The 237,474-nt window shown below is 43.7% G+C and overlaps 1 protein-coding gene, 1 long non-coding RNA gene and 1 other non-coding gene across 14 annotated transcripts; 1 reads left to right on the plus strand and 2 right to left on the minus strand.

Moving 5' to 3' along the window:
- Nucleotides 1-16,192: 16,192 nt before the first annotated feature.
- On the minus strand, nt 16,193-16,298 carry LOC111759725 (U6 spliceosomal RNA). Its single transcript, XR_002793625.1, has one exon. It is a non-coding gene; the product is annotated as a U6 spliceosomal RNA (small nuclear RNA).
- A 3,420-nt stretch (nt 16,299-19,718) lies between these two features.
- Nucleotides 19,719-226,396, minus strand: HIPK2 (homeodomain interacting protein kinase 2). 12 transcript variants are annotated; one of them, XM_058297456.2, is made up of 17 exons: nt 225,977-226,396; nt 222,737-222,866; nt 156,972-158,055; nt 83,171-83,294; nt 82,739-82,858; nt 80,879-80,965; nt 79,485-79,669; nt 74,733-74,895; nt 68,819-69,026; nt 67,748-67,869; nt 61,084-61,223; nt 57,405-57,584; nt 53,250-53,531; nt 42,247-42,491; nt 32,996-33,156; nt 31,061-31,498; nt 19,719-28,111 (listed from the first exon to the last, which is right to left on the minus strand). In XM_058297456.2, exons 2-17 carry the CDS (start codon nt 222,792-222,794, stop codon nt 28,061-28,063), a joined length of 3,648 nt encoding a protein of 1,215 aa, XP_058153439.1. In that variant the 5' UTR covers nt 222,795-222,866; nt 225,977-226,396; the 3' UTR covers nt 19,719-28,060. The 12 variants fall into 12 exon arrangements, with proteins under 12 accessions (XP_058153439.1, XP_058153444.1, XP_058153443.1 ...); XM_058297461.2 differs by having other exon boundaries at nt 68,819-68,945; nt 225,977-226,395; XM_058297460.2 differs by having other exon boundaries at nt 61,084-61,226; nt 68,819-68,945; nt 225,977-226,391.
- LOC131278534 (uncharacterized) lies at nt 98,763-119,530 on the plus strand. Its single transcript, XR_009185896.1, has 3 exons — nt 98,763-99,058; nt 105,257-105,337; nt 114,524-119,530. It is a non-coding gene; the product is annotated as an uncharacterized lncRNA (long non-coding RNA).
- Nucleotides 226,397-237,474: the final 11,078 nt, after the last annotated feature.

Here is a 237,474-nt window from a genome sequence, read left to right on the forward strand (position 1 = left end):
TTTGAATTCCAGGGGTTAGAGATTATCTTATCCATTTTCACTATCTATGAGACCCAGAGAGGTTAAGCACCATGTCCAAGGTCACACAGTCTGGCAGAGCTAAGACTTGAACTTGGGTCTTTGTGGCTCTCCTAGTCCCTGTTTATACTCTTATTATTGGATATATAATGCTTTATGTGTTTATTTGTCTGTCATCCATGCAGAAGTGTAACTCCTAGAGAGCAGGGATCCTGGCTCACGCTCCTTTTCCTTAGCATACAGAAGGTGCTCAATAAATGCATGTTGAACTAAACTAACCCTGACTCCTAGTCCAAGTACTTAAGATATCCTTTACCGTCCTGTAGCCTTGAGTGCAGATCTTTTAGAGCATATATGTACACACCTAAAACAAAATTAGAATAACAATAACATTAATTAAGAGCTTTCTGTGGGTCAGACACTCTGCCAAGCATTTCACATGTGCTTAGCACAGTGCCTGGCCATTTGTAAGTTCTCAGTATAAAAAGTGCTATTATTATTATTATTATCTTGTTTAACTTTATGATGTAAGTAAGTAGGGTCGTAGTCAGATTATGCTAACTGCTGTAATAATCCCCAAATTTCCAAGGCTTGACAAAGTAAAGATCTGTTTCTTACATGCACCACAGATTAAAGCAGGTCAGTGGTGGGGGACAGCTCTGCTCCATCTAGGGCCTTTGAATATAGAGACTTACACAGGATGCTTTTCAGGGGATGTGATAGCATGACTGCCACTCACCAATATTTTTTATTGTCCTTTCCTTCTGGGCACACAGAAGGGTTGCATTTCTGGATTTCTTTGAAGTTAAGTGTTCATGTGACTTGCTTCAACCAAGGAAAAGTGATACATGTCATTTCCAGGTGGAAGTATTTAAGAATTAATACACCCTTGTCCATATTCTCTCTTCCCTATTATAGTGATTTGTTGATTTAGGGGTTCCATGAGATGAGGCATCCTGGAATGCTAAGGCAATGCCCAGAGGACACATTTCCTGGAGAGCTGCCTGGACCTGTGGCAGACTGTGCATGTGAGGAATAAAGCCTCTGGGATTTCGGGTTGTTATTATCATACACATCTTAAACTAGACTAGACAGGACCCAGAACAGAAGGGGGCGCACAGCACTTCTGCCCATATTTCATTGGGGAGGATATCGTGGTAAGGGAGACGGAAATAAAGTCGAGGTAGATGCTTGTGGTTCACTGAGATGCCTGATTCTGTGAATTGTCTCCCATCAGTTTTGGAAATTTTTTTGAAAGTTCTCTGCCTGTATCTCTTCAAATGTTTTCTGCCCGATCCTTCTTCTCTCCTTTCCTTCCAGGATTCTGGTTAGGCTGTGTGATATCACACAGGTCTCTAATGCTCTATTTGTGAATTTTTTTTTTCCCTTCTTTTTTCTCTGTACTCTGGTTTGGGTATTTTCTATTTACCTAGTTTTGAGTTCACTGATCATTTCTTCTGCTGCGTCCAGTCCGCTAAGTCTATTAATAAATGCTGTGTTTTAGATAACGTATTTTTCAATTCTGGAATTTCACTTTGGTTCTTCTATAGTTTAAAGAGTCATTTTCTCCTCATATAGATAGCTAGTTGTTCCAAATAAATAGCCATCTGTTGAAAAAAACTTTCCTTTTGCCTACTGAATTCTTTTGGTGCCTTGGTTAAAAATCAATTGACCTTGTAAGTGTGGATTTCTTTTCTTTTTTTTATATTTTATTTTATTCTTTTTATTTATTTCTCTCCCCTTTCCCCCCCCCCCCCTCCCAGTTGTCTGCTCTCTGTGTCCTTTTGCTGTGTGTTCTTCTGTGTCTGCTTGTATTCTTGTCAGTGGCACCAAGAATCTGTGTCTCTTTGTTGCATCATCTTGCTGCATCAGCTCTCCGTGTGTGTGGTGCCACTCTTGGGCAGGCTGCACTTTTTTGACATGGGGCAGCTCTCCTTACGGGACGCACTCCTTGCGCATGAGGCTCCCCTACATGGCAGACACCACTGTGTGGCAGGGTACTCCTTGCGCGCATCAGCACTGCGCGTGGGCCAGTTCCACACGGGTCAAGGAGGCCTGGGGTTTGAACTGCGGACCTCCCATGTGGTAGACGGATGCCCTATCCATTGGGCCAAGTCCGCTTCCCTCGGGATTTTCTGTACACACAATCACGTTATTTGTGAATAAAGCCAGTTTTACTTCTTCCTTTCCAATCTTTTTATTTTTATTATATCTGATCTTTTATTTCTTTGTATTGTCTTATTGACTAGGATTTCCAATACAATGTTGAAAAGAAGTGATAAGAATAGATGTACTTGCCTTATTTCTGATCTTAGGGGGAAGCTGTTCAATTTTTCATCATGAACTATGATCTTAGTTGCAGGTTTTGCATAGATGCTCTTTATCAGGTTGAGGAAGTTTCCTTCTCTTCCTAGTCTGCTAAGAATTTTAAATCATAAATTGATTTTTGAATGTTAAACCTAATTTGCATACCTGGGATAAACCCCATTTCTTCATGATATATTAGCTTTTTATATATTGTTGTATTTGATTTGCCAATATTTTGCTAAGAATTTTTGAATCTGTGTTCATGAGGGATTTTTAAAAAAGATTTATTTTATTTATTTATTCCTCTCCCCCTGCCACTTGGGCTGACTTTCTGCTCTCTGTGTCTGTTTGCCATGTGTTCTTCTGTTTTTGTGTGTCTTCTCTTTAGGAGGCACTGGGAACCAATCCTAGGATCTTCCAATGTGGGAGAGAGGCACTTAATCACCTGAGCCACCTCAGCTCCCTGGTTTGTTGTGTCTCTCATTGTCTTTTCCTTTGTGTCTCTTTTTTTGTTGTGTCATCTTGTCGCATCAGCTATCCACACAACCAGCTTGCCTTTACCAGGAGGTCCTGGGAATCGAACCTGGGACCTCCCATAAGGTAAACAGGAGCCCAATAGCTTGAGCCACATCTGCTTCCCATGAGGATTTTTTTTTTTTTTTTTAGGACAAAATAGTCTTTTTTTTAGTGTGGTACATTCATTGCATTTGATGAATACATTTTGAAGCACTGTTACACAGCATGGATTATAGTTTACATTGTAGTTTATTCTTTCTCCTAGTCCATTCAGTGGGTTATGGCAGGATATATAATGTCCTGCATCTGTCCCTGTAATATCATTGAGGACAACTCCAAGTCTCAAAAATGCCCCCATATCACACCTCTTTTTCCCTATCCCTGCCTTCAGCAACTCCCATGGCCACTGTTTCCATATCAGTGGTATAATGTCTTCTATTGCAAGTCACATACCAGTTACTCCACTCTAATCCATATTTTATTCCTCCATCCTGAGGACCCTGGGATGGCAAAGCTCACTCCACCTCTAAATTGAGAGGGGGCTTAGATCTCACATGGCTGATGGATGGGATTCTCCTGCTTGCAGTTGAAGACTCTCTCGGTTCCTTTGTGTGGTGGTTGACTAGAGTCACATACCATATAATCCATCTAAAGTGTACTTCCATTTTGTGTGATCTATGTATCTTAAAAAAATAATAATAATAAAAATAAAATCACGTGTACTTCCAGTGCCCTTTGGTATAATCACAGAGTTGTGAATTCATCACTGCAATCAATGCTAAAGCATTTTTTAAAATCTTTTTTTTAAAGATAAAAAGACTAAAGCATTTTCCTCATTCCAAAATGAAAACTCCCTGCCTCCCAGCAGTCATCTCTATCCTTCATGGGGGATATTGGTCTATAGTTTCCTTGTAGTGAATTCGTCTTTGTTTTACATTATCAGGATGGTGCTAGCGCTAGCCTCATAAAATGAATTGGGAAGTGTTTCCCTCCTTTATTTTCTGAAAAATATTGTATAAAATTGGCATTATTTCTGTTTTCAATGTTTAATAGAATTTGCCAGTCATGTCATCTTGGCACTGAGTTTTCTTTGTGGGAAAGTTTTGATTACAGATTAAATTTTTTAATAGATAAAGGATTATTTAGATTTTCTACTTTTTCTTCTATTAGAGTTGATAATTTGTGGGTTTTTTTTTTTCAAAGAATTCTTCTATTTCATCTGAGTGTTCAAATTTATTGGCATGAAGTTTTTCATAATATCCCCTTGTCATCCTTTTATGACCTTTGGGATCTCTAGTGGTATCCCCTCTTTCATTCCTGATATTGGTAATTTGTAATTCCTTCCTTTTTCACTTGATCTGTGTAGTTAAGTAGTTTATAAATTTTATTAATCTTTTTAAAGAACCAACTTTTTTTTAAAAAAGATTTATTTATTTCTCTCCCCCCCCCAACCCTGGTTGTCTGTTCTCTGTGTCTATTTGCTGCATCTTCTTTGTCTGCTTCTGTTGTCAGTGGCACGGGAATCTGTTTCTTTTTGTTGCGTCATCTTGTTGTGTCAGCTCTCTGTGAGTGCGGCATCATTCCTGGGCAGGCTGCACTTTCTTTTGCGCTGGGCGGCTCTCCTTACGGGGAGCACTCCTTGCGCATGGGGCTCCCCCATGCCGGGGACACCCCAGCGTGGCATAGCACTCCTTGCGCGCATCAGCGCTGCATATGGGCCAGCTCCACACGGTTCAAGGAGGCCCAGGGGTTTGAACCGCGGACCTCCCATGTGGTAGACAGATGCCCTAACAACTGTGCTTAGTCCGCCGCCTAAAGAACCAACTTTTAATTTCATTGTTTTTTTTCCCTAAAATTTGCTTGCATTCTACTTCTTTGAATTCCAACCTTATCTTTATTTTATTTCCTCTGCTTATCTTAGATTTATTTTAAATTTTTTTAATTTTTAAAAATTTATTGAAGTATATCTCTCATACATAAACATACATAAACAATAAGTGTACATTAATAGTTGTGAACTTACAAAACATATATATATATAACATGATAAAGGACTCTCATAACTCACCCTACCACCAATAACTTGCATTGTTGTTAAACCTTTTTAACTAAAGACTAAACAGCATCGTCAACATATTACTACTAAACAAAGTATTTTCCCCCAACCAATCCTATTATTATTAATTTGTATCATTTATATATGAACATACATAAACAAGTGTATAGTAAAAGTTGTGAACTTACAAAGCAAACATGTATAACATTATACAGGGGTCCCATACATCAACCCTTCACCAACACCTTGCATTGTCATGAGATGTTACAAATTATGAAAGAATATTGTCAAAATCTTATTACTAATCATAGTCCTTATCTTACATTTGATATATTTTTCTCCCAACCCACCCTATTATTATTTTTTAAATATATTTTTTATGACAGAAGTTGTAAACTTATAAAACAATCATGCACATGTGCAGAATTCCTAAACAACAGCCCTCTATCAACATACCACACTGTGGTGGAATATTTGTTACAGATAAGATGATATCATCTGATCGTTACCATGTCCATAGTGTACATTTGGCTCACATTTTCCATACTGCCTCAGTATCAACACAATACATCTTTCACATAGATTTAAGAATATTATATTATTACTGCTAACCACTGTCCATAGGTCACTCCAGCTGTATTTTTCCCATGCTTCTCCACATTTCCAACACTCTGCAGTAGTGATATACATTTGCTCTAGCTAACAAAGGACATTCTTGCATCTGTACCATCAACCACAATTCTTATCTACCTCTTGGTTTACTGTGCTATCCAGTTCCTAGATTTTTCTCTAGCATTCTGTCAATTGGCATTTACATAACTAGACTACCATTTTCAGTCACATCCCCATTTATAAACTAGCTGTTACTCACTGTCTATTACCATCCATTCTATACATTTCCACACTTTTACAGTAAAGCTAATTAAAACTTCTATATACATTAAACATCAGTAGTCTATCTCCTTGAAGAATCCACCACCTACAACCAGGTCTTGAATATATTTTCCAATAATTTCTTCTAGAAGTTTTATGGTTCTTGCTTTTATTTTATTTTATTTTTATTCATTTTGAGTTAATTTTTGGATAAGGTGTGAAATAGGGGTCATCTTTTCTTCTTTCAGCTATGGATATTCAATTCTTTCAGCACCATTTGTTGCATGGATTGTTCTGTCTGAGCTGTGTGAGTTTGACAGACTAGTCAAAAATCACTTGACCATACCAGCAAGGGTCTGTTTCTGAACCATAAATTTGGTTCCATTGGTCTATTGTGTCTGTCCTTAGACCAGTACCATGCTGTCTCCACCACTAGGAGTAGGTATTGTGATTTAAAGTCTGGAAATGAGGGTTCACTTTTCCTTTTTATGATGTTTCTGGCAATTCAGGACTCCTTACCCTTCCAAATAAATTTAATGATTATGTTTTCAGTTTTTCTTTAATGCTGGTGGAATTTTTATTGGGATTGCATTCAATCTGTATATCAATTTGAGTAGAATTGACATTTAAATGATATTTAGTCTTCCAATCTATGGGCATGGAATGTTCTTCCAGCTATTTAAGGCTTTTTTGATTTGTTTTAACACTGAGTTGCAGTTTTCTGAATACAACTGCTTTACATATTGGTTAAGTTTATTCCTATTTGAGTTTTATCTGTCATATTTTATTTTCACCACTCTTTTGATACTTCGTTACTTTTATTGATATAATCTTCATTTCTAGACTCTCTTCCAGGTCCCTCTCTCCTGTCTTCTTTTCAGGCTCTAGCACACCCTTTAGTATCTCCTGAAAATCCGGTCTCTTGCTTAGAAATTCTCTCAGTTTTTGTTTATCTGTGAATATTCTAATTTCACCCTCATTTTTGAAAGACAGTCTTGTTGTATATAAGATTCTTAGCTGGAAGTTTTTCTCTTGTAGTATCTTAAATATATCAGACCACTGTCTTCTTGCTTCCGTGGTTCCTGGCGAGAAATCAGCCCTTAATCTTATTGGATATCCCTTATATGTTATGCATTGCTTTTCTCTTGCTGCTCTCAGAATTCTCTCTTTGTCTTTGGCATATGACATTCTGATGAGTATCTGTCTTGGAGTTGGTCTATTCAGATTTTTTCAGATGGGAGTACATTGTGCTTCTTGGACATGAATATCTATACCCTTCAATAAGGTTGGGAAATTTTCTACTGTTATTTCTTCAAATATTCCTACTGCCACTTTTCTCTTCTCTTCTCCTTTTGGGACACCCATGACGTGTATGTTTGCACATCTTTTGCTGTAATTTAGTTCCCTGAGACCTTGTTCAATTTTTTCCATTCTTTTCTTCATCTGTTCTTTTGTATGTTCACTTTCAGAGGCCATTTCTACAAGCTCACCTATCTTTTCTTCTGTCTCCTCAAATCTGCTATTGTATGATTCCAATGTTTTTAAAATTTCATTTATTGCACCTTTCATTCCCATGAGATCTGCTATTTTTCTATGTATGCTTTCAAATTCTTCTTTGTGCTCATCCAATGTCATCTTAATATCCTTAATCTCTGTAGTCATCTCATTGAATTTATTAAGGAGATTTGTTTGAACACCTATGATTAGTTGTCTCAACTCCTTTACATCATCTGGAGGCTTATCTTGTTCCTTTAACTGGGCCATAGCTTCCTGTTTCTTGGTGTGTATTGGAATTTTTTGTTGGTGTCTTTGCATCTGGCTTACTAGAGTATTTTTTCTGGGTGCAGTTTTTCTCTTTAGTTTAGGGCTTCCTATTTTCCCTTGTTGTTTGTGCAGTAAGAGACAAGCATGTAGTTGGTGCTGTAAGCTGTGGAGGCTCTTGCTGCCCTCATTGCTCCAGGGACCAGTGAAGCTTCTCCCAACTTTCTCCTTTGCCAGGTGTAGGGACAGAATCACAGCTGTGTGGAATAATCCAAGTTGTGCAGGCCTAGACTGTAGTTGCCCAGAGAGACTGATGAAGCTTCACATCCCTTTCTCCCCTGCTTGGGGCAGGGATGGAGCTGCAGGTGTGGGCAGCAATCTATACAGTGTGGGTCAAGATGACCGCTGTTGCCCTGGTAGACTTCTGATTTTCAGTCTATGCCAGCCAAAGGTACCTGCAGTTACCTGTGCAGGCTGTGCTGGGCTCCTCAGCCTCCTCCCTGCCAGAGGTGGGGTGCATGATCTGCATGAAAGAAACTGGTTCCTGCCTGCACTGCGAGTTTCAGTCAGCCCGGCTTCCCCTCAGGCTGGGGGTGGAGTCAAAATGGCGGCTACTGGCCTCTTCCTGACTTGGGCTGGTTCTCACCCTGGCTGTTCCCAGGGTTGTCTCTTAGCCAGCCAAGTCTACCAATCAGTAACTGAAATCGGCAGCCAGTTGTCTCCTCCTCCCCTGTTTCTGGGAAATGGTGCTTTCAATTCCAGCCACAGAATAACTCCTGGGATGGCTCATGCCGCCAGAGTAGGATAATCACCGGCCTCCATGGCTTGGCTGGTAAATTCCCTGAGAGGTTGGTGCAGGTCCCCGCAGCTTCCGCCCTGCTGGAGGTGGCACTGGGGCCTAGGCAATATGATCTGGATGGAAAGAAGCCAGTCCCCACCAGCACTGGGATTTTCAGTCCACCCTGCTTCCCCTCATGCCAGGCATGGAGTTAAGATGGTACCTCCCGGCCTTTTTCTGACTTGGACAGGCTCAAGCTTTAGCTGTTCTCAGGATTATACTGTAGCCCACTGAATTTACTCATCAGTGATTGAAATTGGTGCCCAACCATCTCTTCTGCCCCCATTTTGGGAAAGTGGAGCTTTCAATTCCGGCCGCAGAACAGCTCTTGAGGCGGCTTGTGCCTCCAGTGGGCACTGACCTCCGGGGAGTGGAGTGCTCTACTTACGAGTCTTCTTGGCAGATGGCAGTCTCTTCCTTCCACTCCTTCAAGGATGTTGCAGGATGCTCTTCTGGTCTCCTGAAGCCCCCAAACAGGTGCTTCAGCTCGCTCCAGAGAGCCCTGGGTCTCTGCCAACTGCCCTGTAGCAGGAGCTGAATATAGGAGTTCCTTACTCCCTGCCATCTTGCTGGTTCTCCTTAGATTTATTTCAATCAGCTTTTCAAGCTTAGCAAGGATTTAGAAACTTATTTACTTTTATTTCTTTCTCTCCCATTTCCCCCTGTTGTCTGCTTTCTGTGTCCATCTGCTGTGTGTTCTTCTGCATCTGCTTGCATTATCCGGCATCACTGGGAAACTTCGTCTCTTTTTTGTTGCGTTATCTTGCTGTGTTAGCTCTCCATGTGTGCAGCACCACTCCTGGGCAGGCTGTGCTTTTTTCACACGGGGTGGCTCTCCTTGCGGGGCACATTCCTTGCACATGGGGCACCCCTACACAGGGGAGCCCCTGAGCGGCAGCACTGCGTGAGGGCCAGCTTACCACATGGGTCAGGAGGCTCTGGGGGTTGAACCCTGGACCCTCCACATGGTAGACAGATGCTCTATCAGTTGAGCCACATCTGCTTCCTGGTTTTGGGAATTTAGATCACTGATTTTCAGGCTTTTTTCTAAGTGTTTTGAGGTATAATTAGCTGCAATCCACAAATCTTATGATTTTATTTTCATTTGATTCAAAATATATGCTAATTTCCCTTTTAATTTCTTCCTTGACCAGTGGATTATTCAGAGAAGTGTTGCTTAATTTCCAAATATTTGGATCTTTTCTAGATATGTTTTTGTTATTGATTTCTAGTTGAATTCCACTGTGTCAGAAAAAAAATTATTCCATGATCTTAATCCTTTTAACTTTATTGAGACTTATTTTATTGCCCAACATAAAGTTTATATTGATAACTATTCCATGTGCATTTGGTAAAAAGTTGGGATTTTCTTGAGTGTCATTTGTTTCAATGCCTCTAATCATGTTGTTTAAGTCAATATTCTTATTAATTTTTTAAATCACATTGTCGTTGTCAATTACTGAGAGACAAGCATTGAAATGTCCCATAATAACTGTGGATTTCTCTATTTCTCCCTTCGTTTTTTGCTTTCTATATCTGGAAATTTTGTTGTTAGGTGTCATTAAATTTTGGCTGGCTCCTCTTTACCTTTGGAAAGTCTGTCAGCCTATTCTAGATTTAGTCCGTAGATTGTTATATCAGTCCTTTCATCATGCAATCCATCTAAAGTATACTTTCAGTGGCTTTTGGTATCATCAGAATAATCTTTGTCCTCATGTCTAATTTGTCTGATTATAAGATAGCCATTCCACCTTTCTTCTGATTAGTGTTTACTTGGTATTTATTTTCCCATCTTTTTACTATTCTTATGCAATGTGAATCTTCTGTTAATAGCATATAGTTGTAATTTGTTTTTATCTTTTAAATTTAGTCAGACACTCTGCCTTTAATTAGAGTGTTCAATCCATATACATTTAATATAATTATATTGTTGGGTTTAAGTTTATCTTCTTGCTCTTTGTCTTCTATTTGCCTCATTTTTTATGATTCCATTTATATCCACTATTGGCTTATTAGCTAAACTTCTGTTTCAGATTTTTAGTGGTTCTCTACAGTTTAAAATTTTCATCTTTAAATTATTACAGTCTACATTCAAGTATATATATATATATATTTTTTTCCTCTCCCCTTTGCCCCCCCTGCCGGTTGTCTGTTCTCTGTGTCTATTTGCTACATGTTCTTTGTTTTCTTCTGTTGTTGTCAGTGGCATGGGAATCTGTGTTTCTTTTTGTTGCATCATCTTGCTGTGTCAGCTCTCCGTGTGCAGTGCCATTCTTGGGCAGTCTGCACTTTCTTTTGCGCTGGGTGGCTCTCCTTATGGGGTGCACTCCTTGTGCGTGGGGCTCCCCTACACGGGGGACACCCCTGCATGGCACGGCACTCCTTGCGCGCATCAGCGCTGTGCATGGGCCAGCTCCACACGGGTCAAGGAGGCCCGGGGTTTGAACCGCGGACCTCCCCTGTCATAGACAGATGCCCTAACCACTGGGCTAAGTCTGCTTCCCTACATTCAAGTATATTAAACCACATACTTAAACCTTACAACAATATACATTCATTTTCCTCTTTCCATGTTTTCTTCTACAGTCATCATATATTTTGTTTCCATGTTTATTATAAGTCCCATAACACATTGGTATGAATCTTACTTTAAACAATCACTTATTTTAAAAAATAAATTTAAAATTAAGAACAAATTCTTTACTATCTGTTCACCTACTTACCATTTTTGGCACTCTTGATTCTTTCATACAGATCCAAGTTTCCAACTGGTAACACTTTAGATTGAAATGCTTTCTTTAACATTTCTTATAGTGCAGATATGCATTTGTCTGAAAATGTTTCTCTTTCTCCCTCAATATTGAGGGTTTTCACTGGATATGGATTTCTAGGTTGTCAGTTTGTTCTTTCAGCATCTTAAAAACTGCATTCCATTGTTTTCTGTTTTGCCCTATTTCTTATGAGAAAGCAGGGGCCAGTCTTACTGTTGTTTCTGTGTTATGTGATATCTCTTTTTCTCCCTTCCCTTATTTTGTTTTTCTCCTTATAGTTGGTTTTCAGGAATTTCATTAATTCATTAATTTTGTACTTTGGTGTAGATTCCTTCATGTTTATATTTGGTGTGGGGTGGGGGTATATATGTTTGTTTGACTTTTAGATCTGTGCTTAGGTAAAACGTTTGGTAAAATGAAAAATTTTGATTTTATTTTTTTTTAAAGATTTATTTTTTATTTTTTTCTCCCCTCCCCCCTGTTGTCTGCTCTTTGTGTCCATTCGCTGTGTGTTCTTCTGTGACGGCTTCTATCCTTATCAGCGGCACCAGGAGTCTGTGTTTCTTTTTGTTGGGTCATCTTGTTGTGTCAGCTCTCCATGTGTGCGGTGCCATTCTTGGGCAGGCTGCACTTTCTTTTGCTCTGGATGGCTATCCTTACAGGGTGCACTCGTGCGTGGGGCTCCCCTACGCGGGGACACCCTGCGTGGTAGGGCACTCCTTGCGCATATCAGCACTGCGCATGGGCCAGCTCCACATAGGTAAAGGAGGCTCTGGATCTGAACCTTGGAACTCCCATGTGGTAGGAGGATACCCTGTCCATTGGGCCAAATCCACTTCCCTTGATTTTCTTTAAGTCTTTTTTTTCCTGCTCCAGTCTCTCTTTTCTGGTACTCAAATTTTCCACTTTAGCCTGGTTGGTATTTTCCCACAAGTCCCTCAGACTCTCTACAATTTAAAAACAATTTTTTTCTGTTTGGGTAGTTTTTATTGTCCTATTTCAGGTTCATTGATTTTTACTTCTGCATGTTTAATCATCTTTTTACCAGTCTTCTAGTGAAATTTTTAATTGTAGAAGTTATGTTTTTCAAGTATAGAATTATCTTTCTTGGCCTTTGTTTAAATTTTTATAGTATCAATTTCTCTATTGACAGTCCCTATTTGTTGCCTCATTATGTTCACTTTTCCCTAAATCCTTGAACATATTTACAATAGCTATTTAAGTATCATGTGTATTAATTCTATTACCTCTGTAATTTCTTGGCATTTCTATTGGCTGATTTTTCTCCTGGTTGTAGTTATGTGTCTGCTTCTTTTTACATCTAGTAATTTAGAAAGGGTAGTCCAGTACCAGTTACTTCCTCTAGGCCAGAATTATTTTTATTTTTATTTATTTTTTTAAATCAGAATCTACAATTGTGCATATTCAGTGGAGACTGGAGAGAGATTTATCCACAGAAAAGGGCAGGCCTCTTCCTCTTTCCAGATGCCTGGAGCAATCTCCTTGATTTGGAACTGAGAAGGGTCTGGATTGGGTGTAGCTTCCATTAACTTAAATTCACTGCTTTCAAATGTTTTGAGGGTTGGATCTGGCCACCCCCCTCCCCCAGCAGGACTGAGAGGTAAGTGCTATGAGACTCTGGTGATCTTTCTCTGATTTTCAGCCAAGCTTCAGTTTTTTATACCATGGGAGATATTTCTCTGCCCTGTTGCTCTTCCTCTAGTTGTCCATTTGCCGCTGTACACTCTGTGAAAACTCAGTGGAGAAAAACTGCTGGATGGTGGGAATTAATTTCCAGGGCTCCTTCCTTTTGAATTCCCAGTCGTCATAGCTGTTTAAGGGGTCATTAAAGTTTGGCTGGCTTCTCTTTACCTTTGCAAGTCTGTCTGCCTATCGGAGATTTGGTCTGCTGTCCATCATTCCCCCAGAGACAAATGCGGCCACCAGTCTCTTCTAACCTAAGGTGGACTTGTTTCTCTCTGCAATCTCATTTCTCTGATGGATTTTTTATTATAAGAATGTTTATAGCAGCTTTATTTATAATAGTAAAATACTGGAAAACCAAATGTACACCAACAGTAGAACATACAAATAAATTCTGGTATCTTCACACAATGAAATACCATACAGCAATGACAATGAATGAACTAAAGCTACTAGATGGCAACACGGATAAATTTCACAAACAATATTGAACAAAATATTCCAAATGCCCAAGAATACATACTGTATGATTCTCCTTAGATAAAGTTTGAAAGAAGGCAAAACTATAAACTATAGTGCTAGAAGTCAGGATATTCTCTGATGGACTTTTTAAATGTGGAGTTTATAGTTGGCTTGCTATTACACTGGGAGCAAAGATCTCTTGCCACCTGCTGTTTCCCCCTCAGAAGTGGAACACTTCTAAACCCGCCTTTGAACTTTAGAACCAAATTATCTGTCCATTCTCCACACCCGCATCCAATATACAAAGGACCCAGAATAGGATCATTGCAATAGTAACTCCCATTTGGAAATCACAGGCTTATAGCAATTTTTAGATCTTACTTTGAAGTGTTATGAAGGCTTCTGATTTGAGGAGGGGGAAATTTTCTTATTCGCCTTTGATTTTCCTCTCTGGGAGGAACGCCTTTGCCCGCTATTCTCTGTGGCCCTGGCCCTGCTCTGGAAGTTGTTCCTTGTTCATTACCCTCCTTGTCTGCATCTGAAGCGGTTGTTGAGGATTTGTCCTCTTTGCTGGCGCTGGAGCTTTAGCAGTCTACCCCCTGCTTGAGATTTGTCTGATGGCTCCCAGAGTGGGAAGAAGCTTGCTTCCTTCTTTCTCCTCCCTTCCTCTCTCCCTTCCTTCTCCTTTTCTCCCTTCTTTCCCTCCCTCCCTCCTTTCCTTCTTTCTTTCCTTCCCTCCTTCCTTTTTTTGAGATTTATTCAGTAAACAGTTTCCAAAAAAAGCTAATAGGCTTCTGAGATTTCTGATCTATTTGCATCCAGTCAGGGCCATGTTCTAGTTACCACACTCAAAGTTGTTTTTGTTTATTTTTGAAGTACCTGGAGCCGGGGATTGAACTGGGGACCTCATATGTGGGAGGCTGATGCTCAACTGCTTGAACCACACTGACTCAGTTCCCTTCCACTCAAAGTTTTTAGACCAACTTTTTAAGTCTGCCTTACTTCTTAATGCTCCCATATCTTCCTCTCAACCTATTGGCAGCTGTTTTGAAGGATTCTTAAACGACATGGAGGAAAATCACACCCCAAATCTGATCTTTCCTTCAAGTCAAAATTCTTTGTTCAACAAAGTTTCATGGGTGCTTTGAGGCTTGATTCATTTGCCATTCTTATTTCTTTTTATTTTTGAAGAAATTCTTAATAGCTTTATTGAAATATATTAATTCACATACCATACATTTCACAATTTAATGTGTAATTCAATGGTTTTTAGTATATTCAGTTAACACAATCATTTTTTAAACATTTTTATCACCCCACGAAGAAACCCCATACCTATTAGCAGTCACTCCCCACTTTCCCTCAGACTTCTGACCCTAAGCAACTATCAGTCCACTTTCTGTCTCTGTAGGTTTGCCTATTCTGAACATTTCATATAAATGGAATCATACAATATGTGCTCTTTTGTGACTTTCATTTAGCATATTGTTTTCAAGGTTCATCCATACTGTAGGATGTATCAGTACTCCATTTTTAAAAAATTGCTGAATAATATACCATTATAGGGATTTATCACATTTTGTTTTTTCATTCATCAGGTTACAGACATTTGGGTTGTTTTCCTGCCTTTTGGCTATTATAAATAATGCTTTGAACAGTCATATTATAAGATTTTCTGTGGGCGTATGTTTTCATTTCTCTTGAGTATGTACTTAGCAGTGGAGTGGTTGGGTAATGTGGCAACTATCTATATGTTTAACATTTTAAGAAATTGCCAAACTGTTTCCAAAGTGGCTATACCATTTTCCATTCCATATACCAGCAGAGTATGAGGGTTGCAGTTCCTCCATATTCTCACCAGCATTTGTTTTTTTTTTTTTAAACGATTTATTTATTTACTTAATTCCCCCCCCTCCCCTGGTTGTCTGTTCTTGGTGTCTGTTTGCTGCGTCTTGTTTCTTTGTCCGCTTCTGTTGTCGTCAGCGGCACGGGAAGTGTGGGCGGCGCCATTCCTGGGCAGGCTGCTCTTTCTTTTCACGCTGGGCGGCTTTCCTCACGGGCGCACTCCTTGCGCGTGGGGCTCCCCCACGCGGGGGACACCCTTGCGTGGCACGGCACTCCTTGCGCGCATCAGCACTGCGCATGGCCAGCTCCACACGGGTCAAGGAGGCCCGGGGTTTGAACCGCGGACCTCCCATATGGTAGACGGACGCCCTAACCACTGGGCCAAAGTCCGTTTCCCAGCATTTGTTATTATATCTTTTTTGTTATAGCTCTCCTAGTGGACATGAAATGATATCTCACTGTGGTTTTGATTGGCATTTTCCTGATTGCTAATGTTTTTTATTTTAATATTTGTTTTTAGGCTGTTTAACAAAATGTGGATTCTGCAATATATTGCAATTTCGTAGTCTTGCTTTTGTGTATAAGCTTTTTTAGCTTTAGCAAGCATATTTTAGGAAAGAATTTTCCTCATTTCTGCTCCCCTCTTCACTTCCTCCAAAACCATAGTTTTTTGTTTTGTTTGTTGTTTTTTAGGTGCTGTGCTCATCCACTGAGCCACACTGGCTTCCCCGAGTTGGTTTTTTCATTTGTTTCGCTTGTTTTTTTAGGAGGCACCGGGAACTGAACCTGGGACCTCCCATGTGGGAGGTGGGTGCTCAACCACTTGAACCATATCCACTCCCCAAAAACTATAGTTATTGTGAAAACTTGCCTAAATTATATGCATGAAAAAGAAAATCTAGAGGAATATATATCAAACTATTATTATTGGTTACCAGGGAATGGGAGCATGTAGGTTGGGGGAATTATATTTTCTACCTTAAATGTTTTGCAGTGTTTCAGTTTTTACAGTGGGCATGTTCTTTTAAAAAATATATATATATATTTAAAGGAATCCTCCATGAATTAATATGTCATCCTTGCTCAGGGGCCATGTTAATCTTCTCTGTACCATTCCAGTTTTAATGTGTGTGCTGCCCAAGCAGCCATAACATTCTTATTTCTTAACTGATCAAACTCTCTCAGTGCTTCAGCTTTCCAAATTTTGGACTCTCTATTTTCTTTTATTTCTCTTTGCAAACTGGCCTGTTTCTACTTGGGTTCATCTCTTTGTTGTAAAACCTTGACAAAGGGAGCCAATGTTAGTCAACATGTGCTAGCATTCTAGTATTTTCCCACCACTTCCCTTAGAGCTACAGATGCAATGGACATATGGTCTGCTTTCCAGTTATGCATGCTTATCCAATGTTTTACTGCTGTTCCATGGGATATATCTGCCATGAATAAAAGACTCTGAAAGAGCCACTGCAATAAAACATAAGACAGTTAAAAAAACATAAAAGACATAAAAGTCGATGTCCAGTGGTCTCTTTTCAAGGGTACCTCTATTCTTATGTTGTCTTAGATGTGGTGTCAGATGCCAAGTTTCTCAGTAAAAGGGACTACCTTATATAGAACAGTATTTGTATATATGAGACATGTACCTATATATAATAGTTCCTAGCTATCTATCTATTTCTTTCTCATAGAGTGAGAATTAGAGTTTGTTGCTCAACAGTGAGTTTCCTTGACTCCAAGCAGTATAAGACAGTATAAGGGAAGCCACAGAGAACACAAACTTTCCTAAGAGGAAGTTTGATTAGTCAAAGTTGAATATAAAATGTCGAGAGCCTTTTGACTGGGGTAGGTGAGGGGAGTGTTTGAAGCTTTTTCTTTAAAGTAGAATATAGGCAAAAAAGGAGGGCCTGAAAATTCAGGTTAAGAGATCATGAAGACATCCAACTGTAATAGTTTCATTTACACTTTGATCTTAATGTATTCTCTGTTTCTGTACTGATTTTATATTTGCTTAAACTTAGATATTCTATTAAAGAGTTAAAAAATACATAAGACACTAAAGAGGCACACCTGGCTTTTTGGAATAGGCTTATGGCATAACCGCTACCATCCAAAAACATGTTTTAATTGCAAGGCTGGCTTTGCCAAAAGCCCAAATAGCATTATAGCAGTTTGATATGGTTATGAATTCCAAAAATAGATATTGGATTATGTTTATAATCTGGTCTGTACCTGGGCATGATTGAGTTATGACTGGGGCTTTGATTGGGCCATGTCATTAGGGCGTCACAGATAAAAGGCATGGCAAAGGACAGAGTTGAGGGTTTTCTGATGTTGGAGTTTTGATGTTGGAGTTTGATGCTGAAGCCTTAAGCTGGAGCCCTGGGAAGTAAGCTCACAGAGGAAAGAGAAGCCAGCCCCAGGAAGAGAGGAAACCTGAGCACAGGAAGAAGCAAGCCCTGGGAAGAAAGGAACCTTGAACCCAGAGAGCAGCAAGACCCTGGAAGCCTGAACCCTCACAGCTGTCGGCAGCCATCTTGCTCCAACACATGAAAACAGACTTTGGTGAGGGAAGTGACTTATGCTTTATGGCCTGGTATCTGTAAGCTCCTACCCCAAATAAATATCCTCTATAAAAACCAACCAATTTCTGGTATTTTGCATCAGCATCTCTTTGGCTGACTAATACAAGCATCATTGAATTGTTTGTTTGGTCTTCCTCTAGGGGCTTCCTTCGCTCAGTTGGGAAATAGTACTCATTTGCAGAGTGTAGAATTTTGTTCCTATTTGTCATTGGTTAAAGCCAGCAAATTAAAGTTTTATTACCCTAGTATTGAATATGCTTGAAGGAATTGACAGCAGTAGATTTCCTTTTCATTTTTAATTAAATAACTCTCTAGAGGCACTGTTGGTGAGAATCTTATACACCAACACACCGCATTCCTTGTTGACACTCTGTCATCCCACTGCGTCCACTTTCATTTCCACTGGCTGTGATCTTGGTCAAGCATTTCTAACAAATGTATCAGAGGACAGTTCCAAAGTTCTGCCCAAATCTCTTGCGTGGATTTTTATGTAATCTGAATTTTTGTCGAGTTGCGTTTGACTCCTCAGTTCAAGAACTGGCTGCTTTAAGGCTTTTAATGGTATTATTTAAGTTCTGGGAGACACTGCATTTGCAGAGTGGAACGATAGGTTGTTCAGGGAATGAAGGTGGGCTGAGTAATTTGGTCATTCATTCAAATATTTACCATCTACTCTCTGCCAGGCTTTGTAATAGATGCCTAGAAACAGAGATGAAAGACAAAGTCCTTCCCTGCAAGGAATTTATGGTTCAGTGGGGAAGAAAAATAGATGTTGACAAGATGAAACAATGAGAACTATGCACAAGGGGTTCAACAACCTAGACAAGGTTCCTACCTCCTACCTCAGTGTGGAGCTCTAAGGTGAACTTCCTAGAGAAGAATACTTGGGGGGTGAGCCAGGGGGAGAGTGTGGACATCCAGAGAGGGCTAGGTGAGGAGGGAGTGCAGGGCCCCTCTTCCACTGAGGCTTATGGTTAGGTAGGTGATGAGGCAGACAGGTGTGTGGCAGGAGGTGGGATTCTGGGAGCCCTGCCAGCGGCCTGGATTTCTTCTGTGAAGCAGGGGATCTGATGAGTGAGGGGTTAGGGGCTTGGAGGAGTGTTGATGCTGAGGATTAGCCACAGAGGGAGCTGATAAGCACAGGCGGCCTGGCTGAGGTGGGAGGCCATTGGACTGCAGGGTTTTGGGGTCTTTTTCAGCTGTTCTCAGGAGCTTGGGTGAAGGACCAACCCATGGCAACAGGGAGTTGAAGGTATGGGTGACTGTGAGAAGGTGGGTGAAGTGAGGGGCTGTGAGTGGAGGGGCTGATTGGGACGCGTGTGAAACCAGCAGGCACAGAAAATGGAGGGCCACGGGTCTGGAGGTTCCCAGGTCAGTGAATCCTGGCAGGGCGGCAGCCAGGATGAAAGCTTGGAAGCCATGCTCAGGAGGACGTGGGCTTGCTTGAGCTTTCTGAGGTGGTACAGCTGTGGAAATAAGGGCCAGGGTGGGGCTGTGGCGCCCACGGCTCAAGCGGGGAGCGGCGAGGGGCCTGGTGAGGAGTGAGGGCAATGAGCATGGAGGCTCCTGGACGCCGAAGTTGTCTGGTGAGATGGCGGAGCCTGGGTGCGGAGAAGACTGCACCCCCACCCAGATCTGACATGAAGGTTGGAGAGCTCTAGGACGTCAGGTCATAGCCGTGCCTTAGACCTCAGGAAAGAGAATCTGGAAGCAGATTGGGTTGAATGGCTCCGAAGAGGCAGTGGGGAGCTAGGAGATTCTGACTCCTGCCCAGATGCTCAGGAATTGCCAGAAAAATGCTCTCCAGGCTGGACACAATAATCTTTGCAAATTTAAAATGCAGTGGTGGGTTATGCACATTTTTAGAGGTATTAAATCATTCTTGGAGCGTTAAATCATTCCTAAAAGATGCCACTTGTAACAATAACCTCTTTAGTTTTATAACTGGTCTGCTCCTAGGATAAACAAATGTGACCGGCAGAGTGTACAGTGATTTCAAACAGTTTAATGTAATTCCAAGACAAAGTGTGATTACATTTCTACACATATACAATATGCATATGTGAGTTTACAAATTTTAATTAATAACTCGTTTCACCTCAGAGACCGAAAAAATGATCAAAAAGAAACTGTGAGTAACAAGCTATAACATAGTTCACCACAACGGGACCCCCCCTTTCTCACCCTACAGTTAGTAATATTACAATTAAAATAACTATATTCTTCTATAATTTTTTTCTGTTAAAATCATCTCATAAATTTACAATGCTATTATTAGTTTCCAAGACTAATATAAATTCACTCCATTTTTCTACAACGAAAATGATTATTAATTTAGAAGCACACGACGTCATGATGAAAACACAAGCATTTTAGTAGCAAGAACTTGATCAGTTAAGAATTAGTTTCCTTGTAAAACATTCTAAAGCCAAGTAAAATATCCATTCTTATAACATACCTATAATATGAGACTAAGGAATAGGTTACATATAGGTCTACAACACATTGGTTTGTCTTTAAAAAAAGTAGACATTTATAAATAAAAAAGAAAAGAGGGACAATTCACATAGGAAAAAGGTACACGAGAAAATACTGTTGCACGCGATAATTTTCACAAAGATTAACATGGATTAACACTTTTTATTACAGAAACCGTACAGTGGAGGAACACAACGGACCTGGGCTTTTGTAGGGTTATTGAGCTGAGATGACCCGGTAGAGAAAGATTTAGTGAGATGACCTTGGGGAGGGAGCCATGCTCCTTGGACTGGTGACTGAGTGGCATTAGGTCTCTCTTCCCTGTTCTCATTCTGGGGAGTGAGTCTTTCTGACTCCATGGGCAGTTGAAAGGTAAACATTTATACAGATCCATTCTCTTCCCATCTTAATGGATACCATTTTTGGAAACACGATATAAATATCAGAGGCTGCAGCTCGATACATGTGGTCAAAGAAAACAGGATGGAAAAACCCAGCCATTCTTGATGTTGTGCCTCCCTCACCCAACCATGCCCTTGAGCACGGGGGACCCAGAGAGAGGAGCACCCTTCAGGGCCACCTGCCTCCGCCGTGGCGAGTTGGAATGACAAGTGCCCGGCGCCACGCCCTAGCCCCATGTATGAAGATGCAGCCTGGAACGCGTCCTTAATACTCCGATGCTGATGCTGACTTTTAAAAAGCTCTTCTTTCTCCTCATCCATAAAGCTATTCTTTTCCTATAAGAAATTTGGTTTGATATATATTCACAAACATATATATCAACATCTCTATCTATACAGTGATTCTGCTAAACTAGAAATTCGGCTGCCCCAAAGGGTGACTTCCTTGTCTACTTCATTTGGTTAAAAAATGCACACAAAGAGGATGAGGAGATGCTCTGGGGGCCTGGAAAATCCACTGAAGAAATGATTGTGCCCTGGAAAATCCACTGAAGAAAGCTTTCAATGAGCAGTGACACAAAGGTGAGCAAAGCGAAAGGGTGGGGAGAAACCATTTAAGGGGGATGCAGCGCAAACAGTAACATTGGCCTTTGAAGGAGGGGGAGTGGGTGCTTTGTTGCCATTCAGAAGTCACAGAGCGCGACAAAGATTGGGCATGGTCAGTCCCTTTCCACTTCCCAAGTTCTTCCTTATAACCTGAGCCAAAAACAATCAAGCAGGCGATGATGTCTAACGAGGAGGCAAGTCCACCACTCTTAAGTCTAAGTGGGTCCTTTCTCCTGGCTTTTGAGAGCTTCCAGGGGGTCCTGGGTGCCTGGGCCTGGGGCTGCTGTGACAGCAGGGTAGGGCAGAGGTGGCTGTGAGGACAGTGACTCAATACAAGGAGGGTGGCCACATCAGCAGCGGGGACGCCGTGGAGGGGGAGGCAGCGCCAGGATCACTCGGAGACTGGTTGAAAGGAAACTAGAGCAACGGCAGAGCCCTTTTCCAGCTACAGCAAATTCATTCACTTTTTAAATTAAAACAAACAAAAACCAAACAAACCAATCTCTATATCTCTAGTCTTAAAAAATATGGTTAAGCTCCAAACGTAATGAAGTAAAATTCATCTGGTTAATTAATGCAAAGGAAACAACGTACAGAAGTAAGCGCGACTAGAATTATGAGGAATGAGGCAAACATTATTTGATAACATTTCTAACAAAAAACTGTAAAAAGAACATACTGTCAAATGCAGTTCACAGGGAAAAAGCAAATGCATTAAAAAAAAAAAAAGTCCCCTGGTCCCAGGTGTTTGCGGTTTTTAAAGATCTTATCTGCTAAAGGCATGCCCTTTAGCTCACAGCACGTCCTCTGAAGTGAGGTTGCCATGCAGCGGGAAACAATAACAAACCAAACTCTTAGGGAAACCGGCATTTCCCAATCTGTTCCTGCATGACAGTGGGGCCCATTCCAGTCTGAAGAGTCTCGTTGGTCATTACAAATGTGATCTTCATTTAGGTCCGGTCTCTAAAGGGAAGAAATGAGCTGCTCCCATTTTCCCAGCCCCTCCTCCGGCTCAGTAGCACTTAACAATCTCTGGAAAGGAATTTAAGCCCACCCCACCCCCCCCAACTAGGTTTCAAATCTAAGTTCGACAACACACACAAAGTAAACATATCCTTCTACATTTATTTTTGCTTTAAAGGAGAAAATGAATAAAAGACAGCAGATCGATGGAAAGCCCGGCCAATGAGTATGGGTGTATGATTTTCCTCTGCCAAACATTTATCGCAATATTGCCGGGGACCCAGAGATAGCAGCTACACTTTCAGGGTCACCTGAATCCCAGTGTACTTCTACTGCATGGTGACTGGAAGTCTGTGGATCTATTAGTAAGTTAAATATCAAACCAAGACAAAAACAACGAACCAGGGATCTGTTTTCTCTGCCCCTTCCAAAATGTCAGAGAGAAGGGCTTGAAGACAAATGTTAAATAAAACATGGCACAAGATGTTCACATGTGGACCAGGCTCTGGACTCACCCTTTCCCACTCAATCTGGACTTCCTTTCACATCCTCTGCAGTTCACATGGAAACCAATAATAGGGAGGGAAAATTCACATGTTGGGCTACACAACAGTATGATTAGCGACACACTTGCCTTGTTGAGACATGGCCTCCAGCTAAAGAGGCAATCACTGGGGTTTAAAGATGTCAGTTATAAACAGAAATTTTCTTTAAAAAGTACCAGTTTAAATGTAAACTATAAAATACTTTAACTATAAAACGTAGCCAGAAATATGCTTAAGTTATCCATAGTCAATTGTTTAGTTTACTCATTTAAAATGTGATTCTTCTGATATTTTAGAAGGCTAACAGCATTTTACAGTAGCTAAAAACATATATACTTAATATGTGCATTTGAACACAATATTTGATTACAACACACAAAGAATAATCTATACTTGGTTTAAGTTTTGTTGTAAAGATTAGCTATTTTCAGAATTCACTTCAGCAACAATGACCAGAGTGTGCAGTAATCATTATTTTCAGCCCACACAAAGTTCATAGTCTTTTGAATCCCAAGATCAAGCTGGCTACATGATTTCAAAAAAGGCTAAAACCAGGATGAATGCCCACATTTGAGGTAATTATTGCCATTAGGTCACAGTTTGTGTAAGATAATGTATCTAAAACCTTCTAAAAAAAATCTTTAGGTGTTCTGTCAGAATTCCAGAATACCTATCAAAACCAACCAGGATCTCAAATTCTGATTAGTTGGGTTTGCTTCCAATGGAGTTAAAGTTCTAGAAGATTCTAGAACTTGTGTAAACTACCTAAGATTTAGGCAAACAAGCCTGGAGCCAGTCAAAGAAGTTTTTAAAAGAAAAAAAGAAACAAACAAAACCCCACCCCAAACAACTGAGGAGATGTTTCATAACAAATAAATTTTTTCTTTTTATATTAAAAATCAATTCCCAAAGCATTGCTAAATTCTTGCCACCTTTCAACCCAAAATAAAAATACATTTGTATTATTATTAATTTCACACCAGGGCAAGGGAGATTCCTTCCTTATGTCCTGAAAGTTGGCTAGCTTTTCTCAGTTCATACAATTGTTGCTTTCCATTTCTTTGAGAAGGCTATTTGTCTCAAAAAGAAACTTAATTTTGTTTCTCTTTTTAAAAGTCATTTTTTTCTTTTTTTAAACAGAAAAAAAAAAAAAAAAGTGCCTAGACGCCAGACCCACACACAGTATTTACAAGTTTGGTGTGAATCCTGCATCTGGCTCTACCCAGAGCTGAAGAGTAGATCTATTATAGAGATCAGAGTTGTCATGATATTTATCAGTGCAGTAAAAAATAGCATTTTGAAAAAAATATATACCTTTAGTATTGCCTTTCTAGAATTAACTATAAGCAAGAAAAAATCATTTTTTTTAAAAAGAACAGAACATTTTTTTTTCCTTCACTCTTCTAAGAGTTTGTCATAGCAGCACTACTAAAGCTAGTTGGTACACTGGAAAGAAATCTAAACGAATTCTACTATGAATCAAAAGAAACTCTCCTAACCTCTAAAAGTCACATTAATTCTGCCCCTTCTGTCTGCATCAAATTCAGGACTCCCTCTTTGCCTTGACCTTCTACTTAGTTCCCCAGTACAGGGATGGCCTGGGCTGATATTTCTTAAAGGATGGTCTTTGCACGAGTCCACAGGAGGCAGTGGAGCTAGTGGTTGTGGCACTGTTCTGGAGCTGGAGGGACTTGGGTTGGAGCCTGGGCTCAACCACTTATTAGCTGTGTTTCCCTGGATGGGTTACCTTGAGCTTTCCAGTTAGTTGCCTCATCAGTGAAAGGACGAATATTGCCGATCTCATAGAAATATTGTTAAGATTAAATTAAGCAAGATATCAAGCAAGGAATTTTGAGCACAGTGTTTGTTTCTAGTTGTCAGCCAATGCTTGGCACATAGTAAATGGGACCATCATTAATAGATATTAGGCCAATCCTTGCTGCTAATTAAAAGAGCAAAGCAAAGCTGCATCTCAGGAAAGGCCTGACAAACATTTTACTAGAAACTTGGGGATTGTGGACCACTGTTTTATTATCTTTCCTTTCACACATGCCACATTCTTCGAGTGTCAGCTTCCTTATCTGTAAGTGGGGATTCTGTCACTCTGTGAGAAGTCTGTGAGGGTTACATGTGATATAGCACGTAAAGGGTTTGGCGTGGCATTTGATAAGTGCTGCCTTTCATTTACTTGAGAGATACTGCAAGTTCTAAAACATAAGAGATAGTCAATGTCATGTTCTAAAGTGAAGGTCCCTCAGAAACTGTGGAAGTCATGCTGGGGGAAATCAGGAAGCCCCCCATCGGGTCTCGCAGTCTGTGAAACCATGCCCTGAGGAGGTCACTCCTCTGTGAACTCGCAGTGAGTCTAAATGGAAGAACTGGCCTGGCGTTCTCTCTATAACTTCTGGAAGCTGCAACGAAATGTGAGAAACCTCTACTAGGTTAGATGACTACATTGAGCAACTTGTGCAAAAGCCTTTAAAAGGTTTCCAAATAGGACTTCACCGTCTTCACTTCTCCAGTAGCCTGAGATTTTACTGAGTCTACTCTGTAGAGATTAAACGTGTGAGTCCTAAGGCATCAACGTGGAAAAGTACTGATATCCCGGGCCCGGCTCCACCGTGCACTTAAGCCCTTGACACAGCTGCACTGCCTGGCGGAAGGTCGGCTTCAGTCCTGGCGAGATTAGTTACGCCCTCGTATCTGTGTGGTGCCTCCAGTTTCCCAATAGCAGCAGTATTTAGGGTTACTAATCTCCACTCCTCTTAAAAGATGAATGCAGTTTTGAAATAAATGCAATAAAAAACAAATACCAGTCAGACCAGAGAGGAAAGAGAAAAACAAATGGAATTCCATCATTAACAATGTCAATATTGCCCAGAAAGGCAAGAGAGGAATGCCATTTTATTCATACGTGGAGGTGTCTTTGAGAAGGTTTCTTTGGCTAAAGAAAGGAACAGTTTCACCTTCCTTTTGATTTGGTAAGGATATTTCTAGCCTGCTTAATTTTGAGGCTTCCCCACTTAAAATCTGTAAAACGCATCAAAAAGAAAAGACACACGTGGCGAAGGAAGCTCGCAAAGTTTCTGGGTTGGAATGTTTTGTGGCAAAATCACTCATGCTGGAGTTACGACATCCCAGGCTGGGTCTGTGGAGGGAATCCTTGCCTTCCTGTTGAATTCTCTCTGCTAGTTGAGGGCACCTAGTTACCTTCTTCTTTCTGTTATCTGTCCTAGCAGCTACTTGACAGGCCAGCAGGAGCAACTGTCACACATCCCACCCTGCCTTCAGCACCAAAGAGAGCCTGGAATGGAAGCCAGGGTTGGAGTCTAGGGATGAGTCGCAGTTTATCAACCATGAACCATCAGTAATACTTCCTTAAGCCTCTTCATCTCCTTCTGCCAGTTTCCAAGAAAGTTTGCTCCACTCACTCACACACACTCACACAACCCAAATCCTCCACTATAAGCTTGTTCAAAATGAGTGTTTGCAATTACAAAGATCTAGTCAAGGGAAACCATCCTGTTAGCAGTTCTGCTAATATCACCTTCCCTCTCTTAACACCCAACAATCTGGTGTTTAGTCAGGTTGAGTCTTCCAGGGTATAGAGGAAAAAGCCCAGCTGGCCTCCACAGCCTCCAAAAGAAAAACTCAGCCGCAGTAAGGCTAAAAATTCAAATACAGTCCGTAATACAAACGTCAGTTTGGTCCAACCCATTTTTCCCTCAGATTAGATCAACCACATGCTTCATGTCACAATATTAATTGGCGTCAAGCCTCAGACTCTCCCACCCATTGGCCTGCTCACCCCCTTGCCTTGGAAACAGCCAACACACCATGAAGGAGGCACTAAGCACAGAGACATGGGTGCAGACACCCGCAGGGGTCAGCAAAAACTCACCGATCAGAAGCCAGTTGACCTGTGGTTCTATAAGACTCCAACTAGACATTTTTCCCTGACCTATCCTTCTAAATCTTTCCATTACTACAATATTTCTTCAGCAGAGGATGGCGCTGATTAAAGAAGACACGGTTCTCTAGGTATATGCAGTCTAAAATAAGGACTAGGTTGGCGTCACTCCACCTGAGAAATTGGTCCTAGAGACAGGCAGCCTTTTATTCACCCTATTTGCCAAGGTGACTCAATGGGAGAGGGCTGGAGGAGAGAGTTGGGGAGGATGCTAGCCACGTAGGCCAGCCTCTGTGCCTGGGATCTCCCCGTGGGGCTTCTGATCCCACGGCTCTGCACTTGGGGGTGGCCGAGGGTCCGGGGGAAGCCTGGGAAAGCACACGCTGATAGTACCTGAGCACCTGTGGGGCTGGGCACCACACCTGGCGTCTCGCTGCGTGCGCTGCTCGCCGACGCCTGGGTGAATGGCCATTCCACCCCTTCTTTACCAGGGCCTGGTCATTTCTGGGTGTGGGGGGCAGAGTATGTGGCAACTTGAGCTGAGGGAAAAAACCACCACACGTGTACCATGCACTGGGGAGCAGGCTGAAAGCCCAATGGGGATGGCTGTGGAGGCTCTGATGTGCTCTGCTGTCAGCCGAGGATTTCAAAGAAGACGCAGCCCACCATGTGCAAAACACTGTTCAATGACTTTCCTGGCCTCCTACCTGTCCATCTACCTATTTTTTGGTTCACTGGCTTGTCCCTAGAATTGTGTGTTAAGAGGATGTAGCAGGTACCGTGGGGAGAGAGTGAAAGAGTGGGGACTGTGGTAACTCAGGGAAAGGAGGGCAGGGAAGCTGCAATCACCACCAGCTCATCACCCCCAGTGGCTCCAGGAGCAGTCAACTGCCCCTGCACTGAAGAATATAAGCCACATTCCTGGTGCGCTGGTGGGGAGATGGAGGACATTTGGGAGAGGGCGCTTTTTCTGCTTGATAGAACTACATCTACAGTTCAGTCAGCAGTTATTTAGCATTCTCCGAGCCCAGGAGATACCTCCTCAGATCTCTTCCCAGGCCACTGAGAATCTAGAAAAACAGAATATTGATGGTGACCATGTTGTAAAGGGCCTAATTTGGCCTGTAGAGAGAAAAAGGCCTCGATTCTTCTTTAAACCTTTGTTCTGTGGCAGATCTTTCTTGATTGCTCTTTGTGGAATAGAGATGACAGAAAATTTTCCTAATTCGTGGGTCTTTCCTTTTTTTTTTGTCTGACAAAAGTAGACATCCATATATCCCTCCAGTCTACTCATATACTCACAGGTATAATAAAATAAGTTTAAATACTAAAGAGAAAACACAAAGATACTTGGAATATTTAAAACCCCAACTAAAATATTAACATCATGAAGATAATAATTATAATGGCAATAACAAAAATAATTAGTATAATAATATTATCTTTATGAGCAGCATGGAACTTTCATTCCTGATCTGGAAGAAAAAAAGGAAAGAAAATGTCAGGTGAAGGAGTAAGAAACTTCTAAATTAAGCAAATAAAATAATTTGCAGGCGGGGGGGGGGGGGTGTCCAGGGTGCTACCCAATAAGGCCATCCACCCCCAGGATGACACCTTTTCTAACTTGGCATGAGAGCTGATGGGATACTGCTGCCATCTGGCTGCTAGAAAGTCAGTAACAGGCAGATTTCTGGGATGGTGGTGGCCGTGGCGGCTGGGAGCTCTGGCTCATGTCCTCAGAAAGCTCTGCTCTCCCACCCCGCTCTGGACTGACCATTCTCGGGTTGTCTCAGAATGATGGCGTTTCCCCACCTCCGGATAAACGTGGTATTGATCTTGTCCTGCCGCCAACCTCTCACAGGCTCCCCGTCTGGCAGGGACCTGGACAGGAAGCTCGGCAGGGCCGCCTGGGTATGCCTAGCCCCGAGCAGGCGGCTGGAACGTCGTTCCAGCCCAATACTGGACCATGCTGCCTCCAGTTTGGGGACCTGTTTCTTTATAAGACAAGTGAAAATCCATAGTTGGGGTGAGGGGATGTTTCCAGAGTTATTTCACAGCTAAGAGCTAAGGTAACGGCTTCGGTACTGAATTCCATTAGATATCGCTATAAAAACACCTTTCACAGTAGATCAAGAAGGAGACTGCAGTGATGGAGTAAAGGGAAGGAAGAGATGGGGCCACTGAAATTGGGAGCCATCTCTTTGCACCTTGGAAACTTGGCTTCAGGGTCAGTTAAGGATTTAGCCTCAAGAATCGGGTTAGAACCACCCCGTTAAGCCCCATCGTGGACAGAAAGATTCTCCCTACATTCATTTATCTAAGAATAGAGAAAAACACTCCCATCCCCCCAGCAGTATTCAAAGCCTGAGAAAACTTCCAGAATGTATCACAGGTGCAAAGAGGACAAAGGGCAGATTTCTTTGGAAACATAACTGTCCATGGGTGTGTTTTCCAAAGTGCAGTTTAAGACCCCCCTGGGTATCCTATTCCCGCCAGACCCTTAGAAACCAAAAATAAGGTAAGGTGAGGAAAGAATTCAGCAGCAAATGGGGCTGATATTTTCTAGAGAGGGAGGGAACTGGCAACACAGACAGAGCCAAATCTGCCTGTGGAGCCCGAGGAAGCCCGGGTCTGATAGGTGGGAGCTGAAGAGTGGAGTGGAGTGTGGGAACGAAGGTTTTTCCTGGGAGACACAGGGCGGTGGCAGGCGGGGAGCTTGCGAAGGGCCTGGAGGCTGCCTGCCCTCTGCTCTCCTTCCCCTTCCAAATGAGCAAGGAGGAAGCAGGCAGCCACCCGAGGAGGCCAACGCTCCTACAACAGAGACGTGACCTTTGGTTCCGCAAATGGCAGAGCTGGGGGCAGAGCGGGTGAAGGAGGGACATCTTTTATTCTCTGTCCCCAAAGTAAAATTCGGCTGAAACCATCGCCGTCATCAGATTCACTCATCCTCCGCCTCACCCGTTTCTCTCAAGGAAATGTACTCTCTTTCTAGCCCCTGCCAACTTCCCTGACACCCTTCTGTGAGCGAAGGTCAACGGGTGTTAACACTGGAGAAAAGAAAAAAAGGAGAAAAAAGGGAAAGACCAGAGTCATATGTTACAACAGCATAAAAGAAGAGCTGAGATTTTATCTGACTAGCCTCAGCCAGGTTCTTGGAGTACCAGTGGAAGTAAACCCTTAAACCGCGTCTGTCATCCGGTAAGGCACTAGGAGGGAATGATGTAAAACCAAGACTGAGAGCGGTGATGGCGGTGCCGAGGGCCACACCCGGGGAAGGCAGCAGCCGCACTCACGCCCACGCGCGCACGCTCACGCTCACGCTCACACACCTGGACCATCGCATCGGTTACATGCCTATGTTCAATCGATTGCTTTTTATGTGTGTGCAATCACATTGAGGAATAGTCTATTGGTATCATTGGAGTTGAACACAAAGCAGGGAACAAGGGTGTGCGGTTGCTACATTCTACTAGGGGTCGGCTACTACCGTGAGCCCTACGCTACGTGACTAGGGATCGATGCGGAGAGAAAAGAAATCTTCAGAAAGGGAAAAAAGCAAACAAACCCAAAAACTAACCAAAAACTTAAGTTTGCAACACACAACTATTAATGACATTTTAGGAATAATATTGCTTAGGGATTTCTCCAGAGTGCTCAGAAAGAAAACCTGCCCCTCTCCAGGAGCCCCCTGGCAGCTTGACCACCCTGCACCACCCGACAAACGAGCCCCGAGGCCTGGGCTTCGCCACCCTTGCGTGGCTTGACTTTGCCAACCCCAGAGCAACCCCCAATGCGCAGCCCTCTCAGGCCACAGCCCGACGTTCTGGAGAGTTGCTGACCCTTCGGAGTTCTGGAAAAATCCCTAATTCTAATGTTCAATTAATTAAAAAATCTATTGGATTTCCATATCAGGTGTCCCTGACAGCAAATTCTCCAACATCACTTGCTGCCATATGAAAATAATCTTTGCAAAGTTCATAGACAAAGTTCTTCAAAAACTGGGGCCCCCACTTCCGGAATCTTCCTGTTGCCGTCCTCTTCTCCTTTCCAGTTTGGTGCAGAATGGGTACGTGAGCTGCGTTTTTTTGTTACTGACGTTTTCTTTTTTTTTCTTTTTCTTTTTTAAAATAAAAAGCATAGATTTTCCCTGTCCTTAATCCCTTTCTTTTTAAAATGTTCTCTTCTCTGCTCTAAGTCCTCCCACTTCCTAGTTCAAGTTTCGTTTGCATCCCATCCCCAGGCCCCCCGCCCCCCTCCCCTGCCCCCCACTTGCATTGTTTGTGTGCGGCATCTTCAGTATAAAAAGCCCAGCTCCCCCCTGGGGCTCGAGCGCCTTCCCGCCTCCTCTCCCTCCTCCCGCCCCTCCCCCTCCCCTCCCCCTCCCCCTCCCCCTCCAGTGTTTATATGTAAGGGTACTGGTTGACCTTGGCGGGGCTCAGCGGGTATCCAGTGTAGACGGTGGAGGCTGGAGAGGCGCTGATGTAGGTCTGGTGGGCAAACTGGGCTGGATACTGACTTGGGTGGATGGTGGGTGAGGGTAGGACCCGGGGGCCCATGCTCACGGGGACCTGGTGGACGATGCTGGCCGGGTAGGCAGTGTGCTGCACAGTGTGGCGCGCCGAGCCTTGGGAGGCCACCAGGTGGGCCACTGTGCCAGTGGAGCCCAGGGCCGCGGGCGCCGTGTAGGTGTAGAGGTGGGGCTGGGTGGGGAGGTGGGCTGCGGCCGCCAGGTGGGGGTGGACAGTGCCGTGGCTGGGGCTGTTGTGCGGGAAGGAGTACGGAGCCTGAGCCATCGTGGGAGTGATGTAAGCCTGCTGTCGTCGGTGGCTCCCGGTGCGGTCCGCGGTGATGTGCTGCTGAGCCTGGAGAAGTAGCCAGAAAGGGCAGTGTCAGGGCTGGACACCATGGAGAGGGGAGAGGGAGAGGAGGAGGGGAAGGAGAGAGGTGGAAGAGGAGGAAGAGGTGGAGGGAGGAGAGGAAGAGGAGAAGGGGGAGAGGGAAAGGAGGAGGGGGAGAGGGAGAGAGGAGGGGGAAGGGGAGGTGGAGGAGAAGGGAGAGGAGGAGGGAGGAGAGAGGTGGAGGAGGGAGAAGAGGAGGAAGGAGAGGGAGAGGAGGAGGAGAGGGAGAGGAGGAAGGGGAGAGGGAGAGGTGGAAGAGGAGGGAGGAGAGGAAGAGGAGAAGGGGGAAGGAGAGAAGGGGGGAGGAGAGAGGTAGAGGAGGAGGGAGAGGTGGGGGAGGAGAGAGGTAGAGGAGGAGGGAGAGGTGGAGGGGGGAGAGGGAGAGAAGAGGGGTGAGAGAGGGAGGGGGGAGAGGGAGGACAGGGGAAGAAGAGGGATGGAGGAAAGGGGGAAGGGGGAGAAGAGAGCGGAGGAGGCCAAAAGCAGAATGGAAGATTCTTCCCTTAGTATATTGAGAAAATAAAAATAAGCTTGGCCTGAGAAAGGAACAGTCTGCCCTGCCCTTCATCGGGTTGGGCGGGGGGGGGGTAGTGACACACAGATAAAGCCAGCTGCAAAGTGCACAGGAGACAACAGTTCTCCGAAGGACACGCTGCAGCTGTAAGGTAAAAGGATCCCCTCTTTGAGTGACTGCTGCGTTCTTACAGTGAATTCAGACTGAGGGACTTGACTCTTTGAAGTGAAATCAGTATGGAGGAAACACCTCAATCTCACCTGGAGAATCTAAGTCACTATGACACAGACGCAGCCTCAGTTTACAATCCAGGTACAGAGCTTCGGAGGGGGCGTTTCTGGACACACATTCCACATTTATCTTTGAAATTTCTAAGGAAAGAGGACCCTAAGTCTGCTTTGCAACGCAGATGTTATATTTACCCCTTTACACCCAGTCCTGCTGTGTTCAGAGCCTATGGAAATACTGCTTCATTTAAATGTCACCTGAACTCCACCTGTCCTCCCTCCAAATCCTAGAAAAACTCTTTCCCTTTGTTTGGGGTCTCTGGTGTACGGGCTTCCTCACTGCACTGAGTCAGTAGACCTGGTTTGTGTCTTAGGCTGATGGGGCGAGGACAAGTGCTTTACCTCTGATGATGTGAAACAGCCGGGTGGGGGCCATGCTATCTGTAAGCCCTGCACATGCGGCTGAGTGCTTTGGAACATTAGACAAGTCACTCTGCTTTGGTCTGGCTCTCTGCGAACTTGTGCTACCAACTTCCCCAAGGATGACCCATGGTGGAAGAGAAACCACTGGGAGCCCCTCAGTCCAGGTGGCAGGGCTGCAGCTCTGTGAGTTGGGGGACAGTCCCGCACAGTCGCCCTCTCTGGAGCTGAGGAATGAAGGAGTGAGGTGATTTGCCAGTGAGCCCGAGCCAGGCTGGAGTGCCCTCAGGTGGTGCTCACCTGGCTGAGATTAAGAGGCTGCTGCTGCTGGAAGTGCGGGCCTGGCCGCTGCTGCCGGTAGGCGATGGCTCCAGACGAGCTCCCTGAAGAGTGACCGCTGGTGGACGTCACATTGCTGGAGGACTTGGACTTGTAGGAGGACGAGTGGTGACTGGTGTTGACTGTGTTGGGAGGAGGAAGAGGTCATGGTTAGTTGCAGGTCCTTAGCTGCCCAGAAGAGGCGACTCCTCTAGGATTCCTGAGCCAAGCTCATCCCAAATCAGCATCGTCTCCCCTGGGGCCCAGCTAAGATTTTGACGCTGGCACATAGGCACTTGACTTGTTCAGGTGGTTGGGGCCCCAAACCTCCCAGGAGTCATCTGGTCTACCCCCTGACTCTAGGCAGGACTGAGATTAATTTGTCTAGGGAACCAGTCCTATGAGAAGAATGTGGGTCAAACACAATGACTGTCTTTCTGTTACTGGCAGGGATGCTGAAGAGTGGAAAACGGGGAGGTTCTGGTTCAGCAGGCCTGGGGTGGGCCCGAGATTCTGCATTTCTAACAAGCTCTCAGGGGCTGAATGAGTGGAGAATGTGGCAGACCAGGTAGTGCCTTTTCAGACACCAGGTGCTCTAATTCATTCAACACATAGTTTTCAGAGCCTCCCGCGGGCCACACACGGTGACTTAGGTGGGGCCGGGATGAGGCCTGAGGGTTAATGTTGAAGCAGGACCTGGCAGGACAGAGCACCTTAGAGCTCAGAGGGCCAGTGCAGGATCCTGCTGCTAGGCAGCGCTGGGCTGCATCCTGCACCCTGGCTGGCACAGGCATGGGGCTTCGTGACAGAGCCCAGCTAGAGCCCTGCAGGGCAGTCATCCTGCGACAAAGCAGGCTAAAAGGTACTTCACCTGGGAAGCGGACGTGGTTCAACTGACAGAGCGTCCATCTACCATATGGGAGGTCCAGGGTTCAAACCCAGGGCCTCCTGGCCCGTGTGGTGAGCTGGCCCACACGTAAGGAGTGCTGTGCCACGGGGGGGGTGTCCCCTGCGTAGGGAAGCCCCATGCGCAAGGAGTGCACGCCGAACTGAGTCGCCCCACGTGAGGAAAGCACAGCCCGCCCAGGAGTGGTGCTGCACACACACAGAGCTGATGCAGCAAGATGACGCAACCAAAAAGAGATACAGATTCCTGGTGCCACTGAGAATACAAGTGGACACAGAAGAACACACAGCAAATGGACACAGAGCGCAGACAATGGGGAGGGGGAGGGAAGGGGAGAGAAAGAAATAAAATAAATCTTAAAAAAAAAAAAGATACTTCACCAGGCCTCCCAAGGCCTCTGCACCACAGCTCCTCTGTGGGTGGGGCTGGCTTAACACATCAACAGTATCAAGAAATTCTTGACTGAAATTTCCCAAGTTATGCACCCAGAAGCATTAGCCATAGCCCCTTCATTCAAACCAAACCAAACCAAACAAACAGGGACAAAAACAACAAACAGACCCAGACTAATGAGCAAACGGTGGGTTTCTTTAGGGGCCCACCTGCACATTAGCCTAGTAAAGTGGGAGGCAAAAGGTTCCAGACACCTGAAAAAGCAGGTGAGAGAAGGCCACCACAGAACGGCCTACAGACTGTGCCGTTTTTGCTGCATAGCTTACAAACTATAGTTATAATTGTATTGCTTTTATTTCCTAAAAGCTGAAGAACAGAAAATAATGAATGGGCATTGCCTCACTGAGAAGACAAAGTCTACATGGTGGAAAGACGAGCAGACGGTCACCTCTACCAGAAGGGTATGGGCAGAGCAGGAATGAGCCTGGAGGGGAGGGCTGGGTGGGGCTACCTGGCTTCCAGGCCAGGAAACAGTTCCTGCATGGGCCAAGATGTGGCCTTTGCTGGCCAGGCTGATTCTCTCAGTCTGAAAGTATGACTGAGCAAAGCTTTGCCCCAGGGAACAGAATGCAAATTATGGAAGTTACCTGTTTTCACTGTTTATTCAGCACTGTATGCATGGTACTTGTATTCAGTGATTTGATTTTCTTCATTAAGCTTTTGGAATGTGACTGAAATACTTTTACCTTGACTTCCCATGGAGGATAGGTACGTATCTATGTTTCTGTGATTTATATTTTCTGCAAACCTTGCTAAGCTTTAGAATTATTACCTGATGGCATGGAAAAATATAAGGAGAGCGTAAGAGAGGAGAGAAGGAAAGTTCTTTGCGGTTCTTTAGTGTCTCAGTCATGGCTGCTGGTAACAGATACAGCAGGATTTGGAAAATGAGTCTCAAAAGACAGGACCGCATGTCCTAGAGGGGGAAAGACTGGAATAAAATTAATAGGGTAAGAACCTTTATATTAAATAAATCGTTTTTTGTCAATTTCAGCGTTGATTGAACTGTGAATACTAACTCCCAGCAGAGTGGGCCTCATGTCTCCATGTGAGCAGAGAACAGTTAAAGCTCTGTCAGGCGAGGGTGGGACGTGGCAGAATTAAGAGTGCTATTACTTGCCTGCTTCTTGGGGTCTGCCTAGAAATCAGATTTCTCTCCAGAAGCTTTGTCTGGCACAGATGAATGAAAATCAAGAGGAAATAACCTACAGTCAACGTGAAAAAGGCCTCGGCAGAGGGAATCCGGTCAGCCGTCAAAATACTGCGTTGTCCTTGAGCAACTCTGAAACTGCCCATGTTGGGCAAGCTGCCCAGAGTCGGGGTGTTCAAGAGGAGTCCTATAAAGTATCCAACGAGAAGGGAGAACTGGCAAGAACGTATCACCAGATGTCAGAAGACAGGGCTACTATTTATGTCGTTCAGCAGCAAGAATTCAGAAGATTTATTAAAGAATTGGGGGCTTGAGTGTCTTAGGGAAAAACAGAAGCCTAACACAAGTCCCAAATAGGTCCCTGCGGCAGTTGGTGTAAAATGGATGAAGCTGGTCATTCTTGGGGTAGAGAGTGCTAAATATTAATGAGCCACACATAAAATGAGGCTCCTGATTTAACTGTGTTGGATCAATTCTATTACAAATTCCAGGGTGATGAAATCAAAGTCAAAGAACAGAAGCCAAGGCTGTGGCCAGGCAAGAGAGAATGCTGATCATTTGCTGGTGAAGAGAGAAATGTACCTTCAGAGGTCTCAATCTGACGTGGAGGGTGGAGGGAAACTGGAAACCAGAGAACAGGAGATATCATGGTGTCCCCCAGCAGTAGGAGGCAGGCTTCCCTACCCTCCAATTAACAATTCCCCTTGAGTCAGATAAAAGCTCCCTTCCTGGGGAGGAGATGGTGGGTCCCAAATCCAACTGTGCATTGGCACCTGGGGACCCCTCGCATCCCACTGAGTCAGAAAAATCTGCATCTTTAAGCTTCCCAGCAGATGCTAGCAGCCTGGCCCTGGTGGAGCTGACTTGTATTGGGAATCAGGGCCCTGAGACTCAACATTTTGCTTGAGCCAACATTCTCAAGAGAATGTGAAAGTCACTTTTATGAGTCTCAAAAGCCCTCCAAAAAAAAGCCTTTTTACTTGGGGTAAAAAAGAGTGGTTAAAAATGTTTGCTATCAGCAGAACTTCAGTTTCTCTCCTTCATTCAGCCACGGTGCTACTGTGTTGGAGACAAACTCCTTTCTGCTCTGCAACAGCAGCTGTGTTTGCTGTCCTGGCCACTGCTGGGAATGCCATCTCTCTGCTCCTATTTCAAATTTTTGGTCATTCTGTGGTCCTTATATTTGAGGAAGAGGCACTGAGCTTGAGGTGTCTATCGCTCGAGTTTGCAAAGGGAAGAGGTTAGCTGGAACGGGTGTGACTGAGCCCAGCATTCCACTGGCTACTCTCACTGCCTGGACAGAGGTGGGGGCTGGGCCAGAGGTTTTCAAGTTGATAGAGCAAGGGAACACCAAATAAAGGAGGGGGTCAGAAGGGCGGGGAAAACAGGCAGCAAGAAGCAATCTTCACAGTCTCCTCCTTCACTGTGGAGGAAGGGGACCAATACCTGAGAATAATTTCCTCTGGCAGAGATGACTATCAAGTGACAGTGGAGTAGAGCTGAAGGTTCTTGCTGAAGGTCAGTCTCCTGATGTGTATTTTGGTGCTGGGAGGGAATATGACAGAGCTCTCTGGTTAGGCCCTGCCCAGCTGCCCTCAAAGAGCTCCTGCCCTGGGAAGGCCTGTGATTCATGGCGTGGCCCCCAGCGAGTCCCTGTCTGCACTAGGTGAGTGGAAAAGTGCTAAAGGGTTGGATAAGCTCTGGAGCAGATCCTGGGAGGTAAAGCCACCTGGCCTCGGATAACTGGGTAACCTCTCTGTGCTTCTATTTCCTCACCTGCACGACTGGGAAACTAATGGTAACTACATTGCAGGGTTGCCATGAGGATTAAATGAGTTAACATATGTAGAGGGAAGCGGATTTGGCTCAACTGATAGAGCGTCCACCTACCACATAGGAGGTCCAGGGTTCAAACCCAGGGCCTCCTGACCATGTGATGAGCTGGCCCATGCTCAGTACTGATGTGTGCAAGGAGTGCTGTGCCACACAGGGGTGTCCCCCACATAGGACAGCCCCATGTAAAAGGAGTCCGCCTTGCAAGGAGAGCTGCCCTGCACACAAAAGAAGTACAGCCTGCCCAGGAGTGGGGCCGTACACATGGAGAGCTGACGCAGTAAGATGATGCAACAAAAAGAGATGGATTCCTGGTGCTGCTGACAAGAACGCAAGCAGACACAGAAGAACACACAGTGAATGGACACAGCAGACAACTGGGGGGGGGGCGGGGAGGGAAAAGGGGAGATAAAAAAATAAAAAATAAATATATATAAAAAAAAACATATGTAGAATGTTTACTCTCTGGCTCATATTAGCTCTTTGGAAGTGTTAGCGATGTTGGCTACTGTCATTATTACTGAATTCTGTGCCCTGGCTAAAGCTGATGCTCAAGGAACGTCAACTCCTTCTTCCTGGAAATGGCCAACTGGGAGCTGGAGCTTGGGAATTGCTGGCTTGGAGTCAGATTCAAGGCAGTGCTTGAGGGGGCAGGTATTTGGACTCTAGTGCTTCCAGTCCCAGGACTGGTCCTGGTTCCTGTCCTACTTGGGACTTAGCTGTTGAACTTTCCCTTGGTCCCACATCCTTCCCAAGCATTCCTGATTTGTCTTAAGCTAATTTGAAAAGTTCATTCTGTTGCTTTTCCAAAAGAACCTTAATTAACTCCAGAGATCTGACAAGGCTGTGTGAGAAATCCTCAAAGAAATTTCCTGATCTGGAAACCAAAGGAGGGGGGGAAATAATATGAGAAAATCCTGGAACTATTTGACACTCTGTGAGTTCGAACTAGGGTGGCAGCTGCTGGTTCAAACCTTGGCCTGTAGAGGCCATCTGGGCACCAGGAAGCTGAGGAAGGCTATTTTCCTGATTTGTCCAAGCCCAGGATGATTTTGCAGCTTAGGGCATACACTAGTACTGAGAAACACCACGGGATGGGGCAGGCCAGGCACCAGAGTAAAGGGCCTTTCTGCCTCTCACCCATCACTAGATAGAGTCTGCAACAAGTCTTCACAGGAGAAAATACATCTCTTTACAGTGCAAAAGTATACCATGGGATTTCCCAGAGACAGTGAGTAGTAACAGCTGCTTTAGAACAACAGCTTTACTGAGAATAATCTTTCATTATTTATATTTATTTCGGTCTAAAATATCCCTCAGAGTGGGGCAAGAGCTTGGCATCACTGCCTGTAAAGCACAGCGGAACGGGCTAATGATGGAAATGGTTAATGTAACTTGACGGGCATAAACTGTGGTTGCACAAAGCTGTCCCCTCTGATGGCTTGTCTTTGTGGTTTTAGTACCCGAAGGTGGGAAACTGGTGCCTTATACCAGGCAAGTCTGGCCTAGTTCCCTCACCTGTCTTGACTAGGGCTGGACCAGATGGTCTTAAAGTTTCCGTAACTCTTGCCACAGCTTTGTCACCTTCCACGGAGTGGCATTAATGATGGCTGACACAGCTCCAAGCCAGAAGGTTTCTAACTTCCAGAAAACCAGTCACTCTCTCATGCATCCTCCAACTTGTTTTAAAAGGCTGAGGTACTGGGCATTGGCCACTCTGTTTTTTTTCTTCACTAATTCCTAGGAAACCTGCATGAGGTCTGTTACAAGCCAGTTCTTAGGATATGACCATTACCCTATCTTTTCAAGAGATCGTTAGTGACAAGGAGGACCCTGAGATGTCTTGGCACATGGGCATCCTTGATGTATAAAACTCATTTTTTCATTTTGCAGGTCTACAATCTGATCTGAAATCCTTGAGGCCAGTCATGGTTTGAAATTGAGAATTTTCAGATTTTCAAAAGGTAATCTCGTGCAGTCAGTATATTAGAGAGGAACCTCAGGCACCACCCAGTCAAAGACGTGAGTATTTTTGCTACAAAACACAGGGATATTCCACTAAGTGGTATAAGTAAAGACTGAACACTATAAAGACCTGGTCAGGTTTTTACTACCAATCGAGTTTGCTATAAATTTAAGATTTGGTTTCTCAGAGCTTTTGTGATTTTGGACTGCAGATTAAGTGAAGTGTATTTCCTTCTCTTTCTGCTCAAGAAAAAGGTCAGTATTCCTTAAGGATTCCAATCACAGTCCTGAGAACTGTACTGTTACCTGAGCAGGGGAGCCCTCACACCAGGGCTGTACACAGGTACATGAGAGCATGAGGTGATCTGGCAAGTAAAGATTTACAGGATCAACTTCCAGATTCTCACTTCCAAACGTCTACTTTTTGAGAACTGATTTACCAGAATTGGGATTCACTGGTTTTCTTTTCCATCTTTTCTTTCATGATCACACAGTTCCCATTTTACAGAAGAAAGGCTTCCTTCCTTCTCACTCCCCTGAATCTTAACATGATGCATTGACTCCAGGTGTCAAAAACCTAAGGGGCACCCAAATAGGATAATTCTAGAATGGATGGCTCCTGAGGGACAGCCCCTTGAGATGAGAGGAGGGCAAAGCAAAGCAAAGCAATCTTCAGGGAGAAATACTGAAGACTGTAGATCTTATTTTCTTCAGGCTACAGACTCTTGGCATGCTCCATACTCTATCCATTCATTCATGAAATAAAAATTAGAGGTGAGATGGCTGTTCCAGGGAAGATTTTTTGCTGACAGAAAGTGAAATCGGCTTTGACTGACTGGTTTGACAATGAGGAGTGACTCTGCTCACTGGAGTATATGGCGGCATTTTCCATATATTGTATGAATTGAATCTGTACCTCCAAGCTTTTGACAAGAATATATTTAAAGTACTTAAATAATGATATAATGTACAATGTGACAGAAATTACGACCTCAGCAAATACTTAAACTTAAAAAATGAGTGGATATAGACTTTAGTTACTAATAATGTATGAATATTGGTTTATCAAGTGTAACAAACATACCACACTAATGCAAGATGTTAATAATTAGGGGAAACCGTGTGGGGGGTGAGGTGGGGAATATGGGAACTCTGTACATTTTGTGCCATTTTTCTGCAAACTTCAAACTGCTCTAAAAATAAAGTTTATTATTTTTAAAATGTGTTAATATAGTTTAAACCATTATTTTAGGGGATATATGAGCAGAAAAGTATGAGGATCACTACTCCATCTCCTGGAATGAGCTACTTTGTGTGCCCCATAGGTTCCTTTTGTCACTACTAGAGAATGTTGCTTTCTGCCTGGGTTTCCACTAAAATACTTGTCAGATAAAGAGGAGTTTTAGAGAGTAATGTCCTCAGGATCCTGGGGGAAGGGCCAGACTAATTTTCTTTTCCTCAGAGGGGGACCTAATTTGGGGGCTCCAGCCTAGTTCCCTGGCTCTGGGCCACCAGAAAACTGGCGGCAAATGCAGTCTGGCCCATGTAAATCAGAGAGCACGCCCTGGTGCCCGGTGCTGCTTTAGGTCGACTCTGACTGCAGGTAAGGCCTCCTTATTCTGGACCGTTTGGCCAGTAGAGAAACCCTGTGCAGTGTGGCGCCGATGCTCTTTTGCTGAGCAGCTTGGCAGCCCTCTGTCATTTCTCTACCAGGATGCTTTATCCCCTGGGACACGGGAGCACTGACTCTGAAAAGAGACCCTCTCTGAGGCCTGCACCCTCTTGACAGGACTGCTCGGTGCAGTACTGTCCTTGACTTGACAGTACACGATGAGGCAAAGCAGAATCCTTAGCAGAGTTGAAGGACGGCTGCTTTTAATGTGTGTTTCTTCCAAGGAAAGGTGCCTGGGATAACTGCAAAGTCAGGTAGAAGAATTTGTGATGTGAATGTCTGAGACTGTGTTCCCACTTGGCTGGGATCCTGGGCTACCAAGCACCTAGGCTAAGGAGGGGTGGGCGCCAAGGACAAGCCACAACTGTTTCCAGGCAGAGCATCTCAGGGCAAAAAGATCCCCCTGACAGAGCTTTACTGTGAGCATGCCAGGACACTGACCCTCGCCATTGGGCTAGAAAAGTCCCTACGATCCCCATACTGGCTTCGACTCTTTACTCTCCTGTCATCACAAGTGGCAGTATCTACATCACTCACATCCAGTGGGCCTTAAGGCTCACTCCAACAAGACTCCTACGTCTCCTGCTGCAACCTTGGGTAACACAGACAAGAGGCCCTTCCTGACAGTTAACAGCTTTCACCTCTAAGGACAATTTTTCTGCAGTTTGTATCCCTTTCCTTCCTAAAGAATGTTCTGACCAGCTTGGATGTTGCTGGAGACGATGTGCAGAGAAGTAGAAGAACATTCAGATTTCACCTGGTTTATCACCAGTATTTTACTAATGAGCATGTGCAAGGGAGACACTGAGCAGATGTTACTAAATCTGGGGTGAGCTGTTAGGTTCATTTAGAAGGTTAAGTTCTCAGCCTCTACTCTAGGGTCCAATTTTCAGGACATGACAGCCCCTTCACTTCCCCTCCTACCCCCAACTCCAGTGATGGTAGAAGCCCCTTAAATAAGGCAGTGATGCGAGGAGCGAAACAATGCTGGCTACGGTCTTCCTTCCCAGCAAGGTATTAATTGTAGAATTAAAAATGAAGACACTGATTATACAAAATGTTAAAGCAGAATCCTACCTTGGTTACTTCAGTAGAAAATGGGTAAGGGTCATTTACCCATTGCAATAGCCAACCGCTCACTGTCTTATTAGCTGAGTGACCCCGGGCTCTCTTATAAAATTTGTAGCAGCAGAAAACAAGAAAACCAGACCTAGAAAATCTGATTTTCTGGGTCTGCCTTGGTCCCCAATTACCTGGCACGAGGCTATCACATTCCACCAATACTTCGCTGGCCTGGGTTTTCAGGGGTGGCACGATGATGGTCCGGGGGTTCCCAGTGCAGTGGCTCTCCAGGCCCCCTTTTGTGTCAAAGCTGTTGGTGTTGTGCCCGGCACGATGCTGCACAGAGTAGGGGCTGTTGTTGCTGGAGGAGTCGGAGTAGGGAGAGTCGTGGACCGTGACACAGCTGATGACGTTTTTCCTTTGCTTAGAGACGGTGCTGAAAATGCAAAGGGGGAAGAGAGAAGAACTGTGAGGAGGCTGCAAAGGGAGATGCCAAACCAGCACTTCATGAGATCCCGGCATGTGAAACACCCCTTCTTATGCCTGGGATGGGGAGGCAAGCAGAGGGGGAGAGATTAGGAATAGGAATTATGCTGCCCATACCCCCTGGGGAGGCAGGGCACGCAAACACTGCCTGTCTCACAGTAGCAGGAGGACATGGGGAGGTGTGAGAAAGGGGCTGGGCCCATGGGTGCTTCTGCGAGATGGTCAGATGGCTCTCCCTCCGTGCAGCTCAGCTCAGCTCAGCTGAGCGCCGGAGGGCACCAGAGTTGTGTGGCTAACCCCCTCTGGGTCACCAGAAGGGGCATCCAACAAGCAGAGAGAGCCCAGCAAGAACCAGGCAACTGGGGCACATGGTCTGGGAGGATACTGTGGGGAAGGAAAGGTGGTGAGTGGAGACTTGGGGCCTGTGAGATCCAGCAAAGCTTAAGCAGGAGGGAATGGAACATCCAAGAGGAACCAGACGCAGCTGGAGGGATAGAAGGTGAATTTCTGAGGAGGCTGAGCCCACGCAACACTCTTGAGACATTCTGTGAAGAAGAAATCAGAGCTGGATTGGATACCCTCTGCCATCCCTTTGTGCTGAAGGTGTTTGTGGGGTGACCGTGTACATCAAGACCTCTGGGAGGCCCCTACAAAGATCTGGAAGGAGACGGCATTGCGCAGGAGGTGGAAGGGCTCCTGCTGGGCTGACGCCTTTGCAGAAGTCTGGAACCCTGGTCTTCAACCTCTATCTGAAACATAATATGATGGTAGAGAGGAACTGGCTTTGGATGGCTCTTGACCTGCACGCTATTTATTTATTTATATTTCTGAGATATTAATGTTAGTGTGGTTACTTTGGGAACAAATTTTATCTGTCTCGAATCTCTGCAAGAGGCCGGTGGGATGACAGATACCCATTTACTGCTTATTATGTAAGATTTCAAAAATGGGTTTTCATATATTTTTGTATACTGGTGATTTATTTTTAAAGAAGATTGATTACCTGAGCCAGATGGTCAGTTTCCAACTAGTCTGGTGAGAGAAGACATTGGTATTTATAGAGCACCCAAATGGAGTCACAACCACCTATGAGTTTCTTTCCCAAGGTCACACAGCCAGTCACAGGCCAGACTCTTTGCAAGATGACTCTGCCTCCCCCAAGGAAGGGATGAGGAGTGGACAAACTCAAGAGCCCCAGCTGACTGTGACGGGATGTGAGGTGAGGTGAAGCCCCAGGGGGGCCTCAGTGCCGCCCCCCGCACACCTGGTCTAGGAGGTCAGGGTCCCTCAAACTCAGCACTACTGACATTTGGGCTGGATGATTATTCTAGCAGCTGTACACCCCATTATCTCTGGCTCAGGGCAAAAGGCTCCCTAACTACGTCTATGGATAGTAATGCAGGCTCTGCCACCAGATGCCCAACTTCAGCATGTGCTGCTGGTGTGGCCTGGACCGAGGTATTCCACCTCCCGGTGACTGGTCTCATCACAGTAAAATGTGGATAACAACAGCACCTGTATCACAGAACTGCTTCGATTCAGTGAGAAGGTGTAAAGTGCTCAGAACAGTACGTGACACGGTTAAGTATTCTGTGAAACTCAGCTGCTATTATTATTATAATAAGTTGTGTTGCCTCATTTAGTATGTGACAACAAGTTTGCAAAACACTGATCTAGGTAAAGGGAATTCTATGAGGGGAAAGACTTGCTGGAAGTCTCTTTTCTAGTCTATGAATAAACCAGAAGAACGATGTGAAAGAAAATGAAAACTCATCAGTTAGATACCTTGGAGGGCTATGCTAGGTGCGACAGGGATTACCTGTACAAAGAAATATAATACGTATCTCTGCTCTCAAGGAGATTATAAAAACATGACAAGTTCAACAGTAAAAACTTTAAAACAACCTGTAAAAGAGAATAACGGATGTCACAGAGCCTTTCATGATAAACTTCCAAATGAGTTGTAGAGATAATTGTTAAGAACTCAGAAGAAAGTGAGGGATGAATTGGTCGTATAGATTTATACATTGACTTAGATAAAATGCACAACTTTTACTTAATAAAGACATACCTCCCATAGTTTAGATGCAAAAAAAAGTCCATAAGCTTATTCAAAACAGAGAAGAAATATGTCCAGGGTCTGGAGAGCTATAGCAGGGGTCAGAATATCCATCCAAGGTGGGGGTGGAGGGCATTGCAATCTGGGGCACAAGAGACAGAAAGTGGGGTGCCTGGTAAAGATCCCTAAGCCTAGAAAGCAGGGAGAAGGAATCTGAGAGCAAGAAGTAGTTGTGGAAAGCTGGAATGAGAAGGGAGCGTGGGAAGGAGAGCTCAGTGTGGGAAGGAGTGCAGCCTGAAAAAGACAAACGTCTAACAAAATCTGCAGCTCTGTCCATGGTGGGTGGTGGGGTGAGAGCACATCATTTAAGGAAGATGCCTTGTGCCATTGCAAGGCATTCCCAGGGCCAGGGGAAGGGCTGAGCCAGGACTCCACGCAGCTCCCTTCTCTGCCCTTCACACTCTGGCTTCAGCCATGACCACTTTGGACACACAGGACTTGAGCGTATGCCATTGCTGACACACACCCTATTGATGGCAGACCTCGCGCGAAGAACGGAGCCGGGCTCCCTAATGGGTCGTGGGAGCAGGAGCTGGAGTCCTGGCGCACCTGCAACGTGCATCCACCTTACACCCTGCTATGAAATCCATTAGGGGCATGGGAGAGATGGTTCCCGGCACAAAAGGGTTCCTTAAACATTCATTATTAAAGGCATTTAAATAGGATTTGGTTTACTTATAATTTGGAGAGGAAACAAATCTCCTTAGTAAGTACCTTATTGTAGACCCAGACCTGGTCTACTCCTGCTGACCGGGACTTCCTCAAGTTGAGTAGTTTAGTAAAATGAGCAAATTAAAACATATATACACGGCACTAATTTTGATCACTGTAATCTGTCCTCAAATAAAATTCAAATTGAGCATATTAGAAATTCACTCAAATTCGGAAATTGTGGAGAAGAAAAATTTCAATATGAGTAAGAATTTTCTAACAACTGGAATGATGTGAAGATGTAACAGGCTACTTCATGACTCAGTGAGTTTCCTGTCACAGAAGGACGGCTTTCTGACAAGAGTCATGTAACAGTTACTAGGGTGGCTTGGATGACCTCTGAGAATTTAGGGCCATCTCCTGGATGGAAACCCAACAGGTAGTGAGCCTTCCTGCCAAAGAGGTCTGTGGAACCCCTGTTCCAGGGTCGTGTTATCCAGCCAAGAAGTGTGGGATAAAACCTCGTCAACTCTTAAAGCCGCTCCCCAGTAGCCTTTGTTTATAGCTGAAAAGTCCCAATGCCTGATGAGCAAATAGGTACAACACAGTTTAATCTGTTTTCAGTAAACTCATCTACCTACCTTTTTGAATTTACATGTGACAGGTTTGGAAAAGGTGAATTAATTTGACAGCTCTGGTTTTAATCTCTTTTACTGTTAGAAATCTCTGTGCTCTCCGTGAATATGCCATACAGATTAGAGAACAAATGGGAGGCTGCTAAATGAGTCACTTTAAAAATGAGCACGCATTTGAAATTACTACTGAGGATTCTTTAGGCTCCGAAGTATTGATGCTAATGAGATTTGTTCAATTATTGTGCCTAGTTATTACTGATAACTTATCAATCCTAAGTTATGAAAGGGAGAGACACAGTGATCGGAGTACAATGAGAAATATTTGCTTAAATAGCCTTGACAGAACATTGCTTCTGAATAAAGGACACAGCTGCCAGAGTTCACAAATGCATTGTGTTGTCATGGCAATAGATGATTTTCATCATTTTAAAATGATGAAAAGAAGAAAGGGTCTAAGAAGTAAAAGAAACCAGCCCCAGTGAAGAAAACTGCTGCAGGAGGATCAGAAACCAATCTGTGACCCCTTCTCTGTAAGCCCGATCGAGAAGGTGCTGCTGATTCCTATATGCGAATGAGTCAATTCCATCCTTAAGACCAGGGTCAGAATTCATCTTCTCCAATAAATTTCCCATGGCTTATTTCTCTACCCCAATTCCACTGTCAATGGTATAAATGAAAAATACTACTCTCCTTTTATTACTAAGATGATCATTACTAATTACAGGTAACACATATTACATGTATACTATGTACCAACTACTGTTTAAAGTGCTTCATATGTGTTACCTCTAATCCTCTTGGCAAGACTATGTGGTAAAGAATATTACTACTCTCACTTTAAAGACACAAATTTGAGACATGCAGAGCTTAAGTAACCCACTTGAGTAAGGCCACGTAGCTATAAGGGGCAGTAGGATTTGAACCCAGAGCCGGCACTCTAACCACTGTGCTTCACTATCTCTTTAACTATTCTCCAGAGATGTAGTAACTAATGGAAACTCCTCATTTTGGCTTCTTTGGGGACATATTCAATGGCAGTAGTCTTCCCTGAGTACAGGGCTTGGGGTTGTTTGCGAGGAGAGCTATCCCGGCTAATGGTGGTGAGAGCTGTTGGCCCAGCCACCTTCACTGGGCAGCATACTGCTCACTCTGATATTTCTATACTCTCTACCCTAACTCTACCCCCTCCACTAGAAATATACCTACTATTAACCAGCTTTTCACATGAGAAGAGGGACCAGAAGTCAATGCCTCCAGGCCAATGTGTTCCTTCCCTTATATTATGTAGCTCCCAATTTAAAGTCATTAGTGAGGGAGGGGGAATTGGCATTTTAGATTTGCTGCATACATTCCATTTAAATTATATTACCATGTATGTATACCTATGTGTATGCCTGTGTGTATGTGTGTATATGCACGCATATATACATATCACCATTAGGTAATTTTTTACGTAATTATTTCCTAAGAAATCAGAAACAGGTCCCTGGAAGCAACCATGAGTAGTCTCGACTCATCAGGATACAATAGAAGACGGTTTCTACCTTCTCTTGCAACCCAGTCCTCTTCCTAAATTAGCCTGTGAGTTGAGTTTGCTTCATTTGTTCCAATCACCTTAATCCCATCCACAGAGCCCTATGGTGTCTAAACCTCTTCCCCGGGGGACACCATCAGAAGGCCACAAGGGAAGCAGGAAGTTACAACACACCAATACATCAGCAACGGCTTTGTAATGTGCTGCAGTGTTAGGACATGCTGCTGGGAGACAGGAGGGGGGGCCATCTCTTCTTCAAAAGGCAGCCATTTAGTAAAATGCAACCCCCTAACCAGTCTACTTAATGCACCAGACTGTGCTGAAGGCCTGGTAAAGAGGATGCCGCGAAGTGGGCTTGACGAAACATCCTTCCAACTCTTGATACAACTGATCATATGACTGAAATCTCATTCAGCCACGGGGAGGTGTTGTAACTTAAAATGAGAACCAACAATGCTCCTTCAAATGATACTGGGTATCTTGGTTCCTTCTTTTGGGCTTTAATCAACACCTCCATATGTACAGTACCATGCTGGCTGTGAACAGCTTATCAGCCAACAGGAGGAGTGAAGGAGCTACCTGGTTGTAGGTGGCAATGGAAACTAATTGCATTGCATCTTGATCTTGCCCAGGCAACAATAAATGAGGGTGTGTTTTTCTTCTACTGACTGGGTATTAATTTTTTCGGCCAATGTCTTTTTGAGCACCAGTTTATCAGTTTCCTTACTGTGCCTTATCTATAATGATTCCCCTAGATTTTCAATTTAGTATAAAGAAGGAAAACATTGGAGTCAAATATTTTTATCTAAATATTTTAAGGGTGACCCAAATAACTTTTTATATTTGAAATGTCAAATTATAATCATGAATCCAATCTCCTCAAAGTTTATATTTTGGTGATATTGGCTGCAATACTTTCTTTGGCAGCTTGCTACACATGCAGGATTGAAACTCAGAAGGTAGCAGTGCCCGGATGATGATCTAAGTAAAATAAACCTGGCTACTAGAAATACCCAGATAACTGAATGAACGAATAATTGAGACTGAGGAAAATAACTGCTAGCTCATTAGCTGAAATGAGCCACTTTGGTTACACACATAAATAAACTTTTCAAAGAATTAAAAACTTCTGCCCTTTCCGCTGTTAGAACTCCAGCACTCTGATATGAGTGCCTGGCACAAAGCAGGGCTCAGCTGACCAACACCTAGGGCTCCCTACAGGTCTGGAATGGTACCCTGCACGCAGAGGGTGCTACCAGGGCGTAGTGGTGCTTGCAGGACGGGGCAGGGCATCATTTATATTTGTTGAGTTAAGACCAAATAGAAATCAGTTCTTTTTGCCATAGATCGATTTGCTATTTTTTTTTTTCCAATGGATGGGACCTGAATTCCAATTCTGCTACTTAGAAGCTTTATTAATGCAAGTCACTTAAGTTTCCTGGGCCTCATTTCCTTACCTATCGAATGGGAATAGTAATTCCTGCCTGCTATACCCCATCAAATGATGACTGAGATACTGCAGATGGAAACACTGTATAAATATTTGTTATAATTCTCCTCTGCTTTATTTTTTATTTTTATTTTTTTAAAAGATTTATTTATTTATTTAATTTCCCCCCTCCCCTGGTTGTCTGTTCTTGGTGTCTATTTGCTGCGTCTTGTTTCTTTGTCCGCTTCTGTTGTCAGCGGCACGGGAAGTGTGGGCGGCGCCATTCCTGGGCAGGCTGCACTTTCTTTTCACGCTGGGCGGCTCTCCTCACGGGCTCACTCCTTGCGCGTGGGGCTCCCGCACGCGGGGGACACCCTTGCGTGGCATGGCACTCCTTGCGCGCATCAGCACTGAGCATGGCCAGCTCCACACGGGTCAAGGAGGCCCGGGGTTTGAACCGCGGACCTCCCATATGGTAGACAGACGCCCTAACCACTGGGCCAAAGTCCGTTTCCCTCCTCTGCTTTAAATTAATACAACCCTCCCAGTCTGCCTCCCACCTGCTCTGCCATACTAACATACCCCATATTTGGGAGGAATGATAATTTTGTCTTGGCATTCTTTTAAAGACACTTCGGGAGTGAAAGCACTGCATAACCAACCCCTGACTATCTCACTGCTGTGAGGTTAAGCCACAATGGGGGAATCTGTCAGCATTTCAGGCAGTTACAGAGTATAGAGCTAGTAAGTGAAAAGGGTGCTGATGCAAAATACCAGAAATTGGTTGGTTTTTATAAAGGGCATTTATTTGGGGTAGGAGCTTATAGATACCAGGCCATAAGCATAAGTTACTTCCCTCACCAAAGTCTTTTTTCATGTGTTGGAGCAAGATAGCTGCTGATGTCTGCCTGGGTTCCTCTTTTCCAGGGTCTTGCTTCTCTCTGGGTTCAGGGTTCCTCTCTTCCTGGGGCTTGCTACTGTTTCCTCTGTGAGCTTACTTCTGAGGGCTTCAGCTTAAGGCTTCAGCATCAAACTCCAACATCAGAAAACCCTCAACTCTGTCTTTGCCATGCCTTTTATCTGTGAGTCCGGGTGGGTGGGGACTCAACACCCTAATGACATGGCCCAATCAAAGCCCCAATCATAACTCAATCATGCCCAGGTACAGACCAGATTACAAACATAATCCAATATCTACTTTTGGAATGCATAACTATATCAAACTGCTACACATGGGGAACCAAAGCCACTAGGATTGGGGGGTAAATAGCAAAGAGGAAATGAGGTCAGGAACATAGAAAGTCAGAACTGAGATGCTCACAGCACAGTAAGAGAAATCAGGTTTGGAAACAAGAATGGTCAGGGTCAAGGGGGAAGTTTCTCCGCTGTTCAAATTGGAACAAGGATGGGCTAGAGAAGCTCTCTGGGCACAGGCTGCCTGAGTGGCTCCTCTCTTTGGCTGCACTTGGGAGCACATCCTTGTTTTCCCAGGACTGACGCAGTTGCCCAGCTTCACCCAAGCTCCTCAGTACCTTCTGACAAAGCTGACCACCCCATCTAAAGGGGAGAATGCCTTTCCATTCTGAAATCCCCTTTTGCCTGCCGCCTGCTTTCTCTTTGATAGACTTTCCTATTGTGCTCTTGACCCCGCTTGCCCACCTTTGAGGCTCTGCCCTGTTAATCACCTGGCTTTCATTTGCAGTCTCACTTTCTCTACTGTTTATCCACACCTGTCCTGACCCTTGGCCTTAAAAATCCCCCTCTAACCTGCTATGCCCTAAAGCTATTTTTCCCTTGAATTTTCATCGTACTTTACTAGTTTTTATGGGCCCATGATTGTGTTTCGTGCTATAATGATTTATATGTGTCTTATCTTGCTTATTACCCTGCACACCTCATGAGGGCAGAGACTGTCTGCCTTATTTATGTGACACCTGTGATTCCCAGAATACTATCTTATGCTGACAGGGTCAATAAATATTAGCTGCATCAAATTTTATGATATTTCTGATTTCTAAAAATGTGCAAACTTATTTTCCATTTTTTCCCCCTCATTCCAAAATGTAGCCACAATAATGTGATCACAGTTGCACAGTGGTTTTTCTATAAATGAAACAGCTACCTGTTTCTGATTCATCCTTCCCAGACTCAAATACACTTCCCTGTCTTCTTGGGTCCTAAAACATTTTTTAAAGGAAAGAGTCACTTGAGTGCTCCAGAAAGCTTTTTATGGTGTCTCCTCCTGTGAGCTCCCCGGACAGGGCACAGTGGAAGCCTGCCATGGTCACTGAGGTCTGAACCTGCAGTTTCCCCCTTTGGCCTACCGTCTCTGATACATTTTCATGCCCCTGGTCTGGCAGGCAGGCCCCTGCACTGCTCATGCTATGAAGCTGCGGGCCCCATCTGCAGGTGTTCGGGAGCTAACTGTCTCTCTTTGTGGTTGTTCCTCCCATTGCCCCTGCCCTCCACTGTTCAGTGACCTTCTCTTAGAGTCATGTCCATCGAAGGCCTCACCTGCCATAAGCACTTCAGCGATTCTGCTTCTTCCTGGGCAAGGAACTGTGGCAGAAGCAGGTGTGTGCTTGGGCCTTGCTTTCTGCTCTCAGCTGTCTGTGGAGATTGCTCTCTCATCCTCATTTCCCTCAGACACACTATCAAATTCTCTCCCAAGCACATGGGTTGAGAGTCTATGTCAATTCAAATCCCATCCTTCAAAAATGATATTCCAATCTAGTTGACTGTTGGGCTTTTAAATTGCTTTTGCTTCTTCCCAGTTGCAGCGAAGGGTTATGAGAAGTCATTGGCCCCATCCTCTGACCCGTGTTGGGAGCGAGTGGATAGGCTGCTTAGGGCCAGGGGTCCAGGCTGAGGCTGGGGAAGAGCCTTTCTCCTTGTGAAGAAACCAGCGTGTGAAGACTCGACCCACAATATTTATGAGTTGGGGGCGGTGTGGGGTAGGGGACACGAGGCACTTGGGGAAGTAGAGTTATTGACTAAACTTTGAGCTATTCTCAAAAGGGAAACTAAGGCCAAGTTCTGGAATAGGCAGAAGGGAGTAAAGCCAATACTGCCTGCACCGTGTGAAGCACCATACCCTGTCTTGCTCACCCGTGGGTCCTCTCTAGCACCTGGCACGATGCTCGGAGTGGAAGAGTTCCATTACATCCTGCACGTAAACAGCAGCTCAGGCTGAGCTGCTGAATGGGAAGAGAGGACACCTGAATGGGACAGTCAGAGCCTATCTTTGAGAAAACGTGGAGCTTACCCCATGGTCGAATGCCTGCAATGAGATTGTTAATCAGTCTATCTATATATTTTGTAATGTTTTCAAGTATGGGAATTTATTATCTAATCAGAAGGATTTGTGATTACTAATTAGTTACATTGCATCCGATCAGGAGTTAATAATCAGGGCATAATTGCAAATGTTCAGCTTCGTATCCAGTCCTAAGATGTCCGCTGACTGGCAGTTGCGCCGGGGAGCGGCTGCCTCCCTTCTTTAGGCTCTCAGCTCCACTGCAAGGATGGGGTCATGAGGCTTCGGCAGCAACGCGGCCCCCACGTTCCTGGGGCACAGAAGGTCTGGGGACAATGCCTTGGAGGAGCAAGTTCCAGGGGCTCAACAAGCTGTGCCACCTGAGCGGAGCAGCCTGAGGGAAAGCTGCATTTTGTTGCTGTCTGGCTGGAAAGCACAGAAAAAGAGGCTCTGGCGCCAGGGTTAATAGTCTTGCAAATATAATAAGTATTTCTTTCTTCCACCCAGGAAGCACACAAAGAGTAAAATGAATTATTACTACTTTGGAATAAACAGTAATGTTCTCTGGGTGAAGAGCCAACTGGCAGTTTGAAAGATCGGGTTAATCAGACACAGGGAAATTTCTGATTAATTGGACAATTACTTCAAATTCTGAGAGAGCCAAGGCAGTATTAGAGAAATATCCTGACCAACTGGGAATAAATTCAACAGCCTGAGGCAGAGATTTTTTAAGCTTAGAAGGGTTGAAACACACTGTCACTGTGTGCCTGATTTTTATGGTCTCAGGTTCCCCATAGGTCTGTTGGACCTATAATCATTTTTAAAAATCAAAGTGGTTCAAAATTATTTTGGTTTTGACCAGTTATAGAAAACTCTGCTTGACATTCCATTGAAGTAAAGCATTAGAACTCTAGGATGTGGCAAAAACCAGAATTTAGGGGTCAGGAGAGAGATGATTCCGTGTGAGGATGGAAAATTGCCCCGGTGTGCGGGTAAGGAAGCATCTCCCAGGGGGAGCCCGGGACACACACCGCACACAGCCTGCCCGTCCCAGCCGGAAGGTCTGGCCGCGGAGCTGCCTCACCTGGTGGGGGCGTGCTTCTGTTCCTCCTCCTCATCCGTGTCGCTGCTGATGGTGATGACGCTGACCGTGGGGCTGGGGGTGTCGGGGATGACAATTGTCTGCCGCTGCCGCTCCCTGGTGGTGCTGGAGGCCACGTCCCCCCAGCCGCACGTCACCGAAGTGCTGCACGCGGGGCTGCTGTGCACCATGGCGCAGCGGGGCGGCGTGTTCTCCTTGACGCGCTTGGATCGCTGAGGGGAGCTGATGGCCTGGGAGGACGACACCTCACACGTGGAGACGTTTCTGTAATGACAAAACCACCGACGCTCACACAGGAAGATTGGGTTCGGCGACTCCTTTCAAGGAGCCCACCCATCGAGAAACACCGACTTCATCAAATCTCCATAAAAAGGATAGAGGGCAAGGGCCATTAGCCATAATCTGTAGCTGGGAAATGGCCACCGCTAGGTAACCTTGCAGTTAGTTGTGACAGGGACGGGGACAGGAGCAGCCTGGCCTCCTCCGGGCTCTGTCCGAGGATTGGGCTGGTTTTGCGGGGGCAGATGTAACAACCCGGATTTTGGCAGCACCGGCCGCGGATGCAGCCCCGGCTTCCGGGTCGAGGTCCTGCTAGCCCAGCTCTGCCTTGTCATGGCTTAGAGCACAGATACTCGCAGGAATGTCTCCAAACGTACGTACCTTATTTTGCAGGGTGGTAAAAGATGTGGTCTCTGCCACAGAAAGCTTTGGCTTCCTTGCTAAGGTTGTTCTGCCGTTTATTAAACTAAAACACTCATTTCTTACAGTTTCTGGATATAAAGGATCTAACGTGGGTGACCATAAAATTCAGCTTTCCTTCCTTCCTTCTATGGGAAAGGGACATGATCGGTAAAGTGTTTGTGAGTGTATAACTAAAAAAAAGATTTTTGGATTTACAGACTTTAGTCTGAGTCTCATGGGAGGCCTATCAGTCTGAATTAAAAAAAAAAAAACCAGGAAAAAGTGTACAAGGAAAACGCATGCTGAAAAAAGGAGCCTTTTGATCTTGATTTTGATTAGGAATTCCTTATTAAATCAGCCAAAATAGATTTTGGTAGTTCTAGGGAGAAGTATTTTCTTCCCTCTCCCTCTTACTGACCCTGGTGGTATCTATACAGTGAGACACTAAAGCCACTGTACAATGAAACTCAGAGTCTGCCACGTCCTTTGAGAGTCTAGTATCTTCTAGCTACAAGGATGGCAGTAATATGAAAATAGTTCCATAACGGGGCTTTATTTAATTTTTTATCTAGCTGGTGGCAGATATACTGCTTGTTCCTTTTGGGGGGCTGGTAAAATAACTTTTACTGATAAAACTGTTCCATTGTTTGTACTGAAAAAAAGCCTATGTGTTTGCTATTGTAATATATGCACCCATTTTGAGATTACATGTCTACTACTCCAGCAGCTATAATATCTCTACTTGACATTGTTAAAGGCAAGTCTGCCTGGTTGTACCACCTGACAGGAAGAGCCTTCTGGTCTTTCAAACTCTTTTGCCTAAGCACTGATCTTAAAGCTAGGCAAATACAGAATTTTCACTATAATTATACTGACCTTGAGATACACTGGCAATGGGCCTTCATAAAATCAGCTGGGGGAAGCGGATGTGGCTCAACTGATAGAGCGTCCGCCTACCATATAGGAGGTCCAGCATCGATACCCTGGGCCTCCTGGCCTGTGTGGTGAGCTGGCCCACGTGCAGTGCTGCCGCACACAAGGAGTGCCATGCCACACAGGGGTGTCCCCCGTGTAGGGGTGCCCCCCGTGCAAGGAGAGCCACCCCATGTGATAAAAAAGCACAGTCTGCCCAGGAGTGGCACCGTACACACGGAGAGCTGACATAGTAAGATGACGCAACCAAAAAGAGACACAGATTCCTGGGGCCGCCTGACAAGAACACAAGTGGACAGAGAAGAACACACAGCGAATGGACACAGAGAGCAGACAATGGGGGGGCGGGGGACGGGGAGGGAGAAAATAAATTAAAAAAAAAAATTAAAAAAAAAAAAAGTAAAATAAAATAAAACCAGCTGGGCAGTAAGCAGACCATAGGGAGGGGCTAGTTCAATAGGCCAGGAGGCTCAGGGTTCTCACTGGCCTCTAGAGGGCCAAAGTGAGCTGCAAGGATGTGAAGTCCAGGCCTGGGTCAGATCTGTGTCCTGTGCTCTGGCGGTAGCCTTTGACACTGCCCAGGCTAACAATGATGTGGGTGTGTCCTCACAAGGTCGCAAACAAAAGCATTCTGGAGGGCTGCTACTAGTTTGCAGTGAATTTCCCTGAGTTGTCAGAAACACCCGAACAGGGAATCCTGGAGAAGGACTATAACTTGAGGGAAGTCAGCTCATGGATTCAATTTTGAATGGAAAAAAGCAGGCCTAATTTCTGGTGTCTTGCGATATGAATAAGCAGAAAAACAAAATTCACTAGTTATCTCACATAATACTTCTCTGTATTAACCTACAACAAACAAGCAATTAAGCTCCTCTAAGTCAGTGCCACTGGAGCAAAATGTAGGAGGAAATCTACAGTCACACAATCCAGATCTTGATTTTTTGATTTGGAAAAATTTTTTAAAAGTCATGTTTATTGAGGTCTAATTTACATATAGTAAGATGCACCCTTTTGACATGTTCAGTGAGCTTTGACAAATGTATAATCACATAACTCCCACCACAATCCAGATTTATAACATTTTCATCACCCCCAAAATTTCTCTCCTACTCTTTCCCAGTCAATTCCCTACCCTCTTCCTCTAGCCTCTGGCAAAAACTCTTCTGATTTCTGTCAGTTTTGATTTTTCTAGAAAGCCATATAAAAGGAATCACAGAGTATGTGTAGCCTTTAGTTGATGTTGATTTTTTAAAGAGTTCACTGAGATGAGTCTGAATTTAGAGGGAATAAGAAAGATTACTGGGTTCTGGGATTAACCAAAGGTCACATATTTAAGCAAGCAGTCAAGTGAACTAAGTTTTTAACCTTAGATTTCAAAGACAGTACATTTCTCTCTTTCATTGTTGTTGTAGTTTTCTAAGGAGGTACTGGGTAATGAACCTTGGACCTCAGATGTGGGCGGCAGACACTCAACCACTGAGCTACATCTGCTCCCTTGTCTACTCTTTCTTCTTTATATTTTATTTTTTAAAGTCACTCTTGATTTCTAAAGTGAAACGCAAAAATGGGTCTGAGTATTTTCTAGTCCAGTGGAAGGTGATGGATGCTCTCAAGGTCCAGGCACTGAAAACGCTGTGATTCCAGAACCCCACCCCTAAGGTGCCAGCAGGACTGGGGCTAGCCTGAGGCAAGAGGCAGGGTCTGCACAGTGACCTGACAGTGGGCGCTTCCGTGAGCTTGGTGCCCAGGCACCTTGCTTGCCTCACCCTAGTCCCAGCCCTGGGGTGTCGGTGGCTCCTTATTCACCTGATTCAGTCTGGCAGGGTTCCCTAGGGAAGCCAACCCATCTTTTTTTTTTTTTTTTAAAGATTTATTATTTTTTATTTATTTCTCTCCCCTCCATGTTCCCCTTGTTATCTGTTCTCTGTGTGTTCTTCTGTGTCTGTTTGTATTCTTATTTGGCAGCTCCAGCAACCGATCCTGGGACCTTCCAGAGTGGAAGAGAGACGATTAATCTCTTGTACCACCCCAACTCTCTGTTTTGCTATGTCTTTTTATTTTCTCTCCTCTGTGTCTCTTGTTGAATCACCTTGCTGTGCCAGCTCTTAGTGTTGGCTGGCACTCTTGTGAGGGGTGGCTTGCCAATCCTGAGTGGCATTCCCACACAGGGAGGCACTCCTGTGTGGGGCAGCATTCCAGCATGGACTGGCACTCTGCGGGGTCCAGCTTGCAGTCTGGGTCAGCTCACCTCACCCTGGGCATCGAACCCTGGACCTCCTATATGGTAGACGGGAGCCCAATTGGTTGAGCCACATCCATTTCCCATCTAACCCATCTTAAGAATTCAAGGACCCTAGGGCTATCCATTGTGCTACAGGATGTTCTGTAGCTATCACAGGAAGAGAAGCTGTTCCCTGACTTGTGCCAGAGTACAGGCTGATATTCCCTAAATCCTAAACAGTGTTTTTAAAATATTCCAATCTCCAGAAGTTTCTCTTTTCCCAGGCCACTCTCCCGACCTACCTCACAGATGACTGGTGCTGCTTACTCTTCCGGGAGGAGGTGGTGCTGGTGGGCTGCTGCCGCATCACGTGGGCCACACCCACATTTAAGGGCTGGGCTGCTGGAAGCGTCACATGACCGGTCAACAGAGCAGGCTGCTGCATGATGGGATTGTAATGGCTGCCATGAGCGTGTGTGTTCCTAAAAGGGAGATGGGAAAAAGGCTCTTTATTGGTTTTATTTTTTAAAATTAATTTATTTTTAATGTTACATTAAAAAAATATGAGGTCCCCATATACCCCCACCCCCCTCACCCCACTCCTCCCATAACAACCTCCTCCTCCATCATCATGGGACATTCATTGCACTTGGTGAATACATCTCTGAGCACCGCTGCACCTCATGGTCAATGGTCCACACCATAGCCCTCACTCTCCCCCAGTCCACCCAGTGGGCCATGGGAGGACATACAATGTCCAGTAACTATCCCTGCAGTACCACCCAGGATACCTCCAAGTCCTGAAAATGCCCCCACATCACATCTCTTCTTCCCATTCCCACCCTCAGCAGCTACCATGGCCACTTTCACCTCTTTATTGGTTTTATAAAAGCATAGCTCCTTTTATGAGGTAAAGTTTCCTCCTCACTTAAAAGCTGAGTGTAAAATACACCATTACAGCAGCTGGTTATCTCACTGCACTCTGGGATTGCTAAATAACTCAGGGATGAATCTCTTAGGTGAGGTAATCAGGTATATTTTGCAGGGGAAGTTAAGTTTTCAGGTTGTTATGAAGGAGGGGGCAGGACACAATTTGTTGCCAAGTGAGGGAGAGGGTATTTTAAGTGGGAAGAATGCCAAGTGGGAGGCTCTGAGTTCTTAAGTTCCACAGGGAGGAAATAAATATTCTCTCCAATATTTAAAGTCTCAAGCAGTCGATTATGCTGTTTAATAATATATGTATCTTATTTTGGAATATACGAAGTGCCTTCACTGGGATATTTCATTCTACTCTGTGAGAGGCAGGATATATCTTAGTGATATCTTTCTGTAGATGAAGAAATTACGGTTTATGTGAAAAACAAACTTTGTGGACTAGGAGCCACATGTTTCTGGTGTTAGGAAGTATTAACATTCTTTTGAATTCCCTTGCTAGCTAGCACAATGCTTAGGCAAGTGCAGCTGATCAATTAATTACATGCTTGCTGAATGAACAATTAGATTAACTGAAGGTTGACTAGACATGTATAGAGTTTCATATTAAATCAAAATTAATAACCATTAGACATATGTTGCTATAAATACTGGCAGCCCTCATCCTGAAAATAGGGTATGTTTCAAAAGATGTTATAATCTGGGTTATGTGGAGCTCTTTGACTTGTTTGTTCACAGAAATATTATTAACAGTAATGAGTGATTAACAGATTTGCCCATAAAGGCCCATTTAACACACAATAAAATTAAAAACTGAAGGAGGATTCATCTGAATTTTAAAAAATTGGAAAATGGAGAAAAAGAAATGGAAACTTGTGCAGAGATTTTGTCACAGTCTTTTAGGCATTTTCATGGACTTTAGAAACAGACTTAGGACATACATTTTGCTTTGATTCAGGTCCTAGCACTGGTACTTGCCTTTTGTTTATTAGCTATGACTACAAATGTTCTTGGGCTCACACATGAAATGGAGAATAGGGAAGATGGCGTGTTGGTTTTAGGTTTCCTGTGGTAGCTAGGTAAGAGATATAAAGAGAGAAAGGAAGAAGGGAGAGGGGATAAGAAAATAAGCACGAACAAGTGAGTATGTGAGTATTCTGAAATTACATGAGCTATAAATGCTGAAAGACAAAGGAAGAAGGAGTATGGCATGCTATGTGGTCTTAGTAGAAAAAGGGATGAGAATAAAAACAATTGGTCAGGCAGCTTTCCACTTGGTTGCTGATCGTAATGAGCTGGGGGAGGGAAAGCAGTCTCGCTGAGCATGAATCGATGTGAATGGGGGAAGGGAGGACAGTTATTTACTGCACTGGTATGGTACATGTTAAATACAGGCCAAATGCTCTGTATTTCATCTTAAAGTAAACCTCCCAACACTCCTATGAGGTAGACATTATAATTCCCACTTCACTGAAGAAGAAAGAGAGGCTAATAAAGGTAAAGAAACTTACCCCAGGTAACACAGAGTCAAAACTGAACTCAGGTCTACCTGGTTTGAAAGTGTTTCTAATGAACAGAGAGTGGGCGAGGGAGTGTTGTCAGTGAGAAGTAAGTGGGTCTGGGGGGAAAGAGTCTATGTGCTCTCTTCTTTTTACTAGGCGGAATAAAAGATAGGGAATGGTGGAAGCTGCAGTAGAGGCTTGACCGAGGGCTCATCTCTCGCTACCCTTTTATTGTGAGCTCTTTTATTCCCAACAGCCTTTTAGGCCAGACAAGAACTGAGAGTGGTATGGAGACTGTCAGAGAGTAGAGAGGAGTGACCTGCCCTGATGTCTGGGCTGAATGAGACAGCTCAGAAGGGCCATGGGGAGTTGGGGACAGATTGGGGGTTTGCCATTGACCCTGCGCTGGTGCACTGGGGTAGCATGATGACGGTGGGCGGTTTAAGGCAAAGGGAAAGGTGGCCATAAAAACAGAGCATGCTGAGTGAGGACGCTGGTGAGTGGGAGGGGGTGGAGTTTGGAAACAGATGCAGGTGGTATGGCATGCTGGTAGGCAGTCAGCTGGAAGTCTCTGGGGCCTGTGGGAAGTTAACTCTAATCCATATGATATGACTATTACCTGAAGTGGTGCAACCAACAAACATGCCAGAATTCACCACTCCAAATAAATCCTATTCTGTAAAGTCTTTCTTCCCCTGGAGATCATACACCACTCCAGTGTGCCCATGTCTTAAAACACCTTGAGAACATTCTAGAATGCTTAGGAACTTCAGGGACTCTCTTCTATAGTCTCACTTTTTAAATTAATTTTATTTGGATAAACAAGTTTATTCGTAAATTTAGTCAATATACATAATTGACCTATAACTTTCTATAGAAGGATAAATTTTACAACCACTGTCAAGGGCAATCTCTATACAAGTGATTTTCCCAGGATGGTACACCAGATGTAACCTAACCCAGCATCTTAATTGGCAGAGGTTCAATAAGCTGAAGCTGCACGTCCTTCTCCCACAGCGAGTTTACTCTAAGGGTTATTATAATACAAACTCCACAAGGAAAAGAACTTCAGTATTGTTTTTTCTTGGTAGAGGAGAAAAACTCAACCTAGTTATGAGACAAACCAGGACACAATGAAAGCTACACTAACTAGTTCAGATTATTAGTAACAGATGATGCTGGCATGAATAACTTGTACATTCTTTATAAATAAAACCCCTCATTAGTGAGAGCAGAATTTAATTCTGAGAAACAATCAAAAATCATCTGGAGCCATGTCTAGTGAATTACATAGGTGATCAAAGGATGTAATTGAATTTTAGGTCAAAAATGACATTTGACCATAAAGTAATGAGGCTAATTTTCTTGTGTTGTGGTGCATTTATTTAAAAATAACCTCTTACTACACTGTAGTCCCATTCCAGGTAATATTCTCTTTAACTTAAAAAACTCTTCACAAAGCAGATAGTTCAGGTAAGGCCAGACTGTCAGCTCTTTGGATCACTGGTGGACACACCTTCTATCCCAGATACACCCACTTGCTTACCTCCAGTCTGCCAGCTGCTGGGTACCTGCCATCGTCTCGGGAATCACAGTGGCATGCTGCACTGATGTGTGGGTGGCCACTCCAGTGAGCTGCTGCCAGGCGGGGGGAAGCAGGATCTGCTGGGTCCCACTGGGCCAGGCCTGCTGTAGAACAGAGGATGTTTGCAATCACCATGCTTGTTAATCAGACAATCAATTAGCACGGATCAAGTCCGGCATTGTTCTAGACCCTGTGGTGGATGGCAAAGTGCAGGCTTGGTCTCTGTTTTCAGAATCTGAGTTAAGGCAAAATAACATGAACATGTATGAACTATGTAGAAAATAATCAAGTGCAGGGCTAAAAATTGTGGCAGGGAGTCATTCATGTTGAAGAATGGTTTATGTATAGATTTCTCTAATGAGCCATTCTTGAAGTTTCCAAAAGTTTATTTATTCATTTATACTGTCAAGGGATTGTGGTAGTTCAGTTGGGCCGTAAAAGATGACTCCTTGTTCTCAAGAAGTTATCTAGGGAAATGGATGTGGCTCAACCAATTGAGCTCCTGTCTACCATATAAGAGGTCCAGGGTTTGATGCCCAGGGCCTCCTGGTGAGGGCAAGCTGGCCCACGCAGTGAACTGGCCCATGTGGGAACGCCACCCCGTGCAGGTGTGCTGCCCTGTGTAGGAATGCTGCCCTGAATGGGAAAGTCGCCCCGTGCATGAGTGCTGGCCGACGCAGAGAGGTGGTGCAGCAAGATGACGCAACAAGAGACGCAGAGGAGAGAAAATAAGAAGAGTAGCAGAGCAGGGAGTTGAGGTGGTGCAAGAGAGTCATCGCCTCTCTCCCACTCCAGGAGGTCCCAGGATCGGTTCCCAGAGCAGCCTAATGAGAATACAAGCAGACACAGAAGAACACACAGCAAACAGACACAGAGCAGACAACAGGGGGAACGGAATAGGGTGGGGGTAGAAATAAAATACATGTTTAAAAGAAAAGTTATCTTTTATTTGATATTTTAGCTTTTGTTTATCAATTATAATCTAGAGTCTCAATTTGTAAAATCTTCTGAATCTAACTTTACACAATTCTAAAGTCACCAAATATCTGGTACTTGTCTACACCTGAAAACAAGCAAATATGAAGTAAAATTCTTAGCTAGGACCTTAAGCATAATTGAGAAATAACTTGACCCCTCAAAGCAAAACTAAGAAAGAGTTAGCAAGTCACAGGTTGAATCTTCATAAGTATTAAGACTTCTAAAAATTCTAAAATTAACTTCCCTGATTCCTCCTGAACAGACTTATTGCTGCGTGTGTATGCGTGTGTGTGTGTGCATGTGTGCACGCGTTGTGTTTTAAGCTCTCTGTATCCTCAATCACTTCTCTACTTGCCTTTGGTCATTAAATGAATTAGACAAAATACAACTGCCCAAGTTGGACACTTAAAGGACAATGACTGAGGTAAACGCCTTTTAGGTAGTTAAGGATTTAAGGATTTAGGACCTTAGCCATCTCTCTTTTTCCATTGGCCTGGACATGATTGGCAATGGGTAATTTATATAATGCAGGGCTCCACCAACTGGGCATGTGTTTAATATATGTGTTTTGGCTCATCTGACAAGCAACACTTCTCTAAATCAATTGCAAATTTGTGTCATGGCTTAAAAAACAGCAAGGTTTATAAAAGTGATACAATCACACTTTGTATCTGAAAGGGACTTTATAGTTCACCTGGTCCATTCTCATGTTATAAATGAGGCCCAGTGAGATCTCTTACACTTAAAAAAAAAAAAAGATTTATTTATTTATTAAAAAGATTAATTATTTACTTATTTAGTGCCCCCCCTTGTGCCTTGTTTTTTGCTGTCCTCTGTGTCCATTCGCTGTGCTTTTTTTTTTTTTCTGCGTCTGCTTGTCTCCCTTTTTTGCATCATCTTGCCGCGTCAGCTCTCCACGGTGCACTGGCCAGCTTGCCTCCCATATGGTAGATGGGAGCCCAACTGATTGAGCCACAGCTGCTCCCCTCTTTTACTTTTTTTATATTGCTTGTATGCTTACTGGTAGAGGCTGACAGCTCTGTAAATATAGGGATCACAGATGCCCAACATACAGTAAGTGCCTAATAAATACCTGTTGAAAAAAAAATGAAAGAGTGACTCTACCAAGCCTATATAATTTTATTTCAGATTTGCTGATTTCAAATACAGTGAGCAAAAAATATATATAATTGATTAAAACAGTTGTGAGCTCAAAATATTAAATTATCAGCAATTTCACTGAAAGTAAGACTTGTAAATTTAGTCACCTAGAACTCATGAAAAGCATATGTTTTGACAAATTCATTAAAAAAATAAATCTTGACATCAAACTAAGGTCATCATTTTTTTTCCTATTTCCCTTAACTGGATATTACTATCTTAGCTCAAAGAGTTGGGGTAAAGGTTAATTTTGACCTCTTGCTTTGATTGGTATGTTCAACTCATTTGAGATGACACTTTATCATATATTTCTATCATTTCTGATTACTACCAAGAAGAGAGCTAACACTTACTGATGTAGAATTAAGGCCATAAATGATTTTCTGATTTCATCTTAACAGAAATCCTGTGAGGTAGGGATTATTTTTATCCCATTTCTCAGATGAATAAACTGAGACACAGAAAAATTAAATAACTTGCTCAGAAATAAGTAAATTAAACATATATACTTATAGTTTTCTATCCTAAAACCTAACTAAAATGACAGAAAAGGAATTAAAACAGAAAGCTATAGTTTTGTAAGGACAAAGAGAATAGGGGAAAGACAATAACAGTTAACAAAAAAATATAGAAGGTAGAAAATGACTAGATAACCGAGTTGACAGACTGAAGGAATCTAAGGTCAAGTCTGTATATTAAACCATTTGACCTTTCTACCTCTGAGCTCTCAGAACCCTCGTGAGCAGGGTTCTACCTTCCAAAGCAGGAGACTGGAGGATTGTCTCTGGGAGAACTGTTTAGCTCAAGAGAAAAGAACTACGGATATGACAGTAGAGGATAATTCCCCACTCCTACCATCCAACAGCTTTCCTTGATCCAGCTGCCTAGAAGAATACAAAGAACTTCCTCCTGGAAGGGTATTGTCTACAGGGGTCTGGCCAACAGAAATTTCCCTATTTTGGGGTCTCTCAATTTCTGGTCCAGCCTTGATAGCCAAGGTTGGACCCTGCCATTGGAAAAGTGGGATAACAAATTCAATACTATACTTCCCACCTCTCCATCTTTTTCTACTCATTCACAGTTTCTGCTGGTGGCCAAGATGCTTGCTCTGGCATGGAGCTCAGGAGGGAGCTACCAAAAAAGCTTTATGACTCATATTTGGAAGCAAATCCAGAAATATCACTCCCACGTCACTAAAAGAGTGTGATTCACCTCGCCCTTCCATGCACACATCTTCAGGTTGCCCCAGAGCGACTGCTTCCTTTTAAGGGACATGTGATGTTGGTGGGAGGTGGGGAGGATGAGGGTGAAGAAAATAAATTTAACACAAGGAATGGATTCAAAACACTCCATCTCTGGAGTGTTTGTTTGTTCACAAACAAAATTCTTAAAAGGGGTTTAAAATATTTAAATAAAAAGGATGATGCCAACTTTTTGATATCTTTAAAGTAAATGTCTCAGCCTGATTCATGCAAATTTACCCAGAAAAAAAAGGAGTTACCAGTTTAAATGTTAAATTATTGCTTTTTAAAAAATAACCACCCTACTATTTTATGTTAACTTATTTTTGTCCTGTGAAAAAACCTTTTAAAAATATCTGAGAGCCTCACTTTAACAAACTAAACATTGGCAAGGACTAAGTAACGAGCAGAGACAAAAGGAAAAAGCAACTAACAAATAAAAAGACAACATGACATTGGATAGGGCATCAGTATTTTACTATTTTAATACATCTTGGAAATCTTTGCATAGCAAGACACATAGGGCTATCCTGTACTTTTTAATGGCTGCACGATGTGCCATTTTACGCATGCATCGATTTATTTAACAATTCCCCTACTTATGAAAATTCTTATCTACGTACTTTTTGTTCACTTTTCCAATTACAGCTTTAGGTTAAATCCATGGGGGATTTAAAACTATAGGAATTCTTTTCCATGGAAGCAAAAGGTAAAGCTCTCCCCTGCTAGGACTAAATGACTGAGAGAAACAATTTCAGAAATGCTGAACTTTGTGGTTTCTACCAAACCAAAGGATGAAAAAATGGCTACTTTAGGTAGTAAGAAATGCTAATTATTACTTCTTTCAGAGATGGTTCCTGGCTTACTAAGGTTAAGTGTGCAAAACACAAAAAAGAATCCCTAACTCTCCTTTAAAATACATGCGCATTCTATGGATTTGGGTTCACAGAGGAAGAGCACTGGAAGGCTGGTCTGGATTTTTGCCACTCAGATAAAAAGTATGAATTAACAAGCTTCTCTGTCCCTGAATTGAGTTGTAGTTCTTTCTCTTGAGCTATCTGGGCCATTTCTGAACTTCTCACTATCAGACTGTGCCAAAAAAAAAAGGACCAGTGAGAGTGGAATGAAAGGAGCAAAGGCTTGCTTTCAATACAGAAGATGTTTATAAACTTTCAACAACACAAACTTTGTTTGCCACCAAGATGGTGTTAGTGGTCACTTACCCAGTATCAATGTGGACTTAAGAACAAAGAGAATAAGAATGGCTAGGGAAACGGACTTGGCCCAGTGGTTAGGGCGTCCGTCTACCATATGGGAGGTCCGCTGTTCAAACCCCGGGCCTCCTTGACCCGTGTGGAGCTGGCCCATGCACAGTGCTGATGCGCGCAAGGAGTGCCCTGCCACGCAGGGGTGTCCCCGCGTAGGGGAGCCCCACATGCAAGCAGTGCACCCCGTAAGGAGAGCTGCCCAGCGCGAAAGAAAGTGCAGCCTGCCCAGGAATGGCGCCGCCCACACTTCCCGTGCCGCTGACGACAACAGAAGCGGACAAAGAAACAAGACGCAGCAAATAGACACAGAGAACAGACAACCGGGGGAGGGGAATTAAATAAATAAATAAATAAATAAATAAAAATCTTAAAAAAAAAAAAAGAATGGCTAATATCAATCTTAAGTTGTTTCAGAAAAAAAGAGAGGTAATACTATCGAAAGTATTTATGAGACTGTTGTAACCTTGATACCCAAATAAGAAAGGGAATGCCATTTTTCATTCAGCATAGTGATATAAAAAAACAAGAAATAAAAGGTATAAGGATTGAAAAGGAAGAAACAAGCCAGTATTATTTGCAAATAAAAAGATTTTCTACGTAGAAAATCCAAGGGAATTCACAGAAACCATCAGAACTAATGGGAGTTTAGAAGGATTGCTAATAACAATTCAATATACCCAAATCAATTACATCCCTGTAAGCCAGCAACAAGTATTATAAAATGCAATTTAATGAAATTAGCAATAGCAACGAAAACTGTAGAATAGTTGGGAATTATTCTAACAAAAGAAAACTTGATCGAAAGCAACAAAATGTTAACATATAGTTAGAGCATATTCACGGATGAAATGACAATATAAAGCAAATATAAGTTCAGTGCAAGTTCAATGAAAGTACAAATCAGGTTGCTGTTTTTTTTTTTAAAGAACTAAAATTCTTATGAAAGAGTGATATTAAAATCCATAAAGATAGACAAGGGAAATCTGAAGAACAAATGGGAGCCATACTAGATACCAAGAAACATAATAAAATTATACTAATTAAGGTAATAGAATGATTCCGAGGCCAATGGAATAGAAAACCCAGAACAGACCTATACAATATGAATACATTAAAATTGTTAAAAAAAGAAGAAGAAACCTTCTATTCAACAAAAGATACTATAAACAAAGTGTCTTTGGGAACAATTTGGGAAGCTATTTATTTCCAAATAAAAGGTGCTTTTAAACAACATTTAGATCACGCTGTCCTTCTATCTTGATTCTATCACACAGTAGCTATGTGACTTTGAGCCTCTGATTCCTTATTTGTCAAATGGAGACGAATACCTCACTGTGTTGTGGGGATTAAATCAATTAACAGCTGTCAGGTGCCTGGCATAAAGATGATGTATTTTTTTAATTAGGGTTCAAGTGTCATTAAGGATTTAGTTCTGTTATCACTGCATCACTACCATTATCTTCCAGTTACATAACAGTTTACAAATTTTCAACCCACCTGCATTTCTGTGATCTCGTTCTATCATCAGAGCACCTATCTGGAGAGTTAAAGTTCCAGCTCACACCCTCTGTGTGCCTGGTTTTCAACTATAAAATGAGGAGCTAGTCCCTTTTGGCTGTGTAAAATCATTTCTGCTTTACAAAAAAGAAATTTGAGGCAAAGAAATGTTCACTGACTTGCCTTAGTCATAGAGTTGCCAGCAGAATTGCCTTAAAACCTAGGTTTCCCAGATTAATTTGTGTGATAAAGAAACAATAGTAATAATTTCCCCAGATTTTCCCTGTGTTTAAATTTCTTCTTGGAGTAGTAAGTTAGGTACTTAGGAGGGTAATTCACCTGGGAATTATTTAGGCTATTATTGATATAGTCCAATAACTTGAAGACCTAATTCATTACCAGTGAAGGAATTGGTGGAGAAATCTCTTTTGTGAACATGGATTATAGCAATACCAGTAATAATAAAGAAGAAAGGATTACCTGGGCAAGCAGGCCTGGTTGAATCTGAAGAGGCTGAGCCCCTGGGGCTTGAGTGACGATGGGAACTGCATTTTCCATTCGCACTGAGTAGCCAGCGTGCTTAGAGGGAGAGGCCTGCAGTCCTATTCCAGACAAGGGGCAAGGGAGAGAGGCGTTGGATAAGAGACTGTAGACAGCTGGGCGAAGAGAAGCCTCCTAGCTAGCTGTGGCACTTCTCAGCTCCTCTTTGTGCCAGCCCCACCTGATGACAAGGCCTTGCCTGGTCCTTTGGATGTTCTCCTTAGTTCTAATTTAAATTATATTCTAAAAAAAAGAAAACCTTTAGATGAGTGTTTTCAGTGGCTAGAAAGTCAAGCTAAGGAGTCTGCAAAGCCAAAAATGGAACAAAAGTAGAATTTATGCTGATGAATTACAACAGAAATACAAGGGTTTCTGACCATAAAAGATCTATTTATTAATATTTGCACTAGAGAACAGGGGATAAATGGATCCCTTTGGAATTGCATTGACTCTGAAACCACACACGTGTGCAACCATACACATGATAAACCATGGTTTCGCAAAAAAGGGTAAAAACAAATTCTTGCATTTTCTTGGTTAATTGTAACAAAGTACACAATTAACTTTGGTTTTTTGGAACCTACAGGAAAAGAGAACAAGGGTGCATGGCAAAAGACTCATTTTCGGACAGGGCTCTGGGAGGTTCTTTTCAGCCAGTTTTATATTCTTCATAGAACTGGGGCCTGTGCTGGCTATCAGATAGTGATAATTTTCTATAGCTGACGTGCAGAGAGGCTACTTCATGCGAGGTCAATGTGCTTATTTATTGATGGCCTGCCCCTGGGAACAAGTGGTGAGACTAACAACACATCAGCTTGGTGCGGAAGTGGAAAGCCTATTGTTCCCAGGCTGGTCACAGGTGAAGAGTCCTCAAGTCCACTTTCCCAGAGCTCTGACCAAAAGAAAGGGGTAGACTCTACTGCAGAGATGTCACCATGGCTGAAAACTGCAGGAGAGCCCTAGAGATGCCCTGCAAAAAGCAGATGAGAGGCCGTGCCTGCTCCCCCTTACCTTGGAAGCCGGGGGGACACACGATGAGAGCTTGCTGGAAGGGGTCGGGCCGGGCACAAATCTGGGCTGTTCCCGTCTGCAGGGGCATGCTCCGCTGGGCCACTGCAGCCATGGATGCCGCTGAGGGCTGGTAGAGTGTAGATTGGTAGTTTAGTATGGAGACTTCGGGATTGGCTAAGGAAATAGTGGCACTGGTGGAGGTGGGAGCCTAAAGGAATGATGGGAATTAAACAAAAATAAACAACAAAAAAATGAGGGAGGTGGTATGTTGGGAGGCACAAATCTAAATCAAATAAATGAACTCGAAGAACAAACAAAAAGCAAGAACAAAACAAAAAACAAACAGAGTAGGGTGGAAATACAGTTGAAAAGTCTCAGGTCCAAAGAGGCACCTGTAGCCACATGAATGAAGAATTGCTTGGTGCTTAGGTTCAGCCTTGCTCCTAATATTTATGGGGCCCAGACCAAAGTAGAAATGGATGCCCACATATCCTATGCCTAAATACTTTCAAGTTAAAAATTAAGTTAGAAAATTGTTCAACAGAATGTTCTACCCTTGCCCTTTGACAAATACTCCTTCATAACAAACTGGAAGGCCAAGTATGAGTTCAGGATTCTTGGATTCCCTGGAGTTCTGGAACACGGTGATGTTCCCCTGCCCTTTTTCTTGTCCAGGCTCCATCCTACAGCTGCAGGGGCTTTGCGTGCACATATACGGACCTCTAGCCCACACCTTCAAGCTCTGTCCACACTCGCCTCAAACAGCCAGTCCTCGGGCCCAGGATGGTACAGTCCGTACTTGGGAGGACACATCCAGAGGAGAGATGTCTGCAGGCCCTCAAGGCCAGAGTCTCAGGAACCCAGAGCTTGGTTGGGTCCCTCTTGCTCAGGCCTAAGGGCAGCATGGTTTACGACACCCTTGGAAGGCTGCAGGGCAGAGTTATTACAAAGAGACCTCAGAGAGAGAAATAGCATTTGAGACTGAATTTCCATGCGAAGCAATGCTGCAGAAGGAAAATACACTCTTAATTTTGGGAATTCCCCAGTTTCACCCCATCTCCACCTTCTTCACACTGATCCCTTAGCAAGATAGATGGAGTTTACCATGGTTCAATGCCGTCTGTAAGAGGTTTTGCCTCCAGAGGTTACGAGGACTACAAAATAAGGAGGTAAAGAGCCATAAGAATATCTGTGTGCACACACACGTACATAGAATTTCAAGAAGGGTATGTACGTGGGTCCAATCTGAAAGAATGGACAAATTCTCCTTTTAAATATGTTTTTATATTGAAGGATTGTGTGTGAATTTCAGTGCAAAGCAAATGAATTGGTTTGGAATAAATCACTGAGTTATGTGTGGCATATGTTTGAATTTTAAGGCACATATTTGAAAATCTATCTGTGCTTGTTTTTGCAGCATCACATAGTCTTTGTCCAGGGAAGTGTGAATGGGACAGTGTGGGCACACGTGTGAACCAGTGCCTGTGTTCTGCATGTGTCCAGTAACTGATGAATTGTATTTCCTTGTCCTGGGTGGTGCTCCAGGGACAATTGCCGGACATTGTATGTCCTCCCATGGCCCACTGGATGGAACGTGGGAGAGTGTGGGCTATGGTGTGGACCACAGGACATGGGGTGCAGCGATGCCCAGAGATGTACTCACCAGATGCAATGGATGTGTCATGATGATGGGGGAGAGTGTTACTGTGGGGGGAGTGGTGGGGTGGGGGGCAGTGGGGGTGACTGGGGACCTCATATTTTTTGAATGTAATATTTTTTAAAAAATGAATAAATTGAGTAGAATTTGGAAAAAAAAAAAAGAATTGTATTTCCTGTTCACCAAGGCCCCATCTCTTCTGGAAGCATCTCCACAGATGTATTTCCCACAGCCGGCTTGGACTCTACAAGCTGAAGTCCAGACTCCCCCCAGGTCTTAGTCCCTGTGGACTTCCCTATTTCGGGCTTTGGCGCCCATATCCTCTTGGTTCCCAGGTTGGTACTCAACCATCCTATCTCCTCGTCAGTCACGGGGCCTGCTGCTTCTTCCCTCCTGTCTCTGGAACCTGCTGACTCTTTTCAACTGCACTCCTCTGGTGCCTGGGACCTGAGCCTCCACTCCTGGCCATGTCCTGGCCTCCACGCCTTTTCTAATTCTTCTTGGGCACAGAGAGACTAAATCACTCTTTCCAAAAGACTATTTCGTGCATATCACCATGCCCTGGCTCAAAAACCTCCAATTACAGCCTAATGAACACTGAATATGCACCTTGATCTGGCACTCCTTGTTTTCCGTGGTTTGGCCAATCTTCCCCCCCAAATTTAGCTCTCTCCGCTCATTGTTTTCCAAGCATGCTGTGAGCACAGGCCTTTCTGCTTTACAAAAATCCACTGGCACACAGCATTCTACCCATGCCTCTCTTCTTGGAGGCCTAGCCTGGGTCCCATGTGCTCCGCAGTGAAACCCTCTCGACTCCATTAACGTAAATTAGCTCCTCCTTTCATTGCTCTCACTGCACTGTTGAGTCTTCTGGCCCAGCAATTACCACAGTCCACCTTCCAGTGTAGTTGGTCTCTCTTGACTGAAACTGCCTTGTGTCTTACTGTGTCTTACTGGTATTTTACAAGCACCCCAGCCTGCAGCAATCTCTCCTTCCTCTCAATTCCTGTAACACAACCTGTTTCTTTTTCCTGGCTCTTGGTGTGTGCTGTTCTGTATTTTGATTCATCTCTTTTTATTTATGTCCTGCCTCGCCATGGAGAACCCGAGGTTCCTGAGAGGCTGAGTCTCCTACCACTCTATGGCTTCAAGGACACATGGAACTTGTGTCCTGATGTGGGCGCCAGTTCCCAGTGTGGCCATCAGACATGCAGAGGGGCTTCCCCAACTTCTGACCCTGCTTAGAGATCAGCTGAAAAAGAACATGTGAGGGGAGGGACTATGTTTTCTACTTCTCTTATATTTTCCAGAGCTGTCAGAAAGGTAGATAGCCTAAAACCAGCTGGAGAGGAGTGGGCGAGAATCTCTAAGAGCTGCCACAGCCAGCAAACAGAAATAAGTAAAAGCAAGTGCACTGATAAAACGGGTTTTCAAAAATAGAAGAAATGATCATGGAAGCAGTTACAGAAAATGTTTTAATGGTTTGACATCCAGAGGGTAGGAGTCTGAGCTCGGGCTATAAACACAAATTAAAATTCTTGGCAGAAGACTAGGTCCAAATAATAGAATACCTTGAAAATGTTAACCTATTTCCCCAATGTAATAGAGTTAGACTCATTTATAATTTCCCTATACATGGTTCTTCTGTCCTTTTTATTTGAAACTATAATTAGCACTATACCCATTAAATATATGTCCCAGAGACTTAAGTCTTTAGTCTGGTCATGTGCCGGTTGAGCCCTGCATCTCAACAGAGTTGCAGCCAACACCTACTCTCCGGTTAATGGAACTTGCCCAGGACAACAAACTGTGATGATGGAGAATGTCTATCCCAAAAAACTGAGTATCTACAACTGCAAGCAGGACAGTTCTACCCATCTGCCCCATGGGATCTAAGCCCCCCTCTTAATCAGAAGCAGAGCGGGCATCACCATTCCCAAATCCACAACATTGAGGAATGAACAAACATAAGGCAGGAATGCAACTATGGGCCAAAGTAGACTTATTGTTATTCTACTAACACTGTATCTGTAACACTGATATAAAGATACTGATCACTAGAGGTTCTGAGGGGATGGAGAGGGAAGAATGGATGTAACATGGGGCATTTTTGGGATGTTGGAATTGTTCTGCATGATACTGCAGTGACAGATTTAGGCTATTATACATTTTGTCAAAATCTATAAAATTGTACAGCACAAAGTGTAAACTATAATGTAAATTATGACCATGCTTAGTAGCATTGCTTCAATATTTGCTCATCAATTGTAACAAATGTACCACACTAATGAAAGATGCTGTTACGGGGGAAAATGTGTGAGGAGGAAGGACAGGGTATATGGGAATCCCCTGTGTTTCTGACATAACTTTTCTGTAATCTAAGACTTCTTTAAAAATAAAGGTTAAAAAAGAATCCAGTGCAAGAGAATGAAGATCCTGTTTACGAATCCCTTGCTTCTGTGGGATGTCATTTCCCCTTACCTAATTCTCTGGCCCAAGAATTGTGTTAAATTACCAGCCACTTCTGCTCTACCCAAGTTTCAAGGCCGATTTAGATGGTCTCAGTAATGCCGAGAAGGCAGAAAGAGGGAAAGAGGTGTTCTTATTCGATGACTGCTGTTGGCATTTTCTTTTTTTTGGAGGTACCAGAGATTGAACCTGGGACCTTGTACACGCAAAGCAGGTGTTCAACCACTACATCTGCTCCACCACTGGGATCTTTGATGGAAGGCCCTTTTGTTGTTTTTGGAAAGTCTTTGTGGCACTCTTTGGAATGGATGTGATGGCTGTCGTATCAAGAGTAAGGCAGGATGGAGGGGGCCTCCCCTGATACGGTCAGGGACCCCAGGGCAACATTCTGCAGCCTAGCAGGGTGACATCCATGGGGAGGATGGCCTGAAGGGAAGACTCAGCCTGGCATAACGCAGCCTCTGAGGGGTGGGCTCCCCCCAGCATCTCTTTAATGCTTTTGATATTGGATGGGGCAGAGAGATAGCAGAGGGTGATAGGTAGTTTGGAGTTAAGACGTCTCAAGAGGTCTGCTGGGAAAAAGAAAACCTCTTCAAGGAGGTTTGTTTTGAGGAACAAAACCATGATGACGTGTTGGTCAAGTAGTGGCTGGGGATGCTCTGGGGCTGGCCAGGGGCTGGGTGGGTATGCTTGTTTCACTGGACTCTAGGCATTAGAGAACATTCGCTCTCCACCCAAAGGAGAACTTTAGGAACACCAAGAGCCCCCAGTGGGCAGCAGGCACAGTGGGCCTCTCCTACAGTTCAGGTTAGTGGGGAAATGTTGAGCCAGGCCTTAGCAACCCTATGTGCTGCATCAAAATCCTCGGAAAACAAGGGTGGGCAGGGAGAGGGGCTTAAAAGGAGGGGTTAGTGACTCTTCAGTGATAGCAGGGAAAATGTCAAAAAAGAGTGGATGGCCAGGCAAAGCACTCATACTTCAGGTGTAGAGCAAATGTGCTCCTCTGGAGGTGTGCGTGCCCAGGAGCATCCTTATACAAATAAGGTGAGCTGTTGTTACAGATTGATATTTAGACTGAAAAAAGGTCTAGGGACACTTGTTCAGGGGAACCACTACATCAGGAAGATGGGTGGAAAAGCTTGACACTCTTACGTACTGGAGGCAGCCTGTGCTAAGACTTGGAGATTATCGTTCATAAATCTGCCCAGGTGTCACGTACTCCAAGCAGTGTATTAGGTGCTGGGTTCTGCTAATTTTCTGCAAAAGCTTGGACTTCTCTGGGGGAAAATATCTCTAGTTTCCTGGCCCTTTTTAGTATCAGCTGCTGGGAATCTTGTGACAGACTGATGAATTGGTTTTCCCCATGACTTGGGAAAAGATGGGTTTTCTTTATCCTTAAAGGACAACATGTGGGCAGGGGTAAGGGGAGGAAGCCTTGTCAAGGGCTCTGACCTGGATGATCTCCAGAGTCCCTGCCAGTTCTAGAATTCTTTACTGTGCAGATGTCAGGCATTAAAGGATTACAGCCTCTCCTTTACCTTACTCCCCTATCAGGACAGAGGAAAGCAGCAGAGGTACCAGCTCAGAAATCACTGCCTTAGCGAGTCCCTTACTGGAGACCTTTCCATGAGGTCAAAAGTCAGTGTAAAGAGAACCTGGGTCCTTGAAAGTCATGATGTTAGGGGAATCTTGCCTCCTGACTAGGTCTGATCCTCACACTGGGCACCCCTGCCTACCTTTCCCTGTCCTCTGGACACTTATTCCCTTTCCCTCCTGCTCCCCACTCACCTGGTTGTGGACAGTGTTCAGCTGGTTGTTGAAGGTCATGGTCAGGTTGGTAGATGTGCTGGGGGCCACGTGCGTGATGAAAGGAGTTTTGCTCTGGTTCACCGTGTCATACATATTCACCCGACGCTTGCAAATCTCCATGTTCTGGAAACATGACTTGACACTGTTCATGCAAAAGACAAAGAAAAGAGGGTAACATGGGATAGAGGAGAAAACAGAGAGAGAAAAGGAGAGAACTGGTCATCTAGGAAACGACAACTGGGGAAACATAAAGTCTAAATTTCCTGGATTTCTCATGCAAAATCTGCATCTGCGAGAGTCAACGTTATTTAGGCAAATTTCCCTGGTTGTTCTACTACCCCTTCTCTCCATCCTCGACAGGTAAATGTTCTACATATCACAACAGACCTGAAGGTTCTCACTGTCTTTTCCTCGCATCACACCTTCACTGCTCATTCTCAACTTTCAATGAGGTTTCTGGCCCATAAACCAAAGTATAAGCTCTCTCTGACTGGACCTTGGACTTACATCTAGAAAAGCAACCTACAACCTGCCTCAGGCAACTTGCTCTTGCCCTTCCCAGCTATCCTAGGCCACTGGCACCATCTAGGGGATGGCCCGGGAACTATCCAACCCAGGATCACAACCACACTGCCACTTTTTCTTCCCCACTGGAATTTTGCAAGTCATGATGATAATGATACTAGTAATTAATAATAATGGCTGACATTTATCGAGAGCTACAGGAGGTGTATGCAAGAATTATCCCACTTGTTCCTACAACAACCACAAGAGAAAGATGCCACTATTGTCCTTATTTTACGAAGGAGGATAAAGCTGGAGGACAGGTCATTTGTGGGGTAAAGAGATACTTACTGACAATCTTCCTGGATACATATCCTCTTTAACTTCCTGCAACCTTTCTTTTTCTTATCTAATTCTTGTTCAGTTACCTAAAATAAAAATTCTCTCCCTCTTTTTTCTGTCCTCCACTGCATTTGTGAATCAAGACCAACCTCTAAATATGAAAAATGAAGTATAAAAGTGGTACCAACACCAGCATCAAGGAGAAGGCAAGACACAGTGGCCTCAACCTTTCTGGGGCTTTAACACTCACCATAAACTGCCCTCCAGAATCATACATTGCTTCTCATTCATTTCTGTGTCGAATTTAAGCTTACTTTCCCTTAAATGTTAACATTCAATATAATAAATCCATTTGATTTTCAGTTTAAAATTTCCATTTAAATGATAAATAATGTAAGTTTATGAATTCTCATGTTGGTCACATAGTGGGCCACGAAATAAACATTTACTGACTGACCACCTGGGGAGAAAGGAAAAAATATTCTTCAAAAACCAATAGCCAGGAGGCAGATGTGGCTCAGGCGACTGAGCTCCTGCCTACCATATGGGAGGTCGGTGGTTCAGCTCCCAGTATCTCCTAAAGAAGACAGTGAGGGAAGCGGATGTGGCTCAACTGACAGAGCATTCGCTTACCATATGGAGGGTCCAGGGTTCGATACCCAGGGCCTCCTGACCCGTGTGGTGAGCTGGCCCATGCACAGTGCTGCCGTGCGCAAGGAGCGCCATGCCATGCAGGGGTGCCCCCAGGTAGGGGTGCCCCACATGCAAGGAGTGCGCCCCACAAGGAGCTGCCCCACATGAAAAAAGCATAGCCTGCCCAGGAGTGGCGCTGCACACACGGAGAGCTGACACAGCAAGATGACACAACACAAAGAGACATGGTTTCCCAGTGCCGCCTGACAATGCAAGTGGACACAGAAGAACACACAGTGAATGGACACAGAGCAGACAACGGGGTGGAAGGGGAGAGAAATAAATAAAAATAAATCTTAAAAAAAAAAAAAGAAGACTCTGAGTTGGTGTGATGGGGAGGTGTGGCAAGCTGACACAACAAGATGATTCAACAAGAGACACAAGAAGAAAAACATAATGAGAGACACAACAAAAGCTGGGAACAGAGGAGTCGTAAGCGATTAGGTGCCTCCCTCCCACTTTGGAGGTCCTGAGTTCGGTTTTCGGTGCCTCCTAAAGACACAGCACACAGCAAGTGCAAACGATGAGGAAGTGGGAAGAAATAAATAAAATAAATCTTAAAAAATAACCAATAGCCAAAAATACTACCAATAATACTAGCAATGCCAACATAGGAGCATTTCCTAAGCTCTACGCACAGTGTTAAGTGCTTTCCTGTGGAAGGTGAAGGAGTTTAGAGGCGAAATTTTGTGTTCTTTTTGGAAGACATTTAAAGCATTCAAAGGTTTTGTGGCAATTCAATAAAAGGTTTTGGGACTCACTCAGAATTTCTAACTGAAACTGAGTTTTGAATTTCAGGAAAGACAACCACTTTCATTTTGGGTTAGTTCTAAATAAAGAAGGGCTTTTGAAAGAATTCCTGCACTAGACCCCTAGTATGGAGAGATGAGTCGGGAATCTTAACGCCGATTGGTCCAGGTCCTGGGGCGGCTCTGGCTCAGCCCCGAGAGCGTGAGGCTAGAGCAGAGTGGGCCACGGGGTCTCACCACACCTCTGGGTTCTCCATGGCTTTTCCAGCAAGTTTCAGGGACCGCTGGTGGTGAGGATTACCCTCAGTTATGTCGAGGTAAGCTCAAAGACCTGTCTTCTCTTCTCAGGCTCATTTTCCAGAGTTCTAAATTGTCAGCACTCTGGATTGGGGCTCAAACGAAGTTGTGAATCCAGCACTGATGCTCATGGCCTCCACGCATCCAAACATGGTGAAGTGGTCCACTGCCACGTCCCTGCACATCCCAGAGACGGGCAGGGCCCGGAGCTCCTGCGATCAAGCCCCTGACTTTATGCCAGTGCCTGTCTCGCCTACACAGTGCAGAGGGCGCTCCCCTCAGCCTCCCATCCATAGCTGTTTTTCGACCATCCTACCACACCCCTGATCTCCTGGGACTGATCTTCTGGGAGCCCTATCCAGTAAATCACCGAGTCTGCCCTTTCGTCTTGTGGCACAGACTGACGCTTCTTTGACCTACCCCTACCACACACAGAAACAGGACAAATCCCTTAACAAGAGTTTGGAAGGGAGAGGTCTAAATCCCTTCTCTGTACTTCAGTCTGGTTGTTTGACACATGGTTATAAATCAGGCACTGCCTGGTTATCGCAATGCCACAATTTGACTTGCATAACACCAACTAAAAAGCAACAGAACTGAAATAAAGGAAGCACCCGTTGTCCTGGGCCCCACCCGTGCATTTCTTGTAGCCCGCCCGACCTGATTAGGGGCACGGCAAGACCAGTCATGGCCCGCCAGCTCCCCCATCTGCCAGGCTCTTCTCGCAGTATTCCTTTACCCTCCTGCTCTTAACTAGAATTTGTACTTTCTTGTGCATACACCTCCCCCCTGCAGACATCCAGAGATGAGACTCTTCTCTCACATCCTAAGTCCCTCAGGGTTGAGAGGCTGAAGTTCCTGAGACCCCCCATTACCTTCTTGCCACCCAATGACCTCCTTTCTCCCCCGGCCCTCCTCACATTCACTGACGCCTTTGCTGCTGGCTCAGTCTTCCTCTCTAACCCACTTCTTGTCCACCTAGGGAGGCTTCAGAAGTCACACTGATCACTCATCAAACATGCAGACTCCTCAGTTACTTGTCCTCATCTCTAGTGACCTTGTTCTCAGTTCCAGCCACCCACTCTCAGTTGGACTGGCAAACCTCAAAACGGCTCCATCTCCAAACATTCCATGTTCCAGCATTTCATTCTCCATCCAGCTGGCTCATTTGACTATTACTCTGACAACCATTCTTTGAGTTTATCAGAACTCCCATCTTCGCTTCCTTTCCCTTTCAGCTGAGCCTCCAAGATCCATCATTTTGGATTATGATTACTCTAATACCAACTTCATAAACTTTCTTATCAATCTGTCTTTTTCTCTTAGTAGCCTGGCAAAACTCCAACCCTGGATAAACCCAACTGTTTTTTCCATGCCTTCACCTGGGGAGAACCGTGACACTATAAACTATTCTTGTCTAACCTCAACAATGCTTTCTACCCAACAACTTCTCCATTCAATTTGCTCTGCTAACTTCTGTTCCAACCACCTCAAACTTTTCTACCCTTTTCAAACCACCAATCACCTTGCTCTTAATAGATAACCTCATCTCCTATTTCTGAGAAGGTAGAGCTGTCAGGCAGGAGCTCTCGTAACTTTCCTCCATACACCAGCACATTTGCCCAGTCACTGCCCCCATCCTTTAGGTGACAGCGGCCCCTCCTTCCACTGGGCTCTGAACCCCAGCCCATAGCATGCTGAGAGAATGAATGAACAGACCCAATCCAAATCAGACCTCATCTACTCCTGCATGGCGCTGGGAATAACAAGTGGCACTGAAGGTGGCTTTCTCTTATGGGCACTGCCATTTTGAGCATCCTCTTCACGTACAGACACCCAGAGTTTGACTCCTTCACCCTGGCACTACTCTGTGCTTTGCTCTTCCTCCTTTTTTAGTGCAAAGCAGAGGTTGGTAAATGCAGCCAGGGTCCAAATCTAGCCTGTCAGCTGTCTTTATAAATAAAGTTTTATTGGAAAGCAGCCTTATTTATTTATGTACTGTCCATGGCTGTTTTCAGCTGCAATGGCAGAGTTGAATAGTAGTGACAGAAACCAGGTGGCCACAATGGCTAAAATATTTACTCTCTGGGCTTGTAAAGAAAAAGTTTGTGGACCCTTGATATAAAGTACCAAGCAGGATACCTACTGTGTGCTATGGGGAAAATCAAGTAAGTGTGTCATGGTGACAAAGGGGTGGTTCAGAGTTTCGATTGGAGTGATTCTCTTATCAGCATCTATGGTCAGCATCTTCTTTAACAGGTCAATGAACTCCCGCCGGTCTGCCTTTTCCACCAACATGTCACTGCCTTCCAAATCTGTTGTCATGTTCACCTGGAAGCCAGGAGGGACAGGTTACCAAGGACCCCAGGTGCCTCCCCTCTGCTTTACTTCCCTTTTTCTCCATCTTGCAACCTCACCCTAATCTTGCAGCCACCCCTTTCCCAATTCCCAGAAAGTTGTGTTCTTCCACTATGTAAGGCATTGCCCACAAAATATTATTGCCCACAGGATGTGGTTTTTCTCTCTGCAGGAAAGGTAGAGGGGAAGGTGAGAGAGGGGTGCTGCCAGTGCCTGCAAATATATATAAATGGCAGGATGTAAACTGCTCCTGCTTTACGGTTAAGCTGAAATGCAGCTCTCATCACATTTTATTAAAAATAAGCACAACCAAGCATGAGTACGCAAGATGCAAAAGGGTTTATTTATTTAACCTTTAAGGGAAATGTATGGGTCCAAGTGCCTGCTTTGAACACCCCTCTCAGGGCTCCTTGATTTAGGGTTGGAATTATTTTCGCCTCCTTGTTCACTGGGGTCATCTCTGACCAAGACAGGCGCCATCTAAACCCAGGCGTTTTCTTCCCAGAGCAAGTCTATTCTAGGATAGCCTTCAAATGTTTGTGCTGCTTTCTACATTTTCCAAGACATACTCTGGAAACCAATTCCAGTTTTCTCAGACAATCTAAGCTTCTAATCAACTGACAAGTATACTTTACTCAGAATCATGATTTTTGGTTACACTCATCTACAGTAAGAGGTGTGCTAAGTGTTTATTGGGCTAGAGCTTTATTTCTCATTGCTTTAAAGAAAAACTCACTTTGAGTTACCATGATTTTCGACTAGTTTTCACACCAAAAATAACTGACTGAAGTTCCAGAATTTTCTCTGGGGCACAAAGGTGAGAACCTGTAGTCACCCTTGTTGGTGATCTGAGAGAAACTGAGTCACTGACATTAAACTTAAATGTACTCGTGAGCTTAAATTTTTTTCATGAAAACATCAGTAACATTGGCTAGTAGTATTTTATAAATGGGAAGCAAAAAATGGAAGCTATTTTTTAAGGAGTTGGTGTAAAGTTTTAAAAAAGTTTCACCAACCCAGTGGCAGTCCTTCTAAGGCTGGCACATCATTGTTCAAGGTCTAGGTCAAACACCTCAGTTGACTGGGATGATTTCTACCCATCATCCTATATGACTCTTGCAGAAGTCTTGATGTGCTTGGTTTACAAAGGGTTTACATTGCATACTCACCGACGTAGCTTACCTGGGCCATATCATCCAAACAGTTGAAAATGTACTTCCTCGCTTCTTTTGACTTAATCCCCGTCTCTGCTTCATGATCATCTGGTGTCTGGTCAAGAGAGGCAAAAGCTGGTTGGTAAGGTCAATGACCTCCTATGCACCATGACCCAAACCCTAGAGCTTCGGGCAGAGGGTCTTGTGCACCTTTCAAATAATAAAACTTTGAATCTCCATAAAGTGAACTGCATATACTAATCACTTTCTCTATTCAGCCAAACTAACTCACACTCTTCCTTCCCTCCCACGAACATCTGATAGGTTCTTGCTCTGAGTCAGGTACTGCAGATCCTAAGTTGCATATCTCTGATATACCTATATCCTTCCCTAAATTTAAGAACTAATGTAAGATTCTATATATGGTAAAGCAGGATCCCCTTTTTATGTGTTTTTAAAAATTTATTCTACTATTTAATAAACCTTCATACATACAGCTCTTATACTGTTCTAAAGCATTATTAACTCATCTAACACTCTCAACAATCACTTTAGATAGGGATGATTGCTATCCCCATTTTACAGATGGAGTAGCAGCATTAGAATGCTTAAGAAACTTGCCCAAGCTCACAGGGCCAGTAAGTGGAAGAGCTGAGATTCAAACGGGGGCAGCCTGGCTGCCTCTCTGCCTGGGCTGGAACATAAACATGTTTTCCCCACTGCCCCTGGTCTTAGAAGCTGCTGTTTCTAGTTGCTATGGATTTATGGACTCATCCATGGATCAGAGGAAATTAATCCTCAAAATCTCATTTGAGGACAGCACACCTGGAGCTGCTAAGATCCAGGCTTAGATCCCAGGAACAGCTGGACTGGGGACATGTAGGGCTGAAGGTCTTAACTAAAACACAGGCGTGAACCCTCTCTGGCCTCGCCTTCCTCTATCCCTGAGAATGCTTTTCACTAGACTTGACCTTGAGACACTCGGCCTTCAGTTGCCAGACACCAAATGCCAGTTCTCCTATCCATAGCCTAAGAGTACTTGCTTAACCAAATCTCCTTCCTAAGTCTTTTCTAAATATTGGCCACACATTGTCTTTTCACTGTATTAGAATTTGGCTGTGGTTTCTGTCAAAAACAAACAACAAAACCCACCCAAAACGCCTACCCCCATGACTACAGAAAAAAGAAAACACCTAAAATGTACAAAGATTTACAAAGACTTTCATTATTTTCTCTTTCCCAGAAAAATGTGTTAGTTTTAATTTACTAGGCGAAGATCAAAGTGAAAGCAAATACGTTTCAGCGAAAGCCAAACCACCCAAGCGGCTACGGTGCCCAGTGCGCCACCTGCCGGCCAGGGATGAACTAGATCATGTCCCTGGGATCTCCGTTTCCTTTGCTGAGGAAACCATTCCCGTCAATTCTCAACTAGGCAAAGCCCACTTCATCCCTCAAGGCCCAGCTCAAATGTACCCTCCCTGATCCTGTGCCATAGGGCAGGATTCAGTGCTTCCCTCTCTCCGCTCTCACGTCCTCTCCATCACAGTGGGCCAGGGTCCCTGCGGACCTTCACGGCTGCCCCTGGGCGGTGAGCTCCTTAAGGCAGGATGTGTTTTACTTCTCTCCCTGGCACAAACCAGACATGTCATCGGGGTTTGCTGGACTGAATTCTGGCAGTTTGGCAATAACAGCTTGGGACTTGAGCTTCTCAGGCGGCAACAGGCATCTGCTTGTGAGCATCTGAATTCATTTATACTTTATATAAACAATCGCCCCTCCCCATCTTGCTGACTGAATCAAAGTGTCAAAAGCTCCCACTGATCAGACTGCACCCTTCTTTCCTGCGCGCTCCGGCAGCTGCTGAGGAAGGGAGGGGCGCTCTTCCTACCTTCAGCCTCCACAAAGGATACGGAGAGTCTGTGTCACGGTTGAAAAACCTGGTTGTCTTTGTCCCTGCACTTAATAAATATTCAGCTGGCAAGCCCTGCGTTTGTGAAATATACCGAATCTGCAAGAAAAGATGAGAATGAGGTCAAGGTTTTTCCCGTCACTGTACATAAGGTAAAGTAATGGCTCTGGTGGCTTTGAGAAAAATGAAAATGACAATTTTACAGGGAAAGGATGAAATAAAAAGAAAAAGAAAAAGGGCAAAGAAAGAGGAATAAAGAAAGAACAGGAAGATGAAGTGAAGTAGAGCCTGGGCGATAACAAAGCAGCCCATAACCCCAGCCACACGTCAGGTCCTGAATGAAACGCTAACCCAGGATATTTCCCAGGAGAAGAATGAGCTCGCCGGGAGCACCTGGGTGTCGGAACCCACCTGATCGTACTCTGAAGCTCCTGGATACAATGGCCAGCCCAGGAACAGCTCTGCAATGACACAGCCCAGGGACCACATATCTATTGCCTCACAAAATGGTAAACCCAGGATGATCTCAGGGGCCCTGAAAAAAGAATGGAAGAAACCTTTAGCACTTTGAAAATACAGTTAGCTATTTCTATATGAATTCTACAGTTAATCCTATCTTTGAAATCCAGGGACACCACTACTGGCTCTCACTGGGGGTGGCCTGGGGTTCTCCGGGTGCTGAGCTGCACTGTCCCATCATTTTCTGGTTTGGTCCTCCCTCCCCTAGAGCAGAGGACCAGGCCGGATGGTTGGCTGAGATTAAGGGTAGGTCTTTGGCTGTAGAACAAAACCCAGCCAAGCAGCCCCTCCAGGGAACCACACCTATTGACCTCATAAGCTTTACTCTCCAACCCAAACCCAAAGGAGCTAACAACCACCTTAAGGATATTCAGGAATTGTTGTTTTCAGCTGAAAACTTGAGAAACCAATTTCAAGAGAATGACAGGTTTTACAAAGGAATTCTGAAATTGGACTTACTGATATTCTATTCATGAACTATTGTGATTAGTAATCGAAGAAAATGTGGCATTGGTGTGGAGAAAGTGGCCATGGTGGCTGCTGGGGGTATGGAGTGGGAGGAAGAGATGTGATATGGGGGCATTTTTGGGACTTGGAGTTGTCCTGGGTGATGCTGCAGGGACAGTTACCAGACATTGTATGTCCTCCCATGGCCCACTGGGTGGACTGTGGAAGAGTGTGGGCTATGATGTGGACCATTGACCATGAGGTGCAGTGGTGCTCAGAGATGTATTTACCAAGTGCAATGAATGTCTCATGATGATGGAGGAGGTTGTTGTTATGGGGGGAGGAGTGGGGTGAGGGGGGTGGGGGGTATATGGGGACCTCATATTTTTTGAATGTAACATTAAAAAAAAGACCAAAAAAAAAAAAAGAATAGGACTATATCCAATATACATTCATGCCAGTGAAATGCACCACGTTTTCCAAGGATACACTATTATTTTTCTCATAAGCTTCTAAAACGTTAATCTCCTTAAAAGTTCTCTATATTGTAATTATAGAACACTGTTCATGAATACATAGTCTGGGTGTCAACGATAATTCCATTATAAACTCCACAAACAACCCATTTCTGACTTAGGTCCCTTTACACGAGGGGTTCTTTTTTTTAAAGATTTATTTTTATTTATTTAATTCTCCTCCCCTCCCCTGGTTGTCTGTTTTCTGTGTCTTTTTGCTGCGTCTTGTTTCTTTGTCCGCTTCTGTTGTCGTCAGCCGCACGGGAAGTGTGGGCGGCGCCATTCCTCAGCAGGCTGCTCCCTCCTTCACGCTGGGCGGCTCTCCTTATGGGTGCACTCCTTGCGCGTGGGGTTCCCCTACGCGGGGGACACCCCTGCGTGGCAGGGCACTCCTTGCGCGCATCAGCACTGCGCATGGGCCAGCTCCACACGGGTCAAGGAGGCCCGGGGCTTGAACCGCGGACCTCCCATGTGGTAGACGGACGCCCTAACCACTGGGCCAAAGTCCGTTTCCCGACACCAGGGGTTCTTAACTGTTTTTGTTTTACAGACCCCTTTGCCAGTCAGGTGAAAACCACAGACCCCTTAATAAGTCCACGCTATGCTGTGTATTACTTAATAAATATTATATACCACACCTTTGCCAACACATCCCCACAAGAATGTTTTTTTGAATTTTCAATTCAAGCTCACAGACCCCCTTGAAATCTTTCCATGGACCCCTTGGGAGTCCGTAGACCCCTGCCTCTGTTTTACACAATAGACAAGGTTACATGTTGGAGATTCTGAAGGAAATCACCTAAACTCAAAGAGAAAATTGCACATGTTGTCGGTAATCAAAACCAAAGAGACCACAGAGTACGTCTTCTTTTCTAAGAATCTGTCATGATTCGGTCGGGGTAGGTTTTGTAGAAAATCATGTCTAACTTTTTCAAAGTCTGAGATCATGAGCACAGGTTTTGTGTGTTTTTTAATGTGGTGCAAGGCCCTCTGCTGCTAATGAACTGCACTGGCCTGACTCGTTTTCTCTACAAATTTCCCACTTGATTAAGCAATGCTGGAAGAGGCTACCCTCCTACTCTTTCGGCAGTGTGGTGTGGGAGGACAGGCAGCTGGGGCAGACTTTCCTTTATCGAGGTTATTTTTCACCCATCCACTGCTGGAAGAGGGGAAGAGTATGGCTCCCTCCACCTGGTTCCCATCTTCTAGTGGAATTTTTCTTCACTTAAAAAACATCTCCCTCTTGTTTGGAGTGATGGAAAGGTTTTGGTAATGGATGGTAGTTAGGCCAGCACAACACTGAATGTAATTAACACCACTGAACTGCATATTTGAAGGTGGCTAAAATGGGGCATGTTTTGCTGTATATATGTTACCACAATTAAAAAAAAAGCATCTCGGCACTCTCACTCTCCCCTTTTAGATTTGCTCTCACTGCTACTCTTTTTCCTCTCTGTAATAGTGTTAAAAAACAAAAATGTCCTGTTACAAAGCCTTTTGATTTTTCAGATATAAAAAGACATTGATTCACTTCTTTAAAAGCTGGAGATTCAGTGCTGCACTGGGGCATCCAGAGTGCCAGAGTCAGCCGGGCTGGACGGCGAGACATAATTTTTCTAAAACCCAAGACTGGTTTTCCCAGGCTTGCAAAGAGGGAGTTCCTGCTTAGGTTCGGGGTCGAGGTAAGTTGCCTGGGCACCACTTAATGGATCTGCCATTTTCCTTGCCCACTGCCCCCCTCCAGACATCTTCAGCTGCTGACGCTCTGCTGGCACTTTGCCCTCTCTTTGGTCTCTGTCTCCTTCAGCCCTAGCTGCCGCCTGTCCCTGTGAACGCTGGAGACTGCTCGTGCCCTCTGGCCTCCCTGCACCCGTGATGCCCGTGGTTGTCTCATGACGCATCACCGCTGGACCTCCCTGCCTCCCGTGGGCCTCAGATCCCACGACTGCCTAGGTCACCCATGTCCAAAGCTGCCCCCAAACCACCGGGGCTTGCCAGATGAACTTGATAATTCTGTGGAATTGGTGAGATTACGGTCAGGTCACCTCTAGCAATGCCTTTAGATACGGTTTCAGTTGCTTTATAAAACCATATCCCTGAGAAAGGAACATCTGAAAAGAGTATTACAGAGGAAACAAAATGATTTTATCACCTATGACGTCGGGACCTGCTCTCCTTCTGCCCTCTCCCAGGGGCCCCCTCTCCCACGTGGATCCAGGCCCTTCCGTGGGGAGGGAGCTGTGGTCCCGGGCTGCCCACCTGTGAGACGTGCCTCCTTCACGAGGCTGCTGGCTCAGGGTCGGGCACCACTGTCATCTGTTGTCCTGTTCCTGTGACCTGGGTCCTTGGCTTGACCCTGCCCTCCTGCAGCCCTGATTCTTCGCTTGCCCCTCATAGCCTGGATTTAGGATTAGGCTGGTCTGACTCTACAGAACCCACCCCTCTTCTGGTTGCTTGAGGGACCTTAAGCCACCTTTCCTTGTCAAGTTAATCAACTGGTTCTCAGGACCCCTAAGCTGTTTATAACCCGTGGAAACCCTGTTTCCCAGTTTCTGTTGCCTGGTGATGTGCAAGGCAGAACACAACAATTGAGACCGTCACACAAAGGGCATGTCAGCGATGTCCTCTGGTAAGGAACACCACGAACGGATTTCGATGACTGATGTTACATGAACAGGCACAGTGAAAATCACTCTTTGCTCACCAAGAAAATGCAATGGCAGTCATTCATGGCACCATGACACGTACAGCAGAATGTTTTCCCAGCTGTGACCATAAGGCACAAATGCTTACACATAAGGCTGGACGGTTGGGGAGCAAAAGAAAGAAAAGGCACAGCCCTGTCTGGGAGGGGCCCCCAATGTTGAGAAGGCAACACCAAAGCACACGTGACAAGTGACGCTGAATACAATATGTGTATAAGACCGAGACCCGAAAAATGTTATCTAATTACGAACACACAAACATTCTTTTGCATCTCTCATTAAAAAAAAAAACAAAAAAAACACACAGTAAAACAAAATAACAAAACAGCCCACAAGAAAAAATACAAAACCACAAAACAAACCTTTACTTAGTGCCTTCATTTGCCTGCAGCTGTTGCCCTATTTCTCTCTCCTTTGTCTTCAAAGCCAAATCTCTGACCAGCGATCTCCTACAGTTTCCACTTCTTCACCTCATAGCATCTTCCCAACCGCCTCTAGCTGGATTTCCACACCCTCTGCTCCACTGGAGCTGGGCACCTGTCAGGATCAGCAGTGACCTCCCACTGGCCAACTTCTCATCTTTGTGACCCAAGAGCAGCATTTCTTTGGCACAGCTGACCATTCCCTCCTGTTTTGAAACAATGATTCTTGGTTTTCGTGACACCACACCCTCCTGATGTTTGTCCTGCTGCTCTGTTTACCCCCTGTCAGTTTCCTTTCATGGCTTTTCCTCCTCTATCCAATTGCCTGATGTTGGCAAAGTCCTAGGTCCCCTTCTCTGCTCTCTTTTCATTTATGCCCTAGGTAATGTGATCCACTCTCCCATGTTTAAAGTCCAAATTTCTACTTCCATCTTGGACTTTCAGCTCCAGATTTATGTTCTGATGGCCAGATATCTCCATTTGGCATCTCACGATCATCTCAAACGTAACATGTTTAAACAGGAATGCGTCTCCTGTCCCATCTTCTCTAAACACACTCCTCCCTCTGTCCTTATGTCACAAACGGCATTCTCATTGTCCAGATGCTCAAGCCAGAAATCTGGGTGTGATCTTGGAGTCCTCTGTCTCTCCCTTCACCCTCACCATCCAATCCCTCAACATGCCCAGCTCCAAAGGCTAACACAAATCAGCCCTGACTCTCCCTCTCCACTGCCCTGGTCCTGGCTGCCCCGTCTCACACCAGGAGCTTCCTGTGTGGACTTCCCACTTTGTCCTTCCTTCTTTCAATTCATTTTCTACACAACAGCCAAAGTGAAGAGATCTTATCTTCCCTTGCTTTAAACGTTTCTGTGCCTTCCCACTGACTTAGAAGGAAATCTAAATCCTTCCCATGGCTTACAGGAATTTTTACCATAGGCCCCTGCCCACCTTTCCAACGTCATGGCAATCCACTTTTCTAAGCTCAGGGAGCTCCAGTCCCATTGGCTCTCCTTCAATTTCTACAACACTCTAAACTCTTTCTGGACCTAAAGTCTCATGCAGTGTTGTTGCTTCTGCTGGGAACGCTTTCCCTCCTGGCTCTCAAATGGTCGCCCCTGCCTCATCCTTCACATGTCAGGTTAATTGTCACTGCCTCCGATATTTGTCAGGCCTCCCTCGACACCAGTGAGTCTCCACCTACAGTGCCAGAAATGTCATTTTACAGCACTTTTCTACTAGTCTGTCACCCCAACTAAGTCCATTCAGGCAGCAGAGTGCCTGGTATTCAGTAGTCACTCAATCAGTAAGTATTTGTTGACTGAATAAACCTTTATTAAATATCACTGAATATGTGATTTAGATAAAAAATTCTAAGACAGCACAGACGAAGGTGAATGGAAGTGACAAGACTTCACGAAAAAAAATGGATGCTTGGGCACAAGGAGCAGAGGAGGAAGCGCAGGCCCCAGCGCCAGCAGGAACAGCCGTGGTGAGCGCACCGGTCCACGCTCAGCTAGGGAGCCCGCCAGGGGAGAGCGGGAGGACACCTGCATGCAGGTGGTGCACAGGTTATTACAGCAAAGGAGCCAGAGGGGAGCAGTGGGCATGAGGAGGCAGGATCACCATTCTAGGGCTGTAAAGAACTCAGCGGTGTAGTTGAAACCTCTTAGTTTATGCTCAAGGTCAAGACGCTGCTAGAATCTCTGTCAACTCCATCTTGAGGCCATTACCCTGCTCAGCTCCCACTGCTACCGACTTAATTGGGCCCTCTTCAATTCAGGTCTCCTACAACTGCCTCTGGCCTTTGGTTTCAACCCTTTCCAATCCACCCTGAATCCCTCCCCCATCTCCAAGGATGCCGTCCTCTTCTCTGAAGGTGTAATATATGGATCACGTGTCTGATACAGCCTCTTTAACGCCCCTCCTTCCCATCTCCCCTGCCCAAAAATATACTGACCACTTTCTCTGTGCAGGGTTTTACTTGATGGTGAAGATACAAATACAAATAAACTTTTATGAGATTCATCCAATAAATATTGAGTACCTGCCCTTCCAAATATATATATCTATTCACATCTCTCTCCCCCCTACTCAACTTTCTAAAGGGTGTGGTCTGTGTCTCACTTATCTTTGGTCTTCAGACTGGCGCACAGTAGATGCTCCATAAATATTTGCTAAACACCCAGACCATAAGGCCCCAGTAATCCTTGGGGGACTTAAGACCATGCTGCTGTGACCTGGCAGATGTCTTGTTCCCATGTTCTGCTACTCTATAAGGCCCAGAACAACTGAGAGTGCAGCAGACAATCCTAAAATCTGTTTCTTTGCTCAACTCGCCTGAAGCATGTTCAGTGGCAGTTGCAACAGGGAGTTTACTGCTCAGTGAAGCTCCTTCTCACCAATGGTTATTCTAAGCCAGAATGTGGTTCACGCTCCACTCATTCACTCACTTATTTGAATATACATCCAACTACCACTTACTCCTCGTCTACTGTGTGCCAGCACTGTGCTGGGGGCTCAGTATAAAAAATACTCCAGGTCTCCAGGAGCTCCCCGTCTAGCCTGAGGTGACAGCATGGCAACAGCCAATGTACCGTGTGCCAAGGATGGCGAAGGAAAGCAGGGAGGGCTTTCCTGAGGAGAGGTTTGAGGGGAGCCCCCCTTAGAGGACAGGCAGGGTGGCCCCCAGGCGCAGGGCAGGGCAGGGGCAGCTGCCCCTGGATGTTGCTGCTGCCCCTCCAGCGCCTGGCACAGGGCCCGGGGCTGGTTAGGTACTCGATGCACACTGGTAGAAGGAACGAATCTGTACCAACTCCCTCTTCTCCCCAGCGAGCTTCAGTTTTCCCTGACGCCGGCACTATCACCTGGGCTCCCTCCTACGATGATAGTTCACATGCTCTTCGGGGGCTGGTCATCACACTCCGGGCTCTTCCATGGGGCTGTTTCTGTCTGGCTCTACAGTAGGTAGGACTGTTGGCTCCTGGAAACAGCGAATGGCCAAGACTTTTCCCAGGGCGCCCAGAGTCTCCTAGGTTCTATTACTGACGCACTCCTCACCCTTCCTGCTACAGCAGCTCCCCAGGGAAGCATCTTACGTCATCTCTCCATTACTATTTTGGGATATCAAAAATACTTTAAACACACATGAAGTGTCAGACAGAAGTTGCACCTAAGAGAGAGAGAGAGATCATTCCTTCCCAATGTTCTCATAACATGATGCTGAAAATTCTATTTTTCTATAGAAAGGGAATGTCATTTTTTAGCACAAGGGCTTTGATATTTAGCTCTGGTAGCTCTCTTGACAGAGTACATCATGACAGGCTATTCCTAGATCCCACCCAGATTGCAAGAACCTGTAGAGGAATGCCCACCACAGGAGATGCAGGACGACCGAGGCTGAGCGGCAAGGGCACGCACGTGGGAGGCAGGTGCTCGTGGGTGGGATCCCAGCGCTGCTGGGGACGGGCTCTGAGATCTCATCCCGTTAAAACAGGGCCTGTTAATTTCCTCACCAGTACAACAGGGGTAATTCCAGTGATCAAACAGAGCGTCACAGAGGCACCTAGCACAGGGCCTGGCACAGAGCAGGTAATCAGCAAACACTGAACCATTTATCTGTAATATGGCTAAATCCAAGTAATAATAAAACAGAGCAGCCCTTTGCCTCTGTTTGTAAAGCCCACTTTAAAATCCCAATCTTCTAAATTGAGGCATTAGGAAAACTGTTTAAATATATTATAAAGCATGCACAGTTAAACAGCTTATTACATTTATGTACATTAAAAAGGTATAAAGAATGATAGAATCCACTACCAAGTACCGACCACCCAACTTTAGAAATAGAACTCCCTAAATCACAACCCCCTGCCTTCTTCTGTCCTTGGCATTCCCTGCATTCCTGCTGGCCCCGAGGCTGCCCAGCCTCTTCTCCTAACAGCCGCCAGGGTGATGCCTCCCACCTTGGGGAGATGCAGCAGCTGCATGGCCCAGGGCACAGGTTGGGAGGGGGTGGACATGGGTCTGAGGCTGTATTCTGGAGATGTGACCCAGGGGGGAAGAGCTGACCCCTGGGCTGTTTGCAGCATCAGGGATCACAGAACAGTCTGGGATGCAAGACTCATAGTGCTCTCCCTTGCTCACATCTCCTTCCTGGACCAATTATAGGATGAGAGTCAATGCCCCACTCATCTACACACTGCCCTAATAAAATGAGTGTAAGGCCCAGTAGCCACTCCCACCTTGGGCGATAACTCTGCTCCGCAATAGAAGAGCACAGGAAGAACTGTGCATTTCTAGAAAAATGTTGCTCAATTCCTCTGAGTTTTTATTTCACCATCTATAAAGTGTGATTATTAATCTCTTTTTTTCCTTGTCTTTATGGCAGCTTATGAAGATAAATTACGGTCGGTAGAATTCTAAAGCAGTTCGAACTCCTTGGAAGCAAGTCCATGGTATTTTATAATCACTGATATTATAAGGTGTACTTGAATCAAACTGCAGGGAAAAAAAACCATTCCCACAAATGTATGTAGATTGAAAGTAACCCCAGCATGGCTGGGGCAGAAGCAATCAAAATGTAAAATTGTATTTCAGATGGGTTGTTAAATCTTATGTTTCCACTGCAAAAATAAGGAGACTTGGAAATGCTGACATGAGCTCTGAGCCACTGTTTGACCTGGTGACCCAGAGTGGGAAGCAAGGGACAATATCAAAGCAACGCAGGACGTGGAAACGGCCACAGAAATCCAAAGAGTCGGTGAGGTGGGCGGGGAGGGGGGAAGGCTGGTATTTGACAGAAGCTGGATCTAAAAGCATGAGAGACCTGCATGGAAAACTGAAGGGCCAGGCCTGGAGAGCACCTCGGGCAGCTGATGGGAGAGGGAGTGTGACCCCTAACCACAGCAAGCCTCTTATGGAAACAGAGAGCGGCAGCCCACGTCTGGGGGGATTCCAGGAAGAGATTCGCATGGTGTCAAAGAGTAATAGAGGCCGAGCTAATCCCAGGTCAACCTGGGATTTAATTTTCAAAAACACACAGCTTCCTCAGGGATCAGAAAGGGAGCTCTTGGAGCAAAACACAGAGTGAAAGTGGACCAGGGTCCCACTCACTGTGTCAGCTTGCATGGACCCAAAGTGTAAGACCCCGAGAGCTCTATAGGCACCTGCAGCCCCTGTCATAAACGGAAGGAGGCCCTGTGTGGTGGGGAGCTGCCACAAAGGAGCAAGGCTAGCCGGGAGCCTCCTCACTCCTTCTGGTGATCACAGTTCAATGTCACACAAGCAGCAAAATCCCCGCAGAGATGTTCTGAATGTTCGACCTAGGGGCACCGCTGATGTCTACGAAACTGCGCTGATGGGGATCATTTCAAGAACCTCACCATCAAGTCTGTCCTAATCTAATGTCTTCAGACATCAGAATGAATCATCACATCCATATGGACGGTTGACATAAGCATGGTTTGGTCTAGATTTTGATACCATTCGCATGCCAGATTTGGACAGCCTCCCAAAGGAAGCTGGCTTCCTTGATTCCACTGGCCAGTTCTGGTATAACAATGATAGACACTGTACGCCACGGCAGCAGAATCAGAGAGGTAGGTTTTTTAATTCATACTGGCAGTGAACATCTTCACTCAGTATAGAATTTTCCTGGTGTGCACTAGGAATGTATGCGTATGTATGTGTGCATGTGTTACACACGCACACAAGCTGATCCTAGATTCCCGGCACTGCCAGCTCCACTAAGTGCAGCCCAAAATCTAACTTCTGTGCTTCCAGAGAAGATGAAAAGGTTGAATCTGGAACTTACACTGAATATAATCTCCAAAGGCTTCAAATGATGTTGGTCTAAATTAGAAACCAGTTCTCAGATGTCTCAGAAGCACATTCTGATGTTAGTCTTAAAATTCAGTGTTATATTTTTTCACACAGTTGCGTATAAAACAAGGTAAAGAAAGCATAGTCAGAGATGTGGATCCTCCTAAATGATGTGATCTGTTTCATTGGAGAGAGAGAGAAATAGAACACTATATATATATATATTATTTTTTAAAAGATTTATTTATTTCTCTCTCCCCCCCCCACCCCAGCTGTCTGTTCTCTGTGTCTATTTGCTGCATCTTCTTTGTCTGCTTCTGTTGTTGTCAGCGGCATGGGAATCTGTGTTTCTTTTTGTTGTGTCATCTTGTTGTGTCAGCTCTCTGTGTGTGTGGCGCCATTCCTGGGCAGGCTGCACTTTCTTTCGCCCTGGGCAGCTCTCCTTACGGGGCGCACTCCTTGCGCGTGGGGCTCCACTACACAGGGGACACCCCTGCGTGGCAGGGCACTCCTTGCGTGCATCAGCACTGTGCATGGGCCAGCTGCACACGGGTCAAGGAGGCCCGGGGTTTGAACCGCGGACCTCCCATGTGGTAGACGGACGCCCTAACCACTGGGCCAAGTCCGCTGCCGAGAACGCTATAAATTGTAAATCTCAGTGAGAAATGTTCCTGGGAAGAACCAGCTTGGATCCTACTATGGGTCATGATAATTCCTTGCTCTCTCGACACCTAGCCTGTGCTGCTTTTACCATGAGGTCAAGGCTTGCTGGAGAAAGCCTGGTCTTGCTTCCCAACACCCCATGGGACTCTAATCCCACTCAGGCTTTACACTTGGTGTCCTTTACCAAAGTATGTGCAGTTTGCAGAAGCACCTGTCAGGCAGGGGAACTGGATCACATGTTTCTACATCTATCTACATTCATTGCCTCATTTTACAGATATATTGCTCCAGGTTCTTTTTTTAAAGTTTAAAAAAAAACTATTTTTTTAAATTGTGAAAGATAACATTTATACAAAGAAGTGCACAAAACAAAAACCGATAGCTCAGCGATTTATCAGAAAGCAGGTGAAGAAATATCAGCATCACAAAAGTCCCTCTGCTACCTACCCCCAAACACTACCCTGTCTCCTCAAAGGGACTTTTAGATGACCGCATTCTGATGGTGAAGTGCAGCCTGCCCACACGAGCATGGGTGTGTGGGTGCTCTCCCCAAACCTCAGCAGGGCCCTTGCTACTCTGCTGAACAGGTGAGCCGGAGTGGGGTTCCAGGTTGACTTAGGAGGGCTTAGAGCACAAAGGCTGGGAAAAATAACACAGCTGGCAAAGAGAGAAAGGAGACAAAAGCCCTCAGACATCCTTTTTACTTCCTTTTGTTGATTGCTTTTCAACTGCTTTATTGTTAGTCTGTTGACTGAAAATGAGGATTGAAATTGTGCATTTAAAGCTTCTCCAGGAAACCTGCTGATACTGGGAAGGCTGAACCCAAGTCATAATGTCACCTGCTGTCACCTTTCAGCTTTCTTGGGCCACTCCTCTTTTCTCTGCACTGGAAGGAAATTTGGAATTTCAATTCCGGTGGATCGATTGCAAATGCAACACCTTCATTTTATTCAGTGGTGACACCATACCCCCCAAGAGAGTGAAAATGAGATGTATGACTGGAGAACAAGGTTGGGGTCTTTCACCCTAACCTATTAATTCAAGACTCACCCTCCAACCCAGGTAAAAGCATACTAAGAAGGGAACATGCTTTATGTGCAACTTCACTAATTTATGTGGGAAACACCTCACTAATTTAGCATTTAGCTTAGAATGGTTCATAGTGTGTATTCAACAAAAGTTTGTTGGATGAATGGATGAACCAGCCTGAGCTGAAGAATCATGATGCTTTCCTTCCTGCACTGAAGGGGCCCCTGAATTCCCAACTCTTATGCAAGTGAACTGGAACAAAGATGGGCTCATCCTTGGTGTATCTCTTTTCCTTATGACACACCATCTGATCATTTAGCTTATGGGACTAAGTCCCGAGGCATTCTTTATGGCTGGTGGCCTGGGGTAAGACAGAGGACTGAAGATAGAAAATTGCTCCTCCTTTGAAAGGGAAATGCATTCACTGTCTCCAATGGGAGATATGCCAATTGAGAGAGGAGAAGCCAGAAACCTGAGATATGAAGAAGAATCCACTGAGTAAAGATGCCCAACACACATTACAGGGTGAACTTCCACTGTGGCCACAGGGATATTCCCATACAACAAGTATTATTAGAGGAGGCCTCACTCCTTGTACTGTGCTTCTGGTTGAGAATTACCAAGGACAGAAACCTGCTGATATGCCACCTAAGCAAGTTTTCAAATAAAGACATGAGCCATCCTGGCTAATGGGGCAGGTTCTGATTCAGTAGATATAGGGTGTGTCTTGTGCCCAAGCAGGCAGGCGTGAGTGGAGGATGCGGGCAACCAGGTGGGTGGGGATGGCCTTGCTCTGGGGACATGCACACCACCCTGGTTTTGCTAGGAGACCAAACCAGCAGAAGGAGGAGACCTCGGGCACATTCTTCTCCCATTCCATAGAAGGAAATATTCACACAGTCTTCTTAACCCCTGCCTCTCTTCTCAACACGGCTCCACAGAACTTGTCCATGGTACCATGGGACAAGGAGGGAACTCTGGGAGCGGCTTGTTGTTTGTTCTAGCAGTATTAGGACCAGGAGAATTTTTACAAAAAAAAAAAAAAAAAAAAGAGGGCATACATTTCAGGTCTCCAGCCAAGGGCAGCTTCGTGAGGGAAAAATCTTCCTATATTTGACTTTTCTTGAAGGGGCTGAAAAAAAAACCCAAGTTGCTTTCTTGTGTTTGGTTTGGGTCATGGAGGAAAACATAAGTGGCTCCTTACGGCTCACACTAGGTGGTGCTGTAGTGTAGGAGACAACACCTGATCTGAAAGCCATCGGGGCCTTCACTCCTCTGGGGACAGGGGAATGGACCCACCGGGGACAGACATTGAACCTCACTGTAGGAAATCCACAGCAAACTGAGTGTCACCCTGTTTCCATCTGGGGAAGGGGGAGTACGCTGTTCCTTCAAATGAGGATACCACAGCTCCCCCTGCCTGGAAACTGTTTTTCTCATTCAGACAACGGGGCCTTTTGTAATCTAAGAGCTGGGATTCTTATATATGCCTTTGGAATGGAGCAATCAAGGTTTTGTCATTTGAAGTCAAAAGAGGTCAAAATGGTCATTTTGTTCTGTTAGCACTGACCACTGCTTTAGGCAAGCGAGCTAACCAGCAGGTCGATGATGCCACATACCAGCTGGAATTCAAGGGGTGGACTTCAAAGAAAGAACAGGAAATCATGTTGACTGAAATAAAAAGACATAAAAGGACAAATATTGTATGAGTTCACTGATATGAAACAATTGGAATAAGCAAATTCATAAAGCCAGAAACGAAGATACAGGTTAGCAGGGTGGGGGCGGAAGCTGGGACACAGGGAATTAATACTTAATTGGTACAGAGTTTCTGTTTGGGGTGATCGGAAAGCTTTGGTAATGGACACTGGTGATGGTACACAACATTGTGAACGTAATTAGCACCACTGGATATTATATTTGAATGTGGTTAAAAGGGGGGATTTTAGGTTATATATATGTTACTAGAGTTAAAAAAAAATAGGACTACATCACGAAGAGTGAACTGTGGGCTATAGTTAACAGTATAACTACATTATAACAAAGATACAACATGAATGCAAAGTGTTAATAATAGGAAAAATGTGTGTGTATGGGGGGCATATGGGAACTCTGTATTTTCTGCATGATTTTTCCATAAACTACAGCTTCTCTAATAAAAAATAAAAAAAAATAAAAAAGGGAGGGAGGAAGGAAGGAAGGAAGGAAGGAAGGGAGGAAGGGAGGAAGGGAGGAAGGGAGGAAGGGAGGAAGGGAGGAAGGGAGGAAGGAAGGAGAGGGTAAGGGACCGCTGGGGGAGGCAGAAGAGGGAACAGAGTTGAGGCAGTGTGAGGGAGAAGCCCCTGATCCCCCAGACAGGTCAGGAAGTGCGTCCCCTGAACATTCCCAGGCCCTGCAAGCCTGTGTCACAGTTTGCCTCTTAGGAAAGAAAGCCTTTCTCCTTCTGCCTAGGCTACTATCTGAAGCCTTCAAGGTTTTCAATTCACATCTTACCTCCCTCCTCCAGCAATCTTCCTTCTATTGTTTTACATTTCTGCAACTCTAAATGTGTCTACTGCTGACTCAGCTCTTCCACTCGCCCTTGCATTGACAGTTATTTTTTTTTTTCAATGAGAATAAAGTACATCAGCTTCTCAACTAGACTGGAAGCATGTTGAAGTCATGCGCGTGGTTTATTCACCCTCGTACAGCTCCCTGCGCTCAGCAGGCAGCCTTGTACACCAGGGGTGGGGGCTGCCCACAGATAATCTGTTATTAGTGTTCACATCCATGACTCTTCTGGAAAATCCTGTGCTTTCATTATCCTTACCGCCCCCCCCCCCCACCAAGCACTAAACCGCTCAATGCACAGATGCTTGTTGAACTGCCGTGAATGGCTGATTACCTGAGGAAAAAGTAAAAACAGGAACTTCTTACTATTAATGCATTTAATTTTTAAGGAGAGAGGAGGGGTTTGGAGCAAGCAAGTTCTTTTTGGTTTTTATTTTCTAGTGGGGATTTCAATGGAGAAATCTGAGTAGAAACCTAGAAAGTTCTATTCATTTTTAATAGGAGAAGCTTGTCATAGAGAATTTGTATCTTTAAAAAAATATATCTTGTGGATGAAAAAAGGAGAAAGTATCTATCTGGAGATGAAAAAAAATAACAGGTGGAGATGAGAAGAGAGGAGGCAACTAGGGAGATTTTTAGAAATTCAACTAAAAAACAAGAGCAATTAAGTGGATGCTTGAAAGAATGACAGTGCTCATTGGTTTGAAGAGCTCAGTTTCTTTTTTTTTTGCCAAAGAACAAAAGTTTTAACATTTTATTGAAAATAACTCAGTGGCTGCTTGTCATGTTTGCTCCTATGGAGTGTCAGTCATCTAAGCAGGTCTTTGCATGTATGTATTTAAGCTTGCCCTGGATTCCCCCATGAGATCAAAGGTTCCTGAGGAGAAAGGTCCTATATCTGCTACGGAAGTGCTTGGCTGCCTGAGCACAGGCTGGTGGGTGCTTTGCACACAGCAGGTGTGCAATCAGCATTAAATGACTAGAGTGAACCCATTTGAAAGGCTCTGGCGTGCTAGAGCTGTCTAGTTCCTTCTCCTTTTGCCTCAAAAAGTTTTTTTTTTTTAAACAAACAAACAAAAACCCCCCTAAAACGAAACAACTCCAAATACCCCAAAGAATCAGTTCTAGATTCAATTGTGAGGCTAAAAAGTAAGCCTTACTCTTTAGCGACTCTTCACTGGTGTGAAAATCAAACGAAGTCTTCCTTCTTCCCGGGGTTTCCCTGATTTTACACAGGCTGTGAGGCTTCAGATGATCACAGAGCCCAGAGTTACGGGCAATCACTAGAGAGTCACAGTTCAGACCAGTAAATCAATCCTGGCGGAGAGGGGTGGGGAGGGAAACGACGTGGAGTCTTTCAGCTTTCAAGAGTGGAAAGGTTCGCGAAGGAAATGCAGTGCAGACTCCCTGCACCGGCCCCCAGGTGCTGCACTCAACGCCTGGTCAAACTACTCTGTTCTGCGCACTAGGGCCTAGAGCCCATCACCTGGCCCATCATCCTCCCGCCTGAGCGCCAAGTCCCGCGCACTCGTCGGCGCCCACGTTGGCATCACCACGGAGGCCCATACTCAGGGCCAGCCTGCTTTGCCGGGGAGGCGAGGGAAACGACACTGCGGGTTTTCCCCTTTCCCTGTAAGTATGGTGCTCAGTATGGACAAATATTCGGGGAGCCTGTGTATCTACCACTAACACTGGGACAAAGTACTCAGGGATTAGGTTTCTCTGTGGAAAGCGGCAAAGCACGGGAAGGGGAGGGGGGAGGCAAAACCAAAAAAGGAAGAACAGATACGCTAAAGGCTGGCATCCGAAGGTATTATTCAAAAACAACATGGAAAAAGGCAGAACTGTATTTCCTCTGTTCCTCTAAGGGGAAGTTCAGAGAAAGGTCAGAAGGAGAACAATGCCGGCCATCTATCACAGCAGCCTCTAACCTAGAAAGGTTGCTTACACACTGCCGCCTCGTTTCTCAATTCTGTAATTATCACCCTCCTTCCCCAGAACACACGCCACCATGGCCTTATGAATTATACATTTCATTTCCATTTACCAACACCCCGACTCTGTGACCACTGCTGCGGCTGAAACAAGCAGCCCCGCGGGCGGGCGGGGGCGGGGCGGTGCACCGAGGCCCCTTCCGCCCGCCCCCCACCCCCGGGGCCCACCCCAGGTATGGATGGAAATGTTACCCGAATCCAGAGGATCTGCGCGCACTCCAGGGTTCTGGCTGTGTTGACCTTCGATTCCCAGCCTAAGGTTTTGTGTATTGAACAAATAAGCACTAGCAGGGATTTTCCTAGGGGAAGTCACACTGTGGCACCTTCCCTTCCCCCGCAACATTTCTATTCTGGAGAAACCCGGTTACAATGAGTATTAGGGGTGGTCTTACCGGCGGCAAAGGCAGTGGGCAGCCCGAGTGGGCGTGCACGTGTGTGAGCACCAGCAACATCCACTCGGACCTGCTGGCTGGGTTGGGGGTGCTGGGAAGCAGGCATGAGAAATGGGCGCTGCGGCAGGGCCGGGGGTAAGCCCGCTCCTCCCCAGCTGCCGGCTCTGAGGAGCTGACCACCTGCACCCCTTTCTTACCAGGTCAGAGGGCCCAGGGAAGCTAGAGAGGCTGTCTTTACAAGCGTCACTAATGCACAGAGCAGGAACTACTCTTCATTCAGGGTGCTAGTTCTTAGGAATTTTCCTTTCAAACCTTTAAAAATCATTAGGTTTAGTAGAAAAGTATCATCTCAGGCAATTGAGAGAATATGAGAACAAGGAATATCCCATTAAGGGGAACTGAGATAAGCGATAATTGTTAAGAGTTTTCTCAAAAAGCAGATGGTAAACCTGAACCTATCACTCTAAGAGGTGATACAGGTAGAATTTTAAAATGTACTTAAAAATTTTTTTTTAGGTACATTCAGGGAAAACAGTTCTAAGATGGACTATAAAAAAATAGGATATTTAGTTTTTGATGTTGATCTTGAAAACATAATAGTAAATAGGATGACTAGGTATGAATCACTATGACGTCAATGCTACTCCTTTAGGGTTTTTTTATTTTTTGAAAAAGGTGGTTTAGGGCTGTATTCTTGGTGCTTCATCATTAGTTTCAAAAGGATTTACTGAGGGTCTACTGTGAGCATAGTCTACAGGGAGCATAGGGGTGACAGCACGTCTCAAAGATGGCCCCCAGTGAACCTCACCATCCTTGTGTATCTCCTCCCAGAATGAACAGGGCTAGCTATGTAACCAATAAAGCTGTGCATCTTCTGAGATTAGGTCATAAAAGATATTGCAGTTTCCACCTTGCTCTCTATTGGATCACTCACTCTGGGGGAAGCAGCTGCCACGGTGTGAGGATGCCCAAGTAGCCCTATGGAGGGGTCCACATGGCAAGGAACTGAGGCCTCCTGCCAATAGCCAGAACCAACATGCCAGCACGAGAGTGAGCCACCTCAGAAGATCTTCCAGCCCCACGGAAGACTTCAGGTGATGGCAACCCCAGCTGAAATCTTGGCTGCCATCCTATGAGACGACTCAGGCCCTACTGTCCAGCCAAGTTGCCCTCAAGATCCTGGATCACGGACACTGTGAGATAATAAGACTTAACTATTTATTTTGAGTCCTTAAGTTTTGAGGTAATTTGTTATGTAGCAATAGACAACTAATGCCCAAGCATGGGCACATCTCTAACAATGGAGAGAGGTACTGTTGAGGGAATCCCCTACCCCTCCCTTCTATCCCGCTATGTAATGCTGATACAGGCTGACTTCTGATCATCTAGCCCTTGGGTGTGTGTGTGCTGTGAGCTGCAGGGTGTGCACCTGTAAGAGCTTGATTGTGTGAGCGAGCAGGCTAATCTGGGCTAGCAGCCGTTGCCTTGGCCTGTGTCCATTTATGGTAAGGTAACCAACAAAATTTGCTTCTGTACTCCTGCCTGCTTCCCGCCAGCCTGCCTATATAAGCCTCTGAAAATCGCAGTGGAGGGCCCAGAATTTGGAGATTAAACTCTACTCTGGGTCCATGTGCACAGTAAAACTTTGTTCCTCCATCTCTCTGAGTATCGCTTGGGTTTCTCGGCAAAACCTGAACCTCTTCTGCAACAGTACAAGATTTGTTCTTTCGACAAGTGTTAGTTGAACATCTGCCCAATGTGGTACTAGATCCTACCACTCTGGATGAGAAGTCATTACCCAGCTCCTTAAAAAGGTAGGCAGCACAATGGAGGTGAGGCCCGAGGAGGACTTTTCAATGGCCAAAGGCAGGATGGACTGAAGGGACGGAACAAAGGCTGCAAACTGCTATCCTAGAGGATGAGTAAACACTTTGGGTTGCATATATATTTATTTGAATTAGTTGTTAACATTTAGGAATCAGGTGATTCATCCCCCAAAATGCGGATTTCCAACTGGTCTTGAAAATCAAGAGGCTCTGTCAACCCTGGACTCCACTTTTCCGCATGGAAACAATTAACTGGGACTGAGAAGTGCTGCCCTTAAATGGCCCATGTCCATGCCACCTGCAACAGTCCTCACCCAGCTCACTTAGTTTGCCTGCCGGGCCCTGGAGGCATTTGAATTTGAGAGCCCTGGGAGAGAGACAATTGGAGAATCTCAGGGAAATTGCTGTTTTAATTCTATATCTGGGCACTTGGGGTACAAAACTAATGTTCTTTGATTAAACAAAAAAAGCTTCAGTCAACAGCTACCCCAGAAGCAAGGGACACCTTAGAACTTATAATATTCCACTTTACATTAAGCAGCATGAACTTTACTAGGACAGAGCCCACGTTATGTTTATGCAATGTTGTTTATGAAGGCCTATATTATATAAGACCTCTGCTGAGAGGAAGTGCAATGCTAGGGTCTCATTTTGCTGATCTGGCTTTCTACTATAGCAATAATTTACGGTAACAGAAGTAAGGAAGGCTCTGGCACCATAACTCAGTGAATACCCTGCTGGACTCTTCCCTCCTACAAGATAGAATAATATACCCTGTTTTGGAGTTCTCCCAATTCCCCATTTGAAACAGGACTATAATCAGTTTTCAGAGTGACATACTTAGGAATTAACTAGTCAACCATGGGACAAGTGATTCTTGAACAACTCAATGTGAAACCTTTTTCAAATTTTTTGGAAGAGGAGTACAATGTTAGCAGTATTTTGCTCCTAAGAATACCTTCCTAAATGGGCCAGTGCTCTGAGGTGGGGCCGGGCTTTCTGTTTGATAAAATCGCTCAAAGGTGGTTTTATGTAAGCGAGGGAAGACATCCTGCCTGCCTCCCAACCCCCATGGAGCTCAGTAAAGATAATTATTGAGTGATTATGTAGTAAACTCAATCACCAATATTTATTGAACTCCTAGTGTGTTCAAGACTCTGCTATAGATTGATAAGAAGACCTGGTTTCAGTTTTCAAGAAGCTTATCATCTGGTGTATGTATAAAGATAAATATAGACAGATGGTTAATATATGTCTGATAACAGCTAAGTTTAGAGGGAGCAATTTCTTATTATTCGACAAATAGTTATTGAGCACCTACTATGTGCTGAGCACTGCATTGTGGCGATGAACAAAACAGGCAGTCTCTGCCCTCATGGAGCTTAAACTCTAGTGAACGTCAGTGGACTCCATTCTGGGATGGAAAAAAGAGTAGGGGAGAATTCAAGGATGGAGAATTGAAATAAGACCCTTAGGGACAGGGAGACTTCAGAGAGACATTAGGTAGACTTAAGAGAGTCTAAGAAAAGAGACAGGGTACTCCAGGTGGGAAAACAGCATAAGTGAAAATACAGAGGCAGGAAAATACAAGGTGTGTTCAAGAGAACAATGAAGGGACATGACTTGGTGGGGCACGATAGTTATGGGGCAGATGACATCAGTGCAGAGAACAACATGCCATCATCCATGCTCACTGTTACTGTGTTCTTCCTGTATCACAGCCCAGAGGTAAGAAAACAAGCTCTTCTTTCATTTCTTCACTCTCAAAGTGCAGACACAAGGGCATTTGTCTCTATCTAAACATGAGTAAGTGGAAAATACAGAGCTGAGAATTCTCAAATACTATAAAATAGACAGTGGGCTGAGAGATTTTATGGGTCAAATCACACCTCCTGCAGCACTTCCACATATAGTAACAACAGAGCCTATAGAAAGAGGCCTTGGCCTCCTGTTGAAGACAGACCATTGAAAGGCGTAGGTGAGAAGTGAGAAATAAAGCTATCGCTGCTTCAAGAAGCACAGCCTGGGATTACCTGACCTGGTGTGTGAAAATCTCCCAAGTTTTATGTTGCAAAGCTCTTCCACCTGTACAGCGCTGTTCCCTTTCCAAAGGGCAAGGGGGGGGTGGGGGTGGGAAGAGGCAAAACATGCTCTGCCTCCTCCACCGGACTGTTTCTTTAACGTAGAGGCACATAATGCGCACATGTAGCCTGGCTTGATGAATGGTGTCAGACTCCAAAGAAACAAAACAGGGTCCCAGTGGCAGAAAGAGCAATGACCTGTGCTCACATAGGGTTAATGGCACAGGAACCCATAGAAGTTCCTGTGCCACACAAATGGGGCTCTTAAAGATGAACATCATTAAAAACACATCTTCAGAACTGCTTGATGGACTCAGGAAAGAGTGGAGTCCAAATTCTGGCTCGGTTGTAAACGTGAGGCATCACAGAGTTTGTCGCCTGGTCCCACTGGGCCTCGCCTGTGGAAACATTGAGTGCTGCCTCCGTGGAAGGTGGGCAGCGATAAGCGAGAGAGTGAAAACCAGAAGGACAAAGTGCAATATTAATTCTAAGTCCAGCAAAATTCTGATTTTTCTTTAAGCCTAATAATCTTGCTCATCTTGATATTCCTAATAAAGGCAACTTTCAAACTACTTCTTGGATCACCCACCCAGTATTTATTTTGGGGAACAGTTGAAATCAAGGGGAAAGCTATTAAGTTAAATAAAAGCTGTTGAAGGGATTCCTCTGTGAGTGGGAGGTTGAATGGGGTGATTTCTAAAGTCCTTGCCAACACTATGATTCTATGATTCTATTAATGCTTTCCTTCTGATCACATGCAATGCAATTACATATTCACGAGCAACAAAGAGCAGTGGAAAATAATTCACACAAAGGGCTGTTTTGACTGGGGAGGAATTCAGATGGACAAAAAAGCGGCTCTAGGAATTAGGGTCTTAAGTGTGAAGCTGAGGTACTGAGGAGCAAGTCAATACTCAAGGTTCAGAGGTAACGGCAATAACCACACTTGGTCAAGAGAGGAACACAGTCCCGATAAATGTAAACCAGGGAAATAGCAGAAGGAAGAACTGAGAAGGGAGACGAATAAATCAAGAGCCAACACAGCACTGCCTAAGTAAGCAAATACCAATCGTCCCTTTGGACCACGTTAAGATGGAAGCTGCAGTGCAGGAGGTTGGAGGGGTGTTAGCGGGGAGATCCAGTGTGAGAGGCTTTGGGGCCAGGCCAGGGCGGCTGGTGGCGGCAGTTCTACAGGTTGTGAAGACAGACAAGACAGATGGAGTGAGTAGCCTGCAGAATGATTCTGTCTTCCCCTGCAGGAGTTTCAGCTTAGCCCTTTTCTTTTGCGTCACACACGTGCAGGTGCTTTTTCTTTTCCTTTTCTCCTTCTCTCCCTCTTTCTTTTAAAATAACACTGCTTGTCCCTGTTCTCTCTTTTTACTAATGCTCTCCTCTAGGCTGGCAGACTGAGCATATGCAGAGTCCACGTCCACATAACCTTCTTTCATTTCCGAAGTAATTCAAAAATTCAATTTAAAATGTATGATTTGCATTTTAGAAGCATAACCATTAATTTGTGACGATTATGATTTTACAGAAGGAAACCTCTTCTGACAGGCACCTGGAGAACTGATTGAGCTGAGCTGGTTCAGTGATGGGGAGACTGATCTCGAGGCTGGTAGGACAATTTAATGAAGGATTATGAGGCCCATGCTAAGGCCACTCGAGAGCAGGGGTTCTCAACCTCTTTTGTTCCAAAGACCCTTTTGCCAGTCAGGTGTAAACCATGGACACCTCAGAATGTAGCGACAGAGAGTTTTAGGACCTCGACATTGGCATGCCTTTAAATTAATTTTAGGATTATTCAAAGTTAATTCAAGCTCACAGACCCCCTGAAATCTTTCCACCAACCCCCAGGGGGACCCCTGGTTAAGAACCCCTGCTCTAGAGAAACTACTCTTGCATAGTAGATCATTTTGAGATCCAGTGGTCTTCTCTCTCTTTGATAACTGACCCTGCTGACCTTCAACTCACCTTCAAAATCCCCTTAGATCCTGTAATGATGGGTTCTTCTGACTCGGCTGATTTCTCCCACCATTCCTTCTCTCTCCTTTGTCTTCTCTCACTTCCTTACTGTTGGACCCTTCCCCCTCCTCCCTGCCAGGGCACCAACAGTCAACTCAAGTGCCTGCACCCTGCCCCGATACCTTTTTGGGTTCTAGGTCTATATTCTCAAAGACCTAAGTATCTCCATTTGGATGCCCTGAATTGAATTTATCACCTTCCTTTCTCCAAAATGGGGTTCCTTTCCCAACCACTTCATTTATCCCAGTTGAAACATTATTCTTTCATTTCCTAAATAAGGACCCTCAAGTATCATCTTTGCCTATCACATCTTCCTTTACCTATCGTGTGTCTCTTGTTCTCTGAATGGACCTCATACTCACTTTCTTCCCTTTATTCTCAAGGCCTCTTCTCTCATGGCTGATTACTGAAATAGTCTCCTGGCTGCCTTCTCTGCCTCTGATCTTGCTCCCTTTCCAATCCAATCTACAGTCTGCTGCCAGACTTGTTTCCCTGAAGCTGCTTTTATCATAACGCTTCCTTCCTCAAGAACCAACTTGCTTGTCACATGAAATCCAAATTCTAATTGCTTCCAAGGCCCCGTAGCAGTAATTCCAGTCCCTTTCTTTCACCGTTTCCCTCTAGCTTCAATTCAGAACTTCTCTTCTATCAGGCCAGAATCTTCATTGCCATTTGTACATACCACAGCGATACTCTTTTTCAGATTTTCGCTCATGGTGTTTTCTTCATCTGAAATGCTTTCTCTCTCTCTGACTTGAATGCTAAACATCCTTTAGGGCTCAGTTTTACTCCCACCTCTATTATCAGTCCCTCCACAGCCTAAACCCAGACTTCTGCTCTTACTGAGACTCTGCCCACCTCATCCACCCACACTCCACAGGAGGGATTATCCCAGGCGAGAGCCTTCTGTTAGACAACAATTGTCTTAGCCTCAGAAGTCATAATCAAGCTGTTAGAGTGGCTCATGTTGACCCAAATGTCCCTTTAGACTTTGTCTACTTGTTTTTTCTCTTTACTGGCCCCAAATCCCTAAGCCTTACTTATGCTAGGTTTCAGACTTCAGCTGTAGCTTGCTGGCCTCTATATGTAGGTGCGACCTGCATATTCTGCCTTCAACCAAATGGTCCCTGGCCATGAACCTCTTGCACAGACCTTCACTCTTGTTGGCCTCTGGTTTTACCCAGTCCTAGCTTATGTAAGACTCAGTGTCAGTTCTTCCTTTAGGAACCTTTTTGGTACATTCCAGAACACTCTCCCTTCACCCACCCATTAAACTTAGGAATTAGGTCAGGCACTTACTTGTTTCTATGTATAGCAGTTTGATCTCTCCAATTAAGCTTAAGTTTCAGAAAAACAAACAAACAAAAACAAAACAAAACAAAAACCCCTAGAACTATGGCTCTTCTCTTTTTGGAAAACTACATCACTAAACACAGTGTTAGACATAATAGCTGCACACTGAAACACAACTGATTGACTGGCCACTGTTCTTCTCGATGTTCCTTAGGAGTTATGGATCAGGTCTGTTGAGACCTGGGTTCTACACCAAGTTTGGCCACTTGCCTATTTTTGCTCCTTGTTAAATCACTTAAATGGTGTAAGCCTAAGTTTCCTCAGCTGTAAGATGGTAAGAACCATTTCTACTGTTCATCTTACATATTGGGGTAAAGATCAACTGAGTGTCAATTTAGTGAAAGGCTGTTAATTATCGGCTTAATTCACTCATTCATTCATTCAATGCTTTCAGAGAAAATGAATAGGTTATTATAATGATGATGAGGGAAGAGTTTTCAATTTCACTGAATTATTTTCAAGGTAGAGCTTCCTTGAGACATAGGAAACCAAAAACAAAATTTTCTTTATTGAAACTAATTTAATGTCAACTCTACTGGGACACACCCATTTTATAAACCAAGTGCTAGAAATGTTGAGAGAGGAAGGCCTCTGGAACCATAAATTTGGCTTAAAAAAAAAGATTTATTTATTTATTATTTCTGCTCCTTACCCCTCCCCCATTGTCTGCTCTCTGTGTCCATTTGCTGTGTGTTCTTCTGTGTCTGCTTGTAGTCTCATTAGGTGGCTCTGGGAACCGATCCTGGGACCTTCTGGAGTGGGAAAGAGGTGATCATTCTCTTGTACCACCTCAGCTCCCTGATCTGCTGCGTCTTATTATCTCTTCTCTGTGTCTCTTTTTAATGCGTCATCTTGCTGTGCCAGCTCTCTGTGTGGGCCCGCACTCCTGCATGGGGTTAGTACTCTGTACAGGCCAGCACTCTGTGCAGACCAGCACTCCGCACAGGCCAGCACCCTGCATGGGCCAGCTCGCCACATGGGCCTGCTTGCCTTCACCAGGAGGCTCTTGGCATTGAATCCTGGACCTCCTATATGGTAGCTGGGAGCTCAATTGCTTGAGCCACATCTGCTTCCCAAATTTGACTTATTAATAAAGGATTTAACTCTGGGTAGAGAAAGGAGACAGAGTTTTGACGGGCAGAACATCAAGGTGGGGATAAGATCTTGCTTTGTACATTCTTTATTCAGAGTGTCCATTATTACAGCTGCTTTCTGCAATCTACAGGTTGCTGAAATGCTTGGTGATACAGTGTGAATGCGGCTTTCAGCTGACTGCACTACCAGCCTTTCTCAACCAGGGTTCCTCATCTGAACTACAGAACACAAAATTATCTGAGTAATTCCCCCATCCTCTGCACCGAGAAGCCCAGAAGAGAAGTTGATTCATTATATACAATGGATGACTTAGGGCAGTAGGGCTTAATCCTCTCCTGGAACCCAGGATGGGAAAGGCTAGATGCTGACTGATGGACATATTTCTTACTGCAGCCAACAGCATGTGATATTGGCTAACCAAAAACAATAGGGCTCTTGTCTCTTTGCTGCCACCAAGGGCAAGGGGGCCAGGAGGAGATTTCTTCACTGAGGAGCAAGCAATACCTTAATGAACTGGATCATTTTTCTATTACTCTTGTGCCCACATTTTCCACACTGCCCTACTTCTTTCCTGGGAGTACTCCTTTTCCAACCCTTTTCCCTGCTGTGCATCACAATCAGGCCATTCAAAGTAAACTTTCTACTCTATAAGCATGCCCAGGCTCTGCATTTTATGCAGTTGGAGACTTAGCCTCATTTAATGGGGCTTGATTCTTTCCATACCCATTTCAAGTCATAAGTAATCCTTTTGCTAGATTCTCCAGGCCCAGTGCCCAGGGGTCAGAGCTCAGGCCAGTAAATCCAGCTCCTAACCCTGACTGCAGATGCATCTTTGGCTTTTTTAAGCCTTGAGTGAGTTTCCCCTGGTCTCCTGGAGTCCCAGGCATGGTAGCTGCTGCCATGCTGTAGCTTTGGGTGTAGGAATGCCACTTTCTCTTTATGCCCTGCCTTCACCTATACCTATGAACTTTTGGTTGGCTAGACTGGCATTCTATCTCTCTTTTGCCCCTTTCTTCCTGTCATGCCTTGTTGCCTTCCTCCTCTCCCCTCTTCCCGATCATCGTTATACAGGGATCGAGCTCATCTTCGCTTAGCTTAGAAATAGTCTTTTAAAATAGGATAATTCAGAGTTTCACAATGTATTACTGCACCTTAAAAGCAACATCTATATGCCTTTATTTATAATCTGAATATTTAGATTCAGAGTTCTTTGCAACTTAGTTCAAAAATCACCTTTGTGAGGTGAATTATTTTGCTAAGAAAACTTTTTATCAAACACAGTTCAGTGGCTGGCAAGATCCACTTTACTGGAAAGGCCTCTCATGGTTAGAGAAGCCTGTATCTGGCTGTAGCTCAAACATTGATGGGTGCAGCTGTCTGGGAAACCACTGATGGGATGCACTGGGGAGAAGGCAACGATGAGAAAAATGGGGTTTCAAATGGGACATAGTAGACACCTCGGAAAAATAAAAACAGTCAATTTTCTGACTTAGAGCCTCATAGCATACTCAAATAGAATTTGCATGCCGGCTGAATTTGCCTATCATGTCTACCTCCAGACAGTTCCTTTCCCCTTAAACATTTTCCCCTTACACATCATGATTCAGACTTTATTCAAATCCTCTCTTTAAAAAAGAAAAAAGGGAGATAGACAATAGAATTAAAATCATTGTTTGCCTTCTGCCCACACCTGGGGACAGAGGCGGATCTGAGGCCAATGTGCACAGACCAGCATTGGAGCTGCTCCTGCCATATGGCCTGCAGGGCTTTGTTACATTCACAAGTTGGACCTTGCACCTGTAAGCGCCTGTTCTCAACAGCCCAGGTGCTTCCAAATCCTATTTCAATGGTTGAATTCATTTGTTATTCACAGTCCCATTGACTAGTGCTGGGGAGGTGGGGGCGTGGGGAAGCCAGCCCCCACCCCTTGCAGAGGGCTAGCTGGTCCAGATACACAAGGAAAGAATTATTCTTCCAGGAAACAGAAGATATCCGAGTTTCCCTGGCAGATCCAGTGACAGAAAAACTCACAGGCCCCAGATCTTGGCAGGAGATAGGAAGTGGCTCAAGCACCAACAAGGAGAGCTACGCACAAATGAGGGGAAGCAGAATCTGAAAAGTCTGAAGAGCATCGACATCCAGGCTCCTTTGCCCTTGTCAGCAGTTTCACATTCCAGAGGCTTGAGCTTCTAATAAGATGCTCTTTGCTATGGACAATACCAGTGGTGAGCTGGTAAACCAGTGCTGGGAAGGGTGTAGATGGGCCAATCTGTGGTGTTTGCCAACTTCCAGTGGTATAAATGGAAGGACGATGGAACCACCATGGCTGACTTAAGAGGCCAACAGCTCAGCCAATAGCTGGCAAAATTCCTGATTCTTTAACAATCAGCTTCTGCAAACTGGTACCAGCCAGCTCCAGCACATCACTGGATAATACACATAATGACCTTGTTTTTCCACTTTCAAGTACAATTTCCAAGAATTTTGAAACCATGGGGGGCGGGGGAAGGTAGTGTGTGCGTTTCCCTTTCCCTATACTTTTATCCTGTTTATTTTTTAAATGAGAAAGCTCTGAAATTTGGACAATAATTAACATATTTTGGTTCCCTTTACAAAAGTACAAAGGGGATGCTAGAAACCAAGGAGTACATTCCCAGACCCCATACAAGAGGCTCTTCTGTAAGAATCCCTGACAGATGTTCATCAACCCTCTGCTTAATCCTGCCATTGATGAGCCTCTTGCTCAGTCAAAATCTGCCTACCCTAGAATTCTCTAAGTGTGTCTGGCGGAGGAATACAGAATTAATCTATATGCATGGAAGGTCTTGAACATGGCAGCCCTCTAACTATTTGAAGATGGTCATTATGAACCATAAGGTCTTCTCCTTTCTTCTCCAAGCTAAACAAATATCCTCAGAGTTTTCAACCACCCCTCAGATCAAAAGTAAAACTGCTCCCCAAATAAAATGAACATAAAATGCTCCATTGGTAATGTGACCAATGCGTGATATAATGGGACCATTAGTTCCCTTGTTCTAAATATTACGTCTTTTCTTACTCTGTCATAAGATTGCATTAATCCTTTTGACAGACAACTGATGCTGACTAGTCATCCTTAAATAACTGTCTCCTCTTTCAAAGTCTCCCCCCATTACTGAAGTCTATTAATATGCCCTCCAATTAATTCAGATTTCCCCCACTACTTGATTTTTAAAAACAAAACAAACAAAACAAAACAAAAACAACTATGCTAAGGCTCTATTATTCCTACTAAACATCATCTGGGTTAGCTTGGCTCAAGCTTCTGTCCTACTGCGATCTCTTTGAAGCTTGGTTCTATCACCCAGGATCTTAGTTACTCTTCCAAAGTTAATGTCATCCACATACTTGATAAGCAAGCCTTTTAGTCTTCATTCAACTCATTCATGTAGATAGCTTTCTGTAGCATGCTATAAGAGACTTCTCTCCACAGGAAACAAGTCTTTAGTCCATGCTCTGAGTATGGTCCTTCTATCAGCTAAAATTCATCCAACCGTAGCAGTGTCCAGCCTGTTTTCCTCCATTTTGCTCATAAGAATTTCAAACACTTTTCAAATGCCTAGCTGAAATTAAGAATGCACTTTTAGCAGGAAATCACCATATAAAGGCAAAGATTTGCCTATTATTTCTACCCCCCATGTATCACTCTAGTAATGTTATGAAGGAAAGAAATGGGATTCATTTGACATGACTTTTCTAAGTGAGGTCATGCAGATGCCTTGTAATCTTTCTCTAGTCGCTGATAAACTGCTTGCTAAAAAATCCCTGTTAGAATCTTCCTGGAAATCAATGACAAGCTTACCACACCTGGGTTCCTGCAGGAGTCTTCTACTAGCACTCGAATTTTCTTAAAACTCCTCTTGCGTCATAGTGCCCTGTTCCTGGCATCCTGTCTTAAGCGCTCTCCCAGACGGTAAGGGTTCTCCATCATCAGACCCCACCTTCCTGCCACACCCTCAGCTCTACTGCAGGCAGTCTCTCTTCCGTCCACTACAGGAGACATGGATTCCTGCCTATACTTTCCTCGGCCCATAAACTCTGTCCCTGCTTCCTGCTGATCTAATTCCTACCTAACTTTCAAGGTCTACCGCAAGTCCCGGGCCCTGCCCCTCCACCCCCCATGAAATTTTTTCTTTCAAATTCTGGCCCCTACTGGCCCTTGCCTTCTTTATACAGAATTCATTTAAGTGTTTACAGTCTTGTATTCACAGACTTTACAACTTGGAAGGTTACAGAGATTGGGGACAGTCAAGTTCAACTCTCTTATTAGATATGAAGGGAGCTATACCCAAAGAGGCAGTGTAGCTGGTGAGCCAGAAGAGTGGGTCCAAGTGACAGCCTGCCACTTATTCGGTGGATGGCCATGGGTTGTCTCAACCGTGACCCAGGGGCAACACCTCCTCACAGGACTGCTGCGAGGTTCAGATATGAGACTATATCGAGAGTACTTCAGAAATGGCAAGAGCTGCAGGGCGGTTGGCTACTGTCTTAATACAGTAATTCCTAAGCTAAAAGGGTTAACCATAAAGTTAACTGATGGGTGAGAGGGGCTTTACGCTGGGCTGCTCTTAAGCAGTGCTATTTATATGCATCAGGGACTGAACAAACAACAACAACCAAAAAAACTTCTTAATAATAGCTTCGAGGTAAAACTGGTTTCCTGAGACATTAGGAAAAAAAAAAAACTGTAAAAACTAGTTCAGTTAGACTCTGAGGTAAAATTTAACCTTGGGAGATTAGCACTTTCCACCTTGCCAACCTTTGAAGCCTAGAGACTAAGTAATCAATAAGGAACGAGCCCAGAATTTGCCTTCTAAATTCTAACTCCTGGTTTCTCTCAGGCCCACCCCGACTCCTTGCCCAGTAATCTTTGCTCTTGATTGCTCAGACTTGTCCATTTCATGGTCCTCCATTAAGCAAATGTCCACAGCAGCTGCCTGGCCCCCTGCACTTGTTCCTCCAGGACTTCCTCTCCTCTCAGTCTCTCTTCCCTCAGTGCCGGCCCCTCCTTCGTGCCTTAACTCATCCAGTTTTCTCCTATACTGAAAAAATCCTTAATCTCACCCTGCTTTCTCATCTCCCATTATTTTCCTTTCATCTGTGCCTCCTTTCTCAACTACTCCAATAAGCCTTTTCCTTGCAAAAGCTGGCACTTACTGCTGCGCTCAACTCAAATGGTCCTTTCTGAGGTCACCAAGAGTCACCTCCACTGGTCTCTGCTCATAGTGAAGTGGGTCTGAGGCCACACCATAGCCCTAAATTTCTCTGCTGTCTCCTTTTCCCCTCTCCCAACTATTAATTTATGTGTCCCCTTGACTTTTTCTCCTGCATGTTAACTCATCCAGAGCTCAAGTGATGAAAAAACCTCCTCTCTGGTCCTTACATTCTTTACCGGTCAGCATGGTTACCCTACTGATACTGGATATTTTCAACATACCAAACCAAGCAGCTCAGAATGCCTCCTCTGACCCTATTACAGGGTACCCCACCCCCAGCATATTATTAACACCATCATAACAATGGTTTCCAAAGGCTTAAAATTCTTTTCTGCTTTTTCCCTTAGTTACCTTTCTCCCTTCTTATCGCACATTTAATACTCATTCATAATCCAACAGATTCTTTTTCCTGTGAGATGCTTTAAATTTGCTGCATCTTCGCCATTTTTTTCAGCCGATGCGCTAGCTATGCATGTACTGACCCAGTTCTGGCTGGATTCCTGCCTTCAGCCTCCTGGCTACATCAATCCACAGCTTGGTCCCAAGTTTCATTCCATTAACCCCGTACTAAAAATCTACAAGTGCTCTTCTTTTTGTCACATTACCAAATTCATTCCCTATAAGCTGGTATCTGGTACAAGACTTTATTGCATGGCGCACATTCACTCCACATGGGATGCTTAGCTAATCTGACCCTGTCACTCATTTGTTCAAGATCACCCCAGCATTCAGTTCACTAGAAATGCCTATGATGTGATTCGTTCATTCTGAGCTTTGAGAATGTTCTTCAGCTGTTTCATTATGTTGTTTCCAACTAGACTGTAAGCTCTTTAAAATCAGAAAGCAGGTCTATTTTGTTTTTTTACCAGACTGCTAATGGGCAGTTACTATTAGTAACCAGAACGCAACTTTATATAAGGGTTAGCAATAACATCCGATCAACTGTACATCAGAGAGAAGGCTAGCAATGGCATGGTAAGCACATTTCTGGAGGCTGCCACTTACAAAAGAATTTATTGGCATATATGAAGAACAATTATTTTACCTCTTTGGGCAATCTCTCCTTTAATCAAAAGGTCAAAGAAGAGTGCTTGCGAAAACCAAAACCAAAAACAACAATGGAGAGTTTAAAACAGGGTGGGAACGCCAAGCTTTTCCTAACCTGCAGTCCAGCCACCATGGGTTCATGCCTTCCAGGACTCCAGGAAAAGGAGCCCACCGCGAGTATTCTCCAAGAAGACACAGAAACCCAAGACTCACTGGGACCACGAAGGGTCGTCTGGCATTGTTGAAAGTCAAAGGGTGTGATCTATGTATCTTTTAAAAATAAATAAAAAATATATTAAAAAAAGAAGTCAAAGGGCAGGTGGCAAAATGTGAGCTATAAACTGGCAAATACCATCTTTCTGTTTGAGGTTTCAACTAACAGATAAGACATGACAGAGCGGAAGGTCCCAATAAGTAAATGACATTCTGGGAGTAAGTAAGGGGCTCTGAGAAGGCATAGTCATTCTTATAGGATGCAATACATGGACAGTTATTTGTTAACTGGTACCATAATATCTTGAGACTCTATTTTTAGTGATAAGACATAATTATTGACTGATGCCATCTATTCCTCTTTAAAGTGCTGTATAACAAAAAAATGCTAGAAAATATAGCTTAACAACATTGTAACAATATTAAGAAACTAAAATGCTGCATTCCTATTCTAACACAATGTGTTTCCACTTAAATCTTTAAATATAGTGTTGTAATTATAAAGCATGTGCAATTTAGTGTTTTTTTAATCACTTAATAGTTTATTCCATTTATCTAAATGTTTTTCTTCATTGCTCAATTGTTGATTTAGGTTGTTTCTACTATACAGTTTTTAGAAACAATAACTGGATAACTATATATGCACATACAGCTTTTAAAAATTACTTAGTGCTTTTAAGGAGTGAGATTACCAGATAAAAGGATATGCAAATATTTATGGTAGCTGGTATGATTTGCTGAATCATCCCTTAGAAGAATTGTTCAAGTATATAGTTTTAAATTCAATTTTTTAAGTTTTGATCTCTACCTTTTGACAACTAGTAACATTGCAGAGTCTCACCAAACTAGTGCTGGAGTACTGCTGTAGGATCCCAAAATAATAACTGTCATTTCAGAAATGGCATGAACTCATTGACTTTTATAATCAGAAAACAACATAGAATGGGTTTAAAACAACAAAAAAAGTTATAATGAGAAAAACATTTGTATAATATACAAAACATACTGGTTAATTTCCTTTACCATCTGGTTTCACATGTAATTAGTAGTGAATAACATCCTATTCCACTTTGGGTTATGTTTGAGATATGAGTGAAGAGAGAATTGTTTATATATGATACATATCAATTAAAATCAACAATGTCTTATGCAACAATAGTCAGAAAAACCTTAATATTAACTAAATATTAAGGAGGCTGACTAATGTTACATGTTGTATAATACAGACATGATTTACTTTTTTTTTTTTGCCATTTAAAGAATTGTTTTAATTATAGAAGTTGTAGGTTTACTGAAAAATCATGTAGAAAACAGCGTTTCCATATATCTTTCCCATTATTAACATTTTGCTTTAGTATGGTATACCTTTGCAACAATTGATGAAAGAATATTAGAATTGTACTATTAACTATAATCCATAGTTTGCATTAGGGTGCATTTTTTTCCACATACCACCCTATTACTAACACCCGCATTAGTGTGGTACATTTGCTAAATTCATGAAAGAACATTTTTATAATTATACTATTAACTATAGTCCATCATTTACAATAGAGTTCACTGTGTTATACAGTATTGTGTTTTACCTTTTAATTTTTATTCTATAACATATATATAACCTAAAATTTCCCCTTTTAACGACCTTCACTTATGTAATTCAGTGCTGTTAATTACACTAAAAATGCCAGGTGTGATTTACTTTTTTTTTTTTTAATTTTAATTTTTAAAATTTATTTCTCTCCTTCTCTCCCTTTTCCCCTCCCGCCCCCAACCCCAGTTGTCTGTTCTCTGTGTACATTTGCTGAGTGTTCGTCTTAGTCCGCTTCTGTTGCTGTCAGTGGCACGGGAATCTGTGTTTCTTTTTGTTGCATCCTCTTGTTGTGTCAGCTCTCCGTGTGTGCGGCACCATTCCTGGTCAGGTTGAACTTTCTTTCACGCTGGGTGGCTCTCCTTATGGGGTGCACTCCTTGCATGTGGGGCTCCCCTACACAGGGACACCCCCATGTGGCAGGGCACTCCTTGCGTGCATCAGCACTGCACATGGGCCAGCTCCACATGGGTCAAGGAGGCCTGGGGTTTGAACCGCGGACCTCTCATGTGGTAGACGGACGCCCTAACCACTGGGCCAAGTCCACTTCCCTTGATTTACTTTTTAACTAGGTGTTTGGTGAGACATTCTCTCTCCTGAAGCAATGATAAATGTCTGATGATTGGGTAAAAGAATTTAACAAAGGAAATCAATTCTGTTAAGAATTCAGTATCACTAATTTTGTGATGAAAAGTTACAAATATTTTTCAAATTTTCTAGAACTGTTCGGTTAATATTAAAGTTACACAATAAATTGGACATCAGCTATTCTATCTAGTTGAAACAAAATTTAGCATTGACTCCAAATGGTTAAAAATGGTGAAGTAAGGGAAGCAGATGTGGCTCAACTGATAGAGCATCCGTCTACCATATGGAGGGTCCAGAGTTCGATCCCCAGGACCTCCTGACCCATGTGGTGAGCTGCCGTGAACAAAGAGTGCCGTGCCATGCAGGGGCGCCTCCGCGTAGGGGTGCCCCACGTGCAAGGTGCGCACCCCACAAGGAGAGCCACCCCATGTGAAAAAAGCGCAGCCCGCCCAGGAGTGGTGCTGCATACACGGAGAGCTGACGCAGCAAGATGACGCAACAAAAAAGAGACACAGATTCCCAGTGCTGCCTGATAATACAAGCTGGTGCAGAAGAACACACAGTGAATGGACACAGAGAGCGGACAATGGGGGGGGGGGGGGGGGGGGAGGGAAGGGGAGAGAAATAAAATAAATCTTAAAAAAAAAATGGTGAAGTAAAAAAAGAGGGATGATTGCTCTTTATTTTTCTAAATTTAATTATTTACAAGATTGGCTTTGGTCTATCTGCCTTTTAAATGTCAAGATATTTTGAAAATAATCAGATAACCAAGGAAGAATTCAAATGGCAGAGAATCACATTAACCTATGCCTTCTTAAATAATATGGAGAATTTACAGAGAGGCCAATCCAATTTTCTTATCAAAAACAACAAAACCAAAGGCAGGGCTTTAAAATCCCTTTCTTTGGGTTAATCCCTTTAGCTAAGGGCTACATTCCAAAACTTGAGGGCTTATCATTCTGGGTAGGGAGTGACCTTTCCTGAGGAATCACAGAGCTCTCTGGCACCTAAGACCACTATCAATCCTGGTGGCCAGTGGGTCACTTTCCGCCCTCACTGTGTAGTCACTGAAAAGGAAAAGCCATGACCTCTTACTTTGAGGAGTTGGTAATGTGGCAGGGGAGATAAAAATTGAAACTCGAAATAGCTATATTGTAATTTTGCATAATTAAAGATCTAGGTAACAGCAACAAGCCCATTTTTCTTTTATAGACTGGGCACAAAAAGAAGATCTTTAAAGTTGTCTTCTTCAATTCAGCCTTTCAAGACTCATTTGCCAATGAGAAAACAGGGTTGTAACGGGCTCTCCAAAGATTATCTTACATGGATGAAATGTGGCAAATCGAGAGATGAGCATGAGACTGCATAATTTGCAATGGGACATTCTTAGGTGTCACTGAGTTGTTTCATTAGCAATACTACTATCACAGTCACACACACACAAAATAACTGATGAAGTAAAAAAGTACTAACCAAATAGTTTATTGTGCATAAAAAACTTCATTAATGCTAAGTTACATCAATTATAATGGAAAGACGCCTACCAATACCATAAATGTAGTAGTATCACTTTTAGAGAAGATGGGTTAAATATAAAGAGCTATTGATGGCAGTCATAAGGCAATGAGGTCAACACGAAAGCCAGGCACAAGAGTACCCAGGGCTGAATTTTAAGCTGCAATAATTAAGCTTCATTTACTTCTTGAGTTGTCCATTATTTTAGCCTTTTAATTATTAAGATACCAAGACAGAGAAAAGCATGACACAATTATAGGTTAAATTTATTTTTCAACAATCTACTAAAAGATTTGGCTTAAATTAGTCTCCAGATGCTTTCTGCACTGGTACAGTAAAAGCTAAACTTTTTCAACTCTCGTTGCTGGTTTGAGTGGCCTGCCTGAGAAGGTTCAGGAGCCACGGAAGAAGGCTGATCCATGCAATGGATGCTTTCGCCACGCAGCTAGTGGAGCAGCAAGTCCAAAGGGCTCCCCTAGACCTGCACTCCAAATTAAGATTCTGGATGCCCCTGCCCTGTTCTTTATGTGGTAAAAGAAACATTATGAAATTACTAACTATTCCTGCGGTTGACTGCTGGGGGGGGGGGGGGGGGGGAAGAGTAAAAGAAAGAGGTTCTACCTGTCACCTCTACATACTCAATATTCAAAGCAGATTTCTTAAAAGTCAGGTTTAAAAATCTTCTAATACTGATTACAATTTAAAAAATAACACTTTTAAAACCCACAGTTTGAACAATGAGCCTAAAGAGCAATTTGCTACAGAAAGAACATGAAGGCATTTTTATACTACTTGAAAACAAAGTATTTCAACTGGAATGCAGTGAATTGAAATTGGCATGTCAAACAATAATAGAAGATTATAAAGGTAAAAATTGGAATAATTAAAGAAACAGTAATTATACCAAAGACAAGTTTATAGAAAACAACACCAGTGAACTTTGTGTTTATAGACTTAAGAACTGCTAGCATGACACATTCTCTAATATTGTGATTGCTCTGTACCTATCTTTATGCCAGTCTATAAAAACTGATGGATATAGATCAGAAAATTAACCCTGATTAAGAACTAATTCTATGATGTGTGCCAAAATGGTTAGACTTTCTTATAGTACTTTTGACTGAGAGTAAAGTTTTAATGAAGTAACTTCAGTGTCATTTTAGGAAATGGGCATTACCAAACTAAGGGTAAAATGCCATTGTAACAAAAAAATTTAAATCCTCCCATTTGTATGCTGTTTATAGTTCTGACTTTAAAAAGGCACATTTGAATTTTAACATTATATTTGTCCAGATTTTTTTTAAGGAGATATGGGGATTGAACCTGGGACCTCATACATAGGAAGCAGGCACTCAACCCACTGGGCTATATCCGCTCCCCTGGTCCAAGTTTTATCAGAAGATTTTTATTAATTTCTTATAGTCTATATTTATAGCTCATTCATTTTTATTCAGTATTTATCTAGTAACTTTAAATACATGTTGGGTAGTGTTTAGATGCTGGAGATAATATAGTGAACAAAATATAAGAGATTCATCATACCCCTCCAAACATCGCTGCCCTCACAGAGCTTACTTTCTATCTTATAACACTTGAAAATGAACAGTGATTTGAAAATCAAATGTTACATTTATTTATGCTGCCATGAAGTTATAAAATAAGAACCGGGAAAGTTCTAAACGTATTTCAACTAACTGTTAACTGTAAAAAGTCAGTTCAAGTCCCGAGTTGAGAACATGAAGACTTCAAGAAAATTATTAAAAGTAACATTTTATTAATTTTGGTGATTAAATTCACTGAACCAGAATCACAATTTATTTAATCACTGTGGGCTGTTCCCACATCCACATTAATTCCTATTATTCTTGTAAAGAACTTATACATTTCCTAATCTCAGTCCTGGTACGATTTACTCTTTTGTAATTTATTCAGTATCCTCTTTACAAAAAAAAAAAAAAAAATCAAGTTGAAACTAAACTCATCAGGCAGAATTTACCACTTGCAATAATTATAACAAATATTTTAATAGCAATAAATTTCAGTACAACAGAAAGCCCCAGTGGTTGAACCAGCAGTGACTAGAAAAGCAGTGGTTAGGACATTTTTTTATGGGGATGGGGTAGGGGAAAGGCACCGGTTGGGGGAGGGTAGTCACTAAATTATATCTGAAACTTACAGAGGTACCCCACCTGCTCTGGGGCCCAGGAAAGAGATGACAAAAGAGTAAACTGAATTGAGAACGCCGAACACAGAAAGATGATCAGTTTGGAGCAGACTAAAGGAGCATGTTGGCTAGCAACAAACGGAGAGAGTAGTGGCAAGCGTTTGACACCCCGAGTTTTGTGGCATGATTCTCATTCATATTCTGTTGGTTTGCTTTCTCTTCTTTCTCTCTCAGAGGAAACTAGGCTAACTGGGAAAAATAAGTCAGCCACCAGTGCTTCTGAGCATACTGCCAAATTCCCCAGCCTCCTCTCTGAGCAGCAGCCCCGACATCTTCTGCTTCTTTTTCTAAGACTGCATGGGGGAAGCTGAGCATTGGGGAAGCCCCTGGAGACTGCGGGCTGTCCCACAGCATTTGCGTGAGGGCTCCCCCGGGCTGCAGAGGCTCTGCTCTCTTCAGGCTCTGGGGTAGTGAGTGGGAGAGGCTGGGCTGTCCCCAGGTCTTTACCCGTCACCATTCAGGTTTTCTAATTGTTTCATGTGGGTCTTTCCTATCCTTCTACCTGAGGAAGTCTGACGTTTTTCTTTCCAGCAAACTGTCTGGCACAGGATAAAGTCTATTCATAAAGGGTGCTCAAAACCTTGCTGACAAGACAAAAACAAATAAAAACAAATTTGTTTACTTTTGGTTTGGAGATCTTTTAAAATATAAATGGTAGCAGAGAAGATTACGAATACATATAATAATGCCAACAATAATCATGATGATGTCAATCACTAAGATTTGTGTGTTGCTATAGGTTAGAAGGAGTCTCCCCGACATTTTCTCATCTGATCCTCAGAGCTGTGGTAAGAAGTCCTGTCACCAGCTCAGTGAGGTCAGACTTTGCACAACCAATGCCGTGAGGGTAGGTTGTTGTTTCTTTTAAACTTTAAGTCCTTTCCATCATCCCACACACAGAGTGGAAGGAAAACGCAAATGCTCAACTGTACGGTATTGGCGGTATTAAATTGTGATGTAAAGAAAGGGCACCTCTAGAAGGGCAGAAACAGTGGGATCCACCTAGGGAGTGCAATGTGAGCTGAGCCTGGAAGAGCAGCTTTCAGAGGGAGGGTGCATGAGGTCCTTCCATTTGTGGACACAGTGGGACTCGGTTGGGCTGCCTAGGGCGGACTGAACACCGATTCCAGTCAAAATGGTTCCATTCTAGCCCGCCTATCAGACCTGGCATGGACCAAATGCTGGCTACTTTCCACTAGAGAAGAAAATTGAACACAGTAAACGTAGTAATCAATTAGTCTTCTGTTTTCAGCTCCAATTCCCACAGCTAATTAATTACTTCGTTAAGGAGGAGATTCTCTCTTGATTTAGGTCATTAATGAATATTACTAAATAAAACCTGATTTTTATTTCAAAAACTTTTGCATTTCACACACTTGCTAGCAGGGCTTAGGGTCAAGATGAGAAAGAGCTGCCAGATGTGACTACAGACTTGACACTCCATCCCACCAATGTGCTCCTCTGTAACAGCCATTTAGCTGAACTGCCCTTAAAGTCTGGATGCTCTACCATCTGCCTCCATCAGACTTAAAACTAATGTTGGGATAAATGTTCTCATCTTGACTGTATTTATGCTGTGTCTAAATTTAGTTTTATTGTACCAAAATGACTGACGTGGGTTTAATTGCTTTATCTGATGGATGTTGGTGCATCAGACCGACAGATGCTTGCTCTTACCGTTAATAGCCTGATGTATTCTGACTAATTTATGAAACAAGATACGGTATGTTTTCTCCTACAAAACATCCTGTTCAGTGGCTGTATTATAACTAACATTTAGAAAGGACCAACTATCTTCAAAATATTTCACTAACCACTGAGAACCCAAAGAGGTACAGACATAGTCTCTGCCCTCAGGAATGGGCGGGTTGGACAGGAAATCCATTTATACACAAACAACAGTATGAGAGGGCATAGGAAGAACGGGGAATGAGAGCTCAGGCAGCGGGTGCTATGGGTCTAGCATCCAGTTTTGCTCACCATATTTACATGCCCTGACTTACTTAGCTGCCAGTGACTCTAGACCTATTTAAATGCTTTTCAGTGCTCCTTTATACAAGCAGAGACTCAAAAAAGCACTAGATGGTGGAGAAATGGGGAAAGACAAGAATGTAGGTGCAACCTCTGGCCTCAAGGGGTCTGAAATTTATTGTGGAGAAAAGAAGAAATGGTCTGAGAACAGTTACTAAATTGATGTTGTCAAGAACAAAACAGGGAAACGGACTTTGGCCCAGTGGTTAGGGCGTCCGTCTACCATATGGGAGGTCCGCGGTTCAAACCCCGGGCCTCCTTGACCCGTGTGGAGCTGGCCATGCGCAGTGCTGATGCGCGCAAGGAGTGCCGTGCCACGCAAGGGTGTCCCCCGCGTGGGGCAAGGAGTGCGCCCGTGAGGAGAGCCGCCCAGCGTGAAAAGAAAGAGCAGCCTGCCCAGGAATGGCGCCGCCCACGCTTCCCGTGCCGCTGACGACAGCAGAAGCGGACAAAGAAACAAGACGCAGCAAACAGACACCAAGAACAGACAACCAGGGGAGGGGGGGAAATTAAATAAATAAAATAAATCTTAAAAAAAAAAAAAAAAAGAACAAAACACTCTGTGAATTAAGTATGTTTATGCAAAGACCACAGAGAATAAGGGGTGACCAGCTGGGTGGGGGTTACTTGAAGCTTCTGGAAGGTAGCTTTGAGGTGGGTCCCCAAGCTAATGACATGAACTGGGAGAAGACCAAGGTTTTCTAACTCAGGGAACAATATTTGCTAACTCTTAGATAAAACTATGCCCTTTCTCCCATGATGCCTGAAGAGCTAACTGCTATGTCTTCTTAACTAGTGTTCCTACACCAAGTACCCAACCTAAAGTTCCATCCCACTGAGTAACTTCTATATGAACTTTCCTAAAACACACATCCAATCAGGTCGGTTTCTTTTTTGTTGTTGTAATTAAGTATGCTTTAATATCAAGAAGTACATCAAAATAACTTATATTAGCAAATTAAAGGATTAAAAATGTATCATTATTCTAACTTATCACAAAAAGGCATTTGACTAAACTCAGTAGTCATTATTATTTTTTTGCTCTATAATATCTTTATTTTTTAAATGTTGCATTCAAAAATATAAGAGGTTCCCATATACTCCACGCACCCCCTCACCCCAGTCCTCCCACATTAACAACCTCTTTCATCATTGTGGCACATTCATTGCATTTGGTGAATACGTTTTGGAGCTCTGCTGCACCACATGGATAATAGTTTACATTGTAGTTTACATTCCCCCCCAGTACATTCAGTGGGTTATGGTAGGATATATAATGTCCAGCATCTGTCCCTGCAATATGATTTAGGACGACTCCAAATCCCAAAAATGCCCCCACATCATATCTCTTCTTCCCTCTCCCTGCCCTCAGCAACTACCGTGGCCACTTTCTCCACATCAGTGCTACAATTTCTTCCATTACTAGTTACAATAGTTTCATAGCAGAATATCAGTAAGTCCACTCTAATCCGTATTTTATTCCTATGGTCATGGCAGATGGCTCTGGAATTCAGTGCTGTGTTAGTGGGCCCTACTTTGGAATTTGTGTTCCTGAGTGCGACAGAACTGGACTCAGATGCGACCTTTCTACACATGCCTTTTCTGTCACTTTTACTGAAACTGCAGTTGGCGCTAGGGTTGGTGTATGCTCAGGAGACTTGAATCTCTGGACTGTCCATGTGCCAGTTGGGCCCTGAGCCTCAGGAGAATTGCAACTCCTACCCTCTGGTTTGTTGAACTTACCCAGGTCAGCCAACAGGGAGGTGAGGATGGTCAACCACACCAGGGAACTGAGAGTGCCTACAACTGCAAGCAGGAGAATTGCATCCATCATCCATGTGGAATCTACACCCCCTCTTGATATAGAGGTGGAGTGGACATCACCATCCCAGGGTCCACAGGATGGAGCAATCAGGTTGGTCTCTTGATCAAAGAAGAATTAAGTATAAATTGTCAGCTTACACTATGGTCCAAAGGTAACTCTGTACTCACCCTTGTTCTATTACTCCATAGCAGAGTTAAGCAAACACTTTCTATAAAGGGACCGACAGTAAATACTTCAGGCTTTGTGGACCACCTGGTCTCTGTGGCAACTACTCAACAGCTGTAACATCAAAGCAGCCACAGACAATATGTGAAAGAACATAAGTGCCTGGCTGTGGCCGGGTTGGCTGGGAGGACCGCAGTCTGCAGATCCCTGCACAGGAATCCCAAGGCTCAAGCATTCTGAATCCTTAGTGGTCCCTCCTCCAGGTTTTCCAACCTCCAGACTCCATGCTCGTCTCCTTAGCTGGAGCATCCTCACACTCTTTAGGAAGCAACTGTCAAAGTCCTACACTTTCTTCTGGCCCACCTGCGGGCCACACCTCCCTCATTTTCTCCCAATCAGTTCTGCTCAACATATTTGTTGGCTGTGCACTGTGTGCTAAGCGCATTGTAAGTGCTGGGTGCACACAGTGGGTGATGAGGCTCCTGCTTATGAGCGTCAGGATCTAGCAAGGGCAGCCGGCAGGTAGAAGACAAGTTCAACAGAAGGAGGAAGCTGGCAAAAGCTTCCCCTTTCTCTGATGTGCCAGAGTACCTCTTCTCTCCAGGGAAACACCACCGGCTTCCATAGTTACTCCCAGAAGTAGAGGAGCCTGGAGGGCAGGGTTAGTATCCTGAGGCCCATGAAGTGCCCAAAAGATATCTCACACAGTGGGTACTTAAAAAAACATTTCCTTTATTGAACTAAATATAATTTAAATTAATAGTGCCTTAAGTCTAACTGGTACACAGATACCAAAAATTTTAGAACCTCAATATTTCTCAATGTGTGAAATACCATTTAAGTGCAAGACAAACTTTTAAACACCATGATAGTAAAAGAAAGAAGAAACGGGAGCTAAAGGCTGAACTATACGTATATATAAATTTAAAATAACGATAACTAAAAGAAAGCCAACCCTGTGACCATCCTTTTCGGTGGTAGAAGTGACTTTTGCTTAGTGGACAAGTGAGTATGAAGATTACACTAAGGAGATGTGGCCATTCAGAACAGATTAAGGAAGTGTAAATGTGGCCGTGGGATTTTTATTAGGAACACCATATGCTTAGAGATACCAATCTTTAAATTAAACAACCTATCAAACTACCTTCATGCAGCACTGCTTGTTAATGTGCTATACCTGATGGGGAGAAATTTCCATGAGAGCTTATAAAAGCTTACTAGAAGCATTAAAAATTCCTAGCCGTTTCATTATTTGTCATTCAGCAAACGTTAATATTTCTTTTTGTATTCCTACTGAAGCTTGAAATTAACATGGCTTTTTGTTTATTTCTTCTTTTCTGCATCCTTGTCAGCTCATCTTAGGAATGCAGTTTGTTAGCTGGCTGCTGCAGAGTCAGATAAAAAAGCCTAGAGAGAATCAAACATCAACTAGTAAAAGATTCTATGTGAAAACACGTTTGTTCTTTAACCTCGCGCAAGTATGACATTTGGCTTAAAATAAATATTTAACATCGAGGATGCCTTAATCAAGAATCATTTTGACACACACGTAGTCTTTCTTAGTTCCCAAAGCCAGAAACATTAGGGAACAAAGCTTTCTGCAAATTTATGCAACGGAATAGCATTTTTGGGGTATGGGAAGGTTGAGAAGCAAGGGTGAAGACTTTTCTAACTGTACAACATTCATGAGGAAGACCCTCCTCCTATCCCCTGGCAAAAAGAATCATTAAACAGAATTTAGCATAAATTTAGCATTTCAGATTATCCAGCGACCCAAATTCCATCAAATGTTCCCACTCTCCCAATACTTACTTGTGTTGATCTTTCCCTTCCCCTCTCCCCAAAGCCTCCTCCCCACTGCAGGGTTATTCCCCAGCCTGAATCATGACTTAGGTCCCTGAGCTTAGCTGGCACCCAAAAGCTCCAGTGGGGCTTGGGGCCTGCGGAAGCTACACCCTTCCCCACACTGAGTACACTTCGTGGGAGCAGCAAGCCAGGAGGAAGTGTTGGCTGCTCGGTTTCGGTGCCTGATATTAAATTTATGTTGCTGACAAACTCCTTTGCAAATTGCCTTGGGTTTTGAGGGGAAGCTGTTTTATGAGGGCTTTTGTGGGGCAAGGGATGTTTTGAAAACTAGACCTGGTTTGGGATGCCCCCAGGAACAGAATAATCAGGAATTGTACCCAAAACCGGCTTGAGGAAATGCCTCAATTGTGGCAAATCATTTTTTAAATTTATGTTAAGAATAGCCAAGAGCCTTTAGAAGACAGAATCTTTTTCAAGTTTATGGGCATGTGTATGTTTATATGAACTTCCTGAATTTTCCAACTAGGACATGAGAGGGCACAGCCTATTTGATCCTTCCCTTGGTTGCCGCCCATTTCAGAACACGGTAACCTAGATAAACAGGCTCTGAAGGACACCCCACCTGGGGCTTTATGTACTGTTTTAAGTTGGTTTCCACAGGGTGATTGTCACACTGCCAAGGACCCTGGTTAGGAGACCACAGCTCCATTACATTCCATGGCACCTTCCATTCCCAGTTTTCCTGCCTGTGAATTTCCTGCAGAGAGTATCATGCTCTATTCATCCTTCCACTTGGCTGATATTGACTCACTATATTACAGAGCCCCACTGAGTCACCACATGACAATGCCATTCTTCAATCTCTATTTTTGGTGGACTTACCTTTTGGGGGAAGCCAGTAACACACATTTCTTTATAAAATGTATAGGCGTGCCCATTAAATGCAGCTTTCTGATAGAGCCTAGAAGTTTACAATGGATCAATGTTTTAACTGCCACCACACAATCCACTTGAAAACTTTCTTTAAACTAGTTTTCTCTGTCTTTTGCATTTAATCCCTTTCCTCCTTTGCTTGTTTTGAAAGTGGAAGGATGCTGCTGTCCCAAATGGAAGACAGAATGCAGGTGAGTAGGGGCAGGAGGAGGTAATCCTGCTTTCTAATGTCCACCTGAGTTGTCCGTTTAGTTGATTCAGAAATTTTGTGGTGAATTCTCAGAACATCAGGCAATCCCGCATTTAAACAGAAGCACAGAATCCACTTCCAAAGCCAAAAGATGCCTGGATTACCCATCATTTTATACCACTGGTCCCACTGCCCACCTTTCCCAGCACCACACTTTAGTGGATAACCAGGAGGGGACCATGGGAAATTATCTGTCTCTGTTGCTAAACACCACACGAGAAAAGAGTTTCATTTTTTCTTCAATTCAAATGAAGCCTGTTTGCTCTAAATGAAAATTAAGGATGTTGTGGTTTCCGCCAGTGTGTGGGTTTAAAGATCCTCCTGCGTGAAGCCCTCGTACTCCAAGGAGAAGAGGTTCTCCCTCTAAGGAGACTCAAGGGGTGCACCTGGTCCCTCCACTCACCAAGCCCAGGGCCCACTGCAACCACCACTGCTCCTGCGAACGGAAGCGTGACGCTCCCCAAGCTGGCCTCTCCCCCTATTCTTCGTCCAAGCTCAGACAGGGAGCTTCATGAGAAGTGAGAGACACTCTGGCGCGTGTCCAGGGGCACAGGAAGCCTGCTTCCAGGGCAGCCTCCTCCCTGCTGCTGGCACTGCCCCAGACCACCAGTGCCCGGCGGAGTGGGCGCTAGCCCTTCTAGCCCAAGCACCACAGTTAGTCCTCAAGGTCTGGTTCCTTCCCTTACTTCACCACCTCTGTGACTGGCACACAGCATAGGCCACTTTCAGTGCAGATCCTGGGCAATGCCAGGGCTCACAGTTAAGGTGCCAGTGTGGCTGCCGCCTTGGCTTGCACCCTTCCCTTGGTGCAGAGTACGTCACATTGCTTCTATTCCTCGACAAAAAACCTGTTGCTGCCCCTTAGCTCAGTATTAGGTCCTTCAAACCCTTATAATTCAGTCCCAACCTGCCTCTCTGTTCTCGTTGTCTAGCATGTGCCCTTGTTCCTTCCTTCATTTACTCATTTACTAAAGACCTACAGTGAGTTAAGCATTGCATTTAGCACTAAGGACACTAAATAAAACACCCCTCAATTTAGCTAGGCTTGTAAACACATAGGGCAATAAAGTATAAGAATTAATGGTTCCGTTGGGGCACTAAGGAAGGAGATGTCAATTCTACCTTCTTTGGGGTCCAGCTTGGATGCCACCTCACTTGGGAAGCTTCGCTAATCACTCTCAGCTGTGCACCTGCCCCCTCCTTGGTGTCCCTTGGTGGGAAGGACAGTCATGACTGTGTTCATCTCCGGCCTCTGTGAGATTTAATATTCCCAGAGAATAGGAACAATCTTTTTATTCATCTCTGTAATCCCCAGCACTCTTCTTGTGCATAGTAAAGCTCTATGTTTATTGACAATCCACATGCGCCTACTGGTAAACGTTGAATTGGAGTCAATAGCTGCCTTCCAAAAGAACGGTACTAAGATAAATATGTTCCTTTTTCTTTTGATGGAAGGGCCAGAAGTGTGCTGGGACACTTCAGCCGCAGAATCTGACTCTTTGACCACTCAGGGGCTGTCCTCACCCATCTGCCCTCTGCCCCCTCGTCTGTAGGAGAGTGGAGGGCCCCCTTCCTAAAAACTGTTACAGCACTGGCTACAGACTGGGAGTGGGGAGGAGAGGTTCAGTGCTTTCAGCCCAGTTCAGTTTCTGCAGCAACAGGAACCAGAATATCTGATGATAGAGAAAGGGTATTCATTATCACAGATAAGGCATTTTCACCACTAACACACCATTCATTTTTAAAAAGTCACTCACAAATTAATGAGCAAAACCTTGCTATTTGTGAAATATTTCGCCTTACTCTGAAGGGCCTGGATTTCAAACACCAGAGTCTGGACTTTGACCACATCATGCCCATCTGTTTCACATACCAATATATGCTACACACATCAAGATAAAAATGCTCCAAGTCATCGTGTCAGCTATCTGTTGCAGGGTGGCTTAAAACAACAAATGGTCATTATCGCACACTTTCTGTGGGTCAGGGATTCCACTGTGGCCGGGCTGGGTGGTGCTGGTTCAGGTTTCGCACGAGGCTGCAGTGAAGATGCTGGCCAGGCCTGTGGCCTCTGAAGGCTGAGTGGGGCCAGGGGCCCTGCTTCAGTGCTCACGCACATGGCTGTCAGTTCTCCCATGTGGCCCTCTCCACAGGGCTGTGCAGGACACAGCAGCTGGCTTCCCAGGGCAAGTGATCCAAGAGTGAAGGGGAGCGAGAGACCAGGACAGAAGCCACGATGCTTTTTTTCTTTTTTAAAGGAGGTACCAGGGAATGAACCTGGGACCTTGTATGTGGAAGCAGGTGCTCAACCACAGAGCTATACTTGCTCCCCCACGATGTCTTTTATAACCCCATCTCGGAGGTGACCTGCCATTATTTCTGCCACGTTCTATTGGTCATACAAACCAATCCTGGGGAAAGCCAGGAGGCAAGGCGTCTTGGTGACTACCTCCCCCCATCATATCCTGACAAGGACATCCATGCCCTCCTCATGGCACCTGTTAGCACCTGGGCAGAGTAAAATAACTGAGTGTCTGAGCCATCATCCTGAACGGGAAAAAACACAGCAGAGATGTTTTTTCTCTTGTGGCTTTGAAGGTCTGCAGAGGCTTTAGGGAACAGTTATAAAATACTTGATGAGCTCAGAATTTGGGGGAGGGAGGTAGTTACATATATTTTTAAACATGTTAAATTTTCACAAGTCACATCACTGACATAGCATCATTTCGAAACCTAAGTTGGTAATATTCTTGCATTAGGTTTCATGCCAAAGTTGGGCAAGTTTAAGGCTTGGCGGGTACTGTACTGGGGTACCCTTCCCCTGGCTAGGGGGGTGGGGCAGGGGTTGGCAACTAGGTGAGTGTCCACAGCAGCCATAAAGAAACCCATGGTTGAGTCTACTTGGAAATGTTATTAAGTTTTTGGTGAAACTCTATTACAAATAATGTTCTATGGTAAAATATACATGTTCTCTTAAGATCCAAACAAACAGCCCTATTGAACAAGCTTGAGTGGGAGCTACTGCAAGGGAAATAATTATAATCAAACTTTGGCTCTTAAAACTCAGCTAATAATGCTAATTAGTTGGAGGTGAGAAGTTTAAAATTTAAAAATAAATCAATGAATATATAAAGTGAAGATAAAAAGTTTTTTCCCTTCTCTCCACTAGGAGGGCAAAATAAGGCCATCTTGCCTATGAAACTATTCTTTAATAGGCTATTGTTCTCTGTCACTGGGTAAAGAAGCTAAGGATACATGGCTGAAATGAACTTTTGAAGCCAAACTATCCAAAGTGTTAGGGCCACACCACAGAAGATGGGGGAAGCAAAAAAAAAAAAGAATTATTCTACTCATCTAGGGTTTAATCAAGCAGGAAATGATTAAGATGAAAGATAAGTGATAAGGGGATGGAGTTTTATGTATTTTTTCAAAATTCTAAATGCCCATCACTTTTTAAAATTAATTGAACAATATAAAAATATTGATTATTAATATATGCAAGGCATTGTTACATATAGAATACATCAGAGAAGAAATCTGAACACAGCAGATTGAACATCAATAAAGGACTGTGGTTTAATTTTAGCACAGAATATGGGTGGAAAGTATCCTCTAAATTTTTGTCTTAGTCCATCACACCGTATCAGAAGCCTACCACCAGGATCAGTGTGCCAAGCAACTGGGAGGAAATACTAATTCCCTGGATTCCTGAACTTGTAACCTTAAGCAGTAGGGGGCCATGTCTATTAACCAGGCCCTGCTACCTCAAGTGAAGCAAAATTCTGATTAAAACAGCTCAGATATGTGCTTGATAATATTCTGAGGCAGTGCTGGGGCTGATGGATGGATGGGTCAGGTGGGAGAAAATCCAGATAGGAGGAGACATGGAATTTTAAAGCAGAGAACAAAAAATCCCTGGGAAGTCCAGATTCTGGGCTCTTTCTTCGCCAAGCTCTGGGAAAGCTTTGAGTTTGAGTACACCCAGGGGAAGGGTCACTCTTGTTCTCAAGCAGCACTGACTCCTGTTACTCCCAGTCCCCTGCAGGATGCTGCCAAGGTCAGCAAACACCAACGGCCTGCTGGGTGTAGAGGCCAGTCCACAAGGCCACCAGCCAGGCACTGAGTATGTGCCACATCACACTGCCCAGTGCAGCCTTGTCAAGGCCGCTCTGGATATGTCCAAACGAGAACTTCTTGTGGTGCGTATGTTTCTTGGTTGGATTTATAATTTGCAAATGGATTTTTTTTTTTGGTCCATTCGGCTGTTTACATGAGGCCAATAAATGGGGGAAAGAAAAAAAAAATAATTCAGTTCTCAAAACACTGTGACTGTATGCCCATATCAAAAGGACTGTATGTGAGAAAGTGTGAGGAGTCATTTTTAGATCTATACTTTTTAACTTTTCAAATTATTTCCCCATATTGTCTTACTTCATCATCGGTCAAGTATATATTTTTGTACTTGCATGTATCATGAGTACATGCCTGAGTATATCCTTGGTCTTGAGTGCGAAGAAAGATACAAAAGTACCTCTTGAAATGCCTGAAATGACACAACAGTCCTCCAGCCACTGTAATGTCTTTCTCCTCAACGGCTCTTTTCCCTTTTCTTTCAAATCAGGTCAAGTTTCAATTTTGTGAAAAAACAAATGAAATTCTTCATTTGACACTGCCACCCCTTCTACTTACTGGTCTACTTTTCATCTTCTTTTAAAAACTGAAAAACCCTGCAGTCAAGGAGCCGCCTTCACGCCCTCAGCATTGCACCCCATCCCCCAATGCCCCCTTACTGTGCCCCAAGGCCTGGACAGACCTAGAGTGCCCACCCTGCTCCTTCCTGAACAGGTAAGTGGGGAGTGGGTGGATGACAAATGCCTTCATGAGCTGCTCCCTTTTGGGATCCCCTGGGTTCTGCAGCCTCCTTGTGCTTTTCTACTTTTATCCTTTCCAGCTCCTCTCTTTACGGTGACCACTACTGGGAGGGATGCCCAAGTAAATAAGTGATAACTTGACCTTGAAACAGCAGAAGTGGCTGAGGGCAGCGGGGGACTGGAAGAACTGGCTGCTCAGTCTCTAGAGTGTGGGTCAGGCGTCAAGGGTCGGAAGCTCTGAGCTGAAGGCGGCTGCCTGGTTCTCTCCCAGGGCTGTGTTGGAGGGGTTATCATGCTACCCATGGGTAACTGGAGAGGCTGCTCCTATTTATTTTCAACTACAGTCTACAATTTTAGCATCAAATGCTTCCCTGAATAATGTAACGTCAGATAATATTTTTACATCAATCATATTTCTCCATTGACTATTTTTAATATGAGATGAGTTCCCATATAAAATCACTTTTCTTTTTCCCACCTCCCACCCAACCAACATCCAGACAGAAAACTTAAAAATACTAATGTTCATCACAAGGGAAAATTCTGCCTACGGGTATATTTAAAATTCCCATTACAGAACCTGGAAAAAAAAAAGTCAATCAAAGGCATCATCAATTCCTAAGACTCTAGGGTTTTTTCAGGAGCTTACATATATATATAAAATATATCACAATTTTATTTCCAGTTTTATTAAGAGTTCATAACCTTATGGTTATCACTGGAAATCAAATATTAACAAGATAAATGAAGAGAAACTTTCAGAATGAAAACATTCCCAGGTGCCAGCTGGCAGGTGAGAACAACAGCTAAAGATTAACCTTGTACAGCTCATCGCGGTGCCCACTGGAGCGCCTCACGGGGCTGGGTCTTCGATATGACAGCAGGACCCTGCAGTCTACTCTCTGAGAACCAGGGGCCTGGACTTCTGCTCTGCCACTGGGAAAACTTGTAAGGTGGGAGCACGTGTGGTGAGAGAAAAGGGGTCATGTTCTGTTGTTGATGGGGCCACTGACTTCATTCACTATCGTGACGTTCATGCACAAAACAGAACCTTAAAGTTTGCAGGAGCACTGTTTAGCCAGTGCCAGGCTGCCACTTCCAGTCCTCTGTGCCACATACTCTTGCACAAGAAAAAAGTGACTTGCTGTACAGTTTGGAATAAAAAGAAGTACTTGTGAAATAGCACAGAATTATTTTCACACAACATTGTCTGTACATCTTAGCTAAACTGCAAGTTCCCTGAAGGTACACTCTGTCTTCACTATCTTGAGTTTGCAGATGGTGCCTAGGACTTGGCCTGCAATGGGGAGGTATTCAGAAACGGTTCTCACCTAATGCGTCCAGACTAGATACCTCCACCATATAAATCTCCCCGTCCCTGCCTGACACTAGCTTCCCACTGGTCTGAGGGTCGTGTTTGACCTTATTTGGCTCAGAACCTCTCCCAAGTAAAGGCTTGAACGTTGCTAGAGAAAGTCAGGAGGGTCTAGAGATTTCTTTCTAGTTCTGAAATTAGAAGAAGAGAATAAGGAGGAAAGAGTCAGGAGAAATGAGTAAATAGCCATCAGGGACACCACAAGGACCCAGGTCAGAGCCCTGGAGGCAGCGTCCGAGGCAGGCCTGGGTGAGGACTGACCACACGGCACACACGGGAACAGGGAGCAGCAGCGACAGCAGATTTCAAGTGATGGCAGGGAAAGTGCTGGTGAAATGAGCTGTGCCCGGGATGGCCTCAAGACCACCTCACAATGCTTACTGCAGGCTCAAATCAGTTTAAAGGAATACTGGCGACATCCTCTTCTCCACCTACTTTTCCCAAGTGGAAGTTCCTAATGATGACGTCCCCACAAGGCCCACCTGCTGGAGAGCGTCTGCCTATGTTCAGAGGCACGCGCACTGGACGAAATGGGGGAGCCAGGCTGCGGAACTGCTCACTGGACAGGGTGCGGCCAAGGAGAGAGCAGACACACAGCAGGCCCTCAGCAAACGACGGTTCTGCCCACCTACCAGGTGTGTGAACCCGGGCCGTCTCCAACTCGTAGGTCTTCAAACTGCTCATCCTGAGCACCCAGCCAAGGGCGGAAAGCCTAGTGTGCATTCAACATAAATTGTCTAATGCAATCTGTAATAAAGGAGGAGGCATTAGATAAATGCCAAGATAGCTTCTGGCGCCAGAATGCTGAGATTCTGTGGGAAACCTCTCTCTTTAGACAAAAGGAAAACTCCCCCCTTGTTATCACTAGTCTGGCACTGGCTATATACATGGTTAGCTGCAGAGCCTGGTTTACATGTCCCTACAGTTCTACAGTTTCCATTGTGCAAACATCCGGCACCGCTGCTGATAAAACTGAGCGTCAAATAACATGGCGGTTGCTGGTAATTCAGGATTCTGATGAGCTCTTTCCTATTATTGCTAAAACTCAATGTTTTATTCTCTGATGAACTAACGCTCTTTTTACATAATAGGAAACAATACTAGAAACCCACTGTAATTAAGGTTTGCTCTTGTGAGATTCTCCCTACCTAATAGTAATACGTTGCTTGGAATCACTTAAACTCTGACTTGGCACCACTGTACGGAGCACAATTTATGTATGACAAACTATGCGGACCAAAATAAAAGCTCTACCCTTAGCCTCATGAACCCTCACAAAGCATGCCGGATGAGTGTGGTGTGGCGTGGCAGGCTGCCTGAGAGCAGAAGAAATAAGTGGTGCAAGGGAAGAAGGCAGAAACCTTGGTGTCAGGAGAGCTGGAGGGGTTTGGGGACTGCCTAGCTTGAATCCTTCCTGGCACTGAGTCCTTGGGCAATTGGGATTCTCAATTCCCACATCTGTAAGAGGGGATGAAATGGAGCTGTTGTGGTGAATAAATGGAATGGTATATGCGGTGCTGCTTTGTCAAGCACAAAATGATACTTACGCATTAAAAAGAAATAATGAATTAAGAATCACATCCTGTAAAACAAATCCAGATATGCTGGATGGAAGAGAAATATACTACTTAGTCTACTTATTTCACCTTTCAGGGGAAGTATTAAATCTACCATCACCAGGTTTTATGATAACAGAAGATTTAAACATTTTCATATTTTTAAAAATGTAAGAAAAAGTTTTAATACAACATATACACCTCTATGCAGATAGTTTAAAAGTTTTTAATATAACATATACATCTCTATGCAGGTAGTTTAAAAATTTTTAAAGAGGTCAATTGCTTAAAGAAATAATCCATCTGGCGCAATTTCTAATTATGAAGTATCTGATTCAGTACTTCTCTTTTTAAAAGAAATACAAAAATGCTATAACATTTAGAGCTCATCTATTTGGCACCATCAACTACCTAGAGCATAAGCCAGAACCTGGAGGTAAACTCAAAAAGGCCTTCGAGCACTAAAAATAGATGCCACAAAGTCCACACTCTAAACTCATGCCTGTTTGCCATAAAAAGTCCGTTCGGCCTTCTCCAAGAGCCGGCTTTTTAACAGCCAACACTGCTTTGCCTGGGCATATAGCCGTGGAGCCAGCTCTTCACACCTGCATGGTGTATCCCCAGCCTGGATGTGAACGCCAATCCTATTGAGTGGGCAAGATAGGGGATCACCCTGCGGTGTAGACTTGAGGGAGATTGTGGCTTCTTGGCATTAAGTGGAACTCGCACCCTCATCTGTAAAATGGAGGTTAGAGGAATATGATAGTCAATGCACTTTTTTTTAAAGAAGGATTGGTGTTAATGTTCTTTATTTTCTCCCTTCCCCCCACCCTGCTGTTTTTGCTGTGTCCATTCGCTGTGTGATCTTCTGTGTCTGTTTCTTTTTGTCTTCTTGTTTTCTCCTCTAGACTTCACCGTGAATTGATCCCTGGGACCTCCGATGTGGGAGAGAGGTTCCCTGTAGCTTGTGCCACCTCAGTTCTTGGTTTCTGTTGAGTCTCGCCTTGACTCTCGCCTTGACTCTCTCTGCATCTTTCTTTTTGTTGCGTCATCATCTTGCTGCAACACTCACCACGTGGGCCTGGCTCCCTGAGAGGGCCTGGCATGCCTTTACCAGTAGGCCATGCGGATTGAATCTGGGTCCTCCCTTATGCAGATGGAAGCCCAATGGCTTGAGCTACATCTGCTTCCCCCCTCAATGTACTTTAATTTTCTTACTATCTTCCAACTGAGAAAAGGTAAAATGTAGCTGGGCAATGTTTTCCAATAAATCAATCACAATAGTACCTACGGGCATGAGAGAGAAAAAAAGTTGCCTATGCAGCAAACATAATTTAGTCTAATTAAGTGGATAGGGCATATATAGATTCTCGTCCATTTGCAATAAGTGCTCAGCCCCAAGCTGAGAAGCTGGGCCAGGGGCTTACAGTTCTGAAATCCCAGGAGTTAATGACTCGCTCAAGGTCACAAGTCCAGCCTGGAGCTACAATCCTCATCCTTTGGTTCCTACACCAATATTTTTTCCACTACCTCAAATGAATTTGGTTACTTGATTCTGCTGTCAGGAGCAGATGAGAACACTAAATCAGAACAAGGGTGGCGGGCATGAAGAAGGGGCTGGCATGGTGAAACAGCAGTGAGGATAGACGGTGGAGCCCTGAGAGCAGCAGAGAACTACCACCATGAGAAAAGTAAAAGCTCTGGAGTCAGGAAGGCCGACATCTATCACTTAGCCTCTCTGAGTTTGTTTCCTTGTCTATAAAACAGGGATAATATCAACCTACAAGACTTGTGAAGATCAGAGAGAATCTATGTAAAGTTCCTGGCACATGATAGGCACTTAATAAATCACAGCTCTGGTTATTATTTTAAGAACTCAATGAACATGGATATCAGGAGCCTTTAACATTTGGAGCGAAGAGTATTAATTGTCTAAATAGAATACATAAATGCATCTCTATATTCGAGCACATTTCATAACATCAATAATGATAATCCTGAGGGATTAAGAAAAGATTAAATTGGAGGGAGAGCACAGTTTGGTAAAAAGAATTGTATTTTGGAGTCAGATATAGCTGGTTCAAATCCCAGCAGCACTGCTTACTAGCCTTGTTCCACTTGGGAGTTTGTGTTTGGAGCCTCAATTTCCTCATCTGCTATATGGGGACAATAATGGTTGTCATGAGAATTAAATGTAGGCCCCTGACCCTTAGGCAACATCAGTATCACTGCCCTTTTGTCTTCTATCAGGAGGCAGGGGGTGCTATGGTATCTTCTTGCTAGATTTCTATAGAGAATAATTAAAACATTTTAAATACGGTGCTTAAATAGATAAGGCTCAATTGGAAAATTTATACACATGGAATCTTATTCACCAATTTGGTGTAACTTGGAAACCTTTGTAAAAACACATGCACTCATAAGAGTAATGGAGTACAGAATCCAGCATGCAATAGGCACTCAAATATTTGCTGCAAATTGAGTGAACGAATTGAGTACTAATTCTATGCTAAAGCCAAGCAGCTTTTATGTGCATGAAGTGGGCTGTCTGTCCTTAAAGTGATTCATTCTAAGCTGAGAAAAAATCTGGAATTGAAAAAGCAGGGACATACATGCCTCCTCCCCCCCCATTTAATAAATATTCAAGAATGGTTAAGTCTGAATGGTCTGTCCCACTCAGTATTTTAGGTCCCTCGGGTTTCTCATTTGACCTGGCCGAAATAAACTATTTAATTTTGAATTATTAGCAAAAATGCATTTGAAGTTCCTGACTCATGAAATAGATATATTAAGGCAAATCCATCCTCTACAATTCTCACACAGTCAGTCAGTTTCACTCCCCCAGAGATACACATGTGCTCACTCGTTCACAGGACACCAGACTTGTAAAAGAGTATGAAGTTACGTGACTGAGCCCACTGACAAACACACCTCACCACCACCAAGATGACCTGGACCGATCACGACATATCCTGACCACACATGCCTCAGAGTTCACTAGGGTGTCCTCTCCCAGGCAGGACCAATGGCGGACGGTCCTACCACGCGGGCAAATTCCTGCCCCAATTCCAGAACCACTGTAGTCTCCAGAACCACCTGGGAGTTCCATTCTGGTCTACTTGGGTCTCAAGGATCCCTCACCACATGATATCTGGACAAGTCTACCATTCCCTGGTGGCCATCCCATCCCAATATGCCTGGTGGTATCAAGAGTCACACAAAAATAGAGACAGAAACTGAAACGTGATAGATGGGTGAAGCAGTGCCTGCTTTGGTTTGGTGGGAAGATGTCAGAAGAACAGGGGAAGGCAGAGGAAAAGAGCTGGAAGGCACAGTGTGAGGGTGTGGTAGGAGGAAGCTTCTTGGCCTACAAGCCAAGGACAGGAGTGGCCAGGAATCACTTAGGAAGCAGGGCAGGTAGGTAGCTGCCACTGCCTAACAGTCACCGGCCATTAAAATAAAAAAGGAGCTGTCACATGAGAACTATCCTGCAAAGCTGCTGAAACAGTAGTATTTATCTGCCTCTGATGACAGCTAAAATAGAAAAATTTGCAGGTTTAGTCCATTTTATATGGCCTGCTAATCCTTACTAGTATTTCTTCTAGCTAAGCTGCTTCTAAACATGCCCTTGTCTCTGGTTGTGAAGGCCGCCATTTTGTCAAGGAAACAAAGCACCTGACTGTCCATCAATGCACGGACTGTCCTCACAAACACCATCTCCATGAGAACCTACTGAAAAAGTAATAAAACTGAGATACAGTATATTAATATTCACACTGTCTCCCACTGCCAGCAGCCGTATGTGTTCCATCATTAGAGGAGGAGGCTGCTTGCAGCCAGGTTCTCAGGGAAGACCAATCCTCATGATCAAAGCGACCACCACAGCGGGCAGTTTCAGAACAGAAGGTGAGGCCCATCGCAGTAGAACAGCACCACCACTGATGGGTCTGGAGCCACTTTCTGTCACTGACTAGCAGGGCGGCCAAGGGATTTTTTTTTTAGGAGGCACTGGGGATTGAACCCAGGACCTTGTATGTGGGAAGCAGGCGCTCAACCACTGAGCTACGCTCGCTTCCCAAAAAGCCTAGGGATTTTACCACATCGTCTCCTGGGCCATCACAAATATGAAGTGGAGCTGATAATGCCAATCCAATGATCTGACATCAAAATTACACGGGAAAAAACATCTCTGACTCATTATAGAGACATGGATTTGTTTGAGCTTGGGGACATTAAAAAGTTTTTCAAGAAACCAAAGGAAATGAAAGAACCAGAATAAATTCAAGATGTTATATGGAATGATTTATATGACAAACAGTACCTTAAAAACAACAAACTTCCAGGAGAAGAAAGAGCATGTACTCGGGAAAAATTAGGGAAGGAGAAATTTACAAATAGTCACAAAAATACCCTGCAAAAGACAAGGTACCCCAAATCGTAAGGGACACATGCCTGGGAAATAAAATGGCTACAAAAAACCAGAGTTAATGAAATCTGATCCCTCTCCGCACAGCCTGGCTTTGACCACGGTGATTTCCATCTACTTTTCCTTACTGAATTCTCCTTGCAGGAAGGGCCCACTTCTGATCCATACTGCCTAATTTATATTCGGTGTTCAATAAATGTTTCCTGAATGAAGGGGGAAAGAAAAGCAATAACAGATGAGGTTTGGGGACCTGCAGATTCTTCTGGATGGCTAAGACCTGGGGGACCAGGCCAAGACACCAAGGCAAACGGAAGGCCCCGGGAAGCCACGGATAATGTGGTGCTTGTTGAACTCTGGTTGGTTTTTGTTGATAGAAAGAAAAAAAAAGGGCAAGAATTATACGTGTGGTAATATACAAACTTCTTTCTTCTAAATGGCAGCACAAAGAAAGTGGTGGGATACAGAAAAGGGCAAAAACGTTAGGGCGGGGGGAAAGGTGAAGGTCACTGAATGGCGTGACCTTCTACAGGTGACGGATTGCCACAGCATATTCCTCTCCTGAGATCTTAATGGCTGTGCATTTGCAGGGGACAGGCACGGTATGTGAGGATTTCCTTTAATCTCCACACTTTCACCAGACGGAGCTACCATTCCTGGTGCAGAGTTCAAGAAGGCTGGGGCGCAGCAAGGTTAAGGAACTTGTCCAAGGACACAGGGACCGCCAGCTGCGGAACTGGACTTTTATTTCAGGCCTGCAGCTCCAAGCTCAACCATCCCCTGTACTTTAGGAACATTCAAGCAACATAAACAAAACCGCCCCACCCTCCCCCCAGACAAACACCCCGCCACAGAAGCAGCTGTTCCAGCTCTGGGAAGTTCCTAGCTCACTGTCCACACTCCACCAGTTCTTCAAATAAATACCACGGTTATCAGAGCAACACTGACCTTCACTTTAAAAAACTGGTTGTGCCCAGGTACCTTGAAGAGAGCTAGGATAAAGCTGTTCTTTTTCTCCCCTAGGTAAGAAAAAAAAACAACAAAGCGCTTACCTTAGTGTTTCAGCCTAGGACCAGAAAAGTAGAAATCATCTTCAAAAACGCGCTTTCGTAGGGATTTTTAATCAACTCCCATAGCTAGCACACCAATACAGCTCTCCAAGCTCCTCACATGCTAGCTGGCATTTCTTACAATTCTAGGACAAATACACCAGGAGGGGCCCAAACCACATTTCCCAGTAAAATCTCATCCCATTCCAACTTTTCGGCCTGAAAAAGTTCTCTTACACATATCTAATTTATGAGGGCAAGAAAAAATCCTGAAATGATTTTCACTAATGCTGACCTTTGCAGCTCACAAAGGGCTTAGGGGATTTATATAATAGCTTTCCTTTAATAGGCCTTGTGAAGTCTCTAATCCTCAAAACCCCTATCAGGTATGGAGAATATATTCATCACCAAAACACACACACGGGTCATTCACAGTCTAGCTGGTTGCCCAGGCCTAACGCCCAGCGCATAATTATAAAACAAGTATTAGTCACCAGGTTCCATCAGATGCAAGGAGTGTACCGTCATACGGAGTTCAAATGCAACAAGAATTTATAGTGAGAAGGGAGAGCTGTGGAGAGGACTGGCCAAAGGAAGATGGCTAGAGAAACTAACGCCGAGCAAGACCTTGAAGGTCGGTATAAGTAAAAACAGAGAACGTGCACCCACGTGGCACAATAAGCCCCACGCCCGCCACCCCGTCAGAAAGGCCTGCTCTATCAGTGGGGGTGGTCCGCTCTGTTAAGGCGGTGGCTGGGGCAGCAAGGACCCTGAGACAGTAAAGAGCCAGGCTCCTCCACCGGCCCGCCCACACAGGCAGTATCTCCTTCCAGGGCTGCAGGGAGGGTATCTCCCGCATACGAATTCCCTTCCCACCTGCTATGCAAGACAATGTTATCATGTTTCCTTAGAAATGTTCAATTTCTGTGGCAAAACAAATCCAGCAGCCCCCATGCCGTGCAGGCAAAATTGGAGGTATTTAAGTGTGGCGAGAGTCTTGCTTGCTGCTTGCTAGGTGGAAGAGGGCCGCCATGCATACGTACAAGTTCCCTTCCTGCTTCCACCTCCTTACCTGGAGAACACGCCCACGCTCAGGTGGGGGGTGTGCGTGCTTTCTTTCCACAGCCTCCACCACCACAAGGAGTTCAATTTTGTCTAGAGGCAGTTTTGCCACCCAGCACGTTGGGTACTCCCATTCCTGCCACGAGAAGGCACGGTGGGCAGGGCCGGCAGCGGGGGCAGACGGCACCAGGCACAGAGCCCAGGCAGGCTGTAGATGCTCGCAGCGCCGAAACTTTTGTGGTCTCAGGAAATGATAACATTCTCCCTGGCATCACAGCCTTATGCCTGCATCTTACTTAAATTTTAGGAGGTATGCCCCTGGAGCCGGGTACTCCATCCCTGAACCCATCAGAGCCTTAGGCACCAGTCTGTGCACACTGGGGGTTCTCAGTGCACGCCAAGAGAATGCACAGGGGCCCTGGGTTGGCACGTCCTGGAGCCAGTTTGTCTACTGTGGACCCCCATCCACATGGCTTTGTCTCTGACACAGATGCCCTAATTTCAGAGCCTGTGCAGAGGCTGTTCTGGTTGGCGGAGGCAAAGATATCATCTTAAAATCACCAGGACAGGGATGGCAGGAACAAACACAACTGAGGAATAATGCAAATCCACACAATGTCTGTGCAAAACCAGCACGCAATCCCCAACGTGACAGGAAAACAAATAATCGCGAAGCGACATTCTCGAGAGGACAGAATGTGAGAGTGGGGGAGGGGAGAAGGAAAGACGGGAGTGTTTAAATCCAAAGCCGCTCACGAGACTGAGAGGTCGCGGCTTTCCAGAGGAGAGAGCCACTGTCCTGTCTGCACTGGTGGTGGCTCCGGGATTCCACTGCCTGTGCATCCGGGCCCTGCTTTCTGTTACGGGGCAGCAATCAGCCCGGAGTGAGGGGAGCGTGGGGGCACAAGTCAGGGCTTGCTCACCAACCCGGTGAGGCTGGGGTCAGGGCAGTGACCCTTGGGGCGGTGGGTCACATCAAGCTCGGTTCCTGGAGACACTCAGAAAACGTGAGGCGTTACCAAGACCAAAGGCTTGGGCAGATGCACACCGGTACGCTAGTTTCAAGACGGAGCTCTGCACCCAACTCTTGAAATGGTGCCTTTCTGTGTGTATGTGTGCACTTGATTCCCTGAAATCTGCATTTGTACAGTTGAGCCTCCCACCCGTATCAGCCTATAAGGGATCTTCTTCTCCGGCTTCTCACGTGAGACTTTCTCTACACAATCCCCTCTCTGTTCCACAAGCGACGGTGCAGCCTGCTCAGCACTTCTGCTAATTTCTTCGGTGCTTTCACATTTCTGAGAGTTTCATCCAAATGGGGTGTGTCCATAAGAGATGCTGTCTTTCCAAAGAAGTTGCAGCACATTCCCCAAAGGGAGGGATGGTGCTTTCTCTCCTTCAAGTCCCCTCAGCCTCTGCAGAGCTGTGCAAAGCAGGTGTCCAATATCACCGACTAAATAAAGCTTAAAAGGCAACACATAGGTTTTACAATAAAGGTCTTTCTATACAAACCATGATAGGCAATGTAAACATAAAAAGTTGGAAAAAATTTGAAAAAGCACATTTCTGAGAAAAAAAAGAATCTATCTTCAATCTTAATGTTTGTCAGTGCCAGCAGACACCTAACTGAGATCTGCACGGCACCACAGCGAGAGTCCCACACAAACACGTATCACGCAGGCGCAGCCCGACGCGTGACAGTGAAACAATCAATGGGCTCATTCTGTGACCGAGGCGCGCCCAGGGTGCGTCTGGCCAGGTCTGGATACGTCCCATCTACTGCCGATGTGCCCACCTGGAGGGGCTTGTGAGAACTTGGGGAACACGAGCAGGTAGAAGTAGGAGAAGAAAAAAGGAAAGCCAGGAATAGAGAAGAAAGAGGAAGGCGACAGAATGTGCTCAGTAATAACCATATTTTTACGGTCTCCACCGCGCGCAAGGCACGAAGGGGCTCTGTGGAGCCATAAGCAATGCTCCATACTTCCGCAGACACTCAGGGTTCATGAGGCCCCCTCGGGCCTGGCGAGCGGTGGAAATGGCAAGTCAGAAAGGTTAAGAGGCTTGTTGGCGGGAGGCTGAGAGCCAGGGCTGTGTCTCCCCCTCACTTACAGGCTAAGCCGTACGTGGCAAATCATTTTTCCTTGACTAACTTTAATTAGAGAAGTTATGGGCTTACAGAACCACCATGCATAAAATACAGGATTGCCACACTCCAGACCAGCACCAACACCTTGCACTGGTGCGGAACACTTGTTACAATTGACGATGGCACTTTTTAAGAATTATATTAATATTTTTAACAGTAGTCACATTTGTTACAATTGATGAAAGATGATTAAAATAGTGCTATTAACTATCATCCATAGTTTACACCAGGTATATTTCCCCCCGGATATCACCCCATTATTAACACCTATGGCAAGTCATTTTAACCTCACTGTAAAATTGGTTAATAAAATTAGCACTGGTTCTTTCACAGGGTCTAAGAACCAGACCCTGGCCCTAAGAAGTGTATAATCTGGAGATGAACTGGATGCTTGGTTAACTAACAAGATAGATTATATTATACTAGATGCCAAATTTAGAGAAGGGAGACATCTCTTTACAGCAGTGACAAATGGGACACGGGAGTGTCACCAAGAGAGTGGGGGTGAGCTGGACTTGGGGTCCTGGGTGGAGCGGAGGGCAGGGGAGGCACCCAGAGCTGAGGGAGAAGTGCCCACAGAGCAAACGTGGGCCCACGTGTGAGGAACAGAGGACAGCTGGGAGCCAGTGAGGCGAGGGTGCTGGGTCCACACGGGAAAGCGTGGCGGGAAGGGCAGGCCAGAGCAGACCACGCAGGACTCTGAACTCCAGGCTGGGAATCTGGGTATGGGAGCGAGACCACGGAACTGAGAAAAGAGCAGAGTTAAGAAATGAGCTGTGGGCAATGTCCTCTGAGAAAGAAAAGGGGAAGTTTAACAGCAAGGGAAGATGATCTCAGGGCTCCTTAGAACTAACACCCAGCAGTGTGTGTGGCCTGACGGGATGGCGTGGAGGGGCCTGAGACCAAACACCAGGGCGGCGTGGCTGTGAGCGCAGATCTGTGAACAAACGGACCTCTCGCTGCTGCGAGTGTCAGAGAAAACCGGCGTCTCCAACTGGCTGCTCTGAGTTGCAGAGAGGTCACCATGAAACAACATTTACACGCTACTGACCTCTTTTGTTTCTTCCACCAAGACAAGTGAAAAGCTCTTGTCACTGGGGAAGGAAAGTAAGGGACCTGGCTCCGTGCCCAGCACGTGGCCTTGGGCCACAGCCTCGTTCCCGGGGGAGTGGGGAACCTGACCCAATCACACCCAGGACCATTCCTGGGGGTAGGGGCCCCTCTTGGGGGCCCATCACTCAGCACACAAACAGGATAATGCATTACATCCAAGATGGCAAACAAGCGCCCTCCCACCAAGGGGGGCCAAGGGGCCTTTCCTGCAAAACCAGCTACTTCTCTGTAATTATGAAAATTCCCTCGTGTGGGAGGCTCGTCACAGGGAAAACCTGGTCTAGAGAAAACTATTTTAGGGAAAGTAGGTTGTCACTGGGGTGTGCAGGCCATGGCCAGCAGGATGTAAGAATTGAGGGAAAGACCCCCTACGCATGGTAAGGCCGATGAACAAGTTCTACTACCGCTTCATTTTCTGTCTGTACTTCAAAAGTCTTGGCATTTCAGAAGTAACAGTTCACCACCTCTGTTTCTAGCGGTCACTGTCCTTAACCTTTAGAGGTCAAGTACATGATTTATACACGAACAGCACATAAAATAAACTGCATGATAACAATGCTTCCATCAGCAGCAGCTGTTTATTCCCCAGGGCTGTTTTCTTAAGTTTCCCTGTCCAGCCATTTCCAGAAATGACTGTCACCCTACTGGCCATCCTGTTAACAGGATAAACAAAGATATCCCTTTCACCCAAATAGAACACAACAAAACAAAAACAGGAAGAAAAATCAGGCCAGGGTTTAATATTATCAACAATTTCCTTAGAGGTTTTACAGATGTATGTATTTTTTTCTATTTTAAAAAAATACATATTTCAATTTCATTTGCTTTGATGTATAGTTTTATGAGCTTTAATTCATGTATAGATTTGTGCCACCACCACCACGATCAGGATACAGAACTGTTCCATCACCCTGAGAATCTCCCTCCTGCTGCTCGGGGTAATATTTGACTTTCACAAGTGAGAACATCATCATCTGACTCTCCTGTTGCCAGAACTATTTATATTCTGGGGGTTCACACTTCGTGCACTTTTATTTGCCAATGGAAGTTCTAATTTACAGAAAGGACTGGAAATCCTTCACCAGAGGTCAATGGATGGCAAAGATGTGGCCCTAACGGTTCAACCTTCATGTTCTGGCTGAAGAACTTTTATTTTTTGGTCAACATCGACATAAGGCTGTGACAACAGAGGACTTCTCTAGTCACAAACCAGGACAAGGAGGGGGTCCAGATACAGAGAATACCATGGACCAGTGAGTCCATCTGTGAGCCCACCCACGGCCACTAAATACACACACACACCACACACACTGCCTTCGAGGTCTTTTCAACAGTCCAGTCTAAGTTTCTTGACTCTTGTGATGTCAATGGCAATGGGAAGTGGATGTGGGAAGAAGGGGCAGAGTCAAATGCAATATAATCTCATGAGGCTTCTGGGTCTAGTCCAAAGATGGCAGGATTTAGCAGCTTTAGGTCAGGTACACCAATAGCCCATGCCCCTGTCAAGAATGGTGCCCCCGCCTTCCGTGCCTCATCCACGAGTCTCCGCCACCTCTCTTCCCAGCTCAGGGTAAGAGTTGTTGCTCCTTTCCTCAAATGCTAACCCCTTTGTTGGTGCACTGGGTGCCCTCCTTTCCTGACACTGGAGGAAACACACTATCCATGCTCCCACCCTCCAAGCACTTGTTCATTTAGCACCTACTGAGTGGAAAGTACAATGCTGGGCCACCATGTGGTACGGAGATGGAAAAGAAATGGTCTGTGACCTCAAGAAGCTGTGAATTGTGGGGATGCCAGGCTTATAAACAGCTAGTGATGCTATCAAGTCAAATAAAATAAATGCTATCATAGAGGCAAGTAAACTGCCAGGGAGCCCAGGGAAAAGCAGAAGTGTAATTAATAATATCACGGTCTGCCAGGCATGGTGCTAGGTGAGCCGGATATATGTGGCTGCCTTATTTAGTCCCTATAACAACCCTATGGGCTGCTATAATTTTTCCCTTTTAAGAGAAAAGAACAACGACCCTCGGAGAGGTTTAGGAACTTGCCTAATGTCACAGAGCTATGAAGTAGCAGACCTGGAATTCAAACAAGGTCTGCCTGCCACATACAGTAATGACAAAAATAATGACTAACTGTAGCTAAATAATAATAATAATAATAATAATAGCTGCTAATATTTACTGCTCCCCATGTGCCAGGCTCATGCTGAGCATTTTATTATTAGCCTCATTCCCTCCAGGACATCTTTGTTCATTCAGCTCTTAGACAAAGTTAAGGGGAACATATCCAGTATATCTATAGAACCTCAAAAACAGAAAAGGAGATAAGAAGTTACGAGGCTCCCTGTCCTTATCTCCTTTAGGTCTTGCTGTGCTCTGTCCCTTCTTTATGCTGGGGAAGTCATTTCTAATTTTCTGTAACTGGACAAATGTTGGCTGATTTCAGGGGACTGATCCGTTAGAAGCTGAGTCGGCTGTTTTCAGATTTTAAATTTAAATCTCACAGGTGGAAAGACAACAAGGAAATAAACATTGTTGGTGAGATGTATATGTCCCTCAAGAGTCTGATGTTGGGGCCCCCTATGGTCCAGGGTTCAGAGATGCTGATGCCATGGGCCCAAGGCTCAGGAAACAGTAACTGAGTCCACAAGAAACTGTGTGTGTGCAGGTTTCTGGTATGTGAGGTGTGAGCTGAGCTACGAAACCAACGATTCACTGGTATCACCCATTCAGTCAGTCAGTCGTTTACTCTTTCAGCAAATGAGCCTTGGTGAAAAGTGTCTACAACACCAATTAAACATGAATGCAGAATACATGGAAGAAGAGTAAAATACTTCTACTTTCCTCCACTGTTTCTTTGATGGACTCACGCTCCCAGGCACTCAAGCACTTCCTCCTACTTGGGTATTTTATCTCAGAGCTCAGCCTATCTCCATTGCCAGCAGCAGGCTGGCTGGCTTAAAAGAAAGGGGGTGGGGGTTGGAGAAGGCAAGATTCATTATTTTTAAGCATTTAAATCAGATCTCCAACTTCCAAAAAAAAAAAAAAAAGAAAAAGAACAAATTTTAAAACTCAACTTTGAGTCCTTAGCCTACAGTTCTTAAATTTGCCTAGAGGCATTTTCCCTTTGAGGTGCTGCACATGTACCTTGATGGGGAGGAGAAAGATCGATGCCCTCAGCCACAAGGCTAGAGCTTACACTTTGGGGCCTTCTGGGGCGTGTGTCACACTCCCTCTGATTTCAGCCATAGCTGCGGTGGACAATTTTGTATACCTCTCACCTCTTTGCTTTACTGCGTCAGAGTCTTCTGTGAATCTGCTTGAACCCACTGAGCCCTTACGCAAGTCCAGCCAGAGGAACAGAGAGCTAACGGCCTCCAGGGCAACCCTTAACCAGTGTGGGCTTGCCCTGGTCTCCAGCCTCCCCGCTGCCCCCAAAAATCTAGGACTCTGCGTGCCCTGAGGTCCTGGGAAATGGAGCTCCTGCTGCCTACAGCAGTCCCCCCAGGGATGGTGCTCACTCCTTTCCAGGTATCAGTCTCCCTATAATTCCCTTATTCCTTCCCTTCCCGGGATCATCTTGCAGACAGACAACCACACCTGTCTTTGTTGTGGGTTCTGCTTTTTGGAAGTCAACGTCTTCCACAACTTGGCCCTCGTAATCTGCCCAGGAACAAAACTCACAAGCTGAACACCTCCCAAGAGTCTGATCCTCCGTCTGGCACTGGCTGTGGGTTTGCTTCCTGCACGAGCCAGCAGCCACCCGGGGGACAGAGGGAGAGAGGAAACTCCAGACTCTAGCCAATCCAGCACTGGCTCAGTCGGATGTTCACCCCTGTAGCTCTGGGGAGCCTGACGAGGGAGGGGGAAAGGGCAGCCCATGGGCACAGGCCACGATGCAGCGGCCTGCTGTCACCGGGAGGGGCTGGGTGTCAACAGGAACAAGTGCAGCAGAGAGGCGTCCCTTCCCAGGGAAGAGCACTTAGAATTTGAACATACAGGTGATAGAGAAGAGGTCTAAAGGCGATACGCGCTGTTGTTTTAGTTTAACGGGAGATGGCCAGGCCGGGATGGATCAAGACAGTGGGAGCCTGGCACACCCCACCTCCGGTTTCCCAGGGCCAGCTCATTTCGTAAGAGATTTGGGGGCAGAAGACTCCTACTTGTTTTTTTGAAAGCTTAGCAATATGAGCTGCAAAGATTGTAAATTATGCAAAAATAATGTATATAAACTTCTCCTCTGCTGTTCATCTGCTTTCTCAATCCCACCCAACTCCAAACGTTCTCCTCCTAACCACCCACTCAAGTGCCTGTTCACCAACTATTTCTGGACCTCCAATCTGACCACAAGTAATCTAAGATCCAGGCTCTGTGCAGGGGCTATCCGCCATCCAGGTGGAAGATCAGCAGCTCTAGAGCAGGTCAGCAGTGCTGGCCCCCCTTCTCTAATCCTGACACGGTATGTTGTACACCCTCTGTGGGATGATGGACTGCTGAGTCCATACCATCTAGAACAGTTCTCAAAGTCTAAGAATCAGCTGGGGAGCCTCTTGACATGCAGACCACCTGGCCCTTTCCCCCCAAAGAGCCTGCTCTTTAGGTTTTGTTCTGCAACCCAGGAATCTCCATTTTTAACAAGCACCCTAGGTGATTCTGGAGCAGGAGGGTCTTTGAACCATACTTTGAAAACCTGGAGCCTACATCTAAGCCTAAAAGTGATTCTGGCCCTACTGTCCTCAGGTTTGGGGCCATGAAACTGGCAGCTCTGGGCCAAGTTTCCGGGGCATTCACACCACTTCTGGCCCTGGGCTTTGGTCTGCAGGGAGTCTCGGGCCCCTCTCCCATGATCCGTAGTGGTACACGGCATCTCGGTGACACTGAAAGCGCGTGTGTCCTTGCGTGTCCACATACGCTGTCTCGTGTGTCTGCACCATCCTGCGGGGTGGGTACCTATGAGCATGGGCACCTCTGTATGGAAGCTGAGCACCAGTTTCTCTGCCTCCAGGGTGTTCTCAAGGCCACCAAGGCCTGCATGTGCTCACGCACGTCCTTACACTGTGCTGTCTGTGTCTCTGGGGAGTGGGGAAGGGAACTCTAGCGCCTGCATTAGCTATACTCAAATACATACCAGGCATCCCACTTTATTTTACACTAAAGAAAAATTTTAATTTCAAATTATTTCACTTTATAGCTCAAAGTCCCAGAGACGAAGAAGGGAAAATTGAGGATAACCTAACAGCGCAGCTAACTTATTGATCACTTCTCAGAAAAACAGCTGCAACCCTAAAAACTTTCATATATTTATAACAGATTGGCAATGGGTTGAATATTTCACTTAATATCCTCAAGGGTGAACCGGCACCTTTTCTTTGTTTCTATTAGTAGTAAAAGATAAATTAACCCTTGCAATGCAACTGCTTTCAGAGTTCCTCTTTGCAATCAAACCTAACTTCTAGTTAGTCTCTTTTTACCCTTTGTAATCTGTACAAGTTACACAATTTCTGAAGTTACTTATGTTTTTGGCTTATATTTTCAGCCTAAGTAGGGCATTTTGGAATATGCCCTGTTCTCTTGATTATGGCGATTATGGATTCCCATGTTTGGCCCAATTATGCCAAGGTCAACCCACTTGAGAGAAAACTGTCCCCTGGCCACAAACTGAACCATCAACCCTGACCAACTGTCTCATAAACACAGGCCTTGGACATTATGGGCTCCAAGGGAAGGAGTGAGGATGGTTCACAGTTGACATCCTAATAATAACGAGTCAGTGAAACAGCTGGTGACAGGGCCGGGTCTGGCGCTAACGTTTCTTAACTCTCTAAGCAGAGCTTATTATTTTTTTAGCAGTGGTGGGACTTGAAACCATGTTCTGAAGAGACCAGAGACTCAAAAATGTACTTTAGAGAGAGCAAAGTCACTAAACAACAACAACAAAAAGAACAACAACAACAAAAGACTACTTCCTCTAAGTCAATTCTGTAATCAAAGTATCAGAAAAGTTAAAAGCACTAAAAATGCCCACATTCACACTGGAGAGAAAAATCCAATTACAATCTAGGGCCTCTTCCTGAATAACTACAATTGTCTCTTAGCCTCTAGGACACCTCCCTCCTGCCCCCAACCTTTATTATTATTATTAGCCATTCCAATGGACTTATACCATCATTACCTTCATTAAATTACTCCTTTGATCAAGAATGTACAAAACACCCCAATGCTGCCATCTGGATTATATCCAAGCCCCTCAAGCCTGCGGTCAAAGTTCCTCATTGCCACACTGCACCCATCTAACCATTTTCCAACACAGGCTTTCTACTTCCGCCAGGTGTTACTATCATTTCCCCTATCTTCCCATCCCAATCTCCCTCACCAATCATGGAGATTGCAATTTTCATGGCCCCCAGACTGCCCCTGTATCTCTCATTTCCTTGAAGATCTACCATAAGACTCTTTCAATTTAGTTCTTGCTCTATAAAGCATCCCTAATTAACCTCTTGCAATATCTTTCATTGACTGAATTTCTTTGAGTGGTTTGGCCCATTGTTTTCCTAGAACCTGGTACATAGTAGGTTCTCAATAAATATCTGCTGATCAAATATTTGCGATATCAGAGCAACAGAATTATACTCAGTAGTAGTATATAGTATATAAGTATATACTTTATAGTTTGTATTTTTTCTGCTATCTTCTCACAGAGACTAAACTCTTCAAGAGTAGAGATCATGCCTTATCTTGTTTTTATTATATCACAGGGTTGGACACACAGTAGGCATCCAGTGAATGTTTAACGAATTCAACGGAATTAAAAATTAATCTCCACCCCTATCTAAAACAACTATGAAATAATGACATGAGGACAGGCTCTGCAACCAAAGGAAACAGAGGAAACAGACCAAAAGGGTCAGATTATTCTGAAGAAGTACATTACTGGCCATTTATTAGGAACTGGATCTAATAATAGCTGTAAGTGCCTCAAATTAGGTGTAGATAAGATATTTTGGATAGCCCTGAGAACTAACAAAAACCCTACACATTTTAATCACTGACCATCCTTCGACTCAATGGAATGTCTTTTTTTCCTTTCTTTCTTTTTAACAGCAGATTTAATATCTGGCCTTGTTTTTACTTTTGCTGGTCATGCTGATAGCAGAAATACCCCAACACCAATTTACTGCTTTCTCCAAAAATATGATTTAAAAATATATAACTTGCATCATCGAATAAGGACACAACAGAGACCTCAAAGGTGAGGTAATATGAGTAAACAGATTACCGGCAAGGGCAACTCCATTCCTTTGGGTGTGAATAACTGAAAGGTGATACCATTGAGGACATCCCTTTCTCCCCAGGAGCAGTATTTCCAGTGGTCCTAAGACCACCTGCACATGCTCACTTCAAAGTCCCTGAAGTGCAATCTCTGAGGCGGAGGGTAGAGACTTTCTCCAGGGGCAGGACATTGGCGGAAATCTGTGTTCTTAACAAGCTCTCCAGGTGATTCTTACACACAATAAAGTTTTGAAAACCACTGTGGTTGACCGGTGTAATTATGTAGTTGACCTTCAATTGGGAAGGGGATACCCAAACATCAGACTTCAGAAAACTAAAAAAAGCAGTCCTTGTTTTCTGAAAAACACCACAAAGACTTGCTCCCAGAATACCAGCAGTAGTATGCCCTCAACCCAGGTCGAGCAAATGCCTGATAGCTGGAGAAAACAGGTCTCTTCCCATGTCACCTACTCCTCTAGGTCCTCCAGGCAGAAGACAAGAATGTCTCTTTATAGAGTTTTATGCAGGGCTGTTTCCACATCACCAGGTCTGGAGGGCAGTGGGATGAGACGATGAATACACTCCCACTAAAACGGAGGAGGGGCATGTAAGTGCCCTCCCCTGTGAGGGTGAGATGTCCCCGTGGAGCATGCCCATCTCAGCCACAGGGCAACTCTGCTCGGAAATGGACCCTGCAGGACAAAGGCCAAATGGGCAGGCCCGGCAGGAGGCTTATCCACTTCCCTATCCCACGTTGCTCAAACACAGCAACATTCTCTCAAGATGTAATTGAAAACTTCTTCCTTCTTTCTCATCGGCCTCACTAATGGGCAGTTGTTGAAGAGCTTTCTTCCCCCCTCCTACTGCCCCCCCACGAGGGGCAAAGCAATTGAGAAACCTCACTTGATAGATGTGGCCTAGAGTGGGCTCCCCCACAAAACTAGGAGTGCAGGGGACAAAAAGCTGAAGACTACTCAAAAACTCAGATCCGTCCAAATGGAGGCGAACTACTCCAAGGCTCAGGCAAGGCCTAGAGGAGAAACAGAACACGGAGCCCGATTTAGAAATGAAGCAGCATTTCAGAAATGATTGTAGAAATGCTGGGCGGGCTGTCATGGCGACGGTGTCCTTGAAAACCGGGTGAGCCTGCTGGATGGCAGGGAGGCCACCACAAGGACCTGAAGGACACTTGGCTTCTTGGCCAAAGTAAGCACAAAGAGGAAGAGGGTATTCTGCTCAGAATTTAAGCAAAGGTCACTTAGGGGCTGAAGTAAAGGGGTAATATCACACCTAAGGAAAGGGTCTTTGGGGGAAATTGGGGCACAGGGGCCAGAAGTGAATGTTCCTCTTGTGAAATCAAAGATGGAGCAAATGAGGGTCCTGTGACAGTCAGAAAACAAATATTCAACACCCTCCAGAGGCATTTTTTAAAAGGCTCAATTTTATCAACAGAGGTTGGTAAGGGAAGTATCATTACAAGTACAGTGAAAAGGGTCAGCTCTTCCTCCCAGCTCCAACAGGCAAACTTCTGTTAGCTGAGCTAGAATTCCCAAAATGTGACCTCAACCTCCCCAGCGCCAGGGACAGACAAGAAAGCAAAGTAAGCCTGCACAGTGGGCCCATGGGGGAAGGGCAGCAAGTGTCATGTGTGCACAAGAAGGTGAGAATCTCCAGGGGTTTAAGAATTCCAAATTAAACCTACTCGTTTCATTACATTTGGCTCTAAGTATGCACTGACTTTTAAATATAGTTTTCAGAAGCGTTTTTACAAGACATTGTGCTCAATTTTTAGTAAATATTAATAAGACCCATGACTGTTCAGTGATTCAGAATGAATGAATCTAACACAAGGCCGAGGATTCCGACTCTGCTGTTCACTTTAATTTGCGTGTTGAATTTTCAAATAAAGCAACAAAAAAGCAGCCTCCCACTTCCTGTGACCTGAGAGCAACAACCATCCCTTAGGTGGGCGGTTTACCCATGATAACGTGACACAGGCAGAGCTCACTTTCGAAGGCGTGCCTGACACTTCCTAAGAGAGTATGTGCTCTCGCCACACCAACTTGACCTTGCTGGAACGCTGTTTGGGTTACCCAGACCCTCCAGGTGCACCAGCCCCCGACTCCTTTTTCTTTGACCCCCTGCTTCTGGGACACGAGCAGGGCTCCTCTCAGGCCATCCCCCACTCCCATCAAGCCCAGGCAATCCCCCTTCTGGTCAGAGCTCCACCTTCCTCTGCAGCTTGGTCCTGGAATGGCCTTCCCTGCCCCTCACCCCCCCACTTTAGCGCTGATGAGAAATGCCTGGCTCCTCAGCCAGGTGAGCAGCTTCTGCAGAGCAGCAGGGACAGATACCAGACTGCAAAGGCTTAAGAAGGGAGTGTGAGTGGAAACTAAGACAGGAGTAGAGCAATCTCAACTAACCTGGCAGCAAAAGCAAAGGCAAGTGAAGACCCTTCCTAGGATGGGGGAGAGGGATCTGTATCTGAATTTAGCAAGAAAGAAATTGGTGGAGAAGGTCAGACTGAAGAGGCTAGGAAAAAGCTGGTCTAGTTCAAGAAAGAGGGTAAGGAAAAGGGGTCGGGGAGGAAGATGCAGGTTGGTGGCGGGCTTGAAATTGGTGGAAAGTGGAGAGGGGACTTGGGGACTGGTGCCATGTGAACACAGGGCCCCCGGGGAAGCAGGCTCAGGGTGGGGTGGGGGAGCACTGCTCTGAGAGGCTTGAAGGGAGTGAGGAGATTAGCAACAGTGCCAGGGGGAGCTGGCAGGAAGTCCAGAGGGGCGAGCAAACCAGAAAATGGGCAGAGCCAAGCAGAGGGGAAGCCAGTGAGGTCAGTCTCAGGGACAGTGGCAGGTCATGGTGTCCAAGTTTCCCAGCAGTGCTCGGTGACCTTGAAGGAAGTGTGGAGAAAGCACATCCATGGTTGGAAGCGTCACGGCAAAAGGTCTTGGGATTCTGGTTCTGTGGTTTGCATGTTAACCTCTTCACTGTGTATCAGTGCTTTCTTCTCATAGGTGGTTTGGTTCAGTTTCTTGCCAACTTCCATTTTCACCGGACTGTTTCACGTTACCTCTAACAACCCTTCTCTAGCTCCACAAAACGAATTCTCTCTCTTGTTCTCCATCTCTACCAACCATTTAGCTGTGTGTCTACCATGTGCTGGACACTGCGTGCAGCCCTTCAGCTGCCTCACTGCACTCAACAACCCCACAAGGCTGAAAAAGCATTTCCCCCATTTAAGAAATGGACGCGCGGAGGAATAAAGCACTTTGCCCAAGTCACAGCTGGTAAGAGAAAGAATCAAGCTTTAAGTCCAGGTTTTCTTGATTCCAAAGCCAGTTGCTTTTATCCCAGTACCACCACAGCAGTTCTCAACCCTGGCTGTGCACCCAGATAGCTGTGAAAAGTACTCTTGCTGGGTGATGGCTGCACAACACTGTGAATGTAACTAATGCCACTGACGTGCACACTTAAAGTGGTTAAAGTGGCAAATTATGTTATATTTTGTCACAATAAAATTTTAGAAAAAACAACAGTCTCGCTGGAGCCTACCCATGGAGATTTTGAAACTGCAGTTTGGGTCCTGAGTAAGGTGAGTTGGTAAAGCTCCCCAGGTGATTTTATTGTGTAGCCTGGGCTCAGAACCAGAAGGCTGCAAATCCACAAAGGCAAGGGCCTTGTTTAGTCTATCCTGGCTCCGTCCCTGTACTTCACACTAGGCATGGCGTGTGTTAGTAGAAGCACAATAAATGTTTTTTGAATGAGTGAACACTGTACACTTCCCTATCACGTAATTCTTTCATCCTCCTCACTCAAAACTTGGGAAGTTATCTCACCAAAGGAGCAAGTGGTGACTACAGTCTCCCACTTCTTTCATCCATCTTTTACATGGATGTAAAACTAATCTTCTCAAATATATCACTTTCATCCTATTACCCTTTATTGTTCAAAACTCCCCAGTGCATGCCCAGTGTTTAAGGCTGTGGTTCCAACTCTTCGGCCTGGTGTTTAAGACATCCGACAATCTGGTTCCAACCTATCCTTTCACTCATCTCCTACTGCTCCCAAAGTCTCTGTTCTGGCCAGGCTGGTATCCTCCCTGTCTTCCAAACAAATCCTGTGCACTCCTGCCAGTGTGACTTCAGTTATGCATGCTCCCTCTCCTGTGGATCCTAGTCAGCCATGACAGCGTAACTCCCGTGGCGTGCCTGTGCTCTTCATCCCAGCTCTCACGATCTCTTCCAACTCTGAACACCGATACCAAAAATCTTACTTGGCTCCGCCCTTATATGACTTCTAATAGTCATGGGAATGTGCACATGTCCTAATATCCCAAGTAAATCAAAACCAGTTAAGGGCACTAATGGTAAGCTTCATTTTATCTCCCCCCCACAGTGACTGATCCTGCATGTTCACCATGAATGCCAATACGCATTCAGCATCTCTTGATTGTCTTGGTGCAAACTGTCTTACCTGTAATATCTGGACTGCAAGTAGGTGGAGCACACGGCCTTTGACACATGACTGGCTGAACCAAAGTCGATGACCTTTACTCTGTACGGCTGTCTGGACGGATCTACCAGCATGATGTTTTCTGGCTTGAGGTCAGCATGGATAAGACCGAGGCTTTTTAGTTTCATCAGGGCTGTGGCTACCTGCTGGAGGACTGGACGAATGTATTTGAGGGGTAAGGGGCTAAACTTGTTCTGCTTCAGAAAGTCATAGAGGTTCTGCTCCAACATCTCGAAGACCAAGCACGTATGATTCTTGTGCTGGAAGCACTCATAGGCCCGGACAAAGTTGTAGTCATCGGCACTCTCTGTGCTCAACCGGGCCAGGATGCTCACTTCAATCTGACCTTGTCGGGCATATGACGGGTGGTTCTTCAGGATCTTGATGGCCACAATTTCATTGGTGCCCCGTTTCCAGCACTTGACCACTTGCCCAAAGGTCCCTCGGCCCAGAAACTCTAAAACTTCATAAGTGTTGGTCATGGAGCACAGCACCTCATGCTGGACTAGCTGATAATCACCTTCGCTGTTGGAGCCACTGTTTTTGGAGGTGGCAGTCGATGTGGTGGCAGTGGCTACAGTGGCCCCACTTGCATTATTCTGAATCATGGGTGGATGCTCTTCGATGATCTGCACGCTGCTTGTGTTCTCAATCTCCTCACTCTTACGCTTGAGTCCACATTTTTGGTAGGTATCAAGAAGGCTCACAGTGCTTCGACGCATTAGGTTATGTGGTCCACCAAGGACTTGCCCAGTGACAGAAGTGCTACTTGCTGATGTTACAACTATGTGCCCGGTGCTTCCTGGGAAGATGATGGTCTGCTCGTAAGGTAGGCTCGGGTTTGGGATCGGCAAGGAGGTGCTGACGGTTGTGGTGGCTGGCTGAGAAGGTGGTATGTTCTTGCTCTGGCTATAGACTTTGCTGTGGGAGCCGTACCCAGTCATGTCCCAGTTGGAACTTGGCTCGACTTTCAGTTTCTTCACACTACAGAAGGCACTTGATTGAAGGGTGTGAGGGGAGAAAACTTGCACATGTGAGGCCATACCTGCAAGAAAAAAAGGAAAGATAAATATTTTTAAAGTTGCCATGCCATAAATAAACTCATCAGATTCAGTTCAGTTCTGATTAGTGCCTTGGGCAGGTCATATAGAATATTTTCTTCCCACTTAAAAAGAAGGTTGGAAAAGTGAATCTATTCCATCTAGAAGCATGTTCTGGTCACTCAGTTTGCGGGACCAAGTAGTTCCAGTATTTCCCCTGCTACCATTAAGAAGGTGGGAGACTCTTATAGTAGAGTCTGGAATATAGCCAAGACTGAGACAGAATATCAGGACTTAGCTGATCATTTCTTTATTGATAAATATTAGTTGATGACAGAGACTCCTCTTCATTTCTCACTGGGTTGTGTCCTCCTAAGACTGAGGACTGTATCAGTTGGCCAAGTTAGCTAGTATATACTTAATCACTCCTCACATTCAATTCATTCCGTCACTGTCAGTTTTCCACTTTTGAGGAAACATGTTGCCAAACTACTCATAATTTGGTGGCTTCTGGATGTACCATTCTTACCCCCAGCCATCTTAAATGAATTCTGTAGGGTTGAGTGGATCAGTCACTCTTTCAGTCAGACAGCTGCTGGGGGTTGAATCATGACCCCCACAAAAGGCATGGGCAGATCTCAACCCCTGGTCCTGTGGGTGTGAACCCATTTGTAAACAGGACTGTTGAAGGTGTTGTTGTCAAGATGTGTCCAAACTGAATGAGGGAGGGCCTTAATCCATTATGACTGAAATCCTTATAAGCAAAGGAAATTGGACACAGGAGAAGCAAGAAGCTAGAAGCCAATGGAACCCAGAAGAGAAAGGAGAAGATACCACCATGTGCATTGCCATGTGACAGAAGAGCCAAGGAACCCCAAAGATTGCAGCCAGCTAGAAGATATGGACCCCAGGAGGAAGCAAGCCTTCTAACCACTGAAACTGTGAGCTAAGCCAACCGATTACATGGTATTAGTTTTAGCAGTTAAGAAACTAAGGCAATAGCCTAAAACACTATATCAGCTTTTTTTAGGGGGAGTCAGTAGCACAATTCATGGGCTCTGTTCATCTTCTTTTGTTCCCTAAATTCATATATCAACACATTTCTCTACAAAATACTATTATTTCATATTAATTTCTCATCCACAATTTAGATAACCTCAGAAATCTGTAAGACTGTAAATCTGGAATAGTGGTACAATTTATGATTATAATGATGCTGCAAACAAACAAAAATGCACAGAAAATGTATTAAGGAACAACAATAAAGTGATGAAGAAAGAGTTCTTAAAGGTAAAAGGAGAAATAAATACTGCCCATCTTCTAAATTGCTGTCAATAAACATTTCTTAAAGAAGCCCACAGACAGTGGGTTTCTATCACGCACAGACAGTACTGCCGGTGCTTAACCATCCTAGTTCCTAGTAGTCATGACTCTCTGACTCTTCAGTGGTTATTTAAGACCTTCCTTTTCAACCTGCCACCCAACACCCTAGCTTACCCTTTCAGCAGATGATCCACCTCCCACTTTGTCCAGAAGCCTGAAGTCAGCAGCCATGCTTTCCATCCCTATTCTCTGCTTCATTTCAAAACATTCCTGAGTTTACATCCAGCCTCCAGCCTCCCCTCCTTCTCTCCAGTCTCAGAAGAGGTGCCTCTTCTTTCCAACACCAAAGGCTCCACCTATTCTCTTCCTCCATCCTCTTCCATTTTCTCTCCAACCCTGCTTCCTCCACTAGCTTCTCTTTCTCTTGCAAGTTTCAGTTTCTCCCTGTTAAATGAATCCAAGAACTTAGTAGGTACTTAATAAATTTTTGCTGAATGAGTCAGACACCCTCTTTTTCTTCTGCTTTCACATTTGTGTGAATGCACAAACTTCCTACTTGGAAGGTAAAAGGTGTAACAACTGTTTTTTCTGTGCTTTTAATTCTTTCCTCCTCCTCACTTATGATCAATGGTTTATGCTTCCTTCACTTCAGTGTTAATTCCTTAAATCTATACCCAACTCCACCATGTACACATACCAGAAGCAGGGGTTCCTAACAAGGGGTCTGTGAACTTGAATTTAAATAAAAAAAAAAACCAAACACACATTATTCTTGTGGGCATGTGTTGGTGTGGGTGTGCTATATTTATTAAATAATACACAGTACAGTGTAGACTTAGTAAGGGGTCCGAGTCTTCACCTGACTGGCAAAGGGGTCCACAGAACACAAAAGGTTAAGAACCCCTGCGCTAGAGGATTATGTTCTTAAAGGTAAATGACTTCCTAATTGCTTAAGTCTTAAGGCCTTTTTTTAAGTCCCTATTCTCCTTGACCTCTGCAGTATCTGATACTGCTGACCACGACTTCCTTCTTGAGGCTCTCATCTAGGCTTATACGGATCTGCAACCTCCCTCCCTCATCCGAGCGCACACTGTGTGCTCTGGTGACTCCTTTCCCTCTTCCTCCTTTAAAATGCTGACATTCCCAGTGTTCTCTCTGCATCCTCTGGAAGATGCCATCCATTGTTTCAGCTGTGGGCCACATTCCCTCACTCGCAGGTGTATTTCTGCCTCCTGCTACAGTATCAAACACCATCTTCCAAAGCTGGACTCCTTATCTTTTCCCAAAAATCTAGCCCTTTTACCCTTCATCCTAATATCCCTATTTCTGTCATAGTCTTCTAGTTACCTGGTTTCAAAACAGTGGATTTACCCTTGATTCTTCTTTTTAGCCTCCCTGGACAAGAAGGTAATAAGCCTTATTAATTTTTCCTTTCAGAATGTTTCTTGCATCCATCTCCTTAGTTCTGCTCTTGCCACTTTCACAGGTAAAGTATTAATCACATTCAAGCAGAATTAAAGCAAATATAGATGTATGTTCTACCTAAGCATTCTTTCTCCCTCTAATTTGCCTGTATTCAGTCACCAGATTAATCTACCTAAAACATCTCTGAGCATATCACTCCTCCATCCAAAAACTTTCAACAACTCCCTAGAATCTAGAAGATAAAGATGAGGACTCCTTAACTCAACACCTTCACATTCTTTTTTTTTTTTTAAAGATTTATTTATTTATTTATTTATCTCCCTTCCGCCCCGGTTGTCTGTTCTCTGTGTTTATTCGCTGCGTCTTCTTTGTACGCTTGTGTTGTCAGCGGCACGGGAATCTGTGTTTCTTTTCGCTGCATCATCTTGTTGTGTCAGCTCTCCGTGTGTGCAGCACCACTCCTGGGCAGGCTGCATCCTCTTTCGCGCTGGGTGGCTCTCCCTACGGGGCGCACTCCTTGCGCCTGTGGCTCCCCTATGCGGGGGACGCCCCTGCGTGGCAGGGCACTCCTTGCGTGCATCAGCACTGCGCATGGGCCAGCTCCACATGGGTCAAGGAGGCCCGGGGTTCGAACCACGGACCTCCCATGTGGTAGACGGACGCCCTAACCGCTGGGCCAAGTCCATTGCCCATCAACACCTTCACATTCTGATCCCAACTGATCTCATCTTCAACTCTTCATCTGCTTGAACCCTCCACTCTAATGAAGTTCTAATGAAGCTCTAATGAAGCTGGGCTACTCATTGTTTCTAGAATGTCTCTTATACTTCCCACCTCCACACACAAACACCATGCTCCATCTAGCATGCCTTCAACACTTATCTCTGTTTATTCAAAGCCTAACCAGTTCAGATCCCTCCTCTACCAGACCTCTCCCCTCCACAGCGATCATGGTTAACTCTCCCTTCCTATGGCAACTCTCCCTTCCATATGTACAATCCATTTGGCAGCAAACTGTGTTTCTGCCTTGTAAAATCTCTTGTATTGTTAAACTGAATTATTTCTCATTTGGGTTGTTTAACTCTTTATACATTTAGGTCATATTTATATAATGAGGCTGTATTTTGAGGGCAAGAGCTACAGTTTATATTTCATACTTGTTTGTGCTTTCTCTAGTGTTAAACCAGGTTTATTATACATAGTAGGTACTCAGCAGATGGAATAAAGCATTCTAGCTGGCCAGGCCTCTAGGAAAAGTAAGTTCTCTGGCTATCCAGCAATCACCAGTCACATGCACTGATGGAACCTGGCAAAACTCTGGAGATTAGAGAAATATTTGCCAACACTTATCCACCCAAACCAACTAATATTTTAAATCAAATCAGAATCTAGGCAGCTTTTGTCTTGGGGTCAAGAGTCAGGTTCCATCTGCACTTCAGCCTGGAGGCCTCAGCCTCCCCACCCAACACTTGCTCTGAACCCCACCTGTACCCTGATCCATGGTGCCAGGGGGTTCCCTTCTTGTCTGGATCCTCAACTCCAACCTGGGTAATATGAGTTCACTTGTGCATATGTTCTTCTGTCTCATAAGACTATTTTGGCTTGCTTGCTTATCCAGAATCTCAACTTAAACTGTTTCTTCCTACTGCTCTTTGTGTTCAAATCAACCTCCCCCTAATTCTGTAACAACACAGAAAATGGTTATTCTATATTCATCAGTATTAAATATCCATATTGCCTTATATAAGCATTTTCTTCATCCTGAAGTCCTGTGGGAAGTGATAGAAGAAGAAATATGTTGACTGTACATAAAGGAGATGAGGCTCTATTCTCAATTTTCAGTTTCAAGATGACTTTGGTGGAAAGGCTAGGGTGCAGAGTGGAATTTTACAAAGGGGAAGAGGGTAGCTTATGACTTGTTATTGGAATGGCAGCCAAGGGTCATAAAATTGTGGAAATCTTCACTGGCTGCCTCTGGTAACACATGCTCAGAATGAGAGAGGTGACCCACATGGCTAGAAATGCCCTTCCCACTACTAGCTAATTCAGACTCTGGCCTGGCCTCATGTGGCCACTGCTGCTCCTTTAAGGTCAACAGCCACTATTCCAAGAACTGGACACAATTTCTAATCTGGCCTTATTACCTACATTCTGTAACAGAGGACACTTTGCTCTGGTAAGCAAAACCTTACCAGATTTTAGGTAAAGACGTCTTTAACAATAATGATAATACTTTTAAGAATTCCTAAAATGTCTTTATAAGGGATAAAACACTGCTAGTGGCCATATAGCTTAATCTTAAAATAATCACATATAATAGTAACCAAACTTATTTCCAAACATTTATCCTTGGGAGTATTGTCCTAGAACAAATCTTCCTAATTGTTTACCTCTCAATGAATCAAGCCTACAAACTTACCCATTATATTTACTGATTTTTTCACATTGATCTTGTACGCTGCCACTTTGCTGAATTCATTTATTAGCTCTGCTTTGCTGAGGATTTTTCAGAATTCTCTATCTATGATCAGGTCATCTGCAAATAGGCAAGCATTTACTCCTTCCTTTCCAATTTGGATGCCTTTTATCTCTTTTTCTTGTTTAATTGCTCTGGTTAGAGCTTCCAGTACAATGTCAAATAGCAGTGCTGACAGTGGGCATCCTCGTCTTGTCTTGTTCCTGATCTTAGAGGGAACACGTTCAGTCTTATAACATTGAGTATGATGTTAGCTGTGGGTTTTTCATATATGTGTGTTGTTTTTATTTTAATTATCCCCCCCAATGGCTTTTGTTTTTTGCTTGCTGTCTGCTCTCTGTGTCCATTCACTGTGCATTTTCTGTGTCTGTATTTATTTATTTAATTTCCCCTCCCCTTTGCAGCTTGCTTGCTGTCTGCTCTGAGTCCATTCACTGCACGCTCTTCTGTGCTTTTGCTTGTCTCCCTTTTCCGTTGTGTCACCTTGCTGAGTCAGCTCTCCACGGCGCTTGTGGGCCTGGTGGCTCTCCGCAACATGCTGGCAAGTCTGCCTTCACAAGGAGGCCCTGGGACGCAAACCCAGGGCTTCCCATATGGTAGATGGGAGCCCAACTGATTGAGCCACAGCCGCGTCCTTCATATGTCCTTTATCATACTGAGGAAGTTTCCTTCTATTCCTAGTTTTCTAAGTGTTTTTATCAAGATGAGGTGCTGGATTTTGTCATATACTTTTTTTTCAATATATATTTTTATTTATTTTTAAAAGATACATAGATCACATGGTCAAATACTTTTTATGAGGAATTGAGATGATCATGTGTTTTTTTCCTCCCCTTCATTCTATTAGATATGGTATATTACCTTCATGGATTTTCTTATGTGGAATCTCCTTTGAACACCTAGGATAAATCCCACTTGACCATGACATATAATTCTTTTAATGTGCTGTTGGATTTGGTTTTGCTAGTGTTTTCTGGAGGATTTTTAATCTATATTCATATGGGATACTGGTCTGTAACTTTCTTTTCTTGTGGTATCTTTATCTTGCTTTGCTATTAGTTAGAGAGTGTTCCCTCCTGTAGTGGTTTGGAGCTGCATGGACCCCAGAAAATCATGTTCTTAAAGCTACTCCATTCCTGTGGGTGTGGTCCAATTGAACTACACACACATATATAGGGTCCTATTCTGAGTAGGACATTTTGATGAAGTTACTTCAGTTAAGGCCCAGAGTGGGTCTTAATCCTCTCACTGGAGTCTGTTATAAGAGCCTAAAATTCAGACCAAGAGAGAGAAAGCCAGGGAAGCAAGAAGCTTAAAACAACAAAACCTGGAAAAGAAGGGAGAGATGCGAGCAGAGGAGCCAAGGATCACTGGCAGCCTCTTTAGGAAGAAAGCATTACCTTGATTTGTACATTTTTCTCAGCCTCAAAACTGTAAACTAATAAATTCCCATTATTAAGCCAACTCATTTTACGGTATCTGCTTTCAGCAGCCGAGCAAACTAAAACACCCCCTTTTCAATTTTGGGGGAAGAGTTTGAACAGGATTGTTATTAATTCATCTTGAAATAATGGGTAATTCACCAGTGAAGCCATCTGGTCCTAGGCTTCTCTGTGTTGGGAGGTTTTGATTATTGATTCAATATCTTTACTAGTTATTGGAGTGTTGGTATCTCCTATTTCTGCTTGAATTAGTGTAGGTAGTTTGTGTGTTCTAGGAATTTGCCATTTCATCTAGGCTTTCTAATTTATTGGAATACAGTTGTTCATAGTATCTACTTATTATCCTTTTTATTTCAGTCAGGTTGGTAGTAATGATCTCCCTTTCATATCAGATTTTAGTTATTTGTATCATCTCTTTTTTCCTTTTGACAGTCTAGCTAAAAGTTTGTCAATTTTATTGATCTTTTCAAAGAAAAAACTTGATTTCATTGAGTCTCTTCTCTTTTGATTCTCTATTTCATTTATCTCTAATCTTTATTTCCTTCCTTCTGCTCACTTTGAGTTTAGTTTTTTTCTTTCTCTACATTCTCCCATTGTGAGGTTATATCTCTGAGTTGGTATCTTTTTTCCTTTCCCATGTAAGCATTTAGAGCTACAATTTTCCCTCGCAACACTGCTTTTGTTGTATCCCATATATTTTGGTAGCTGTGTTTTCATCTTCATTTACCTAAAGATACTTCCTAAGTTCCCTTGTGATTTTTTTCTTTGACCCACTGGTTGTTTAAGTACATGTTGTTTAATTTCCGCATATCTGTGAACTTTCCAGGTTTACCTCTGCTACTGATTTCTAGCTTCACTATATTGTGGTTGGAGAATATACATTATATAATTTCAGTATTTTAAAATTTGGTGATATTTGTTTTGGGACCTAACGTGGTCCATCTTAGAGAATGATCCGTATGCACTAGAGAAAAATGTGTACTCTACTGTTGTTGGGTGAAGTACTTATATGGTCTGTTAGGTCTACATGGTTTATAGTATCATCCAAGTCTTCTCTTTCCTTATTGATCCTCTGTCTAGATGGTCTACACATTATTGCAACTTATATACTTAAGTCTCCTACTACTAATGTAGAACTGTGTATTTCTCCCTTCAAATCTGTGTTTACATATGTTAGGGGGTGTATTAGTCAGCCAAAGGGGTGCTGACGCAAAATACCAGAAATTGGTTGGTTTTTATAAAGGATATTTATTTGGGGTAGGAGCTTACAGATACCAGGCCATAAAGCATAAGTTACTTCCCTCACCAAAGTCTATTTCCACAAGTTGGAGCAAGATGGCTGCCAGCATCTGCTGGGGTTCAGGATTCCTAGGTTCCTCTCTTCCCTGGTCTTGCTTCTCTCTGGGCTCAGGGTTCCTCTCTTCCCGGGGATTGCTTCTCTTTCCTCTGTGTGCTTACTTCCTAGGGATCCAGCTTACGACTTCAGCATCAAACTCCAACATTAAAAACCCTCCAACTCTGTCCTTTGTCATGCCTTTTATCTGTGAGTCCCCACCCACCAAGGGGTCAATCAAAGCCCTAATTACAATTTAATCTCGCCCAGGTACAGATCAGTTTACAAATACAATCCAATATCAATTTTTGGAATTCATAACTATATCAAACTGCTATAGGGAGTTCAACCAACAAGTGCATCTATATTGATAACTGTTACATATTTTGTTGAACTGACCCCTTTATCAGTAAATAGTGACCTTCTTTGTCTCCCATAACATTTTTTGACTTACACTCTATTTTACCTCATATAACTATGCCAGCTCTCCTTGGGTTCCAATTTGCATGGTATATTTTTTTCCATCCTTCACTTTCAACCTACTTCTGTCTTTGAATTTAAATTTAAATTTAATTTGAATTTTAATTTAAAGTTAGTCTCTTGTCGACCCACAGGTTCTATGGTCATGGCAGATGGAGTTCAGTGCCATGTCAGTTGGCCCTACTTTGGAGTTTGTGTTCCTGAGTACGATGGAGTTGGACTCAGATGTGATCTTTATTCACAAGCCTCTCCTGTTACTTTTACCGGACCTGTGGTTGGCGCTGGGGTTTGGTGTATACTCAGGGGACCTGATCTCTGGACTCCATGTGATAGCCAGGCCCTGAGCCTCAACAGACTTGCAACTCCTACCCTCTGGTTTATTGGACTTACCCCAGCCAGCTAACAGGGAGGTGAAGAAGGTCAACCACCACACCAGGGAGCCAAAAGTGCCTACAACTGCAAATAGGAGAATTGCATCCGTCATCCAAAAGGAATCTAAGCACCCTCTCGATATAGAGGTGGAGTGGACATAACCATCCCAGGGTCCACAGAATGGAAGAATAGAGTATGGATTAGAGTGGACTTACTGATATTCTATTCTGGAACTATTGTGATTAGTAATGGAAGTAAATGTAGCATTGAGATAGCTGCTGAGGGTGGGGAATGGGAAGAAGGATGTGATGTGGGAGAATTTTCAGGACTTGGAGTTGTCCTGGGTGGTACTGCAGGGATAGTTACTGGACATTGCATGTCCTCCCATGGCCCACTGGGTGGACTGGGGTAGAATGTAAACTATAATGTGGACCATTGACCATTTGGTGCAGCAGTGCTCAGAGGTGCATTCACCAAGTGCAATACATGTCCCATGATGATGGAGGAGGTTGTTATGGAGGAGTAGGGTGAGGGGGGGTAGAGGGGTAGATGGGGACCTCATATTTTTTTAATGTAACATTAAAAAAAAATAAAGACAAATTAAAAAAATAAAGTTAGTTCTCTCTCTCTTTTTTTTTTTAAGATTTATTTATTTATTTAATTCCCCCCCCCCCTCCCCTGGTTGTCCATTCTCTGTGTCTATTTGCTGCGTCTTGTTTCTTTGTCCGCTTCTGTTGTCGTCAGTGGCACAGGAAGTGTGGGCGGCGCCATTCCTGGGCAGGCTGCACTTTCTTTCACGTTGGGCGGCTCTCCCTATGGGTGCACTCCTTGCGCGTGGGACTCCCCTACGCGGGGGACACCCCTGCGTGGCACGGCACTCCTTGCGTGCATCAGCACTGTGCATGGGCCAGCTCCATACAGGTCAAGGAGGCCCGGGGTTTGAACCGCGGACCTCCCATGTGGTAGACAGATGCCGTAATCACTGGGCCAAGTCCGTTTCCCAAAAAGTTAGTTCTCTTGTAAACAGGATGTAGTTGAGTCATACTCTTTTATCCATTTTGCTAATCTCTGCCTTTTGACTGGAGAATTTAACCCATTTACATTTAAAGGAACTACTGATAATGCAGGACTACCTTTTGCCATTTTGCTATTGGTCTACATAGGCCTTATACCTTTTCTTTGCTCCTCAATTCTTCTGTTAATGCTACTTTCATATTTATTTGACTTTTTATATTATACCATTTTGAGTCCCTTCTCTTTTTTCTGGATACATTTTCATATATTTAGACATGGGGCTAAAATTTAACACCCTAAATTGCTAACAATCATATTTGTTTTGATACCAACTTTTTTTTTTTTTTTAGGATGTGCCAGGGATTGAACCAAGACCTCATACATGGGAAGGGAAGAGTCCCTTCTCTTTTTTCTGGATACATTTTCATATATTTAGACATGGGGCTAAAATTTAACATCCGAAATTGCTAACAATCATATTTGTTTTGATACCAACTTTTTTTTTTTTTTTTAGGATGTGCCAGGGATTAAACCAAGGCCTCATACACTAAGCTACATCTGCTCCCCCCCAACTTAACTTTAACAGTATATTCATACACTATTCCTATATACTTCTCCACTCCCCACCTTTTTGTTTTGTTGTACTTGCTACAAATTATATTTTTACATGTTGTATATCTAAAATCATAGATTTATGATTAATATTTATGATTTGCGTTTTAGCACCTGTAACAGGTAAAATGTGGTGATACATACGAAAAGTACAATACAATAGTACTGGCATTTATAATTATCCATATAGTTACTTTTCCTGGAGGTCTTTATTTTCTCATGCTGCTTTGAGCCACTGGTGTCCATTTCTTTAATTCGAAGAACTCTTTTTGGTGCTGCCTATAGGGCAGGTCTAGTGGTGACAAATTACCTTGGCTTTTGTTTATCTAGGAATGTCTTAATTGCTCATTTTTGAAAGACAAGCTTGCCATACAGAAAATTCTTCTTTGGCAATTATTTCCTTTATCACTGTAAATATTTTGTTTTACTGCCTTCCTGCCGCCATGGTTTCTGATGAGAAATCAGCACTTAATCTTATTGGGACTCCCTTGGATTATAACATGATGCTTTTCTCTTCCAGCTTTCAGAACTCTCTCCTTAGCATTTGATAGTTTGACTACTATATGGCTGGGTATGGTTCTCTCTGAGTTTATCCTGTTTAGTCTTCATTGGACTTCTTGAATGTGCATATTCACATCTTTCATTAAATTTGGGACTTTTCTGCCATTATTTCTTTGAATATTCCTTCTGTCCCTTTCTCTCTTTCATCTCCTTCTAGGACTCCCATAATACATACATTAGTTTGCTTGATGGTATTCTACAGGTCTCTTAGGCTGATTGCTTTTTAAAAAAAATTTTTTTTTCTCTTCCTTGGTCTGAATCATTTCAATTGTGTTTTCTTTTGAGTTCACTGATTCTTTCTTCTGCCAGCTCCAATCTGCTGTTGATAGCTTCTAGGAAATTCTTCATTTTGGTTATTGTGGTCTTCAATTCCAGTGTTTCTGTTTGGTACCTTTTAAAAATTTCTACCTTTTGAGAGTCTCATATTATTCAGTTATTGCTTTCCTGGTATCCTTTAGTTCTTTCTCTGTTTTCCTTTATCCCCATGAACATATTAAGGATCTTTTTTTCCCCCAAAGTCTTTGTCCAGTATCTCCCATTTCTGGTCTCCTTTCTTGATGGTTTCTGGATTTTTATCTTGTTCCTTTGGGCCATCATTTCTAGTATGTCTTGTAATCATTTGTTGCACACAATACATTTTAATATTTTAAAATTATTTAATATTTTAAATCTGGGATTTAGTCCCTTAGCTGCCTGTTCCTTAAGTATGTATCCAGCTAGGGATATGACAGAGATTTTCCTTGAGTGCCAAGAGCTAACACAAACAAACAAACAAATGCAGAAAACACCTTTCACAGTCTTTGCAAATTGGCTCTGCCTTGACTGGTGCTCTAATTCAGAGTTTAGCCCTCCTTTCAAGATCAGCCTCAGGCAAATGTGAAGCATGCAGGTTCTCCCCTGTTTTTTTCCTGAACCTGTGTCTTGTCCTGGGCTTGTGCTTGCTTACGGCCTTAGGAAACCCCCCATTTACAGAAATTCAAATGTCCCCTCTACTCCCTATAAAATAGTCTTTTTCCCTCTTACAGGTGCTCTGTCATATGACTGTGTCCCAGGCTATTTTGACTTAAATTGTTTCTTACATTGCTTTAACTGTCACAAGCTGCTTCTGCCTGCAGGTCAAGTTTGGGAGAGCAAGTTCAAGATGTGTTTCCTGGTTCCAGTGTTTCAGGCTGCCACCTGATTGACTGGAGGGACATAAAGACACACTAGTATGTGCATATGGGTTACTCTGCTCCCTTCAGAATTGGACCAGGGACCCACAATGGGAGTACAGGCTGACTCCACATAGCACAGGGGAGGGAGTGTGTGTGTGTGGGGGGAGGCATCAAGGGCACCATGAGCTTTGCCTACTGTTTTTAAAGCTGTGTTTTCTTGATTCAGCCCTTGCCCAGCTATGGAAACCCTTTAACTGTTTTCTATAGTTTCAAGGAAGATGGCTCTGCCAGTTTTTACTAGTTGTTGAAAGATTCTGTTGGGCAATAGCACAGTGGAGCATCTTATGCTGCCATCTTGTTCAACTGTTTCGTTATATTTATTCAGATCCCTAAAGCTGGGAGACTGGGGAGGGGTAACGACTGTATTCTTCAAGGACTGTTTCTCTCCCTCATTGTCAATATTCTTTCCAGAAAAGGCAGGGATTGAATGGACATTTCAGTTTGACCCTGTGGAAAAGTCTCAATTGTTTTTTAAGTCTTGTGTGCCCTTTCTTTTTTACTCTCATAAGAGAAAATGGATTTTGCCCCTTCTTAGTTGGGAGACTGGGGATACTGTTATAAAACTACCCTCCTGGTAGAATTTAAGCCCATAGGGAAAAGTATAAGGGACCAAGGAAATCACAAAGGATAAATCTGCAGAATCACACCTCTCAGAACACTGAACTGAGCCAGACCATTTGACAAAAATCTAAATGGCTTGCCAAGATAACAGTCATATTTTTATTCAGTATGAAAGCACAGCAAGTCACTAATTCTAGATCTTAAGATTCTAAAAGGCAATATTTCTAATACCATACAACTCTATCTCATAAACAGGTCAAAATCATAAATACTTAATATCAAATATTCATAGGGGTCTAACACTTAATATCAAATACGTTTAGGGGTCTTATCTGCTTTTTAATGTTACAGCCACAATTTTATGTGCATGTTACAGAAGTAATCAACAAAAAATATTTAAAAGAAATTTAAAATTTAAGAAACCTTCTATCATACAACTGTATGAAATATATTCTTCATTGCATATGGCAAATGAAAAATAGCTCCTAGAGAAGTGGACTTGGACCAGTGGATAGGGTGTCTGCCTACCACATGGGAGGTTCAAGGTTCAAACCCCAGGCCTCCTTGACCCGTGTGGAGTTGGCCCACACTTGGTGCTGATGCATGCAGGGAGTGCCATGCCATGCAGGGGGCCCCCCGCGTGGGGGAGCCCTAACCGCAAGGAGTGCGCCCCATGGGAAGAGCCGCCCAGCACCAAGGAAGGTGCAGCCTGCCCAGGAATGGCGCCACACGCACGGAGAGTTGACGCAGTGAGATGACGCAACAAAAAGAAACACAGATTCCCATGCCGCTGACAACAACAGAAGTGGACAAAAAGAAGAACAGGCAGCAAACACAGAGAACAGACAACTGGGGCAGGGGGTAGGGGAAGGGGAGAGAAATAAATAAAATAAATCTTTAAAAAAAAAAAAGAAATATAGTTCCTATGAAATTGATAATAAAATATATCCTATAGTTAGCAGAATTAAAGTCCACTATTTTTAAGAAGTCATTTCTTATTACCACAAATATTAAGAATTGTCTCTTTCATACCAAAACAAGCCCAGGCACCTGGTTATTTAGGGTGCATTTTGATTAGCCTGTATGCTAAAGGCATTGAAGGAACTAGGTTCCCCCTTCAGCTACTTTATTCAAATGTTCATTTTGCATTTAAAAAAGAAATGCACATAAGTCTGCATTTCAAATACTATTTTAAAATCATTTGGCTTCTATCCTTTATAACAGAAACCATTTATGTCCATAAAATAGCATCCTATTCCTTGGGATTCTCAAAACACCTTAAGATTCTTCAGGTCTTAAAATCTTGAGTGCCTAGTACTTACCATGCTCTGAGCCAGATATTTTATGCATAGAGTAAGTCCCAAATTATCTCTGCTGTGCCAATTCCATTAATAAGAGCACCCTTGCCCCCTTTCATTCTCACAAGGGTTCTAGTTTGAAAACCAGAAAGTCAAGTATATAGGTTCAGGTTTCTATGATTTTATATGATAAATGGAAAAATCAAGCTCTGACCCCAGACATTCAAACCTAGATACGACGTGCTTCTTTGTCTTAAAGGTTTCATCTTTCTAGGGTTAGAATAACTTTTTCCACCTAATAAAAAGAATAGCTAAAAACTTCATTGTCTTCTTGAGGTCTCAATTTACAAGATATTTTTTAAAACACATTTGCTAGAGGATTGGCTCATTTAGTGATTTTTTCCTACTTACTTGCTTAGTTTCTTAATAACTTCATATTTCACAATTAGATGAACTGAAAAGTTGCTTCACATCTGAGTACATTTCCTTTCCATTTCACCACCCCAAAATTATCTACTGGAAAATCAGACTCTGGTGAAACTACAGGGATGAGTGAGGGTTCAACTATGATTTCAAAAAATTAAACTGAACTCAATTTTACTGAGTTTTACTAAAGCTCGTGAGAAGGAATTACAAATACAACAAGACCACTTTTTAAAAATCAGTATGTAAGGTTTACTTTTGTTTTGGAAGATATGAAATAGATTACCACTCAGAATCCAGTTACACAATTAAAGAGAACAGAATCATGAATACCTTTATTTTATATGGTACTAACTTTTCCACTTTCTAAAATCCTTTGGATATATACTTCTGTTGACTAATAGGTATTTGATAGAAGCTACAGATTTTTTTGTAATTAAGAACTCAAAGGAATGATTAATTCCCCATATTTAACAGAATGACATATCTGTATCAAATTATGCACATAAGGTATAATAAATTATAGATATTTAAAGGAAATACTTATTTCAAATGTCAAATGTTAGAAATTTACATCTGAATGGACAGTTTAAAAAATTTTATTGTAGTAACATAAATACTACTCAAAATTATTCATTTTTAACCATTTTCAAGTATATTATTCAGTGATAGTAAATACAGTCACAGCGAATGGACATTTTTAAACACCTATAAAAGGGTTATCTGTATAACCTTTGATAATCCTGTATAATGTGATAATTTGATGCCTCAGTGGATTGAAAGTACAAGAAAAAATTTCTTCATTGAAATAATTTAAAAAAATTTTTATTTTAAGGTACTAGGGCTGGGGATTGAACCTGGGACGTCAAAAGTGGGAAGGTGACACTCAACCACTGAATCACATCAGCTCCCCTAAGCTGGCCCCTTCATTTGATGCTTGTTGTTTGTCTTGGCCCCCAGGAGGCACCGGAAACTGAACCCGGAACCTCCCATATGGGAAGCAGGTGCTCAATTGCTTGAGCCACATCCGCTAATCAACCCCACTAATAAAATTTTAATGATAATTATCCTGCTTATCAAATTTACATTTCACAAGCAGTACAAAGATAATTCCAGGTTAGCCCATTTTTAAATGATAAAATTTCAAAATAGTGCAAGCTAAAGTCTATAGGATTTTTCTACTAATTTTCAATGTCTGTCCACTGGTTGTATAATATTACGTGTACAGGATCATCCACAAGCTCTAAAGAATTCTTTTGTCAATGATGACAATAGCAATACTACTGATTGCAGCACTGGGCATATGAAAGAAATAGGAAAAAAAATTCAAATAAAATCAATCATCAAATCTGTATTAATGATCATTTATATTATAGCGACCAGAATTGGGCACATTGGGAAACACAAAGACATCTAAGAGGTGGGCACTGCCCTAAAGGAGCTTAAAATCTCATGGCTTTTCCAAGTTCAATGCAAATAGAAAAGGACAACTGGCAAAATAAGCAACCTGCCAAAGTAAACACCATAGACATTGAGAGGCAGGGATCACTAGGGATTGAAGCCAGGCACGGTTTTACAGAGGAGTTAAGATTTGGGCTGGGATTAGAAATAGGGGGGTCTTTTGAAAGACAGAAGGACAATGTTCCAGATCCTGCTAACAGGATATAAGTAAATCAGTCTGCCAGTAGACAAAGTTCATATGGGGAATCAACAAACACCACCCACATTGCCTTCTGGAAGCTCAGGCTTTGCTTGCAGGCAACTGGAAAAGCACTGGCATAGTAGTATTTAACAAATGCTAAACCAAAAAAACAACTATGTGCACCAACTGCCTACTTATCCAGGACAGCATCTTCTAATAACTTCAGTCTTCTAGGAGTAATTTCTAAATACTCAGAAAAGCTGCAGGGAAGCCCGACCACTCAAGCCACTCACCTTACTCCTTTAGTTCCCCCTCAGTCCTCCTAATTCTCATCTCACACATATTTACATAATTAACAACAAACTGTCGGAGGACTGTCACTGTTGAGTTTGCTCTCAATGTATCAGCCTCTAAGTGGTGATACCCTACGACTGTACGGTAAGGTGCATTTCCCTGTTTTGCAGAGGAACTTAGGGGGTTTAGAAAGATGAGGTCATTAGTCCAAGGTCACTGTGTGAATAGACAGCAGGGCTGGGATTTGAACTGAGGTCTGCCTGACTCCTACAGTCATTCTATTAACCATGCTTCTTCATTCCTTAGGTTTTCAGATTAGAAGCATCCAACAAGGAGAGTGGTATAATAACAGTCAATGGAAAAATGGAAGCTGGTCTGTGAGAGGTAACAGATCTAAACTATGGGGCACACTCAACTATACCACTCTCTGGTAAAATAATGTACACCCATAACAATGATCTTAAGTCATCTATTATTTCTTTGTCCTCTGATTAGGATGACAAGGAGGTATATTATACATTTGAGAAATACAGCCATTCAAAATTGTTAAAAGAAAATAAATGTACCTCTTTAAAGAGGTAAACTTCACTTATCTGATGCATAGTGGCACAGTGGACAGAGCACTGGTCTTGCGAAAGAAGATCTGAGCTAAGGGGCCTTGGGCAGGTCACTTAGCCAACAGGAGGCTGTCACGGCAGTCCAGGGGTGAGGTAATGAGGAGCGGGACTAAGGAACTGCCTGAGAAAATAGAAAGGAAGTAGCAGAAACATAAGACTTTGCAGAGAAGAAAAGGCAAGACACACTGATGGATGAGATGTAAGGGTAAAGGAGAGAGGAATCAATTAATTTTGGGGGACCAGGAGCAGGATTCCCTGGTTAGTGATAGGGAAAACAGGAATGAATGTAATTTAAAGCACTTATCTTGGGGGGGAGGGGGGAGTGGGGGAGAGCAGGGATAACAATCAATTCTCAACAAGTTGAACTGCAAACACTGACAGGATAGCTACATTGAAATATCCAGTGTTCAGCTATTTGTACAGACACTGAGGCAAGGCACTGCTTAAATTGTTAAAGTGCCAGGAGCTGCTAGTCATTGACAATTAGCACATCTAGTTCCCATTTGTTGGGCTGAAGATATGAATGAAGATAAACCATTTTGAAAAGAAAATGGAAAATGGAAAATGGAAATCAATAAGATGGACTAAGCCTGCACAGGATTAATCAGAAGGGGAAGAGGGCAAGATGACCTTGAACCAGTTCATGCATTAGGCCGAAGACAGAAAGACATAGCCAAAAATATTGCTAATCAAAGGTCAGCAGGACAGAATAAGAGATATCAAAAAGGAAAAAAGACTGAAATCAAAGGTTTACCTACCAAAGAGACTAAGAGGAACACTGCTGCCTTTTATAAGAGCTGAGTCCAGCTAGAAGAGCTCTTTTGGATAGATTTCATTTTAGACATTAGTAACAACAAAGAGGAAATGTTCTACATGTATCATGAAAAAAACCAGGACAGTAGAATGGGTTAGAAGTCCCGGCTGGAGATTTGGCCTCCAGGCTGTCATCAACACCTAGATGAAAATGGAACCCATGTGAGTAAAAGCTGTTTCCCTGGAGAAATGGTGTAGAAAGTAGAGCAGATGGCAAATAAAGTAACCCCTGGGGGCATAGAAGTTGTCAAATAGTATGAGGAGGACAGTGTGAGTCCCAGGGAAAAGTCAAGGATGGACTATGATGAATACAATTATGGGATTGATCCAGTGGAATGAAAATAGAAGGAGCTGCTGGGTCTGGCTGGGAATAGGCCAATAAGCTCTCTTTTTCCACAGGGTCAGGAGAGAGAGGAGGAGTGCTCTCCTGGGACAAGGACAAAACGTACCATGTTACACCCCTTACTTTTCCAAGAAGAGTGATTCTCTTCAGAAATTTCAAACTCTTTTATGTCATTTTCCTTGAATCTGCAAACTCCACTACCGTAAACTGGGTTTCTTCAATTGAAATAACATCCTTTTCCTGCCACTTGCAAATTCTCCACATATCTATCTACACTGACTCACTGGTTTGTTAAAACCAGTCCCTCTCCACGTTCAGACTCACTTCTCTGAGAGTTGCTAATATCACCATAAAGCACTTCAAGTTGCCCTCAAGTTCACCTTTCTGTCACTATGCCATATTGCCTTGGACTAAGCCATAAATTGTTATGGGTGAACCATTAGGCCTTCCTTGCAATGGGTGAGTAAATGTAGTCCCTAAATCGATTATCTACAGCCCATGTTACTGAATGGCCATAAGCAATCTGAAAATTATCAATCCATTCCAATGTCAGTGAAAGTAAAGAATGATACTGATAAGACACACATGTTTATACTGATAAGCTGCACATGCTTTTCAGTTTCTTGCTCCAGGAAATTGATGGGATCAGTAAAAGGAAAACAAATATACAAAAATGACTTAAAGAATCCTTTTTAAAACAGCAGTTTCATTAATTAAGAAAGAACTTTAATTAAAAAAAATTCTAAACATCAGTTTAAAGAAACCAAAAGTAATTTACTAAAGCATAATTTTTACAGGGAAAATACTACTGATCTTCCAAAAGAACTCTCATTCTTCCTTCCTTGGAGATAAGACATTTCATTTTATGCTGTCCCTATATCGTGCTTTAAAGGACCTATAAATGCATTTCAATTAATCAAATATTATATATGGAAACAAGTAAAAGCAAAGTGATCATTTTAAATTCAGTTCTGCATTAAGTTACAATGCTTCTGGCAAAGGCAGGAATATATCTCTACGTGCATCAAGGAATAGCTGTAGTCACTTCGGTATAAAAGAGAGGTGGCAGTGAAGTAGTAATAAGAACACCATAATAGCAAAGAGTAAACTGTTTCCAGTTCTGATTCTGAGTGCCTCGGACATTCCTGAAGTAGAACCTGAGAAAGCTCAAAAAGACAAATCAGTTGTGGGCTAGATATGGAATACTTTGGGTTTATGAAGTTTCCTTCTACTTTGGTGTTTATGAAGAATCCCAAATCAGGTTTTTTTCCTCATCTGCACCCTAACTCTCACCTGCCATCTACATCAATTGTCCTTTTAGTTCAAAGCCTGGAGAGATTTGTTACGTTTTTCTATTTTGCATTTTCTTTTCAACTGACAATCTCAAGAAGAGAACCTTTAAGCAAACTTAGTGGGGTGAAAAAGGCAAATATCCACAAACTATAAAAACAAAACTAGCTATGAGTCTGATTTTAACTCAGATTAATTCCATTTAAACGTACATATTTTAAAAATCTAAAGGGCTGCTCCCTTTGTCCCTGAATGTTCTAAATAAGGATGGTTAAAGTTTCAAGAGCACTGATTTTCAGGTGTTTGAGTCAGAGAGCGTCATGAAAGCACTGTCCCTGAACCTCCCAGCCATTCATGCCCTGACACTGGCGGCCCAATCCCCCTCCACTTTCCAGTTTTAAAAACAACACTGACACCTGAAGACAAGTAAGCCTCAGACTGATTTTTTCTTTCCTACAGAAATGTTCTATAAAGTCTAAATCAAGACTAAAAATCGGGTAGGCTTTTAGTTCCCGTCTTTTACGCAAAAAAGAATTTAACCCCTAAATTGCTGGTACATATTGTAAAGTAAAAGGATGTCTCTTACTTACCTTACCCTTACTCATTCCATGCCTAACCCACAACTGGTTTGTCTTTTTGAGCTTCCGTGGGTTCTGCTTCAGAAATGTTTGACACGCTCAGAATCAACTGGAAACCTAGTCTCTTCTTTATCATTTTGGTGTTCTTATGACTATGCCACAGCCAACCCTCTTCAACGTGAGGAATTATGTAAATTCTATTCCTCTGCAATATAATTTAGGATGTATTTCATTGAAAAAACATGTCTGTTCTCAAGCTAGGTTAAAGTATGTACACAGTCACCAAGTCACGTCGGCCAAATGGCAGACTGCCCTTCCAGCCTTCCAGCCAGTACTGGCGGCATCTTGGTTGAAAAGCAAAAGAAGCATCCTCGGCTTTACTCCCACATTTTAGTTCCTGCCAGGAACTAAACATCCCCTCTCTTCATGCAGATATATTTGTTCACCTCGGTCAGTGTTTTTCTTCAAAACACAATTTCTAAGGAAAGCTTGTCAAAGTTTGATCTGCCTCCCTAGTTACATCAACAGTTAAGGAGTCAGGGAACAACAGCATTTCCTCAAACTTGCCCTTTCTAAACCTCAACTCCTGCTGCATTATACAAAGAAACCAGGACAGGGGACAGCCATCTGTGTTTTGCTCTCAGCGTAACACCTGTTTGCTGCCTCTTGTACTCATGTTTATGTATTTCTTTGAACATTTCTGTCATAGGCTGTTATCTAACTGCAAAGAAAACTTTGTACAAGATGTTACAGAGACACAGTGATGCCCATGATGTGAAATGCATAGAACCCTTTCCCCTGGGATTCATTTCATTCTCCTCTTAGACTTCAATAATATGGCCTTCTCTCTTGATTTCAATGGCAACTGCTGTTTACCACAGTAGCTCTCCATTACAACTCCTTTATTCCCTGGAGAAAATCTTCATTACTCTCAGTTACCTTTAACTGACACCTGACTAAACTCCATTAGAGATTACTTTGGGAAAGATAGAGGAAGCTATACCTCCACTAGGTAAAGGAAAGAAGATGGGAAGAGATAAAAGGAAGAAAAGCTGGAGGACTGTGGGGTCGGCGGGCGGAGGGGGAAGTAGACAAGAATGCTGGGAAGGAGTAAGATGGGGTGGAAGAAAAGAAAAACGAAACGAAGGATGGGAGAAAAGTGAGAAAATATCATAGAAGGCAAGTGAAATTGTATTGGGAGCACATGCAGAACAATAAAGTAATGACGCAAAGTGTTTTGTAAACTAAAAGGCACAATAAAAATGTAATGTGGTATTATTTGCAGTTTTAGGGTAGGAGATGGTGTATTTCATGGATATTAAAATCAGTGCGTATAGGCATCCCTGAAAAAGACTAATGCGCGGCCAGTATAGCCCACTCTAAGCTGTGCAAATTAAAGCCTGTTTTTTGGTCTGTTGCAAGGACATTTTTATACCATGAGTCACTGTCACCAAACCAGCCCTAGGTGTTGCTATTACCCAACCAGGCCACAGTGCTGGGGGAGGTGCCCAGTCTCTGGTTACCAAGCTTCTGGCAGTAGGGCTCCTTCCTGCTAGAGTACAACTGAGACGTCACATAGCTCTCATATGTCTGGCTTGAGAACAGATAGGGTGGTATTTAGTGACACAGGCTCTCTCCAACTTAATAATGGTCTGTATTCCAAAGGATCATTTTAAGATTCTTTCTGAGTCCCCAACCGCTGCGTGAAATCCCCAAATCGACCACTTGCTAATGTGTGTAAATTACTTAATCTCTTTGTGCCTCAATTTCCTCATCTATAAAATGGAAGTAGTAATAGTATCTCATGGGGACCTTGAGAGAATTAAATGACTGAACAGATACAAAACACTGACTAGAGCCCAGCACATAATAAGACCCAAATAACTAGTGAAAAAATGAGAGGCCTGCTAACTCTCCAAGGTCTACCCAACATGATATAGCCAATACACTAACTATCTGCAGTGACAAATGCTCACTGTACTTAGCACAATGTCTGGCAAATAAAAGGTATTCAGTGCGCTATTTTTGAATGAACAAAGGGAACAGAAAAACAATGAAATGGGGTAAGAGCTCATTTGTTTATTATCTCAAATGCTGTTCCTTGAGGGAAGGCAGATTTAGTCAGGAAGAAAGCAACTTCCAGCAGATTCTGAAGAGAATGTCAGGGAAACTTCAAGGGCTTCTGAAGATTTAGACACAGAGTCTGTATTTTACCACATTTACCTTTAAATTTATATATGCAATTTTTTCCATGTAACACTTTAATCAAAAGCACTATCCTTGGGAGTGGAGGTAGCTCAGTGATTGAGTGTCTGCCTCTCATGCATGAAGTCCAGGGTTCAATGTCTGGTACCTCCTAAAAAAGCAAAAACAAAAAACAAAAAGCACTATCCTTGGACATAATTAGGACCCATTTTCTATGTACAATATGCTTATTACAGATTTATATCTATTGTATAAACAATGATGTACATTTTTTGAGTGCTTTATAAAAAAAGTGAACAAACTTCTAACATGTAATTATTTTTATAAATTACATATGTTCTATTAATGTAGTATGTTTACTAAAAACACAAAAAATAGAAAATATAAAAGGATGAGATAGAATAGATAGATTCTAATATTTTCTTCTGTGTCCCAAAAGATTGTCTTGAGCCCTTCACTTTGAAAATCACTGCTATAACTTGGGTAACCCAAGCCCTGTAAATTAGAGATAGTCTTGGCTATACTATTAGCCTTGGTAAATAAAAAGGGCGTGGGCGGAAGAGGATGTGGTTCAAGTGACTGGGCTCCTGTCTACCATATAGGAGGTCCAGGGTGTGATTCCTGGGGTCTCCTGGTGAAGGCAAGCTTGTCCGCATGGTAAGCTGGCTCAAGCAGAGGGCTGGCCCGTGTAGAGTGCTGGCCTGCATGGAGATCTGGCGCAGCAAGATGATGCAACAAAGAGACACAGGGGAAGTGTCCATCTACCATATAGGAGGTCCAGAGTTCGGTACCCAGGGCCTCCTGAACCTGTGTGGTGAGCTGGCCCACGTGCAGTGCTGCTGCACACAAGGAGTGCCATGCCACGCAGGGGTGTCCCCCGTGTAGGGGTGCCCCACACATAAGGAGAACCACCTTGTGTGAAAAAAGCAAAGCCTGGCCAGGGATTGCATGGCACACACAGAGAGCTGATGCAGCATGATGATGCAAGAAAAAAAGCAACACAGTTTCCCAGAGCTGCATAACAAGAATGCAAGCGGACACAGAACAACACATAGCGAAGGAACACAAGGAGCAGACAATGGGGGGTAGAGGAGAGAAATAAATAAAATAAATCTTTAAAAAAAAAAGAGAGAGAGACACAGAGGAGAGACAGTAAGAGATGCAGCAAACCAGGGAACTAAGGTGGCACAAGAGATTGAACACCTCTCTCCCACTTGGGGGGTCCTAGGATAGGTTCCTGGTGCCTCCTAAAGAGAAGACAAGCAGACACAGAAGAACACACAGGTAATGGACACAGAGAGCAGACAGCAAGTGCAAAAACAAGGAGGACAGAATAAATAAATAAATCTTTAAAAAAATGGGTGGGAAGTGTCATTTCTGGACAGAAGCTTTCAGAAACATACAATTTGCCCATCCTCTTTCCCTTGTTAGAGAAACCAGAGATGATCCAGGAAGCAGAAGTTCCTTAGCCTAGGAAATGAGTGAGGATAACAGGTAGCAGCAACCCCAGCTGACCCAAGATGGACATGTAGCATGAGTGTGAAACATACCTTTGTTATTTTAAGCTCCTGAGATATGGGGGTTGTTTGTTGCAGCAGTGCAAATTAGCCCATCCTAACTAGTGCTGTAATTTCCCTTAATGCTGTCATCCCCAATGGGTCTGTATTATTGGGCCAAAGAAGGAATGAAGTTCTGACACATAGTGCAACATGCATGAACCTTGAAAACAATATACTAAGTGAAATAAGCAAGGCACATAAGGACAAATATTGTATGATGTCATTTATATGAGCTATTTAGAAATAGCAAATTTGCAGAGACAGAAAATAGATTAGATGTTACCAAAGAATGGGGGAGTAAAAACTGTTTGTAAATAAAACTTAATGAAGAAAAAATGTAGTTATGTTTCGATGCTCAGCAAGCTTACCCATCAAAACCAGAGCACACAGTTTTTAAAGACAACTTTAAAAATTCTACACACTTCACACTTTCACACGTTAGCATCACTTCCATGCTTTGTGAAAATGCTTCACGAAGCGCATGTATCAAATGATGACAAAGCTCTGATCCTCACAACTATTAGTGATTTCAAGTGTGCAGACACAAATCACTACACCATAACTTTTCTGAACAAGTGGAAGGCACAGGACTATGAGTCACAAATACTTTGGTTGGAAACTTTGAGACAAATGACTTTCTGGCGACTAAAAGATGGGAAGATGTCCTTCAAACTGACCATAGGTGTCTGGCACTGCTGAATACAGACTTAAGTGCCCCAAAGGGAGAACTGGCTTATGTCTTGTGCTACCGTGTTTCTCTGGGAGAGAAAATGGACTTTTCAAAGAAAGCACACATTCCCCTCCAGTTCCATTCCTATGTTCCATGATGCAATGGTTATATTCTTGGTAAAGAATACGCAGGTTCTGACATCATGATAACCAGGCATATTACTCATGGGAAGCTCACAAGCTCGGCAAGGGCACATTTTGTACCCTCTTTATCACTGAAGTCAGCAATGGGTTTAAAAATAGCATTGCTTATACACTCAGGGTACCACTGATTCATTAATGGCCAGGCAAACACTATTCTGGGCCCTTACTTAAATGGCATTTTAGTCTGAGATTCCCAGAATTGAAGTACAAGCATCTGTCATTTCTCATTTATGAATATAGATTTGTAGATCATAAAAGAAGAAATCCTCGAAAATTCCAGAACCCAGGATTTAAAATACCATCTTATTTGTGACTACAAAATGGTCAACTTGAGATGTAATATCTACCAACTATGGAACTGTAATACGTTGAACACAGCAAAATAAAGAGGGATGGTATTACAGTGAAAAGGCACGGTGGTCTTAGTGAAGCCTGTAAATAAGAGACTGAGAGTTTTCACTGTTAAGCGGGGAAGGAAGGCATTCAAGTCTAGATTTCTGATTTATAGGTTCTTTAGAGAGATCTATCCCTAGGGCAGAAAATGTTTTCCTAATTTACAGATACCCTTAAAAGTACATAGTGCCTGCTGCTCAAATTCTTTGCTCAAAATCTGTGCTTCTGAACTCTTACGAGGACTCCAGAAAGAACCTTCTGACTTAGGAAAAAATGCCCTCGTATATGGATGCCCAGGCTCTCTGGGATGCTGTTACTTTCTCTCTCTCTTTAAACAATCCAAGTTTATCCATCAGCCTTTTTTATAAGGTTAGTGTAGCAGTTTGATATTGTTTATGAATTCCAAAAATAGATAGTGGATTATGTTTGTGAACTGGTCTGTTCCTCCGGGCATATTAGAGTGTATTGGATTCAGAAGTTTCACTTTTACTTGATTAAATAATGATTAAGGCTTTGACTGGGCCATGACAGTAGGACGTTGAGTCCCCATACCCTTGGTGGGCGGGGACTCACAGAGAAAACAACATGGCAGAAGAGAAGGTAAGAGTTTTGATCCTGGAACCCTGGAAGTAAAAACACAGAGAAGCTGTTATCCTGAGGAAGGAGAGAATTCTCCAGTAGACACAGCAGAGGCCCCAGGAAGAGAGAGGAGCCATTTGCCTGATAGTCTAGAGCTGGCATTGAGGAGAGAACAGAGCAGCTGAGCCCAGAAAGAAACAAGAAGAACCCAGGAAGCCTGAACCCTTGCAGATGTCAGCAGCCATCTTGGTCCAACATGTGGCAACAGACTTTGGTGAGGGAAGTAATTTATGCTTTATGGCCTGGTAACTGTAAGCTTCTACCCCAAATAAACATCCGTTATAAAAACCAACAGATTTCTGGTATTTTGTATCAGCACCCCTTTGGCTGACTAATACAATTAGTATGAAGCTATCCTTCAGAGCCTAACAATCCTTGATGAATTTGTGAAATCAATGCCAGATTCTAAACAGCATGCTAAGCGTCCAGAAATATCTGCTACTGTGCCTACTATGTTCAAGCACCACGCCAAAGGTGGTGGAAAAGCTACAGGCATTTTGAGAAAAGAACTGCCTGCTTTTTAAGAAACCAACATGACGAGATGGGGCAATATGAGAAAAGATAAGTGACCAAATATGGCAATACTAGCCACGATCGACCAACTGGTGCAGTGTTGAGAGCACGGGGCTGCACTTCCGGCAGCCAGTGCCATCATTCAGGTGAGAACACCCCAAGAAGAAGAAGGCTGAAGCTCTGAGTCAGTGAGCATCTGAAGACAGGCTTTGGCCTTAGGAAATAGTTTAGAACCGTTTTTATTTATGACTTATAAGCCACCTACTTCCCAAAGGAACTGGAGTAGTTTACAGGTATGATATAATGCACAATATAAACATAAGATAACTTAACATAATACAAGACAGAATTCATCCAAAGGGAATCTGAGGAACAAAGACATCTGACTAGAGTCCAGGCTCCTATAGGGAAAGAGTAGTGTCAGAGTTTGGAAAGGTGAGTTGGTGTCAGGGTGCAAAGGGCCTGTAGTGCCAGGTTTCAATTTTATCCTATAGGCATTTGGGAATAACAGGATGTGTTTGAGAGGGGAGGAGAGAGTTATCCTGACGTCAGAATGGAAAATGGATTATAGCAGTGAGAGACTAGAGGTGGAGACACTCACATGGCCCACCTTAGAGATGCATCTGTGAAATGACGGGAACCTGAATGAAGAAAGGTGGTGTCCATGGGAAAGTACAGAAAGGCCATCAACAAGAGACTATGGGAACGGATGTGACTCAAGCAGTCAGGTGCCTGCCTCCCACATGGGAGGTCCTGGGTTCAGTTCCCAGTGCCTCTTAAAGATGAACAGATACAATGAGCTGACACAATGAGCTTGACAAATGAGCAGACATAAAAATCAGGGAATGGATGAGACTCAAGTGGTTGGGCATCCACCTCCCACATGGGAGGTCTTGAGTTCAGTTCCTGGTACCTCCTAAAGAAAATGAGCAGACAGTGAGCAGATACAACGAGCAGACACAGCAAATAGAAAATGAGCAGACAGACAAGGGAGCCATGGGAGGGGGGAAGACTAAAAAAAAAAAAAGACTATGAAAGAATAATCTATAGTACTGGGTCACGGATCAGGTGAAGCAGAGTGCAAGGCAGGAATCCATGATTGAGTGGCAGCAGCAGGAACAGACGACAGAGAAAGAGGATGGTGTGTGCTCCATACAGGAAGAAAGCGGGCCAGGCATGGTGAGCGATGGTCCTGCCAACCTGAACAGGGAGCTTGCACGGTAGCTGCTCTTCTGTAGGAAGCGGAGAGTACACACTCCTCGCGAAGATCCCCTCCAGTCTGCTCCTTTTCTCAGTGACTGTTTTCCCTGGATAGAGCTAATCTGAAACGAAATCAGCTCTTAGACAGGTTCTCTGAGTTCCTGTTTCTTCAACCCTCGAGTTGAAGAAGCTGGGACGACCAGATCAGATAACGTAAAAACTCTCCTCGGTAGAGGAGTCCCTAGGCTGGGGGAAGGCGGTAATGGGGGGGCCTGTAACCCTAGAGAAAAAATCAGCAGCATCCACTGTAGAGCCACATGGGTCAATCAAAACAATTTAGACAGCCAGGGTCCCTCCTATTACACATTCACGGGACATGAACGGAGAATGTGAGAAGTTATGTTTTCCTTCTGATGGCTGGATGCAGTTAAAGCTCTGTGGTTCTTTAACCAGCATCAGATACACTCAATTTACTCCCTCCCAACAAGCCTAGCAGACCCGGCGCAGAGTGTCCTCTATTTCAGTTCTCAAAAGGCGGTGAAGGGCAGAAACTCCACCGCCTGTCTTGCACCACACAGCTCTCAGCTGCTGCCCGCGTGGCTCTGACCCTGCCAGCCAAGCCCTTTCCATTTGTTTTTAGTTAAGCACAAAATGAAGCTATCAGCTCCATTTCCACTTTCTCTGCATGAATCCACTTTCCTTTTCCTTCTTGGCCCAACCAGATGTCGCATATAGGATTCCTACCGAGTCCTTCCGTAACTCTTACCTTGCTAAATATTTTTCTGTTCCAAGAACTGCTGCACCAGAATAAAAGATGGGAGAAGAGAGGAGAATAACTTCTCCAAGGGGCAAAAGGAAATATACGAATGGACGAAAGAATAAGCCTGTTGATTTTTTTGTTTGTTTCCTAGCTTTCAGTCCCACAAGATACTAAGATTTACTAGAGGGGTGAAAACCTCTTTGCAAGTGAAGTCAGCAATGCAGGGATCTGTTTTCCGTACTTAACACATGCTATAAGGTTACAGTTCTGTGCTGGTAAAATCCCATTAAATCACCAGGAATACCCTGGTGATTCGTCCTAACACCAGTTTGTTCAAAAGTAGAAGCCACTGTGCCACTTGCTCACAGCTGTCCCCTTCCCCCTGCTTCACTGGAGCTACGGCTGAAAATCACCAAGGGTCCGGGGGTAGCCTTTCCCTGGGCCTGGAGGAAAGCTGACGAGGGCCACGGTCTGCAGCACTTGGGGATGCAGGGCCGGCTGTGCAGGGGGCCCTGGCTCCACAAGGGGCGAGGGTAGGGCGCTTCTCTGTGCCCCACTGGCGCTGGGCCACGCAGAGCCCTCAAGAGCTACAAGACAGTCACTCAAGCCATAAAACAAACGAACACGGAGCAAGATGAGCCTTACTTCCAGGCTAAATTTTGGGGAAAGGTATCAGGAAGAAAAAGAACAAGTGTTGTTGCTGGGGAGGCGGATTTCCTTGTACTCCGAGGAAATCTCTGCTGCTGATTTAAGAGCAGAGCCACACCTGTTCAGAGACCATCACTACTAACCGAGGGGGAGGAAGCCGCACCTTGAGTTATTAAACCAGTGACAACGACACTAAAACAACTCTGAGCCATGGAAATGCAACCTGGGCTCCAGGGCCCAGACCTAATCTGTCTGCACATGAGTTAGAGAAAGGATTTGAGTTTGGAGGCAGTAGGGTCGTGTAATAAAGCAACACCTTCACCTCAAGAAATTAATAAAGTCTTTATTCCAGACACTCTCCCTGACATAAACCAAGCAGATTTAAGCTCCCAAACAAGAGAGGAGCCCCACATTCAAAAAGGAATGAGAATGTTTTAGGTCAACAGGCAGAACTGGAAAAATGAACTGCAGGTTAGACAAAAGTATTCTATCTGTTAAATTCTCTAAATTTGACTATTGCATTGTGCTTATGTAACAGAATACCCTCGTCCCAGGAAACACTCAGGTATTTGGGGTAAAGCATCCCTGCCCAAGAGAGCTTGGTGTGATGACGGAAATGTTTTGTGATCCAGCTGTCCAATGCAGTAGCCACGAGCAATGTGCTACTATTAAGCACTTGAAAATGAGATTAGTGTGACTGAGGAACTGAATTTAATTTTATTTCATTTGAATTTAAATAGCCACTTCCAGTGGCTACCATAATGGGCAGCATAAGAATAAAGGGCATGATATTTATAACTTATCCTCAGTTCATTCAGAAAAAAGTGCCTGCAAATTATATAAAGCAAATGAGGTAAAATGACAACGGGTGAACTAGGAGGTATTCTTTGTACTATTTTTATTTTGCAACTTTTCTGTAAGTTTGAAATTATTTCTAAGTAAAAGGTTTATAAAAATGAGTGAGGGTGAACATTTATTCATTAACCACTGAAACCTAATAGGTGCCAAATGGAACTTATTTATGGGTAAGAAGTTGGAACTAAGATTTCAAGATTTTGAAAAAGCAATGTGGACTCCAGAGAACACTACCTGTGCCTCCCAAAACCCAGCTCTTCCAAACCCACCACTCGGTTCTTCTTTCCAGCAGCAGGATCAATCCTTACCCTGTCTAGCTATGCACTGCCCACCTCTTTCCACTTGATCCCTAGCCTATATATGCCTATATATGTCAAAAAGGACTTGAATGCAATGGCAAGTTCAGGGCAGCTTTTTTTTTTTTTTTTAAATAATAACAGCTTTATTGAGATATAATTCACACACCATAAAGTCATCTTTTAAAAATGGACCATTCAGTGGTTTTTAGTATATTCAGAGTTGTCAACCATCATCACTATCTAATTCCAAAATAATTTTATTACTCCAAAAATAAATCCCATAACCATCAGCAATCATTCCTCCTTTCCCCTACCTCCAGCACCTACTAAACATTAATCTACTTTCTGTCTCCATGGGTTTGCCTGTTCTGGACATTTCATATAAATGGAATCACACAACATCTGTCCTTTTGTGCCTGGCTTCTTTTACTCAGCATGTTTGCAAGGTTCACCCATGCTGTAGCATATATCAATATTTCATTCCTTTTTATTGCCAAATGATATTCCATTGTATGGATATATACCACTTTTGTTTATCCATTCATCAGCTGACATACATTCAGATTGTTTCCACTTCTTGCTATTATGCATAATGCTATTATGAACACATGTGCAAGTTTCTGTGTGGACGTACGTTTTCATTCCTCTTGGGTATATACCTAGGAGTGGAATTGCCAGGCCATGTGGTGACTCTATGCTTAACCTTTTGAGGAACTGCCAGACCGTTTTCTAAAGTGGCCTCCTGAAGTCCCCAGAAGTCACGCCATGCAGCGGTCCCAGTCAAAGCCCACAGAAGGCAATTCTATAGAAACTGCTGCCCTTCTGTCATTTTGTGAAATACCACAGTCTAAATTCAAAGCAGGAGTCAGGGTTTGTTTGATTCGAGGTAAATAAATTAGAGAAGCTGTGACTCGCCTGGTGCCAGCAAGCATGCTTAGCCTTGTATCATCCCAGAGAAAGAAGCCTGGCACCTGGCATGGCAGACAGGGTCTGGCACAACGTGGGCTTGGTTTCCAGATGAAGAGGCTCTCTGTGCAAAGCGCAGCTGCAGCGGGATGCAAACTGGCACCCTCTCTAACTGTCCCCTCACTATGGCAGAGCTGTCTGTTTTATTGGTCAGAGCCTCGGATAGAGTTATTTACTATCAACCACAGATTGTGCGCCTAAAGATGCCTGCCAAGAAATTGACAGAGAGAAAACCTGGAGAGGCTGAGGGCCGTGAGAAATCCAGAGAGCAATTAGACAGTGAAGATCAAAGAGACTGGTCCTTTGGGACCTGTGTGCCTGTTAGTCCTGATATATTCCAGAGTGGAGGATAAAACCGTGCTCACATGGACCAAAGCCCAGGAAAGATGCCAGGCCACCACCGGTGCAACTGGTGACTCAGTCTCAGGCATGTGTCCCCTCCAAGTTGGCAGTAAACAAATGCCCTTGCTTCATGTTAGGGCACTAGACTAAATTCCTAGGCATAAGCACAAATTCCGAAGCTATGCAAGAGGTCTTGAGGTTGGGGTGACAGGTTAGTAAGAAATATTTCTAAAAAAAAAGAAAAAAAAAGAAACATTTCTGCAGAGAAGAGAAGAGGAGAAATCTTGCGACAGTTTGCTCTGTGTTCAGATCCTGTCAAAAGAGTTTAGTACCTTTTGCTCATGTGTCCGCCCTGGGGAAACACTTCGCTTCGTCATGGAGTCAGTTTCCTGAGTCCCCCGCTCCCCTCTACATTCTGAACCCCTTGACCCTAGTGCATTACCCTACTCGCTTGCAACGTTTCACTTGTCCTTCACCTTTCTTACCTCATGACGAGCTTTGTTGCCAGACCTGGCATTACTCTGCTTTTTAAATAAATTATATTCCAAAAGCAAACTGGTGCCTATTTAATAAAGAAATTTTTAGGTTGGGGGGATGAAGAGAGGGCAGGCAGGTGGCCTGGGATCCAGGACATGCCAAGTCATGTGCAGGCCTGTCCATCTTGCTTCAGTTAATCTGCACATTCCAGCTACTCCCTCCCCCAGTTTTTCCCCAGTTCCATGAATATTTAGAAGTTTAGTATAACTCTGAATTTCTGAAGTTAATTACTTGTATCTCATGTACATTCATTCTTTCATTCGTCATTCAATAAATATTCATTATGATCATCAGTATTAAGTTCTGGATGCCTGTGATATGCAGATCCTTTTAAAATCAAAAGTAACTTGGCTTAGCACCTGATAGGATGGAAAGTCTAAGGAAACAAAGAAATGAACACATTCTTTACTTTTACCTATGCTGTCACATCTAACCCTCACAACAACACTCTTAGGTCATTATTGTTACCTTTATTTCATAGAAGAAAAAAAAGACTCAGAAAGACTAATAGGCTTACTTGTCCAAGATCATAAAATAGTAAAATGGCAGAACCAGGATATGTTTTCCATTAATTATATAAATGACAGGATTTTAAAATTTATATAACCTTATGCAAGCATGATATGGTCACTGTTCGTAAAAAGAAAAATTGAGTAGGAGTTAGAAAACGTGGTTTCAATTACGGCTTTATGTTGACTTTGAGCAAATCACTTACTACTTCTGGACTTAGGTTTCCTAGTTTGTAAAGAGGAAATGATTCCCAAGGTGTACTCAGTGTCCTATGAGCTGTTAATAGCTTTTGGGAGGTGGGGGCGGGGGTGGAGAGAAAGAAAGAAAAAAAAAATTAAGCTCAAAACAGTTTACAAGATACTGGGCTAAATCAAATTAAGCTCGTTTCTTTACTGCAGGACTTCTCAGAGCCTTTAATACATATCAATACACACTGTGAATCTCTAAAGAACTACACAATGTAAGGTGGGGTCTAAATTCATTAAAAGAAAACCTCTTTTTTCCCACACAAACCATCTAATGGGACTAGCAGGTTTTTATCAGGATAGGAGTTTGGAAAATTTTGGACTGGATAATACCCAAGGATTCTAGTTCTAATAATGAATAATTTTCTGGTTTCTCTCATTCTTCCAATTAAGCAGCACACTTTCTGAGGATAGAATATGTTTTTCTTTGAAATCAGAAAATGACAGGCGAGTAGAGAAGCAAAAGGAGCCAGAAATTGCTCCAATGTGGACAGTTGTTCCTACAAAGGGCTCACACATCTAGAGGTACCCTTCCACCTTTTAAAATAAGTAAGCATCACCCAAACGCAATTGGGCTGGCTTTATCGCCAAAGCAAATTTCCTGGGCATTAAAGAGATTTTAAACAGTCTTGACTCACTTAAGATGAGGAATCAATAACAACTTGTCCACGACCCTTCAAATCCAGTCCGAGGAAAGGCCAAATCTTTAGAGCAGATCTGTAGCTCGGCAGGTTCACAAATTGGCAGAGATGGCTCTCTAGGGGATGGTTCAGGCTGAACTGCCAATGCCTTCACTTCCTTATAGGTACCTTCTTTAGATGTGTAGGAAAGAGCCCTGACTATAGAGATCCTGAGAGGAGCAGGAGACCCAGTTGGGTCTTGAGGGATGGGGTGGGTATGAATCAACAGAAAGGGCAGGGCTGGACATCCCAGGGTGAGGGGTGGGAAGAGAGGATAGGAAGGGGCAGCAAAGTGCAGAACATGGCTCTGGGCCACTGAGAATAGAGAATAATTTCCAGGGAGGCATCTAAGTAGCTTCAAGGGTTTCCCATAAAACACCTTTCTCTTTAAGAGACCCATGACCTTCTTCAGGATATTTTTATATATGACTTAAAATTGCCAGCTCACTCTTGGAAAATATATTGCTCATGTTGGCAGTGGCTGGGAAAAGAAGTCAATAAATATTCTCAGATATATGTCCTTGGGGTCCCCAGTCCCAACACCCAGATGCCCTCAGCACAGGAAGGAGGGTACCCTGGTGCAAGAGTAGCAAAACCAAAAAACAAATAACAAAACCCAAACTGCACAATTACACCCCCGCCCCACCCAAGTTCTCCATTTGTAAACCACCAACACTTAGAAATAGCCACTGTCCCCACTGATTTAGCCAGAGCCCTTTCCAGACCCTAGCTATTCTCTGGCTGTTCTGGATTTCAGACTTGGGCTCCAGGAGCAGAATGGCCTCAGGGCTCTGTGCTGGGAAGAGCTCTGCACAGGACACAGGGGAGAGTTTAAAACTCAGGAAAGTGAGGACTCAGTATTTGGACAATTAGTTCTGGAGGTTACCTAAAAGATTATAAACTTCTATGAGGCCTATGGAAAGAATTTGAACAAACATGGATTGCATGCCATTTAAAAATCAGGCACAGTAACCAGAATGTATAAAGAACTCTTACAACTCAATAATGAAAAGACAAAATAAAATATGGACAAAGGATCTCAATAGACGATAGTCCAAAGGAAATACACAAATGTCCAATCAGCCCATGAAAAGATGCTCATCATCATTAGTCATTAGGGAAATGCAAACCAAAACAACGAGATACCGAGAGAACTGAAAATATATATCCATACAAAAACTTATACATGAATGTTGACAAGAGAAATAGTCATAATAGTAAAAAAGTAGAAGCAACTTGAATGTCCATCAACTGATGAAATGGATCAGCAAAATTGGTATGTCCATACAACAGAATATTATTTGGCAATAAAAAGGAATGAAGTTATCAATACATCATGCTACAACATAGATGTACCTTGAAAATATGCTAAGTGAAAGAAACCAGACACAAAAGGCCACATGTTTTATAATTCCATTTATATGAAATGTCCTAAATAAGCAAATCCATGGAGACAGATGGTAGATTAGTAGTTGCCAGGGTTATGGGAAAGGGGAAATGTGGAGTGATTGCTAATGGGTATAGGATTTCCTTCTGGGGCTAGGAAAACATTCTGGAATTAGACAGAGGTAGTCAGTGTATTCCTGAGACTAAACTAAAGACTATTGAATTATACACTTTGAAAAGGTGAACTTTATGGTATGTGAATTAAGTCTCAATAAAGCTGTTTTTTTAAAAAAAGGCACAATGGTAGATGCCTAATACATAGGATCACCCAGTGTACTTGAAATGCGGATTTTACAGATGAGGAAACTTGAGCATTGGCAAGGTATAGATAATTGCCAAGAATAGCACAGCTGCACGTGATGAAGTGAAGATCTAAACTCGGGTCCCTGGCTCCAGAGGCCAGGCTCTGATGACCTCATCAGGCTGCTTCTCACCGGGATGATAACCTATCCTGCCACTGAAGAAGTGTTCCTATAGGAAAAAATATTATGCCCTGGACAAAGAATCACTGACCAACATAAAACGCTGGTGTTGGAAGTCGCAATAAAAGGCATTCAACAAATCCCTTCACTTTCCAGGTGACTAAACAGCCTTCAAGCCGGTGAGCTGAACCTGCCCAGCCAAAGCTGCAGGGCGAGTGGGAACATCCACCCTGCTCACTGTACAGAGGACAAGCCAGTGTACTGTTCACCGCAATTAGTCAAGAATCCAAAGGCAGACGTACTTCACCCAGTTGGGGCATGCAGGTCAATAGGTATTCACCAACCTTAAACATCGCAGCTCACATCCAGAGACCAGAGAGAATAGTACTCAAACCTCTTTCTGTAGTTACCCTGAAATTTCTCTTCCAACCCCAGGAATGTTCTGAGAAGTCCCACCGGGTGCGATTGTTCCAGGGATCCCTTGGAGCTTTTGAACTACTCACTGGAACAGGGAGTTCTAGATTTAGCGTTCAAGCCTGAGGATAAAGGCTAAGAAGAAACTTTCCTCCCCCTCCCTGCTCCCTCCTCCCCAGTCTAAAGTGACTCTATGGAAACCACTTGAGAAGGGAAGGGAAGGGAAGCTGAGGCCAAATGAATTCACATAACTATGGGTCTTGAGTGCTCAAAGTTGGGGGGTACTTTTTTAAGTCTGTATTTTAATGTCTCCTTAATGTCTCCACAGGGATGCCCTGCCAGGTTCTCAAACTTAAAATGTCCCAAGCCTGCTCCTCCTTTTGTGTCTCCTTTCTCCTGTTAATATCATCACCATCCTACCCATGGCCAGAACTAAAGTCTCCGCCTGACCTTTCACCTCTTCCCCTTCCTCCCCCCCAATTCCAGGCAGTCTCTGAGTCCTGCTGGCTCTTGCTCCTCACCTACGTGATGTCTAGAATCCACCTCTTACACTGCATGCTCATGCTCGCTGACATTTTCCTTGAGACTCAATAAATGTTTACTGAATTGAGAGGTCAATCCTATCCACTACTAGTTAAGTCCTTCACAGCAAGTAGCAGCCAAGACTCTTCAAACAGAGAAAAAGAGAAAGAGGAGATGGATGGCCTCATGTGAATAGGTCCTAGAGAGGTTATTAAATAAAAGATGGAGCCAGGAAGAGCAGAGCAGATGGGGCTGTGAGCCACTCTTTGCATGTATTCAGCTAGAACAGAAAGGCACGCTGAGACTCCGGGGCTACCGCCTGCATCTGCAAATTATTAATTATTTCAGCCGAGTTCCCCTGAACTCTCCATCTGCTGATGGCTACTACAGGAAACATAATTACATTCAAATGGAAAAACCTGGGCCCCGTAACCTGTTCCGGTCAGCCCTCGCCATATACCCACTGTCGACCAGCCGCGCCCTAGGCACCCGGGACTGGAACAAGCCACTCATCCAAATCAAGCCCATCCTTCAAAGACCAGATCACAGGAAGCATCCCTGGTTGCTTTAGTTTGCTGTTTCCTCTGACCTCCTACAGGAATCCACTGTGCCTCCCTAGAGGCAATGCATCATGCGCTCCCTTGCATCACTTGTCTTTTGTTGCTTTGTTTAACTTCTATCTGCAACCAGTTTATACGCTCTTGGAGAAGAGAGAGCGTGTGCTTAAGTGGGCTAATATATGTAAAGTATTAAGCTCAGTAAAGTGCTTGGCATATTATAAGCACTATCTATATAAGCATTAGCTATTATTAGCTATTTCCACATACTGATATTCCCTAAATCTTCAAGCCGAGCTTGATGCCATGCACACAGGATGAACTACTAAAAGTGGTGGAGGTTGACAGGCATGTCTCCCTCACCCTCTTTTCTCTTCCTAACCTCTGCTCAAACTAAACCACCTGCCGTCCATCATCCCAGAATCCTAGTGGAACATCCACCTGTCCTACCTACCGTTCAACTGTGCGGCTCTGTTCCTTCCTCCTTCCTCCCATCGACGCCATCCCCCAGGTGACAGCGTCTGTCTGCCCAAGTGACGTGTGCAAGGGGAGAGGCAGGCACCATTCTGACATAAAGCATCTCTGCATGACACCCCTCATTTGTCTCAGGGTTTAGGAAAATTATGAGAATTGATGAACCATTTGTATCTCTGTGAAATCAAAATGATAACTAAGTAGAGCTGGAAAAAGAAGCAATTTTTAAATTATACTGGGCACTGAGCCAAAGCCGTGGTGATACAATGACAACATTCATTTGTCCAGGATTGGCCAAAGCATTCATAGTGACTTGTTCTCTTTCAATGTGAAGCTGCCTCTGATAAAGCTCGGCTGGGGTTCCATTTTACAAATGTCCCACAAAAGCAGCATCTCTGGCTACACACTCCACATAGTAGTCACCAGTGTGGGAGGGATGGGGGATGGTGCCAGTCATACAAAGAGCGCACTGTGCAGGCTCAGCTCCAGGAGTTTTTATTAGGCACCGCCTGACAACAAATCTCATGCAGAAAGACTCCGAAGGAGATTCTCTCACCTCCAGAGAAGGTGGTCAAAATCTGAACACTCTCCCTTTCCTAATACTGGGACTAGAGGCCCCATAGGATGCATCGGATGCCTGAAAATAAACATCTCGACCTAAAAATACACTTCTAAGCCTGCTATGCCCATGGACCCAGCTACCCCATTCCTCTGCTCATTGTGGCTCATTTACTCCATCTCTGAGAGTTAACTAAGTCATTCTGAGAAAATATGGGCCCTGAGAAGGAACAGCAAAGCCTTGTATTAACCATCTTCTTTGGTAAAGCATCCAGAAAATCCTGCTTACCCTCCTTCAAGTTTCTCCTACTAAGGCCCTGCAGCTGAGGACAAGATCACACATCAGGGCACTTGCAAACCCTGTTAGCCCCAACGTTCCCGCGAGGTCACTAAAAATCCAGGCAGCCTGAGTTTTCTCCATGGGCCCTAACCTACTGCTGTCCTTACATTCTAGATCTGTCCTATCCTAATGTAGTAGCCACACTGGCCATAAGTGACTAGATTAATTTAAATGAAGTGAAGTAAGACATCTGGTTTCTCACTCACACTAGCCACATTTCAAGTGATTAATGGCTACATGTGTTAAGTGGTTACCGTACTGGAGAATGCGTTTATAGACTATTATCCTCAGTACAGAAAGTTCCATGAGACCAAGCTGTTCTAGACGGTGAAATTTAAACTTGGGAGAGCCCAACTCGAAAAAAAAATGTCACCTTGTGGTCTTGAAAATATATTTCCAACTTTAATGTACAAATTGCTTTCCCTAAAAAAACCCATGGGGTAAGAGGACGCCTCAGGGAAGCAGGTTGGCCCAATGGATAGGGCGTCTGCCTACCACATGGGAGGTCCAAGGTTCAAACCCCGGGCCTCCTGACACGTGTGATGAGCTGGCCCACACGCAGTGCTGATGTGCGCAAGGAGTGCCCTGCCATGCAGGGGTGTCCCCACGTGTAGGGGAGCCCCACGTGCAAAGAGTGCGCCCAGTAAGGAGAGCCGCCTAGTGCGAAAGAAAGTGCAGCCTGCCCAAGAATGATGCCACACACAGAGAGCTGATGCAGCAAGATGACGCAAAAAAACCGAGACACAGATTCCAGGTGCCGCTGACACAAGCAGACACAGAAGAACACACAGCGAATGGACACAGAGAGCAGACAACTGGGGGGGGAGGGGGGGAGAGAAATAAATAAAAAATAAATCTTTCAAAAAAAAAAGGACACCTCAGAGCAATACCCCCATGTAACAAGCACTTGTATGCTTCAGAAGTCGGTCTGCTCTTCTGTGCTGCTTCTCTTCCTTCTCCTTCCTGACCCCTTGCCCTCCATGCAACCTCTCACTCTCCAAATGGAAGCTTTCACCCAAGTCTATGAATGACTCTTGTTTCTTCTCTGGAGTTTGTCACTATTCCTCCATGCGCCCCCAAAGCCCTAAAGAAAAAGTACTCCTCCTCCTGACACAGCATTTGACTTTCATTATCCTGTTTAATATGAAAATATCTGTGGGACAGTACAGGCTACCCAGCTTGGTGGAAACAGGTGGTGACGCCAGGCAGCTTATACCACATAGGGCTATTTCTATCATACATTGAGTCACTTCAAGCCCATTATCATATATTTAACAAGGTCCAAACCTGGAGTTTGACAGCCATGCAAAACGAAAACTGCACAAAGCCATAGTCACAAAATATAGTGCTGGAAGATCCTCCAAATTCACACAATCTAACTGCCTCACTTTACAGGTATGATGCCTAGGTAAATAGGGTAAACTCAAATGAAAAGTCTCTCCTGACCCAGACTCCTTCACATAATGCTACCACTACTAGTTAAGTCCTTCACATGAGGTAACTAGCATCGTACAAATCACTGCCCTAGCTTATCAGATGTGATTGTAAAGAACAGAAAGGCATCAGCCAGCACAGGGCACCCAGAGAGGAGCTTTTGCTCACAGCCCACACAACTACTAAGAGTTACCTGTAAATTCAGACAGCATGCAAAAGAGAAAACCAAAGGCTTTGTGCTAGAAAACCAAGGTTTGAATTCCAGCCTTGACACTTACTAGATGAAAGCATTTGGACAAGTTGAATATAATAATTTCTTTAAGCCTGGATTCACCCGTCTGTAAAATGGAGAGAATGAGATCTACCTCAGATTATGTCAAGAAAGACCTGATGGTCATCACCATGATAACTAACGTTGCCTAAGTACTGACAATATATTCATGACCTCTGCCCCCAATGAGTCTGTGGGATAAAGCACCATCATTATGCCCACTTTTTTGACTGAGGAACTTAGGCTTTCAGCCTAGAGCGTGGGGTCTCCAATTACAAAGCCAGGCTCTTAACTATCCATGCTACTATATCTCAAAGGAGGGAAATAGTGAAGGAGTGGCTGGTACACAGCAAGAGCTCTATAAATGCTCATTCCTTTTACTTCACTCCTCCTGCCCCCTCCTCTAGTACTGTACACACTGTGTGACAATCTATGTTGTACTGGCACTGACCGTTTCTAAAATGTCATGATGAAGATCAACAGTCATTTAGAATAAACAACACCTGTTAAGATACAGTTATTAACAGCAGAATATACCTGTCTACATATAATGACATGACTTCGGGAAGCTGTTTGACCTAATGTAAGGGGGAAATGGAAAGGAGAAATGAGATTATAAGGCTGTGAGTCTCTAAAAAAGAGTCTGGAGGTTGTCAGAAGGAATACCCCTATGTACAACTGAACAGAGTCTAAGAGACAGATAAGGTAGATACAACCCCAGGTATTGGTTCTTTTGAGGGATAAAGAGACCCACGGGTTCTATGGTCATGGCAGAAGGGGTTCACTGCCATGACAGATAGCCCTTCTTTGGAGCTGGTGTTTCTGCGTGATGGAATTGGACTCAGAGGGGATCTCTTTTCAAAAGACTTGCATGCTACTTTATTGGAATTGTAGTCGGTGCTGGGTTTAAGATATATGTAGGGGATTTGAATCTCTGGACTGATAATATGACACCCAGGCCCAGAGCCTCAACAGACTTCAGCTCCTACACTTTGATTTATTGGACTTACTCCACTCAGCTAACATGGAGTTGAAGAAGGTCAACCACCACAACATGGAGCCTAGAGTGTCTACAACTGGAAGCGGGAGGAGTGCATCCAGTACCCATATGGAATCTAAGCCCTCACTTGACATAGATGTGCAATGGACACAACCAATCCAATGTCCACAGAGAAAATGTGGAATGGGTGTGGGAACGGTAGCCATGGTGGCTGCTGGGTGTGGGGAACGGGAGGAAGAGATGAGATGTGGAGACGTTTTCGAGACGTGGAGTTGCCCTGGATAGTGCTTCACGGACAATTACGGGACATTATAGATCCCCCCAGGGCCCACTGGATGGAACATGAGAGAGTCTGGGCTATGATGTGGACCATTGACTATGGGGTGCAGTGATGCTCAGAGATGAACTTATCAGGTGCAATGGATGTGTCATGATGATGGGAGAGAGTGTTGCTGTGGGGGGAGTGGGGGGCGGGGGCGGTGGGGTTGAATGGGACCTCATATTTTTCATAATGTAATTTTAAAAAAAATAAATAATTAAAAAAAATATGTAAGTGCCTAAAAACAGAAAAGAAAAAAAAAAAAGATACAGTTATTGTCTCATATGGCATTTCCCCAAACCCTCTTCCATAACCTCTTACTACATAACATTACAGGCACTTACCACTCTCCCCTCTCCCCTCTGACCCGCTCATTCTCACTCTGCAGTCATACTTGAGACAATAATAAGGAATGGAATATTCTGACTTTCAACTTCCATACACTTTTTAGGCACTTAGACCTGTATACTGTCCCTGGGTAGAAGGTGGTTTCTTGGTTATAGCCTCACCGTTTTAACAGTTAGGCTTCGTCCCTTGGAGGTGTTAAATAAAGATAGATATTAGCACAGTTTTCCACCCAATTATCCCATTTACAAAAATAGACATCTCCTCTGTGAGCATTTCAAATAGAGGCCTTAATTTCTACAAAAGATGTCAACCGTACTGGGTCGATTCCTAAAGCCTCAATCAGTGAGCTGGAATAGCAGCACGGTAGGCACTGGATTATAATGTCAAACAGCCTTTCCCTGTGTGTGTGTGTGTTGACTAATTAAAAGAAGTAAAAGTTATGAAGATTGTTTGATGGACATATAGTCTGGCAATTTCACTGGATGCTTGGGGTTCTAGCTTTGCATCAAATTGCACCACTAGAAGGCTTAGTAATTAGATGTGTTATTTTGGCCTTCCAGAAAATTGCGTTCACTGAGTTGCATTTTGATGTTATGCCTTGTGCTTCCAATGAGGCCTGCTGTGAGAGAGAGCTGTGTGAATCCAGTTTTTCATTTGCTGTGGGGACGTGAACAACCTATTCATGATACTATGCAGTGCTTCCTAGATAAAGGTTCATGTGCAAAATTTAGTTTAAAATTAAGAACTAAAAAAACTTGCTTCTCTTCAGGCCCTGCTATGTCATCCTTCTATGTCAGCGAGAATCACATAAAGTGACCACCTTTCCCTTTCCACTTTGATGCTACGAAGCTCAGAGACAATGTACGGCTTAGCTAAGCAGCAATGTAAGGACCTTATTGTCTGAATAACTGTGGTTCCTTTTCCTCCTGGCATTGAACTTCTATGTTTGTTTATGTTTTCCCGGTCCTGTTCTAAAATTCTTTTTTGTACATATTGTTTATTGTAACATATATGTGTTTGCATTGTAAAAGAGATCAAAATTTGTGGAACAAGGTGATGTTTAAATAATTAATCAAATAGAACTCAATTAAAATATTACCATAATAAACATAGCCAACTTTAGAGAATGCTGTGGTTTAAAACACTACATATTCAACGAAAAATGTAAAGAAATAAACAAGTTGAAGCAAACAGAATGCATTGCCTGCCTAACAGCCATTCCCTCTTCCTTCTGGCAGAGTCTTGATTTGGTTCAGATATCACCCTCCACATCCAGTCACCTCTAGCTCGGCCCCTGTGACTCAGCAGCCAATCCTGGTTAGTCTAAGCCAATTCTTCCCTGTGTCTGGACAGTAATTAATCAGGTGCCTAGTTCTGGCCTGTGTAAAGGAGAGGAAAGCAACTCCCGGTCTCTGGGAAAATTTCCTAGTTTGATGAATGGTTTAGATCAGGGGTTCTTAACCTTTTTTTTACATGGACCCCTTTGCCAGTCAAGTGACAACCACGGACTCCGTCTCAGAACACAATGGCAGACAGCTTTATGACACTCAGCATAGGCATGTCTTTAAATTCAATTTTAGGATTATTCAAATTTACATTTTACAACTTTCCCATAATTTCAATACCTGATAACCTAACATGGTTCAACATCTGTTCAAATGGTCATCTTTGGCAAACATTTAGAAATTTAAGTTTTCCCACGGATCATAAAACCATTTATGCCATCTTTACCACCCTTTTTGTCGGCAATTATCCACTGCACTCAGAACATACTACATCAAAATAAAAATCATCAAAATAAGTCCACACTATACTGTGTATTATTCAGTAAATATATCACACCCACACCAACATGTCTCCACTAGAGTGTTTTAAAATGCGTAAAATAAAATTACAAAGGAAATCAGCTACATATATTGAAATATAGTTACTAAAATAAAAGATATAATACTACACATGTGCTTCTTTCTTAATACATTAAATAATCCAATACTTCAAAAATATAGGGAAGTTAAAGTTAAATTTATTTTTTAAAGACATATTAGACCGTTGTTGTTTAATGTTCTTATTCAAGAACATTACAGTATTTGACAAGGCAACACTTATATCATGCTGGACATCTAATCAAGTTGATTTATTTCAATTCCAGTTCAAGGATCCCTGATTAATAACCCCTGGTTTAGATGGGTGCATGGACAGATGGACAGATGGAGAAACAATCATGGTTTTCTGAATGGCCAAGCATACATCCAACTTTTACCATCATTAGCAAATTGCTGGAAGAGTTGGACGTCATAACAACAGGAACACTCTTCTTAACACTTCAAAAACCAAGATCTGCAGATTCTCCCTTGAACCACAGGAGGGCTAAAATGTTAGTTTCTGATAAACACTGAGAAATTCTATATTTAAATTCCCCCCTCACTACATACAGATAGCCTTCCACAAAAGAAAACAATGAAAGGGAAGGAATAGGGGAGGGACGGAGGAAACAGAAAAGCTGCACTACCCAGTTTCCAAAGCATACTGTGTATGCTCTATGGACCACCTAAATGTCTTCAACGTTTAGTTGCAACTGCTTGCAGGTCACCGACAGCCTTGCCTTTTCTTAGAGACACACAGCCTCACATGCACACACACATACCTGGAAATTATTTCAAATGCACTCCGACACCCCCCACAGCCCCCCAGCTCTCACTCCTTTCCCATCTTTTGGTTGAACAGTAACTGAAGGCCAAGCTGCTTGTGGCACCTTCTTATGAGCAGTCCTCCTGCTTCCACTGCCCTCTAGATGTCAGTCAAATCTGCATGAATAGCCCTACGTTTCTACTCTTTTGCTGTCTGTAGGACTCCTATGCAGGTACCCCCAGAGACACCTAAAAATTTAATATATCACAGAGTTCTTCTCGGTTCTCCATACTATCGTTTGCACAGAGAAAAAATAATGTCCTTCTATATTCTGTAACAACCCTTAACTTCCAGTCTCTGCATGACCTCCAGGTGTTTGCATGTGATTTTCTCACTTCCACACTCACCTTTCCCCCCTCTGCGCCAAATCTCATCCACCTGCCTTCTGAGCTGTTTGAGAAATCAAAAACTTCATGAAAACAACCAAAGCTAACTTTCTGGAGTTAGGACAACCACATCCAATATTCCCTTAGTACCTTTGCTTTTCAGGGCATGTATTCTCCAAAGTCAGCTTCTGTAAAGCAATTCCTATTTCTAACTGACCCACATTTTACCAAAGAGCTACCTACTGATTTTTCAGCAGAAAACCACACAAAAACAATAACCTATGCTGAGGCATGGAAAACACTGGCAGCACCAGCACTGCTGAAATGAGAGAGGCTTCCCTCGACCAGACTTTGCAGGCTGAAAACTGCTGAACTTCCGGCAATCGTCTAACACACCACGGCACTGGGAGGAACCTGTGCGCACTGAACCACAAAGGGGAGCTCGGTGACAAACGAGGCGGGGATGAGCTCAGGTCTGCCCCAGCGCTCAGCAGTCACTCCCAGGGCAGGTCCCCTGAGAGGGCCATCTCTTATCTGTGCTTGGGAGAGCACAGCTGTACCTTTGTCCCGAGGTTCTGCTCTCCCTCTTTGAAGCAATTCAGAAGGTCACGGTTGTGTTGCTATTCTGTTCTCGGCTGAACCACCTAGCTCAGGGCTTTACACACAGTGGGCCTCCAATGTTGCTGAGAGACGAACTTCTGAGCGTGAAGTGACTGGAAACAGTGGCTGCCTTCGTGGAACACGGGGGAGCAGCAATAATGGGCTTCTTTTTAGAGAAGCCTCTGGTTTAAGCTGAGTGGCGGGCAATAAAAACCCAGGTTCCCAAGTAGCTCAGTCAAAGGGGCTGGCTTGCCAGCCGAACTGGAAATCAAGGGACGATGAGAAACCCTGGAAGGAAGACTTCCCACACGTCACACTGTCCACTGAGACCAGCATCGACACTCTAAGGATGAACAACAAATACCACGGAACACACCTGGGAGCAGGAGTAAAAGAAGGAAAAGGGGGGAAAGTTGGTGGAGAAAGATACCAAATACCATGAGTTGGGACCAGATAGAGAAACGAGTTCTGTCTCAGCTCAGCATGTGTTTTTTTCCAGTAAGATACAAAAAGCCTTGTGCATCATAGTAGTCAGTTCGCTTTCTTAATTTAAAAAAAATTTTTTTAGGTTGAGCACAATAGGGGAAATGCAAAAGTAAAGACTATGCATACTGCGTAACTCTCTGGAATGACCACTTTGAGGGCTGAAGGATCAGGTCTTTGTGCACCTGTGCACGCATGCACACACACACACACATACACACACACACCCCAACACAGCACCCAGCTACCCACCCTGACCTAGCACAGTGCAAGCAGTTAAAAAGATGAACCTGTCCCTTTAATCGTGCCAATTGTGAGATGGGGACGGCGCCAGTTGAGAAGGCATTTAAAGCAGATTGCCCCATTTAGGTAGATATGGTTCTTGGAAATGAAGACTGGCAGTTTTCCTGGACTAAAGGTTGCAGTGAGTAACACCAAGAGCGGGAGGGCACCAGCCCTGCCTGCTGGGCTCCCACCTGACTTCCAAGGCGGGCGCCACACTGGAGCCGGAGGAAAAAAGGCAGCGTGAACAGGGATAAAAGCTCAAGGCCCCAGGCTGCTATTTGCTCCAATTTAGGAGAGAGCGCTGCTTGTCTCAAGACTTACTTCTTCCTGAGTTACACCCTGAGAAAGTTGGGGGGAAAACTAACAGGCCTAAACTGAAGGGCTAGAGAGAAATAAGGGACACTATCCTTGGGCCCTTGCCCTTCAATTTCAGTCTCCTTCTTGGGACAATAGTTACCTTGTCTAATTCTACCATAACAGAAGGAGCAGGTAAAGGCCCAGTAAAAGTTGTCATCTAGTTTTGGGTCAAAGGAACATCTGACTGAAGCTTTATTTTGCATTGGTGGAAAACAGAATTGGGTATGTCAGGACCTTTTTTTGTGGAGGCCATGAGGGAAAGACTTAGAACCACATACTTCAGACATATTTTATCATATCAGGATTGAAATAATTAGGAAGGAGGGCCTTGAATATAGGATAAGAAAGGTAGTTCCACCAAAAGTCAAGTTAAAATACACACACGTGTGTGTGTGTGTGTGTGTGTGTATGGGGTGGTGGTGGTAAGGGGATATGTTAATCAACTCCATAGTTACTCCTCTCTCACAAGTCAGTCTGAAAATCTAGAAATTAAATTAAATTCTACACAACAAACATGAGGTCTGTGAAAGCAGTGAAACAAGCTGCTAAGGGCCTGGAGGATCTTCTTTATCATTATCCTTATACTTACCATGGAGGAGTTCATTAAAAAAAACTTCCTCTAGCACATGGCAGCCTCTGGGGGAAGTGGGAGAGGAAGTTGAAAAGAGAGAGCAAGGAGAGACAACAAACGGATTTACAAAGCTAGAAGGGTCATCTATTTTTACAAAAGAGAAAACAGAGAGGTGATGTGACTTTTTGAAACTCACACAGCAAGTCTATGACACTTTGATTACAGCATGGATGACACGCATGTTGCTAACAACCAAGGCAAAAAGTTCTCCATGAAAAAGTCTACAGAAAACAACATCTGCTGGGTGATTTTTCTGTTCAGATACTCAACCCTTTGGGACTTTACTACCATATACTCTTTTAAATCCATCTGCCTTCAAACAATGCTTTTATCTCATACAGTTCAATGCTCAATTAATTCCTTTCAGGCAAATGTTTTCTTACAGCAAATGCATGTCTTTTTTTTTTTTTTTAATTTTTAATAGAGAAGTTTTCAAATGCTTATCCTTTTGAACTATATTTACGTTCCCCGTCTCTCAGGCTCAGATACTTCAGGAAAATCAATCTGGTTGGCCAAACGATGAAGGAAAGAAGGAATGAATCTCTTTTTTTCTCTTTCTTCCCTATGTCCACACAAACACAGCGTAAGACTCAGGTTAAAAGTCACATATTCTTTAAGGCTAGCTTGAGACCCTAAACTTAATTGATATCGGTTTTTTTCTATTGTTAAATGTGTTCTGGGTTCAACCTTACAAATGAAATTTTGGAACAAGGACTTCTGGAAACTTGGGACTTCCTAAATGTACATGAGCTGGTTGAACTCATTAAAAAATCTATTCCCATGTCATAATTACAATATATATTTAACTAAGAAGTCTTCAATAACAAGAGACTCTAGAACTAAAAATCATCCTCTTGAAAAGATAACCAGGCTCCCAGACTTATGTGCCAGCATCTCTCGGTCATTCATTAAGGAAAACTAATGCTGATCATCATAAACTACATAAAATATAAAAAATTGTTTTTACTGGGCTTTTGGATGTAACACACAACTTTCCCAAAGAAAACACTGACCCTCTCCTTCTAAGTATGTTTTGCCTAGGACAAAAAAAAAATTTATATGTGCCAAGTTATGATTTAACTTTAAAAAAGTAGAGATAGCCTAGGAATATAATAGGTACAATCACTCATTCAATAAACGTTTATTGAACACCAAGTACCTGCCAAGCCCTATGGCAGGCATTAGCATAGAACTGAAAACCTAGTCTCTGCCCTCATGAAATTTCACTGAAGTGGGTGGGAGACAGGTATTAGCAAATCAAAATCATGATGAGATACAGCTTCACACCCACATGGATAGCTATAATCAAAAGATAGGCAAAGCGAAGTTCTGATATCAACACACTACAACATGGATGACCTTGAAAATATTATGCTAAGTGAACGGAGCCAGTTGTAAAAGACCACATATCGTATGGTTACATTTATATGAAATGTTCACAAGAGGCAAATCCAGAGATAGGCATAGACTAGTAGTTTCCAGGGGATGGGTGGAGTGGGGTGGGATATGGACAATGACTACTAATGGGTAGAGTTTCTTTTTGGGATGACGAAAATGTTCTAAAATTAGACAGTGATAAAAGCTTTCCAACTCTGAGAATATACTAAAAACCACTGAATTGAACATTTTAAATGGGTGAATTATGTGAATTATATCTCAATAAAGCTTACATTTCAAAATCACAAGTCTTTATATATGCAAAAAATTAGAAGATAATAATGGAGGATCTTATTTGCATAAATTTAGATGTATAAAACCTATATATGGAAAAATTAAAACATTACTAAAGTATACAAAGAACAAATGGAAAGACTCAACTTTGTAAAGATATTAATTTTCCCTAAGTAATTTAAAAATTTAATGTGATCTCAACGAAAATTCCAACAGGTCTTTTTCTAGAATCAGACATGTTGATTCTGATGTTCATATGGAAAAAACAAACAAAGAGAATTGCCAGGAAAATTCTGTAAAGGAAGTGCAAAGAGGGAGAATTAGTCCTTTGGGATATTAAAAGATAATGTAAACCTTAATAACTAAAGCTGTGTGATATTGGCAATTGAATAGACTGACCAATGGAACAAAACAGTCCAGAAATAGACCCAAAAACACAGAGGAATTGCATATATGATAAAGCAGACATCACGTAGGGAAAAGATGAACTTTTAAAATAAATGATATTAGGACAAGTGAATATTGAAAAATATAAAGTTGGATCCAAGCCTCAGAACATAATCCAGTATAAACACCAAATGAACCAAGATGTTAAAAAAAAGAAATTTCAGGCGCAGCTGGAGCTCAAACAGCTGAGCACCTGCCTCCCACACGGGAGATCCCAGGTTTGGCTCCTAGAGCCTCCTAAAGAAGACAAACAAACAAACAAACAAGGAGCAGACATTGAGCAAAAACAATAAGCAGACAATGTGCAAAAACAATGAGCAAAACAGACGAGGGAGCCATCTTGGGCAGAGATGAAATTTCAAGGAAGGAACCTTAAAAATTTAAATAGAGAAAGTCTTTCTAATCCTGACTCAAAACACGGAAGGCATAAAAAAAAGATAAATTTGATTACATAAAATTAAATAGGCTTCAAAGGGGTAAAAAAACACCACCATAACAAAGTCAAAACACAAGGACCAACTGGAAAAAAAATTTGCAATGCTTATCACACATGATATATAAAGATCTCTTAGACATAAAGAAGAAAAAGGTCAGTAACATAGTAGGAAACTGTAAAGTTCAAAACACAATTCACATAAAAAGAAATATAAAATGGCATTTAAACAAATGAAAAGATGTTAACCTCAATTATACTGAAAGAAATACAAATGATAAATACAAACAGTAATATAAATTAAAACTACAATGGAATACCATTTCTCACCTGCAAAAATCCAAAAGTTAGACAATAGATTCTTTTAGCAAGATCCTAGGGAAACAAGCACTTTCATATCTCACTTGTTAGTGAAATTCCCCCCTACAGGGGGGAAATTGTCAATATCTAAAAAAAATCTATAGCAGCTGTACTCTGACCACAAAATCCTACTTCTAGAATTCTGTTCCACAGATATACCTGCACAAGTATGAAATGACGTGTCTACAAGGTTATCCATTGTAGATGGTTTTTAATAGCAGAGGTTTGGATGCAATCCAAGATTACACTGTGGTTCCATAAACTATGGAACACCAACAAAATGGAGAACTTTATAGCCATGAAAAATCTCTACATATTAACATGAAGCGTTTCCAGAATATATTAAAAGTGTTAAGATGTAGAACAATATATTTGTTCTTATATAATATATATGTTTCAACAATATATTTGTTCTTAATATAATATATATGTTTCATTTTGTATAAAGAAGGGAGAATAAGAATACACACACATATAATAGACATACTTGAAACTGCAAAATGAAAGACTCGAAGGAAATTAATAAAAATAGTGACCTATGAGGGAACAAAGTGAAGAGTACAGGGGTAGAAAAAGACTTTACTGTGTAAACATCTATGGTTTTAAGCTTAATTATTTTAATTTTCAAACATACAGAAATGTGGAAAGAATAATTAATGAACTCCCATACCTACCATCTAGATTTAACATTTATATAGTTTTGACCATTAATCATGTAAATGCCTTACCTATTTTAGAAAGCTAAATATAAAAATTTCTTAAACCGAAAAGAAACAGAAAGCTAAAAACCTAACCACACATCAAACTGGTGACATGGTCAGGCTAAGGAAGAATTTATTTCTAGGAATTTCAGAACACATACTTTGACCATACATCCTTAGTGGGAAGCATTCTAGAGATAAAAACACTGGTACTTTGAAACCATGTTATTTATATTTATAGATTAAAGAAGAAACAAAGATTTTCAGTATAAGAGAAAGGAGCTACAATGACAAAAGTTGAGGAACCTAAGTGAAAGCACAGGAATGTTAAAATAAACTGAAGTTGTAAATGTGAACTCTTTATTTTTTAAAATATGTATAGCTCTGTCTACTGATAAAACCTAGAAACAAGTCACCCCTGTAGCAATGACCACCCCTAAGGCCCAGATCATGATATCTAATTCCACTGCTAAAAATCATTGATTCCAAGACTATGGGAAGAAATGCTCAAGGTAAGCCAGTGACATCTTGTGCCACTCAGCAAGGAAGCATTTCTTTTTTTTTTTTTTTAAAGATTTATTTATTTATCTATTTACTTCTCTCCCCTCTCCCCCCACCCGGGTTGTCTGTTCTCTGTGTCTATTTGCTGCATCTTCTTTTGTCTGCTTCTGTTGTTGTCAGCGGCACGGGAATCTGTGTTTCTTTTTTTTTGTTGCATCATCTTGTTGTGTCAGCTCTCTGTGTGTGCGGCACCATTCCTGGGCAGGCTGCACTTTCTTTCATGCTGGGCAGTTCTCCTTATGGGGCGCACTCCTTGAGCGTGGGGCTCCCCACGCGGGGGCTGCCCCTGAGTGGCAGGGCACTCCTTGCGCGCATCAGCACTGCGCATGGGCCAGCTCCACATGGGTCAAGGAGGCCCGGGGTTTGAACAGACACCCTAACCACAGGGCCAAGTTCGCCGCCGAGGAAGCATTTCAAGATTACTGAGATCCTGTAAAAGGGCACAGGAGGGAAGCAGATGTGGCTCAAGTAGTTAGGCACCTGCCTACCACATGGGAGGTCCCAGGTTCAGTTTCCAGTGCCTCCTAAAGAAGATGAGCTGATTTACTGAACTCACCTCACTCAGCTAAGATGGAGTTGAAGAAGGACAACCACCACACCAGGGAGCCTAGAGTGCCTACAACTGAAAGCAGGAGGATTGCATCCAGTATCCATGTGGAATCTGAGCCTCCTCTTGACATAGAGGTGCAATGGACACAACCAATCCAAGGTCCACAGAGAAAAGGTGGCATTGGAGTGGGAAAAGTGGACATGGTGGCTAATGGGTATGTGGAATGGCAGGAAGAGATGAGAGGTGGAGGCGCCTTTGGGACTTGGAGGTGCCCTGGATGGTGCTTCAGGGGCAATCACCAGACATTGTAAATCCTCCCAGGGCCCACTGGATGGAATGGGGGAGAGTATGGGCTATGACGTGGACCATTGACTATGAGGTGCAGAGGTGCCCAGAGATGAGCTTACCAAATGCAATGGATGTGTCATGATGATGGGAGTGAGGGTTGCTGGGGGGGGGAGTGGTGGGGTGGGGGTAGTGGGGTTGAATGGGACCTCATATTTTTTTTTGATGTAATATTTTTACAAAATCAATAAAAAAAAAAAAAGGAAAAAAATAAAAAAAAAGAAGATGAGCAAGACAGGGAGCTTGCACAGTAAGGTGATATAATGAGAGAATGCAAGGAGATGATGCAGTAAGGAAACACAATGAGAGACACGCAAGCTGGGAGCAGGGAAGCGAATGGGCACCTCCTTCCCACATGAGAAGTCTCAGGTTTGGTTCCTGGTGCCTCCTAAAAAAAAAAAGACAACGAGCAGATCCAGAAAGCACACAACGAAGAGACATAGAGGGAAGACAGTGAGCGCAAACAACGAGGGGAGGGCAAGAGAGTGAGCACAAACAACGAGGGGAGGGCAATAAATAAAAAAATAAATCTTAAAAAAAAAATGGCATAGGTACTAGCCGAAGGCCTTCTCACTACCTAAAGTTGAAACACTTCGAGTATCAAAAAGATTAATGATTAAAACAATAAAAATTCATGAGTATATAATGATAAAAAAGAAAAAGACAAAAAACTCATTTGTCACCATTTGAGATAGCTATTAAATAACTCCTTGATTTTTAAATTCATAATTAAAGAGAAAGTATTGGCGAAAATCTTCCTTTTCCAGTATAAACTATATTTCAGGGTAATCAGCCCCAACTGATGAGAAAATGCTCTACTTTACAGAAGAAATGAAAGAATTAGGAAACATCATTTCACAAAACCTAATGAAAGTATGGAGTAAGGCAAGAATTAACGTTTGGTACTAAAACCATTAAGTAAATGGTCTGTGGTGCCCAAGATACATCATAGGGATCACCTTCTGGTCTCAGAGGAAAATATAAGTGGATGGTGGAGGGTTCAAGCTGCCATAACCCTAATCCAGGGGTCAATCTTAGCATCACTAAAAGTGGCCACAAGATGCTGTGTGTCTTTCTAGCAACACATAGAGAAGCATACAGAATTATCTCTGGTGTATTCCAGCCAAAACTGATAACTAGAATCCATCAAGCCTTTAGATATAAGAAAGACAGGAGATAGAGGAACAACCTATACATTACCAAAAGGAAGCAAACCACAAATCTAGAAGGTAAGTGCAACTGGCCTGTTTCCTCAGTAAGGGACTGAACTAGATTGAGAGACTGAAAGGAAGTTACAACCAGATGCAATGCATATTCCTCCATAGTACAGACTTTGACAAACTCCTTTTAAAGGACATTTGAGGGGTAATTATGGAAACTTTAATATGGGCAAGATAATAAGATAAAGTTTACTGAAATACAAAGTTGGAAATTGTTAACTGAAAGAAGCAGATTACAAACAGTAGTATCATATTGGTTTAAAAAATGCATTTGTCCATATATATGCATAGAAAAAGACATAAAAGGGTTAACAGCAAAAACCTCTGGGCTAGTGAGAATAAGAGATATGTGTGTATGTATTTTCCTGGCCTGTATTTTCTAATTTTTCATAGCGTACAAGTGATGTTTTTGTAATAACATTAAAAAAACATATGAAGTTAAAGATTTAGATTTCATCACTGCTAATCTATAAAAGGCCACCTAAAAATGTTGTATTATCTTTCTAAAACATGCTAAGTGTCCTGTCTATTACGATTCTTGTTCTGGGTTAGAAACAATTTCCAAGGTAGAATTTCATTGCTTGGACGATTCTCCTATAAATCAAAGGTTTCTTCCCCAGACTCTGACAATGCTGTAGAAAAAAATCGTAATACCAGTTAAGATCTGAGAGGAACAGGGTAATAGTCTTTGAGAGAAGAAATTAGGGCAAAGTCCATTTTTAAAAGGGGTGCTGAAAAGCCTTCTCAGGTCCACTTTACCCTACTTCTCTGTGTGCGAGCTCCACAAGAAAAGGGAAATTAGTAAGATTTAATATAGGACTTAAGTCCTAGGGAGAAAAAACTGCCCTAGATGTACAGATTGGCAGAGCTTATCACCTTAGAATCACCCTTCGACAATAAGGACTCATTTACAAATTCACTTATCAGGGAGACTTCTCTCTTTATTCATCACTCCCAAATTGAGAATATATAATATATACTCCAAAGGGGTGACTTCTTCAGGTTTCCACATTGCAGCTTCATGAAAACAATCTGTACGAACAAAATTATGTTGTATAATCACATGCTGATTTAACAAGTTTTAGGAAGTGTCTGCAATGTGTAGGTAGGCAACTCAGGAAGGGGCCCACACAGATCCCTTTCCAGGCCCTCGTGGAGCTGCCTGTCTAATGGGGGACACAGGTGGAAAACAAATACACTCAGATAAACAGGTACCTGAAAATTATAACCGCTGTGAAGGAAAAGAAGGGGATGTGCTGAGGCATCTTAAGAGGAGCAAATAATTTGAAGTAGGGGGTCAGGTAAGGGTCCTTGGAGGAAGTGGCATTTTGGCTGTGACTGGAGCTGGCCAGGGTGAGGGGCAAAAGAGCGGTTCAGGCAGGGAAGACTGTGAAAGTAAGGGGACAGCCGCGAAGGTCCAGATGTGAATGTGGCAGAGAGGGGAGCACTGGCATGAAACGGGATCGGAGAAATAAGCAAGGACCATATTGTTAGCCATTTTAGTCAGGATTTTTTCCTTTATCTAAGTGTAACGAGATGTGGTTAGACATTTTAAGTGGGAAAGTGACAAGATCTAATTTAAACTTGATATCACTATGGGAACAGGCTGAAGAGGGTCAGGAATGGAAGTGGGGAGACTTGTTGGGAAACCAGTCCAGATGCGACATTGAGGTGGGCTAGAGCAGGCTACACAATTCGGAAAGCTATAGCCTGAGGGCCAAATTCACCCCAGGGCCTATTTTATTATTTTAAATAAAGTTTTACTGGAATACAGCTGTGCCCATTCATTTATGTACAGTCTGTAGCTACAGAGGTGAGTAGATGCATCAGAGACCATGCGGCTCACAAAGTCTCAAATATTTACTACCTGGCCTTTTACAGAAAAGTTTGCCAATCCCTGGACTAGGATATGGCAGAGGAGAAATGGCTAAGTTCAAGATACAGTTGGGAAACAAAATCAGTAAATCTGATGATGGATTAAATGTGAGAGTAAAACAAATTCAGGGTTGATTCCCAGGTTTCTGTTGTGAACCAGTGAGTAGAAGAAGATAACCATTTGTAGAGATAAAGAATTCTGAAAGAAGACTGTATTTCGGGAAGTTGACCAAGATTTTCTCTTTGGACGCGTTAAGTTTGAGATGCCTGTGAGATATCCAAATAGAGATGTCAAGAAGATGTTGTCTATACAGCGGTGGAGCTCAAAAAAGAAGTCTTAGTAATGACATCACTCTAGGAATCACTGGCATATAAGGGTGGTGTTGAAAGCCTTTGGAATGATGGGTCATCCAAAGAGAGAAGGGTAGAATGAGAAGAGGCCCGAGGCCAGAGTCCTAAGGATCTCCACTGTTAACTGAAAGATGAGTGAATAAATTTAAACCTTTATCTAAAAAGTTCGATTTGTTTAATGTAAAAATATTTTGTGGAAGAAATTTATTATTTGGTGGTATATATCTGGAACCCAATAAATGTACATTCCACTTGACCTAGTAATTCCATTTTGGAGAACCTATCCTAAAATTCAAAAAACTTTTATGTTATACTGAATACCACTGAAGAATAATTTACTAGCGTTTAACACTAGAAATAACCTTAACATTTAAGGAATGACTATACTGACAAAACTACTGATATTTTCTTTTGAGATTTCCTCTATAGATTCTAAGCCTAGAAATTTCAACCCTCCAGAGGTATAATATATATTTACTTCTATTTCCTTCAAGATTTATTTTCATTAGATTATTTACCTTTATCTACTAAAATTCAAGTTCCTTCCAGGGCGAGGGTTTTTATCTGTCTTGTTCATTGCTGAACACCCAGGACTTAAACAGACTCTGGCATATTTAATGTGTTCAACAGATTTTTGTTGAATATAACTTCTTCATCGCCTAGAGTTTATGTTGGTATAATGAGGTAAGGTGATAAGACCCACTGAGATTGTTCAAATTCCTGTCATGTTGTCCACTCCCATCTGTTTAATCCTGTTTCCTTTCCCTACTGCTTCGTGGTGTCTCCATCATCTATTAAGTGCTCATAGACAACACGACCTAAATCAGGTACATATATGTATCTTCTGCCCTATTTATGGGTCTGCCAAACTTGAAGCTGTATGGTTTAACACATGGTAGAGCTAGGCCCTTTATTATTGTCTTTCAGAACAACTATTCTATGCCCACCAACTTATCTTTCAAGAAAAGCAAAAAGAAGTCAATTTTTAAAACACTTAGATTTTGATTCAAACAAAGAGCATCCATATTTGGGGAAGAACTAGCATATTGACAAATTTTATTTTCTTATTTAGGAAGGGATCAAGAAGACCATACCATCTGGACATAGCCTGATAGTTAGGGGTACAAGCTCTGGCTCCAGTGTGCCTGGGTTCAATCCCAGCTTTGCCATTTATAAACTGCTTAATCATGGGCAAGTCACTTAACCTTCCTGTGCCTCTATAAAACACAATATTAAGAGAACCTACCTTGTAGTATCGCTACAAGGATTCAATGAATTAATACACGTAAAACCTTAAAAGAGAACAGGGACTAGCAAGGGGTCAATACGTATTAACTGTTATTACTTTTTCATAATAATTTTTTTCTTAGAGGTTATACACAGGACTCAGTAAGATCATTCTTAGATATTTTATCTGTTTTGGTCCTCAAAGGGGCTCCTGGCTTGGCTACCCTATCCTATATACTTCCTATCTACCAGCAAATGGACTCAGTGTTTCACACTGAATTTAATCCTGTTTGAGGAAGAGTAGGCAAGTGGGACAGCAGAGCCTTGGGAAGATTTGTGCTTGAGACAGTAACTCTAGCACCACGAGACTCCAGCTTGGCTGTTTCTTCTCCAAGAAGGACCCTGGACTCTTCTAATGGGAGTTAATTCTGCACCTCCTTGTTGTATGTTGTAAGGACCACTCTAACTCACTTACGAGAAGCAGTGCAGCTGACTGGTCAAGACAAGAGCATGCTCTAGAGTCAGATGGACTGGGATTAAGTCCTGGCTCTCCCAACTGCTGGTTATGAGACTCCGGATAAGTTATTTACAATCTCTAAGCTTCAATTTTCTCTTCTATAAATGGAGAAAATAACAGCTTTAAAATGTTAGCTAATGGCAATATTTATTACTGTGAGACTGATATCTGCCCAATCTACTCTGGGACGCCAGTGCAAAACTGGACGAATTACATACAGGCGGGATCTGGAAGTCCTAGAGAAGCTTCTGTATTTACCCATTGGACCCAGAGAGGATGAGGCCTCGTCTCTCCTGGAGTCAGAGGCAAGAAGGCTGGAAGCTAGATCTGCACAGTGTTCCATGGTCTCAGGAAGTCTTAGCTGCAAAAAGGCAGTAGAGCTGCAGATAATGCTAAGGCCAGGTCTCAGACTCCCAAAGGACAAAGGAAAGCTTTAATCAAAACAAATACCATCAGACTGAAAACATTTACTGATTGTCATTCTGAATGCAATTCCTCCAGAACAGTGGCTCTTACTTAGAAGTACAAATTCTTGAGCCTCACCCCAGATTTACTGTTCAGAAACTCAGGACAAGGGGGAGGAGGGGGCAGAAATCTGTGTTTTAACAAGCCCTGCAACTGACTGGTGTTTGCAAAAGTTTGAGAACCACTTCTCCAAAACATTCCCCTACACAAATAAACCCAAAAGAGAGTTCCTCATGTACTGAAGCTCAGACTCTCAAACCTACAGTATTAACGCGGCAAGGACACACCCAAGACACAGAAAGTAAAAATAAATAGACAGGAAAAGGGGAATAGAGGCCTGGCTTCGTGGATATATGCATGGGCAGTAGTTAGCAGGTGGACACAAAGAGGTGGTGGGGAGATGACATCAAGGAAGGACGTTGGAGGGACAGGCTGTCTATCTCAAAGGCTGAAACAGGCACAACAGAAAACAGATTTACTAGGTTCTCTGTGAAGTTTCACTAGTGAGAGGAACATACTGCTTATTGAGCTACCTTAGCAAGCAACAGGAACTTGGTCAGTTTCATCAAACATGCTTTACAGAGCTACCACATGTATAAGAGCAGGGTTGAGAAGGGAAAGAAAGGAGAGCTGAGTATCCAGTGAAGCAATCACCGGTTATTACTAGTATAAGCAGGAAACAGTTTCAAGTTGCCTCTGTTGCCCAAGTTTCTGAAGCAAGATGTCCTCTTATCAACACTGCCCTTGGAAGGGGCAGTGGGGACTCCTGCCCTGGTTCCTGTACTGAGGCCTCAGTCACACCCCTCCCCAAGGGGAGAGGAGCCCTAGGGCCAAGGGGCTGTACTACCCACAGGCTGAGCTCCACCACTGTGCCCCCTGCCCCCAGACCATATTCTGGATCCTTGGGACCCCAGGGTTCCCTGTCCAAAAGGCCTCACCCCTGCTTCCAGGGCCCCTTCCCCAGGCCTGTCCTCCCAGGAGGGGCCCCCATGGTCGAAGGTTGCGTACATAGGCCTGAGGAGGTGGCCAAGAGGTACCCCTAGGTCCAAGGGGAAGTAGGGAGTGGTCTGAGCTTGAACACAAACCCGGGTGGAAAGAGAATTGGGGTGGGCTATAGGTTAGGGTCCTTCATTCCACATTCTTGCTCCAGGACCCAAAAATGTCAAGGCAGGCCCATCCCTTAGTCTGTGTTTTTATTAGTGTGAAAGTCTGTGTGTTCAAATACTTTTAAAGGTTACTCATCTCGACTGAAATGATTCTAAGGCAGGGCCAAAGCAGGACGAGGCTGGAGGCACATTCACAGGGTAATAATATGTGGGGTCAGCCTGCCTTGCCTGCCCACAGGGGTGGGTCTCGAGGTTGGGTCATATCAATGGGCAAGAATGACTCTAAAGTATACCTTGGGAAATAAGGTTTTTTTCCGTGTGTGTGTTTTTTTAAACCCACTTAATGACTTAAAAGTGCTTTGAGGTTCTGTGTGAAACTCATCACAATCGCACTGATTTCTGTCTTGTGATTTTTTTTGTTGTTGCTGTTAATATGTAGCTCATAGTGACAAGCTGCAAGTTTTCTCAGGGAAACTTAAGGAACAGCTTCCTAAGAGAAGAATCTTTAAACACTGAGGGCATTGCGGCCTCGTCTTCCTTGGGACGGGGAAATACTCCATCTGGGATGGGCTCAGTGTGGCATGACCGGCCACAGGGGACCTGGGAGAACTAGAACGCAGCAGCTCTCTGGCAGGTCTGGGGGGAAGCAGGGTGGCTCCAACAGCCTCGTCTTAATCATGACACCGGCGCTCCATCTGGTCATGGCAGCCGCCAACGCCCTACTCCAAGGTCCGGCTTTCCTGATACACGCACACCTGTGCACACTGCGCCGGATGGCAAGGGCCCTGGATCTACCCCCACCTCTCCACTGGGCCTTGGGGGACCGGCTTCACAGCTCTGGGCCTCAGTTTCCTCATGTGTCAAATGTTGCTACTAACGCCTGAAGATCTCACCAGGTTATTTATATGTGACCCGATGGAGATCCTGGGCAGTGCTGAATAGGCCTAGAAAAAAGAAGAGCTGCTTTAGAAAAACAGAATAAACGCCAGCAAGTTTCCCTGATCCCAGACCACTGTCACAAGGTGCAGGGAGGAAAGCGAAAAGGAACAAATATTTACTGAACCCCTGGGTCAGGCACGCTGATAAGTGCTTTACGCTTGTTCTCCTACGTGACCTCGACAGCAGCTGCCTGCCGACACCACAACACTCGCCCCTCTGCCAACTCTCCACGGCCACCCAGCCTGGCTCACCCTCTGGCTGCCTCTTTCCTTTCTATTATATGCCGGCTAGGAAAAAATTACCTTGTTCAAGTGTCATTTTGATGATATTGGTCCCCTTCTCCACACCATAAAATGTCTCTTGAATTAGAACCCCTTTTAAACCTTTCAACAACTGATCCCAAACACTTACAGATCTCATCTGCTGGTCTATTTTGTGCTCACCACTCTAGCCAAGCAAAATTACTTTGCAAATGAATTCCATTATGCACACTGCTTGTTCACCTTGTTAAGCCAGGACAAGAGCTTTGACTGTCTCTGTTATCTCTTTATATAAGAACACCTTATCTGTCCAGCCTCCTTGGCAATAAACTGATCCACAAACTTGATCTACATAAATTAATTTACCCTCGACCAGGAACTTAACGCTTTATGCTGCCTTCCACCCTTTCTGCAGCAAGTCATGGTGTAAGATGGGTGAAATCGGAAACGATCAATAGAGTCGAGCACAAGGTGGCATTGTTGGGGTGAGGAATGCGCTTCTTTATTTTAGCCATTTTCTAATGGAAACGTTTCTGTAATACATTAGAGAAACCTCTCAGTCTCAGTTAACAGAACATAATGAACATCAATTAATCTTTCCCTGATGGTGCAGGTCATACTTAATGAATAACAATAATCATATTGTGCTATAGCTGCAGATGTAAGTGGTTCAGGGAATAAAGCTGAATTCACGTGAACACATGCACACACACACACACACACACAACACACAACTCTCCCTGTCAAGCGTTCCCCTGAAATTTACTGTCCTACAGAAAGAAGTCTCTGCTATCAGCGTGGATTCTGGTGAGTGAATGCAGCTGCACAGTCCTCGGGAGGTGGAACATGCTGCCCTTCTGCACAATTTCAAAAATCTGCTTGCTGGTTTTTGTCAGCACTCACTCGAAAGTCTATAAATTCTTCATTTGAGAAAAAATTAAGTAACAATAGACCACACTTCTACAACCAGCAACAAGCCAGAGTTCTCTAAATCTCCTTACCATGTGACCTCTAATAACAGGATTCCAGGCGCAAATACCATTAAAATTTGCTTCTTTAACACTATGAAACTAGGAGTTCTATATAGAACTGGCATGCTGAATCACTTTTTAAATACTAAGCCCTTGGAAAAATCACTTTATATTGTGAATAACAATACCATAAGTTGAACCAATGGGGAAATATTGGTATGTAAGAAAATGGAAAAAATCAGGGCAAACTCTATAACTGTGTGGAACAAAAAATGCCTTTCTATCCCATATTATGGAAGGTTTTACAATGATCTTTCACTGAGGATGGACAGACTGCACATGTATTAGACTGCATTCTTCTTGCAACAATCAAGGTTTTATAAAGTCTATAGCATTAGCACATGCAGAAGAGCTCATCAGCCTTAATTCTATTTCAAATGGAGGCATTTAATTAACCAGAACCTACTATGGCAAAAGAAGTTAGGCAAGAATTGCTAAAACACTTTAAAAAAAAACAAAAACAGTACAAATCTGTTCAGAAATAAGTGGCTGAAAAACCACAAAATTACTTTGCAGTTTTAAAGGCTCACTCCTTTTTTTTTTTCAACTACTTCACTAGCTTATTTTCTAATGGTAGTCATCCATCAGAAAACACACCAGCTGCAATGACACTGCCCACATCTTCACCTTTCCCACTGGCTTTAAATCAAAGACAGGGATACCCTCTGAAACTGACTTGTAATCACTCACAGAAAGAAACAACCAGCTTACTTGCCTTAGAGAACCAGGCAAAACAGGTATGGCTTTGGCTGACTCAGAATCTGTAAAGAATTTAACAAACTGTCCTTTCTAAACCTGTTTGAATCGATATTACCCTGAATCATTAAGATTCTTCTGGGTTCTCTCTCTTCTTTCCAGAGTATCTGAACTTATTCACACTTACGTCCTCTGCATTCTGTCCTGTCAGATCCGGAGGAGATAATTAAGTAAGATTCTAAGAAGTTGGGAGTAGAGGGGTGAAATTGAGAGTGATCAATAGAGTCGAGCACAAGGTGGCATTGTTGGGGTGAGGAATGGCTAGACACAACTACAAGAAAAATAAAGACATGGAATTGAGGTGAATACAAGCTACATACAATGGTGCAGGTCATACTTAACGAATAACCATAATCATATTGTGCTTACAAATCCAAGTAAGTTATTACTTAGCTATATTAAAAGGCACAGTCAATTCAACTAATATTTATGAAGCATCTACAAGGTTTAAGGAGGCCACAGATATGGTGGGGGAAACAAAGATGAATCAGATATGGCTCTTGCCCTCCAGGGCTTCACAATGACGCAAGAACCACGAAGTCGTTTTTCTTGTATATGCTGTACTAATGAGACCATTATTAAAGAAGTGTATTCAGTCCTCATCACCACTTTTTTTATAGTGTGGAGAAACTAGAAAGAGTTCAGAGGAGAGAAGAGATGCTTTCAGGAACACAAAACAGCTCTATGAGAAAAAAGCTAATGAGACAAAGTTATTATCTGCAAGTATATGGAGGGCTTTAGAGAAAGGAGCAGAGTAAAAGAAAACAGGTTTGAATGACAGCAGGGTAAGATCTCAGTCAGGCCTAGGAATTTCTTGACACTGTTTGATAGAATACTGGAATTGGTCACTGAGGGAGTTTTTAGCGTTGCCCATCCCCCCCTTTTTTTCTTCTTCAAATGAACTGACAATGTCAGGTCACTGACATCCACTTTGCTGAAGGCAGAGAGTGAGCTACATACATCTCTCCTAAGGGTCTCTCCTACTCAGGGGCTCTCTATGTTCCCAAGACGAAGAGCCAAGATCTTTTTCTTCTTCCATAATTCCCTGAGTGATGTGCTCTGGGTCAGTATCCCTTGAATGCTAGTGAGTGACTACAGGATCCAGGTCCCAACAGCAATCACCAGCAAACTACCTGGAGCACAAGTTGCAGCCAGACCGCAAAGACCAGAATTCATTCTCCAGCAGTCACCTAGGGACGCAAGAGTCCACCTGCCACAGATCCTCTATTAGGAGCATATTTGCCCTTACAAGGGTATCAGATTTAAGTAGTGAAAGAGGAAAATGATCTTCTGCAAACCGGAGATGGGGATATCGAAGGAAATTTCTAAGAAAATGTTAATGGGTATTTTCTACATGCAGAAATACTTTCTTGATTCCAAATAAAGAAAACATTTCAAGGGAAAACAGGAAAATCTTTACACTGTAAGAAAACATAAGCATATAAAAATTAAAGAATTGCCACTTTAAAAAAAAAAAAGCACTCCGTCCTGAGTCTGAACCATGGTCCACTGAGTCCATGTTTGGTTCTGACTTTCACTTCCCATCCTTTCTGAACTCAAGGACAGGGACCGAGTCTTTGCCATTTTTACAAACCTAGACCCTATCATGTGGCCTGGTACACAGCAGACCCTACATAAATGTTTGCTGAATGAATTCATTAAAGATATGGCCTGTCTGTAAAATGGAGGCAACAGTATCTACCTTGTGGTCTGTGAGGCCAGGTGAGTTAGTGTGGGGGAAGGATGAGGGCACAATGAATAGTAAGGGTTAAGGGGTAGCTTTAATTACTGTCTCTCTTAGAGTAAAAATAAAGATCTTCCTAGACTCCAGGTTCTCAATGTCCCCATGCCTCCACCCCCAAAGAGCATACTGCCATATGAAATGAAACTGTTGCAAGTTTGGGTCTTTCAAGTTCACATGATACAAGTGATTAAATAAGAACCGCTGGCATCATTCTGAATTCTGTCTTATATAGTGGGCTTGGACTGTCAGCGTAAAACTACTAGAAAGCATTGGCACATTATGTATTAAGAGAATAAAAAACATCTACCTATCATACCCTCACGATCATCGCTACTTTGTATGTGCCACAAAACCCTCAAAGGTGTTTCCCCAAGACTGGTCGCTATGGGAGGAAAGCAGAGAGAAAATGAGGAAACATGAGAAATAAAGTATGAAAAATAGGAGCAGCTGTAACTTGCATAAAGTACCAAATCTTTTTTTGTAGGGAAAATTATGTTAAATGTATTAAGAGCCAGATCCTGGCTTATGGTGGAGTGGGTGCCTCCCCTCAGAGGGGGCCCCTCCTGAGCCATCTCTGGGCCCCTCCATTTCCCATCCGTTTCCCAGCCTGCTGTCTTGTTTAGGAACCAGCCCTGGTTAAGGGCAAAGGTTATCTTTTATACCTTGGGACAATTTTTTGGAGGCACAGCTGTAGCCCCTGAAACCTCTCCTAACAGTTTGCTTCCGCATTTTTAAAGTGACAGAAGAAAGTGCCACTATAGAAGAGAAATACTCTACCTGAAACCAACATAATAAGCTCAGTGGGAATAAAGAATCTGGAAAGGTCACAGAGGGCTAAAAAAAAAATTTTTTTTTAAAAAGGTTCTTTCTTCTGTAGCTATAGGAGGTTTATTGTTGCTGGTGTCCAAACTGGAAAAGGAGTCGTGGGAGAATTAATAATTGAAATGTTGCTATTATTGGGGTTTTCTAACCTATTTGTGGAGTATTCCTTGGAGTTCTCATGCTAGCATGAGTTGGAGCAACTCAGAAGATAAAGGAATTTAACACATACTGAGAAAATGCATACTATGGCCAGTCACTTCCCATGCAGTACTTTCTAATGGAGATCTCACCCAATCCAATAGAGCTAAAAATAAAAAAATTAAATAAATAAAAATACAAAGCTTGGAGAAGTTAAGTGATGTCATTATAGTTAGATTCAAAGTTGGGTTCCTCTGATTCACTATCATATCATACTGTCTAAAATCAAGAACAAAATTAATGAGACTTGCTTTACTACCCAAATGTGATGAAAAGGAAAACAATATTTATACTTACTCATTTTAAAAATATTAAACATGAACACAGGAAAGGATATTTCTGAAGCATGTGTCATCAAATTCTTTTAACAGAAGATGATTCAGATTTCATTTCTGGGTAGCATCATGGTAGGTATCTTCAGGTCCTGCTGATGATGAATTTTAGCATTACAGATTTTAGAAGCCTGACTGTGAAAGCGTTCCTTGATGTAAGCCAATAGTAAATGACATACTATACCTCAGGTACAGTAAAACATAATTAACCTGGAACTTGGGCTCCAATAATTCAGAACCCATGGAAATATAGACCTTTGTGGTTGGCCTTTGCACTACATATTTTAAAAAGCCTTGCTAAGCAAGCTGACAGAGTAAACACAATTGCAAGGCGAATATTTAACCTTCCTTGAAAAAGAAACCTTTTTAAAAGAATTTTAACAATCAGTACCAAGGTACAGAACACTAATAAGCTATATATAAATCTATCCTTATAGCAAGTTCTGAAAGACTGATTATACTTTGCCAGCCATTCATTTGTATTCTCAAATATACCTTGTTGCAAAAACAGCATTTCCATCTACATATGCTACAGTTCAGACCTTCACCCGGTATTCCTACCTAGTCTAACTGCATCCCATTTAAACAAATGACTGCACTCTTCTGGCTGAAAAACCTCACATGTCGTACTGTCAATGTTTAGTAGCTCCAAACGCATTCAAAATCCCTCTTCTCAGAGTATTAGGCAGGAAAAGTCTTACTCATGTAGGACACACACTAGGAATAAGTGTATTCTGATTGGGATATAGTAAAATCTGATTCCCCAAATCCAGCAGATGCCACAAGGAGAGAGAAACGAGGTCAGCTCCCACGACTGGAGTCTTGGAAGCACTCAATGCAGTACGTGAATCTAGAATCTGGCAATATAATCCTTGATTAGGGAGGTCACCTGTCGGTTTTAGAGACCTGCTGTGTGACCAGTAAGACCCAGGCCTGGGATTCTGGCAGAGTGATGCTGCGCTGCTCGAGGGGTGAGGAGTAAAACTATAAAGATGCACAGAGCAACTCCTCAGGGAATAAAAGGGTATAAAGTATAGGATTAATTAAGAGAGTGTACAGACAAGATCGAGGGAAACCAAGGGTGGAAAGAGAAGGCCACACAGGTCACAGGAGCACCACTGGGCTGAAAAGAAAACCTGCAAATAAAAACAGTGAGTTCAGGAGGCCTTTGAGGTTTGCTATTATTCTCAAACCATGACACCTTGCATACGGACAGTGCTTTGGCTGGTATAATGCACTAAAAGAACAATGCAGTAAGAACAGGAGTGCCAAGTCTTAGCCATGGGGGTCTGGTTGACATTCCATATGGATTTAGAATGAAAGGATCGGGAGGAGAACAGGCAGTTCCCAAGATGGCTTTCTATGAAGTTGACAAAATACATCCCAACCCATATACTCAGCCCCTTGTAAAAGGGAAAACAGCCGTTTACTATAGTTCTGAATTCAATGCCAAGTTCCTTCTCTAATGCTCACCCAGAGTGTCCAGCAGAGGGAGTCTCAAGGAGGTACTTAATAAAGAGAAAATTGTTTCATTTTAACACTCCAGACAGTGGGAGCCTTGACTGTAGCCCCTTCCCATAGATAGATACAGAGGAACAATGAAGGCCCAACATGGGTTCTCCTAGGAGGTTCACTTCTCCACCCGCATGTTCTATTCTGCGTGGTCGAGAGATCAGAAATTTCGTTTTGTTTTGTCGAATGGTTTAAATGGACCTTGTGTTCCTCAGAATCAAAGAGGAAAGCCCCTGGAATAACATCTCTCTGTTGCCTTCTAAACAGCCCCTTTGTTTCTAAGAGAGTCTGAAAAAAAATATTTACAGTCCATAGGTTATTTACAGCCTTGTTATCCAGGGCCTGACTGGTAACTTTATTCCATCCAGAAACCTAATTCATTTGGAGTCCTGGAACTAATAGCAGATTTTCTTTTAAGATAAGTTTTTTTGTTTTTTTTTAAAATCAGCCTCTCATAACAGATTAAAAAAAAAAAGTATTAATGCATTCTCTGTCTTACTCAACACAACTGCTCTCCGGATTTACAGAAGGATTAAAATCTCCTCTCCGTGCCCCTCCTCTCTGTTCCATACAAATCCTTTCCTCTCTCATTTGCTATTTCATCCACAGAATATCTGAACAAAACCGAAAGAAAGCCAGGTGGGCTGACGCTAAAAGTATGTAAAGGCTGCTATTTCAATGATTTCATAAGAAAAACATTTTCATGATGAAATGGAAAAAATCAGGCACACTTTGGTTTAAAAATCATCCTACTTCGAGCACACAAAAAACACATCGAAGTGTAAAAACTTAGTTGATTCTGGTTTGGTTTCTGGTTGGAAGCTGACAGAAGTGACTTAAGAGAAACGAAAGAGAGTGTAAGAGAAATGAAGTGCTTTTGCCTGCTGTTCTTCTCTTTCTTTCTAAAGACAGTCAAATCAGAAAAATGACCCAACGCCAGGAGAAGGTGCACAATGCAGGTTTACCCAGACTGATTAAGAAAAACGTCTTCACCACCTACCCGGCTTGATGTGCAAACTACATTTTCCCTTACACACGCTAATGCAGGGAGATTTTAGCCTATTTCATTGTTCTGCCTGGGTCTGAAATGGACTTTTCATCTTTACCCCCCACCACCACCACCACCTAGCCTCATAAATTCCGATTCAACAGCCCCCCAAAATCAGAGGCTCGCGAAGAATAAAGGAGTGTGGGGTGGGAGTGGACCGAAATGGAAAGGGGAGCTGTGAGGACAGAGAAGTAAAAAGGAAAAGGTAATTTTCTTCTGAGGGGAGATTAATGATAAACCGCATCACCTTTATCTATTACAAATAAATAAACAGCAGTCACGAATGGGTCTTTTCACAGACGCCTGCCCCCCCGCCCCCCCAATTTCTTTTCTTCGGGCAGTAGCCCACCCTCCTCTTTCCCCACCCTGGAAATTAGATCCTGTTAAATTCCGGATCCTGGTCATTTTCTGGGCAGGGGAGGGGGTCGCGGGTCGGGGTCGGGAGCCTTTTAAAACCCGAGGGCAGGGGGAGCCGGAGGCCGAGCGCGGCCGGGGGCTGCGGGCCGGGGGCTGCCGGGCTAGGGGCCGCGGGCAGAACAAAGCTGCGGGGGCCGCGGCCGGCCGGGGCGGCTCTCGGCGAGCCGGGGGCGCGGGGCCGGGGCCGCCCGCGGGCGGGAGCCGGGCCGGGGGCGGGGGGCCGCTTACCTTCGTACACGGGGGCCATCGGGGCCGGGATGTCCGTGATTCATGGCAACGGAGAAGGGAACCCGAAGCGCGATCTCAGCCCCCCCAGACTCAGTCGGAATCTGCCATCTTGAGCCTGTGTCTCCGCTCGCCGCGCCGCCGAGGCCGCCCGCGCCCGCATCCCCGCCTCACTTGGCCGGCGCCGGGGGAGGGGGCCGGGCAGGCGCGCCGCCGCGGTCCGGGCCCTGCACGGAGGGGCTCGGGCTGGCGGCCGGGGGGCGGCCGGGGGGCGGCCGGGGGCGGCCGAGGCCGAGGGCCGAGCTGCCGCGGCCCCCGTGCGGGTCCGCGGAGGGGCGGGTGCCGGGCGGGCAGCGCGCGGCCAGTCCCCGGCCCGGGCTCAGCTCAGCATGGCTGTGTGTGGGGGCTTCGGCAAAAGTTGCACGGGAGGAGGAGGAGCGGGAGGAGCCGGGCGGGAGGCGGGGGGGACGCGGCCCGCGAGCGAGCGAGCCGGGAGCAGCCGGGGGAGTCCGCGCGCAATCGAGCGCCGATGGCACGGATGGGAGGCGGGGAAGGCCGAGGCGCAGGGCCGGAGCCGGGCGGGCGCGGGCCCGCGGGGACGGCCCAGCCGGGGGCCGCGGGGGCCGCGGGGGCGGGGGCGGGGGCGGGGGCGCTCGGCGCGGAGCCGCGAGGCCGCGGGGGCGCGGGCGCTGGCTGAGCCTGGTGTGCACGCAATTCGCTCCGCAGCGCGGAAGAACCTGTCCGCAGGGGGAGCAACCAGAACTTTGTGTGTGTGTGTGTGTGTGTGTGTGTGTGGGCGCGCGCGCGCTGGGGCGGGGAGGAGAGACTAGACTACAAAGAGACCACCTGCCTGGCAAAGTGTCGCGCCCACCTCGCACCTGGTTGGCGTTCGTTGAGATAGGTGTGCAATGAATGAAGGAAGGAATGGGCGCACACCGCCCTCTGAGAAACAGTGAGTGGACCGAGCTTTTGGAATCCGAATGAGCTCGTGGGTACCGAAGGGCTTGCGTGCTCGCTTAAGAAACGCAACACTCCGGGGGGTCGCTGAATTCAAGCGGAAATCTGGTTTCCACACCTTGCGTCTACCCTGCCCTGAGGCCCCTCCTCCATCACCTGGAAGATTTTTGCTAACACTGACCAGGGCTTCAACTAACCTTCTCAAAACTCTACCCCGCCGGGAGCCCCCTCCAGGTTCGCTTCTCCATCTCTGTTCTGGATGTTCTGATAGGAGGTCTTGCCATAACCTCCAACTTAACAAGACTTGAGTCTCCTTTCAGGCAGCGTTTTCAGAAAACAACAACAACAAAAAACTGGGCAGTGACACCATAATAGATTATAAATTCAATGGATGGCAACGAGCTGGAAAAAAAAGAGAAAAGAAATGGAATAGAATAGAATACAATAGAAAAGCTCAAAGTCTATTGCCCTTAATAAGGGTAACTTTTCATAAACCTTTTGTTTCAGTTACATATACTGGACCATAATGTAAATCATGTGTCTTTCTGTATGTCATGAGCCAAAAAAGGTTTGAAAGCTATCTTTTGGAGGGGTGTAAAATAATGATCTTTAACATTATACAACTTCCTTTAAAAATAAAACCAACAAAACATCCATTCTTTTCCTACTCCCTCTTATCCTTCCCAACCTCCATATATGACCCTGGGTCCCTCCTCCAAAAGCCCAGCCCTTTCACATACTCATCTGGTTTTGTTAGTAGTACATCATTCCTCTTTCCTCTCAGGATGACATTTGATTGAGCCATCTCATTCAAAGATGACACTTCCTACTGCGTCTCCTGGTCTAATGTCATTGGCATATGCAGAATCATAGGCTACAGTTGCTAAAAAGGGACCCCAGAGATCATCTGATCCAGCCCTGCCCTTTTAGAGTTGAAGAAGTGAGGCCCAGAGAAGCAAAGTATATTGCCCAAAGTCACACAGTATGAGATCCCAGGATTAGAGGGAGCATCTGGATCTCTTGGCTTCTACCCCAGTGTTATCTGCCTCACCATTCATTCATTGCTTCTTTCTATGCCTTCTGCCATCTTAACTGGTCTCCTAGTTTCAGTCTTATTCTAATTTGGCCTAAGCACTTGCCACCTTTGTAATTAAACACAGTTCTCACAATGCCATGCTTATGCTTATTTTCGTTCAGGGATTTAACCACTATGTATGTGGCTAATTTCCTAGCTCCTTGGCCTTCTAATCAAGGCAGGCAGACCCTGACTTACCTTTCCAAGCATGTGAGTTCAACAACTCTCTGCTTTCTTACTCATGGTTCTCTGCCAGCCTTGCCCATCTGTGCCTTAGCCCAAGCTGCCACTTTCCCACCAGGGATACCTTGTCCAGCTTCTCTTTAACCTGATTCTACCTGTGTCTGTCTTATTTCCTCCACAAAAGAGTTAGAGGCAGCATAAGAGTGACGCAGACCTGAACTCAAATCCCAGATCTTCCACTGAGTAGTTGTGTGAACTTGGTCAAATTGCTTAACCTCTTTGAACCTCATTTTAAGCATCTCAGTTATAATGAGAACAATAATAGTAAGAATGTCCTTCATGCCTGTAAGTCTCTAGCATGGCCTTTACCATACAGGTATGTGCTTATTGCCTGTCTGCCCCTTTCAATGCTGTCCAGTAGAACTTTCTGTGCTCTGTTGGAAACTGGAAATGTAGCCACTTGTGTTTTCCAGTCCTTGAAATATGGCTAGTGTAACTAAGGATCTGAATTTTGAAGGAGGGTTGGTTTTTCATTTCTATATCATTCATAAAATCTATCAATACTGAATTCACAAATGCCACACTTCCCTTCTGCTCATACAGCAGTGACATGGTAATTTAACTGTGTAGATACTGGAGTATCTGATGAATTTTCTATTTTTTATGAATTTTAATTTCAATAGCTGCATGTGGCTAGTGGCTACTATATTGGACAGTGTATCTCCAGACTGTATGCTCAACAGGGGCAGAAAACATGCTGTTCCTGCTTGGTACTACATCCCCAGCAATTAGCACATTGTCTGGCCCATGGCAGGTGCTGCACAAGGATTTGTTGAATGAAAAATAGCTGCCATTTATTGAGTGCTCACTTGCACTAAGTATAGCACTGAGAACTTGGTATACATTATTTCATATAGTCCTTACCACAGCCTATGAGGTAGGATTAGATTAGAGATACAGTGTGTAATGGCACATATTAGGAATTCTTTAGGAGGTGGTGATTATTATTATTATGACAAGCTCCCTGTGACCAACCCAGCTGATTTTTAAAATCTCTTCTTCTCCTAGACTTACAGAACATTCCCTCTCTGACACACACTCCCCTTTGACCTGTGGCATACCCCACCCTAGCTGGTTCCTCTTCTATTGAAATGCCTGTGCCCACAACTGGACTGGTAGCTGCTTGAGGCAAGGTCCGTGGCAAACTTGTCTGAATGCCCCTCAGCTCACGGCTTGCACTGACAAGGGTTTAGTAACAGGCTCTAACTTAGTCCCAGTGGCTGTCTAGCAGTAAGTTACTCTAAGCTGTCTCACTCTCTGGAATACCCACCAGGGACGGTAAGTTAAAATGAAGAGGGATCACTTATGTCAACTAAAACACAGTGGGGGTGGCCTCCTTCCCACAGGAAGGGAACCATGTAGGGCAAGAAAGTGGAGAGTATGAAAGGGGAGCAAGATGGAGCCAAACAGATAGAAGCCCACCTCCACTGCAGACCCTGATAACTAAAGCTGTTTGTGTGATGCTTAACTTCAGCAGAAGACATTCAGTTGAGCTAGTATGCTTGGTAGTGTATAGATGGAATAATGTTATTTCAACACATTTAGCTTTTCCTTTAATAAACTGCTTGACTAAGTACACCTGTTTGTCTCCCATCCCTCCAGTGACTGTGGCCGAGTATGAGCAAGCTATAAACCTAACAATGAAATGCCACTGCAGAAAAGGGTAAGAGAAGGAAGAGGAGAGGCTCTGAGACAGAACCTTGAGGAGCACTGGTAGTTGAAGCATGGGAAAAAGAAAAAGAGCTTCCTGCTGACAAGGCAATGTCAAAGAAGTGGGACAGTGACCAGGACAGGGTCGTACCTCCACATCCCAGGGCAAAGAACATTTATAAAGAGAGAAGTGGCCAAGAGAGCCATGGACTACTGGAAAGTCACATAAGATAAAAACAGGAAACAACCCATTGGCTTTAGTAACAAGAGTTACATTAGGTTAGGCTAATTTGGGGGCAAATGTACGACTCAATACAGCCTTAAAGTATGTGTAGTGTTTCGACCCAAGCGGTTTGGGGAAAGGTGAGCAGGCTCCAGAAGAGGTCACTAGAGAGTACTCCAGGTGGTCCAAGAGCATGAAAGACATGGTGTGATTGGTCCACGGAGCTATCATCTTTGGCTAGAGATAATATGCATTGTATTTTGTTTATGTACTAAACACGTTTGCACTTAGTGTTCTAAGTACTTATACAAATACTGACTCACTTAATCAGATTTTTGTGGTACCTGGAACTCTAGGATGCCAAATAATTTCAAAGTGCTTTGAAAAGCAATAATAGAGGCAGTAGAGGTGGAAAGAATCTACACATGGACGCCAGATACCTCTTTTAAATTTCCCCTTCTCCAAAATGGGATCAGTAATATCTTTCTCCTGGGTTAGTAGAGTAAGCATGGGGGAGCGTTGGCCCTTGTTTTACATTCATATTACTTATAGGACAAGTTACAAAAGGTTTTTTCTTCATTTTTGCCTATAGTTGTGAAAGTGCACAATATCACAGTATCTTCAAACCACAAGATGGAGATGTTACTCTTTTTGGAGTACATATTCAGAACTGCTTGTCTTGGTGTTACCCTCTGGGTGTTCACAGCATGATGTCTAGGCAGGTTGTATCTTCCGACTTGGTGCATGGTGCTCTCATTTTCTGGGGGGTCTCTATTTCTACATCTGAGCCTGTGGTTCTGTCTCCATGGGATGTGTCAGGTGGTGGGGCTGCACTATCTCACCATCCGTCTCTTGAGATCATGCCTCTCTTTTGGTGACTTGCTCCATGCCTCCATTTCCCTTTCTATTTTTGACAATGTGTCTGTCTCATTTTCTTTTTCTCTGCACCTTTCTCTCTTCCACTCACTTATTTATTTACTTTATATCCCCCCCCCCCCCCCCCATTGTCTGCTGTCTCTGTGTTCTTCTGTGTCTGCTTGTATTCTCATCAGGTGGTGCTGGGAATCTGTGTTTCTTTTTGTTGCATCATCTTGCTCCGTCAGCTCTCCGTGCGTGCGTCTCAGTTCCTAGCAGGCTGCACTTTTTTTGCACTGGGCGGCTCTCCTTACAGGGTGCACTCCTTGTGCATGGGGCTCCTCTACGCAGAGGACACCCCTGCATGACACAACCCTCCTTGCGCACATCAGCACTGCATATGGGCCAGCTTGCCACACGGGTCATGAAGCCCTGGGTTTGAACCCTGGACTTCCTATATGGTAGGCAGATGCTCTATCAGTTGAGCCAAATCCATTTCCCTCCACTCCTTCTTTATTCCCTCTCTCTCTCTCCATTCCTTTCTTTTATGTTACTGTTCCTTAACAAGTCAAAATATAGACCTAATTTGTGTTAGTTATTCTTAAGAAATCACTTCATTTTTGTATACCAATGTCCATAGCAGCATTTTTCACAATTGCCAAAGGTTGGAAGCAACCCAAGTGTCCATCAATTGATGAATGGGTAAACAAAATGCTGTATATACATACCATGGAATATTGTTCAGCTGCAAAAATGAATGAAGTTCTGATACATGCAACAAAACAGATAAACCTTGGAGACATCATGTTGACTGAAATAAGCCAGACATGAGAAGACAAATGTTGTATGATCTCACTGATATGAAATAATTAGAACATGCAAATTCATAGAGTCAGAAATTAGAATACAAGTTATCAGGGGCTGGTGTAGAGGTGTGAATGGAGAGCTGATGCTTAATTGGTATAGAGTTTCTGTTTGGGTGATGGAAAAGTTTTGGTATTGGATGTTGGTGATGGTAGCACAGCATTGTGAATGTGATTAGGACTACTGAATTGTATCCTTGAAAGTGGTTAGAAAGGGAAATGTTAGGTTGTATATATGTTACCACAATAAAAAATTTTAAAGACTACCTGCCCCCCCAAAGAAAAGAAAGTAGATTAGAGGTTACCAGGGACCCTAGGAGAGGGGGCATAGGGAGTTATTGCTTAATGGATACAGTTTCAGTTTGAGGTGATGAAAGAGTTTTAGAAAAAGACAGTGGTGATGGTTATAACATTTCGAAGACAATTAACACCAGTGAATTGTACACCTAAAAATGTTTCAAAAGGCAAATTTTATGTATATATTTATCAAAATAAAATTTTTAAGGAAGAGAAATTATTTCATATTTCTGCTTTAAAACTTTGATACATTTGAATGATACATTTTATAGTAGTCTGGTGTTTAAGGAAAGCTTCAGTGACAAGACATTACACATCATGAGGATTTAAAAGAGTAAACATTGCATTCAAATGAGGAAAAACAGGAGCCACGGCTTTAAGGGCAAAGGTTAGAGCGAGGTTTGGCAGGGTGAAGGGAATTTCATTCTGGAAATGGAAGCCTTGGAGAAATTACACTGAGAAAACCAGGGGAATAGGGAAGCACCATTCATTTTCTGCTTCTGCTCCAGCTCCTCAAAGGAAAATGATCAGACATCCGAATATGGGTGAGGAAGGCAAAGAGATGTTGTAACCGCCCTCGGTAGCAAGGGGTTATGGCGAAAACCTCAATTAGCCTAAGAATGTAAAAGGAGCTGAAATGCCACAGAGAAGGCACAGCAACCGTTCAGCTGACTTGGAAATAAAACAGAGGAGAGTAGAGAGATGAGCTAATCATCCCCAAAGTAGGGAACCAAGGAATGAGCAGGCATGGGGGAGAAAACGAGTTGAGGCCACAGGGATACTGAAAACAGGGCAATTTGGTTGGGGGTGGCAGGGAATGTCAGAGTAAAAAGTATCTGCACATGAGAAGCACTTCAGAGAAGCAACCCAGCCTTGCAGAGAAATTTCTTTGATGGGGACCGGGAGATGGGTGATAGCTATTTTTTCCCCCAGATGTGCAGTCCAGGCTGAACTTGGAAAAACTAGGCAGATTAATTGAGGAAGCCAAGTAAGAAACCTCTAGCCTGTAGCTTGAGAGTAGAGATGGGAAGAAAGAAACTTTTAAAAGCCTGATGGACCCGGTAACCTAAGGTAAGCCTGGTTCAGTGATTAATCTGTGAGCCTGCACATTTCTATACTGTTTGTAAAGTGTGTATCATAAGGTTTCCTCCCACCAACATGAAAGAGCTTGCCCCTTACATGGCAAACTCCAGATGGAGGCTGGACCCTCCATGGGAGAGGTGGTTAGACCTGACTCTATACTCTGAGGTTGCCAATGGCCTCTTAGATGCTAAATCCTGGGCTTTTTAAAGTCCCTCCCCTGCTTGATCTCCAAGCAAACATTAGTTAAGACACTGTTAATCACCTCAACCTTCTTGAATCACTCATCTCCCTTGACTTTTTATCACAATGTACTATTTTTTGTGTGATTTTTTAGTCTTTTTTTTTTTAATGTCTTCTTTTTAAAGATAAATACATCACACAAAATGTTGTGTTAAAAAACATAAGAGGGGGAAGAGGCTGTGGTTCAACTAGTTGGGCTCCCATCTACCATATGGGACACTCTGGGTTCACGTCCCGGGACCTCCTTGTGAAGGCAGGCTCACCTGCCAGCGCCACAGAGAGCCGCCTGGCCCACCAGTGCTGAGGAGAGCTGACTCAGCAAGGTGACGCAACAAAAGAAAAGGGAGACAAGCAAAAAAACACAGAAGAGCGCAGCGATGGACACAGATAACAGACAACAAGCAAGCCACAAGGGATAGGGAATAAATAAATACAGACACAGAAGAATGTACAGCGAGTGGACAGAGAGAGCAGACAGCACACAAAAAGCCACAAAGGAGGGGGGGAGGAGAAAAAAGAAAATAAGAGGTTTCTATATACCCCACTCCCCATCCCCTCACCCCCCGCTCCTCCCACATAAACATCCCCCCTCATCAGCGAGGCACTTCGACTGCACCTGGTGAACACACACTGGAGCACTGCCACACCACAGGGACCATAGTTCACATTGTCATTCACACTCTCCCCCAGTTCATCCAATGGGCCACGGCAGGATAAACAATGTCCTGCATCTGTCCCTGCGATCTCGCCCAGAACAACTCCAAGTTGCAAAAATGCCCCATATCACACCTCTTCCTCCCTCTCCCTGCCTTCAGCAACTCCCGTGGCCACCATCTCCACATCAATGATACAATTTCTTCCTTTGCTAGAGTCACAACAGTTCTTTAGTAGAATACCAGCAAGTCCACTCCAATACATATTATATTCCTCCATCTTGTGGACCCTTGGATGGCGATGTCCACTCCACCTCTAAATCGAGAAGGGGCTTAGATCCCACATAGCTGATGGATGCGATTCTCCTGCTTGCAGTTGTAGACAATCTTGGTTCCCTGGTGTGGTGGTTGACCATTCTCACCTCCCCATCAGCTGATCTGGGTATGTTCAATGAACCAGAGAGTCGGTGTTGCTCCTGATTGTGATGGAGATGGACTCAGATGTGACCTCTCTACACAAGCCTCTTCTGTCACTTTTGCTGAACCTGAGTTTGGTGCTAGGGTTGCTGTATGCTCAGGAGACTTCAACCTATGGACTGCCCATGTGCCAGCTGGACCTGCGAGCCTGACTGGTCATTCTCTCTCTCTCTCTCCCCAAGAAATGCAATTCATCAAATGTCCAGTGACTGCTTACTCTGTGCTACATTCTGTAACAGGAGCTGAGAGTTTAAAAGTGAATAAGATTCTGTTCCTGTTTTTAAGGAGTTCATGTTCAAAAAATAGTGAGGTAAACATGATATGAATGCAGAATAAAAGGATGAACATAGTCAAAGATAGCAAAAAGGGGTGAGTGGCAAGAACTATGTTAGAGGTGGTGCATCTATGCCCAGCAGTGTGGATTCTAGCAGCAGGACAGTAAGTCAAAATACATGGATGTTCAGGATCTACAAGAAGTCAGAATATTGCTAACCAGGAAGAGCAAGGCTGAGCCAATGGTCGGGGTGAGAATGGAGATATGGTGTCTTGAATGCTGAGTAGAGGAACTTGCACTTTATTCTATAGGCACCAGGTGTGGAGAGAAAATGAGTCCAATTTTGAAAATGTTGAATTTATGAGATTCCTATGAGATATTCAGATAGGGATGTTCAGTTGCCAGGTGGATGTACAGGACTGGAGCTCAGCCAAGAATTTTTATTGGGAGATGAAGATTTTTAGTTTTTTGAGTCACCGGTATATAATGGAGTGGTTAATCCGTAGGATTAATCACACAAGGGTAGGTTACATGGTGGTGTTTCTCAAAGTCTGGTCCTTGGATCACCTGCATCAAAACCCCAAAGGGGCTTGTTAAAGATGCAGATTCCTCGGGTTCTACCCCAAACCTACTGATTAGGGAATGTCTGCATGTGGTACCTGAGAATCTGCACTTTAAATTTACTCCCTAGGGAACAGATTTATACTATGAGTTACACTAACCACTGCCATGGAATGAGAAGCAAAGAGAGCAAAGGCTAAGACTCGAAAGGGTCCTTTCTCTCTCTCTCTCTTTCTCTCTCTCTTTCTCTCCATGCTTATCTCTATGTTGATGAAGCTGGTATTTGTATTGACCAAGTCTCCTTAGCTCTGGTCTCACATTTCCACCTGCCTTCTGGATACCTTTCCCAAGTGGAACGCATCTCCTCCCCAAACTACTTTTGTTAAAGAACCACCATCCTCTGCTCTCTTGCATGAGACTTCAGCTTCCCTACCCATCACTGATCAGTGGCCATGTCCTGTTGTTTCTTCATTTGTGATCGTGATAGGTTTCATCTTCCTCCCACTCTCCATTTCTATTGCTGATACTCTGGTTCAGCCCCTCCCTACCTCTTGCTTGGACTGCTACAAGATTTTTTAAAACAGGTATCCCTGTCTCTAGTCTCTCTTTCTTCTTTAATTCCTATAATGCATTGTTGTCAAAATAGTCTTCCTGCAGAACTGCTCATCATTGCTCACAGATGTTTAGTGTCACCGTGTTGCCTGGAGAATAAACCCTAATCACCTTAACCTGACACTCAAATCCCATTGGGATCTGCCCAAGGTTACCTTCCCAGTCTCATTTTCTACTCTTGCCTCTCATGTATCCTAAGCATTAGCTGTACCTCTTTGTCTGTCCCTACCAGCCCCTCTGCCAGGCGTGCCCTTAATTCCACTCTTCACACCTACAACTTTGCTACCCTTTAAGACCCAGTTCAAATACTATTTACTTCATGAAGCCTCCCCTATTCTCCCCAACCTCATCCCCAGAAATAATTTATCCTTTGGTTCCTCAAAGCCTATGTTAGCTACATATTTGCTGCACACAATTTTTTTTCTGCCTAGTATTAGAGTTTTGTTTTGTTCTAATGTTTTACCTTGCCCACTATAGACAAAGTGGAACAAAGACTGAACATCAGGACATTTAGGTCCAAATCTTACCTGTGTCATTTCTAACTGGGTGAGAATGGGGAGATTATTTAGCCTTTTGCGCCTTAATTTTCTCATAGGTAGAATGGAATAATGGTAGGTACTATGCATGTGAAAGAATGGGCCCATGGAATACACAAGGGCATTCCAGCCAAGAGACGCAGCTTAGCGACCGACATGGAAGAGGTGCTTAAGAAATGTGTACTAAATCAATGAGAAGGGGTCCATTTCCAAGCAATCTATGAAGGATGCTGGCAATAGAAAATTTCAAGTGATAGAAATTTCAAGTGCAAGAAAGACTTTGATTTTGAAGTTATCTCCATTTAAGGTTGATGGATAGACCTTTTAACTCCAATATCTTCAAAGTTTAATTTTTATTTTTAAACCAGAGTTCCTTTGTCCTAGAATTCTGAAGAGTTTCACTCTATGTGATAGACACGTTTCGTTGCTTACTCACCAGACAGTGCCTCTTCTTCAGGTCGAGGACTCTGATTTTGTTTGGGCAGCAATGTACCAGCCCCCAGGGGATGTCTCCTGCTTGGTCTAAGTCAGTCGAGGCAAGCCAGTCATGTTACCATTGGTGGTCATATGACCCAGTTCTAGCCAATGAGATTAAAGGTAAAATTTGGCGCCTTCTGGGAAAGCTGTTCCTTTCTGATTAAAAAAAAGAAGAGTTCCACAAGAGGAAAAGGCCCACCCTCCTTCCCCCTCTGCTACTTCAGCTACATCATGGAAGGAGAGAATGCTTTGAGTTATTGCTAAGAGAGTCAAAGGTGCCAAGAAAAAGTCCTGCCATCTTTGAGGTGAACTAAGCTGGGAACCATTGATCTCAAGTGAGAGCAAAGATGTCTGTGTTAAGTCATGGTTAGCTGAGCATCCCATAACTTGCAGTTAATTTTTAAAATTTCCTGATAGTGTTTGAG

Source organism: Dasypus novemcinctus, chromosome 5 (assembly GCF_030445035.2).
Source record: "Dasypus novemcinctus isolate mDasNov1 chromosome 5, mDasNov1.1.hap2, whole genome shotgun sequence".
NCBI classification, from domain to species: Eukaryota; Metazoa; Chordata; class Mammalia; order Cingulata; family Dasypodidae; genus Dasypus; species Dasypus novemcinctus.

Bases quoted from the DNA above. Each gene is read 5' to 3' on its own strand.
- HIPK2 (XM_058297455.2), bottom strand. From the start codon at position 222,794: ATGACACATGCTTCAGAAATATCCTTTCCTGTGTTCATGTTTAATATT. The intron at 158,056-222,736 runs GTAAGTATAAAT...TTTTTCTTGCAG, and splicing joins GTTTAATATTTTTAAAATGA to GTATGGCCTCACATGTGCAA. The intron at 80,966-82,738 runs GTAGGAAGAGCG...TCTCTTGACCAG, and splicing joins ATCCTTTGTGGAGGCTGAAG to ACACCAGATGATCATGAAGC.